Below are 268,252 nucleotides of genomic sequence, written 5' to 3'. Positions count from 1 at the left end.
AACTATAGTACCTGGTTATGGTGGTTAGTCCTTGTAAGATACTTACCTGTAAAACCTGGTCTGAGTCCCTGGTCAAAAGGGTCTTTTAATCAGTCATATGTGGTAGTGTGTGACAACTATAGTACCTGGTTATGGTGGTTAGTCCTTATAAGATACTAACCTGTAAAACCTGGTCTGTGTCTATGGTCAAAAGGGTCTTTTAATCAGTCCTATGTGGTAGTGTGTGACTACTATAGTACCTGGTTATGGTGGTTAGTCCTTATAAGATACTAACCTGTAAAACCTGGTCTGTGTCTATGGTCAAAAGGGTCTTTTAATCAGTCCTATGTGGTAGTGTGTGACAACTATAGTACCTGGTTATGGTGGTTAGTCCTTATAAGATACTAACCTGTAAAACCTGGTCTGAGTCTATGGTCCAAACGGTCTTATAATCAGTCCACTGTGGTAGTGTGTGACAACTATAGTACCTGGTTATGGTGGTTAGTCCTTATAAGATACTTACCTGTAAAACCTGGTCTGAGTCTATGGTCCAAACGGTCTTATAATCAGTCTACTGTGGTAGTGTGTGACAACTATAGTACCTGGTTACGGTGGTTTGTCCTTATAAGATACTAACCTGTAAAACCTGGTCTGAGTCCCTGGTCAAAAGGGTCTTTTAATCAGTCATATGTGGTAGTGTGTGACAACTATAGTACCTGGTTATGGTGGTTAGTCCTTATAAGATACTAACCTGTAAAACCTGGTCTGAGTCCCTGGTCAAAAGGGTCTTTTAATCAGTCCTATGTGGTAGTGTGTGACAACGATAGTACCTGATTATGGTGGTTAGTCCTTATAAGATACTAACCTGTAAAACCTGGTCTGTGTCTATGGTCAAAAGGGTCTTTTAATCAGTCATATGTGGTAGTGTGTGACAACGATAGTACCTGGTTATGGTGGTTAGTCCTTATAAGATACTAACCTGTAAAACCTGGTCTGTGTCTATGGTCAAAAGGGTCTTTTAATTAGTCCTATGTGGTAGTGTGTGACAACTATAGTACCTGGTTATGGTGGTTAGTCCTTATAAGATACTAACCTGTAAAACCTGGTCTGAGTCTATGGTCCAAACGGTCTTATAATCAGTCCACTGTGGTAGTGTGTGACAACTATAGTACCTGGTTATGGTGGTTAGTCCTTATAAGATACTAACCTGTAAAACCTGGTCTGAGTCCCTGGTCAAAAGGGTCTTTTAATCAGTCCTATGTGGTAGTGTGTGACAACGATAGTACCTGGTTATGGTGGTTAGTCCTTATAAGATACTAACCTGTAAAACCTGGTCTGAGTCTATGGTCCAAACGGTCTTATAATCAGTCCACTGTGGTAGTGTGTGACAACTATAGTACCTGGTTATGGTGGTTAGTCCTTATAAGATACTAACCTGTAAAACCTGGTCTGAGTCCATGGTCAAAAGGGTCTTTTAATCAGTCCTATGTGGTAGTGTGTGACAACTATAGTACCTGGTTATGGTGGTTAGTCCTTATAAGATACTAACCTGTAAAACCGGGTCTGTGTCTATGGTCCAATTTCCTATATTGTTTTTTTTCAATCATCTTTCTCAGAGTTTAAACGATTTTTTTTTCGTTTGATAAAGAATAAATTGTAACTGTGTGCATGGGACAGAGTTGATGCCCCTGCTTGCATATACAATGTAACTTATTAAGGGATACCTTAAGAACAGTAAATTAGCACTACCCAAATTTGTACTTTGATCAAAGTTTTGTTATAATAACCATTTTGATTGATTGATTGATTGATTGATTGTTGGTGTTTTTACGTCTCTTTAAAGCTCCATATGTTGGCTACTTTGTGGCGGTCAGAAACCAGCTGAGTGTCCGGAGAGAAAAACGACCGACCTTCAGTAGGATGATATTTGAAATAAAAATGCAGGACAAGAGTTTTGAGTAACGAAATAGGCAGGATGAGCAACTTTGCTCAAAAAGGCAAGATGACAATTTAAGTAAAACAAGTCAGGGTAAACTAATAAAAAAGGCAGTACCGAATACAATGAAAAATAAAAAGGCAGGTCAGGGATTACAACTAAAAACAAATCTTCCTCGCACCAACTCCTCCTTATTTAAAAATCAAATGTTTGCTCCTAATCAGTGATGCACACTAGTTTCATAATATGTGTTTGAGACAAACTCAAGTTAGAGAACAGAAATAAGCATTTTTTTTCCATTTGTAAAGTGTTTATAATTCTACAATAGTAAAAGTGACACTTCCCAAATTCAAACTTGATCTGTGATTTGTGGTTTAAAGCACGGAACATTTGAATTAGGAGGGGGGATTTTATATATCTGGCCTCTATTTTAACACAAAAAAATGATCTGGCTTATTCAGGTACTAAAAAAAATATTCTGGCTTCATCTTCAGTAAAAATGACAAGTTTGATGCATTTTTATTCTGTGCTCGGTTGAAAGACCACCTACATTATATAGTGTACTAGTACCTCACTTTCTATATCTATGGACAAACCGACAAGCAGGACAGAACACACTTGGTTAATCATACATCCCACCACACCACCTACTTCATTTGTGAGGGGTTTCATATATATACAACATCTAGTAACTTACCCTGTGTGATTTGTCTCGTTTTATATCAATGTATAAGTGAACTGTCGGGCAATCTATGAGAGATTTGTTATATTTCTTTGCCAGCTATTCATATTAAATTGTTCATATTGCCTCGCATTTGCCGTGTGTCTTCCCTGGTACAACTGTGACGATATTGACTAGCAAACAATTCTGCTCAAACTGGTGCTAGGGGCTGTCTTGCAACTTTCATTGAGACGAGAATAGTTTTCTCTGTGTTGAAGATCTTACTTTAATTTTCAAGATGAAGAGCATCAATAAAGACGCTGTTTCTTTGCTGCAAATTTATTAGGTATATATGTCTTGATTTTGTGTCAGGCAAACTTTTAAAAGTAAGAAAATGGAAACAGTATTTTTTCAATTATTGTTTAGGCGCATAACCCTAATATGGTATAAATGACGCCAGCAAAATTCAAATGTGATCTCAATTTTGTTGTAAAAGGGGTTGTGTATAAGTTTCATAACATTTTGTTGAGGCAAACTCAAGATAAAAGAACGGAAAACAATTTATTGACGTACGGACGTACACACGGACAAGGCCGGTAAAACTTTTAAATTCCCCTCCACTTTTAGTGAAATTTCATTGAGTAACTCGATGTTTTCTTCACTTAATAACGATAATTGCTATCCTATTCTTTCTTATTATAAAATTCCGGAAAAAATTTCCCTAACCGATATTAACCCGAGTCTTAATAAATAGAAGGAATTCCGATCTAAATATAGAAAATTATTGACCTGGCTAGCGAGGTTGTTATTTAGTCGCTTCCGTACCCAAGACAGGGCGAAGGAAGTCAACTTGGATGTATTAAAGGGTACAAGTTATTTTTTTATTTATCTATTAATAACTGCAGTGTGTATATTTACAATATAAATTTTAGAATCTATTGAAATATTTTCTAGTGAATTATTCGAAAATGTTGCATAATTAGTAAAGGTTCAATCAAGTGCATTTGGTCACTATGCAATTATTCTAAAAATAGTAAAATCACGTGAAGGCCGCGTGGAGTCTGCATGCACAAAGCGTGATAGATATTGTTCGGAACCAAATTGCGTTCTGAAATTCTCTTGACTTTTTATTACTTTAACATATTCCCAATCATTTATTTATTTAGTATATTGATATATAATATAATAAAGCCTGACGAAAGTTCATTCTGTTGTTTCGGGATTGTTCTTAAATACTCGGATACATCGGGATTTTTCAATCTCTAAATTCTGAAAATCAAGTGAAGGCTGCTTGGAGTTTGCATGCAGCAAAAAAAGTGAAACCTTTGGGGGAACAACGTAAAAGTAGCATGTTCTGACAGAATATTAGACTTAAGTGAAATGTTTTTGACATCTCTTTTGAAAAAGGTCAAAATGGCTGCCGTTGATATGGACACAGCAAAATTTGAAAAGTGAACCATTTACGGTCTTCAACAATGAGAAAATCAAATGCATTATATTTAGTTAGATTTTGTTGAAAAAATATGAAAAGTGAAGCATTTACGGACTTCAACAATGAGCGAAACCAAATGCATTATATTTAGAAGTTGCTTTAAAAAATATGTAACATGAAGCATTTTCGACCTTCACCAATGAGCTAATAGCAACAGTTGCCTAGAGAGTATTTCAATGGAAGTCGCGAATTTCTGTATTCTTCCCATAATGATGTCATTGGTCTGTATTCTTTATTTTTGTTTAATTATTTTGTTAAAATTTCTGTATACTTTACCACCCTATTAGCCTTTATTTTTTATATTGGGGTATAAAAGCGTATAGTATGCATTTACAGTTTAAGATGCCATAAATAAATTAATATAATTTCTGACACTATAAATTCTGTTAATAAGATATTTATTTAGGCGCTCCATATAAATAACATGATAAGAATCAATCAATTTAAGTTCATATGGACAGGTTACTCGGACATTTTTCTATAAATAGAGAATCAGGTGAAAGCTGCATGGGTTCTTATTATAGGACATTAATCACGACCAGGTCAAAAATGTTGCATAATTAGTAAAGGTTGAATCAAGTGCATTTGGTCACTATATATATATATGCAATTATTCTAAAAATAGTAAAATCACGTGAAGGCCGCGTGGAGTCTGCATGTACAAAGCGTGATAGATATTGTTCGGAACCAAATTGCGTTCTGAAATTCTCTTGACTTTTTATTACTTTAACATATTCCCAATCATTTATTTATTTAGTATATTGATATATAATTTATTTACAAGATTGATCGTTTATATAAATATACAGCGTTAATTTCCATTGTTTAACGCGAGCGTACATTTTAAATGAATAAATTGAATGAAAACTACGTTTTTTTATTTGTGCATTGTGATTAAAAGTTTGTATGTATAATTACTTTCATTTGTTTCTTACTCTGTCTTGAATTGGTCTCGTCGTAATATTGCAAATATTCAATTTCATGACTGCATCAAGTGTTTCTATCAGTTTACCATAGTGCTATCACATGGTAAGGTTAGAAATTAATGGTTAACCCTAGTTGTAAGTGTTTTAATGTCTTATCTTAATGTTTTAATTTATTGACATAACTGCACGATCCGATTTTCAATTAACAGTGGTACATGTTAGGTACATTTGTAATCGTTACAAAAAATCCCGCTCAAACTTTTGTCAAAGACGGTTTTAACTTTGAATTGTTGCGAGAGTTTATGTTTTATGTTGAAGGCACTTGTATATATAGACCTGAAATACAAGTACTGTTCCATTGAGTTTAGATACATGTCTCCTGTTTCTGTCCCTGACCCATGTTTTCTGTATTCGGCATGTGTAGTGCATCATGCCATGAGACATTGTTAAGTGTACCGTGATGAACTTTTGTGCAGGACTGCTTTGTGTGGTTTTTTTTTACATGGAACTCCTGACCAGACTATGACTTTTTGACTCTTGACCTATGCACTTTGGGTGTGTCATCATGATACAGTGTGTTCCTTTGTATATTACCCTGACCTAGACGTATAATTTTAAATTGACCTTGCTTCTGAATATGTAGCATGAAGATGTATTGTCAGAAGATGGTGAGTCTTGTGGCACGAGCAACTTTATATGATCTTGACCTTTGCCCTCATTGTACAACTTGCATGTTTTGTTTGAAGTATATGGAGAATCGTCTGATTGCACTCATATCCCATATTCTTATATCTATATTAAATATATAGATATATTTGTATGTTTTTAATTGTAAGCTCGGTATTATGAATTGGAGTTTGAACTAGTACACATTTTGTTAAGGGGCCATCTGAAGTCCGCCGCCGGGCGAGGGATTTTCTCACTATGTTAAAAACCCATTGGTGACCTTTTAACTCCTTTTTTGCATTTTTGTCATGTTACTGTCTCTTAAACACATTTCACATTTCCATTCTCAGTTTTTGATATGAGGAAAGTTTTGATCAAATAAAAACTAAATCTTTTAATTGCCGTGAAAAATTAGAAAGAACATTTACTACTCTAGTAACACCATGCGCTGCCAGTTGTGATAGCTAGATAATTCAAAATGTTCAATCATTTTACCTTGGATTTCATTTCATGGACATGTTGATATGGATAGTCTGTTTAAGCATCTTAAAAATCACATGAAGGTATACGCATATCAATAGACTGAACTCGAAGTGCGAAGAACATTTAAAAAGTACACTTAGACAAAGAGCTCAATCTAGTGAAAAACTTTTTTTATGCTGGTCACTGTCTGTTATCAAACTGCACCGCCATCCTTAAAAAAAATATGCAAGCTACTTCTAATAGAAGTAGAATCCAAAGGAAGTAAATAAACTGTTTACTGAAATAAATGTACAATATGTCCAAATGCCCCTGTCTGTGAAAAGAAAACAAAAGTAACCTTCCACATATAGAAACAGGATTCACGTAATTTTGACTGTTTAGTGACCATAAGCATTGTGTATAAGTTTCAAAACATTTGGTTGATGCAAACTAAAGTTAAAGAACAGAAACAACAGCATCTTTCCTATCATTGTCTACGTGTTGATATTTGTATCATTAGTACTAGTACCAACTTCATATATATAATAACTCTTGTGTTATGGGGTAATAAGCATTACGTATAAGCTTTATAAAATTTGATTGAGTACAACTTATTTAAAAGAACGAAAACGCAAATTCAGCATTTTCTATGTTTTTAAAGGAATTTGATAACTCTTTAACGGTAAAAGTGACGCTACCAAATTTCAAATTCAATTTTTTGTATGTGGAAATAACCATTGTTCCAGGTTAGGGGGATGGTGAAGACCCCATTAACATGTTCAACCCCGCTTTATTCAGTTTGCATGTACCTGTCGCAAGTCAGTGGCCTAGATACATTTGTCCATTTCTTTCCTCGTTTGAATTTTGTTTTATCGTGTTTTTTTCTATGTTGTGATGTTATAATATTGTTTCATCCGGCTGCAAATGTTTTCACCTGTCCTAAGTCAGGAATCTGATGTACAGTAGTTATCGTTTGTTTGTGGATTTTGTACGCTTTTCTCGTTTCTCGTTTTTTTTATTTAGATTATACCGTTGGTTTTCTCGTTTGAATTGTTTAACACTAGTAATTTTGGGGCCCTTTATAGCTTGTGGTTCGGTGAGAGCCAAGGCTCCGTGTTAAAGACCGTACATTGACCTTTAATGGTTTACTTTTATAAATTGTTATTTGGATAGAGATTTGTCTCATTGGCACTCATACAACATCATCTATACATATTTGCTCATTGTTGAAGGCCGTATGGTGACATGTAGTTGTTTTAAATTTCTGTGTACTTGGTATCTTCTTTGCCACACAAGGTGAAGGGTGGGGATCCTGCTAGCATGTTTAATCCGCCGCATTCTGTTTGTATGTACCTGCATGTCCCAAGTCAGGATACTCTAATTGATGAATTGTCGTTTCTTTATGTGTTACATATTTGTTTTTGTTCATTTTTGTACATAATTTGTCCGTTTCTTTTCTCGTTTTAATTGATTTACATTGTCATTTCGGTGCTTTTTATAGCTGACTATGCGGTACGGACTTTGCTCATTGTTGAAGATCGTAGGATGACTTATAGCTGTTAATTTCTGTGTCATTTAATCTTTTGTGGAGTGTTCTTATTGGCACTCATGACACATTTTTTCTATTTTGTGTATTAGTTTTGTAGTATTTGGTTGGGGCAACTAAAGTTAAAAAAAAACGGAACCCTTTGTTTTTGACGTTCGGGACAAACGGACTAGAGTAACTCCGTAGTTTATGCCCCTTATCTATGGTACCGACACAGAAGTTCCGACAGAGTGCTGGTGCTACTCATTCTACCAGCACTGTCATTAACACACACACACCAACACAATTTTATTATAAAAATATCCAATCTTAATTTTGATTTGATTCTTTTTGGCGTATAATGATTATATGCATGCCTTAATTTCACAAGTAGTATCAAATTTGACAAATTTATTGTACATATACATTTTTGTTATATTTTATAACTTATTTTTCAATTAAACTTAAATTGATCATCAATTTCTTTTTATATGTCTTTTAAGATTCCGTTTTGAACAAAACGATTTGTTACATATATACTTCACACGTATTTCTGTCAAATCTGACACTATTAAATAAATGCATTCGAACTTTACATGTGCATTTAAATATATATGCAAGTCGTTAACTGGTCAAGTGACTAGATGCATATATCGTTGGCCAATTGAACGACAGGTCTCCAAATTTTGTTGTTTTAAAACGTCTAGAAATATTAACGGAAATAAATAAAGACAGAACGACTGAATTAAATAAAAATAATGTTCGATATAATGTACCATTTCGATTTATTTTTAAAATCTAAACGATGCTTGATTTTATCTAGTTTCCTAATCATTAGAATTAGAAAATAAATACCTTACATCTTCTTTTACCGTCGATCCTGAAATGTTGACCTACTTTACCTTTTAATTCGGATACTTGTGGTTATCTTCTCCAAGTTCAACGGGAACATTAGAATAATCTAGAATAGAACCCAGATGGAACCAGGAATTCGGGTTGCTATAACCAAACAACCCGGATGTTGAACCAGTTACCATGGTTTCGAACCAAAGAACCAAGGTTCAGAACCAAACAACCCAGATGGAACCAAGGTTTAGAACCAGAGTGCCCGGATAGAACCTTATTGCATTCGGAATTCTCATGACTTTTTATACCTTCAACGTATTTTGCAAATCATTTATTTATTTAGGATATATATAATATAATTACATTAGATGTATGTTTCATTATAATACTTTATTTTGATTGGCTAACCGCACATAACGTGTTATTCCGTAAGCAATTGCATCACTCAATAAAACTTTTCATTCATGATAACACGTGGTCCCACAATAAAGTGCACAGGTGAATAAAATATGAAAATTATAAAATTCGTGTTTTCATGATCATAGCTAAAAAATGTAATGTAATGTGATTATAAATATTGAATGCTTCTTTTTGTAACTTTATAGGGTGTGTGACCGTGCGCACATTCCGCGCTTCATACAAAATGTACTTCGGTCAACGCTTTTACACCCCAATAAATTTACAAAAAGAAGCATTCAATTCTTAAATAATTTATTTATTTATTTATTTATTTATTTATTTATTTATTTATTTATTTATTTATTTATTTATTTATTTTTTATTTATTTATTTATTTATTTATTTATTTATTTATTTATTTAATTTATTTAATTTATTTACTTATTTCTTTCTTAAGCCCGGGTTTATTATACCAAAGTCCATCCGGAATCCGATACAGTTTTATTCCGTCATTTTACCTGCGCATTCTATTAAAAAAGCGAGTGTCTCCCTTCCGGGTTCGTTTTTTTTTCACCTATTCGCTTAGAAATGAAAGAAATCGTCATGTTTTATACAGCTTGAAAAAAATCTTTGTGTTTTTAATATGAGGTAGAATTAAATTATACATCAAATGCATAAACGTTAGTAGAAAAAAATCGCAACGCAAAGATCATAATATATGTAAAATAGATTTCCGGTTCGGCGAATTTCCGGCAAATTCCGGTTCGGAGTCCGGGTTACCACTTTTACTAACCACCGTTTTGAATCGTTCGAAAATTTTAAGATCTTTTAATTATCAAATTCTATTTGGTTAAGACATATAGGTCATAATTTCTCAGCTTCTGGTTTAGATATTTGTGACAGCAGCGATTGCACGAGATCGACCGAAGAATAAGTTCTGGTCTGGTAACTCGGAATGAAAATAAACGATCATGTTCGAGAAATTTATCACTCTTATCATCTGCATTCAATTCTAAATACTTCAATTTAAAAACCATTTGTCCCTATTCATTATGTTTGCCATCTTCGCTAGCCAAGAGTTACGATCCACTCCCGCTCTCTTCACCCTTGGCGGATTGAGATAAAATTTCGGAGACACAAGGTAAGGATTTTTATTGGTTGCAGTCAAAACTCGCTGCATCCAATCAAAAAGCGCCTTTAACAAGATCACGTGAAAATGTATAAAGTGTTTGTAAACAATTACCACGTGTTTATTGTCCAACAAGTCTTTACATCCCTAAACATACGACTATATTTAGTGACAATTTGAATGTTTTTAATCAACCAACAGAAGTTCCGGTGTATGTTTCATGCACAAATGCACGAATGTTGACGTATATTTTCATTTCCGGACTTACCAAGTGTGTAGAATCTAGACGCTACCGTGTTTCTACCTCCAAATTGAAGAGTTCAAGTGCTACCATTGGTCAGGAATAATGTATTCGAAATGGGCGTGATTTTTATCTTCCGATAGATGGCGCAACATTTTTATCACAAATGTTGGCTCAATCTGCCAAGGGTGAAGAGAGCGGGAGTGGATCGTAACCCTTGGCTAGCGAAGATGTATGTTTGCCCAATTGAGCTCATATGAGCTTATCATAGAGCAGGGATTTTCTATAATAAATTATGTTAACTATTAGTATAAAAACTTCAAAGTCTCTCGAATTTAGTCCCTGCATAGGGAGAATAGACGTACACTTGTATGCAAATTTGTCCGCCATTACGTAAATTCACACAGGTTCCCGTAAACTTTGACATCATAATTTAAAATATTTGACGTCACAATTTAAAAGTAAATGCATGTTGCTTGACGTCAAAAGGTGATTCGGAGTAGATCTATAAGGTCATACACCTTATCGCTATTTGTCCGCCATTACTGGACATCACACAAGTTCCCGTAAAATTTTGACGTCATAATATGCCAGCACTTATGGTAGAAGCATCGTTTTGGGACAAATAAAGGCAACAGTAAAGGCAAACACAACACCGAAACGCAACACACACAGAAACGGACCAAGCATCAGACAAAACACCACGAGACTAACCAATATAACATGAAAACCAAATACATGAATTTGGAATAGACAAGTACCGTGCCACGTCTTATCTCAATATCTCAAAAATAAGAGGAAACACAAACGACTCAACGTTAAAATGCAACACACAGAGAAACGAACAATAATATAACAATGACCATCTTCCTGACACTTGGTACAGGACACTTTTAAAGGGGAATAAAATTGGTGGGTTGAACCTGATTTTATGACATGCCAAACCTCGCACTTTAATGGCAAAGTTAAATATAACATTGAAATGACAACATAATATTACAGGACTACAATACAAATAAATAGGAGAACATATTAGACAAAGAAAAACATGATTACTAGATAACAAAAAGCATCAGGTTTAAAATTCAATACGCCAAAAACGCGCCTTGTCCACACAAGACTCACCAGTGACGCCCAGATATAAAAGATCGAAAGTGAAAAAAGTACAAAGTTGTACAGCACTGAAGATCAAAGGTTGAAAAGGTTTCGCCAAATACGGCATTGTTTTTATGCCCGGGATGAGAACATTCTTATTATATAGAACAATTCATGCTATTGCAAACAGTAAATTTTATCAAATGAATATGAAAGAGATATATACACAAAGAAACTGAAGTATTAACTAATTACAGAAAACTAAACCTGAATATACATAACGCCTAGATATAAAAGATCGAACGTGAAAAAGGTACAAAGTTGTACAGCACTGAAGATCAAAAGTTGAAAAGGTTATGACAAATACGGCATTGTTTTTATGCACGGGATAAGAACATCCTTATTATATAGAACACTTAATGCTATTGCAAACAGTAAATTTTAACAAATGAATATGAAAGAGATATACATAATGAAACTGTCGAAGTATTTACTAATTACAGAAAACTAAACCCGAGTTTATCACAAAATAGACACACATCCAAATCAGTCCAGGCGTCAACGTAATTAAAAACATGTGACGTCACATACGATAGCGAAAAGGCAGAAACGTTATGCCACATTTGAATTTATGAAATTTAGAAACAGCATGACGTCACATATGAAAAACTTTCATTCAAAAATGAGATAGAATTAGGATTGATTTAGAACTGAATACTGATAATTCATTTAAACAAAATGCATATTGCAATACTTATTAATAGCAATTAACTGTAATATATATATGTCCAGTTTGTTATGAATCCAACTTCAAACGTAAATAATCGTACAAAATTTAATATAATTAATAAAGAGGAGGTGATTAATTTTTCTATCCGTCACACCTAAATATATAATAAGAAGACGTCAACACATTTGACAAAATCTGATGAGAATTACAAATATAACATTAAACATGTAAACTAAATACATGAATTTGGGATAAACAAGTACAGAAACACGTCCTATAGTAATGCGAATTCACATTCAGCAAAACAGTCACAATCGGGAATAAGTCACGTTTGGTAATTAAAAGATTAGACGACATAATGACAAACCACAATCTACCATGTGGTAAAAATGTTCTTAGCTAGTTTGGTTAAAGAGACATCATATGGATCCACCAATTCGTGATGGTGTCCATAAAATTTACGGAGTGTCAATTTTAATCTGCCCTCCTCATAACTTTGTTGGAGCAGTTTCTGCGTAAGGAGCACACTCCTGTATATGAAGTCCGTATAGTGTGAACAATCACGTGAATAACGTATCAATTGTGATATGTAAACACCATACGAAGGGGCAGAGGGTATGTTACTGCTGAGAAATGGGAAATTGATAATTGGGAAGTTGAAATCGTCCCGTTTATCATAGATTTTTGTGTAAAGTCGTCCATCTACGTCAATATTGAGGAAAAGATCAAGGTATGAAGCAGTCCTTCTAGTATCAGTAGTATCCTTAATTTCAAGTTCACTGGGATATATGAGATGTAAGTATTGGCTGGAGTATGGGTTGTTCAATGATAAAACATCATCAAAATATCGAAAGTAAAATTAAAGAATTTCGCAAGGTGCTTTTTCTTTTTGTCTTTTAGAAGGTTCTGAATAAATTCTGCTTCATACAAAAACAAATCAGCCAGCAGGGGTGCACAATTAGTACCAATTGGAATACCGACTGTCTGTTGAAATATAAATCCTCCAAACTCAACAAATATATTGTCGATCAAAAAGTCCAGCATTTTAATAATATCATCTTCAGTATATTTTCTGGAAGATTCAGTGTGATTCTTCACAAAATATGAAATATTGTATCCCAAAACAAGAAATTTGTATCTACGATTCCCATTTTTATAGAAAAAGCTCTGTTTTATGAGTTGGTGAAGTCGATCTTTCAACTGAGCATGGGGAATAGTAGTATATAGCGTAGAAAAATCAAAAGTTTTTATGTTGCTGCAAAATTGCAAAGATTGTGATCGAAGGTTAAGCAGTAGATCTTTCGAATTTTTGAGAATCCACATCTGGTTAACACCACTGGTAGAATATATCTCCTCACAATATTTTTGAAGCCCATCTTTAACTGTAGAAAGAATAGTTGTCAATACTTTAGAAAGATGTTTAGTCGAACATTTTGAAGACCCAGCTATGTATCGTTCTTTATATGGAGTTTTGTGTAATTTAGGTATTATCCAGTATAATGAGGGCAAGTTTTCTTCGTTGTCTTTGATGTTGATACCAAAAGAAAGAAGGACAGATTTATGATTTTGTAAAATTTCATCCTTAGTAAATGATGTTAAAGAATATGTAGGATTACCAGTAGTTTGATCAATTCCAAGCTCTGTAGTGAGACATTGCAAATAATGTTTTTTACATATGAAGACAATACTATTGGAGGCTTTATCTGCCGGAACAACGACATATTTGTCATGCAAAGAGGATAAAGCATCCACAACCTCCGGATTCATGAAACGGTTAGAAACTCTTGTACTCATATTACATCTTAGTTTTTGTATACGCCTCTGAATGCAGGATGTCAAATGTACGATTAATTTTTTTTAATGGCTGCCAAAATTCTCGTTTCAACGCGATCCTGAAAAAACGGGACAGATCGGAATAATTTCGATGTTAAATACGTCATGAATTTTTATTTGTTTGCAAAAACAAGAATTCAGAAATTTTGGTAACTTGTGCAGTTTATTTGAATTTTATCGTACCACGGAAATTACCAAAGTTAGGACAACAACATCTGACGCCATGTTTCGTCTGCTACAACATTCCATTATCAGTGAGGTCAAAACAAAACTGTATACTTACTTAAAAACCAAAATAATTGAAAAAAGATAATTGAACCTGCATTGGTTACAACGTAAACATGTACTTACCAGTATAACTACATACGAAATGTACACAATAAAATTGAACATGAACAATATACGAAAATGTACAGTTTTATTTACCCATGACGTTGTTGTTATTTCGAAATGTTTGTGTGAATCAGCCACACGGTACTGGCCCCTGGACACCAAAGCACGCTGCAAGTCCTTGAATTGGGCTTCAACAATTACCTGAATGGTCACTATCAAGTCAAGTAACGGTTTTGATTGCCAGTTTATGGCTGATTTCAGACAAAACAGTCACAAGCCTGTTTAATGCAGAGTGTCCATACTGTAATATAATTTCATTATCTCTTAATGATTAATTATGTAATGGGCACGTGTCAGTAAACAACAACCGAATTAACAATCTAACAGAAGTGTGAGGTAATGATTATTTTGTTTATTGGAACTAATTAACTCATTATCACTATCAAATTATTCAATGTATGAAAATAAATAAAAGTAGCAATAAAAAAAACGTAAATACTAATTTTAGAAGAATATTAATTGAGTATTATTTTATTATTTTTAATTCTGATTTTTTAGTTACTTAAATTAAGTAAATTAAATACATTTTAAATGAAATAAGAAATAAATGAAATATAATAAACTAGGTGAAAGATTGTCTTCTTTGAAATTAAATATTTTATTTTATTTTTCTTGTACCATGTTTCACTCTTTATTAATAATATAAAAAAAAACAATTTCGCATTTGTATAGCTAATAATAAAAGGGTATGTATGAAAATTACTTACCTTTCTAACGCCTTTGCCATGTCATACTTGTTGTCTGTAAAGCAACAGTCCTTACAAAGGAACTTTAGAGACACATCTGACCAGGCCAATAACAATGCATCATCCATTGGGACACAAGCACTGTGAACCCAACGATCACAACAACTGCATTGAATGGTGCAATCAACACATTCTTCATCACATTGAACACACGGATTTTTTTTTTTTTTTTTTTTTTTTCTTTTTTATAGCACTCAGATTGTTGTTGACTTTATAGAAAAATTAACGATCACATTTAAAACAATTGTACACAATTTAACAAAACAAAATATAAAAAATAGCAGGTTATAAAAGATTTGAGTTTAAGTTTAGTTGTGAATACACATGCTAAGAAGGAAGTCAAAAGATAGAGTCAAAAATAGATTACAAAACTTAAAGGTAGTAAAATTCATATATCAAAAACACATTTCACACATCATGTCAATCACCTATATTAGGGTCGATACTGATGGTTTTGTTTGTCAACTTTCTCATCATTGTGCTTTTTTATTCAAATTTTATTTTAACAAAAAAAGAAAACTACTGTACAATATTATTCAAATGTTTGTATGAAAGTTCATCTTTGTAGTATTTTAACATTAGTCTTTCTAATAAGTGTTCTTCTATTGGCATATATCTGCAAGTCCAAATACTGTGTATATATCCATAAACATATGGAAACAAGTCTATATCAATATTAAATAGTATACATGTATTTGTATTCATAGTAAAATTTTGAATTTTTTTTTCATTTTGTATAATATTACATACTAAGGTTCTGAAATATGTCAGATTTACACATTTTGTAAAAAGGTGATCTAACGTTTCAACATGATTATCACAATAGCTACATTTGTATGTTTGCCTGTAAAATTTTCTCCTTGAGAGCCACGCCCCTGTTGGCAGTATCATATGTACAACTTTATAAATAAAATCTCTTATATACATATTGTTCACTCTTTGCAAGTTAATCCATATATGTTGGAAATTTACATTTGGGTATAATATTTCAATCTTGCTTATAACATTATTCAATTCTAGCAACTGTAAATAAACATCTTTAAAGCTTTTCTTATAAAGTATAATATTACTTTGATATTTAAGATATATACATTTTAATCTTTTATATTGCCCTATAGTGACCACAGAATGTCTATACATATTTTCTGCTAGTTTTGGAATCATGGCTCTTGTGGTGATTCCTATGAAATAGATATATAATGATGTCCAAACAGACGAATTTCCATTTAAAACTTGAGTTATTCTATATAGAAGTAATGCTTCACATTTCAGTTTAATGTCAGGTACTTGTTGGGCACCATCTTTATATTGTTTAGTAATTGTTGCCCTGTTCAACAGCTCAATGTTGTCCCAGAAAAAATCATAAATCGCTTTATTTATTTTCTTTATATAAAATTCACTAGGTGGATATATTCTTGCAGTATACAAGAATTTACTAATTATATAAGTGTTTAAAATTAAAACTTTATGTTTATATCGGAATTTTCTTTTTTTCCATTTGTCTATCTGTTGTATTAGTCCATAAAATTTCTTTTTCCAATTAATTTCAACTGCATTTTTTCCAAACCATATTCCAAGGACTTTAATTTCGTCTTTGATTAGTTTGTTTATACTGCAAAAGTGTTTTGTATTAGGATTTCCAATTTTCAAAATTTCGGTTTTGTTTTCATTAATTTTCGAGCCTAATACCAAACCAAATTGTTTAAATTCTTCTAGTAATTTTTCATAGTCTGTTAGATTCGTCGATATAATAGAACAATCATCTGCATGTTGAAAAAGTTTTACATTTGTGTTATGATTAGGAATTTGTATTCCCTGTATATTATTGTTTCTGCGAACTTTACATGCTAATGCTTCTATTATGACAGCATATATACTCATACTTATTGGGCATCCTTGTCTTATGGATCTTGTAATTTCAATTTTGTCACTAAGTGCTCCATTTATAATAACCTTACTTGATATGTTAGTGTAGATGATTTCAATCCATCTTATAAAATTCGACGGAAAATTCATCGCTTTTAATACTTGTATGATAAATTCATGTTCCACCCGATCAAAAGCCTTCTCCTGGTCAAATGAGATTAATATACCACTTATGCCATTCAAATCCATATACTCCAATATACTTTCTATAGATAAAAGATTGTCTGATATTAATTTGTCAGGTCCTGCACCTGTTTGATTTTTATCTAACAATTTGTTTAATATTTTTGACAAGTTTTTACTTAAAAATTTAGTGAGAATTTTGTAATCAACACATAGTAGACTAATCGGTCGCCATTGTTTCATATCTTTTCTATTACCCTTATTTTTATATATTAGTGAGATCAGTCCTGTCTTCATGGTTTCTGTGAGTTCTCCGTTTAAATACACATTGTTCAAAACTTCCACCAGGTCTTCCCCTATTATGTTCCAGAATTTTAAGTAAAAAGACTTTCCTAATCCATCAACTCCTGGAGATTTGTTATTTTTGAATTCCTTCAATAATTTAAGACATTCATCTTGTGTTATAAAGGTATCAAAGTTTGTTTTATCTTCTTCTGTTAATTTATTTAGATTCAAATCCTCTAAATAGTTTGTCATTGATTGTCTATCAATGTTTTGGGACTTATACAATTCGGAATAAAAATCTGTCACTATTTTAATCACCTCACTTTTAGATGTGCATGATTTTCCATTTTTGTCAAATACACTTTCTACTTCTCGTTTATCTCCTCTTTTTTCCTCTGCTTGCTTAAAGAAATCTATGTTATCTATATCTTCTTCGTAATAATCTTGTCTTGAACGTATTATTGTTCCCATTTTTTCCTTATTTTCTAATTTAATTATAGTTTCACTTAAGTTATCAATGGTGATTTGGTCAGGCTGAATTTTATTTTCTTCTTTCTCAAGTTGCATATATGCTTCTGAAAGTTCTTTTCTTTCGCGAGCTACTAATTGCTTTGAGAAACGTATTGTCAATTCTTTAATTTTTTTCTTTCCAATTTCCCACCAATCTAAAATGTTATAGTTACTCTTCATTTGCTTCCAATTTATCCAAAACTTGTTTATGTATTCTGTATAATGCTCTTTGTCCAATAAACTATCATTCATTTTCCAATAACCATTTCCCCATTTAGTTTTTTGAAGTTTCAAGGATATATATACGATCTTGTGGTCACTATATTGATAGGGTATATGCTTAAGATCTCTTATCTTATGTTTTAATGCTTCAGATATACATATTTTGTCTATTCTAGTTTTAGCACCTTTATTACCTATAAAAGTATAGCTTATTTTTTTAGGATATTTATATCTATAGCTATCTAGTGTATTTAACATGGTACACAATTCTTTATATAACAAAATTACGGTGTTATCAAGTACAACATTTGGGTTTTTTGTATCAATCTTTTGATCAATACAGTTAAAATCTCCCAACATAATATTTCTATGCGATTCTATATTTATACTTGCACAGTATTCTGTCATTTCTCTATAAAAGAAACCTTGTTGTCCTGTGGATTTTGTAGGACTATAAATGTTCATTACATTTATTACTTTGTCATTAGTTTTGAAACTAGTATGTACCAATCTACCTTTCAATATATTGCTGTTAAAGTAATGGTTTGTACATTCAATATCTTTTTTACTAAGGTTACCACACCTTTCGTATGTAACTCTCCTTGCGAAAAAAATATTTTAAAGTCTGTATTATTTTCTAATTTGCTAATAACATGTTGCTTAATATAACCACATTCCTGCAAACAAATGATTTCACAATCACCATAATCTCTAATTATACCATCTATTTTTGTTTCAAAACGTCTTCTAATATTCACACTTATAATTTTCAAAATACTTAACATAAGTAGTGTGCTATAAAGAAATGTTAGTTTAGCATGCATCATTTTAAAGTTTGAGTTGTCGGTGTTTGTACCTTTGTTTTCTTTTGTGTGTGCTCTTGCTTTTTACCATCTCCGGTTGAATTTTCGCCCTTTTATTTGCTAAAGTAGCTTTGCTATCTGTTTTCGGCTCATCTTTTTTTGTCTTATCACTGTGTGTTTCTCCTTTTTTTGTGTGTAGTTTTTGAACTTTTTTGTCTTGTCTTTATCTTCCGTCTTTTCTTCTGTTTTCTTTTTCCCTACTTTAGTTTTGTCCTTCTTTATCTTAGCTTCTGTATTCTTATTTTCAATTAGTTCGTTTTCTTTTATCTGTGTATCTATTTCTTTATTTTCAACAAAATCTTCAGATTCTGTTTCAAAATTTTGTTCATTTCTTGTAAACACGGAAATATTTTCGGTTTCGTCTGTTTCAACTGTTTTTTCTTTATGTTCACAAGATATTTCTATTATTTCTCCAATTTGTAACTCATTCTGTTGTATGATTTCTTGTTTGTTTGTAATGTTGGCCTGATTGTCTTGTTCCCACGATTCTTCGATTTCCAAATTGTTTTTGTATGTTGTGTTCTCTGTTTGGTATTGATTATTTGATTCTAAATTGTTATCAAAAATTTCACTTGTGACAAACTCCTCTGTATTTTCTATATGATCTTTTTTCGGTGGTGAAGGAAAACCCTGTCCAAAATACCTAGTTCCCGTATCAAAACTACCGAATGTGGAATGTGTGTAAGACCTGTCTATATTTTGATCATGTATTTCAGCATATTGAGAGGTATCATACGTTTTTAGGTTTCCTTGATCACTATTGTCATTGTCATATGTGTTATTAGTATTAGGTTCATCTTTGTCATTATAACATTCTGTAGAATTGTGTCCATTGCGACCACACTTAAAACAATATTCTTTTTGTTCCCATCTACGTTTTGGCTCATTTTTGCAATCTATAGCAATGTGACCATATTCATTGCATTTGTAACATTTTTTTAGATTTTGTTGGCCCTCGTATCTTATAGTAACAAGCTGCCCCTGAATGTATATTTTTCTTGGAATCGGTTTTTCCATTGATGCAATTCTAACAATTCTAACTCCCGACTGAATAGAAGGAAAGTTTTTAAATGTAGGCGATATCAGTTTGAACACACGGATATAAAGCCATTTTGAAAATGGAAGACAGCACACGTATTCAGGGCTTTTTATACAAAATAAAAGTGACTTGTAAAAACATTTATATTTGCCAATGAAAATCTTATATTTAGTTTTGAGAAAATTTTATTAGAACAAACATAAAAAACATCCATTCAGAAGCTTTGTTTTTATTAAAACAATCAATTATAATAATTTTTTGATTAGATTTGAATTGAATATGTGAAAATTCTTAATTACATTTTATTTAATGTTGAGTAAATTGTTATGAAAAGTAATTATAGTGATTGGAGTAATTGCATTGCTTTGATGTACTGGTTAAATTTCAAATCCTTTCTGAAAAACAATTATTAGACAATTCTCTGTATATACAGTAAATTATTTAATACTATATTTTCATAGCGTTTTCCTTTGAAGGCATATATGCAATCTTTCTTTTATTCATTCCTTACGATTTCCTTGCTCGCCATCTTGGAAGTACACACCGATATCCATAATTTTATAATAATCAATATTAACTTACCTGCAACTTTTTTTTATTTTTAGGTTATAAAATACACTTGTATTATAATTTTATTCAATAATATATGTTTAAAAGTCACTTAAATGTGTTAATATTGATATTTGAAGAGTTATTCGGTAATTACATGAGTTATTCGGATAATAACACTGTTGTTCGGTAATTCGAGGTACCGACATCTGACGCCATGTTTCGTCTGCTACAACATTCCATTATCAGTGAGGTCAAAACAAATTAACTAAATAATCACAGATACTGCATTTAAAAGTCACAAAATCATAGTAACGATTACATATTTAGTGTAAAAGTTCCGTCCAGTCATGGGAACACAGTAAAAAACTCTGTAAGTAGTACATTTCGGATTTTTTTATAATGCCAATGGCCATGTGGCATGCGGGGTAAACTCCGGTGCACCGGTTGTGGTTGACCATGACTACTTATGTTCACCTGCCACATAATTCCCCACATCAAGGAATACTGTTGAATGTGATCACGGTAAATCAAGAAACCCACAGACAAATTCAAAACTTAAAGTTTAAGCATGGTATAATGTCAAATTTATTGAAATATTTGAAGAAATAAAACAGAACATTTGACGTTTAATTCCAGTTTTAAGGATTTGAAATAAAATGTAATGATGTATGAAATTTGGGTACTGACCTCATTACAGAATCATGGATTGTTTGGAGGTCAGTTGAAACCCATTTTTCTATGACTCTGGATGAACTCAAAATTAAATTGGTGACGTTGGTTATACTGTTGAATGTGATCACGGTAAGTCAAGAAACCCACAGACAAATTCAAAACTTAAAGTATAAGCATGGTATAATGACAGATTTATTGAAATATTTGAAGAAATAAAACAAAACATTTGACGTTTAATTCCAGTTTTAAGGATTTGAAATAAAATGTAATGATGTATGAAATTTGGGTACTGACCTCATTACAGAATCATGGATTGTTTGGAGGTCAGTTGAAACCGATTTTTCTATGACTCTGGATGAACTCAAAATTAAATTGGTGACCGTGCACGGGGGGTCTCAACATGGGATTTTGGGTACAGGTGTGCAGCTGGGATTTTAAAAACACCCCCCATTCATATACTCTATATATACTACTTTTACTAAACTTTTTGACACTCTTGTTATGTCTGTAATTGAATATGGTGCTGCGATATGGGGAAGTAAAGAATACTCTTGTATAAATGCTGTAAAAAATAGGGCAATGCGTTTTTTCATGGGTGTTGGAAAGTACACACCTAATTTAGCCCTTTATGGTGATATGGGCTGGATGCCATGTATTGTAAAACAATGGACATGTATTTTTAGAACTTATAGTAGATTTACGAAAATGTGTGATAATAGAATAAACAAAAAAGTTTTTATATGGGCAAATAATATATGCAATAATAGACTGAAAAATTGGAATTTCAGAGTACACACAAAGTTTAAAGAACTTGACATGGAACATTTTTGTAATACTAATTTGATTATTGATAAACATGTTATAAAAAATATTGAGAATATCTGTTTCAATAGATTTAAAGAGCAATGGTATATTGATTAAATGTCAAACGAGCGTAGTAAACTACGTACTTACAGACTGTTCAAAACTGAATTTGGTGAAGAAAATTATTTATTAAAAACTATACCTGGAAAATATAGGAGTGCCTTTGCCAAATTTAGAAGTGGTACTGCTCCTCTGAAAATTGAGACTGGAAGGTATGAAGGTCTTTTAGTTGAAAATAGAATTTGTTTTTACAGTATTTGTAATGAAAATCTTTTAATTGAAGATGAGAAACATGTTTTAATGAAGTGTCCTTTGTATGAAGATTTGCGTTATTATTTGTTTTATCAAGCATCTCTTGTTAAAGTTAATTTTATGCAATTGTCTGATGACGATAAATTTATATTTTTATTCACTGATGAAAATATGTACTTTTATATTGCCAAAATCTGCAATGACATTTTATTGAAGAGAAAATGTATTTTATATAGCTAATTTTAATGTAAATACTGTATATACTTTTTAGATAGTCTCTCATAACTCTTTTTAGAGTGGCTCTTGTATGTTTTATGATTTTGTTTTATCAACTGTTTGTATGTTTTATATAATGAAGAGGTGAGACTTAAATAAAATATTGTCTTGTCTTGTCTTGTCTTGTCTATATTGAATAATTGTGAAATCCCTACCTTAACTATATTGTAAACAAGGATAGTCTAAAAAAATAAGCACAGAATAAACTTTTGTCTGGTTCATAGAAAAAGTTGGTGAAAAAAACTCACAATATAGGTGCAATTTGTGTACTCTCATGTTAGCAACTTCACAACAGAACTACACATTTATTTTCATGACCAAAACAAACAAAAAAGTACAAACCTTAAGGCAATAAAATGCTTTGCCATGCACAGCCTGATACGACCGCAGATGTATATTGAGCATATATTAAATAACACAATTTGTTTTGTCAGTTGAAATCAAACATATTTTAATTTGGGATCCTTTAAACTTCAATATGGACTAATTTGAAAACAGGTAGCAGGTAGACTCACATATTTCTATTCAGCAGAAGTCTCTAACTACATATCTCCTTAATTTCATATGATAGTAAGTCCTACAAAAATATTGAAAATGTGTACATTTAATTTTTTTCTAGCTTCTCTCATATGAAAGCAGTACCTTTTTGGTCACTTTTAATGTGTTGTTTCTAAATAAGAATTGTAACACTTTTTAGTGACTGAACAGGTTAAACAAATACTTCTCAAGAAATCAAAAAAAGAAGAAAACTTGAAACAGCACAGCCATGCCAGTATATGTATGTATAAAACTCAGATCAGAATAGCATGGACAATATGTTAGTTTTATGTCCTTGTGAATTTATTGTGAGGAAAGTTATCAATAATTCTGCAGATAATGCAATGTATTCAAGTGTTTTGTACATTGCTGTTAAAATTTTCACACAATCAGTGAAACATTCAAACAAGCTAAACTGAATTTTTATTACTGAAAGTTTCAAACATTGACAAATGTTTTATTTACCAAATAACTCATGTGTTTCTTTGAGAGCCGAAAAAAAATCATGTGCAATTTTTGGAATTAAAGGGAAAGATGATCCTTTTCTCGCTTTGGTGCATGGCAATTGTGAATATATACTTACAGTTACCAAATATATTTTCTTTATCATGATACTCACATAAACATTATCAAGAAGTACATGTACATCATAGGAAAAATGCACAGACTACAGATAAAATGTTTAAAACACCCTATTTTGAGTGCATCTCCTGCCAAATCTGTACTAGATGAGTATAATTAATGTAAATAAGGTAATTTTTGAAGAAAAACCCAAAATAAAAAAATAAAAATACCCCCAATAATGTACTATAACCCCAAAACCAATTCTTATCATCCTTTTGAGTTTTGTGTATGAACCTCCTGGTAAAATTTCATGGAAATCCATTCACTTAACTCAAGTTATTGTCTGAAACCAAATGTGTTTTTTTAACATGCTTGTATTTCCCATTTCCATTCTCAATTTTTTTTGCTGTCATATAAGAACTTGAAAAGTAAGCTACATTATGTACATGTAACAAAAAAAATATATGCAAGAAATGACATAAAACCGACTCTGAATTTAATAGTACATGATATTGATGTAGAACTCACAAACTGAAGATGATCAGAAATACAAATGTTTTTTTTATTCGAGTCAGATTTTTTTTTACCGAAGCCCTTTGAACAGCGCTATCATTTAAAATGATTTAGTCAAAATTTAACACTAGTATTAAGGTTTATCATAACAAATTTGCAAATACAGTCTTATTATCACCTGAAAAATACTGTGTACAGACTGACATGTGCGGTTTAGGAAGTTTTTATGTTTTTAGATATATAAAAGTTAAATTTATTTTGCATATCTGAAAGATAAAATTATTTTTGGCAAAGATCTTTGTCCTATGCTTTTTTATTCATCAATTTGGGAATCAGAATGTTTTTTTCAAGAAAAATAGCATTTTCCATCTGAACTTATAATTTTATTTTAGACATAAACAAAACGTTATTGTAGCCTTGGACATTCGTTCTGAACATGCATGAAATATTTGCCACTGAACGGTAAACAACCAACAACCAATCAATATCTAGGACATTATAAAGCTGGCATTTAAGGTAGCGCCTTCCTCATATTATTCATGGATCTTCATGTAATATACATATATAAAATTAAATATGATTCATGATCATTTATATGGGGACGAAGTCCCCAATTACGGTAGAAAAATCATCAAAAAGAAGAAAAAAATTGGGAAAATTTCCCGAATTTTTCATTGTACTAAGGGAGCTACCATTTGATTTTTATGGGGGGGGGGGGGGGGGGGGGTGCTAGGATGAAAAATTTTGTCCTGCCTTTTTTTAGCTGTAATCTCTGTCCTGCCTTTTTATTTTTCACTCTGTACGGTCCTGTCTCTTTTTTTTAGTTTATCCTGACTTTTTTTTACCTAAATTGTCGTCCTGACTTTTTTTTTTTGCAAGTGTCTCATCCTGCCTTTTTTTTTTTACTCAAAACTCCCGTCCTGCCTATTTTTTTCAAATTTCATCCTGCCCTGAGACTACTATAACACAGATACAGGCACATGAAAAAGTAGCATTTGACACTTGTTCTAGTCTTGACAGAGTCGAAAAGCGAGACATAGGTATGTTGTTTCTGGCATCGTCAACAATGTATTAGTTTGTTTATTAGGTCTAGTTTATGGTGAAAGCATCATGTCGGAAACGGGCAAATTAATTTTGTTGTGGTTAAAGCAGTTGTCAACCTTTTTTCATCATAGGAGCTTGATTGTTTGGGTTTCTAAAATGTACGAAGTGCACAGCGTTATAACTTATGCCTGCGACACAAGCAATTGACAATATTCAAGTTTTTAAACCACTGGACGTTAAGCCACCGACATACAAGTTTTTTTAGGATGTGTTCAGTATCAAGTTAGTCATGCAATTTGGAAGCTTTTCTCAATTAGAATATCTTACAATTCGTCATAAAACCGGGTTCCGCACTACACATTTATTGTACATAACACCATTTGATACACCAAGAAATACACTTCACTAAAAATGGAACTTGAATTGTGGTATTGTTACATTTTGGAAATTGTCAACTGAAAACAACATGTGATATTACAAATTTAATTGAGTATTGAGATACTTGGTACAGCTTCAATCAATACGAGGAGACCTTAGAATACTATCACACAGAGATATAGAATAGTGAACGTCATAAACTTTAAAAGATTCCGTAAAAATGCAATGAACCAAATAATGGAGAAACATTTGCCGCTGGCGTTCTCATGTAGCTTAGAAATTGAAAATTTGACAAAAATTAACCACCACACTTTTCATTGATCAATTGATGAAGGATTTTAATTTTTCAAATTGTTTCTTTGGTTTCGAGACAATAAATTCGTTTTAAGGTGGTATGGGTGTCTTTCGCCATCTTGGATTGTAAAAAACAGAGAATCTAAGGTCCATATTTTCTATCAAGTTAGCAAAATTTGATGCAGGAATGCAGATTTTTAATAAGAATTTTCATTTAAAAGAACCAATTTATAAGAATATAACTTATAAATATTAATATTTTTACAAGTGTAGATTATTTTTGGTTGTTTTTTTAATATTTTCAAATTTGCAATTTAAGGGGAGGTAACTCTAAAACAGTGCATTTTCTGAAGGACTCTTCATGAAATTTTCCTATTTTGTCTTTTAGCCGGAAAAAACGTACGGTGACCCTATCTTTTCTTTTGATATTCTCAAAGCATTGTATGAAAGCAATCTTTTCCTATTTTATTTTACAATTCTATCATTTTGTTTAGTTTCTATTCACAAAATGTTGTTTTTTCCTGCATAATCCATACAAAATTTGTCATTTTGTCACAACCTGTAGCTTGACAAAATGAATGGTGACCTATCATTTTTATAATATTTCTGAACATGTATCAATTGATACTACATTTTGACAAAGTATGAACAAATTCTATCATTTTTATTTTAGACTCCCATACCACCTTAAATGTTGTTATTAAACACTAAAGGATTAGGTCCGATAAGGACCAATTTTGGCCTCAAATTTCAGTTTCATCGGACGAAAAATTTTGACCACTTTTTAAAGGCTTAAGTGTCTATTTCATGTGATTCAATTAATTTATGTGGAAGATTTTAACTTATTAAGTAATTCAAAACGATCTGATTCAAGCTCAAATATGAAAAATTTACCAAATATGCGAAAAAATGTCACTTTTCAGATGGTTTTTGTCAAAAACGAAAGTGGCCGCATCCGTGTTCATCCTCAATCTTTATATATGTTATGTATTATCATCAAATACAACTTCCATTTCAATATTTTGGATGAACACGAATGCGGCCACTTTCGTTTAACCTGGAAACTGTCTAAAATTTAACAAAAATGCTGAAATTGTGAAGATTTCAGTAATTTTACCTGACTTAATAGTGCTAGTACCCAATATATATGCATTGTTTTGTCATAAACCGCCCATTTTTATGTAGAAGAACCATTCTACTGTCCAATATATAACAAAAAGTTTACATTTTAACAATTTTATAAAACTGCTATATTTTGGGGCAGAAAAGGGGTCTTACTGAACCTACTCCTTTGGAAACAACAATATACTATCTTTACCATGTTTATTTAGCTCACTATGTGGGATGGGTTTTGGCCACTTTTAAAGCCCGTATGATTTCTTAGAATTAACAACTACTAGTATGTCATTTGGATGGGGGGATGGGACCTTTATCGGGACTACGGGATTGGGTGTTTTTAAGCTTGGGATTTCGGGATTTACCCTTTCGTGATCAGGGAATTCTTTTTTTGAATTTCAGGATCTAAGGAATTCAGGTTTTTTAAGCCCGGGATTTCGGTTTTTAAGCTCGGGATTTCTGGATCAGGACCCCTCCTACCCTTCCTCATTTGGTCTCTGGGTTGAGTCTCCTCATTTGAATTTAATTTCTACCACATCTTCTTATTTTTACATTTAGCTTTTTATTTTTTTTGTCATTGTGACCTTTTGACATACACATACATGAGGGGGTATGACCTTTATCGGGACTCCGGGGTCGGGCGTTTTTAAGCTCAAGGTTTCGGGAATTACCCTTTCGAGATCCGGGAATTCTTTTAATGAAGTTCGAGATATCGTGTTTTTAAGCCCGAGATTTCGAGATAAGCACCCCCTACCCCCCGTATATTGAGAGAAGGAAATGAGAATCTGAAATAATATTTTTAGAATACATACCTGTTATCTTGCTTAGGCTGTGTTTAGTTCTTAAATGGCCACGGAAACCAGATACAGGGGAATATGTTTTGTCACACTCAGGGCACTGATATATAGATTGTCTCTCTGATTTCCAAGCACTTGCGGTAGCTGTTTCTTTTGTAGATTTTGATGTCTTTGTAGCAGGGTTATAGTCTTCGTCAGATTCAATATCTGATGCGGTGTAATCGCCAAGAAAAAGTTCAAGATTCGGATCACTATCATCCCAAGATAAAAAAATCACTGTTACTAGACATTGTGAATTGAAAGATGAAAATGACGGCGATTGTTGGGGATCATTTATATTTATTTTTTAGGGCTTATGTTTGCTTTGTGTACCTATTGAAGTTATAACCTCTTTGCTGATCTGTTACGTAATGAGATTACTCATTTACTTTAATGATATTATTTGTCTTCTGTAATTGCCGCTAATTTCACTGTAAGCAAAAACTTGATCTAAATTGATTGTTTAATTATCATGTAATTACTTGAAGAAAGACATCCTCATTAAGCTGATTCTTTAGAAAGGAATGTGATCAGGAAAAAAACTCACATTGAAATTAAAAAAAGAAAGAAAGGAATTAAGAGAGGGGAAGCTGCCGAAATTAAAAAAAAGAAAGAAAGAAACTAAGAGAGGGGAAGCTGCCGGACGTCGTTGGACCATTGTTACTTTATGGTGTTTGAGAAATAAAGAATCTTGAAACCGAACCAAAAAAAATTGGTTTGAAATTAAAATTAACGTTGGATAATTTGAATGAGGGTCGGATGGGGTTCTTTGTTTCCTATAATTTCTATGCCATTTTCTCTTCTCTGTCATTTTTACGTTTATTAATTTCTCTTCTCTAATCATTATCATCTGACGATCATTTTCTCTATATTCTATATTCTCTACTTTTTTACCTTGTAAAACCCCTTCCCCACCCTCCCGAATCAAACCACAAGGATTACTGCAAATATGTATCTTGGATACTCAGCTGTGAAAAGAAGTATACGGAATAAAAGTTTATTGCACAACGAGACTCAGTCGTGTATTCTAGGCACCCAGCTGTGAAACAAATTCATCACCCATGCTATTGAGACTACCTGTCTTTACAGGTAAAATATTTGTATATTAGATACAATTAACGGACCTGTAGCAAAACAATGTACCAAACTTTAAGATGGATAAGATTAATCACAATTTCATTTTCGCCGCATACTGATTACAATTTATTAACACACTACAGTATAAACTGATTAAAAACTATCTAGATATGAATAGTTAAACAAAGATATTAATTATTTATTTTCCTTTTCCCTCTAATTCAATTTTTTTATAATTTATTTTTAATTATATCCGATACTGAAATAGACAATTAGTAGTCTCGGTGATTAGGTGGTGACTTTAAATTTGTCGTCTGCTACTGATAAATACGAAACTACGGTTGAATACGAAACAACGTTACATTAACGTAACTGAAAAGGTGGAGACTCACACTACACGATAAATCGGTAGTGACCAATCTCTGTGTTATACCAGAGATATATATACACATATATATGTATATATGTCTCTGGTTATACTGAGTAGTCTCAGGCCTGCCTCTTAATAAAATTGCTTTTATCAGAAAACACATTCTGGTCAAAACTCGGTACAAGTTTTGAAATAATCAGGCTTTTTTAAAGCATTCATTTATAAAACAGTACTATCAGAATTTTTTTTTCAATTTCATAAATTGTGCATTAGCCAACTTGCACTAAGCAATGAAAATGATTTTTAAAAAAAATCCGCATATTCTAAGTAGTGCCGAGATTGATTTGTTTTTAGTTTTGAAATAAGCCAATCAGATTACTCGTTTCAAGAGGCGTGGGATTTTTAAACGGAAGATGCTAAAAATGTCAACAAACATATTTCCCTCAGTTTAGGTATTATTATACCCGAGTATCTTCATTGTAAAGATAAATAGTGTAAGCAATCATAGATGCGAACAATACGTAGGTTATTCAAAACGTTGTAACAGGATCGGAGTATTCTTAAAGGTTATAATTTGCAGATAGAACATAATTTGCGAGTAGTACTGCCTACTGCCAGCTAGGCAATATTTCCCGATCGGGATGTCCACATCTGGAGACAAATTGATACAAAACACACCGAAGATCATGAATATAGTCAGATGTATCTCGATTTTGAGACAATGTTAATGTCCAAATCAGGATAAGTTTTAACAAGTCAACCTTTAAATTAAACACTGTACATATAAAAGTTTTCTGGCTACTTCGTACATCATGTACATGCAGATAATGAGATATGGTCATTTTAAAAAAAACATATTAGGTTTCCAATTTATGTTCCAAAAAAAATGTAAATCTTGAAAATAAAGAAAAATTGAAATTAATTTTAAAAAGCAACCTCAATCAGGCATGCGCCAGAATGTAATCTTCAAAATGTTGATGGTATTCTGTAACTAAAGAAGATGTGTTTCCTCTAGAATGACAGTATGAAAAATTAAACCAACCTTTATGGTTGGGAAAAAATAAATGTTCTGTAGTGATAATCACAATTATATAATTACTTATACAACATTTTGTCATTTCAACCTCAGGGGGGACACTGCAGTACTGGTAAACTTTTGAAGGTCTTTATCTTCGGGTCCTTACATAAGCAAACAGCTTCTACTGACCCTTCATCTTGGATTGTCGTTATATGTGTGCTCAGCTGAACAAATTCGTTATTTATTTTAAATAGTCAAGTGATCACACACACAATGTGTAAATACAATGTATTTGCGATCTATTTCTTCAATTTCTACACTGAAGTTTTTTTTTTAATTTCTTTTAATAATATATCTTATAGATATTCTTGATGATCATTTACACTATTACATGATAAATATGGTGTTTCTCCACATTCAGTATCTTTATTAAAATCTTATCTTTCTGATAGAAAATTAAAGTAAACAGTGTTCTGAGTAGCTGGGCTGACATCCAAAAAGGGGTACCCCAAGGTTCTATATTGGGGCCCCTTTTATTTAATATCTTCATAAATGATATTTTTAATTTTGTTAAACATACTACATAATTATGCGGACGACAATATTCTGTCTTTTAGTAGTCCGGATTATGACCATCTCATATCCATATATTAGAATCTGAGTCTCAAGTGCTTATTGATTGGTTTAAAGAAAATAAGATGCAGGCAAATCCTGATAAATTTCAAGTTATTGCTGTAGGGAAAAGAACCTTTGCAAAAAATCCATCTATACAAATTCAGTAAAATATTTTATCATGTGAAGAAACAGTAAAGTTACTTGGAATTGATATTGATTACCAAATAAAATTTGATGCAAATATAAGTAAATTGTGTAGAAAGGCATCACAACAGCTGAATGTTTTCTAGAGAATTGGATCATTTTTAAACAGATTAAATAAACTTACAATTTTTCATACTTTTATTTTGAGTAATTTTTATTTTTGCCATTTTTGTACAGAGAAAAATTCTAAAAAACTTGAAAAAATACAAGAGAGAGCATTAAGAGAGCATATGATGACTACTTATCATCCTCTGAAACTCTTCTTGAGAACGCAAAGGTTCCAACCCTACAAGTAAGACGCATCAGGACAATGGCACTTGAGACTTATAAAATTTTAAATAATTTGACTCCTGTATGTTTACAAAATTTACTCCAAATTAAACACACTAAATATTCTTTTAGATACAGTAATATTTTGGGTATACATGTACCACAGGTAAAAACTACCTCATATGGAAAAAAATCTTTTAGTTTTGCAGCTGCTTCTTTATGGAATAGCTTACCTGACCACCTCAGGACTGTTAACAGCTTCTCACATTTTAAGAGTCTTGTTCAGTCGTGGAGTGGAACAGAATGTTTTTGCTCTGCCTGTAGATAACTTTGTATTACAATATTTACATGTATGCTTTTTATGCTGCATTAACAGCTTGCTTTGCAACTGAAGTTTTGTATTTTACTTTTTAAAATTTGAAAGATTTGAAATTTTTACTTTATAAATCATAAATTATTTAAAAAATAATTTTTAAACAGAAAATTTAAAAAAAAAATTAGTGCTTCATATATATATATACTGAGTGCCAATGAAAACACAACACTAAGTTTTTTAGAAATAACATTTTTATATAAAATAATATTTTGTTTACAGTAATTGTTAAAGACAGTTACAGGGTGTGTCCACGGCGTGCTGCAACGCAAGCTCTACAACGACGTGGCATTGACCTGACCAGACGTCGGATACGGTGTTGTGGAATGTTTATCCATTCTTCTCGCAATGCAATTTCGAGTTGGCGCAGCGTAACTGGTGGTGGCTGTCGTCGTCTTACGGCTTGTCCAATTTGATCCCATAAGTGTTCTATTGGACTCAAATCCGGCGAAAAGGCTGGCCATGGTAATGTCTGAACATGGTTGGTGTTGATAAACGCAGTTGTGAGTCGTGCGGAGTGTGCACGAGCATTATCTTGCTGAAAAAGATTAACATCTTGATGTCCAGCCATGAACGGTATAACGGTCGGTTGTAAAACTTCATCAATGTAGCGTTGAGCGTTTAAATTGCCATTGATAGTGATGAGAGGAGTTTTATGATTGAATGATATTCCTCCCCATACCATGACACTACCACCACCCCATCTTCGCTAGCCAAGGGTTACGATCCACTCCCGCTCTCTTCACCCTTGGCGGATTGAGATAAAATTTCGGAGACACAAGATAAGGATTTTTATTGGTTGCAGTCAAAACTCGCTGCATCCAATCAAAATGCGCCTGTAACATGATCACGTGTAAATGTAGAAAGTGTTTGTAAACAATTGCCACGTGTTTTTTGTGCAACAAGCCTTTACATCCCTAAACATACGACTATATTTAGTGAAAACTTGAATGTTTTTAATCAACAAATGGAAGTTCCTGTGTATGTTTCATGCACAAATGCATGAATGTTGACGTATGCTTTCATTTCAGGCTTTACCAAGTGTGTAGCATCTAGACGCTACCGTGTTTTTACCTCCGAGCTGAAGAGTTCAAGTGCTACCATTGGTCAAGACTAATGTATTCGGAATTGGCGTGGTTTTTATCTTCCGATAGATGGCGCAACATTGTTATCACAAATGTTGGCTCAATCCGCCAAGGGTGAAGAGAGCGGGAGTGGATCGTAACCCTTGGCTAGCGAAGATGCCACCACCCCAACGATCTGTCTCTTGGGTACATGAATCTGCATAGCGTTCTCCTCTCCGTCTCCACACACGAGTTCGTCCATCACTACGGCGAAGATGGAATCTTGATTCGTCCGTCCACAAGACAGTTGTCCATTGCCTGTGTGACCATCTATGACGCTGTTGTGTCCATCTTAAGCGATTTTGGCGTCGTACTGCTGTCAGCATGTTACCACGGAAAGGTCTCCGTGCCATCAATCCACTGCTGCGCAAACGGCGTCTTACCGTGTTTGCTCCAATTGGTCTCCTATGGACGCCGACAGTCTCCCGTGCTGTTTGGACAGCCGTACGGAACCGATCTCGCAGATGCTGAAGACGAATGTATCGGTCCTGCTGGGCAGTAGTTGCTGTCTGTCTTCCGGGACGTGGTCTATCATTCAAAGACCCAGTTTTGTTGAATCTTTGGATAAGTCTGGTAATTGTTGAGGCTGAACAATGCATTCTTCGTGCAATTTCACGACTTGAAATGCCTCCTTGCACCATGCCCCAAACTTCATGTCTCTGGTTGTCTAAAAGTCTTGGCATCTACGGCTTAGTTTATTGCAGCGGCTAACAAAAAAGGATGGAAAAGTTCAATTCTTGAGCGAGGCTTTCCAAAACACACAATGAGAAAATCACTCGTGCGTTAAATAGTGGTGCACTCAACTCATCCCCCTTTTTGGTAACCAAGCACGTAACTTTTTTTCTAAAATCATTCAAGCGTAAAGATTTCCAAAGAAGTCAGACGATTCATTTTCTATCCGATATAGGTAATTATTTAAAAAAAAATAATTTTCAATTTTAAAATATTTGAAATTTACAAGTGTTGCGTTTTCATTGGCACTCAGTATATATGTTTTTGGTATTTTGCAAGATACATGTATGTGCTATTTGCTTAGAATTAATTTTTGGTGCTGCTTTTTATTATTTATTTTGCATGGTGCATGTCTTGTTTTATTTGTTATTGCATATGTTTTTTATATTCAGTGAAGAGATCATTAAGTGAACTATTAGAGCTTATGTTTGTACTGTTTGTCAATATGCCGAATCCAAAATTGAAATAAAGTTTTACTTACATACTTACTTACGTATCAGTTATTGCCTAACACTGACTGACCTCTCAGCGGTGGTCAGCAATTTGACAATTTTAACCTACATTTATAATGAAAATAGGAAAATTAACACACTGCAGGATCAATTATTTAGGGATAGTGGCCAATTAAAACCCTGCAGGATCTACAAAAAATATTATCAAGGAGCTGTGGCATCGCAGCGTCATATCAACCGGGGGAGTTAACACGAACATATGAATTTATATGAGTTCCAATTTCACCATTTAATGCAGACTTAAAAAATTATTCAGTCTTTGCCTTCACAGTTAAATCTGACAGGTTATTCCACTGATCCACTACTCTAATTGAAAAAAGTATTTAGTCTGTGTGTCGTCTTACACTGGTTTTTTTAAAAGTTTTAATGAGTAACCTCTAGTATTATAAGTTGGTGCTAAAGTTCTGTCATGTCTGTGGCCTGTGGGTGTCTCATTAATTAGCGACAGGAAGAATATTTAGCGACAATTAAGCTAATTCAGCGGCAGGATAATAAATTAAGTGTTAAGATTTCTATAGTATATGACTCTATTCTGTGAAAACATAGCAGATAAATGAATGAATGGATAATATTTGGAGTGATCATGCTATCATGGTTGATTTGTTTTTGAAGGTTCAAACAAATTTAATAAAAGATAATGTTATCTTGGATCTCTTATAGTTGGTGTACCAGTATGGTTAATATCGCAAACTACAAGAGATCCTTAATCTTTATTAATTTCACTACAAAGTGTTTTTTTTGCTTATGTTTAATTTTTGCTTTTTCATGTTTGTTAGTGGAACCTACAAATACACGTAAATGCGGAGCACCTGGTTTACCATGCCATAATAGACATTTAAACAGTCATTGAAAGATCTCCATACATGTATACTCATAACAGTTACTGTATGTGTATTTTAGATTTATTACACATATTTATTTGTAATTGATTATCTGTCAGTCATTTACATTTGTCTTTTACTTTAAAGCTTTACCAATACAATACAGTGTTTTTTTCATGAGTATTACTATTTTTCCTTTCAGAGAAAAATAATACACAGTTAAAATTTGACCTGCATATTTTGTCATCAAATCCTGAAAAAGCACACAACAACCCCCCTCCCCCTTTTAATGCACAATATTTAGACTCTAAAACATATACTGAAAGATGACTTATAGAATAATAATGACGTCTTGAAAAGCTATTTTGATTTTTTCATTTTATGCTGTTGCAAGAAGCTTAAGGCATCTCGCCAAACACTGTATTTCAAGTTGAAATCTTGCTGCACATTATTGTCTTAAAGGATGAGGCCTGAACAATAAGATATCTTATAAAATCATATATTGAATAGGCCTTACAGACACATTATACATGTTCACATTTTACATTTACAGTTTGAAAGGTAGGAAATAAATTAATGAATATATAAGTTATAACTTTTAACCTATTTTGATAATATTCATGATATTTACAGGTCCAAATAAAAGTGAAACAGTATGACGCTGGCAATGAGACAGAGAAGACCAAGCTATGCTGCTGTTGCAACACCAAGAAAAGATCAGAGAGATGATACAGAAAACAAAAGTAATGTCAAGGTTGTGGTCCGAATCAGACCAGAAAATGATATGGAACAAAGTGGGAATCACAGAATTGTTGTCAGAGCCATGAATGAACATGTTCTTGTTTTTGACCCAAATGAGCAAAATTCCCCAGAGTATGGATACAGACACAGGCATCACAGAAGGGACATTCGTAAACGACAAAATAAAGACTTGAAGTTTGCTTTTGATTATGTATTTGATCCTGGGTCAGCAAACCATGAAGTTTATCAACAGACAACAAAGAAAATATTAGATTCCTTCATGGAAGGTTACAACTGTTCAGGTAATGATTGATTTGTAAAATTATTGATCTCAAATTGATAAAGCAATTCACCTTCCAAAATTTACTTTCAACAATGAACATGATAAATACATTGTATATTGCACAAATTACTTTTTTCTTTCTAAATTTTGACTGTCAGATTTAAGTGTTCTGCAGACTGTATTTTGGAATGTGTAAGTTTTTTTCTATTATTTTGTTGGGTTATCATGGACTTTTTGGAATCATCCACCTCTTTTTAGCTCACCGGGCCTGAAGGGCCAAGTGCATTCTCATCACTTGGCATCCGGCTTTAACTTTTACAAAAATCTTCTCCTCTGAAACTACTGGGCCAAATTTAACCAAACTTGGCCACAATCGTCATTGATGTATCTAGTTTAAAATTTGTGTTTTTTGACCCGGCCAACCAACCAAGATGGCCGCCATGGCTAAAAATAGAACATAGGGGGTAAAATGCAGCTTTGGCTTATAACTCAAAAACCAAAGCATTTAGAGCAAATCTGACATGGGGTTAGATTAAATATCAGGTCAACATCTATCTGCCCTGAAATTTTCAGATGAATCAGACAACCCATTGTTGGGTTACTGCCCCTAAATTGGTTATTTTAAGGAAATTTTACTGTTTTTGGTTTACCGTTATTATCTTGAATATCATTATAGATGGAGATAAACTGTAAACAGCAATAATGTTCAGCAAAGTAAGATTTACAAATAAGTCAACATGACCAAAATGGTCAGTTGACCCCTTTAGGAGTTATTGCCCTTTATAGTCAATTTTTAACCATTTTTCGTAAATCTCTATGATCTTTTACAAAAATCTTCTCCTCTGAAACTACTGGGCCAAATTAATTAATCCAAACTTGGCCACAATCATCATTGATGTATCTAGTTTAAAATTTGTGTTTTTTGACCCGGCCAACCAACCAAGATGGCCGCCATGGTTAAAAATAGAACATAAGGGGTAAAATGCAGTTTTTGGTTATTACTAAAAAACCATAGCATTTAGAACAAATCTGACAAGGGGTTAAATTGTTTATCTGGTTAAGATCTATCTGCCCTGAAATTTTCAGATGAATGGGACAACCTGTTGTTGGGTTGCTACCCCTGAATTGGTAATTTTATGGAAATTTTGCTGTTTTTGGATATTATCTTGAATATTATTATGGATAGAGATAAACTGTAAACAGCAATAATGTACAGCAATTTAAGACTAAAAAATAAGTCAAAATGACCAAAATGGTCAATTGACCCCCTAAGAAGTTATTGTCCTTAGATAAAACATCAATAAGTAGTCTTAGTTTTGCTGATGATCTTTTAATATTATCAGAATTACAAAACAGTTTACAATCTGCTTTGAATAAACTGGAAAAATATTGCTACAAATGGCAGCTGACTGTAAATACAAATAAAACAAAAGTTATGATTTTTAACTCTAGTTCTTTTGAGTCAAAATTTTTTATAAACAAAATCAGTTAAAGGGAAAATTCACGATTTTTTACTTATGGTTTAAATATGTTCATTATGACATAAAATATATATTCACAAAGTTTTATCGCTATATGTGCAGTAATAAAGGAGAAATTCAATAATTAATGAAAAAATATCAACTACTTTCTGTAGGTCGTGACGTTTTCTCCTGATTTTTGCATGCCGGGATTTAAAATACAATCATTAAAAGTCTTGGTTTTTAATCATATTTTAACGTAATCGTAAGCGCGCCGATGACTTATGCTTTATCTAATAACCATCCGATAATAAGAAGATAAAACGCACAGACATCAAATTGTACTCATTCATGAGATAAATTATCTATGTTAAACGTATATATTCGAATTATTTTTGTAGACAACACAAAAAGTTATAAATTTATTTTTATTTTTTTTGGACTGATAAGGTGAACAAATTAAAGTACAATAATCTGTAAAGACAATATGTTGGTGTACTCTTATTGACCTTTTACTATCTCTGCTATGACTAGGTTTATACGATGTGTGTATTCACGGTTATGTGGCAATACTCGTAGATGGCTTGTTGAAAGGTAAATTTGTATTTGCACTTCGATATTTAACCACGCCTCTAGGGCACACCTTGCCAGGTGTGACTGTCTATTCGGATCAGTGGGAGCATTTAATACACACATTAAAAATACATATTCAAGTTGGTGACAAATAAAAATTGATCGCCGTGGAATTATTTAATTATATTTGGTGTTATTATTTATGTGAATTCAAATAAGTTAATTTACTAAGAAATACACAATTTTCGGTTAAAGACGGGAAACTTAATTCATATGTCAGAATGAAATGATATACAAGTCTTGTCCTTGCTTTATGTCTCATAAAAAAGGGGGACTTAGAAATTAGAAATAGCTTTACTAAATTATTTTTATTTGTCTTTATTAGGCGAAAAAATGTACGAGAACACTTACATTTAGACTTTTGAAAGCCATGTATTAATTAATATCTGAAACTATCTGAAGATACAGTACGGGTAGGGACTTATTTTTATGGATGTCTTAATCCGTCTAGTCGGATATGAATAATCGGACATTTTTATGGTAGGTAGTATGGTAATTAATCAACAGATCCAGGTGTGATTGGCAATATACTTTTGCTTTCATCTTAATCCGTGCTACTAGAATTACGGTTCACTGATTTCAGAATCAGGTTACCTGTAATTTTAACCACTCAGTCACTTTATTGATTACATAAGTTCTACATCGTTTTTGACATAAAATATTTTTACAGGTGAAGTACTGGAGAACATTTTGTTTTAATAAAAATAGCGCATTTCTTTTATTTAACGGTTTTTATATTGCAACTGCTATATATTTTCTTTGTTTTTTTCTCAAAATTATTTTTATTTTATGTTTTGGGTTTTTTTTTTGTATCTTTTTTTTATATGTTTGCATAAAAAAATTAAATATATTTTTATTCTAGAAGGTTATTTTTGTTTGACTGATTTATTTCCCATGTCATCCCATTGATTAGCAGAATTATTTGCGTACGTTTTAGTTTGACCCGGTAAATACAAAATATTGCAAAGTTATGCAATTCCTCACATTTAAATAATTTAACGGTGCCGTATTGACTCTTAATTCATAAAATTAATTTACGCACAATCCATATATACTTGTATGTTAAATCTAAATAAATATTTGCCTTGAAAAGACAATTCCATGATGCATATATTTTTAATTTAACTTGACCTCACTCACAATATTGAATGCTAAAAATAGACATATTAATACAGATCGATTTTGTCCACTGCACAAGATATTTATATGGCGGGAAATATCGTAACAGTAAACCCAGGTGACCTTACTGAACGACCGTGGGAAAATCATTCATGATTAAATTTGATGTGGAATGATTGACAGTATTGTGCGGTTTCTGAGGCTCTTGATCGAGCTCCATTAACAATTGATTTACGAGATTAGAAATTTAATCCATTTACATTCATGTAGCTGTAGTCTTCTTTAACTATTTTATGTTTATATTTATCAGTCATTTCCCGTATTTCCATTTAAATAATATATTTGGAGATCTGCTTTGAAGTTCGGAATAAACACGGCGTACGTTATATATATTGTATTAAAAAAAAAAGATTGTTTCAAACAGATTAACGGGAAATATACATTGATACTTGTATAGTTTGACGTTTCTTTAATACTGGTAGTCAAGTTGTGAATTTTCCTTCTTTTTTTTTGTGTGTCTGCCGGGCGTAAGGTTGATGGTAAAGTATTACTGAATAGAACGCAAATAATAACTCATGAAGATTACGAATCAAGACCCAATATGACAATTTACAATGTATTTGAATATGGAATAGACGATCTGATTTTTTTTGTTTCTATGTCGTAATTTTCTGTTTTTTTGTCGTCGGTAGAAATGCAAATATTCTATTTAAATAATTGAAGAACAAGAATGAAACAAGTGAATATGAGATTTAATTCATTAATAAAACAAAATGTATGGCATGTAATGATGATGATATATTACACAGTTTAAACATTTTATGATTTAATAATGTCACACATAAACGTTTTTAACACTTCCTGGTGGCTGGTTGGACTGGTCGACGAAGATACTGGTTCAACTTCTCAACGACTAAAGCATGATAGGCTGACTCTGTGTTGACTGATGGGAAGAGTGCAGTGACATACCTCTTAATCACATTCTTTCTGTTGTCTTCTAATGGCCTTTTGCTAAGTTTACCACCGCCCCTGTACGAATAGTGGATACGTAGTTGATCTGAGGTGAATAATTCCGGGGAAAAGTGCTTTAGCAATAAAACCCCAAACGATCCAGGGTTTGTTCCACAGTTTGAATACTTGCTGAGGTCATCTTCTGTTAGACGCATGTGCTCGGGAATGTCATTGAACAAATGCATAGGCATGACTATGCGTTGCATAATTGGCTGAGGTTGAGGCGAGTCTGGTAACGATGATGTAGGTGTTAGTGGCAAATCTGGCAGAGGTTGGGGAATTCTCGGCGTTGTGGGTGTAGCTGGAGTAGTTGGTAGTCTGATTGGAGCGAGGATTGGAGTTATTGGTAAAGGCGTAAGATGGGCAGTTCTCTGCTTTGTAGCTAGCTCTTTTATGATATTGCCTTGCTCTTTAATAATATTGCCTTGCTCTTTAATTATATTGCCTTGGTTTATCATTAGTCTTTCCATCTCGGCTATTCTGGTGTTGGAGAGTTGCATCTGTTTTTCAATAGCTTGGAGAGACTGCTGTATTGAAAAAGCAGGTGGGTCCTTGTTGGTTGGTGTTGTTTGAGTAGTAGCTGCTTTACACACTGGTGGCGGAGTTGCTGGAGTAGTTGGTGAAGGTGGTGTTGGAGCCAAGAGATGAGGTGGAAGTTCCGGCGAAACTGACGGCGACCTGTACTGATACGGGTCGCTGGTCCCCTCTCCAGTGCTCAGCATGACAGCAAGTTGTTTGACTCTTTTAACCTTAGGTGCACGACGAATCACCCTTTTTCTTTTGCGTATAGTATACTCTGTATCTGGTTGCGAGTCAGGTGAAGAAGCTGATTTAGCTGGCGAATCTGGTGATGATAGTGGCGATGACGGAGCAACTGCATGCTCAGTTTCTTTCTGTTTCATAAGGATGTAATCACCCGTGTCTAATATCTCAGCTGTTTCTGGGTTGTCGGAGCTAGTGCCATAAATGACTGGGTACCGCTCGCCGATGCGGACACGGCCTTCTGTTACAATCTTTATTCTAGGACATGTGTAGATAGTGTCATCATCATACTTTACAAGAAAGTGACTGAATTCTCGTGTAGCAGCTCTGATAGCCATACTGATTATAATGATTAATGAAAAAATATAGTTATATTTATATTAAATTATTATAAATCTTATTAATGAAAACAGCTCAAGTAAAATAAACAGTCTTTGAGGAAAAAATAAACAATATTTGAAATAAAAACATTCTTTGAAGTCAGAATAATATTATGAGTTCATTTCAGGACATCAAACAATCGCACAGCTTGTGTGGATTTCCTTTGATATAATTATACTATTATTAAATACTTAATTTCCAATTAAATTTCAAAAGTTGATTATTAATTATTAATTATTTTAAGTATTTTTTATTTTAGGTCAATATTCGTAACACCTCATTTAATAACTCATATATGGAAATTGTTTCATTTTATTGTCGAAGTAGGTAAATTACTAATAATTTTCAGCCTTTAATATACGCCAGTGACAAAACTTATGTAATGTATTTATGGGGGTCTAAATGGAGGTCCTTTGGTTTAATTTTTAATTCCATTAAATTTGTATTCATTTTCTCTATTCTTTAAATTTTTTGTCCATTATTCTTTATTCTTTATATTTAAGGACCTCATTATTCTCAGAATATCTTTTTATTTATTTCTTTTTTTGTTTTTCCCCCGTTTTTATTTTAATATATATATATATTTATAAATTATACATAGAAAGTATCTTTCTTATCTTTTAAGTTAAGATGATGGGTAATGAATATCTTAATGATCTGAAATTAATATGATCAATTAAGAGTGAAAACAATATAGATTTATGAGTAAAATATCTACATCCACGCATTATAGTTTATTAATTTATTTAAAGTATATTTAATTGATATGAAATATTCTTTTACAAAAGTCGTATGGGGCTAGTGTCAGTAACACACGATTTGAAGTTCCAACTTTCTTTCTCACGATTAATTTGACATGTGTATTAATGTAACCAGATGATGGTCTACAGGTGTTCACCCAGACAAGTCGACTCCTGGTCATTTCCCGTGCAATACACATGTCATGTTAGGGGATGCATTTAAATAGCATTTGTAAATTTAACTTATCAGTATAGTTCGATATCTTCACATACCATGCCGAAGTTTAAGCTTACACATCAAGACAACCTAGAAATCATCGCTTTGTATAGACAGAGCTGGCCAGTTTATGCCATTGTAAATAAGCTAGCCGCCAGAAGCGTAGATGTTACCTGGGGTACCGTTAAACATGTCATTAAAAGATACCAAAGTGGCAAGATAGGCTACGACAATTTGAGCAAGGAAGAAGAAAAATTACCAACTTTCCAATATATCACCGATCATGATGTCAACTTTGTAAAGAATGCTTTGGCTAAAAAACCTACTCAAACGTCTACGGACATTCAGCGTCTTTTAGCAGACAAGGGTACACACACCAGCAAATCAACTGTCAAAAAAGTCATTAAAGCAGCCGGTTATACAGCTTCCTCACCTAGATATGGACAGATGGTTCGAGAACCTAACAAGTTGAAACGGGTTCTGTTTTCTAAGGCGGCCATTGCAGACAACGATAACTTTGACAATATAATCTTCACTGACGAATGTTCCGTGCAACTGCACGATAACAAGGTTATCATCTACCGAGAAAAAGACTCCGTTGCTCCAGTTCTACCTAAACCTAAGCACCCACTGAAGGTACACGTTTGGGCCGGTATAAGTCGTCGGGGGACCACAAGTATTCTGATATTTGAAAACATCATGACATCAGACTTCTATATCAACTCGATACTGGTGACAGGCCTAATACCATTCATCAACCGAGTATACCCTGACACTCATCGATTTCAGCAGGATAATGACCCTAAGCATACTGCAAATGCAACAAAAGACTTTATGAGGCAGCACAATATTAACTGGTGGGATGTTTGGCCAGCAGAGAGTCCCGATTTTAACCCAATAGAGATGGTGTGGAGCATGATGAAGTCTAGATTGTCCAAAAAAGAACCAAGAACAAAAGAAGATCTCATCAATGGCATCAAGTCTGTTTGGAGAGAAGATATGACCATAAACATCTGTAACAATTTCATCGACCATATCTTCAAAGTACTACCGATAGCAGTTCAAGTAGACGGGCGAGCTACGGGAGATCTACCCAAGAAGATATTCCCAGAGAGATCCAGTGGCAAGTCTCTCAAGTATTTTGATGACAAGCTGAAAACACCAGAGTACCAACTGAAAGTCGTGGGCATGAAGCTGAAATGAAGATGAATGCAAGATTACATCAATTCAAAACAGTCCTTTTAAGGGCTACTTATATTGTACGAAAAGAGTCTAACAATTGTTGTTTAATACATATCAAGTACCAATTTTATTTTATTAATTCTCATATCCACGATCATGTCTTTATTCGGACACCTCTTTTTAAGTTAATTAGGTTCGGAAATACCCATCAGCATGAAATTTAGTTTAAATGAATAATTCAAATACATTTTTTTTTAAATCCGCTAATCATGATTAATTTTAATTCCAACAAATAAACATCAAAATTAAAAACATTCGTGTATTGATTGGCACAATTCGTAAAAATTGATTTAAAAAAAGATTCACGTGTCAGCAAAATTGTTATTTCCATTATATGTAAATTTAGTAAAGTTTGTTTAATTTTTTTATAAATATTAATGTTCACGGCTAAAAAGATATTGTAATAAATAAAATAATTGTTTAAATAGCAAGCACGCGTGATCTGGCTGACCAAAATGTTTAACTTTCGAGTAATGATTGACAGGTATGAACTTTGATAAATAGATGTGGAGGCTCCGGCGGGGAACGTAATGTCGAATGAAAAATGATAGTTTAATTAATTTGTTTGTTTATAAACTTTAGAATACTACAATCTGCTTTTTAAACTTTTATATAAATACTAGAATCCGAAATATGTTCAGGGCTTTATAAATATAGTTATAAAAAGGTAATTGTTTTAAAGGTTGACGGAAAATAAGTTTAATAGTAAGTAAGCACGCGGCATCTGGTTTTAACATGAATTTGATACTACAATAAACTTTTAAAACTATAATACGGGATCAAGTTTATTTTTGATTGATGGCTCAACATTTTTTATGAAAACTTCCATTGAAAATCGTCCTGGTTTTTATTATGTTGAATAATATGAAATATTTACGATTAGCAATACATTGTTAAAAATCGTATTTTTTTCCATTTGTATAACAACTTCACATACATGTACATATAAAAGTTATATAAGTTTATTGAAGTTTTATTCAATATTAAACATTTATTTATCCTCTATTAATAATAAAATATATGTACAGGTAAAATTCAATTCTTATCAAGGTGGGACATATTTACGACCCTCCATCGGTATTGCACAGGTAATATCACAGCAGGTGTTTATTACACAGGGACTACTGTCCGACTAGTCTGACATCTAGACGGATTAAGGCTTCCATAAAAATAAGTCCCTACCTGTACTGTAACTCTACCGAAGCGGAATATAATATGTACGATAAAGAAAAAAAACTTTTGTACTTAAGAGGTTTAAAAAGATGACAGGAAATTAAAGGATCTTCATGGAATGGAATCCAAAAATTACGAATAGATATTCTTTTCAAATGTGAAAAACGTCAACCAAATTAATTCATAATTGGGAACGTCCTTATTAAAATCTGAGACTACAGTCATTGGACAAAAGTGAGTTCCCAGTCAAAAAAAGTCCTATCATTTCAACTAAAAATGTTATTTTTCAAAAAATTATTACGAAGTAACTGTATGAGCGATTTTCATAATATAGATACCAAAAGATGTAGAAATTTCTGAAGTTTTATTGTTTATTTGGTTATGATATATTATGCATGCTCATTTTAATTTTTTGACGAGATGAACACAAAGAAAACTATTTCTTGAAAAGTTTGCTATTATTCTAACCAAATTAAAATCGCAAAAATTTGCATTTGTGTTTAACTCATCAGATGATGGAAACGGAACTAAAAAAATTATGACTAAATAAACAATAAAACTCCAGACATTTTTACATCTTTTGGTATCTATTTTTTTTTAAATCGCTCATACAGTTACTTTGTAATATTTTTTTGAAAAATATTGATTTTAGTTGAAATGATTGGACATTTTTCGAGTGAGAACTCACTTTTGTCCCATGACTGTACTATAATAGTCGTCGTCTCCCAACGTTTATATATATATACTTAAATAACTATTTGACCAACGATGTTCAAAATTAAAAGACAACGAATTTAATGTTATCTTTCCACACTTTTGAATGTTATTATAAGTCTGTTCAACTTGCAAGAATACCCCTAAAGCGGACAAATATCCGACAAGCAGTTTATTCTTTAAATTGCTGTCATTGAATATCAAGAAAGAAAATGAATCCCGAAATTGATACTCAATAGTTTTCCTAGAAAATATTCACATCCCTTGGGGATTATTAGTGTACATCCAGTTGCATATATTTTACATGAATTAATGTCGGAACAATTGTGATGATGACGAATTTCGTCCTTTATTCGAGAACAATCTAATTGATATATAAATCTGTGAGTTTACTATGTTCTTAACTTCGATGAACCAAAGCAAGTTATAAATTGACCTGTATTTAAATCAAATTGTTTCTTTTTTTCTTCTTCTTCTTTTGGTATACAATAGTCTATCGAATTCTTTGATTACATACTGTTGGCATACGTGGACTAGTCTATTTACAAAACTTTTACCACAATTTACACAAAATGTATGTTTCTTTCTTATGTTCAATGTATACATGTATACATATTTAAAATTGCGCTATAGTTCCGAACATTTTTTTAAATCAATAATTCTGGTATGTTCCAATCTGTCCTAAACTATTGACAACGAGTATATATTACATTTTCCCAAATTAACCCTTGGAAAAATATGTAAATAGATTTGTATTTCTTCAATTAATTTTTTTTTTTGTATTTGTATTTTTATAAATAATATTCTTTACACCAGATATGTTATTTATAAACAAGCGTATGACTTCAGTAATGACTGGTATATTATATCACTTTCGAACACGCAAGACAAAAATGTATATTATACATGCACCTGATAGTTCAAAATGGAAAGTTATAAGTTACGGTCGTCAGGTCGTATACACTGATCAATACCTACAGAAGTGAAACGATGCAAGAACTTGCAAGCCCGCCGGACAGGAAATCGATTGAATACCTGGACGTGTCACCTTACACCCCTTCCAATACCTTTGGGAGTAATACCTTTAGCCATGCTGGTGATCAGATGAGGGAAGATCCGAAGTTATTTAAATAAAGTTTATTACTTTAAAGAATTAAGAACGAATTAGATTTTCGAAAACAATTTCCACGGAACACTTATTTATGATTTGAACTTTGACTTTTTAACTAATTACAATATTATCAGTTTAAAAATAACAGACTATATGGTTATTTAAAAAAATAAGACCATTTTCCGTATCAAATTAGTCAGTCAGATAAAACAACCGTACGATTGACAAGATATCGACACGCAATTACGACTACATCGTTTACTTTAGTTTTGTTCCTTTGTGGTTTATAGACATATCAGGATTTTTCATCGGAGTAGGGAACAAAATGGTGGAGCGCAGAGAACTGATACTCAAAATTTAAAATCGATGGTGATCTCTTATTTAGCGGAATAAAACTTTAATATCTATAAATTTGAGCATTTTTATACAGAATGGACATACATTGTAATATCAATTTTTGATTTTTTTGCGAAGTTTCCCTTTAACTGAAGTTAAAGAGTATAATTTTCTTAGGAACATTATTGATAATAAAGGAAAATTTAAGAGATCTACACATGAACTATCCAAAATAGCGCTTAAAGTGTTATTTTCACTAAAAAAATATATGTCTAATTTTCATCATGTCCCTGTTGATTTATCATGTAAATTATTTGATTCACTAATTAAACCCATAATTTTATATAATAGCGAGATCTGGTTTATGGAAGATTATTACTCAATTTATAGAGCCATACATAGAGCCACTTTGCATGGAACTAACTGTGATATTTTATCATTGACAGATAGATTCAGCTTTGAGAAAGTGCATCATAAATTTTGTAAAACTGTACTTGGAATTAAAAAAACCTCATGTAATATAGCTGCAAAGTCTGAGTTAGGACGATTTCCACTTGACTCTTTTATTAAAACTCAAGTTTTATTATATGTTTGTAGAATAAACTGCCATGAAATAAACCCTCTTGTTAAAGAAGCTTTTGCAATAAATAAGTCTATGTCTGATGATGGAATATATACTTGGTACCCTTTTGCCAAGCATATTTTTAAAGAATTTAATATTGATGAAGAACAATATGTTGATTTTGATAAACCTTTTCAACTTATAAAAAATTCACTCAAAAAAACTTTTAAATGTATAGTGAAGGAAAAGTATAATAACATCACTCTTCAAAAACTTTCAAATATTGATAACAGTTCAAAACTTTATCTTTATAGTAAACTTTAAAAATGAAATTAAATTTGAGGACTACCTGCACAATCTAAACAATTTTAATAGTCGTCAGCTTTTAACAAAATTATGTGTAAGTGATCATAATTTGGAAATTGAATTAGGACGTTATAAAAAAATTCAAATAGAACACAGACTGTGCTAAGTTTGTAAAATTTTAGATGATGAGGAACACTTTTTCCTTCATTGCCAAATTAACAGTAATGTAAGACATTCCCTTATAAATGCAATTAAAACCCATTATCCTAATTTTAACCAGCTTGACTCAAACTCTAAACTTAAAACTATTCTAGATCCCAATAAAGATATTTTGTCTAGTGTTGTACACTATATAAAGCAATCTATGGAATTGCGAAAATAAGGTCCACATTGGTCAATTATTATATACATCTATATATATATAGATATATGTTATTAATATCAACTTCACTTTTTAAAAACATTTATCATGTATAGTTATGTTTCTTGTCACTTGTGTATACAATGTACTATGTTTGCATTTTAACCCGTCAGGGTTTCATGTTTTTTGCAATAAAGATATATATTTATAATCAATTTTTAACAATTTTCATAAAATTTGTAAATTTTTACTAACAGTTTCCACTGAAACTACACGAACAAGTTCTTTATAGATACAGATAATTGTGAGCAGCAAGAATGTTCAGTAAAGGAAGATGTACAAACACATCACAATCACCTAAACACAATTTTGTCATGAACTGTCCGCTTCCTTTGTCAGTCAGGGATATAACTCTATAGGGTTATTACAGGAAAATAACATACATTTGTTATTGTGGACTAAAACATTAAAGAACTGTGATAACATATGTATGTTACATGTTTGAAAGGGATAATATACATCATAAGTTTAGTTAAAATGTATACAAGTTCTATTAATATTACTATTGTCTTTATGTACATGTATACTTAACTATTGAAAGATGTAGCAGTTCATAGTTAAATGAGAGTCAACATCTTCCTAGGTTTATAGCTTTAATAATAAGGATGACTGATACCTGAAATGAATACACAGTATATTAGTAAATGATTAGTTATCTCCTCCCCGGGGGACAAGTTTTTTGTATACGAAAAAAAAAACTTAAACCAAGTCAAGTCTATAGGAATGTTCTGTTAAAGTCATCCGGAAGCGAACAAGATTAAACGTATGGTGTCCTTTCACAATTTTAAACATATGGTGTCCTTTCACAATTTGAAACATATAGTGTCCTTTCACAATTTTAAGTGTATGGTGTCCTTTCACAATTTTAAACGCAAAGTCTCTAGATTCACTTATAAATGTCTTTGCATATCTCATTAATCAGTTCCTGATTCATCAATGTTATGTTCTGTTGTGTTGCGGCGGCTCGGTCTTCGTGGTGTCAATAGTTCCTTTTCTCCAGCTTTATTATGTGGCTGAAGACGGGATAGAGCACGTGGTACTCTAGACATTGAAGGTACATCTGGTTCAGGGGTCTGGTGGAATGACTGGTCCAAATCTATTTGTGAAGGCTGTTGAATTGTCTGAGTCTGTGTACCCTGTTTTTGAGTGGGGACTACAATTGGTGTCTCATTCAATGCAGCTGGTTGACTTAAGATTCTTGTTGGTGATAAAGACACTGGAATCTTGGGTACTTGTGGCTGTGTTGTCTTGGGTGTAGATGGAGAGCTCAAGATCACTTCTGGATGTTGAACTGCAGTAGGTGCCATCAAAGTACCATGTGTTTGGTTGGTTTGAAAAGGAGTGAACTTTCGAAGGTGTTGGCGGTTGCGGATAGTTACTCGGCCTGTGCCATCTACACGTATAACATACTGGTGGTATTGGCGTACTTCAACAACTGTTCCTGTACGTTCCCATCTTCTGGGATGGTTGCCTACCAAGTTCTGTATGTATACATGATCTCCAACCTGTAGTGTTGGCAGGTGATGAGTGTGTTCATTCCACCGTTCATGTTCCCTTGAATGACGTTTGGCAAGAGCCATCTCTCGATGAGACATTAACTCAGTCCATGTTTCATGTGGAGAATATCTACCCATCAGTATGGGAATGGCATCACGAATGGGTCGTCCAAACAGAATCAATGCTGGTGATGCTTTTGTCTCTGGGTCAATAGAATTTCTGTACATTAGTAAGGCTCTCTGGAATTTGTCAACATCCAGAGATCCAACAGCAGTAATGTTGTCCACCAGCATGCGTTTTACTGTTTTTACCGCTATCTCAGCCCTGCAGTTAGCGTGTGGGTTTGCAACTGATGAAAGTCTATGACGAACTCCCCAGGCCTTTAAAAACTCTTGAGTCTTCCCTGCTGTGAACTGTGGACCTCCATCAGACGTCAATTCTTCTGGGATTCCAAATGTCACGAACGTCTCACGAAGTCTCTTGACAAGTCCTTCGGCACCTGATTCAGACTTGTATACCATTGGCCAGTTTGAATACCTGTCAACAATAACTACATAGTCATTACTGTTATATGTGAAGTAGTCACTGCAAATCATCTGGAATGGATAATCTGGAGGTGTAATATCAGATGGTGGCTGCATAGGGTTTGACTTAGCCATCTGATGGCAGTGAACACATTGGTCTCTCACCTGGGCAATATCTACTGTGATCTCAGGCCAATATACAGAGTCCATGGCCCTCGCACGCATAGCGCTGACTCCTTGGTGGGCTGCATGTAAAGCATTGAGTACTGGTTTGCGAAGAGCTGGAGGTATAACAATTCGTTGGCCCATAAGAACTACACCATCCACGGTGCATAAACTGGATGCAAAGCGATGGTAAGGACGCAAGTCTGTTGGTAGCTCCTTGTGGTCTTCTGGGAACCCTGCTTCCAGCTGCCTGATTAGATTTACAAATGTAGGGTCTGATGCAGTGGCCTCACGAACCATGTTCCAAGTAACAACTGTGATAACAGCATTCAAGGCACAAGTGGCAGCAGCGACTGTGGAGGCGTCATTAGCTGTATCATTATCCTCTGTATGTAGACATAGACTGGTAAGTGTATCTGAATGATAATGAGCAGTCATGTTAACTAGGGAATCAAGTTCAGGTGCTTCACCAGGTAAGTTCAGACGATCTGGTGGTCCAACAGGATACCGTGACGCTGCATCTGGCCCAAGGTTCTTTCTGCCTGGTACATGAAGAATTGTAAATCTGTACCCTAAAGTTTTCTCTTTGAGGTTGAGAAGTCGCCTGTTGTCGATGTCTGTGAGTGATCGATCGTTCAGAATCTGTAGTAGTGGCTTGTGGTCAGTTGCAACAAGAAGGTCTTTGCAGCCAAGAACATAGTAGCGTGTTTGGTGAAGTGCATACACAACAGCCAAGGCCTCACCTTCAATAGGAGCATATCTACTTTCTGCTGGATGTGTGAATCTGCTGCCAACTAGACATAGTTTCCAACCGTCATTACAGCAGGTAGGGGTTTTACTTGAGCACTGACAGTACTTCTGCATCAAAAAGAATCCAATTCCGTCAACAGACCAGTCGGTAGCTAGGCATGTCATACGAGCAGGGTCAAAAAGACGAACACCTTCCTTCATCTCCTGGATAATGATCTCTTTTGACTTGTGAAATACTTCGTCTAATTCATTTGTCCAGCAGAATGTGGTGGTTGGTTTCAATAGAGCACGAAAAGGTTTCATTTGTCTTGCCATTGCAAATGCATATGCTCCTTGGTTTATGAGCCCAAACCAAGCTCTTGCACCAGTAATGTCAGTTGGTGTTGGGAAGTTGCTAATTGCATCTAGGAACTTAGTACTTGGTCGTATGTTTGTTGGGGTGATTGTAAGTCCTGCAAAATTGACAGTGTCTTGAGCAAATTGAAACTTCTTTGGGTTTAATGTAATGCCGTTACGAGCACACAGGTCGAACCATTCACATGCCTGAAAAAATGCTGCTTCAATGGAGTTCGCCCACATACATGTGTCATCCACACATTTTACCTTGTCGTTGAAGTTTGATATTATAGCATCAAATCGTTGATTGTAAGCGTCACCGCTGGCCATAAATCCCTGTGGAGCAACCTTGTACCTGTAGCGCCCCCATGGTGTGATGAATGTTGTGAAATGGCGATCTTCTTCACGAATAGGCACTGAGTGGTACCCATTCCAAGCGTCTGTCACTGTTTTTTTCATACCTTGAGGGACACGGTCAGCTAGATGAAAAGGACTTGGGACATGATGTGTTTGCCGAACAGAATGTCGATTTTGTGGTTGTAGGTCTACTGTCCGCCTTGGAGTGCCATCCGACTTGCTGGTTACAACCATTCTTGAGCACCAAGTTGTAGGTGTGTTTTGACTTACTTGTTCCAGTACACCAATGCGAACATCCCTCTCAAGATCAGCATAAACTTTATCCTGCCAATGGATAGGAACAAGTGCTGGTTTGTGGACAGCTACGGGTGTGGCATTAGGATCAACATGGAGTTGAAGAGGCTCACAATTCATAAGTGGTAGAGGTTGATGTTCACATACATTAAATGTTGTAGCACCATAGTAATCAAGAAGCCACTCTTTTAGTGACTCTACATGTTCCTCTGTGGCCTTCAGACCAGGTGGTAAAGATGTGGGAATAGGTGGTGGTGAAGGTCGACGTCTAGGACAAGAGCAGGTTACATCTTCAGAGCTTTCCATAGATGCAGCAATGTTTGGAGATGTGACTGTTGATACATTAGGAAAGTTGGTGTGAATAATTCCCAGAGATATGAGTGCTTCTCTGCAAATGAAAGCTCTTTCCATGGTATCAGAGACATAACACAATAAACGTGTTGACATGGCACTGCTAGTAGTGTCTTTTGTAGTAACACTTACTGCGACTGCTCCAATTACACCGAGGTCTTCCTTTATAGCTCCACGCATCACAAGTTTTACTGGAAGGAGATCCTTTTCTGTTATGCCAAGACTGTTTGCAGATTGTAAAGGTATGATTGAACTCTGGCATCCTGTATCAGCCACCATGGATATAGTGATTGTCTTAAGCTGAGAAGTGTCTTGAATGGGATGTCCAAACGATGAATGGTCCTCAGGTAGGGGTGTCATGTTCACCAGGAGCATTGGGTGGGGTTTTGAGGGTCTAGCCACCCAGTGTCCATCAAATATGTGATGTTCAAGACGTGATACTTGGTTCGTCTGTTCAGATGTAGTGCACAGCTGCTCATAGATATAACCAACTTGTTCTTGTTCTTGATCTTTAGTTGATTTCCCTTGATTGGACACGTTCCTGTGGCCCTTACCTTGAGTGCAGATTCTAGAAGATGCATCACGGTGGCCCCATACGCCACAGGTAGTGCACTTGCTGCAAGATTTGGTGTAATGACCTTTGACTGTACATTTAGAACATGTGAATGTCCAAGCTTCACAGAATCTAGACCTGGCCTTGCGATCATTCCTCTGTCCATGAGCAGGACCACCACAAGCCCAACATTTGGCTCCAGCTGCTTGCGGTCGCCTCTGAGTATTACATGTGGCACTCATAGCACTAGCTGAATCTCCTACTGCACTCCTTGTGACTTTACCCTGCTCTTTCTGAGCAATAAATGACACAGTCTCTTCTAATGTTCTATCTGTCTTGGAGTCACCTAGCAGGTTAGACATAATTTCTGGGTCTGCAATACCTCTTACTAAATTGTCTTTTATAATCTCATCACTATAGTCAAATATATGGTTGCAACCTAATTCTTTACACGTTGCTTTATACTGGCACAGTGATGCTTGGCCTCTGAGACTGGCCAAAAAAGTTCTGATATTTGAACCAGGTGATTGAGTCATCCTGTTCAATTTTATGCGTTGGACTAGTGTGCTTTCTTCTTTGACAGCCAGCCTTTTGATTGCCTTTAAAAGATCTGTCTCTAGCATACTAGCAACATCACCTTGAAGGTCACGCATAATATCTGTACGCAGATTAGTGTCACAGCAGTAGAAAAGGGCTGTAGGCAAGACATTGTCTGTGATCGCCATCCCTGTTTTATACATCTTCCACTGTCTGGTGAATGCAGACCATTGATCTGGATCACATCCTGTGGCTATAGACGGTGGGTCTAATTTTAACTTGTGCGTTGACGGTTGAGCCAGAGGTGGGTGGACGGTTCTGTCATGAATCTGTAGAGCAGTGGTTAGAGCAGCAGCAAATGCTTCATCCAGGTCCTGAGATTTCCAATTACAGCCGTCAATAGGGCACTGTAGAACTGGCATTGTAAATTCACTGTGGTTAAGCTGTTAGTTGAGTATCAGTCATAAATGAGAGTCAACATCTTCCTAGGTTTATAGCTTTAATAATAAGGATGACTGATACCTGAAATGAATACACAGTATATTAGTAAATGATTAGTTAATAGTATTCCAATTTTCAATAGTACACCTATATGTTATTACAGAAAAAATATGCCTGTAATAACTAAAGGGTGTTATCACAGCTTCTCTATATCACTTCAAAACATTTGCTCAGACATAAATCATGCTTAATTACAATGTATTTAGATTTATTGTAAGAAATAATGACCAGAGCATGTAATGAGGTTCTGCCAAGTTTCTCAGTAATTCCCAAGTGTCTTATATAATAAGTTACATTCCTTGAATAACTAAGCCTTGTTATCACAGCTAAGTTAATTCCTTATTAGCCTTGTCTCATTGATTAACCATGGATAATCAAAAATGTATTAATTCAATTTAAAAATAAATTATCAAGGCTATGCATTTAGTTTCTGCGCAAAGTCTCAATTGTTCCCTAGAGTCCACTATAGATTAACTAATTTTACAAATAACAAACATATGTTATTACAGATTTAGAAAATTTCAGGAAAAGTATCTGTAATAACACACAAGTTATTTTCTGTAATAACCCTATAGAGTTATATCTCTGACTGTTTGTTTAATTCACATATACCAAGGTGAGCGACACAGGCTCTTTAGAGCCTCTAGTTTGGAGTTAAAAATCATCAAAGCAAATATAAATGTCAACCATGATGAAAAAATCTTCCAGCTGACAGGATGTTTTAACTACATTTGTTTCTACAGCTAAATAGTTGAATAACTTGGATAATATAACCAGTTTTGTATGATTTTTTCAGTATTTGCCTATGGAGCAACAGGTGCTGGGAAAACTCATACAATGTTGGGTAACCCAACGATGCCAGGAGTTATGTACCTAACTATGATGGATTTATATAACAGGATTGGTGCTGTGGAAGGACAAAAGACTTGTGATATTGCTGTCTCTTATCTTGAGGTAAATTGGCTTCAGTGTTAACATGTACAAATATATGTAGCTTTTTGTTTAATTGCAAAATATCATTTCACGAGAACTCAGAAGGAGTGTTATCATGGTTATCTAATATAGATATAATAAGATGTTGTATGAGTGCCAATGAGACAAATCCTCATCCAAGTCATAATTTGTAAAAGTAAACCATTATAGATTATAAACCTGTTTTTAATTACTGTGACTTGACTAAGTGTTGCTATCCACCAATTGCAATTCATTCAAAATTTTGACCAAATTGCAATTTGTTTTATTAAACCAAATTGTTCAACTGGTCAGAAATTTGAACCAACTGCTGTAGAAAACCAGTCAAGTCGTGAAAGTGCAAGGTGATACCTTTAGTATGGTAATGGCTATAATATAACTATACAGATTGATAAAAAAATTAAGTAATAACATCATTAAAGTGGAGTTAAAATCTTATAGGATTGTAAGTATATTTTATTTTATCACCTTGCACTTTCACATTTTGACTGAACAATTTGTTCAATATTCTGACCAGTTGAACAATTTGATTTTATAAAACAAATTGCAATTTGGTCAAAATTTTGAATGAGTTGCAATTGGTGGATAGCAACACTAACAGTCTTAGCCGTGGTGTAGTGGTTAGAGCATCGGACTACTAACACAAAGGTTCCTGGTTCGATTCCCGTTTGGGATGAAAACTTCTAGAACTCAATTTTCGGCTCTCCCTCGACACCATTTGCGAGTATGGTCTTGAGGAAACGATAATAGTCCGTCAGAAGGGATGATAAATGGCTGACCCGTGTTAAGAGAGAGCCATATCTCTTGCACGTTAAAGACACCCTTGTAGATTTCGAAAAAGAGTAGGCTAATGCCGCTACAAGGCAGCACTCGCACCCGCAAAGTGGAAAGCGATTAATATAAGTTGCAAAACTTGTTTCCCAATCCACTATAAATAAATATGTTTAAACTAAAAACACTAACAGTCAAGTCACTGTAATGATATAACCATGATAACTGAGTATGAATGTGATTTTCAATAAAACTTTCAAGTCAGTTTTTTGTACTCATACTCCAAAATCAACCAATGAAAATGCTGGATTCAATGTTTCAAGCATGATTTTTGTGCTCGGAGCACTGAGCAAAGTTTTGTGACTTCCACCCCTGGTGTTGATCCTACAGAACTACTCATAAGTGAATCCATTTGATATCCAGCTTATAGATATAGGAAGATGTGTTATGAGTGCCTATGAGACAACTCTCCATCAATGTCACAATTAATAAAAGAATACCATTATACATGTTATTGGTCAAGCCTTAACACACACCACACAGCAAGCTATAAAAGGCCCCTAAAAAATACTAGTGTAAAATCATTCACATAATCTATATAAAAAACAAGAAATACTTATGAACCACATAAAAAAAAAATGACAACTTCTCAGATTCCTGACTTAGGACAGATGCAAACAATTGCAGCAGGATTAAACATTTAATGGTACCAAACCTTCTCCCTTATCTGAAACAATAGCTTAATATATTTGTATTTACGTGCTATAAGTTTTTTGTTGTAAAGTTACATCAACAGATAAGATCTTTGTTTTGTCAATACATAAATATTTTGTTTTATATATTACAGGTTTACAATGAACAGATCAGAGATTTACTAATGGGAGGTAAAACTTTACCTGTTCGTGAAGATGCAAAAAATGGAGTTGTTATTCCTGGTTTGTCATTGCATAAGGTAATAACTGGTGGATAGAAATAATAACACATGATAGACAATGATAGATATGAATAAAAGGCATGAAAGGGGACAATAAAAGTTTTTATGAATTTTATAGAAAATTTAAAATTAATATCAAAACTAATTGCTCAGAACATGTAAACTTCATGTGTATTTATAAAGTAAAATTAAAAGGAACAACTTATGAATTTGTATGTATTGATTACCTGCAGAGCTCTGTACTAAATCATAGGATTTATCAAATTATTGCCTCGGGGAAAAGAACCCTTACTTTACTATCTGTCATACCTCTTTTGTAAAATGGCATCAGGAATTTTTTATCAGTCACATGATTTTAACATGTCCAGGGCTCGACATTACCGTTTGTCCGATTGTCCGGGACAAGTGGAAATAGGTGTCGGGCAAGTAGATTCATCATACTACTTGTCCGATGGGACAAATGAAAAAATCGATGTCAGATGTTAATAGATCAAATTCAAGACTTATACATTCCTAAAAATATGAATGATTGTTTTATTGATCATACAAAATGAAATAAATATTCATTGATTGAACCAGAGACATATAAACTTGTATATTATGTCTCTGATTGAACGTATTTGAACATGCTGGCAGCCATTGACCAGGGGAAAATAAGTAAGGGGAAGGAAACCAAATGTAAATGTTTCTTCTTAGTATATGCCTCTTGAATTAGGAGCACCTCCATATGCATGATATGGACTGGAGTTTTACCTTAACTTTAAAATTTTAAATTAAAGTTTGTATCATTTGATTTTGCTTTTAAGCATAATATTAAATTAAAAAAGGTATTATTTAATAAGATCTATAAGTTAAAATAATAAGTTAAGATGGAAAAATTAGATAAAATCTAAAAAGGCAGATTTTTTACTAAGATGTTTTATGTACAATATGATCATATATCAATGTACATTTGTATGTAAAAATCAAGACAAATTGTAAAATCTTGTTTTCACCATCAATGAATTAAAAGGTTTATTTGCAAACAAGGTGCCAGGTATATTTAAACCATACCACCACTTCAGAATGAATATAGGTCCATGAATAGGAGAACCTAGTGGTATGGGAAGAGATATGATTTCATGAACAACACATGATAGTGACAATGTGTTACAGAGCTCAGTCTGGCAAATAAGCCTTCAGTCTGAAATAATAAAATGAATTTTGATGTAGTATTCATATAACATAACAAAATGCTCCCTTTATTGATCTTTATTAGGTACAACCAAAGGGCAAGTGTTATTATTGCATATAACATGTATAATCAATAGGAGAATTTTCAATTATAAATTCGGTCAAGTGAGTTATGAGTTTGGACAAGTTGATTTTCTTGCAACTTGTCCGAAGGGACAAGTAAGAAAAAATGATAATGTAGAGGCCTGATGTCTAGTAAATACAGCACACTTGTGTATGTTGTGGGAAATCCCTTCTTTATTAAATAAAAAGTGGTGATGTACTATGCATCTTCTACCAATAAAAAGAATTAGAACAGTGTAAAACATTTAAACATGGAATATTGTTTGGTTTTTATTCCTAATTAAGCGGACCTCAACTTTATTCTGCACAAAAGCAGGTCTGGAGTAAAACAGGCAATAATTAATTCATGAAGAATGATCAGTTTTCACATGATGTTTTAAAAAAAAAGTTGACACATTTTTCATAAATAAAATCATTGAAAACACCAACAATTGTATAATACTGTGGATTCATTTATTTTAGTGGATATCTTGCATCTTTGTAGATATTTGATTTTGTGGTTTTGCCAAAATCTGCATATTACCTTATAGAAAATTTGTAATTTGTTGAATACTTAATTTTGTGATTCACTTATACCCACAAAATCCACAAAAATTAGTATCCATTGAATAATAATGAATCCACAGTATTTTGGACTTTCAATTATTTTGGCCACAAGTATCACCTATGAAACATTAAGTGCAGAAATGTCTATCTGGTGTAATATGTACCTTTAATGTAAATCTAGTTAAATCATGTAGATGATGTTATCATTTATATATGTTAGTCAGAGGTACTACTCATTCCAAGTAACTTTTATTTACTTGAAGTTAAAAAAAATATATACACACATAAGTAAATTTGTAGGATACTTATACAAGTAAAATACAAGTAAAGTATAGGGAAAAAAAAAATTGGCTTAGTTATGACCCTTAGACATTCAGAATTTTTTACTTGTATAAGTAAAAAAGTCATCCTTTCTTCTTTTCTTGATTTCTTTGCTCTAATAGAATTTTAAATTGTGTACCCTTTCCAGATGTCTTTACTAATCATTTAAGTGTCATTTCATGGACAATGAAAATCCCTTTTGTCTGTTATCTTCATAACACTGCTCATTTACAAGCCCCAAAGGAGCAATTTTTGGAGGCCTTGCGCAAATATACAAGATCTATGCTCAATCAGTTTCTTTGTTGAATTAATGAGATGAAACATTGAACTTTAATAAAAAAAAATTGAGCACACCTGGGAAAAATCATTAAAGGCATGATTTTACATCTCAAAACATGAGGATTTTTGTGGAATTGTAAGAAAAATTCACTTATACAAGTAATTTTGAGAAAATGAAGGGGAGATTATTCAAACATTATTTATTTACTTATATGTATATATATTTTTTTACTTCTTCAAGTAAATTAAATTAACTTGTATAAGTAGTACCCCTGACTGTATGTGTTTATGTACTTCTAGCCAAAAGATGCTGATGAGTTATTACACATGTTACACTTTGGAAATAAAAACAGAACACAACATCCAACTGATGCTAACGCTGAATCATCAAGATCACATGCTGTTTTTCAGGTAATTGGTCCTAGCATATGTTTTTTTCTGAGAAGTTCAAACGGTTATCAGAGGATTTGTAGATGAGATTATGTTTTATGCCCCACCTACGATAGTAGAGGGGCATTATGTTTTCTGGTCTGTGAGTTCGTTTAATGTAGTGTATGTATAATAGTCTATAAATTAAAGATAATCATTCAGTAGCCATTTTCAAAATAATCACCAAAATTCAAAAACATTAGAATTGCTGTGATTTCAAATGATATATCCTGAATTATTTCCGTGTCCCAAAATTTATTGTTGGCCACTTTTTCAAAATAACAGTTTTATAAGCATAGTACATTAGAATTCTAAATGCTTGTTAGAAATTAAGTATTTCATTGGTCACTAAATTTCATGATTTAAACTTGAAACTCAGTTCTAAAAATATATGCTTATTAAGGGTTTGTCCCAGATTTTGTGGTTTACTTATCATTTTAAAAGTTAAGGTTTAATGGATGTTGTCACATTTATTTAAGGTAGCACTACAGTCTAACAATGATTTTTTGGTCATATTTTTTTTATCACATAATTCTGAAGTAAGTTTTATTCTGCACAGTTTGTAAAAATCCCAAAGTCATTATCATATCACAACAGGGAGTAAATTGATAATGAATTTATGTAAATAAAAGCACATGGTAATTAATCTAAATATATAGGCATTTGGGAGGGACTATCATGTCGATCATCTGTTGATACCAGTGTCCAGCTGTTAATCCCTGACCACAAGATAAATAATGTAGTCTTATCTCATGGTTTTGAAACAAAAATTATTTATATAACATGGTAGTGAACAAAGAAAAACAAAAACAAAAAACTAAAGGGAAAAAATCTACCAAAAAGGAAAAAAAGTACTATGGAAAAGAGTGGGGAAGTAGTTTTGAAAGCCTCTGACTGCCTGTATAAATTTGTTCTCTTTGGTCTTCTTCATTTATTAAATACAATTTTATGAATTTTAACTAATTTTCAGTTAATGTGTATTTTTTCAGTCCAATTAAATTAACTGTATTTTCAAGAAAAGAGTGGGTTGATCTTTTTATCAACATGTTTTTTTATGCACACTTTTCATGTATAAGCTAATTTCAGACATAGTTTTACTTTATTTCTTTTTTAAAATTCCAATGAAAATTATTCTTTATATCTAGAGAATAATGATGTTAAACATTGATTAATGCAGCTGGTCAATCATGTTTTTCTCTTATCTGAGACTGTCTGGAAAGAGGCGGAGCTTTGCCTATATTAAATTACTTCCTCACAGATGTTGGTCAGATCTGTGACGTCAAACTCCCGCCAAATGCCAAGTTAGTGTTGGACAGTTCACATATAATGCAAAATTTTCAGCATTAGAGCATCAAAGACACAAAGTGTGTGGTTCTATTGATATAGTTATGGTATCAGAACACTCATGGGGTGTTCCCAGTGGAACGTCTGTATTTATATTGACTTTATAGAGGTTCTAAGGGGGAAATTCAGTTTTTAGGTCATTTCTCAGAACAATTTTTCATGCAACTTGTAAGGAAAAAATGACAATAGAAACTTTATGGGTACCCCCTTTGGCTTGACTTTGATATATATGATTGAAGTGTGTATTTTCTACAATACTGTGTCCCAGTTTTAGGATAATTTGTTTCTAAATGAATTTATGTGTTTCCAAAGATGAAAGGTGAAATGAGGTTTGGCACCCAGCAGTTAAATCAATATATCTTCTTACTAGAGGCATATATCAAAAATCTGAGACACGGTTTTGGAGATAATCTATGGCTGATTACAGGGATGAAAACAAATTTTAACTACCATTTGACATGAATGTGCCATTTTCATTCAAGTTGGAAGACCACTTTTTTGGCCATTAATGAGCTATATTTTGAGACTAATCAAACCAAAAATAAATTTATATATAAATTAAGAAAGAGTTATATTTCAGCTTTAAAATGAGTTAAAGATTTTAAAAATCCATTGAGTAGTTTTGGAGAAATTGATCTTGAAATACTGTTGATTGGAGTCAGAAAATTCTGACTGTAGTGCTACCTTAAAATAACAATCATTATTTCAAACGATTTATCTTCAATTGTTTTTTGTTGTGGAAACTCTTTATGCTGTTGAATTGTAATTGTTGTTACTCTAGTATCAATGCAATTAGTGTTGTTCCGATGATCGGAAATCAGTTGGTTGGGCCTTGCGATGTTGATAATCGACTGGGATTTTGTTCAATGGATTGTCGTTAAAGTTTCTGGACTTTTAGCTTATCAACTTCCGGTCTGTTTACGGTTTGCATTTTATATGCGCAGTCAAACAATATTAATAAAAAATATCAGTCGATGACAGTAGCATGTCAAACATCCCATATTAAAAGATGTAACCAATTTCCCTCTTTATAAACGTGACAAAAGCATTTGCAGATTGATGGAATGTTTTCTTTCATTACCGGTTTTTAGACAAAATAATTTTGTTGCTTTTAGTAATGTTTTATCCATTTGTAGCATCAAAAACGTCATATTCCTTTCCAAATTGCTTGCCAAACATCGTTTATTTTTGTAAATTTTCCGAAAATTTTCCACAATTTATAAAAATATAAGAATTACAAATCGGATACGGGTCAACTATGTAATAATTCCGCATTCTTGCAATTATAAGTTCAGACGCACAAATGACACAATTGACAGAAATTAATGATCACAAAAGTGAAAAAAGGCGTTCTACACCAATTAACAGACATTGGCTTAATACCCTTTGTTTACTGTATATATTATAATGCAAATGCATTGTTTTATTTTTTGGTGTTAATTTTAAATTTCTAAAAGTTAAAAACTTTATATATCTTTTCCTAATTAGAAGCATTCAAATGTTCATACAGCTATGTTATTGACTTATTGAAATTGTTTTGTGAGTTACACCATTGAAATTTAGAAATGTTAGTGTCACTGTTGGTAATTAATGTTGTAATTATGAGATAAAATATGTTCAATATGAATCTTGATTCTTATCAATTCATTGTTTTTACTGCTGAATAGATCATCATCAAAGGTACCAGGATTATAATTTAGTACACAAGATTATGAAAAGGAAACAAATGATCAACTCTGCAATGATATGGAATGTACACATTAGACCTGTACAATGTTGAATGAGACTAAATGCATGATTTCCTTTAAAAAAAAAAAGGGCAAGGTATTATGATCCGATTATAATCGATAGTCAGTTGGTTGCTGTCAACTGATTGTAATAGATAATCGGTTGGTAATTTCAACAGATTATCCAACACTAAATGCAATTTTATGTACATTTATAAGTTTGCAGTTTTCAGTAAAAAGTCTATTCAAGCATCCTCAACTTTTGACACCCAAACTGTATTTGTATATCTACTTTGTAGGTTTTTGTAAGACAGAAAGACAGGACAGCAAACATTTCAGCTGAAGTCAAAGTTGCTAAACTTTGCCTAGTAGATTTAGCAGGCTCAGAAAGAGGCTCTGTTACCAAAAATAGAGGAAAGAGATTCCGGGAGGGAGCTAATATTAACAGATCTTTATTGGCCTTGGGAAATGTTATAAATGCTTTAGCTGATCCAAAGGTTTGTTTCTTAAAACAATCTATAATTATGACCATGAACATGATGAATAATAGGAGATGTTTGGTATAGGTCAATAAGATGGTCAGTAAATGTTTCTAAGAATAGAAATTGGAAGATTTAGTACAAATATCGACTAATATTGACTAATCTTAAATTCATTTTTATTCTCAATTCTGAAGAAACAAAGACTATATCTGTATTACTGTACATGTATTTCAAGAGCTCAATGCTTCATGAGGTTAAGCATCTATGGTCGGTTGTAAATTATAGATTAAAATTATAGATGTATAAATTTCAGTCAAAAACTTTGTTTTTCATTCAACTTTAGCATTTATACAAAAAAAAATTGTAGTGGCAGCTGAGGGTGAAACATTTTTTTTCTTTTTTAGGGTTGAAAAACTTTTGTTTTTTTCCTATAACTGAATAAAAAAATTAAAAAAAAAAAAAAATTCTTAAAACAATAAAGAATTCAGTTTTGTTTCATGAAACCGGAGTTTTTCTGACCTTAATAAGTCAGAAAATTCTGACTTTTTAAGGTCAGTAAGTTTTGACTTTTTTAGGTCAGAATATTGACTACTAATTTTCTTCTAAATTCCAAAGAAACAAAGACTATCTGTATTTAAAAAAAAAGATCAGTGGCAGATACTGAACTTTTTAGAAGGGGGGGGGGGGGGGGTACCTGGATCTGCCACTAGAGGTTATGCTTTATGGGGCTAAGCATCTGTGGTTATTGTCCATTATTAATTTCAATTTAGAATCATTGATGTATAAATTTCAAAGTCGAAACATTTTTTTTCTTTCAATTTAAGCATAACGTTAAATAATAAGTTTACATGTACATGGATACCGTGACAGTTGCAGGTGAAACAAACTTTTTTCTCAGGGTCAAAAACAAAACAAAATATTTTTTTCTCTCCAAAAACTGAATAAAAAAATCCTTAGACACCCCCGCTCCCCCCCCCCAGGTCAAAGGAGTACATTCTTAAGTTATTAACACAATAAGTGCATTCATATTCTAAAAATACTTTAAACAATATTAAAAGAAATCACGTTTGTTTAAAACATTCTGAGTTTTTCTGACCTTAATAAGTCAAAACATTCTGTCATTTCTGACTTTTTGAGGTCAGAATATTGACTTCTCTCAAATTTTATTCATAATTTTGAAGAAACAAAGACCATATCTGTATTACACTGTACATAGTTGAATACTTCTTGTGGCTAAGCATCTATGGTCAGTTATAAATTACAGATTATAATTATAGATGTACAAATTTCATAGTCAAAAATGTTATTCTTTCCAACTTTAGCATTTTAACCAAAAAAATATATATAATTGAAGGTGAAACATTTTTCTTTCTCAGGCTTTAAAACAAAAACTAAATATTTTTTTCTCCAAAAAATTAATAAAAAAAAAATCCCCCCCCCCAAAAAAAACATCCCCCTTACACCCCAAAATGAGAAACGATAAAAAAAAACCAAAGATTTAAGTCACTCAGAAAAGTAAAAAAAAATCAATTCATGATTTAGTTTAAAAATAGAAATACTACGTAATCAATGTGTGTCTGAAATTACGTAATGATGGTCAGAACGTTTGCTCGAAGTAGTAGTTTACTTTTCAAATAGGAAAATAAGGTAAATCCTGTTTAAGACAACAAGAGTTATCTCCCGAAAATAACAATTCATTACAATAACAACAATTTCTGACGTGAACAAGTCAGAATTGGCAAACACCAGGTCATCTCACAGACCACGCGCCCGTATTTACAGGTCACGCGCCTTCATCAAACAGTGAAAAAATCACTGGCATGAAACCCCTTAATACGCAAAAAATATAAAAATCGCCATGAAAATACGGAGGATATATGTATTACCCTTCTGAAAATGCCCACAATGACCTAGATTTTCACTAAAAAACGTAAATAATCAATAAAGTACTCACTGACTTCTCTTTCGTGACACTTCCAAAACAACAACACTCAATCACGTGAACTCTCGCAAAAAACCACGTGATCGCATTTGAAGTAGATCGGCGGCAAATTCAAAATAAGTTTTGGTTTGACGGATTCGATGAAAAAATACAAAAACAAAAACTGACGCGTACAGGTCAGAATTTCAGAACACTTTCTGACTGGAAGAAGTCAGTTTATTCTGACTTGTTTATGTCAGAGCTCTGACTGAATATAGGAAGTATTTTTTAAAGAAAGCTCAGTTATGAACATAAGTCAAAAATAACATAGATACAACAAAGAATAACATTTAAACAATCTCACTACAAATAATACCAAACAAGTATCCAATATTGTGTGTTCCAAGGGTAATAACTCTAGTATATATTGGAAGGAGTTCAAATGATGTAGAAGTTAGCAACTATAGGTCACTAAACTGCCTTCAACATTGAGCAAACCCATTAGTCTGATTGATGTACAAAACAGCAAACTAAAAGTTTTTATTTACAAAGTATCTGGATGATATCATTAAGGTAGTTCGGGGGTTTAAATTTTCGCGCCGTCTGCGCATAAAGTTGCGCATTGATATCGTAAGTGATGTACATAGTCGTAATTTTCCGTAACAGTAAAATATGATCATTTAAATAATCTTTTTTATTCAAATGCATTGAGAAAGAGTTGAATAACTTTTAAATGCAATTTTAAAACTTTTAAAATTTATTGTTACAATTGTCATTGTTGAAATAGGACTTCCGTTCTAAAAATAAATGCCATGTTTTTGACGAAGGAGAAGAATGAAAAGAGAATAACTCACATTTATCGAACACGTGAACTGCTTTTCATGAATACTGTAATGCAGATCGAAATTATAGATAACGATCTTCATTTTGGTAGCTAATGAAGCAGTTTCACTCTTGTCTTACACTAGAAAAGGTCCGACAAACCTGCGAAAGATGATGTAAACAAATCATGAAAAAGGGGAAATTTAAACTGACAAGTAAGTACTATTGAATTGAATATAAATGTTCAAGAGCGATTCACGACCACTGAAAAATAACATGCAAGCATAAATAATTTCAGAACAATATCCGTGTCGAACAACAAAACAATGACCCCCCCCCCCCCCTTTTCAGGCTAAAAATTAATTATTAATGCAACCAAAGGCATAGCTCATGGTACTTTTATCATGTAATAGATTTGAAACTTGTGGACCTGAGAAATATGTCATCTGCATAGGGTTCAGACCATTTAGGTTTCTGGGAGTAAAGGTCATGATTCATGGAAGTAAAGGTTTATATACATGTAAGACATAGTATCTCACAAACATGTTTAACCCCGCCGCATTTTTGCGCCTGTCCCAAGTCAGGAGCCTCTGGCCTTTGTTAGTCTTGTATTATTTTTATATTAGTTTCTTGTGTACAATTTGGAAATTAGTATGGCGTTCATTATCACTGAACTAGTATATATTTGTTTAGGGGCCAGCTGAAGGACGCCTCCGGGTGCGGGAATTTCTCGCTACATTGAAGACCTGTTGGTGACCTTCTGCTGTTGTTTTTTATTTGGTCGGGTTGTTGTCTCTTTGACACATTCCCCATTTCCATTCTCAATTTTATAGTGTTGGGTAATCGGTTGAAATTACCGGTTATAATCGCATCATTATACCTTGCCCTTTTTTTTAAATGAAATCATGCATTTATTCTCATTGTATATGTGTAATGTGTATATTCCATATCATTGCAGATTTTATATATTCATATTTGATCTTTTGTTTCCTTTTCATATTCTGACGTACTAATTATAATACTGGTACCTTTGATAATCATCTATTTAGCAGTTATAACAATGAATTAATAAGAATCAATATTCATATTGAACATATTTTATCTCATAATTACAACATTAATTACCAACAGTGACACTAACATTTCTAAATTTCAATGGTGTAACTCTCAAAACAATTTTAATAACATAGCTGTATGAACATTTGAATGCTTCTGATTAAGAAAAGATATATACAGTTTTTAACTTTAAGAAATTCAAAATTAACAGAAAAAAATAAAATAATGCATTTGCATTATAATATATACAGTAAACAAAAGGGAGTAGTAGTATATCGCTTAGAATGCTTTTTTTTCACTTTTGTGATCATTATTTTCTGTCAATTGTGCTATTCGTGCGTTTAAACTTATAATTGCAAGAATGCGGAATTATAACATAGCTGAACGGTACCAGATATGTGATTCTTATATTTATAAATGGCGGACAAATTTCGGAAAATTTACAAAAATAAACGATGTTTCGCAAGCAATTTGGAAAGAAATATGACGTATTTGATGCTACAAATGGATTAAACATTAGTAAAATCCAATTTGCAATACGTTCTCATGATGTAAACAAATACGTTTGTCTAAAATCAGAACGATTTGTACGCTCTCAAGTAACAAGTACCGGTATTGAAAGAAAATATTTCATACAAAGTTATTTATCTTGAATAACATTCCATCAATCTGCAAATATTTATAGTCAATGCTTTTGTCATGTTTATAAAGAAGGAAATTGGTTATATGTCTTTAATTATAAGATGTTGGACATTGTTATTGTCATCGACTATTTGTTTGACTGCCCATATAAAACGCAAACCGTAAACGGACTAAACGGACCGGAAGTTGATAAGCTAAAAGTCTGGAAACTTTAACGACAATCGATTGAATGAAATGCCAATCGATTATCGACATCGCCAGGGCCAACCAACTGATTTCCGACTTATTCCGATCATCGGAACAACACTAGAAAGACATGTAATACACCTTATCGCTATTTGTCCACCATTACTGGATATCACACAGGTTACCGTACATTTTGACATCATAAAACAAAATATCTGATGTCACAATGGAAAAGTGATTGTTGAATGCATCAAAAGGTCAAGCAACCAGGTCGGCCGTCCAAGTAGGCTAATAGCGATGAGGTGTATTACATGCATATGCAAAAAGAATTTTCTTGATGTAAACCTGGAGTAATCAAATGTGAATGGAGTTGATTTTGCCGGGATTCCAGTTATAACATTTTTGGTTAAGCATGCACACTTAAAATTCAGACATGTTAGAACAAAACCCATCTATATAAAAAAGATGTGGTATGATTGCTTGGATGAGACAACTTCAATGTATCCAAAAAGAGACCAAAATGGCACCTACACAAACAGCTATAGGTCACCGTACAGCCTTCAACAATAAGCAAAGCCCATACCACATACATGTATATATATACTAGCAATGAAAGGCCCAGATTTGACAATGTAAATTGTACATGATGTACATGTACAACAATTCAAGCAAGAAAACAACGGCCTTATTTGTATATAAAAAAATGAATGAAAAACAAATATGTAACACATAAACAAATGACAACCACTGAATTACAGGCTCCTGACTTGGGACAGACACATACATGAATAATGTGGCGAGTTTAAACAAGTTAGCAGGACCTAGACCGTATAAATTATTTTTTAAAATGAATCATTTCACAAAACTACCTTTCTTACCAATGGTCTGGATTGAGGGTCCTTCATTTCATTCCTAACTAATTCTTTATACCATTTATCTCTATTTATTTTTTCCCATTTTTCTGTGCTTCTTATAATTTAACAACCCAGTTTTTCTTCATTGTTACATGTATGTCTATTTTCTTTTATTTACAAATGTATTGTGACTCATAAAGTGGCGAAAAGTATATTGTTTTGGCGAAAGAGGTGGGGAAAAAAATAATTGACCCAGGGGAAACCCTGATTGTGAACATTACATGCATTATTCTCTATTCTTTAAAACTTTTCCTTACCCCCCTATAATATATTTGATCCCACAGAATCTTCATGAGAGAAAAACAAAACTTTTACTACCTAAACAGGAAAAGTGGTCTTGTCATAAAGTGATATTTTTCTAAATTTAAAAGCTTGTTAGGGGTCTACACAGTTATTTTGGAGTGCATTTCTTTAATATGTTAAAGACATTAAATGCAAAAACTTTAAAAAAATTACACCTGCACTAAGTGGGTGTCATTTTCTTTTCAATGATGGCTTCAGACATTTTTTAAGGTTTTTTAGGTGGTCCATTCATGACCAAAAGTTACAGTATAATTTCAACTTATATAATTTAAAAATACTTCCTCTTTAAGGTGGTACCCAACACTTTCACTAAAATTAATTTGGCTCGTTTAATTTTCATAAAATTTTGCCAAAGTATTTACTTTGACCCTTTAACAAAAATATTAAAATATAAAAAAATTTGAACCAACCGTTTTGTCAGAAAAAATACACTGGTTATATAGCAATTTGACAAACACTATTTTTGATCATTGAGAAGCTTAATATTCCTTTTTCAACACAATGTAATTAAAACGTTTAGCTGACTTTACAGAGTTATCTCCCTGTAGTGTTAGGTACCACCTTAAGGCATATTTATTAAAGGTGTATGAAAAAAATATTTCAAGATATGTAATCAAATTTACAAAAATGATTATATAATTTATTTTCATGTGGAACGCATGGTAATGTCCACACAAGAGTCTTTATTTTGTAAATAAAGATAAAATCCAAGGATGTTTCTAAAGTGTAATAGGATAGTAGGAACTAACTGATCTTAACCAACTTTGTATGACCAGAGATTACTAAATTAAAAGCCTAGGGACCAAGTTTCATGGGAATTATAAGATATATATTATAGACAAAATGTTTTTACAGACTAAATTGATGTACATGTATCTGATATATGTAGAATGTTTAATAATTATTCAAAAGTCAAAATTATACAAATGTATAAGTACAAATGTATGTGACTTTTAGCATGTTTAGTAGGTTTTTGAATGAAAAAAAAAGGGGGTGCTTGTATGAAGAGGTGATATTTTCCTGCAATTTAAAACCTCATGAATGTTTTTGTTGTATAAAAAATCCCAGTGGCGGATCCAGAATTTTTCATAAGAGGGGGCTCACTGACTGCCCTAAAGGAGACCCACTCAGGTCATGCTCCAGTGATTCCCAATATAATTAACCAAATTCTTCCTAGGGCTGCCTCTGAATCCTCCCATATGTTTAAAATGTACTTTAAATAAAGAGGAAATTACCAATTGCATAGTATATTACAATATACATGTAATAATTTAATAGTACTTTAAGTATTAAAAATCCTTAGGCCAAAACACTTGAAATAATTCAGGGTCAATTTAGGCCCCTAGCACATACATTACATTTAAAAATGCATATTACAGCTGAAGTTATTAAAATTTGCTTTTTTTTTTTGGGGGGGGGCTGATTTCTATTGCATGTAATTTAAGTCTCAAGAGGCACACATGTATATTTGAACCACTTACTATCCTACAGTAGAAAAGAAAAATAACATGTGAAATACAGCAGTTACAAAAAATATTGTAAAATGTGAATATACTGAAACCTTTAATTTTATGACAAACTTTATGTACATACAAACCTCATCACATTTTTTTGGCTCCATAAAGTTTGTAAAACAAGGGTCCTGACTATTCATACAACTCATTCTGCAAATTTATCTGTTATCTACTTTTTGCTAGATTTAAGAGTTAAAAAATGAATAATACAAATTGATAAAACCCCTATGTTGTACCAAATTACACCACTGTCCCATGGCCAGGTTAAGGGGAAGGGTTGTCACCTTCAAACATTAACCTCACAACATTATGTATGTGACAGAAGTGGCTCATTATGTATGTGCCTGTCCCAAGTCATGAACCTGTAATTCAGACAGTGGTTGTCTTTTGTTGTGTCACATATTTTTTTTAGTTCATCATTTTGTACATTTATATGCCTTCAGTTTTCTCATTTGAATTGTTTTTCAGTAGTCATTGAAGGGCCTTTTACATCTCACTATGCGATAACGGCTTTTGACCTGTAGCTGTTAACTTCTGTGTCATTTTGTCTATTGCGGAGAGTTGCCTCATAAACAATCAATTATCATACCATATCTTCCTTTTGTATTGAAACACAAATATTGACACATAAAAACCTTTTAGATAGAAAATCAGATTGAGACTTATGGATAAAAACTAAGCAGACTGTCAGCTCACAGTTTTCATATGTTGTCACAAATATGGTTTAAGCACAATAATTACCAGATGCTCCGCAAGACACAGCTTTATACAACCGCAGAGGTCAACCCCTCTTTGAACAATGAACAACTTCTGTCATTTATTTTGCTAAAAAAATCTCTGATGGCAGATGACCCGCGAATTTTATTTCAATTTTATAAAATAGAGACATCAAGCTATACAGTATGAAAAAATGAGCCACTTCTGTCATTTATTTGATCTGAAAATTCCATCAAAGAGATTTTATGTCTGTTTTTCCTATGTTAAGCCTATTTGCACTCATTTTCAGAGGTCAAAAAATCTCTTAGATGGCCGGTGACCCCCAAATTTTATTTCAATTTTATAAAATAGAGACATCAAGCTATACAGTATGAAAAAATTAGCCACTTCTGTCGTTTATTTTGCTCTGAAAATTCAATCAAAGAGATTTTATGTCTGTTTTTCCTATATTTAGCCTATTTGCACTCATTTTCAGAGGTCAAAAAATCTCTTGGATGGCCGGTGACCCCCAAATTTTATTTCAATTTTATAAAATAGAGACATCAAGCTATACAGTATGAAAAAAATAGCCACTTCTGTCATTTGTTTTGCTCTGAAATTTCAATCAAAGTGTATTTGTGTCCATTTTCCCTATAATTTCCTATAACCTATTTGCACTCATTTTCAGAGGTCAAAATATCTCTTAGATGGCCGGTGACCCCCAATTTTTTTTTCATTTTTTCATTTATAATACTTCAAAGTTAAATTTCACAAAGTATAAGAAAATTCTGTCATTTTTGGAAAATGACGCAGTCATTGTTCCATAACTGCCGACCTGATTTCTCTGCCTACCGCGCTTGGTTTCGTATTTACTAATTTCAATACAAACTGGAATGTGCTTGTGTTATCATTATGCATGAGCATTGTGTAGTAATCAGCCAGGAACCAGTTTACAAACTAACTGGTTTCTGTTTGTATTCCACTACAGTCGAACAAAGTGTTGTAGTTTGACAGGAACCAGTCCAGAATTTTGTAAACTACAAAACGTAATCGGTTATTATCATTCCGTTTTGGTGTTTCATACCGACTTATATGGTTTGAATAAGCTTAAGACCCTTCAAACATTAATGTGATAGGTATATTTAAGACTGTTTTACAAAAGGATGAAACTGTTTTGCTTTAAAAGTCGTACTATAGTGATATATGTTATGTACGGATTTCCACTCTCACCGGTTAATTTCTTCTTTTACACATGCTTTTGAAACTTCCTGTTAAAACATCGCAAGCTTTTAAATTGTTTTTTGAGTGAATTAAACTTATTTTAACAATCACGAAGCGTTCGGGAATCATTTCAAGCAGTTTCTTCTTCTCTTTGATGATGGAAAATAGGTTTTCTCAAGAAAATACCGCAAACGATCGCAGAGGAATTGAAACGTACAAGTCAAGTCGGCACCTGGTTAAATTGGCATCTAGTCAAATCGGCACCTATTTGACGTCAATTCGGCTTCCAATAATATTTATTATAATATTTTCTATTCAATTAATTAATAACTGTTACCAAATACATAGTGAATATTAGGTAAACAACGAAACCAACGTGAATATGTTGTTGTGTATAAAAGTAAACAACGAAGCTATTGTTTTAACCATTAGGGGACGACCATTTGATATCCTGGGGGGGCCAGGAGGATTTTGAAAATAAATAACTCAGCCTTGATAATCACAAAAATAAATGGTTTGTTCTGTGGTAGTTGGAAAATAAATAACCTGACTTGCAATGTATTGAAAATAAATAACTTAGCAGGTCTATAGCTTCTTGGGCCTTCAGCAGTTCCAAAACCCTTCAAAATTTTTTTTGCCTCGCTCCGCTTGGCAAAATCTGTTTCACACTACTTTTGAAAGAGGCTAGGTAAACTAAATTAACTTTAATACTATATATGTATGCAATGCATGTTTATTGCTTGGGGATATATATAAATGATTCATTTCGTGAAGAAAATTATAAAATACTTAAAAAATCTAATTATACCAATTGTCTTTTATAATATACTTATTACTATGTACTTGTGTTTCGTTTGTCCTGTATCGCTATGTATTATCTTAAAATGATGTATTTTATATTGTCCTCTTGTACACAAGTATGTGTCTGAGGTTATGAATGAAATCTTGAATCTTAAAATTTCTGCAGGGAATTATGATCTTTTCTGATTAAATGGTACATAATGACTTGACTATACATGTATTATTCATAATTAACAAATATTTAAAAAATTGTATGTTTTCGAATATCATAAATATAGTTGTGAAAATGAATAATCAGTCCCTTGCTTTAATGAAAATAAAAAATCTTGCTTCAGTAGTGCAGAAAATGAATAATCTGTCCTCTCAGTTTACAAAAATAAATAACCGATCAAAAGCAAATCCTCCTGGCCCACCCAGAATATCAAATGGTCGTCCCCTTAGACAATTATTAAAATTAAATGGAAAACTATGAGTCCCTTTCAATAAATCAAACTTTCATGCCAAATAATTAGCAAATTTAAGGTTGTTTTTTTTCAGTAATGTTTAAACAGCATTAAACAAACAATCCTGTAAAAGACTCAACTGGTTAAATAATGCATAAAAATATCCAATATCTCATGTATTAGTCCAAATAATAATGACGTCTGACAAGGCTATTTTATTTTTTTCTGGGACGCCTTCCTAAGACGTTCGTAGGAAGGCTTCCTAAGAAGGCGTCCCAGAAAAAAATTAACATAGCCTTGTGGTCATAGGAAGGTGTCCCAGAATAAAATTTAAAAAGCCTTGCCAGACGTAATAATTATTTGGACTACTCATATATATCATTAAAAATACACCAAAAAATTCATGTAGTTGAGAAAAATAAATACATACAAAATGTACATGAACATCCAAAAAAAGTGAAAGTTAGTATTAACTCTTTTTGCTTTAAAAATTTACAACTGCATTTAAGTATTGAATGCTTTTTTTTTGTAAATTCATTGAGGTGTAAAAGCGTTGACCGAAGTACTTTTTGTATGAAGCGCGTAAGCGTAAGCGTAAGCGCTTCATTCTAAAAATGTGCACACGATTAACGCTTTTGCAACCCTATGAGGTTACAAAAAGAAACATTCAATACTTATAATTACTTTTTTTAGCTAGGATCATGAAAACACGAATTTTATAACTTTTTTATTCAATTCATCTGTGCACTTTATTGTGGGACCACGTGTTATCATGAATGAAAAGTTTTATTGAGTGATGCAATTGCTTGAGGAATAACATGTGATGTGCAGTTAGCCAATCAGAATAAAGTATTATAATGAAACATATATCAAATGTAATTATAACAAAATACATTATGTTGTAAGAGTTATCTCCCCAAACACTGTTTTTCTTGTGGCCACCTCTCCTTCGTAACCGTAAAAGATTTTATTTTACCAAATTGCTCGTTACATATTTAGGATAAGAATATTCGTTTGAACCATAGCTCTATTGGGACTCCATATGAGAGTTATTCCCCCTTTTTCATTTGATTCAAGCGATATGCATTTTCAACTGGTAAACCATAACTGATAGAGACCTAAGGTCTTCATGAGGTCATTGGTACTAAAAATGAAAATGAGGTCAATGTCAAAGGTCAAGGTCATATTATAAATTTTGATTTTGGCTTATTTTCACTTCTTTTCAAATACTGTATGACATTTTGACAAATAATTTTTCATAAATTATTAGTTGCGACATGTCCTTACTTGTATATTTTGGTTGAAAGGCTGCGCATACAATAAAAGGGAGTTTTTGTCCATCTTACATTTAAAATTACGCGTCAAGTGGTAGTACTCATTAACCAAACATATTAAAGACCTAGGATATTTTGATTCAAGGTCCATGGTTTGTGACCTTGAAATTGAGGTCAAGGTCATAGGTAAATAGGACGTCATAAAGCCATAGGAACTAACATTTTAAACTGATTTTTCATATTTCAATATAAAAATAGATCTTTTCTAGTGGAAAGACTTCAATTGTTCTCTGAACAATTTGTTTTTAATTTACTTCATATTTTGTGGGAGAAGGGGGTTCAGACTATGTGGTATCAGGTCTGTTTGCGCCCAATACACTTTCGCACCTCGCACGTTCACACCCAAGGTTCATTCGCACTCTACTCATTCGCGCCCAATTTTAATTCAAATTCAAGTTGAATTAATAATTGGAAAATCATGATTGTTGTTTTAAATTGCTTTGGTGTAAATACTGAATGTATTTATAGCTTGGTATGAGTAAAACATTGAAGATTTTAAAGGAAAAACACAAAAGATAATTGTTTTTAAGCCCTTAGATCTGAAACAACGAAACAATAAAATATAGGAACCAAAATATAGCAATCCACTATTATAACCAAAACATGATAAAATTTATTCAACACACAGAAAAAAAAATAGTCAGAATCTCACTTCATTATGAAAGAGGTCAATGAAACAAAGTATAGCAATACACTAACCAAAACATGATTAAGAATTATTCAACGCTAAATAAAAAATGCTGTCTCACTTTATTTTGAGACAATGACAACAATTATACTTATAAGAAAACACTTGCTTACAGAGTTATTAAACACAAAACCAATTAAGATTAGTTGCGAACATGTAGGGTGTGAAAGTGAAAGGGGGCGAACATGAGTTGGCGCAAACGTGAATGGGCGCGAATGGACCCAGATTCAGCCTATGTACCAGTGAGAAATATAGAAGCCTTTCCACGGGATTTATTTGCACAATTCAGGTAGTCTTGACCTATTCATTTGTCTTAAAAAAAAAACAGCCAGTTGGCACCTTCACTTCACACACACACATATACGAATATCAATTATATGCTTACGAGACATGTTGCATTGTTAAACAAATTACGGTATGTGAAAATCAAGACTTGCATAAAAACTATCCCAATATTAGAGACAGTGGCGTCATTTTTCTTCAGAGCTTTCAGCTCTTTGATTTTTCTATACCCCTGAACTACCTTAAATGCACCAAATTGTAGAAGCATATTTTATAAACAGTACTTCCTGACTGACAATCAGAGTAATTCCAATGTTTCATTTTTAGCTCACCTGGCCCGAAGGGCCAAGTGAGCTTTTCTCATCACTTGGCGTCCGGCGTCCGGCGTCGTTAACTTTTACAAAAATCTTCTCCTCTGAAACTGCTGGGCCAAATTAATCCAAACTTGGCCATAATCATCATTGGGGTATCTAGTTTAAAAATTGTGTGGTGTGACCCCGCCAACCAACCAAGATGGCCGCCAAGGGTAAAAATAGAACATAGGGGTAAAATGCAGTTTTTGGCTTATAACTCAAAAACCAAAGCATTTAGAGCAAATCTGATATGATGTAAAAATGTTCATCAGGTCAAGATCTATCTGCCCTGAAATTTTCAGATGAATCAGACAACCTGTTGTTGGGTTGCTGCCCCTGAATTGGTAATTTTAGGGAAATTTTGCTGTTTTTGGTTATTATTTTGAATATTATTATAGATAGAGATAAACTGTTGACAACAATAATGTTCAGCAAAGTAAGATCTACAAATAAGTCAACATAATCAAAGTGGTCAGTTGACCCCTTTAGGAGTTATTGCCCTTTATAGTCAATTTTTAACCATTTTTCGTAAATCTTAGTTATCTTTTACAAAAATCTTCTTCTCTGAAACTACCAGGCCAAATTTAAACAAACATGGCCGCAATCATCATTGGGGTATATAGTTTAAAAAATATGTGGCGTGACCCGGCCAACCAACCAAGATGGCCGCCACGGCTAAAAATAGAACATAGGGGTAAAATGCAGATTTTGGCTTATAACTCAAAAACCAAAGCATTTAGAGCAAATCTAAAATTGTTTATCAGGTCAATTTCTATCTGCCATGAAATTTTCAGATGGATCGAACAAACCACTGTTTGTTTGATGCCCCTGAATTAGTCATTTTTAGAAAATTTCGCCATTTTTTGGTTATTATCTTGAATATTATTATAGATAGAGATAAACTGTAAAGAGCAACAATGTACAGCAAAGTAAGACTTAAAAATAAGTCAACATGACCTAAATGGTCAATTGGCCCCATAAGGAGTTATTGTCCTTTAAAGTCAATTTTTAACAATTTTCATAAAATTTGTAAATTTTAATTAACATTTTCGACTGAAACTCTTAGGCCAAGTTCAATATAAATAGAATGTTTGTAAGCAGCAAGAATGTTCAGTAAAGTAAGATGTACAAACACATCACCATCACCAAAACACAATTTTGTCATGAATTCAAATGCGTCCTTTGTTTAATATTCACATAGACCAAGGTGAGCGACACAGGCTCTTTGGAGCCTCTAGTTTTTTATGGTAAACTTTGTTCAGAAGGGGTATTTTACATAAAATTTGCATTCACAAAAATGATTACAATAACAGAAGACTAAGAGCACTAATGAATGCCATTCATAATACGCATGATACATGTTCATGCTTTTGTATTTATAGAATTAAAATTTACAGACATATTTTTTACATGTTTTTGGTTTTTAAACTTTTTCAAATTATTATAAAAACAAGGTGTGTGGTGAAATGTACTGCTAAAGCAAACCACAATTCAAATCCACAGGACATTTAGCACAAGTTATTTTTATTGTAACAGATACATTCTTACTTTTTCAGTATAAAGGTCATGTTCCCTACAGGGATAGTAAATTAACACGGCTGTTAAAAGATTCACTTGGTGGTAATTGTCAAACTGTTATGATAGCTGCAGTAAGGTACGTTCATGTTTCTATGGTTACAGTATAAACTATCTATGATAGCTGCAGTAAGGTAATTCATGTTTCTATGGTTACATTATAAACTATCTAACCACCAGAGTCCAAATGACATGGATTGAGGCAATCATGAGAAAAACTCAAACAATATAGTCAGCTATTAAAAAAAACCCACTTCATGACAAAGTGAGAAACATTTAAAAAAATATGTGATTATGTTATCAGTATTTGATGACATTTTATTTTAAGTTTAACTCGCGCATTAATAACTGTGGATTGTTTTATTTGTTAGTACTATGTCACATGGTTAATACAATTACTTTGTCACATGGTTAATACAATTACTATGTCACATGGTTAATTCAATGTTTTATTTGTTAGTATTATGTCACATTGTTAATACAATGTTTTATTTGTTAGTACTATGTCACATGGTTGTCACATTGTTAATACAATGTTTTATTTGTTAGTACTATGTCACATGGTTGTCACATTGTTATTACAATTACTGTTTTATTTGTTAGTACTATGTCACATGGTAAATACAATTACCAATTATAAGTAACCGACTGAATGTTCTCAATGCAAAAGTGAGGAAAATAAAAGTTGTGACCCCTGATAAATGTCAACAATTTTCCAGTTTTGTCAAATTGAAAAAAATTCCAGGTAGTAATTGAGTTTTCTTTACTTAAACTCTATGAAATTGCTGTTTTTTCCAGAACATTTATACATTAAATTTTTACAGATACATCAATAAATTACTGATATATTAACAAATGAATAAAGAAAAATGTCTTTGACTGAAGTAATTAACTATAGGAAGATGTGGTATGAGTGCCAATGAGACAACTCTCCATCCAAATAACAATTTATAAAAGTAACCGATTGTACGGCCTTCAACACGGAGCCTTGGCTCACACGGAACAACAAGCTTTAAGGGCCCCAAAATTACTAGTGTAATACCATAAAACAGAAAAACCAACGGTCTAGTTTATATAAAAAACAAGACGAGAAACACATATTAACTATGTTTTTATTGTGAATAAAACCAGTTTATAGATTTACCTGTTATTAATTAACAATTTATTTTTGATATTTTAGTCCATCTGGCCATACTTATGAAGATACTTACAACACACTCAAATATGCTGATCGAGCAAAGAATATTCAGTCCACAGTAAGTTGTACGAGTAATTAGAAAATTGTAAAAAAAAATGAAATGCTATTTACCCCTTGCAATTATTTTTTTGTGATCAACCTACTAAAGTAGCAATACACAGTTAGGAAAAAAACTTAAAATTGACACTCATAATTTTTAAACACCCCCTTTCCCCTCCTGTCTAACAAAGAAGGCTTTATATGTGTGTTATGCATGTATATACTTGTAGAAAGAGAATCTTCCATAGATTTGATTTCTAATGGTCATAAGGGTGAAATATAATCCCTTTTGGGTGTAACCATGGCAACAATCTGCATTTCTTAGATACAAAATATAGCAAAAAAGGGGGGTGTACATGTCACAAAAGTCTCCAAAATTTGGTCTAAAGGAAAATTTCAATGAATTACAGTGATACCTTTCCTGAATCCATAGGTTTATATCTATCAAGTGGTCCAAAAAAAATCATATGTCTTCCTGCTCGTTTTTCCATAAAATTGAATTGAAAAGATCGAGCGCAAAATCTTTGTTGATAAACACTACAATAATTTATGGACCTATGAACGGTACGGATAGGAAAATACGGACTGTCAATCATTGAAATGGCCTATAAAACATGTTAAAATCAATCTAAATGTTCATATAAACCCACTAAGAAGGCTATATTATTCTTCAATTACCTAAAAATCAATTTTATTGTACAAAAACTTTCATATTTAAAAAATTCACAGGGGCCATAATGCGAAACTAAACTTCTATCTGTGTATTGCTACCTAAGCAATCAATATTAGACCAATTTCTTTAAAAGACAGAGATGACAGTTGAGATTTTTAAAAACACTTTAAAATTGATCTGCTTCTTAAAATTGTATTATGAAAAAAATAGGCACAGTTTCGTGGAAATGTGTAAACATTGTTTGCATTGGCTTTAAAAAAGTGAGGCTCACTAAGCTTTTTGTTGAGTATGCATAAACATAGTATTGTGTATTAATCTTCTTATATAAAGAATGGTCACATTGAAATGATATGTGAATAAAATTAAATTTGTGGATATGCCGAAAAAGTAGAACCAGCAACAACAATATGTAGGGATTAAACCTACAGGGTCCTAAACAATAGAAAAATATCCATTTACAATGGTAAACTTTGAATACTGAAATTATTGCATGCATTTAATATTGCTATTTTCAAAGAATTAAAAAAAAAAGTGAGTTTAATGATTGCGGTTATACATGTTATAAGAAAGCAGGTAAATGTCTTATATCAGAATGCAAATTCTTATTATAGTGATACTTAGTGCAAGTGGTCACATTATTCCCATTAATATAAACAATTTCTGAAATTACATTACCTCAGAGTCATAAAACGCATTTATGTTTAATTGTTCATGCTTTATTTATTATATTTTTAAATAATGCATTTTACCATTTTTTTGGCAGCTGAAGAAGAATGTACTAAATGTTGATTTCCATGTAGGGAGATATGGAGAGATAGTAGAGGAGCTGAGGAAAGAGGTAGTATCAACTAAGAGTATACTATGTAAAAGATTAACACTACAAATATTTTTTACTTGATAGAGTATTTTCAATCTAATTTCGTCATTTTTTTTTATTGCAAAATATACAAGAATTAATATTTATATGATATTTCATTCCTTTATTAATCAATAATATCAAATGCATTTATCCCAAAAGCATATTTCAGCAATTCAAGCCAGACACAATTTTGAACGCTCATATGACTAAGCTATTTCTAAAGCTCATAGCCATTTTGAAGCTCATATACAGCCTCTTAAAGGCATACGATACAGTTACAGGGGAGGTAATGACGTTGCTAACGTAAAATGTTATTTTCGCGACGTCAAACTGTAACATATCGGGAAAAGATGCATTTTCGACTGATTTTTGTCGTTCAAACTGATTTGATTTGAAAATGATTTCATGGACCCCTATTTTTCAAAACGGCAACTTGTTTCATTTTGCAGGGAGATTATGTGACCCAAATTTTACAAAACTGTAAATAGAGAAATTTTTTTAATTTTGATAAACATGCAGTAAAAATTGATGTTTTTTCCTCAATTCATGAATATTTGATAAATATGAATTATTTCTGAATTATAAATTGCATATTTTTTATGATACTTATAAAATACAGAAATTACCGATTATCTAACAAAAAACAATTTGTGTTTATCTTTTATAACAAAAAAGTTATGTCTTTCTTTCGAAAAAGAAATTACGGCCACAAATCTGAATTTTGAGCAAATATACCAAATTTCGACCTCATTTTACTCAAAAAGTAGCTCACGAAGGTATATTTTTTATTACATATTTGATTTAATCAGGTAAAAAATAGCCTAAATGCAAATTTTCATGAACTTGTAAATACAGAATCAAAACTGTATCGTATGCCCTTAAAGATACATGCAAGCAATGGGGATGTGTTGTATCACTTTAATTCAAATACCGGGATGTGTTGTATCACTTTAATTCAAATACTGGGATGTGTTGTATCACTTTAATTCAAATACCGGGATGTGTTGTATCACTTTAATTCAAATACTGGGATGTGTTGTATCACTTTAATTCAAATACAGGGATGTGTTGTATCACTTTAATTCAAATACTGGGATGTGTTGTATCACTTTAATTCAAATACCGGGATGTGTTGTATCACTTTAATTCAAATACTGGGATGTGTTGTATCACTTTAATTCAAATACCGGGATGTGTTGTATCACTTTAATTCAAATACTGGGATGTGTTGTATCACTTTAATTCAAATACCGGGATGTGTTGTATCACTTTAATTCAAATACCGGGATGTGTTGTATCACTTTAATTCAAATACCGGGATGTGTTGTATCACTTTAATTCAAATACTGGGATGTGTTGTATCACTTTAATTCAAATACTGGGATGTGTTGTATCACTTTAATTCAAATACTGGGATGTGTTGTATCACTTTAATTCAAATACCGGGATGTGTTGTATCACTTTAATTCAAATACTGGGATGTGTTGTATCACTTTAATTCAAATACTGGGATGTGTTGTATCACTTTAATTCAAATACTGGGATGTGTTGTATCACTTTAATTCAAATACTGGGATGTGTTGTATCACTTTAATTCAAATACTGGGATGTGTTGTATCACTTTAATTCAAATACTGGGATGTGTTGTATCACTTTAATTCAAATACTGGGATGTGTTGTATCACTTTAATTCAAATACTGGGATGTGTTGTATCACTTTAATTCAAATACTGGGATGTGTTGTATCACTTTAATTCAAATACCGGGATGTGTTGTATCACTTTAATTCAAATACTGGGATGTGTTGTATCACTTTAATTCAAATACTGGGATGTGTTGTATCACTTTAATTCAAATACTGGGATGTGTTGTATCACTTTAATTCAAATACTGGGATGTGTTGTATCACTTTAATTCAAATACCGGGATGTGGTGTATCACTTTAATTCAAATACTGGGATGTGTTGTATCACTTTAATTCAAATACTGGGATGTGTTGTATCACTTTAATTCAAATACTGGGATGTGTTGTATCACTTTAATTCAAATACCGGGATGTGTTGTATCACTTTAATTCAAATACTGGGATGTGTTGTATCACTTTAATTCAAATACTGGGATGTGTTGTATCACTTTAATTCAAATACCGGGATGTGTTGTATCACTTTAATTCAAATACCGGGATGTGTTGTATCACTTTAATTCAAATACTGGGATGTGTTGTATCACTTTAATTCAAATACTGGGATGTGTTGTATCACTTTAATTCAAATACTGGGATGTGTTGTATCACTTTAATTCAAATACTGGGATGTGTTGTATCACTTTAATTCAAATACTGGGATGTGTTGTATCACTTTAATTCAAATACTGGGATGTGTTGTATCACTTTAATTCAAATACTGGGATGTGTTGTATCACTTTAATTCAAATACTGGGATGTGTTGTATCACTTTAATTCAAATACCGGGATGTGTTGTATCACTTTAATTCAAATACCGGGATGTGTTGTATCACTTTAATTCAAATACTGGGATGTGTTGTATCACTTTAATTCAAATACTGGGATGTGTTGTATCACTTTAATTCAAATACTGGGATGTGTTGTATCACTTTAATTCAAATACCGGGATGTGGTGTATCACTTTAATTCAAATACCGGGATGTGTTGTATCACTTTAATTCAAATACTGGGATGTGTTGTATCACTTTAATTCAAATACTGGGATGTGTTGTATCACTTTAATTCAAATACCGGGATGTGTTGTATCACTTTAATTCAAATACTGGGATGTGTTGTATCACTTTAATTCAAATACTGGGATGTGTTGTATCACTTTAATTCAAATACCGGGATGTGTTGTATCACTTTAATTCAAATACTGGGATGTGTTGTATCACTTTAATTCAAATACTGGGATGTGTTGTATCACTTTAATTCAAATACTGGGATGTGTTCCTTGAAGCAGTAGACATCTTGCTGTCAAATGTTAGAGCAGAATGAGACGGACATTGGTCACTTTTTTTTAAATCATCATCTCAATTGTAACATTATTTTTTGTAACCAACTGTACCAATTACTGAGGGTAGATGCCAGTTTACATACTCGATATGCTTCAACTTTCTGAGTACATTCGATCACCTTTCATAGATGGCAACTTTTCTTATAGACAGACTCCTGGACATTTTAATGGTACATGAACTGACATGGCAACAGAAAAGACCGTTATAAAAGCCTCAAGGGGATCAAGTGTCTTTGTAGGCATAACAGATCAAAAGTGTGTGCTTGTTAGATAAACCCTTACTAGACATTTCCTAGAATCCCTTAGTCGTGTAACGCTGAAAAGGGCTGGAATTTCTGCAAATAATGCAAATTCACAAGAGGAAAAACAACCCTAACAGTAATGAAAAGAAATGAAGAACATGTTATTACCATTGTGGTCTATCTGAATGATCCATGACTGATCCCTTTGATGTGGAATCCCATTCTCCATGTCTTATCAATATATCTTCTAGATTGCATGCTACACCAGATATTCAAGATTCTTTGCTCATAACTGTAGAGGAAAGCTTGAACATGTCTAAACATTTAATCACTAGTGATCTTTCTTTAGATCCAGTCAAGGAGTTTTTATAGTCCATTATCAGAGTCAAAGCTAAACACCTTTGAAAAAATGACCAGAAAAACAAATCTAAAATATAAATCTGGGAAAATACTTTTAGGTCACATAAATCCATAACTTGTATTTACACATGCACTGATTTTGGCAAACTGTAGAGATGATGTAACAAAGATATAAAAAAGAAGATTTGGTATGATTGCCAATGAGACAACTTTGTTTGTCGCACTCTGTAGGTCCCATTCCAATTTCCCTTTTTCCAAATGAAGGCACCCTGAGAAAATCATAAAAGTCTAATTTGGTGAAGAAATTAGAATCTGAAGTCTCTTGTGCACTTTCCACACCTTTCCTCTGTACCATAACTCACAACTAACATCAGAGATGGTATGGCATTGGTTCAATGTTTTGATGTTAAAGGTAAAACATTCGGCAGCTGACTATTGAAAATACGCATATACACATATTTTTCCAATCCAATGATATATAATATAACCATATAGTATGTTTGACGATTAAATCTAAAAAATATTGAGTCCGGTCACAGTACTAATGACAGAGTTGTCTAAATATTAATAAAATCTGGCTCACAGGATGTCCCTTTTCAAATCTTATTTCATATCTTCATCTGAACAACTTATTGTGTTGATTTTGAGGACGTTTCTTTATATAATTTTGTTATTTATCAACAGTGATGTATTTTATAGATCATGTCAGTTCTAAAGTAAAATGTAAAATAAATAAATATATTAGAAATTCATGGTTCTCAAGGTTTGTATTACCTCAAAACCTGTATATTATGGTCCACAACTAAATCGTTCCACAACTAAATCTAAATCTACAGTGCAATCCACAACTAAATATAAATCTACAGTGCAATATATTTTGTCTATTACAGATTACTGAACTTAAAGAGAAATTAAGATTTTATGAAGAAGGAAAGCTTGTGGCAGCTGTAACTATGACAAGCAGCGTAGAAATCTGCAGGTATTAAACCTTAAGCTGATGCTGTGAAACCAACTCTTGCTGGTGTTATGTTGATGACTGTAAAACATGACTGTACATACACCTGCCAACTGTCACTATTGGGGGGGATTTCTCCCATGGAGGCTCCCAAATTGGAATTTTTAAAGAGCAATGTGTCCACAATTTTAACAAAACCCATGAAAACAATTAATGTTTCAATGATTTTAGGCTTATAAAAGTATGAAGAAGCCAAAAACAACATTACACTGTTTATGAAGGCCCCCATGAATGTTTTTTTGTCGAGCCTGCAACTTTTGTTTGCAGAAAGCTCGACATAGGGATAGTGATCCGGCGGCAGATATGACAGCCACGGCGGAGGCAGTGGCGTTAGCTAACTTCTTAAAAGCTTTATATTTTAGAAGGTAGAAGACCTGGATGCTTCATACTTGGTATATAGATGCCTCATGTTACAAACTTTCCGTCAGTCACATGTCCAATGTCCGTGACCTCATTTTCATGGTTCAGTGACTACTTGAAAAAAAAGTTAAGATTTTTTGTAATGTTAAATTCTCTCTTATTATTTAGTAATTGGATATTTATATTTGGTATGTGCATACCTTTAAGGTCCTCATGCCCGTCAGACAGTTTTCACTTGACCTCGACCTCATTTCATGGATCAGTGAACAAGGTTAAGTTTTGCTGGTCAAGTCCATATCTCAGATACTATAAGCAATAGGTCTAGTATATTCGGTGTATGGAAGGACTGTAAGGTGTACATGTCCAACTGGCAGGTGTCATCTGACCTTGACCTCATTTTCATGGTTCAGTGGTTATAGTTAAGTTTTTGTGTTTTAGTCTGTTTTTCTTATACTATATACAATAGGTCTACTATATTTGGTGTATGGAATGATTGTAAGGTGTACGTGTCTAGCTGAAAGGTGTCATCTGACCTTGACCTCATTTTCATGGTTTAGTGGTCAAAGTTAAGTTTTTGAGTTTTGGTCTATTTTTCTAATACTTTATGCATTAGGTCAACTATACTCTTTTTCTTAATTTAATAGCAATAAGTCAACTATATTTGTTGTATTGAAGAATTGTTAGCTGTACATGTCTGCCTGGCATGGTTCATCTGACCTTGACCTCATTTTCATGGTTCATTGATCAATGTTTTGTTTCTTGGTTAATGTTGAGTTTATGTGACAGTTGTTCTAAAGCTTTATATTTAGGTCTATCAACAAATTATCAATGATTAGTAAAGAAGGCAAGACATTTCAGCGTGTGCACTCTTGTTTTAGTATGGCAGTCATCTTGCACGCAAAACCCCCATGGGCATTTTGAAAACTTGGCAGGTATGACTGTATATAAGGAGAGAGCTATCATATTGACTTAACATGAATGTGGGCTTCATTGAAATAAAATTGATTAATAATCAGCATCTACCTCAAAAACTCTTCTTTGACTACTGTAGATTCAGAAATTATGGCATGTTTTTTTTTATAATGCGACTGAATGAGTATCGTAATAATAAAAACTCATTCTTGTATAACTGGATGCAGATAATCATGAAATCCCTATAATCCATTTAAGTCCGTTCTACGAAAAATTGCTAGAACAGATGCATGCAAAGATTTCTGAATTTACAGTAGATTGTTTCCAAATTTAAAGCATACAAGTAACAGAAAAACCTTCAGCTTGAGAATTTTCTTCTGTATGATATCAATGTGCCAAGATCATTCATAACATTGAGAGAATTATAGAATAACTAATCGAAGAATTCAAATAAAGAAAAATATTCAATGAGTGACTGAACAACACATTAATTCACGAATGGGCGTAGGGCATAACATAATCCAATAACATGTAAGTGTAGGAATAAAAGTTTAGTATATTTATCAGTGTTGTTCGGTCACGAGTTGAATATTTTTCGATATTTGAATTCTTTTATTAGTTATTCTTTTTATTACATTGGCAAATGCCTTTTTTTAAAGAAATTTATGTAAAACATATAAGAAATTATATCTTTTTTCTACGCATTCCAATTTGTTTTGATCCGCCTTTATCGACGTCTTGACAACGCCTATTGTTGTATGACGTCAGAAAGTGAAATAACCATGTTTATTTCACATGAGAAATTATTGGTTTTTATTTAACTGGGAAATCAATGTATCTAATTGCAACCAATGTAATATTTGTTTTAAACTTTAACCTTTTTCCTGATGGGTTTATTATTTTTATAGTACATGTAACATGTGTAAGTGTTGAAATAAAAGTTTAGTATATTTTTTTTAACATAGAATTTGTATGTGGGTAGACTTTTACAGCCATTGATATGTACATCTGTCAGTCTGAGCTAAATATAGATACAGGAAGAATTTGTATGTGGGTAGACTCTTACAGCCATTGCTATGTACATCTGTCAGTCTGAGCTAAATATAGATACAGGAAGAATTTTACCTTGTTATTGTTTAGACAGCTTATAATATTAGATTAATAGTTTATTCGCTTCTTTAGTATTAAAATTCAAATTCTAAGAACGTATATAACATAGATCTCTTTTTTTTCAGACTGAAAGAAAAATTAGATGATGTATTCTGTACAAGGCTACAGTTCTGTAGAGAATTTTTAGATGCTGAGCTGAAGAGTAGAGATTTGGAGTGGAAAATCCACAGGAAAGAAAAATGTCTATCTAGAATGGCTTTAATTAGTGATAATACTTCAGGGGTAAATGTTATAATATAGATTCTCAACATGTTTACCAATTGTAAACATAACCATTATTTCTAGCATCATAAGTCTTTCTTTTCATGAAAAAAAATAATAAATGTATCCCATGTGCGTAATGCATGGTATTCTCAGATAGGTAGCCAATGTTTTAAAACATAAAGAATTATGATTGGAATGGTTTAACAATGCACAATAATACTAAGACATGTGTTATGACAGTTTCAGGCACTGCTGAATTTATACAAATCAATTGAATGTTTAAATACTGTTTCTAACTAATGGGAAACATTATCCATCACTCTTTTAGTAATGAAAGCATCACCAAAATGTCTTTATTAACTGTATCATGCAATTTCTAGTATACTATTATGTAAAAAAAAATAACATGTCTCAAATTCTAACCAACTACATGAAAATACCTAACAAAGGGGGAGATAACTGTACAATACTTACTTGGAATTTGTCTACAAATTATTACCTTGAGGATATACACTACACAAAAAAAAGTTTTAGTATCACAACTAGTAAGTGGCAGGCAATTAAGTTAAACTAATCTTGGTTTACCACCAAAGTTTTTGTTTTCTCAATCCACAATCATTTTGTGTTTTCAAAAGTACTACAGTTATGTTGGTCAAATTTGGGACAGCTACACTCTTCACAAACTTTTAGAGAAAGGTCAAAATTGCAAGTCACAAATAGGCATTTTAGTTATCCCCCTTTGAGTACATAGATAAAATTACTAAACAGTTGTGAACATATAAAGGTTAAGGGCATATGATACAGTTACAGGGGAGGTAATGATGTTGCTAACGTAAAATGTTATTTTCGCGACATCAAACTGTGACTTATTGGGAAAAGATGCATTTTTCGACTGATTTTTAACATTCAAACTGATTTAATTTGAAAATGAGTGCATGGACCCCTTTTTTTAAACCACATTTTGTTTCATTTTCCAGGGAGATTATGTGGACCAAATTTTATAAAACTGTAAATAGTGCAATTTTTTTTTATTTTGATAAATTTACAGCAAAAAATGACGTTTTTTTTCTCAGTTCATGACCATTTGATAAATATGAGTTATTTCTGAATAAGAAATGCATAAATTTTTAGAATACTTATAAAATACAGAAATTTCAAATTATTTAACAAAAAATCAATTTGTGTTTATCTTTTAAAACAAAAAAGTTATGTCTTTTTTTCAAAAGGAAAAATACGGCCACAAATCCGAATTTTGAGCAAATACAAAAAATTTTGACCTCATTTAACTCAAAAAGTAGCACATGGAGGTATATTTTTTATTACATATTTGATTTAATCAGGCAAAAAATAGCATACATGGAAATTTTCATCAAACTGTAAATACAGGATCAAAACTGTAGTGTATGCCCTTAAAAGGAAGTAAATAAAGATGACTGGTGCCACCTAGATTTTTCTTCCAAGATAATAGATAGAGGTAAATTTATTTTCCGCTGCCTGGGTAATAAGAAAACAAAATTGAAATAGAGAGAAATGTTTGTTGGCCATCGGTGTAGATTACATTTGTAAAGGAAACATTAGAATTAAATCTAAATAAATTCTTGCATCCTACAAAAAAATATTGTTTAAATTAAACAATAATCATTATATATTTCTAAGTTAATTATTTCATATCATTTTAGTAGTTAGGTTTTATGAGTATTTTTTTTGTATTGTAATATGTCCATAAAACGGAAAGTAAGATACATTTATTAAATATCTAAATTTTAAACGTTCGTAAATAAAAAGTACTTGTGTGTTTTCAATTCATAAAGCATGACTTTAATTCACTGCAGCTCACAACAATCGTATAAATAATTTACAATAATCACAACAAAATTCATGATATTGACTATTTTATGCTGTTTTAGTATGGATTAAGAAGTATATGCTTATATTTTGTATAGTAATAATTATATTCACATTGTGGAATGTTAAAATTTAAAAATAGATTCATTCGATAAATGAAATGTCCATCCGTAAATACTTGACATTCATGTTTATTGATACTATATATATTCAAAAGAATTTGAAACAAAATACTATCTAATGTTAGTTTATAATAGAATTTTAATTCAATTTTTGTTTGTTTGTTTTAATACAGTTTATCCTTATAGCATCTACATATTTGTACTATGGTATGGGTTTGAAAATTTTATTCATTGACCTCCTTGTGTTGACCAACAATCCTACATGTCTTGATTTATTCACATTATAGATCACATTTCAAAAGCCCACTATCGGTTTGCGTTCTCAATTCCGGATTAAATGTCAATGAATCAGGAGTCAAAATGAAATGCTTTCTATTCACTAATTCGTGCGCTAAAACACTACTTGCATGCAGTACTATTTAATTCACTCATGAAAGCTTATTTTCGTTCTAAATTCAGGAAACGGCAGAAAGCTTTACATGTGACTTTCAAGCACGATCATCATTACTAACGGTATTCTGACCCGGAGTTGTTTCTCTTTTGTTTCTTTTTTTTTAATCACTTTCCTATTATAAACTTTGACCTTTTTGAAAAGCTAAGGATTGTCTTCCCAAGGAATAGATTCCTTAACTTTGAACTGTATTTAGCCTTTTAATTTTTTTCAATAGATCGCCACTGATGCTTTTTTTGTAGACTTACATTTAACTCGTGTCTGGCGTACATCATTTTAATTCTGGTATATTTTTATATCTATAACCTTTTTATATAAATTTGTTATTTTGAAAGTGTGTACAGATATTCATAAACTTCTGAATTAAGAATTTCTTCGGCAAAACTAAGTTTCCCTGTAGAATGTTTGAATTGATTTAAGTAAATTCAGGAAATCCTTAATATTTGAGGTGTTTTATATGAACAAAATAAGTCTCTTCATAAGAGGTCCCAATCAATTGCATGCCTTAGGTTTCACCGCATACAACATCTGCCATAAGTAAAGACAGCTTTAAATACAAGTTCAGAAAATAAAGGCATCCATGTAGGAAACAAAATATAGAGATATGATAGATAAAATAAATGTATCCAGTATTCCAGATTATAAAGAAAAATGAGTACATTAATTTATAGTGCGAAAGTTTGTGCAATTCCCAAGTAATAAATAAAACAGTCAAGCTTTAAAATAAATAAATAGAAGCTGTAAATATATACTTTCACCTGGCTTCTTCTATTCACAGTCAATTATTACAATTCAAAAGCAAACACAAACTCCGCAACAATCTTTTGGTGCCCCGGCAGTCAGCGGTCTTAGGTTCATGTATTGCTTTTCTTTTTTTAAAGAAAGCAACTTGTTTAGTTACTTATATAGGTAATTTTTGTTTTAAAAAAATTATAAAATAACTCAATAGAGTTATTTTAAATTTCAATAGAAGCATGGACTAAATGTAGTTTTCATGAATTTTTAAAGTATTTTATATCATAAAATGAAGAATTTATTAGATTTAAGAGGAGTATAGAGATTAAGGGTTACTTTAAAAATAATGACAAGAATATTACTTAAATAAGTTATTTTATACATCTTTGAAAGAATTATAGGTTTCATAACGAGTGAGAATTAGATATCGCTTGATATCAACTCGAGTTATTTAATTTCAATATAATAATAAACGAGCCTGTGGCGAGTTTGTTATTACTATTTAAATTAAATAAAGAGAGTTGATATCAAACGATATCTAATTCTCCCGAGTTGTGAAACCTATTTCTCTTATGGTAAACATGCTTTTTGAAAGATTAGATTTCATATTTCATGGGAAAAATAACCAGATGACTGCAAAATTTGTTAAAGCTAGTAAAATCTGTATAGTTGGACACCTATAAAAATAATATTTAGAAAAGTTACTTATACAATGTATAAGTGATATTTAAAATAGCCTCGTTTTCAACATTACTTGTATAGGTAATTTTAAATGTTACTTGTTTAAGTAATGCCCCTGACTGCTACAAGCATAGCAATATAATTTTTTTACTCAGGATGTTGTTGAAATATTCACCTCACTCATTATGTTGATCCTATTAGGGATAAATAGTTCCAACTAGATGCCTTAAAGGACATTTTTTTTTAATATATACCTATTCTAATTGTATTCCACACAATATATTTACCTAAATAACATAATTCCTCTTGCTAAAATTTATCTGGTTTGTCTCCTTGATCTATACATGCTATACACATGTGTGAATTTGAAGAAACATTCATGCAGTTGAAGCTTATTTGACGAAAATCATCAAAATTATACTAAACCAAAGTGAACCAGAAAGTTGTGAATGGTATAGACTGTACCACAGGCACAACAAATACATCAAGTTATATGCATAAGAGCATGTTTCTCCTCCTTTTTTCTTTCAAGTTACCCAGTTTTAACATCTACATAAATTTCTAAATTGCACAATTAAAAAAAAAAATATATATCTTCTTTCAGAGCACCCGCCTCAACAAAACTCATTTTCAAGAATTTTTTACAATCAAAAAAATTTCGCTCGCCCACCCCATATTTTTTGTAGCTTTTGTCCAAAGAACTATAAATCAAATTGGTGTGGCCTAAGCAACATTTTCTGTGCCAAATTTAGCAAAGGGTGTTCTTCATTCATACTATTTAGAAAATTCTGGAACCATTGAGTACCCTTAAAAAATATAATTTTTCTATCATAAAAGCTGCGGCACCAGATGTGTTTTCCATTTCAAATACACCCAAAGGTGTTGATAATACAGATTTCAAATTTTTTTCAATGGATCTTTAATAGTGAAAATACTGGCCAAAAAAGCCTACCATTGTCGCCTATGTAAATAATAACTTCCTTGTAACCTAAAGATGTATCATTTGTAGATCAAAACCTGATCACCTGCTAAACACTTGCAATGATTTTTAATATGGGTCAGAATTTACTGTCATGAAATTTTTGTTACATCCAAAACTGTCTTTTTAGAAAATTTAAAACTACTCAGAAAATGAAAAGGCCACTGTAAATAAAACCTAGGGATCAAGGCCTTTCCATTTCTGTATGCAAAAAGATAACTTGTTCATTCAACATTAGTGGCATTTTTTCATTTCATTGAATGATGTAACACGTACAGACTCCAAAACTTCTTGTTCATAAAGGTTTTCAGAGATTCTATGAACAATTTTACATCTGTGAAGGGTTAAGTCTGTTCATTATCTCTTAGCAGATAAAATACTTGCAGTATTCTGTCTAATTTTAAACCAAATTCAAGAAATTTCACTTTTAAACTCATGGATGTAACAGGACACAATTTCGGTTTTCTTTTCATGTTTCTGAATATATCACAATCAATTTTTGATGAAAGGTTACAGGATATCAGAAATGCATGGTGCAAATAAAAAAAAGTTGACTAAATCCAATGAGGTCCTCATACTTTGTTTATTATAAACTATTTTTCAAATTTGTTGTCTTTGTTACATCAAAAATTGATTTTGTTTCAGTGTTACATCATATACTGCTGTATCTATATTAGCTTATCCCTTCATGGACCTTTCCTTGTATTAATATTGTGGTGCAATGTGAACTAATCTCCATGTGTAAATTGGTTTTATTCATGAATTTTTTATTAGTCTAAATTTAGACAAACAATTCAGGGGTGTAACAATGAAACCATATTCTACACAGACTTTTTGCAGCAAAATAGTTGTAGCATTCTTCATCTATCATAAGTCTGTTTACATCAAACTTAGCCGTACCAAATTTGTCAGGTTAACAATCTTGATGATATCAGATTTAGAAATAACGAAATTAATTACAGTAGTCCTTCATTACATGTATATTTATGTGGTAAATATAACTGAAATATTTCATGTACATGATGTAACTAATCTCTGGTTTGCACTTCCTTCAATTTAGCAACCTTGTTTTCTTCCATTGAAAGTTAAAAAGACTGCATTTGTTGAATATGGTTGTACATTAGCATGACATAATGTCATAAATTTTTCAAAACATCAATTGAACATTGCTATTATGTGAATTGGTTCTCTTTTATTTAATTTATTAGTGTTATATATATAAGATGTAACAAATTGACACTATTTTCATGGATGTCCAACACTTGCATATTTGAAGTTGTTCTACGAAAAACAGTCCATGCACTACATTATACCTGAATGTTGGAACAGTTTATCTCTGAGTAAATCTGCATGTTTTTGACAGGGAACATCTCAAAGCTGTTTTAAGTAACATTTTTGGATGTAACATTTAGGACACAAAATGTTACATCTTCAATTTCTGCAAATATAACCTATTTTCTTGTTTTAATATGACATATTTACCCTATTAAGCACCATACAATAGTTATCTAACACCTCTTATTGATATTAATATTCACACAGCAAAGAGTATTTGAAAGATACAATCAACTGAGACGTATTTTTAACCACATGATTTTTACGGACACAATAAATTCAACAAAATGTCCATCAAAAATCACATTGAAATTTAGTATAAGAAACACTTGCATCAGAAAAAGTGGAATTTTATTGGGATTATTTATATCATCATCATTCAAGTTTTCTTCCATAATTTCTATTCATTCTGAATCTTAATTGACTATAAATTTAAGAAATTGTCAGATGTAACACAAATTCTATGACAGTAAATTCTGACCCATATATGAAATTGGAAAATAAGTGTATCTTCTTGGTTCTTTATAGTTAGCAGATAAACTTAAAAAGATGGTTTCCTCATCAAGAAGTCGTTATGATAATTTCCATGGCAACAGGGACAAATGTATGAAAAGTTTGTTAGAAAATAGGAAAACTGTAGCAGAAATGGAAGAAAGTGTCAAATCTCAACATAACTGTTCTGGTGATAATCTAGAAACACAGGTATGATATACATGTATGTTGTTAAGGAAGAATTTATATCAAACTTATATCAAAATTTCCCTACAAATCATAAATAGTTGAAGTATAAAGATAATAATGCATCCAAATTTAACATGTTGCATCTTCAATGTTGCTAATGATAAACATAAAAAAACTCGTGGAAATATCACTAACATCTTTAAATTGGTTAAATTATTTCCCATATAATAAGAGGTACTGTGGATTCGTTCATTTTTCATGGGTAGCAATTTTCGTGGATTCGTTCATTTTTCATGGGTAGCAATTTTAGTGGATAAAGTAAAACTTACATGTTCATGGATATCTAATTTCGTTGTTTTTTGTCTAGGTTTGCATTCAAGCCTATATAAAATTTTTCATTCATTGAACGTTTAATTTCGTGTTTACCTGTACCCAAAAAAATCCATGAAAAATTGGTATCCAACAAATAATGATGAATCCACAGTAGACTTACTTTTTAGATCATCAATGAGTTTGTATATGACAGTAATTCTTTTTTTAATGAGCTGCAGGTAAAAACTGTAGATTGATGTTGCATTAAGAATATTACTTACTTAATCCTGTTGCCCCTTGGTGGAGCATAGGCCACTAACTATATTTCTCCACCTTGTTCTGTTCTTTGCTAGCCTCTCCAGATCATGCCACTTGTACCCTTCTTTCTCCATCTTGGCTCAGGGATGATTCTTCTATATAGTTGAGGGCCGCTGAGCGGCCCTCAATTCCTCCAGCGGCCCCAAAAAAATGTGTGAAAATAAATTCCAAATTCAGAAAAAAAATCAAAATAAAAAAAAATTCGATATTTCCGGAAATGTTTCCGTCACTGATTTAGGCAATTACTTTTTTCGGCATTTATCTACAGGTGGCACGGTAGTATTTGCTTTCCAGAATTTAGGTTGCTCTTTTGTGTACCCTGCGTTTCATACGAAGGTAAAGTATGGCATTATATATATCTTTCAATGCATAAAAAAGTTGATAAACGATTTATTTCCACCTTTGATTTTTTTTATGATATTTTTATTTCCTATGGCAGAATTTGAAGTTAACTTTACAGCTACATCAGAAAAGTATTGCATTAACAGAAAATCAGTATTGTGTGAAATATCTGACTAAGGTGGTCAAGTCACAGGAAAGAGAAATACAGTCCACAGAAAGGTAAATAACAATTCGGAAATCTTTAAAAAGTTTGTATACTGTTATTATTTTTAATTTCCCATGAAAATGGATACATTTCCATTGATTTCTTGAATAGGAAACATAGAGCAATTAATGGTATAATAAAAAAACAAACCAGAAAAAAACAATATAATATAACAGTGTAGGATGAAATTGATTTTTTTGTTTTCACAGGTTCAAGGTTTTATAGATTAAAGGAGTAGATTTGGTAAGGGCCACATTTGGCTCTGATTATTTTAAGTTCAATGTCTCAGGATAAAAAAATGTTTCAAGTTGATGAAAAGACATGTAAGGAAGCTAAATAGAAGTGCTGGTTATTTTTTTCTTGTCAAAACATTGATTTTTGCAAAATTTGACAAAATTGTATTGATTTCGACCAAATAATGCTTAATCAAAATAAATATTTGTGTCAGATTATGTTCAAAGATTTTTTTTGTCAACACCTGCGCTCTATGTTTCCTATCAAAGAAATCAATGGAAATTTATCCATTTTCATTGAATTTTCTTGGAAAATCAAAATGAGTGCTATTTGTGATGTCATGAACAGAGAGCGCAAGAATGTTTTGATATTGTCAGAGCTCCAGATAAGAATTCACAAATTGGGGTTTTTACCCACCATTTTCTTATGTAATTGGGTGATTAAGTTTTTTAATTGCATTATTAATTCCAATTCACCCCTCAAGTTAATATCAAGTTGGGTTTTTCACCACCAAGCTCCTTAATGTATTGGGTTTTTTCATCAACACAATATTGAATATTTAGGCAATATCAACACAAGATGTTTTTCCATCTTAAATATGTTTCTTTCTTTGTATATATGCTAGCTATTTTATTTGGTTTATTCACTGAAGAGCATTTGTAGGTTTAATTTGTGTCTAGTTTCAAACCTTCTGCTAGTTTTGTATTTTCTCACAATTTTTTCATGTAAACCTTAATATAAAAAATTCTGAGACAAGTGCCTGTGTGTGTATTCACTCATTAACCGTAAAATGAAAAAAAAAATAGTATATAAACTCTAACTATACTTGAATGTTCTTGTTTTATTCAATTAACATAAGTCTGGGTTAAGTGATCCCTTATTTGAACTTTTGGTTTCCGATGCTTTCCCACTACATATCATGATTTGGGCTTTTACTTTTTCCAACTGAGTTTGTTTTTGACGAACCCCCGTGTTTATTAGCAATGTTCTCGTTAAGTTACGCAAACACGCCTGTGCGTTAGATGGACGCTTCCTAAAATCACTGGCTGAGTCTTGTCATCATCTTAACTTTCCCTCAGCTATTCAAAAGAAGCTGAAAACATGCTTCTATTCAATATTTTTACCGGACATTCACTTTCATTTTAATTCAATGTGTGTTATGATAAATCCCGAGCAATTCGAAAAAAATATGTCAACTTGACAAACGCTAATTGGATAAACGCTGAGAAGATAGAAATGTTTTCAAAAACATGTGTACCTTCGGGCAACGGAAAATTCCAGCAGGGACCCATTTCAGCTACTTGATGCAGGGATCTATTTTTAGAACGAAAGGACATTTCCAATTATAAATATTATACAAATAGATTTACGCGACGACTGTAAACAGATAAGGGTAAATAACGCAAACGGTAGCCAATAAAAGGGTTGAGAACTCATGGTTTTGGCATATAATTGGGTTTTCCTTTAAACTAATTGGGTTATTGGACCCTGCAATGGGCAATTGCATTGGGTTTTTAACCATTTGTATTGCGTGATCACGCAAATACGCAGCTTATCTGGAGCTCTGATTGTCATTGTGCTTATTCATTTTGGTATAGGTCAATTAAACCTAATTTCAAATTTTATACAGACAATTTAGGACCTTATGTCCTTATGGACCCTACTTGAAACTACTCCTTTTAAAAGCTTTAAGTTGCTCTGCTGCATCTATGATTTTGAAATGTGATTAAAATTTATGAAGTATGCTTGTGACCTGAGATAAAAATTGTGAGAAAGTTAAGATAAATATTGTATGATCAATTTCAGTGTTTTATAGTTTAGGTGATCAATGTAAAATCTGTTATTTTCTAATAGTAATATTTGACTTTTCTTACATAGAATGATTACCAGCCTGTTACATCTAGTGAAACAGCAACATTTAATCATCAAAGGATCGGGTATGTTAACTTCTGACCTGGAAGGGGAATATCAACAGATCCAAAGCATGGCTGAAGGGAGGGAAGTGTCATTTGCTGATCAAACATTTACAGCTGGTAACCAGTCATTTTGTTTATCTGGTCTCATAGACTTCAAAAGCTTTCCTTCAGGTAGAAATAATATACTTATATATCAATCAGAGCTAATAAAAATGTGTGATAGGAAATATTGATGAAATTGCTATTTCATGTAAACCCAAGCACACAAGTTTTCTCTTTTAATTGTTAACCATTATAAATGGTCATGTTGTATGGTCCTATGTAGAATTCTCAGAAATCTGTAATTATTATGAAGAACAGGTTATGTGTCACTGATAACCAAAATGTTTGATAAAAAAGATGTTTTGACATTTGTCATTTCACTGAACTAACAGAAAACGTTTCTAGCGTATAAATATGAATATTTTCTTCTAGGACTTGTGCAATCATTTCTTTTCAGATGTTCTAACCAGTTTTTGAAAAATTGATACTTATCAATAGAATAAAAGATGATAGAAGTACAAATGTTAAGCCTCTATGACATCAGTTTAATTATATATGATTTTTCTTTAAGAAAAAATACTTACAAACTAATGTTTTAAAGCTAAAGTTTTATTTGACTGCACATATACATCAAATGTAATATTGGACATTTTTTTCGGAGTTGTGGCAATAGTTTAGTCCTGTACAGGATTAGTCAATGAATTATGAGAGTGCTAAAAAAAGTCACCAATTTTAGCATTGCAAATCTGTATGAGCTTACAGCTTTTACATTAATGCTAGCAAGACAAATCTTTGTTTGGCTTGCTTGCTTTGTTTTTATCAATTTTTGCTCAAGCATGGCAATTAAGATAGGCGGGGCTTCAGCTTGTATACATCATACTTAAATTTTAATGGGCGTTATGATTGAGGTTAAGGACACTAAATTTTGAAACATCACAGGATGACAAATATAAAGCGCAATCGTAGAAATGGAAGCCAAAAATTTTTTTTTTTTTTGAAGATATGCTTTTTCATCATTCAACGTAAAAGACTGTCGTCAAGAACTTTTAGTAAAACAAATGAATCATTACAAGAACATTTGATACATCATCTTGCTTCAGATTCTATCATTTTTATATAGCAAAGCAACACGTTGACTTTATAACATAAAAAATCACAGTACTAAAAGATGAAATATATGGGTCAAATAAATTACCTATGTAATGATTCATGAAATCGGAGTAGGGGTGTTCGAATAGCTATTTTGTTTTACTAAAAGTACTTGACGACAGTCTTTTAAGTTGGATGATGAAAAAGCATATCTTCGAGAAAAAAAAATACATCTTTTTGGCTTCCATTTCTACGATTGCGCTTTATATTTGTCATCCTGTGATGTTTCAAAATTTAGTGTCATTAACCTCAAACATAAGGCCTAATAAAATTTAAGTATGATGTATACAAGCTGAAGCCCCGTCTATCTTAATTGCCATGCTTGGGCAAACATTGAGACAAGCAAAGCAAGCAAGCCGAACAAAGATTTGTCTTGCTAGCATTAATGTAAAAGCTGTAATGACAGCAACAGAAAGCTTCTCTTAAGTTTGCCAGAGATAATTATTACTAATAGGTTAAATATATTGCTCCAAAAAAGGGGGGACATATTTACCCTAGATGCTTCACAAGATTCGAAAGAAAACGAGCAAGAAACAGTGATCAGGAAGGTTTTTTCAAAAATCAAAAATAAATTCAATGGGCCATATTAAAAAATAATGGGCCATGTTGTCAAATGAGTGGGCCATTTGAATTGACTTCTGTAAAAAAATAAAAAGTATCAGTATATTTTGGCAAAGAGATGTTGGTACTTATACCTTTATGATTTCAAATAATATCATGGATATTGCTCCTGTGATTTTGTAATTTCAATTTCAATGAATATACAATAACTTTTTTCCAAACCGAACAATATTTAAGTTAATCTTATTTACAATGTTTAAACTGGTACTGTTGCCTAATGTTCATGTTAATGGTTTTTTTTTTGTACATTAAATTTGGGTTTTCGTCGAAACCATACTTATTCCAGACGTTCCGTATCAGAGGACATTTCAGGCATTTCCTCTGCACACCTTATATTGTCATAACTTCATCACAGTGACAAGGTTAACAGTAGAGAGTACCATTAATTCATAGAACAAAACAACAATTTGCTGAAGTCATGTTTACAAAATGTCTAAACGAGCCAAAGACCAAAAAATGACAAGGACAGTTAAGCGCCTTTTATGGAAACAAAAACTATATTCATAAAAAGGCTTTGGGGTTTTTCAATCGAAATAATAGCAAACTAAACTAAATGAGATTATTATTAGAGTTAAATCTCGTCGGTACTAGCCAAATTTCACAAATTTGAAGTTGTTTATAAAAAATCATATCATGAATGATGGTTAATTAAGTTTTTAGCTCATCTGGCCTAAAAGGCCAATTGAGCTTTTCCCATCACTTTGCATCCGGCGTCTTGCGTCCATCATTGTCCTGTGTCGTTAACTTTTACAAAAATCTTCTCCTCTGAAACAACTGGGCCAAATTAAACCAAACTTGGCCACAATCATCATTGGGGAATCTAGTTTAAAAAATGTGTCTGGTGACCCGGTGTCATATGGTATTTTGAACCCCATGGTAAAATGACCCCGGGGTCAAAATACCGCTATGGTAAATTGAACCCCCCCATGGTAAATTGAACCCCCTGTATGGAAAATTGAACCCCCATGGTAAATTGAACCCCCCAGTTTTTTTCATTCTAGATGATTAATAAAACATTTAACATTATATAAAAGCTAATCAGATATTAAAAATCATTGATACAAGAGGGGGAGGTCAATTTTCAATGATTGGTCAAAAGAAAAATATTTGCTTGGTATAAGTGCTCTGAAATCTTAACCAACACAATTTCATTCAAAAAACTTCTTAAAGCATTAAAACTAGACCATGTAGCTTGGACACTTTAATTCTTTGGAATTTAAAATATTTATATAGAATGGTAGACTTAAGTTTTAATTCTCCATGGTAAAAAAGGGGGAGGGGGTCAAATTACCATGGCTAAGTTAATCTAAAAAAGTAAAATTTTCAAAATATCTTTTCAAGCTAATAAAATAAATACAAACTACTTATTGGAGTATAATAAATATGTAAAGGAGTTACAGTAGCAAGAAATTTTAACATTAAAGGTCTCTAGATGTATAGTAGGGGGTTCAATATACCATGGTAGGGGGGTCAAAATAACATGGAAATTATTTTTTTTCAAAATATCTTTTCCAGTTTTAAATACATGCATATGAACTACTTATAGGAGTATAATTACTATGTTAAGGAGTTTGAATAGCTAGAATTTTTGAAATTTAAGGTCTATGGTAGAGGGTTCAATATACCATGGAAGGGGGAGGGGGTCAAAATACAATGGAATTTGTTTTCTTCTTTAAAATATCTTTTCAAGCAAGTTAAATGCATTCAAACAACAAATTGGAGTATAACAACTATGTAACGGAGTTAGAATAGCTTGAATTTTTGAAATTGAAGGTCTATGGTAGGGGGTTCAATATACTGCAGGGGGGTCAAAATACCATGGCTTAGTAAAATTTTCAAAATATCTTTTCCAGTGTTTTAATAACATACAGACTACTTGTTCCAGTATTATAACTATGTTAAGGAGTTTGAATAGCTAGAAGTTTTGAACTTTAAGGTCTATGGTAGGGGTTCAATATACCGCAGGGGGGTCAAATTACCATGGAAATTATTTTTTTCCTAATATCTTTTCAAGCATGTTAAATACATACAAACTATTATTACTATGTTAAGGAGTTAGAATAGCAAAATTTTTTGAACTTTAAGGTCTATGGTAGGGGGTTCAATATACCGCAGGGGGGTCAAAATACCATTGAAATTTTTTTTTTCTAAATATCTTTTCCAGCATGTTGAATACATACAAATTACTTATAGGAGTATTATTACTATGTTAAGGATTGAGAATAGCTAGAATTTTTGAAATTGAAGGTCTATGGTAGGGGGTTCAATATACCGCAGGGGGTCAAAATACCATGGCAAAATAAAATTATCAAAATATCTTTTCCAGTATGTTGAATACATACACACTTCTTATAAGAGTATTATTACTATGTTAAGGAGTTAGAATAGCTTGAATTTTTGAAATTCAAGGTCTATAGTAGGGGTTCAATATACCTCAGTGGGGTCAAAATACCATGGAATTTTTTTTTTCTTCAAAATATCTTTTGCAGTTTTAAATACATGCATACAAACTACTTATTGGAGTATAATTACTATGTTCAGGATTGAGAATAGCTGGATTTTGTTAATTTGAAGGTCTATAGGAGGGGTTCAATATACCATGGAAGGGGGAGGGGGGTCAAAATACTATGGACATTTTTTTTTCTTCAAAATATCTTTTCAAGCAAGTGAAATTCATTCAAACTACAAATTGGAGTATTATAACTATGTGAAGGAGTTTGAATAGCTAGAATTTTTGAAATTGAAGGTCTATGGTAGGGGGGTCAAAATACCATGGAAATTAATTTTTCTCCTAATATCTTTTCAAGCATGTTAAATACATACAAACTACTTATTGAAGTATTATAACTATGTTAAGGAGTTAGAATAGCAAGATTTTTTGAACTTTAAGGTCTATGGTAAGGGGTTCAATATACTGCAGGGGGGTCAAAATACCGTGGCTTAGTAAAATTTTCAAAATATTTTTTCCAGTATGTTAATAACATAAATACTACTTGTTGGAGTATCATAACTATGTTAAGGAGTTTGAATAGCTAGAAGTTTTGAACTTTAAGGTCTATGGTAGGGGTTCAATATACCACAGGGGGGTCAAATTACCATGGAAATTATTTTTTTTCCTAATATCTTTTCAAACATGGTTAAATACATACTTACTACTTATTGAAGTATTATTACGATGTTAAGGAGTTCGAATAGCAAGAATTTTTGAACTATAAGGTCTATGGTAGGGGGTTCAATATACCGCAGGGGGGTCAAAATACCTTTGAATTTTTTTTTCTTTCAAAATATCTTTTCCAGCATGTTAAATACATACAAACTACTTATAGGAGTATTATCACTATGTTAAGGTGTTAGAATAGCATGAATTTTTGAAATTTAAGGTTTATGGTAGGGGGTTCAATATACCGCAGGGGGGTCAAAATACCATGGCTAAGTAAAATTTTCAAAATATCGTTTCCAGTATGTTAAATACATACACACTTTGAAAATTTTACTAAGCCACGGTATTTTGACCCCCCTGCAGTATATTGAACCCCCTACCATAAACCTTTAAGTTCAAAAGTTCTTGCTATTCTAACTCCTTAACATAGCAATAATACTTCAATAAGTAGTTTGTATGTATTTAACATGCTGGAAAAGATATTTTGAAAAAAAATAATTTCCATGGTATTTTGACCCCCTGCGGTATATTGAACCCCCTACCATAGACTGTAAAGTTCCAAAATTCTTGCTGTTCTAACTCCTTAACATAGTAATAATATTTCAATAAGTAGTTTATATGTATTTAACATACTGGAAAAGATATTTTGAAAATTTTACTAAGCCACGGTATTTTGACCCCCCTGCAGTATATTGAACCCCCTACCATAAACCTTTAAGTTCAAAAGTTCTTGCTATTCAAACTCCTTAACATAGCAATAATACTTCAATAAGTAGTTCATATGCATTTAACATGCTGGAAAAGATATTTTGCTAAATTTTACATAGCCATGGTATTTTGACCCCCCCCCCCCCCTGCGGTATATTGAACCTCAAATTAAAAAAAAATAATAGTCAATAAATTGTAAATTAGATTATCTGCAATACTATTTCTCAAAAACAGGGGGGTTCAATATACCGCAGGGGGGTTCAAAATACCATATGTGAAAAATGACCCCGGGGTCAAAATACCATGCGGTATAATGACCCCGGGGTCATTTTACCGCATGGTATTTTGACCCCGGGTTCAATTTTTAGGGGGTTCAAAATACCATATGACACCGGCCAACCAACCAAGATGGTCGTCATGGCTAAAAATAGAACATAGGGGTAAAATGCAGTTTTTGGCTTATAACTCCAAAAAACCAAAGCATGTAGAGCAAATCTGACATAGTGTAAAATTGTTTATCAGGTCAAGATCTATCTGCCCTGAAATTTTCAGATGAATCGGACAACCTGTTGTTGGGTTGCTGTCCCTGAGTTAGTAATTTTAAGGAAATTTTGCTGTTTTTGGTTATTATCTTGAATATTATTATAGATAGAGATAAACTGTAAACAGCAATAATGTTCAGCAAAGTAAGATCTACAAATAAGTCACATGACCGAAATGGTCAGTTGACCCCTATAGGAGTTATTGTCCTTTGTAGTAAATTTTTAATCATTTTTCATAAATCTTAGTTATCTTTTACAAAAATCTTCTCCTCTGAAACTCCTGTGCCAAATTAAACCAAACTTAAGCACAATCATCATTGGGGTATCAAGTTTAAAAAATGTGTCCAGTGACCCAACCAACCAAGATGGCCACCATGGCTAAAAATAAAACATAGGGGTAAAATGCAATTTTTGGCTTATAACTCAAAAACCAAAGCATTGAGAGCAACCTGACATGTGGTTGAATTGTTTATCAAATCAAGATCGATCTGCCCTGAAATTTTTAGATGAATTCGGACAACCCATTGTTTGGTTGCTGCCCCTGAATTGGTAATTTTAGGGAAATTTTGCTGTTTTTGGTTATTATCTTGAATATTATTATAGATAGAGATAAATTGTAAACAGTAATAATGATCAGCAAAGTAAGATTTACAAATAAGTCAACATTTGGAAATGGTCAATTGACCCCCTAAGTTATATTTGTCCTTTATAGTTAATTTTTAACAATGTTCATAAAATTAGTAAATTTAACTAACATTTTCCACTGAAACTACTGGGCCAAGTTCATTATAGATAGAGATACTTGTAAGCAAAAAAAATGTTCATTAAAGTAAGATGTACAAACACATCACCATCACCAAAACACAATTTTGTCATGAATCCATCTGTGTCCTTTGTTTAATATTCACATAGACCAAGGTGAGCGACACATGCTCTTTAGGGCCTTTAGTTTGGGTTATCAGTTAGACTGCATGGTTCTATTATTACCATAGGAAAACACCTTAGACTTCAAACCGCATGGTTCTATTATTGTAGGAAAACATCCGAGATGTCCCAAAAATGTATAGTTGCTCCTTTTATTGGAGGAACATTACACAGTGTAAACACACATGGTGGCACAGAACATGATCGGAAATCCATTTGACTATATCTATACGAGATGAAAAATATGGTGCACCAGGGGGCGCTTACATTTGTCACTGTATGCACCATTTCTTGTCAATATGCGCTATAGGCGCGGGGTGCACATCCTTCCCAATCACTGAGAAGTTATTGAATATTTAGCCATGGTTAAAAACACTATGAAAACAAGATGATATGGTTTGATTGCCTAAGAGACAACTGTCCACTGAGACTCAATTATAGTCCACAAGTCTAACAAATCTTTGGACAGAATTTTTTATAATAGATTATAAAATTTACAAGCTTGGTAATATCATTACTGGCATACCATGTAAGGATTGTGGACTGTGATTACAAATATTCTGTAAAGAAAAATTACTGTTATGTTTTTTAAAATGCTTTCTTTCAGAGTGTATAATGGGATCAGAAACAGGTACAGCATCTGAATCATTATTGTGCAATAAAGAGACTGGACATATTATTTCTTTAAAACATTCAACTGAAACAGAAAGTGAAGGAAACTCATACAGCTACAAGTCAACAGCCACAGCTGGTGACACTCCATTTCCAAATAAATCTCTTCCTTCAAGGGAGACAACTGTGATATGTAACCAGACAAATGAAGCAAACACTGTACCAGTCATACCAGAGAGACTGGTACCTTGTACAAAAAGTGCAGAAATAACTTGCTCTTCTACAACATGGTCTGTTTTAACAGTAGATTCTAGTGTAAATAAACAAAATTTAACATTTAACAATGATATGCTTCAAAATGCTTTTAGATTAGAAAATAAATCATGTAGTTTAGTGAAAAACAGTGATGTGTCTTACACTAGTCAGTCACTTGATTCAACTTTTACTTTAGAGGAAAATAAATCAGACGAACAAAACTCTACATTCACATTGATGGATACCAGTGACAAGGATCCAGAAATCATAGCAAGGACACCAGTTATTGCTGACAAATTTTCAAGGTCATTTAATTATGATCAAAGTAACTCTTGTGTGCCAAATGTAAATACAAAACTGTTTGTAAATAATACAAGTTCTAATGTATTAAGTAGTCTGTGTCAGAATACTGATAGTGCTATTAATATGAAGCCACATGTTGCTGCTTTGAGTGGCTGTGATTCCACTGTTTCTGTTAATAATCAATGCTGTCTGCTGTCTACATTGCAGTCTCCTTTAAGTGTAAACGCTTCACATTCAAATTCTAGTGTGACTGCAATACAATCTCAGAGTAATGGAATGATTGAATTGCAATCTCAGTATCAACTGGTGAGTGACAGTTTTGCTCTGCATTCACAGAACAATTTAACAGGAAATACATGTGTGGTGCAATCTCCTAACAATGTAAATGATAAGTTACACCTATCAAATATTGACGTCTTACAAGAGAGATGTAGTCTACAAAATAGTTCTCCTAATCATCAGTCTAGCTTAATTAATGTCGTGAGAAAAACACCAGATGAACCGGTCTTTCTATCTAGAACAAATCAGTTAAGTAATGATAATTTGACATCCCAGACCATTAACACAGATACATTAGAATCAGCAGGATATGTGACATCACAGACTGCAACCATGGAAACACCAGACTTTCAAACTGGTGGATTCTCATCTGATAGTAAAAGTCATGCTGTTAGATCGATAACATTTGGTGGTTTGCCCTGTACACCAGATTCTGTAAGGAAAGGTGAGTCATTCAAAACTTTATTTGATTTACTAGCACAGCTAACAATCTCAGTAGCCTTAATTTATTATAAATGTATTTTTGTGTTTGGCATAAAGCACCTTTTCTTTAATTTCAATGTCCTAGAGCTTTTTTTTTATTTTCTTGTATTTGATTTGTGAGAAAATGATGAAAAAGAAGGAAGTTTATGTCCAGCAGTAATCTTTAAACCATTCACAATACAGAAAACAAAAACTTTTACCATTTTTTTCATTGAAAGAATACAAAACATTTGATGTTGTAAGGCCACACCAATTTGATTCCTTGTTCGACGGACCCGCCCGCACCTATTTTTTTCAAAACAGTTTTTTTTAATTTTTATTATATTCCCGCTTTCCGCATCTGGAAATGAAATCATGTCTATTTCCCGCACCGTTTTTTTGGTAAATATTGATCTCAACATTTGTTTTTTAAAATCACAGTCCAGCCTTTATATAACGATTCTAAACCTATCAGCACCCCACAACACTTTAAATATCTGCGAGAAGATTTGTTTCAGCATGAAACCAATTAATTCCAAGCGGGAGTGCTCCGATATAAATAGAAATACCAGTACAGAACAAATCGTTGGTTTCTTTACCCTAACTTATATTCCCTATAAAAAAAATGTTCGTTGTTAAAATAAAGTACAAAGAACTTCTGAAGGATTTGCCTTCAACTGAAATTATAATGTATGTTGACGGTCATACCGGTGCAGGTTTGTGCACCTGTCCTGGTTGATTCAGAGACCTGTCGTTCAGCAGTTATCGTTTGTTGATGTGGTTCATTGGTATTTTCCCGTTTGGAAATATAATTGGTTATCATTGGTTTTCCTGTTCGAATTGTGTACAATACTAAGTTGTGGTCCCTTATAGGTTGCTGGTTGGTCTTGATCAAAGCACTGTGTAAAAGGCCGTACTTTGACCTATGTTTGTTATTATCAGGTTGGGACCAACCCTCCCTCAGACAAGGGCCTTGAAGGGGTCATTTTACCATGTTTACTGTTCAGTCTGTTGTAGAAAAGAAAATAGAAATACTAAGGATTTGTACAGTGCTACTATACAAAACCTTTGACAACTTAGAATTTTTTACTCAAAAAGAGGAGAAATACATTATATTTTAAACAACTTTTCTAAAAGAGGGATGGGTCCACTTATTTTGAATAATATTAAACTGTTAGAGTAAATGTGTTAACATGGTTTAAGTCCAGGAATATTACAAAATTCTTGGACATGTTTTGACCATTTAATACCAAATATTATAGTTCTTTGGGAAAATATAAGCCCTTTTGTACTTAAAGTGTTTTTACAAAAAAAATATATTATAACTTTAATATTTTGACCCCTCATAAAAGGGATATTCATAACATTAAGGGTTTGTTCTGAACCGGATTATGACTTGGATGGAGAATTGTCTCTTGTCAGTCACAAATACATAGACCAGATTTAATTATTCAATTATTTCTTGTTGAACAGGGAAAAAATACTTCATAAATTAAAAGAAATGTCAAGGCACAAGTGATAAATCAAGTTTTAATATAGTCAAAACCTACTATTTTATGTTTACAAAAAAAAATTATAATCGCTCGCCTTTACTTTTTAAGCTTCTCCTAAAAAATTTGCAAATTAAATATTTTTTTTATTAAAATTTTCAAATCCAAAAATCCGTAGAACAAGAAATTAAATTGGTGTGGCCTAAGCAACATTGGCAAATATGTGTTAAGCTTGTTCTGATATAACAATATCTTTTTTCCCCTTCCGACAGAGATGAAAACAAAAAGTATGGGTAAAATGAAAATCATATAACTCAGAGCTTGTCCTTGTGGTTTTAATAAGATACCAATAATACATGTAATGAATATGACCTGATGGTAAGAGGAAACTATTTCCTGCTGTTATTTTTGGTTTTGCTATATTTTCTTTTTCTTTATTATTATAGCCCGAAGCTATTCAGAAGTCGTTCAGTCACCACAAGTTGTAAGGACTCCACTGAAAGAAATGAATAACAACACACCTCTAAGTGAACAGAATTTGAGGTCTGTACTTACACTGTAATAAAACACATGTGCATATTTTGAAAAGTAAAGCTATAACATTAAATATTCTATATACAATTATGCATAAAACATAGTAAAGCTTTATAAGAAGAAAATGACGAAAATAATTTACAAGGGCTTCATATAAGAAAATTTGAACCAGACCAACATTTGCAAACCATTTATGTCATGTATGTCTTGTTTGCAACAAAAGTGGTAGAATATATGATTTTTTTTTGTGAATTAAAGAAAAATTGTATTTTCTGGGATATTTGTTTTCATGGTTTTACAAATATCTACATCAAGCCTAGGTATAGATTGTTGAACAGTAAGATGTGTTGTCATCAAGCCTAGGTATAGATTGTTGAACAGTAAGATGTGTTGTCATCAAGCCTAGGTATAGATTGTTGAACAGTAAGATGTGTTGTCATCAAGCCGAGGTATAGATTGTTGAACAGTAAGATGTGTTGTCATCAAGCCTAGGTATAGATTGTTGAACAGTAAGATGTGTTGTCATCAAGCCTAGGTATAGATTGTTGAACAGTAAGATGTGTTGTCATCAAGCCTAGGTATAGATTGTTGAACAGTAAGATGTGTTGTCATCAAGCCTAGGTATAGGTTGTTGAACAGTAAGATGTGTTGTCATCAAGCCTAGGTATAGATTGTTGAACAGTAAGATGTGTTGTCATCAAGCCTAGGTATAGATTGTTGAACAGTAAGATGTGTTGTCATCAAGCCTAGGTATAGATTGTTGAACAGTAAGATGTGTTGTCATCAAGCCTAGGTATAGATTGTTGAACAGTTAGATGTGTTGTCATCAAGCCGAGGTATAGATTGTTGAACAGTAAGATGTGTTGTCATCAAGCCGAGGTATAGATTGTTGAACAGTTATATTTCATTGTTGTTAACTTGTACCCACACAATCTACAAAAGTTTGTGATCAATCAGCAGTAGAAATATATAAGAATGATATTTTTTTCATGGAAAACTAAAGGTTTAATTTTGACCAGAATATAAAAAAAACCTTCAGTTAACATACTTCACTGGCGTCAACGTGATGATCCTTACTGCAATTATGATCATCCCAATATGGTGGACACAAATATAGGGATATTTTAGAAGGCTGATTTCTCCACTTTAACAGCTTATTTTCAGATTTTGTTTTATATAAAAAAGATCTTTATAAGCATAGCAATTGAATGTGTTTTTCATGAATCATAGAAATAGTGCGGTGACAGAAGAGTAAAAAGTCATCTAGATCGTGAGTTTAATCTCCCCAAATAACACATGGCTAAAAATGGTCTTAACTTATAGACGAATATGTCTTCTTTAGTTTTTGCCCTGTCATCAGAATTTCGTACTGTGACATTTTTCTAAAAAGCCCTTTTAATGATTAGTAGTATAATGGAGAGTTTCAACCCCCCTTTTTCAAAATGAAAAATTGTGTATGTTTGCTTACATTTAATTGAAATAGTTTTTCCTGAAGCTATTTTTATATAATTTAATTTTGGATGTAATGTGTCTTCTGATTGGCTGGCGTTATTTTGCTATGAGCCCATAGACATAATTTAGTCATGTGACCGTGACGTCATCAACGTTTTTTCATGGTTTTCTACTGTTTAAAATGGAATTTAGAATTAAATTATAAGAAATGACTGTAATATTTTTTCTGTCTATTCGAAATAACCTAAAAATGTAGTGCACACTGTTAAATAACCCGCTACGTGCGTTATTCAGTGTGCACCAAATTTTTTATGTTATTTCTTCATAGACAGAAAATATATTACAGTCATGCCTTAAATGTCAAAATATTCTATTCAGTATTTTATTTTCTACTAATCTATAAAATTTGCAAAGTTTGGACTGTTCAAAATTGAGGTAATTTTAATTGCAAATTGAGACACAAACTTTAGTTTCTTCTTCATAGTAGTGATACAAATTATCCCATAATATTTTAAGCATAAAGTATTTCATCAAACTAATAAGTGATAAAAATTTCGGAACCAAAATATGAAAAAAACCTGAAGAAATCAATGGAAAAAGAATGGAGTAAAAAACTTCAATTTCAACACGGAACTTAATCACTTGCCTTCCGTCACATTTTGTGTATTAGTCAATAATTTGCTCTCAACTGATATATGAAATTATTTCCTTTTTCGCTAGTTTATACACATATTTTCAATTAAAGTGCACTGATATATGCCACATACTTTGTTTGTATATGTTTATTTGTTATAAAACATCAAATATACTTTGTCAGAAAAATCATATTGTAAAATCAAAATAATGGACGGATAGTTTCAGTATATGTCAAGTCTGTTGCAACTTGCTTCATTAAGTCCAAAGAAAAGACAAAAGTCGTTAAATTTATGCAGTGCTTAAGGTGAGAGGTACGTAAATGAACGCCTCTAGCAGAAACGGGAAAATCGACGTCTGTTGTTATGGAAGTTATCTCCCGTACACCAGAAAAAATGTTTTCAATATGTTGGAATATGTTCCGCTTTTTCGGAATAATGATCAAGTATTGAATGCACCTCATCAAAATATATAAAAAATTGAAGTATGTAAATTTAATATCTTGTCACAGTTAAATAGTGCTTCCCTCCCATGAAAATAAAGTAGAGTCTCTAACTTGGCTTTACGTGATAGCCGGAGAGTGAGCTTACCAACTTTAAGCTTGTAAGAACTGCTATTCACCATAATGTTTCTACAAAACTCAGTTACTGTTGAAAAGAACAAAGAATCAGTCTCGGAAGTATTTTGTTGATGCATTGGGGTAACTGAACATACATTAACTTTCTACACGCTGGTAATCGGCACAGATCAGACAGACTGAGACTAAACTTGAAAATCAGGAATGTTGATATGTGACATGAAAACAAAATGTAGTATTGATAAGAATATTATAAACACGTACCATGATGAATTACACACATACACTCACACAATAACAAATTAAAGCATACTCTATATAGTGTCATTTTATTATTTGGAAATTCTATAGCTAAAGTAGTCACAGAGTTACATTCAGTCATGCACTTGCATTCAAAGAAATAAATTTATTTCTCAAAGCAATTGTGAAAACGTCTAGGACGTATTCAATCTTTGACAAAAAATAGGTTAATTCTGATACTCTTGTTTTGATATTCCTGTTGTATAACTATTTTCGCATTTAAATATAAACATATGGATGTTCATACAAACAAAAATCCTTTCTTTACAGTGCTTTCTTTCACCTCTGCAATATGGTCTATAAAAAGAATTTGAAAATGAAAGTACTAGTAAAAATGTTACACATTGCTTTTCACTCTAGTTGAATTGAATGGAACATTGTGAATTTCAAGCTTCTAGCATGAAACGTAGTAATTAGGGGAAAAAAAAGCTCCGCTGCATGAAAATGTTCCTTCATCCAAGCATATCTTGGATGTGCAGGATGAAGGTCATTCTTTGAATATGAGCCTGAGGCTCGAAAGTAATGAATTAGCTTAACTTCTCTATGAGGGGTGAAGCTTACATATAATATCTCTGTTTAAAGAAACAAACTATACCCACCAGACCATAGCTGGCCAGTGACCTTGACCCTAGTATATAAGCACCTATTCCATAATATCTTGTCATAATTTAAAGCAAGTTTGTGTCGACCAAATATAAAACCCAGTGGAAAAGGGTGGGTCTGACTGATAATCCCTAGGGTGGGAATTAATTACTTTCGAGCCTCAGGCTCATATTCTAAGAATGACGGAAACCCAGACTAAAAAAAATATCAAAAGATAAATAAGTTGGAATGTACATACATTTGATTTTAAGTAATCATATAGCTATGCATTGCTGTCACAATATAATAAATAATGGAACAAAACTGACAATAGGGAAAAATGTAAGGATAATGTGTATTAAACTTGAAAAACTATTTTTGTTCGGCTTTTGCCTAAAACTTAATTTTATCCCACATCTCCTTTCGTGTCATAAACACATAAATTAAAGTACTAGTTAGTCTATTGTGATTGAAGTATGTGTTCCAATCTAGTGCAATTAAGGTGGTACCCAACACTTTAGCTAAAATTAATTTGGCTCGTTTAATTTTCATAAAATTTTGTCAAAGTATTTACTTTGATCCTTTGACAAAAATATGAAAATTTCAAAAATTTTGAACCAACCGTTTATCAGAAAAATTACACTGGTTATATAGCAGTTTGAAAAAGACTTATTTTGATCATTGAGAAGCTTAATATTCCCTTTACAACACAACCTAATTAAAACGTTTAGCTGATTTTAAAGAGTTATCTCCCTGTAGTGTTAGGTACCACCTTAAAACATAATTTTATATATTTTATATTCATGATTTTCTGCAAGTATCGGGTGAATCAAATTTTACTTTTGTGTTTTATTATGCACCCGCCGTACGCAGAGGGGCATTAAGTTTTACACTTGTCTGTCAGTTTATCCGCCCACAAATTGGTTTCTGTTTTTAGCTCATGGGGCCCAAAGGGCCAAGTGAGCTTTTCTCATCAATTGGCGTCCGTCGTCTGGCGTTAACTTTACAAAAATCTTCTCCTCTGAAACTAATGGGCCAAATTTAACCAAACTTGGCCACAATCATCATTGATGTATCAAGTTTAAAATTTGTGTTTTTTGACCCGGCCAACCAACCAAGATGGCCGTCATGGCTAAAAATAGAACATAGGGGTAAAATGCAGTTTTTGGTTATTACTCAAAAACCAAAGCATTTAGAGCAAATCTGACTATCTGCCCTGAAATTTTCAGATGAATCAGACAACCCATTGTTGGGTTGCTGCCCTAAATTGGTAATTTTAAGGAAATTTTGCTGTTTTGGGTATTTATTATCCTGAATATTATTATAGATAGAGATAAACTGTAAACAGCAATAATGTACAGCAATTTAAGACTCAAAAATAAGTCAAAATGACCAAAATGGTCAATTGACCCCTTAAGAAGTTATTGTCCTTTATAATCAATTTTTAACAATTTTCATAAAACTTGTAAATTTTTTCTAACATTTTCCACTGAAAGTTCAAACTACGTAGACAAGTTCATTATAGATAGAGATAATTGTAAGCAGCAAGAATGTTCAGTAAAGGAAGATGTACAAACACATCACAATCACATAAACACAATTTCATCATGAACTGTCTGCTTCCTTTGTTTAATTCACATATATACCAAGGTGAGCGACACAGGCTCTTTAGAGCCTCTAGTTTTACTTTATTTTGCCTCAACCAAATGTTAGGAAACTTATACACAATGCTAAACACAGATTTAGTTTAAATTAATAAAATAGTTTAAACTAGATATAAATACATAGGATTTTATAATCACTGAACAAAATAATAATAGGTTATTCTTCCTTCTTTTCAGACACGATACTATTCTCTATAGCGCATTAGTTGTGCTGAAAAAAAATAATGAAGCGGACGTTGTCTTGACAATTCTCCTGATATAGCCTCAACGTTGCGTAATCCTTTTGGCGACGTCATGATTTTCCCCTCTTTTCCCGTCAGCAACACCCTTTCAATGGCTGATAGATGAAAAAGGAGTTCGGTTACCCCTTGAAAATTATATATAAAAAAAAAGAAAAAAGTACCTTAAAAACATTTAATTTTTATAGAAAAATCGTAGGATTGGTTTTAAATGCAGAATAAAAGCTTGAAATTTCTTATTTTTGGTTCAAATTTGACGTTATGTCTATGTACTTTATGTTTTTTCTTACCATTTTCAAATGTCTGGAACTCGGAAACTATATCTGTTACCATATACTAAATTTTTCGATTTTTCATTATCTTTTTAAGAGTTCTACGTGCATACAATTTTGTTAAAAATCGCAGAACAAGCCATTTACGTACCTGTTACCTTAATATGTACAAAAAACTCGACTGAAATTTTGAGTCAGTTTACCAGTATAGGGAAGTCGATATTGTATCTGCATTGAATGAAAGATTGGATGAGGTGAACATCAAGATGTTTCATGTGATAGCCATGATAGCCAGGGTTGGCAAAAACCCAGGTTTTATGAGTATTGCCCAGCCCAGTGGGAAATACTGTGAAAACCCGGGTTTTACTGGGTTTAAGTGGGTAATACTGGGCAATGCTGGGTAATATAAAATACTGATCTGAATTTTATGGAGTATACAGTGATCAAACACAAATGTTATAAAAGATATAACCTTTTTTGCTTGTCTGGATTGGTAAAACTGTAAATATAAAGCAAAATTATTTTTTTAATAAATATAACTCCTATTTAGAAATAACAATTACATGTCAGAAAATTACATTTGAATAATGTCTTTGTACTGTCACTAATTAGTAAGTAATTATTCAGATTAGAATACAGATATTTGATTATGTAACAATAATCAGCCCTTTCAATTCTATAAGTGTTAATGGCAACCCCCCTTAGGGTGTTTATTTAGCAATATGAATGTATAACATTTGAAATTAACAATTCACTTAGACATTGCAAAAAAAATAATTTCAAGTATAAATTAATATTGAAACAATACTTGGTAATAACAAGGTATTCTTAAAGGTGCAAATTGATTTGTTTTTCATTACTTTAGAAATGACTGTCAATGGTTATCTGTATATAAAGTATATATTTAGCTGTAATACTATGAAACTACACCAAAACTTTACTATTTTGTGTTAAAATAAGCTTAAAAATTCATATTGCCCAGTAATGCCCAGTGTTCCCCATTTCTGGGAGTATTGCCCAGCCTGGGAAAACCCGGGTTTTCCCACCCGGGAATTCCCGGGCGGGTAATACTTTGCCAACCCTGATGATAGCTGTTAATTTGAAGAACTCCGTGCAGGCAGTTTATCATCATTCATGCTACAGAAGTAACACAAGTAAACATATTTGTTCCCCCATTTAGAGCGAGGAAGCTTTTAATTTGATATTTAATGGAGACATACAATTATTGGACTGTTGTCCCTCAGTTTTGGGTATTTGTACGCGTTCTAGAATGCATTTGTTCCACTGGAGCGCTTGTATATTTTGTTGCAACAAAATGTTTTAGAAATATCAAAACTACACAAGTTTGAATCAGATGAGCGTATTGTTTTATCCGTGTCAGATAAAGTTAAAGTTGAAATAGTTTCCCGTCCATCTTTTAAACTTCAAGCACTCTGTCATTTTGGTTGCATTACTAATTATTTGCTGAAAACGAAAAAAAATCAAAAAAAAATCAAATCAGTGAAAGCAGATATTTCAGATCACAATACTGCTTTTATTGATTTTATTTTGGCTATTGACAACGATTTAATGGTCATTCCTCATGACACCGTTACTTGATAAATATAGATCTTTTCTACCATCTGATTCTAATTTAAAATATTCTACTTGTAAAATGGAGTCTAAACTCATTGATTTCTATAGAAATTCAGTTGTCAAACAACTTTGAACAACAAGTTCAAGGCAAATATGACATAAAATCTAGCAGCAAAATAACTATTTGAGATGTCATATCAGCTGCTAGTCGATTTAAAACTGACCTCAAAATCTCAATGTCAACTGTAATTGACACAAATAATGGACAGATGTTTCATTCCGTTGCAAGTATACTTAGAAAAGACTCTACAGAAGAATACCCAACTTCGGATGAATTGTCTCTTCCTTCTTAAAATTCAGTCAATGTCTTCGTATTTATTGCAATTCATTTTAGGCACTGGCTACGGTTACATGGAAACTAATTGCCGGAATGCATGGTTGGGTAAGGACCTGATTAATTAGGAATGTAACAATAACTATTGAGGCTACGGTTACATTGCGTTATTATTACATGAAAAACAGCAATGTACGATTGGACTAGTAATATGTACTAAATGATAAAAGTTTAAGACATTTATTTTATATTTACAATACATACAATTATAAATACAATTTCTTTAATTTTTATTTACAAAGACAGTTTTTACATATGTATACAGTAAGTGCTTTTTAAAGCATGTTTAAGTCCTACACATTTTTGATGAACGAACTTACGTCCTCCATGGATACATGTATACAGAAGATCCCAGTATTTAAGTTCACAATTAGCAATCTTTGCTTTTAATATATATTTTTTATTAGTTTTTTAGTGCATTTAAATACTTAAAAAGCGAAACCATCGAACTATATCTTTCGCCTTTGGGGCACTCCTAATCTGGAGTAGTATCTTTAAGAACATCAAAACCCTTAAAATACGTAAAACTATTTACACACCATTTATTGAATAATAATATTTACTATTTATCATTATTACCGGTATTATTTAGTACAAATGAAATAATTAAGCAATAAAACTATAGAAGAAGTACGTACATTGCTGTTTTTCGTGTAACAATAACTCAATGTATTAAACTGTAGCCTCAAAAATTACTTTTACATTTGTAATTAATCGGTTCCTTACTCAACTTTGCATGCCGTCAATTAGACTCCAATGTTACAATAATATTTTTTTTATTGTTACATTTCCATGTAACTGTAGCCAGTGCCTTCATTTTATGGTTACTCGATGAAACTGCATACAGTCAAGACTATTCTCAGGAAATAACACCAGAGAAATTGCTAAGCAATTGTTGAGTCAATTTTTTTTTAAATCCTTTTCATTTTAGGATTAATTGGCTTTACAAATGGTTCAAAACACCTTGTTGAAACATTGAGTGCCAATGCTACTTAAAGTAAAGTGCAACGCTATCTAATGTGCTGCCAACTATGAAATTGAGCGAATTAAAGATAGTGTGTACGTCTGGTTTAATGTTTCCCCAGCATCTTTGCAGACAAGCATATGGATGTCAGCACACCTTCCTAAACCCTCTTTTAGATCTCTGTTAAATCTTGGATGAATTGAAAGGGATGGTTTGAAGCTGGTATTTATTTTAGGAACAAATGTCTTCGGACTTCCTACAATACCTTGTCTGTACTTGTAAAGAAAAGCTCAAAATAACATATTTGCTTTGAGCAGAACCTTTCATGTGCAGACCTGTGGCCATGAATGAAATGTGTAGAAATATTTAAGCATGTGTTGTGACGATTGATGAAAATGAAGATGATGGAGATAACGGTTGAATTGGTATAAAGCTTGTTGCACTAGTACACGGCCCCAGCCCCCAGGATAGGGTATTGTTGGCGCGCCCTTAAAAAAGTTAAACCCTGCCACGTTCTGTATGTGTCTGTTTCAAGTCATGAGACTGTGATGCAGTGTTTGTCGTTTGTTTCAATATACTATATTTGTTTGTTTGTTTCTTATTTATTTTGTACATTAATCAGGCCATTAGATTTTTCGCTTGTTTTACATTATTCATTTTGGGAATTGAAGACTATGCAGTATGAATTTTACTCATTGTTGAAGCCCATACGGGACCTTTAATTGTTAATTTGTGTCTCATTTAGTCTCATTTGGAGAGTTGTCTCATTTGCAATCATATCACATTTTCTTTTTTAGCTCACCTGGCCTAAAAGGCCAAGTGAGCTTTTCTCATCACTTGGCGTCCGTCGTCGTCCGTCGTCTGTCGTCGTCCGTCGTCTGTTGTCGTTAACTTTTACAAAAATCTTCTCCTCTGAAACTACCGGGCCAAATTAATCCAAACTTGGCCACAATCATCATTGATGTATCTAGTTTAAAGTTTGTGTTTTTTTACCCGGCCAACCATCCAAGATGGCCGCAATGGCCAAAAATAGAACATAGGGGTAAAATGCAGTTTTTGGCTTATAACTCAAAAACCAAAGCATTTAGAGCAAATCTGACAATCTGGGTACAATTGTTAATCTGGTTAAAATCTATCTATCCTGAAATTTTCAGATGAATCAGACAACCCATTGTTGGGTTGCTGCCCCTAAATTGGGAATTTTAAGAAAATTTTACTGTTTTTGGTTATTATCTTGAATATTATTATAGATGGAGATAAACTGTATACAGCAATAATGTTCAGCAAAGTAAGATTTACAAATGGCTCAATATCTTTAATTGTTTTTCCATAGGCGATAATGGTAATGTTTTTTCCTGTAGCTCAGTCCATATCGTAAACTTGGATATGTATGATAGCTCGTTTCGAAGCTGGGACATTTTCACATATGTGGTTAAATTTTCGGGGTACGAAGTGAGATTACTTTTTCCGTAAATTAGCAAACCCCGAACATCCGTTTGTGATGTGTCTCCTTGTGGTAAAATATCCCCTTTTTAACACAATAAGTTCTTGGAAAATTTAGTACTTTGAACACATTCAATAGCTCCATAGTTTTTACACATTTATTCTATGTTCCTCTACTTTCCTAATCACCACAAATAATTAAGTTCAGTCATTTGTTAAAAATAGAAACATGTCCAATATCACTACACAGAGATTTTTTCTTTACACGTGACTTTTGAGTTCCTCATTTCAAGGCGCATTAGGGATGTTGTCCAAAATAAGTCAACATGACCAAAATGGTCAGTTGACCCCTTGAAGAGTTATTGCCCTTTATAGTCAATTTTTAACCATTTTTCGTAAATATCCATGATCTTTTACAAAAATCTTCTCCTCTGAAACTACCAGGCCAAATTAATCCAAACTTGGCCACAATCATCATTGATGTATCTAGTTTAAAAATTGTGTTTTTTGACTCGGCCAACCAACCAAGATGGCCGCCACGGCTAAAAATAGAACTTAGGGGTAAAATGCAGTTTTTGGCCTATAAGTCAAAAACCAAAGCATTTAGAGCAAATCTGACAAGGGGTAAAATTGTTTATCTGGTCTAGATCTATCTGCCCTGAAATTTTAAGATGAATGGGACAACTCGTTGTTAGGGTGCTGCCCCTAAAATTGGTAATTTTAAGAAAATTTTGCTGTTTTGGGTTATTATCTTGAATATTATTATAGATAGAGATAAACGGTAAACAGCAATAATGTACACCAATTTAAGACTCAAAAATAAGTTTAATGACCAAAATGGTCAATTGACCCCCTAAGAAGTTATTGTCCTTTATAATCAATTTTTAACAATTTTCATAAAACATTTTCCACTGAGTCTTAAACTACACAGACAAGTTCATTATAGATAGAGATAATTGTAAGCAGCAAGAATTTCAGTAAAGTAAGATGTACAAACACATCACAATCACTTAACACAATTTCGTCATGAACTGTCTGCTTCCTTTGTTTAATTCACATATACCAAGGTGAGCGACACAGGCTCTTTAGAGTCTCTAGTTTTATATGGAATACTTTTAAGTTTGTGGTACGTTGCAAGGAAAAAAAAGGGGATATAGGTACAAAACCTATAATGTTATAGACATTAACCAGAGTAAAATACACAACAACAGATAATACTATGGAAGCAGTTACAATTGTGAAAAAAACCCAATAGCAACGAATGGTCTATAAGAGAACCTGAAGTATCTGCAAATTCAATTTGAGGTCATATTTGATTGTAGTGTTCTATTGCTTTGGTTTGATAAATCACCCAATATGATAGTTTTAAAAATAAAGTATTGTCCTGCATGACACTTGATTTTTAACTGAAATTGAAATTTTTCATAAGGTTAAGGTGCTCTAAACATTTTATGGGTTGAAAATTTTATTTTTGAAGTTTTGTTTATAAAACGCCGTTTTAGGATTTTTATATTAAAAAAATCTCAATGATTAAGGTTTATGTATAATAACAAACATTACTAAAGGTAAAACAGTATCATTTGTATTTAGGTAGAGTGTAGAAATAGAAAAAAAATTGAAACCCTCCCAAATTTTCACAGATTTTTACATATGACCTTTGACCTCAATTTAAAAAAATGTGACCATATCAAGTTCTGATGACAGGCATATTATTATAGGACACAATTTCCTCTTTCCAATGATATATTATTTAGGTGTGTGTTCGGTGGGGAGATTAAATTCCAAAAAATCTGCCTTCAGTCACTGCACTAAAAAACAACCAGAAGAAGGAAAATCGAGATTCAAAGAATTATGATGATGATCGTAACTTTGTCTAAACAGCCTAGCCACAATCAGATGTGCATTTTGTGTTTCACATGAAGTCAAAAATGAGTATCACCTCATGGAAAAACTCTCTTGATATTTTGGTTCAAAAATGGTTTAAATTATGAAAAATTGCCAACGTTAGGCTAACACTGGAAGCATTTATATAATTACATGCAGTTTTGGGAAGAAATATTCAATATTTTTATTAAATAAATGGTGTTTAAAAACTGTGTAATTTTCTTTAATGGTTGCCTTCAATACATGGTCACCAGTGTCAGATTTTTGGTCAATGACAAAGACAACAAAATATGTTTAGAATTATTGAATATCAACTATTTTAATTGAAAAAAATTTGACAAGAACATGTTTAACTCACAGTTATTTCAAACAACAGTAGCTTTCTTTGATTATTAATCTTATCTGATAAAACTGTATCTAAACTTATCTATAAATAACAAAACTTCCAAAAAAAAACCCTTTCTTTTGGTGTATAGAACATTAAAATAACTTGATGCATATTCTTACAATAAACAATCAAACTTAGCAATACAATTTATATGTTTTGTCTACGGACAAGACATTGTATTCATATTTAATGAAATGTATTATTAAAACCTAATTTTGATATATCTGAAAGTGTTATCTTGAAAAAAAAACCATACATTTTATCAGGTTTATCTATCAAATGATGCTCAACTTTGAAGAAAATGAAATCAAATACATTTTGATATTGTCTACAGACAAGACATTTTATTGATATTCAATTAAATGCTTTCAAAGATGATTGTTGAAGTTAAGATTAAAAGTTACCAATTAAATTTTAAGCTGTGTTTTTTTAATTTTGGAAAATATAAAAATGTACCCATAATTCTTTACATATCTCAATAATTTATTGATTAAGCCAAAATGAAGACATATTTTTAACTAAAATCCATTCATCTGACTGTTTAAAACAATCAAACTATTATTAAAACTCAATTTTGACATAGTTGAATGTGTTCTCTTGAAAAAATAACATACATTTTACCTATCAAATGAGGCTGAACTCAAGGAAATTGGATACAAATATATTGCGGTAATGTCTACGGACAAGACATTTTCAGTTAAAAAAATAATTTGTTAGAATTAATTGTGACTATACTTATGTTGAAAATACTGAGTTTTAATTTGAATAGATAACTTTCATCACCTATAAATAAGGTTTAAGATCCCTAGCAGACAAATAATTGAATTTAATACTTGTTATGTATAAGTGTCTTGTCCGTAGACACTTCCTCATATGCTGTTAATACTAAAAATCAAAAGATAAAGTTAGAGAGAGAGAAATACTTTTTCTTCAATTGATTTAGTTAATCTTTTAAGGTATGCAACAACAGGAATAAACAATATTGAAGTAAAATAAGGTTTGTTTTTTATGACTGATAATCTGCCACTTTTTAAAATCCACTCCTGTAAAGTAATTTTACAAAAATTGAGAACACTTAAATTACCATTTATTTATTAAAAATAAGATATTTCCAAGTTTAAACAACACATAGGCCTAATTTAGACCCATAAAGCCAAGCAATATTGATAAAAAGACATGTCTACGGACAAGACATGTGTCTACGGACAAGACATTCTGACATATTTTTGAAATTTTTCCTCTATTAATAGATGGAAGAAAAAAATGTTAGTAGTGTTTTCATATCTACAAAAGAACAGGAACTTAGTAATGCAACATTAATGTTATTATGCTTCCAGTTTACTAGGGAATGCATGTCTACGGACAAGACATTTTTTCACTTTATTTGTATATCCAACTTTGATGGCATATATCTCCAGCTAGGGTACTGCAATTTTGATAAATGAGGTAGTTTTTGATAATGTATATACTAGAAGGGAAAACAAAACACATAATAGCATAGATTTGATTCATTTATCTGTTTTATCACTACACTGAGCAAGCTAAAAACAAAAGTACAAAATTTCATAACGAACGCATAGTATTCAACTTTTTATCATAACTTTGTAACCACTGAAGATTTTTTTGTTGCAACAACCAGTAAAAGAAAGATGAATAAATTGTCTATAACAGTGAACCAATAATGTAGTTCAAATTAAGTTCACTGATTAACTATCAATTGATAAAAACAGCGAAATTTTAACTGAAACAACATAACATGCAATTTTGCCCATTTTCAGTGTGTATTTTAGTGTTTTTTTTTCAAAACGGTAACAGCTATACATGATATCTGATATTCATTGTGAAACCCTACAATCTGTTCTTCAGTTCAAAGATGTATTACTTATGTAAAGTATATCTTCTTGTCTTTAGAAGTCTATAGCATAGACCCAATATTAAATGCACATCTGATCTTGGCTAGGCTGTAAAGATGAAGTTACTTTTACTTGTTTTTAGAAAAAGATGATTGTAACTCAAAATTTATGAATGTTTTTTTTTCATTAAAGGAACATCCTATTTGTCAGTCACGATAAAAAAATATTATGGTTTTATAACTAAACTAAAAATAAATGAAAACCGCTATTCTAAAAAGAAATGACATAAGGGGAATTAGCAGACTTATATGCAAATGTCCTAAAAATTATTTTCTTATGAGTAATTTAGTTAACATTCAAAATGGATTGACGTAGATATGAAGTTGATATAAATATCATTCTCATGATACAGTTTAAGAATACAGGTCAAAAATTTCACTGAATAAAGTAAAGGAAGGCATAAAGTTACATTATTTTGATGACTTTCTATCGGATTTAAATTGTAACCCCAGGTTACTATTTTTCTTAATCAAACTATGACTATTAAACATTGCATGGCGGACTTAGAGGGAGGGTCAAGGTGCACACATCACCTTTTTGTGGGGGAAATTTGGTTGATTGTATTGGGAATCATGACTGTAGCGGGCCTACTCTTAGGCAACCAGACCCCCATCCCTTTATGTAAAACTGTGGATACGCCACTGGACTACTGTTTCCTATCTTTACCATGGGTTGACTATTTATGTAAAGAAGGAAAAGTTGTAATAGATGGTAAAAACGTTCATATAAGATTTTTGCAAGCTACAAATTATTACATTTATACGGTAGATGACATGTATTATTAAAGTTAATTAAAGAAGTTGTTTAAAGCCAAACATATCAATAAGGGATCTACCATTTGATTTTTATAAGGGGGGGGTGAAATTTGGAAAAAGGCAGGACAGGAGATTTGAGTAAAAAAGGCCGGAAGAACATCTTGGCCAAACAAAAAGACAGGATGACAATTTATGTAAAAAAATCAGAGATTTCAACATAAAAAATGGGAGGACAAAATTATTCATCCTAGCCCCTCCCCCAAATAAAAATTAATTAGTAGCTCCCTTTATTGATTGTTGCATTGGTTTTTTTTCATTCAACAGATATGATTACACTTCTTAATGCTTTATTTTTTCAACCTCTCCTTTAAAAAAATCGTAAATCTGTTATTAAAAGAAACTATAAAGTCTACTGAATTCCCCCAAAATACCAGATCCTCGAAAGGTACTATTGTCCCTATAAAGTGTACGAAAAAAAATGAAAAAATCTCCAATTTTAACAAACTGTTCATTAATATGAACTGTCCAATACCTTATTTATGAAAAAAAAAACATATGAAATCAATATAAAATTGTTAACCCTAAATGCATTTTAATATTGAACTAGATAAAAAAATAAATACGAAATCTCGCAAAGTCATAACTATTTGGGCACTAACCAATAGGACGTTACTCTCCCCTCGGTGATCCTTCCTCATTATTATCACAATTATCAGCTGATAACGTACATTTTTTTCGCATACTAGACAGCTTTATTTGTCCTTATTCATCAGAAAATGCTTCGTTGGAACAGACAGTTACAATCATCTTAAGTAAAAGTTACGATCATTGTTGATAAAAATAAATACAAGTTACGATCATCATCGTGATTTTTTTCTATCTCGATTTTCATTCTTCTTGTTGCTTTTCCATCCTGTACAAAAAAATATTTCAATGACAATGCTTATAAAGATGTTTCTTGACATAATACAAATCTGAAAATAAGCTGTTAAAGTGGAGAAATCAGCATAATAAAGTTTTCCTATATTTGTGTCCGCCATACTGCAGTTACAATCATCACGTTGACACCGGTGATACTTAAAGACATAAACAGAGCAGACTTAAACATCATAGGGCAAATTTTCTGGAGGGAGTTCAAAGTTTTGTTTTTTTGCACATTTTAATGTTCCTTAGTGTTTTGATATTTTTTATTTTGACTATACATGTGCTGATTAGTGTTTTGATATTTTTTATTTTGACTATACATTTGCTGATTAGTGTTTTGATATTTTTATGTCCCACCTACGATAGTAGAGGGGCATTATGTTTTCTGGTCTGTGAGTCCGTCCGTTCGTCCGTCTGTCTGTCTGTTCGTTCGTCCGTCCTACCGTTCGACTGTCTGTCCCACTTCAGGTTAAAGTTTTTGGTCAAGGTAGTTTTTGATGAATTTGAAGTCTAATCAACTTGAAACTTAGTACACATGTTCCTTATGATATTATCTTTCTAATTTTAATGCCTTATTATATTTTTTATCCAATTTCATGGTCCATTGAACATGATAAATGATAGTGCGAGTGGGACATTCGTGTACTTGGGACACATTCTTGTTTATTTTGACTATACATGTGCTGATTAGTGTTTTGATATTTTTTATTTTGACTACATGTGCTGATTAGTGTTTTGATATTTTTCATTTTGACTATACATGTGCTGATTAGTGTTTTGATATTTTTTATTTTGACTTTACATGTGCTGATTAGTGTTTTGATATTTTTTATTTTGACTTTACATATGCTGATTAGTGTTTTGATATTTTTTATTTTGACTATACATGTGCTGATTAGTGTTTTGATATTTTTTATTTTGACTATACATGTGCTGAATTTTAAGATACAAGCAACCTCAAAAAGGAAAAGTTCTGTGCCATTTTGTTAACAATGTGATTTGTTATTTTTACTTTCATTTACGTTTATAGACAAAGTGTAGGCAGTAAGATGATGACGAAGAAAGAGAATTTGTTTGGAGATAACAGTGAAGAGATCAAGAAAACGTGTAAGAAGCTGAACGAGTTTGGATTACCTTCTCTAATGGAAAGATGGCATACTGATCCAAGTAAGTATAACATTTGTGGGGTATTTAATCAGAGGCTTCCTCTGCCAGCCACTCTCATAAGCCTCTCTCACCCAGTTCCCCCTCCCATTCACTCTCATAAGCCTCTCTCACCCAGTTCCCCCTCCCATTCACTCCCATAAGCCTCTCTCACCCAGTTCCCCCTCCCATTCACAGGAAATTCAAATCACATCATAGCAAAGGGACAGAATAATGGGCAGTTAGGAGTATTATTATGAATTTGAATCAGTATCTCCTGCCTAATACCACTTATTGAGTTTTTCAAGCAAGTTTCAGAAAATCCTCTACCATATATGGCATAATGCACCTACAATAAAGTGTGCTTTTATCTATTTGTTATTCTTAATAGTATTCCAGGGTATTATAGTTTTCCTTAAAAGGGCACTAGCTGTCAAATTAACAAATTAAACAAAACTTACCTAAGTTGAAGTTTGATGTTAATTTGGTAAGGTCCAATCTCCCAGAATAACAAGAGTGAACAATCGATCACGTGACACAAATCATACTTCAGAGGAAAAGTCAGGAAACTGAAATTCACATCCACTGGGAGGGCATAAACACATCATGGGCGGGCATGTTATTCTGGGAGATTGGACCTTACCTCTCGGTTGATCTGGGCCCATTTGGCTAAAAAAGAACTTTTAAAACCACTGCTATAACCACTGTTAAAACCATTGCTCTTATTATTGTCTTTGTTTGAATTCTCAGGCTCTCTTGTTGCTTTATTTCCAAAACCTTTAACAGATCCAATCTTTTTCCCCAGTTTAACACTGTCGTCAATTTCTTTCATCCTCTTTTCGAGATCCTCCTTTTCCCAAACAGATACTTAGATGAAATCTTTTCCCCTTCATTGGAAAGAACATAGTACTTTTTGTCAAGTGCTGGATTCAGTAATCTTTTACGCTGACTAGACATGTCTCTGTGTGCATACAGTAACAACATATTCAAAGAATCAAGTGCCAATTCGAAATTTTCTTCAGATTCCTCTGTTGAGCTTTTCAAACTTTTGTCCATTAACAAAACCAGAGGAATCATCCCATTCACTAAATAACCTTGAGTTCTCTGAAAATTCCGATTAGAGTCTTTTAAACGTTTGTCAGTCTCTTTCGAAGTCCATAAAACTTTATTGACCTTAGGCACTTCCAAATAATCAAAATTCTCGGGTCTAACGTATTTTTCTAATAGCTCTTGTTCCTCTTTGCTCCTATGGTCTACCGTAGACTCGGATCCTTGGTTTACGATTTTCGCTATTTCCTCATGTACGAAAGGCCCCAATTTTGGCTTTTTGGAAAGAACACTTTCTACTCTTTTAATCTTCTCAAACTTTTTGGTGCAATTTCCACTTTTCTATGTTTACTCTTTGGTTCTCCTTCCTCATCTTCATTCGATGATTCAAAATCTCCTTCAGATTCTTCTTCCGATATGCTGTCATCAGCTGTGTTTACACTTGGTGACCTGCTGACCTTGCTATGCGCATGCGTACTGGAAGCTGTAACAGGTGCGCGTTTGTTTTGAATACACGCATTTTTTATCTCTGAAACAGATTTAGTCAGAGCATTAATTGCTCTCTGTTGTTCTAGAATAAGCTTTTGATTGTTAATCATCTGCTCCTGGTACATTCCAAGTAAATCAGGCCTATTTGTTTGGTCAGATGTAGCGGTACTCGTAGCCCCTCCTTTTTTAAGTTTCCCAGAAAACATAGAAGTAGCACTATTTTTCTGATGGAGCTCCAATGATTTGAATAGAACCATCATCATTCACAATAACTGTTTGATTTTCAAATATATTGCAATCTTCCACTTGGATAGGTTCTATCGTAAATTCCTCCGCCATTCTGGGAAACATGTGCCCTCGGTTTTGGAAATCGAAAACTGAGATATTATCTTTACTTTATAATTTTCAAACATATTTTACGATAGTTGTTTTACTATATTCACATAAATCCAATTTAAAACACAATTTCCTGACAAATCATAGAATAAAATCCATAATTCGAATAATTTTTCCTCACAAAATATGTTCCAATTTGCTTATGAAAGGATCAACCTCGTTCTGATTTGTGTCACGTGATCGATTGTTCACTCATGTGATTCTGGGTAGATTGGACTTATTAAATTCATGTTCACTAATTTTAATCAAATTCTCATATTTGATTTATAACAATGCCAAATTAGGCAATAAACAGGGCACAGGCATACAAAGCTTTGTTTCGTGTGTATTTGAGTCTAGACGCCATCTAAATAATTATCGAGGTTGACCTCTATAGTCATCTGATGACCATATAAGTGATGTAAACATAAATATAGATATAAATAGATTAATCAAAATTGTGCTGTTGAATTATTCTAGGTCTATTGAATATCATATTATAGATGACAAATAAATGTTTATCATCGTTTTTACCTGTATAAGAATATTTTTGTGTGTATCGAATCAGTCAATCAAATAATTTACCTTTGTTTCACTTTCAATGTTGACATTCTTTTCCTTTAAATAACTTTACACATACAATTGACGTGTTATACATCTCAAGCTAAGGGGTTAAATTGAAGTTCACATGAAAACAGATTCAATGAGGTCAAATTATTCACTTGCAAGTGAATTCATAATCAATGTTTATTTGCTTATTTTGACAAAATAGAACCATATTGGCTGCCAAAAGGGAATTATTATTTCACTCTTTGCATTTCATTGATGATTGAGCAAGAATAAATAATATATTAGATTTTTCATATATCTCGTAGCTAGTGCCCCTTTAAATAGTTTCCTTGAGTATTATAGTTTTCCTTAGGAAGGGTATGAGGGTTAATAAATTTACATATACTTATGATGAATACATTTGTTTTAAAAGAGGTTTGTAACATGTACCAATCAGCTACTGTGTAATGCCATATAAACAAACTTGATTTTCAATGAATTTGTGCCAGAGTAACACACAGTGTCAAAAGTGTATCAGAACATGTTGTGTGCAATTTGTTTGTCTGTAATTTTTGTCTCCTATGACAAGACTTTAGGAGGCTAATCAAGCAGTGACGAGGTCATTAATATAGTGTTTTGTATAAGGCTTCCTGCTCCAGAAGGTAGAAGATCTTTATCTGGTATAAAATCACTGTATGGCATTATCGCATCGCGGGTAAAATATCACATTGTGATTGGTTTAACGCCGTCACATAGTGACCCCCTTTGAGACTGTATGGGGTTAGTAAATTTCATAGGGGGTTCATGACTCGTCAGTGGTGACGTCATCTATTCATGTTGTTGTGTTTCATTATTTATTTTTCAACATAACGCAGCATAAAAAGTCCAGCGTGCGATAAATTCGTTATAGGGTTAACGGTGTTTATATATCTCAACTTGTACGATTCGCTCGTGTTTGTAACAATGTTTTAGATTTTAACGAGAGAAATTTATGTATTACTGAAAAATTATTACACCAGGGTTTTCGATATCACAAACTAGTCAAAACTTTTACTAAATTTTATCATCGGTATAAAGACATCATTCGTAAATATAGCTCAACATGCAGACTTTTTATACGTTCAGGTATTTCACATCCAATTTTTTATGGAAATATTCTTTATAAAGCACAAAGGTGTCAGTATTCACCTCAGAAACTTACAAAACCTTTAAATAGACTGATTAAGAAGGGATATAATTACGATACTGTTGTCAAGTCATTAAAGATTGCATATTTTGGCGTTAATATTGAGTCACTGATAAGGTCTTTGCGTCGGAACTAAAGACATTTATTCTAAAAACAGTTGTTGGCATGGCACGGGTTATGTTCTTCTCATATATGTTATGATGGTATAATACTAAACCCCTAACGGGAAGAATTGTGCCTGAGGTTCATATGATGAAATCATAATCTTTCAGTCAGTTTAATTGAAGTCTGGAGCTGGCATGTCAGTTAACTGCTAGTAGTCTGTTGTTATTTATGTATTATTGTCTTTTTGTTTATTTTCTTTGGTTACATCTTCTGACATCAGACTCGGACTTCTCTTGAACTGAATTTTAATGTGCGTATTGTTATGCGTTTATTTTTCTACATTGGTTAGAGGTATAGGGGAGGGTTGAGATCTCACAAACATGTTTAACCCCGCCGCATTTTTGCGCCTGTCCCAAGTCAGGAGCCTCTGGCCTTTGTTAGTCTTGTATTATTTTTATATTAGTTTCTTGTGTACAATTTGGAAATTAGTATGGCGTTCATTATCACTGAACTAGTATATATTTGTTTAGGGGCCAGCTGAAGGACGCCTCCGGGTGCGGGAATTTCTCGCTACATTGAAGACCTGTTGGTGACCTTCTGCTGTTGTTTTTAGCTCACCTGGCCCGAAGGGCCAAGTGAGCTTTTCTCATCACTTGGCGTCCGGCGTCCGTCGTCGTCGTCGTCGTCCGTCGTCCGTCGTCGTCCGTCGTCGTCCGTCGTCGTTAACTTTTACAAAAATCTTCTCCTCTGAAACTACTGGGCCAAATCAAACCAAACTTGGCCACAATCATCATTGGGGTATCTAGTTTAAAAAATGTGTGGCGTGACCCGGTCAACCAACCAAGATGGCCGCCACGGCTAAAAATAGAACATAGGGGTAAAATGCAGTTTTTGGCTTATAACTCAAAAACCAAAGCATAAAGAGCAAATCTGACAAGGGATAAAAATGTTTATCAGGTCAAGATCTATCTGCCCTGAAATTTTCAGATGAATCGGTCAATCGGTTGTTGGGTTGCTGCCCCTGAATTGGTAATTTTGAAGAAATTTTGCTGTTTTTGGTTATTATCTTGAATATTATTATAGATAGAGATAAACTGTAAACAGCAATAATGTTCAGCAAAGTAAGATCTACAAATAAGTCAGCATGACCAAAATGGTCAGTTGACCCGTTTAGGAGTTATTGCCCTTTATAGTCAATTTTTAACCATTTTTCGAAAATTAAAGTAATCTTTTACAAAAATCTTCTCCTCTGAAACTACTTGGCCAAATTAATCCAAACTTGGCCACAATCATCTTTGGGGTATCTAGTTTAAAAAATGTGTGGCGTGACCTGGTCAACCAACCAAGATGGCCGCCACCGCTAAAAATAGAACATAGGGGTAAAATGCAGTTTTTGGCTTATAACTCAAAAACCAAAGCATTTTGAGGAAATCTGACATGGGATAAAAATGTTTATCAGGTCAAGAACTATCTGCCCTGAAATTTTCAGATGAATCGGTCAATCGGTTGTTGGGTTGCTGCCCCTGAATTGGTAATTTTGAGGAAATTTTGCTGTTTTTGGTTATTATCTTGAATATTATTATAGATAGAGATAAATTGTAAACAGCAATAATGTTCAGCAAAGTAAGATCTACAAATAAGTCAGCATGACCAAAATCGTCAGTTGACCCCTTTAGGAGTTATTGCCCTTTATAGTCAATTTTTAACAATTTTCATTAATTTGGTAAATTTATGTAAATTTTTACCAAATATAGTTCTCTGTTACTAATGGGCAAAGTTCATGATAGATATAATTGTAAGAAGCAAAATCGTTCAGTAAAGTAAGAACTTCAAACACATCACCATCACCAAAATACAATTTTGTCATGAATCCATTTGTGTCCTTTGTTTAATATGCACATAGACCAAGGTGAGCGACACAGGCTCTTTAGAGCCTCTAGTTTTATTTTGGTCGGGTTGTTGTCTCTTTGACACATTCCCCATTTCCATTCTCAATTTTATTAACTACTGGATCTGTATTGGGTCAGTAGTGAACCATATAACTTATATTTAACATCAAGCAAAACCTCATAGGCTCATATTCAGCAATAAAAGGCCCAAAAAATTACAAAAATTAAAGAAATAAAATGAGAAAACTTCCTGTTTAATAACTGCCTAAAAAATGTGTTTATATTTTACCAAAAATCTTCTCCTCTGAAACTACTGGGCCAAATAAAACAAACTTGACCACAATCATCATTAGGGTATTTAGTTTAAAAATTGTGTCCGGTGACCCGGCCAACCAACCAAGATGGCCGCCATGGCTAAAAATAGAACATAGGGGTAAAATGCAGTTTTGGGCTTATAAATCAAAAACCGAAGCATTTAGAGCAAATCTGACATGGATAAAATTGTTTAACAGGTTAAGATCTACCTGCCCTGAAATTTTCAGATGAATTTGACAACTGGTTGGTGGGTTGCTGCCCCTGAATTGGTAGTTTTAAGGAAATTTTGCTGTTTTTGGTTATTATCTTGAATATTATTATAGAAAGAGATAAACTGTGACTGCAAAAATGTTCAGCAAAGTAAGATTTACAAATAAGTCAACAGGACCAAAATGGTCAGTTGACCCCTTTAGAAGTTATTGCCCTTTATAGTAAATTTTTAATCATTTTTCGTAAATCTATGTAATCTTGTACAAAAATCTTCCCCTGAAACTACTGGGCCAAATAAAATTAAACTTGGCCATAATCATCATTGGGTTATCTAATTTTAAAAATTGTGTCTGGTGACCAGACCAATCAACCAAGATGGCCCCCATGGCTAAAAATAGAACATAGTGGTAAAATGCATTTTTGGCTTATAACTCAAAAACCAAAGCATTTAGAGAAAATCTGACACAGATTAAATTGTTTATCAGGTCAAGATCTACCTGCCCTGAAATTTTCAGATGAATTGGACAACTGTTTGTTGGGTTGCTGCCCTGAATTGGTAATTTTAAGGAAATTTGGCTGTTTTTGGTTATTATCTTGAATATTATTATAGATAGAGATATAATGTAAAATGCAAAAATGTTCAGCAAAGTAAGATTTACAAATTAGTCAACTGGACCAAAATGGTCAGTTGACCCCTTTAGAAGTTATTGCCCTTTATAGTAAATTTTTAACCATTTTTCGTAAATCTATGTTATCTTGTACAAAAATCTTCTCCTCTGAAACTACTTGGCCAAATAAAATCAAACTTGGCCACAATCATCATTGGGGTATCTAGTTTAAAAATTGTGTCTGGTGACCCAACCAATCAACCAAGATTGCCGCCATGGCTAAAAATAGAACATAGGGGTAAAATGCAGTTTTGGCTTATAACTGAAAAACCAAAGCATTTAGAGCAAATCTGATAGGGATTTGCTGTTTTTTGTTATTATCTTGAATATTATTATAGATAGAGATAAACTGTAAACAGCAATAATTTACAGCAAAGTAAGACCTAAAAATAAGTCAACATGACCAAAATGGTCAATTGACCCCCTAAGGAGTTATTGCCCTATATGGTAAATTGAAACAATTTTCATAAAATTTGTAAATTTTTACTAACATTTTCCACTGAAACTACTGGGTCAATCCTTAAAGATAGGGATAATTGTACACAGCAAGAATGTTCAGTAAAGTAAGATCTACAAACACATCACCATCACCAAAACACAATTTTGTCATGAATTCATCTGTGTCCTCTGTTGAATATTCACATAGACCAAGGTGAGCGACACAGGCTCTTTAGAGCCTCTAGTTTTTGTTACTATAAGTAATAGGACAATCTTTTTTGGTATAAATAGAATCATTAAAGAGTATATAAACATGCACGTTTACAGGAACAACCTAACCTTTATCTTTAAATATCGCTTAGATGATTAATTACTGTGGTGACAATTTTGAAACATTTCTATTGCAGGAAAGCCAAGAAATCAACAAACACAGCAGCCAAGCTACATGCAACCAACAAAAGCTGCCAGATATAGAACTAAAATAAGGTAATTTTCATTCATAGCTTAATACTGAGTAATTATAAAAAAGAAGATGTGGTATGATTGCCAATGAGACAACTCTCCACAAGAGACCAAAATGACACAGAAATTAACAACTATAGGTCACTGTCTGGCCTTCAACAATGAGCAAAGCCCATACTGCATAGTAAGCTATAAAAGTCTCTGTAATGCTGACAATGGTATTATCCTGAAGTAGTCAAGGCAATTAAATAAGCTTTATTGAATGAAGTTGGCCATTTTTGAGATTAAATTAGGCATGATGGAGTTAAGAATAGCAATGTGACCACCTTGCAGCCTCTAGATTTCTGGCAGAGGGGATAAGAATCAATAATGACATGTATGTACTTTAACAGAGGCTTTGTAAAAAATAGTTCAATTCATTTAACAGATTTTAGAGAATCTGAATGCCTTTTCTTTAGAGTTTTCAGAAACAACTTAGGAAGTGTAACAGATTTCTGACACAAATATTTCAATGAAGTCCAAAAAGGTTTGAAAACTTGCATCACTGTTATCCAAAACTCCTTTACCAAAAAAAAAAAGAAAATAATAGCAATAAAATAGCTGTTCTTGTTTTTTTTTCAGTTGTGGTGCATATTGATTTGTTGTCCTAATACAACCTGTTGTTTCTCTTACATAAATGTTAAGAGTTCTTTTTTTTACCATTCACTCTGGGTTTTTTACACATAGATCAAGGCAAATATTGATAATGATCAGAATTTACATAACATATGGAAAATTATCAAATGTCAAAGCAATATAGTGTTTGGTTTTGTAACATGTGTAAATACATCAATTAACTATCCACGGACATAGCCGACATAAGAAAAAGTAGTTTTTCTCAGTACTTAAAGGAATGTGCACTGTTCATTAGAAATACATAACTAATTATGTATTGGGGTTTAGGTAAAATTTCATTATTATGCTAAGACATGGTTTTAAAAATACTTTCATGACTGGATGCTTCAACTGCTTCAAAGATGATTTATATCATTTTACATTTCAAATTCTGTGAAATCAATAGATTTTTCTTTTGATGTTTTCAATAATATGCCAATTGAATTCCATTCATCAAGTAGCATATATATAACAACTATTTAATATTGCAAAAGAGAATTGGTGAGCTTATAGAGTTATGTCATTTGACATTTACATGTTCTGTGGATCAAGTGTGATGGTTGAAATTGTGGGATGTATTTCAAATGCTGCCAATTTTTATAAGTCAAAATTTGAGTAAACAGTCCAACAACAATGTTGAATAGAGATATTATAAAAAAAAAAAAAAAAGCAATTGTTCTTTGAACAATTGAAGGTCTTTCCACTCAAATGAACTTAACATAATTTTGATAAAAAAAAAAAACAATATGTATGGGCTTAAATAATAGCTCAACAAAAACTGATTTTGAAAATTCAATGTTTGAGAAACTTTTTTTATCGAAAAAGGGAGATAATAAGTCGTTTCCAGTTAAATGAAAGTTACTTCTGGTGGCAAAAAATAGCTTACTTTACTCTGATTCTCCAAATTTAGAGTTTCCATATACTTGTGCTTAAAATAAGGGAGATAAATTGCTACTTCTAGATTAAAAAGTTCACTACGGGTTGACATTTTCAAGGTTACATGTATATGTCTACTATAGTGCCTAACAAGATTTTGTGAGGTAGACGAAATTTACCTGAAAACGATCGTATTGACTTTTTGGCTCCAAAAATAGGTAGATCGGACATATTTTGACTTTCTTTAATGACTTCCTTAGTTTGGGATTAATTATAATTATCATGTTCCAATGAAACTGAAAACTGTTGTTTTTTTTGTAAGATGAATAATAATTTTACCTGCGTAGCTGTGTGTAAAGTGTATTTTGGTATTCTCTCTGAAAAATGACTTGTTTGGAATAAAACGTCTTATTTGTAAACTTTTTCTGTTTTTGACTATTGACTATTAAAATATAATCTATTAACTGTGTATTTTGTAAATTTTGTGAAAATAGAAGAATTGGCCTTTATACCTATACTTTCATTTATAAAACATAACATCGACTCATCCAGTGTCCAGTTTGAAGGTCATTTTAGTTAAATTACTATAACATTCATGCACGTTCTGATTTAATCAATAGTCATGTATGAAAAGTATAAACAGTTTGAAGGTAACTAAATAATAACTTAACCCAATCACATTGCGTAATATTCAATAACAATGACCGGTCCACATTATAATAAGATTGATTGATTGTTGGTTTCTTAATGTCCAGTGGCAAATATTTCATGCATATTCAGGACAAGAACAAGTTCACAATAAATACAATAGGTAGGTTGATATTATAGAGGCCATCTGGGATGATGGTCGGGGAAATTTGGACTGCCACTGGAAAATGAGGGTATATTGGATAGGGACAGAAATTTTGCCTTGCAACAGGCCACCTACCAACCCCTCAAAGAGTTTTTGCAAGGGTTCTTAATGTGCAAAGAGCATGGCACTCTTTTTACACGAGGCATTGGATTAAAGTCCCCCTTCTGACCGGACGTGACTGCGAACTTGATACATCTGGCACATCCTTACCGACGTCCCACTTCGGCAAGCGTTTTACTGCTGGGCGGGAGAAGACCAAGTGACCATATTTCTATTCCCCAGTCACCCTTGGGGTCATTATAATAAGTTATAGGGGTAAACTGGGTAGGGAGAAAATGAATGATATTCAAAAATATTTTTTTTTGCAATAACGAATAAAAATTTGTCAACCAAAAGTTTTGCTTTAATTTCATAAGCATGTCGTTCTGTATTGGTATAGTTTTTTTTTTATCTTTCATTCAAGTATTTAAGGCCATACAAAGTTTGGGCTTCAAAAGTCCACATAATTATTTACTTGATACAGAAAATTTGTCCTTTTAAAACATAAAATGTGTCCAAAACAATACGTTTCTACAAAGTAAAATCATTTCTCAAAACACTGCAAATATTTTCATTTTGATTGGTACAGAAGTATTGTCATAAAATGCATTGAAATAAACAGTGGTATAGCAAACATCGAATTCCCTCACAAAATCTTGTTAGGCACTATAACCTAATCTGAAAGATCCTTAGGCTTTTACATGTATAAAAATGAATCTATAATAAAGGTCAAAATCTAGAATGCAATTTTACCTTTGACCTTGAACTAAATTTTAGGTTCATAGAGCAAGAATCTGAAATCAAATGACCCTTAGTCACTATTATGTAACCGAAATGAGTTCCTAACACAGCTTATTTTGAGTATAAGAAGGGAAAAACTCCCATTAAATGTCAACACCATTTAATCCATAATAAGCATGTAACATTAATATGTCGCAAATATCAGTTTTGTAAAAATATTTAGTTGAAATCTTATGCCTGAAAAGAAGCAATTATAGCCAAGATACAAATTCAGAATCTGATCTTGACCCAATTTTCTTTAAGGGGACCAAAGACCTCAATTCAAAAGACTATCACTTATGGTTTACCAGTTACAATTACATTTTTCTTATTTAGAATACAAAAGGGGAAATAAATATCATGTGGAGTCTCAGGACTGCTTCGGTTAAATTTATTCATTGGATCCTGAGTATATAACGAGCAAACGGGTGAAATATTTTGTTGTAATCTTTAACGGTTGGGAAGATGATGCGCACACAAGAAAAACAAGCGACATCTTGCCACAACCATAAAGCACTGTAAAAAATGTGGTGGAAGATAAAAAAAATGATGATCAGAAGAAAACCAATGAAGAAATTGTCCAGTTTAAAGATACAAACTCTGGCATTAATGAAACTCCATTTGACAGTATTCCAATTATTATTGTTTCTAATTTAGAATTTTTTATGAGTGCTGTCATATACATTAAAATATTTTTTTCTAGACATTTGAATAACGAAAATCTTGAGCCTTCAAGAGTACCAATTGCAGGCAACCAGTGCATTAAAAACAGGTATGAATATTTATGTTTTTGTAAAAAAAATCTAAATTGGATTCATTATTAAAGGCCATCAGTCTTTTTTTAGCTCACCTGGTCCAAATGGCATTGTGATTTTTTCTCATCACTTGGTTTCTGTTCCGTCATCTTCAGCCGTCATCCTTTGTCGATAACTTTTACACAAATCTTCTCCTCTGAAAAAAGTAAAATCGCAAAAATACTGAACTCAGAGGAAAATCAATTTGGAAAGTCCATAATCACATGGCAAAATCAAAAAACAAAATGCATCAAAAACGAATGGACAAGAACTGTCATATTCCTGACTTGGTACAGGCATTTTCAAATGTAGAAAATGGTGGATTAAACCTGGTTCTATAGCGCTAACCCTCTCACTTTAATAACAGTCTCATCAAATTCCGTTACATTTACATGATGCGTTAAATAAACAGTCACAATCAATAAAATAGTCAAAATATGGGAACATCAGTCATCATCGTATAACAATTTAACAGGACACAACAACATCTACTATCTACGAACACATGGATTGATTTGAGTGTCTGACGTCAGAAAAATTATATACGTCACATAAATTTGTCGTTCAATGTGCATACAATAGTTATCAAAAGTACCTGGATTATAAACAATTTTAAATTTTACATAGGCAATGAGCGCAGACAGGGTTAAAAAATCAAAAGTATGTAAGAATAAATTACAGAAATCGAACTAGTCCAAAAGTTATACATAGAATTTATGAGAATCCAAAACTTTTAAAAGGAACAATTTAACAGGACACAAAAACCTATCCACGAACACATGGATCTACTTGAGTGTCCGACGTCAGAAAAATTATATACGTCACATAAATTTGTCGTTCAATGTGCATACAAACAATTTTAAAATTTACATAGGCAATGTACGCATACAGGGTTAAAAAATCAAAAGTATGTAAGAATAAATTACAGAAATAGACCGAGATTCAAACTAGTCCAAAAATTATACATAGAATATATGAGAATAAAAAACCAAATGTAACCAAACTTGACCACAATCATCATTGGGGTATCTAGTTTAAAAAATGTGTCTGGTAACCCGGCACACCAACAAAGATGTCTTAAAATAGAATTTGGCTCATATCTCTGAAACCAAAGATTTTGAGCAAATCTGACATGGTATAAATTATTTATCAGGTCAATTTCTATCTGTCCTAAAAATTCCAGATGAATCAGACAACCCATTGTGGGGTTGCTGCCCCTGAATTGGTAATTTTAATAAAATTTTGCTGTCTTTGGTTATTATCTTGAATATATTATAGATAGAGATAAACTGTAAACAGCAATAATGTTCAGCAAAGTTAAATCTACTAATTAGTCACAATGACCAAACTGGTCCACAATCATCATTAGGGTATCTAGTTTAAAAATTGTGTCTGACGACCCCTCCCGCAAACCAAGATTGCTGACATGGCTAAAAATAGTGAATAGGGGGAAATGCAGTTTTTGGCTCAGCATTCAGAGTAAATCTGACAAAGAGAAAATGGTCATTAGGTCAAGATCTTTCTGCCCTGAAATTATTATACCAATCAGGCAACCTGTTGTTGGGTAGGTGCACCTGAATTGGTAATTTTAAGAAATTTTGCAGCTTTTGGTTATGTTCAATGTTATTATAGATTGAGATAAAGTGTAAACAGCAATAATGTACAGCAAAAAAAGACCTACAAATAAGTCAACATGACCAAAATGGTCAACTGATCCCTTAAGGAGTTATTGCCCTTCATAGTCATTTTTTTACAATTTTCATAAATTTTGTAAATTTTTTCAAAATATTTTCCACTGTAACTACTGGCATGACTGGGCCAATATCAGTATAGATAGAGATAATTGTAAGCAGCAAGAATGTTCAGGAAAGTAAGATCTACAAACACATCACCATCACCAAAACACAATTTTGTCATGAATCCATCTGTGTCCTTTGTTTAATATGCACTTGGACCAAGGTGAGCGACACAGGCTCTTCAGAGCCTCTAGTTTTTAACATTGTTTTACTTTTAATATGTTATTTTTTATCTACTTAATACTCCAAGTTCGAGAAAAATTATAATAGAGGCATTATTTAGAGAAACAAGTTCAAGACAAATTCGTTTGTTTAGATGTGATAGGTAATATTGTAGAGTTGATTGACTGATGAAAGTGCATTTAACCACCTACCAATCAATTACCAGTCTATTGTTTCAACTTTTGATTTTGACCTCTGACTGTCTATTGGTTCTTTATGTTTTTGTATTGTTGTCTCATTGACACTTTTACCCCACCAGGGGCGGATCCAGCCATTTTAAAAAGGGGGGGTTCCAACTATATGTCTCCATTCATATACATTGATCGGCCAAAAAAAGCCCCCCCCCCCCCCCCCCCCTGGATCTGCCAATGCAGACATCTACGTTTATTCATATTAAGAGCCTGTCCATGAGAAAACCATGCAAAATAGTCCGGAATCAATATTTGCCAATCTTTATGAATTATTGTTTGTAGGTAAACCTTACCATAACTACTGTAAATGAATATAATGTTTTGATCTGATTTATATATCTTGGCCGTAGGGGGCGCCACCTGTAATTTGGAAATTTTCGTATGAAAACAAATAGAAAATACACAAAATGAGCATATTTTGAAACAATATTTAATATATTTATAAACAAATCATCAACAAAAGTGGCATCAATTGTAAAACACAATACAAAGACCTTTTCATAGCCATATCTGCCATTAAAAAAAAATAAAGTTACCCAAGGGCAGATAAGTCTGTAAATTTAGCAATTTTCCAAATTTCCTATTTTCTAAAAAATGCCAAAGTTCATAGGGTTGTATATACTAAGATAACACTTTTATTTCTTTCTTTTTGCTTTTTTTACAATAATTTAAGTCTTACTTGCTACCATATAACAGGTTTTGCTTTGCATTTGAATATCAAAAAAAATATTTCAAATCTACTATCCCCCCTTTTTTTTTAAACCTGAAAAATTGATAAAATTCCAGATTCAATAAAGCAAACCGTGACTTATTAAAAATGGACACTGGAAGTGGGGCTTTACTCAGATTATACAAGAGATTAAATTAAATAAAATAATTCTTTTAAAATATCTTGGTGAGTATGAACAATTAAAAATCATTGTGTTATTGGTTGGCAACAAATTTGAGCAAAGGCAAAATAAATAAATGACACACTTTTTGCAAAATAATAATTCTACCAGATATTAAAATTGGGTCTACATGAAAATTAATAAAAAGCAGACTACATAGAAATAATAAACACACAGTTTTTAGAAAATGAAGTTTGGTTGCTTAAAGATGGTAGGGGAGGGGGTGGCTAAACACCATTTTTTGCCTGTAAAAAACAAATTATTTTCTGTGAAAGTACTTTATCAAATATTGCTGAATTTTAAATAGACCATAAAAAAGGTTGATATGATAAGATTCTAATACAAACCTATTGTGATAATGTATTTACAGATTTTAGAACAGTTCTATCAAAAAGGGAGATAACTTATCATATGGAGGTAAATTAGAACAAATGAACAAGTTTCAGAAATAAAGTAACCCCTTTGTTTCAACATATTTTGAAAAAAAATCATGAATAGTTAGTTTTTCCTTGCTTAGATTTATAGCTAACTTGTTTTTACTAAAGCAGAAAAAGCTGTTTTCTATAAAAAAAATAAAAAAAATAACATTAATTAACAACTACATGTCTATCTGATATCACTCGCCCCTCTTCTACAGAAAGTATGATTTTTTTAATATGAAAAACATAAGTGACCCCAAAATTTTATTAAGAGTTTTTGTTTTTCCCTTAATGTAGCATTAGCCCATTAACAGGTTAAATATTATACTCCTTAGTGCCTTTATGTAAAACTGTTTTCAGTTTACAATGCTAAGGTCTTGGATCCATAATCAACAGCCTGATGGTAAGTGGGGCAAGAAATAAATTCAATGAAATGCATTACTCTTGGCATGCTCAATCTGGAACGATAGACCTTTGGTGGATTTATTAATTGTCCTGGAAATGTTAGTGTTGCATGTCTTCGGGCAGCATCAATTTTAAAAACACTCTGTCCTGGTACCAGTTCCATTAATCTTTCCTTTGTATGCGTATTTGCAAGTAGGGATAAAACTTGCACATCTGACTTAATATGTTGTTCTGCTGTTGATATGATGCAATCAATGCTTCAGTCATTGTGTCAGGTTTGTCTTCCTTTAATGATATCCACTTCTTGCACACATCCTTCAAAAGAATATTTTCTTGACCTGGTGCAACATACTGTGCAATCAGCTGGATAGCTTCTGTAATAATTTTGGTATACTATGAGGATGAACTTTTTGAGAGGCTAGTCCATGGCAACTGTAGCTGTGAATTTGGTGCTGGAAAATTTCTGGAAAGCATTTTTATTCAGTGCAGCATTGAAAATATCTCTTGGGGCCATGTTTTCTTCTTCCCAATCAGAGGTTGTGGTCTGGGTAAATGTCTGAGTGGAAAGTCACATTCTGATTCTGAAAAAAAAATTATAATGTTTTTTTTAGAATTTTGGTTCACTTTGAAATCTTTGGACCCTTTGAACCATTATGTAGACCAACTTTTTTGAAAACGAGACCCAAAATTAAAAATCTAAATACACAGTAAGATTCGGCATATCAAAGAACCCCCATAATTTAATTTTTGATGAATTCAAACAAAATTTAATGTTAGACCCTTTTGACTCAATGTGGACCAATTTGATAAAGGGCCAAAAATCTAAATACATGGTTCGATTCAGTATATCAAAGCATTCAAGAATAAAACCCCATTGAAATTAGCCAAGAAATAAGCAATTTATATAAAGCATTATAAAAGTATTGTTTTTCATCTTTTTGGCCCCTTTTTAGCCACTATTTCCTAAACAGTTCGGACCATAATACCCAGAAAATCAATCCCAACCTTCCTTTTTTGCTATTGAACTTTGTGGTATAATTTCTTAAAATCCATTCACTTACACAAAAGTTGTTGTCTGGATAACTAGAAAATCATTGTTTGGACCCCTTTTTATCCCCTTAATTCCTAAAACTGTTAGAACTATATATGTAACCCCCAAAATCAATACCAACCATCCTTTTTTTGGTTTCAAACTTTTTGTTTAGATGTTATAGAGATCCATTCACTAAAACTAAGGTTATTGTCCAGAAACTAAGTGTCTGCAAGCGTGATACCATTATACAAATTAAAATTTTGTTAACTGTCTATGTGCATTCAGGTATTGTAGATCAAATTTATTTGTTCATAGTGTGTTAATTTACCTTTTTTGATTGAGGTAAGCCTTCCAATTGATATTTAATCGTGGGGTTTTCATTGTTGTGATGTTATGCTACTGTTTCAGAAAAAGGGAGAAGGTTTGGTATCATTAAAAAGTTTAATCTCGCTGCAAATGTTTGCACCTGTCCTACTGTCCTAAGCCAGGAATCTGTCGTACAGTAGTTGTCGTTGTTTATGTAATTTATAAGTGTTTCTCGTTTCTCGGTTTTTTTATATAGATTAGACCATTAGTTTTCCCGTTTGAATGGTTTTACACTAGTAATAAGTTTTGGGACCCATTATTATATAATTTATAGCTTTTTGTTCGGTGTGAAGGATTCTTGCCTTGAAATGAGAGAATCAATGTTACCCCCATTGCACATTGTCCCAGGTCAATAACTAAAAAAATATTGTTTTTCTTTTAATATTTTATAAATTGATATCTTGGCAAAATGAATATTGTTTTTCTTTAAATATTTTATCAATTGATATCTTAGCAAAATGGAGGCTAAGGAGCAAAACCAATGCTTATTTCCAAAATAGCTAAATAACACAGTAGCAATGTCCCCTGCTTGCACTTTAAAAAATCCACTTGTCTGAGATATTGCTGATATTAATCAGTACCTAAATCACTCCAAGAAAACTTAAGTTAGCATGGTTATTGTTCATTATTTGTGGAAATTTTACTAATAATCTGTTTATATCTTCGGTTTATTTTTGGACATGATTAGTTCATGTCTGTCATATTTGTTGTTCGTTAATTGATATGTCGTAAATATGGGCCATTTGCTTTCATTCTTTTTTACTGTTTAAAATTTTACAGCCGACTATTCTCTATTAGTTTTTTTTTTTATTGATAAAGCCACTTCACTTAATAAATGTAATGGTAGTGGATAATTGTCTCTTTGGCAATCAAACCACATATCCTCATTCTTTTTATATATATATATATATACATATATCATATATCATATATGTACGTCTGAGTCAGTGACAACCCTACAACAGATGTATCCATCGGATCACCATCAACGGTGGTCATACATGGCTGTGTACATAATGTATATACAACTCGTCTAAACGTCAACCCAACAATGTTAGATCTGTAAATTTGCTTTCGCAGGTGGTTGTGTGGTCTAGCGGGACGGCTGCAGTGCAGTCGATTTGGTGTCACGATATCACAGTAGCATGGGTTCGAATACTGGCGAGGGAAGAACCGAAAATTTGTGAAAGCAAATTTACAGATCTAACATTGTTGGGTTGATGTTTAGACGAGTTGCATATATCATATATGTATATATGAAATAAATACATAAATAAATAAGGCAATTAGTTTTCTCGTTAGCCAACTATGCAGTATGGGCTTTGCTCATTGTTGAACAAAAACAGTGCAATAATTTCTGAATTGACAGTAATTTACTATTTATATGATAAAGAATGGTACTGTAAGCACTTACTGGTGAAAACTAAATTATCAGATTCTCTTGCATTTGAAATTCCTGTTTATTTCTGTTAAAATTCGATATATCTTAAAGTGCCCTGTGGAAGTCAAATCATGCTAAATGTGCGTAACATTTTATAAACTTCTTTGTGCTTGTTGACTTAATTATGACAGGAAAATTTGATTCAGTTGGCCAATTTTTTTATCAATATTATTTGATGGCTTAATTCATCAATTCACAGTTGTTGTGAGTCAGTTTTTAAATTATTCTGCTCTAACCAGTGCTCGGGCTATCTTACACCTGCAGTGAGGTGATATTGAAGCTTAACTGTTAACATGTACATTTGTACCACTCTGTGTTGACATGTGCATAGAAAATATAGCAATCCCCCCCCCCCCCCCCCAAAAAAAAAAGAAATAAAATAAAATAATACCACCACCACCCCAAAATAAATTGTCTCAGAATATCTTCCAAATATTTTTTGTATGAATGACATTTAATTTTTTGTAAGAATTTAATTAAATTGAGTATTTCACATGAAGTGCATTTACATTTTTGTACATGTACATTGTATAACCCCACCTTCCCCCTTTTCCATACAAAGTTTTATCTAAAGAAGTTTTATCACACTTTTAAATCATACTAGAAATTTGTACCTGAACCAACTGGCAAAGATATTCTCTTTGTCATCCATAGCTCTTTGCATACTGATGCATGTATGCCTCTGCTTGGTTTTGCAACACTCTGGTCTGGATGTGTAGGTGACTGGCACCTTCTTGTTTGACGCCTCCAATATATTCAAAAATCATCCCTGTGTTTCGGGCATATGTTAATGTCACATGACGAATAGTCTATTGAAAATATCCCACTTCTGTACAGTATCAAAAGCCCTTTTGGTAGTTCATAGTCCGTGGAGTTACACCCAAGACTACGTAAATGGGTACTTGTGGGTTTGTCACATTTGGTTATAGGGATACACAGGACATTTGAAGCATAATTAATGCAATGATTGTCCACATTCAGCTTCATAAGCAAATGTACATTGCATTTCATTCTTTTTCTCATACTGCATTGTTATGCATTAATAACATAATTACAGATTGTCCATGAAATAATACAGCAGAAGATGTGGTTCCATTTTGTCTCCAATGTAAACATTAAAGAGTACAATCAGGGGAGGTAAATCAATCTTTGACTAGGGCACCATGATTTTTTTTTCTTAATTTTTCTGTACAGCCAGAAATTTAAGGTTAAGTTTGAAATTATTAAATCAAATATATATGTACCAAATAAATATTTAAAATTAGAACTGTTATGTCCTGATGAAAACTATAGCATATGAATATTGGATTAAGATAGGACAAATATTTTGATAATTAAATTCATCTAAAACCCTTGAATTTCTCAATTTTGATGTTAAAAAATTAATATTGTGTTCTTAAATTTTTCTCTTTAATTATTTTCTATATACTAGTAACTTTGAGTTAAAATTGAGGAGCTTGTTTAAAATTAAATAGTATATTCTGCTTGAAATTCTTCTTTTTTTTCGTTAAATTTTTTAGATTTTTTGACATGCTCAAAATGTCATTAAAAATTATTTGCAAAGCAAAAGTTTACAGATTCTGAAGATATCAACCTTATGAAACATAAAAAGCACAACAGACACAAAATTCAGGTGTTATCTTGCAAATTGATAACTTTTAAAAACAGTAAGCAGCACCAACCTCTCTGTACCAATCATTTTTCAAAAGTTGGCATGGTGCCAATTCATAAAATTTGACGGTAAAAACCGTTTTCTGCAGTTTAAAACATGTTTAACTTGCATTCTGTCAAAGAAAATTACTACATTTGCTATAAAAATGACAAAAAAAACAATAACTAAAATGGCCATTTTTTCATAAGAAAATGCTTGTGCCATTGCTTGGATGTGTTCTAAAAATAGAATTGCTTATTTCTAAAAATAGAATCAAATATTTGCACTTTTGATGGTTTACACAGAGTCCCTACATGGTATCCTTCCATATACATGTCACATAACATTATATTTCGAAACTAGCTTCCGGACGATTTTTGGCATATTGCATGGTTTTCTCATGGACAAGCTCTTAAGTGGTTATTATAAGAGTTAGTTTCAGTAAGACTCAATAAGGTAATTTCTAGATGTGTTTTTTTTTTAAAGTTGATCTTTCAAAGATTAGACTGCTGCAGCAGGTTTATCTGCACATACTGTCGAAATTGTATTCAATTTGTTGTGGTTTTTCTATTTTACTCAATAATATAATTATGTTTTTCTCTTTGATTTTTTTTCAGGAATTTTAAAAGAAGTCAGTCAGTATCCAATGTAAAACCTGGTTGGCAGATATGATAGTGAATCCAAATGTTTTTGCATTTTATTTTAAATTAACTAGATGCCAGATTTTACAATGGACATTATTTATTTTTTGAAATCATTGCATTTCATTTCAGTTGACCAATTTTTAGTATATTAAGGATCTTTCAATTGGGAAAATTTCATGAACTTGTTACATTAATAGAAATATTTTATGGATAGCTGCTCAGTTGAGGTGAACAACTGTTTCCAAATATCTTTCAGTATTCCACTTACGTTTTCACCAACCACCAATGTAAATTATTTACTAGAAAGAATTCTTTACATGGCTTTAGAGAAAAGAAATGATTATGTACACAAAATTGTAGTCTTACGTTTAACACAGTGTTTTTTGTTTTTAGCTCACCTGGCCCAAAGGGCCAAGTGAGCTTTTCTCATCACTTGGCGTCCGTCGTCGTCTGTCGTCATTAACTTTTACACAAAACTTCTCCTCTGAAACTAATGGGCCAAATAAAATCAAACTTGGCCACAATCATCATTAAGGTATCTAGTTTAAAAATTGTGTCCGCTGACTTGGCTAACCAAACAAGATGGCCACCATGGCTAAAAATAGAACATAGGGGTAAAATGTAGTTTTTGGCTTAGAACTCAAAAACCAAAGCATTTAGAGCAAATCTGACATGGGTAAAATTGTTAATCAGGTCAAGATCTATCTGCCCTGAAATTTTCAGATGAATCGGACAACAGGTTGTTGGGTTGCTGCCCCTGAATTGGTAATTTTAAGGAAATTTTGCTGTTTTTGGTTATTGTCTTGAATATTACTATAGATAGAGATAAACTGTAAACAGCAATAATGTTCAGCAAAGTAAGATTTACACATAAATCAACTGGACCAAAATGGTCAGTTGACCCCTTTAGGAGTTATTGCCCTTTATAGTCCATTTTTAACCATTTTTCGTAAATCTGAGTTATCTTTTACAAAAATCTTTTTTTCTGAAACAACTGGGCCAAATAAAATCAAACTTGGCCACAACCATCATTGGGGTATCTAGTTTTAAAATTGTATCTGGTGACCAGGCCAACCAAACAAGATGGCCACCATGGCTAAAAATAGAACAAAAGGGTAAAATGCAGTTTTTAGGCAGTAAAGCTGCCTTATGCGAGCACCCTGGATTTGGGTTCCCCCCTGGGAATTTTTGAAAAGTGCCATTGCTCTGATCTGGCAGATTCTTTATAACTAATTAGACATTTTTTTCACACTTTTTGTTATAAAAAACAATAAATATAAGGAAGATTACCTTAAATGATCGTCGGTTTTCCTAAAAACAATTGATGTTCCCCATTTGAAAAAGTGCTAATTAAAAAGTTAAGCTTAGCTTTTTATCGTCTGTGCTGTTGATGAAGATGTAAGTGAACTATTGTAAGAATAATTTCATCCCCGAAAATGTTTGCAATGAAGGCATTAAAATTTGCCAAATGGCATGAATGGCGCATGGATATTATTTTGCGGCTATTACGCCGTTGAATTTGGTGGATTCCATCCTACTAAAGGTAAATATTTAAAAGCATTGTCTTACCTACTCTTTGTATTAGTCTTGAATTTGTAAGAATACTTGATTATTTTATTTCTACATTGTATGAAGATATGTATTTTTTTTAATTATTTAATGCAAGCTGATGTTATTATTTGTCATCCTTGCTATGTATCGTGTAAACCCCCAAACATTATACTCGATCAGGGCCATTGCAATGTCAATTGGGACCTCATTTGAATACGTATTTATAGATTTTGTCGATGTCAACTAGGTCATTTCAAGATGGTTTCCTTTCTCGTGTTTTAGTTAAAAGTAAAATCACAAAAGTACTGAACTTAAACGAAAATCTTAAGTTGACATGGTTAATTAACTGCTTTACACACAAACCTGTAAACTCATTCACGTAAGAGGATACACCTGTACAATGTGACCTTTCACCTGGAAATATAGTTTCGTACACACTTGAATAACATTAAACGAAATCGATCTTTTGAAGATTTCACTAGGTTTAATCTTGACTATAATGGTTTTACCATTGAAGGGTTCATCTTTTATTGATATTCAGGATTCATGTACACAGTTAAGATGCTATGACACAAATTTTACCAAATCCGAAACAAAGCGGACATTCGATCAAAGGCTGAATTTTATGCAAATTACTAAGTCAACACTGTTAGATTGCTTATTTTATATAAAAATTAATAACAAAGAGTAGTCAAGAATACTTTTATTTTTAAATAATACAAAGAGTTGTCAAGAATACATTATAACATTGACAACACATGATGTTTCTGTTTACTTGACCAAACCTCGTTCAACATCGTATCCCAACTCTGGAAAAAAAATGTCATGAAATCCTATAGTACTGCATAGTCCGCACCCTTCCATAAATTTCATTCCCAGGGTTAAAAACCGCAGATTATACACCCCTTTCAACTGAATGTAAAAACGGCTGCTACTGAATTGCAGGCTCCTGACTGGGGACAGGAACATACATGAGAGGGGGCAAGGGGTTTTACTGTTATTCTGTTATGGGGCATTTTAATTCTTTCTAATCTGTTATTCTGAAAATATATTTACTGTTAGCTGTTATTGCCTTATTCTTTGTTAGCTGTTATAGGACTATTTTCTATTTTGTTATCTGTTATTGTGAGAATCTATTTGCTGTTAACTGTTATTGAAAATTGGAATGTTAGCATTTTGACAGCCAGTCTTCTGTATAAATTAAAGATAGTTAATTAAAAATTGTGATTTGAATGGATAATAGTCTCTTTGGCACGCTTACCACATCTTCTTACAATGTATATTTATTGGGGTTGTTCTACTGGTAATATCCGGTGGCCCTGTATTTGCAGAAGAATTTCAGTAACATACACATATAAAATCAATTGGACCCAGGACCATTCCAGTATATATTATTATTATCCATTGTCTATGAACATGTAGCATTTTGTAGAAATTATGATATAATTCATTTATTACTTGTACAATAACTTATAGTATGGATTTTGTTATAAAAAAAACATCGATACTCATTATAGATATTTTTATTCAATGACCACATAATAATCTTTATATTGTACAAATACACCACTGTCCCTGATTAAGGGAGGATTGGACACCAACTAGCGTGCTTAATTTGACACAGTCACATTCTGTATGTGCCTTTTTCCAAATAAAGGCAACAGTAGTATACCGCTGTTCAAAACTCATAAATCCATTGACAAAAAACAAAATCGGGGTAACAAACTAAAACCGAGGGAAAATATAAGAGGAGAACAATGACACAACACCGAAACGCAAGACTTAGTCAGGAGCCTTGATTCAGTGGTTGTAGTTTGTTACTTTTTTTGTATTCTATAAGTAAGTTTTATCATGAGGTCATTGAAAAAATTATTGTGTATCAATGTTTTTGTTATATTACTTGTAAAGTATATATATTGCTTTTCAGAAATAAAATCTAAAAATCAAATTGATGATAAAGTGTCACTGGCTGTACTTTTTTTTTTAAACTAAATAAAAAAAACCTAAATCATTAAAATTTCACCCCTCAAATGCCCGAGATTAAAAATATCCCTATATCAAAAACAGAAACTAGTAATTTCGTTCAGAAAAATTCAACATCCATACTATAACTTATTGTACAAGTAACGGGAAAAAATCAACCAAGGCAGAACTGCCTCAACGGCCTCAAGACTAGGCAAAGTCTTGTTTACACAAATAAAATTTTCTAGGTTCATACCACAAGTTATCTACTGGATTGGTCCTGAACAGATTTATTTTTATATTTCATTTGCTGTTTTCTGTTATTATACCTTTTCAATTCCTTGTTATCTGTTTTTCACCAAATAAATTCACTGTTTTGCTGTTATGGGGACCCCCTTGCCCCCCTCATACATAAATAATGTAGGTATATCTCATTACCAGAATATTTAGCCCACCCCTTTGTCATGGTATATTGACTAATATGTATTAGTTTTTGATTAGGTCAGTTATTGAGGAACCACTAGTGAATGGTCAATGATATTAAGTGTGCAGTTGGATAAACTTTGTCACTTTTAATTTCTTGGCTCACACTGAACAACAAGCTATAAAGGGCCCAGAAATTACTAGTGTAAACCCATTCAAACTAGAAAACCAAAGGTTTGTTCAAAAAGGACAACGTATGAAAAGTCCATGGTATTTGGTAAGCAGTTGTATATTCTTCCATGCAGCTTGTAAATTTTACTACATGTATACTGAATAGTAAGCTTTAAAAGACCAGGAATTACAAATGTAAAACAATAAAAATGTTAAAATAAATAATTGGACAACTTTTGAAAGTGGCGGGATTGGATAGTGAAAATTTTAGGGTACAAACATTATGTAATACTTGAGAAATAGCCGAGATAATATTTTCACCAATTTTTCAACAATATTCGTCTTAACTTCTGCCAAGTTTGCCTCTGCTTTTTGGAAAGATTAGAACTCGTTCTAAATCTTTACTTAGGCACCACCCTCCCTAACAACAGGACAGGTTAGCTACTGTTACTAAATGTATTCACACTAAAATATAGTTCCCTATGGTTCTCATGTATGTGCACATAATACACAAATAACTGAAAAAAACTGGGTATATTATTGGAGCAGTTCATTCAAGAATGTATGTAATTAAGGTGTGTTGATGTACAGGTTTTTTTAAAAACATTTTGAATAGGTAAGTGGGAATTGATTCCACTAGTATGATTGACAACTGTCATTATCACTAAACAATCAGAGACAAGGTGGACCTTTAATTACAATGCCCCACCTCCTAAACTGCCAATGAAATTGACCACATTACCTATCAACCTCTGTCTAACATAATTATACAGACCACTTTAATATGCATCTTATTCTTAATACACAAGTATTTGACCTCATAAGTGAATACACAAATGTGTATATTCGATAGATTTATTTATTGACAATTTATTTTGATCTACATAACAAAGTGATTCTGTAAATTATATCTGAAAGATAAATGATTAATGGATTAACAAGATCTTAAAAAAATGAAATATGAATATAAATATGAATATGTAAAAGGTGTATTCAAGTATGGCCTATGATTTAATTGATAAATTTCCAATAATCATCTGTTATTAATCAACAATTTAGATTAGTTGACTTTTTTATCAGGAATTGGCTTGAAACAGTTTTAAAATTTATAAAATTTTAATTATAACAAACCATTGTTTATTAGTTTATTTCCCATCAATCAATATGTCTTTTTTAGCCATTTGAATTTTTATTAGAAGAAAAAAAATGAAAATGCCCTGTGTTGAAAAATGCTTTAAAATCTGATTAAAAGGTACTCTTAAACTTTTAATTTTCAATGCCATGATAACCTCTGTTTCAACATACAAAATGCCCCAAACATCATTTTTAGATTATTTTTGTTGGCACTTTAAAGCTTTTAGCTGTTGGTCTAAATATATGTCTTACAAGGATATGTAGTTGATAACATTTACTAGAAGAATTTTTGCATTTTTTTTTTTAAACATTCTGAACCGGCAACATAATTTCGATTAGATATAAACTGCAGTTTAAATAAAATTGTGCAAATTTAGAGACTCATATTATTTAATTTGAACTCATTTTATCCTCATACTGGAAAAGCAAGTTTCGTTCTAAAGACCTGCTGTAAATGCAATTTTCAGCAATAGTGCTTTATAAATGTTCATTTTCCCCACCATACCTTAATATGAAATAATGCAAACTACTCTTCTAATCTTTCCATGAGTGATATCCATCACTTTGATTTAATGCGTTTCCCTCGGTTTTAGTTTGTTACCCCGATTTTGTTTTTTGTCCATGGATTTATGAGTTTTGAACAGCGGTATACTACTGTTGCCTTTATTTGATTGTACTTAACTGCCTACAGCGCATTTGGTGCTTTGATTGGCTTATACTGTAACTCAAGAACCACAGCATTCAGAGCAAATCTGATTGGGGTTGATATTGTTCATCAGGTCAAGATCAATCTGCTCTGAAATTTGCAGATGAATTGGACAACTGATTGTTAGAGTGCTGCCCCTGAATTGGTAATTTTAAGGAAATTTTGCCGTTTTTTGTCATTATCTTGAATATTATTATAGATAGAGATAAACTGGAAACAGCAATAATTTACAGCAAAGTAAGACCTAAAAATAAGTCAACATGACAAAAATGGTCAATTGACCCCCTAAGGAGTTATTGCCCTTTATAGTCAATTTTAAAAAAAATTCATAAAATTTGTACTAACATTTTCCACTGAAACTACTGGGCCAATCATTATAGATAGAGATAATTGTACGTAGCAAGAATGTTCAGTAAAGGAAGATCTACAAACACATCGCCATCACTAAAACACAATTTTGTCATGAATCCATCTGTGTCCTTTGTTGAATATTCACATAGACCAAGGTGAGCGACACAGGCTCTTTAGAGCCTTTAGTTTTTTGCTCTATTTATTTTTTCTAAATGATATTTGTACAGAGATTTTAATTACTAAATTTAAAAATATCCACCATGACATGTCAGTTTCATTTAATGATTGAAAATTGATATTATTTATATTACGTTCTGTAACTGTTTATTTGAGCTTTGTCAACCTTTGTGTGCAGTTTATTGATTCATTCTTTTAGAAAAGAATTTTGATTTTGTGAAGGATATAAAAAATATTTATGTACATAAATTAAATGTAATTTGCTTTATACATAATGTATTGTAGTTTTTTCATTTCATACTATTTTTTTTATAAAATAATGAAAATGCTCATTTCAACCTCAACAATGTTTATGTAGCCCATGCTTTTATTAGAATTTTAAATGCCTTCTTTGAGTAATTTTCCACAAAAAAATGTTTCGGTGTTTAAAAAAAATTTCCCTAAGGTAACTAGTTTTAGATACGTTGATACGGTTATTTAGATATATTATAATTGCTCATTACAAATAGTAAATGTGTAATCTTTGTTTTGTTGTTTTTAAACCTTAGATTTAAACAAAAATCATAAAAATTTTGATGCTGTCAAGATAATGCTATTGTATGAAGGGTCAAGTTCTGCATAGATTTGACTTTCATGTTTATTTTTTGGATGACGTACCTTTTTATTTACAATGTATAAAGAAATGGAAGTTGGTCTTATTTTTTTTTTTAAAGCTGTGGGATTTTTTTTTATGTTTGACAATGTATTTCAGATCCTCAAAATTTACATGTTTGAAATGAGTATTTTAGCAAAAATATGGAAGCATCAACATTTATTTTATTTATATACATAACATAGACTTATTAGATAGTTGGATGTTCAATTCAGAAGAACCTTAGTTTTGATCACATGCATGTATATTCATTATTTTTGTATTAAATTATAAGATAATACAAGGTTTTATGATCAAAAACAATATTAATCTATCAGAAATGAAGCATGACATACATAAGTATATTTATCGGTAATTCGTATATTTTTCCTTTGATCTTACTGCCTAATATTTTCGAGTATCAACGTACTGGCTGTATCACTGAAAATATTAGGCGATACATTGCGTGACGTCATAACATTGCTTGACATCATAATTACCGATAAACAGAATAATAGGTAGTTGCAGTTGGAAAGCTAGTCCTTCGATACGGCCGTTGTCGTCAAGCTCTATCAGCAACAATAGCAGGGGGAATTAATTAGGTGGCGCTACTGTCGTCCGTAACGTCAAAAAGTCAGCCAAATCAATCGGCTAAAAGATTGACGTTTAAAGTATTTTCATTAACTTGTCATGCTTTTATTATAATTAAATAATAAAATTTGTAGGTTGTGTGACCAATATTATTTCTTTGCGACATAAAAAAATTACAAAAAATAGCTTTTTATTGCTATTCCTTTATCCTGTCCGTTCTAAAAAAAAATAGCCATCTTTTTTGTTCGCCAAAAAAATCGATTTTTCCTAATTTGACGTTTACGTATCCAAATACAGAAAAGAATGGTTATAATCTTAAATGAAACCGGGAAACCTATTTCAAATTTCTACATAATTTTGAAGCCATCATTTTTTACTTTTATACATCAATTTTAGCCATGTCAATTTGTATCTGGTTTTTGCTACGTTTCTACTTCAAAACTGAATTTTAGCTTGTTTTCATTGTACCTGTTTCAAAGTGCTCTAAAATACTGATCATTAAAGACATGAATGAAATTTGGATTAAAAGTTGTGTTTTTTCACAATTCCATACATTACTTGTATTTTAAAGTAACTAAAACCCCTATTGATCCCCTACACAATTTGACGGTGACATTGTTTTCTTTTTTCAACATACGTCATGTAACGTTTATAACAAAATAGCACAAAATATGTGTCAGGGTCATGTGCATAGTAAAATTTTACACATTGGAAAAGTGAAACAACAAACAAAGATCTTCTTTATTGCGTTTAAAGCTAAACGTCTTAGAAAATTCTGACAAATTATTGATAGCCTACTGTATCCGGGATGGACAAAAGCACAAAAATAACAATAGAAAATGCATTGCAAAGAAAATTCTGTAGGAAAAAAACATATGAAAAAAGGAAATGAAGGTCAGTTAATAAAATCTTGCTTTGATTATTATCTCTTTCCTTAGTAAGCTATAGTAATAAGAGCAAAACTAACTTGTCAAGCCAAGTCAGCCAAACAAGAAGTTAATTCATAGAGATATGTTCTTACAAAATTGAATTTATTCAAATGGCAAATTCTTGTCAAATTTATTAAGCATCATTGATCATTATTGAAGTAAAATGCACACAATTTAATTGTCCACCAGTTTCATTTCATTTCCTATTACTAGTATTCAGGTAAAGAATATATACAATACTTTGTTTATAAATATATAATTAAAGCAGCTGATATAGCAACCTGTTCAAGAGATTAGAAGCCCCATTTTTTTTTCAAAAAAGTTTACTTTCATAATCTATAAAATAAAAAAAAACCGAGAAATGAGACAAAGGGCTACTGTACAAGCTAATCTAGCAGTTTAATTTTACAATTATAATGATTCTGAAATTCAAAATTATGTCACTTTCACTTAATTTAAAGCATATTTTTTTACAGAATTTCTGTCAATATTTTTGGTATAAAACTTATAAATCCCTTTTCTGTATTTTACTGTTCAACTAAGAAACATAGGCTTGAGTTTAAAGGCTCTCTTAATTTGAAGAAATTTGTTGACTTTTGGTCACACTTTAAATTATAAAATATATATGATCAGTACTATTTATTTAATAATTATATCAATTTTCAGAAAGATTATTCAAATTGTATAACTTGACTATGTTTTATTGCATTAAATATTACCAGAAGTGTTTAAACAAAATCTGCTAGGAAGGATCCCACATATAAAAATTACATGTAGTATATTTCATCCGCCAGAACTTATTTCTTTCAATATAGCTAGGTTTTTAGTTTTACATGTAGGTGTCATTTATCCACATTTCTGAATTGTTTTATTTTTTTACTTTAAATATATTGTCTTTTAATTTTTTACATTTAGTCCTTCTCTGAAAAATAGGGAAGTATCTCTTTTTTATATTATCGTAACATAGTTATAAATCGAGTTTCGTTTATTTTCTTACTAATTTTTGTAAAGTAAACTCCTTTCTTAATTTTTATGCATTTTGCTGTTTTTTTATTTTTTATTTTTGATTGGTGATATTAAGGGGAGATAACCACTTGCACAAATCGGCATAAAAACCACCGCTTCGTTTTGAAATCAATTTGACGTTTTCGTATCCAACATTCTTTTGCCGAGATATTCATATCGAGTGTTTGTCTTAATGAGATGCTTTGTCAAATTTAAATTCAGCCCATCATTTTTAGTTTCCTCGTAAATATTTAGATTTTTCGATCAGGAGACTTGACAACTTTCACCCAAACTCCAAGTTTGCAGATAAAATAAAGAATAAAGGACTTTGATTTGATGTGTAAGCTTTGACGAGAATAAACTATGTATACTCAAGATTATTTAGGTCAATAAGTTTTTATTACGACAATAGCATTTAGTGAGTAAAAATGAGGTTTGTCTCGTCCGTTTCTTTACTGAATTTTCACGGTCACGTGACTTTATTGTTGCTGATAAACTTGGGGTAAAACTGTGACCTGCTTTCCAACTGGTTGAGTTTTTGATACTGACTATATCATGTTCAATATATTAACTCCCCTAACGGGCTCGTCTAGATATTCCACATGATATAGTCAGTATCAAAAACTCAACTACCTATTAGTCTATATTTATTAATCACAATCACTGCCACAAACTTTAGATTTGTGTAATATTAAATGTTCACTTTTTTTAAAGTATGATCATAATAAATGCTAAATTGTTTCATTTGAATCAAAATTAAAATTAGAAGAATTTATTGAGTTTGTGTTATATTTCGATACATTTATGAGTTATGATGTTCCATTGGAATAGTTCACCTCTCTTATATCAATATATAACTGTAAAATATAAATATACAGTCATAGACAACACAAATCAAAATATTTGAAAACAATGGAAATAATCCAAGTTATTCACATTACCAAAAAGCTCACACAAATTTGTTTATCTCAGCTGAAAAAAAAATAACTTGTTTCAATTATTTTATTTACAAAATAATGACTTAAACAGGTAATTTTTATCCAAAAGGAGGATAACTCTAGTTTAAAAAAAAAATATTCAGATAAGTAATTTTTTAAAACCACTGAATAAAGAGAGATAACTCCAGCAGATTCAAAATATTACTCAATTAAGTTATAAAAATTGTTACTTGTTTAAGTAATGCCCCTGAATGAAATAGTGGCAATCATTGCATTTCAAAGCAACACTTTATGGTGTCTTAATTGTATTGAAAAAATCACCATACCTTTAATGGCAGAAACTGGTTCCCAGAAGTTCGGATGTACCAAAACAGGTACTTCAGATCTGACAAACAGATAACATGTACCCTCTTTTTAAAAGGTTAAAAGTCCAAAATTCTTCTACAATGATCACCACCAGTCCCTCAGCTTTCATTTGATACCAAAAATACCTAAATATTCTACATATTTTTGAAAGTTACATTAATGCGTAGGAACTATTTTGTGTTAAATATGTACGACTTTCTGGTTTTTCAAAGTGATCTGAATATCAACCAGCTTGAATAACATTAAATGAGAAACTAACAGCTTAATCATGTGTACTTACTAGTTCAGTTCATTGAAATATATGAACATTTCTAAACTTCAATACAAGCAACAGAAGAATAAGGCTACAGGGTAGCTGGCACTTGGGCATACCTGTCAACCTGTAATGATGAAAATGCAGGTCATGACCCGCATTGAAGAATTAAATCTCAGGTCATAACGCGTACGAACTTTTTCGAGCAGAATTTCAGTATTAATGGTACATTTTCTTAAAATATATATCAAAGATACCAAAACATCAATGCATTTTCACTTGGTTAAGTCATTTTAAATTCTATTAGTTATAAATTTATTGCACTTTTATTAGATTTTTTTTTATAAATTTGAGTAACACAGTCTTATGTTCTTTGCTTTATAAATGTAATTTTTAAAGGTTTGACACTACTGGCTATGTAGCTTTTAAACATACTATCTGTTACGACCTTGACTGGCTATACAGCCCTTGCACGGTCGTTTTTTTCTAGCTGTTTGGTTATAAGGAAATTAGACTGGAAAAATATAGTAATACAATTTAAGGAAGAATAAATGTAAAATATAATTTTCAACTATTTTTTAAAATTGTATAAAGGTATGAAAATAATGATAAGTTATTTTTCAATATGTATTTGAATTTTATATTTCAATCATTAAATCTTTTTCACCCATAAAACGTACATTGTAAATATCAGGAATAATTTTGAATGGTGACAAATAAGGGGAAGTAAATCTTGTCATTTGGTCTTTTTTGTCAGCTCTCATTTGCAATCACATCACATCACATCATTCTTATTCTTATATCAATATCGCAAATAACGCTTCACTGGTCAATAACATAGTATTTTAATAACGTAACATAAAAAAAAGATCAAGTTACTTGCTTATTTGATTGTCATCACAAAGTCTATCAAAATAATTAAACAATCACATGTACAAAGGTGTCAAAGACTACACTACATGTGTATTAATCATAATCAAGCATGTATAAAAGTTAGATTTAAAGGGGCATTTGCTACGAGATATAATGAAATAATGAATAAAAATGTTCAATATAGTGAAATAATTTTATTTGAGCATCCATTGTCAAAATAAACTAAGATACCTCGCTTATGAATTATTCACTCGTCATCTCCGCCTTTGGTAAGAAATACAGAAATGATCTTGTGTTAAATATAATGAATGGCATATTGCAAAGGCCGTATACGTTCACCGGGATAAAAGATGGTACTCTGGATAAAATCTTCTATAGCTCCTGATTGGATGATACAAAGTTGGAATTGCTCCAATTAAATTTAAGCAACGATCGATCATCCATGTAATACACAATATTGAACAGGTGAGTCCAGACTGTGACCTGACATGACCCCGGACTAGTTTGAAGTTTACTATACCTGCGTGTATGGCATTACGACGACTAACTGTATGTAAACTGTTTATTGTCTTAAAGTATACTAGAACACACCCGCGAAATCGCGGGCATTTAGAGCGTGGTTGAAAGTATGTAAAGTGTTGTAGGAAGAATTTTGTAAAAGATTTACTGACTTGTGAATTTCAGGAAAAGTAACAGAAGTAATAGGTACTTGGGGACAGGAAAATGGTTTTTTTTTTAACCCTTCTTCTTTATTTCCAAAATTCCTATTTTTTGTTTTCTATTCATTTCATTATGAACATACATGTAGTATATTATGAACATTCAAGTCAGGGGGGTGAGGACCCCTCCCGGTGATCGCACCGGAAGGGGTCCTCATTTAGTGGTTGTCGTTTGTTTATGTGTTTCATATTTGTTTTTCGTTCATTTTTTGTAAATAAATAAATAAATAAAGCTGTTAGTATTCTAATTTGAATTGATTTACATTGTCATTTCGGGGCCTTTTATATCAGACTATGCAGTATCGGCTTTGCACATTGTTGAGGGCCGTAAGGTGACCTTTAAATGTTAATTTCGGTGTCATTTTGGTCTCTTGCGGAATGCTGTCTTATTGCATGGCATTCATACCTTATCTTTATTTTTTTGTAAAAAACTTAATGACTGGAGATTTTCAAAAAGGTATCAAAAGTCATAGGTAATTTTGGACAGGAAAATTGTTTTTCTAGCCCGGCTCCTCCTTTTTCCACAAAAGAAATCCTTTTTTTTTGTTAGTTCTTAATTTTAATGACGCATGGATAATTTTAGCGCTTATCTATATATTATGAACATTCATAAAAGGGGGGATCGCACCGGGAGCGGTCCTCATCCCGATATCCCGGTCTTAAGAACATGAAATCCCGAGGTTCCAAATTTAAAATTTATTAAATATTTCGACATCCTGAAATACGAAAAAAGAAATCCCGGATCCCAAAATGGTCAATCCTGAAATTTTGATCTTAAAAACACCCGTTTCCGACGTCCCGAAAAGGTCCTGCTTTATTTATTACTATAGATATAGTGTATTTTCTTTTAAATTCAATTCTCAGTTTTATAATCGATCCACGGCGGTCATTGATATATTATACAAACACTCTATTTAATAAACTCTGTGACCGCCGTTGATAGTAAACTTAAAAATGGTATCAGACAGAAAATAAACTTTATTCCTAGTATATGTATTTGTCTCAAAGTATATAATAAACGCAAGCCGGAGTTCTAATCTGAATTAAAATTTCGTTCAATGACGGATATTAGACAGAAATACACTTTATTCGTAGTATATGTATGATAAAAGTATACAGAAAACGCAAACCGGAAGTCTAATCTGACTTAAAATTTCGTCCAATGACGGAAACATATCCGGACGCCTTTTTTTCTCGTTTTTCTCCCAAAATAACTCAAATTGGATAATTATATGAATGGATGACAAACGCGATTATGCACTGTACATATAGGACACAGAGGCATGAAGATTATTTTATTGTGGAAAGAAGAGAAGCGACACCCAAAATGAGGTCTTCTCGTTTAATAGTATAGATGACGGGACCTTTGATCAAGCATGTAATACATAAAAAAATTAGTAAGATATTTATCCGACATACAACGAAAAAATTACATGTAATAGACGAGTCCGGACGTTGACCTGAAGTAACCCCGGACTAGGTGTATTCGCAAACTATAGACATCGGTAGAGATATAAAACTTCACAAATTATTTGATGAGACGAACTTTAACATTTTTATTCATTCAACTTTTTGCTTATTGGATTGTCGTCTGAAACATTAATAAAAGACGTTTACCCGAGAATCGGCAACAAAAGAATACTAGGCGAGTCCGGACCGTGACCTGAAAAAAACCCGGACTGGGAGTATACGGATTGTATATAAAAATATACTAAATTATTTGTTCAATTGAAAGATATTTTTTCTCCCTTTTTGCTTTTTACTTTTCCTTTATTCATTTCTCTATTTCTTAAATTATTTGATAGTCATCGGAAAAATCAATAAACGATATTTAAGCAGCGATCAACCATGTAATACACAATCTTGAACAAGTGAGTCCGGACTGTGACCTGACATGACCCCGGACTAGTTTGAAGTTAACTGTACCTGCGTGTATTGCATTACGACGACTTACTGTATGTAAACTGTTTATTGTCTTAAAGCATATTGACGGGAACTTTGATCAAGCATGTAATACATAAAAAAAATTATAAGATATTTATCCGACATACAACGAAAAACTTACATGTAATAGACCAGGATGGTGACCTGAAGTAATCCCGGACTAGGTGTATTCGCAAACTATAGACATCGGTAGAGATATAAAACTTCACAAATTATTTGATGAGACGAACTTTAACATTTTTATTCATTCAACTTTTTGCTTATTGGATTGTCGTCTGCAACATTAATAAAAGACGTTTACCCGAGAATCGGCAACAAAAGAATACTAGGCGAGTCCGGACCGTGACCTGAAATAACCCCGGTCTGGGAGTATACAGATTGTATGTAAATATACTAAATTATTTGTTCAAACATCGGACTTTTAAACACTTATTACACAATTACGTAATGCAGGTTCATCCATCGCGTCACTAATGCCCATATAAACTACTGTCACGTTATGTTTCAGGTCCGGTTATACAGGTCTGATTCATTTTCATAATTATTATAGATGTAATGCATCTTGTATATTTCTGCCAAAATTAACTTCCTTCTGGATAGTTTCAGAAACATAAAAATTGTATTATATGTCTCTGATAGATGAACAACAAAAGGAAACCAGATGCTCCGCAGGGCGTAGCTTTATACGACCGCAGAGGTTGAACCCTGAACGGTTGGGGCAAGTATGGACACAACATTCAAGCTGGATTCAGCTCTAAATTTGGATTGTAATTAAATAATTGACACAGCATAGGTTTCTGACACAGAATGAATGTGTTCTAATGAACTTAAAATGTTTGTTTTCTCTTAGAGCAATTCACTATGCTGTTGAATATTAATCCTCTCAAAAAAATGTTTGAAAAAATTTTCTTTTTATTTATGAAATTTCAAATGAGAAAATTGAACCCATTTTTTTTAATCACATCCCCCTTTCCCTTATTCCAAAACTAATCTCAATTAAAATTGCTAATGGAGTTTGCAACAATAACTACTCATTTAAATACATCATAAAATATAAGATGTAAAAAAACTGCTTGTTATCACTGAATGGTAAAGATTATTTTAATTTATCAGTTGGTAGTAAAAGTGAATATACATTGTATATTGTATATATAACAAAGATTTAAGTTGATTCTGGACAAAAAAAAGATTCCAAATAAAAAAAAATCTTACAATTAGATATTTCTTGCTTACTATTCTGGACAAAGAAAGATAACTCTAATTAAAAACAAAATTGCTATTTCACAATATTTTGCAATAAGATATTTCTTGCCATTGCGCAATACTGTGCAATTGAAAAGACTTGCTATTGCACAAAACTTAATATAATAATTTTAGATCCTGATTTGGACCAACTTGAAAACTGGGCCCATAATCAAAAATCTAAGTACATGTTTGGATTCAGCATATCAAAGAACCCCAAGATTTCAATTTTTGTTAAAATCAAACTAAGTTTAATTTTGGACCCTTTGGACTTTAATGTAGACCAATTTGAAAACAAGACCAAAAATGGGGAATCTACATACACAGTTAGATTTGGCATATCAAAGAACCCCATTTATTCAATTTTTGATGAAATCAAACAAAGTTTAATTTTGGACCCCGATTTGGACCAACTTGAAAACTGGGCCGATAATCAAGAATCTAAGTACATTTTTAGATTCAGCATATCAAAGAACCCAAACGATTAATTTTTTGTCAAAATCAAACGAAGTTTAATTTTGGACCCTTTGGACCTTAATGTAGACCAATTTGAAAAAGGGACAAAAGTTAAAAATCTACATACACAGTTAGATTCGGCATATCAAAGAACCCCAATTATTCAATTTTGATGAAATCAAACAAAGTTTAATTTTGGACCCTTTGGGCCCCTTATTCCTAAACTGTTGGGACCAAAACTCCCAAAATCATTACCAACCTTCCTTTTATGGTCATAAACCTTGTGTTTAAATTTCATAGATTTCTATTCACTTATACTAAAGTTATGGTGCGAAAACCAAGAAAAATGCTTATTTGGGTCCCTTTTTGGCCCCTAATTCCTAAACTGTTGTGACCTAAACTCCCAAAATCAATGACAACATTCCTTTTGTGGTCATAAACATTGTGTTTAAATTTCATTATTTTCTATTTACTTAAACTAAAGTTATTGTGCGAAAACCAAAAATAATGCTTATTTGGGCCCTTTTGTGGCCCCTAATTCCTACACTGTTGAAACCAAAACTCCCAAAATCAATCCCAACCTTTCTTTTGTGGTCATAAACCTTGTGTCAAAATTTCATAGATTTCTATTAACTTTAACTAAAGTTATAGTGCGTAAACCAAGAAAATGCTTATTTGGGCCCTTTTTGGCCCCTAATTCCTAAAATGTTGGGACCAAAACTCCCAAAATCAATACCAACCTTCCTTTTGTGGTCATAAACCTTGTGATTAAATTTTATAGATTTATATTCACTTTTACTAAAGTTAGAGTGCGAAAACTAAAAGTATTCGGACGACGACGACGACGACAACGACGACGACGACGACGACGCAGACGACGACGACAACGTGATAGCAATATACGACGAAATTTTTTTCAAAATTTGCGGTCGTATAAAAATCATTTTAAGAAAATCCACTTTCTCCCTATAATTTATAAAAAAAAAGTTATTTGTTATAAACATTCATACATGTATAGTTTTTTTTAAAAGTAATTGCACAACTGTAAATTGAAGATTCAGAATCATTGCAAGTCTTACTTGCATGCTAGACTATACAAGAGTAAGAGCAAAATTTGATGATCTCATAATTATTATAATGTGTTACAGTTCTCCAAAAAAATTATTTTCCTTCTCCTTAATAAAAAAAAGAACAGGTATTTATAAGAAAATTCATAATTTTTACCCAGTCCGGGTCCGGCATTCAGTCCGGGTCCGGGTTTCATACCAAAGTCCGGGTCCGGAGTCCGGTCCGGGTTTCAGTGCGTACCACTTCTGTTAGGTGGATCAAATATACGTTGACATTTTCCCGCCAAAAAGCACATGGCTTTCAACAATTGTAAACAAACCATTCAATTTGTGATCATCTTCTGGATTATAACTACTTTAAAGTCATAAGAAACCTCAAGTCAAAAAAAATTAATGCATATGTTTTTTATAACTCAATGGATAGTTTTCATTATAAAACTTATGTACATATACTTTTTTCTGAAGAAAATTCTTTAATTTATTCATATTTAGAAGAAGTTTACTTTATTTGAATTGCTTCCTTCCAGCAAGCTATTCCCCCGACATATTTTCCGTATGCAAGGTGACCTCAGTGTAACCCATCTCGTAAAAATCCGGTGACCACAGTACGCATGGATGTGCTTAAAATAAACTATTATCTGTATTTACATGTTAAACACGTGCTCAATTTCCATGCTTTTTTGTTTATTTTTCGTCAATTGTTGACAAACAGGTGACAATCGTTAAACTTCGGCTTCAAAACACGAACTTTAATTACCTGCCATATTTTCACAACAACACTGACCGATTGATAAAAAAAATGACGATGATACGAAATTTACACGAAAAAAATGATAAATTCGAGTACAGAACACTAAGTTTATGATGTTTGTATGCGTTGGTTCAAGAATTGGAAGAACATTATTTTTCACCGGTCACTCGTTTCTTATGACTTTAAAGGATCAGCTTAAAAAATAAAGCTTTTAAAAAAAAACACGTATTTTTGTCTAGAAAATCCAGTATAAAATTCAAGTAATTCAACATTAGTTTTATTAAGTTTACAAAAAATATTGGTAATATTTTATATATATTTTTGATGGTACGAGTTTGCAGTGGTACGACTTTCCAGTGTTACGAGTTAACTTTTTTGGTACGAGTTAACATGGTACGAGTTTCCATTGGTACGAGTTAACATGGTACGAGTTTCCATTGGTACGAGTTAACTTGCTTCCATTGAGGTGTCCTACTCGGACAAAAAATAGTGCATTTGATGTCATTGTTTAATTAAACTAACCAACAAATTGGCAGAAATGAAACTTTTGGTGAAAGAGAAATATGTTAAGACCATTTTGAGCTAAAATTTACTTGTTTATGAGTTTGCATTCAAAATTGAGGATTAATGCACTCCATAGTATACTAATTTTTAAAGTTCATATATGGTAACTGACCAATCAAGCCAGAGTTCAATTTTCTCAAGTCAGAATACAATTTCCTCAAGTCAGAACACAGCAAGTACAATAGAAGACTATAATAGAGAACACTATGTCGATCTTTTGAATAATTATTTGAACTCCAGAAAGGTATCAGCAATTAGTTTGCCAATTCAGAGATGGAAGGACAGCAGTAAGAGGACAAAGAGAAGATATCAGGGTTTGTTTAAGGAATGCTTCTACACCATAATTGACACATTTTTCCCAGGGGAATATGATGATATATTTAACAATATATGTGAAGATGATGAACACCAGGATAAGGATGATAATGGTAATAGTAAATTGATAACCGCTCTTGTTGAATCCTATGAAAATTCTTCTGCCTGGCAAGTAAGGAGACAAGTTTTATCTGTTCTGGCAATAAAACTCAGCTTTAGACAGCTTATCAATTACTTACCAGGATTGACTGAATATAGATACTATGTTGCACAGAAACATAGCATATTATACGGTTGTGCAATACCACCAAGTGAAACATGTAAATAAAGGCAACAGTAGTATACCGCTGTTCAAAACTCATAAATCCATGGACAAAAAACAAAATCGGGGCAACAAACCAAAACCGAGGGAAATGCATTAAATATAAGAGGCGAACAACGACACAACACCGAAACGCAACAGCACACAGAAACGGAAAACTAGAAATAAAATGGATCAGGAAAAGCTTTCCAATTTCTTGGATTTTATTACTTCAAGTCACATCATCAAGGATCTGCCATTTGGAGAAAGACATCTGAAGTTATCATCAGGGGAAGTTATGGATGCACCTAATATAATAAGATGCATGGGACCTGCAGCCATTATTCAACAGTACCAGGCATATTGTGAGGAGAATGAGATCGGTGTACTAGGTAATTATTTAACCTTATCAAGTAAGTAGTTCATATTTAAAGCTAAAGTTTTCCTAATTGAAAAACTGCTTTTTATTTAAATATTACTTGAAGATAATTAATACTTAGCAAATTGTACTGTAATCATCATATAAAATTAATTAAATAAACGAAGGAAGATGTGGTGTTAAATGCCATTAAGACCAAAGGAAATGAAGAAATATATTACAGTTGAACTTACACCTTTCAAGAATAAGCAGCTATCATACTTGAAGCTTTAAATGAACTTTTTTAGTAAAGAGCTATTTGAAGATGGGTGGATGTGAAAACTTATTAAATTATATAACGAGATTTTACAGAGCTCTAATTTCTAGCTTTAAAAAAAAATTGTAAAAAATTTCATAAATGTACTTCGATAAATGACTTTTTTTTAATGTTTCAGGTAGCAGCACAATGTTTAGGATACTTTCAGAATGTTCAGCTACTGGCAGAAAGTCACTGGAGGGACTAGACTACTTTGTTGCTGAAGGAAGCAGGGGATTTCAGGTATTTTATAATATTATTTTGGTACACTGTATCAAACTTGTCTATCAGTCAGGGGACTTACTGAAATAAGTGATTTTTAAATCACTTATTTAAGTAGCAAATTTGAGCTTTTGTAATAAAATTCTACTGTTCGCGATAAAAATTCCACTGTTCGGGGATGTTGAAATTAGTGGGGGTTATTAAAAGAATGATACTTAAAGAAGTGATTTTTGGGAAGGAAATTGAGGTCTGATACTTAAACAAGTGATTTTTATGTCATTATCCTAGATTCAATACAAGGTCATCACCTGAAATGACCTGGTCATCATAGACAACACAGATGTTGGTTCTGATAAGTTTAGAAACACAATTAGTCCCTGGATCATTAGTATTCTATATTTAAAGCTAAAATAAAATTTGATCACTTCTTCTAGTGATTAATTTTTACTACTTAAATAGGTGATTATTAAAGAAAGACAACTCTAACTTCCAACCTTTATGGAAATAGTGTTACTTGAATCAGTGATTTAGAAAATCACTTGTTTAAGTAAGTCCCCTGACTGTCTATACATATGTACAAGTATTAACATATTATCCTGATAAACCAAGAATACATGTGTTGTCAATGTAAACATCAACAAGGTCATAGGCAAAATAGCAATAAGCAGATTATCAATGGGAAACACTCTAATTTGAAAACATCAGTGATAATTTAAATAAATTTTGCCATAAGGTTGAAATAACTGGAAAATTAGGTCACTAGAACTAACATTTTAAAATTTAGAAACCTTGGTATGTAGAACATATGAGTTTAAGTGTCCTACTATTTGATTTGTTCTCACGGTGTGCTAATTTATGTAAATATGTGTATATATTAACATATATATTGAAAACAAAAACTCATTGATTTTTTTTTTTGCTTCTACATTCAGTATCTTCAAGATATTGTTGTGTCAGAAGGATACCCAGAAACATCAAATGGGACTGAATTGAACAGACTGTTGTTAGAAGCAAAACGATATATGAAAACCGATTACAAGGTACATTATTCAATTATGTAATAACACAAGATATCTCATAAATTGGACCAAAATTATGGTCAAAAATCCTTTTTGAGGTGTGCAGTTGCAATAATTATATTGTCCACCAACATATTAAATGTAGGAGTAATATAAAAAAGAATGTAAATATTTGAATGTCTCTCTTGCTTTACTGCATGGCCATTGACATTTTATGTTAAAAGTCTTAAAGATAAAGATTTTACTAAAATATCACATAAACTTAACATTTTTCAAAGATTCACGACAATGAGGTCAAGGTCAGATAAATCATGTCAAACAGACATTTACCCCTTACAATTATTACATACACCAATATAGTTGACATTTTGATTATGGTAATTGAAAACAGACCAAACACAAAAACTTACCATTTAAAAAAGAAAATGAGGTCAAGGTTAAATTATGCCTGCCAGGCAGACATTTACGCCTAACAATCATTCCTTATACTAGATATTGTTGACTTTCTTTTTTTAAACAGACCACATCAACTTTTATTTTTTGTCTATCTGATGAGTTAAGCCTCTTTCAACTAATTATTATAGTTCCTTCTTATGTTTGACTGTTATAACCACTGTCCCAGGTTAGGGGGAGGGTTGGGATCCCGCTAACATGTTTATCCCCGCCACATTATTAATGTATGTGCCTGTCCCAAGTCAGGAGCCTGTAATTCAGTGGTTGTTGTTTGTTTATGTGTTACATATTTGTTTTTTGTTCATTTTTTTACTTAAATAAGGCCGTTAGTTTTCTCGTTTGATTTTTTTTACATTGTCTTATCAGGGCCTTTTATAGCTGACTATGTGGTGTGGGCTTTGCTCATTGTTGAAGGCCATACGGTGACCTATAGTTGTCAATGTCTGTGTCATTTTGGTCTTTTGTGGATAGTTGTCTCATTGGCAATCATACCACATCTTCTTTTTATAGACATAATAAAAATGGCAATAAAAACTCCTGATTTATATGTGAGCAGTTAATTACCATCACATTTTTGTGAAATGAGAACTATATCTTGGTGCTGCAAAAGAATTCTTCTAATATAACTAATCTTACAACACCTTACTTTTAAGTTCAATTTGCGTTTTCTTTATAGGTTCATGTGTCAGAGGAGAATGAGGTAGCTGACCATTGTAGAAAATTTGCTTTATCAAGTACAAAAGAGGAACACTTCAAGGATAAATGCAACCATGATCACAATAAGGTTTGTGAATCTTGTGAGCAGCTGAAGGAATTATTACATGGAATTTTGAAAGAGGTAGAAATAGCTAATTTTACAGATCAACAGACAAAGGATGATATTGTATATAGAGCTCAGCAAGCAGTAGAGAGCATTTTCCTTTGGAAGAGTCATATCTTAAGAGCAAGAAACCAAGAAGCTGCAAAATCATTTCTTTTCAATTCAATGAAAGAAGATGAAGTTTTTGTTGTATTTGATTGGGCCATGAAGTATCTACCTCGCAAATACAGAGAAGATCAACTTGATTGGTTTGGAAAACGAGGTATATCATGGCATATATCTGTTTGCTTCCGAAGAAATGCAGAAGAGTTACAATCTTTGACCTTTGTTCACATATTCGATTCACAGATTTCACAGGACTCAAAAACAACATCAGCAACAATTTGTGATGTTCTTAACAATGTTTTAAAAAACAATCCAGAGGTCAAATCTGTACACCTATGGTCAGATAACGCTGCGTGTTATAAATGTGCTGATACTATAATCAACATCAACAACAACCAGCCTTCAAAGGGACATATTGTATCATATAACTTCTGTGAAGCCCAAGATGGGAAAGGGGCCTGTGATAGAGCAGCTGCTACATTCAAGAGTGGAATTAAGAGATATGTTAACCAAGGGAATGATGTTGTGAATGCTAAGCAGATAAAAACAGTAAGTATTCAGGAATGAATTTGTTTAATTTCTAGAATATCATGTTGTTATTTCTACAATTTTTAAACCGTACATGGCAGATGGCAGAATTTATTTTTTTGTGATGAAATTGGAATATGTTGTATGATTGCATATGATACAAATATCGACCAGAGATCTTTTTAAATGTACTGACTTTATAAAAACATTGATGTTTAATATAACAGATGATACCTCATTATATAATAATAACTTTACAAATAGCTCTTAATTTATGTAGAGGCTTTGTATCCCATTTTACAACATTATAAGTCCAGTCATACTTCAAATCTGATATTTGTATCTATGAAAGAGTGGTGTTAAAGTTCATGTAATTTATGGTTATAGAAACCAATACTTAATGATTTATCAGTAATACAATAGATAATTTAATCTGAGACATCACTCTAGACAAAAGAAAGAATTTTAGTCTCTTAAAGAAAAGTTGTGTCAAAATTATAAAGAACTAAATCTACAAAATTTGTATCTGTTTTATATGCCCTTAATTGGTTGCAGACAGCTTAGACAAGACTGATGTATTTAAATTTGTAAGATTTTGTTCAAACTGAGCTGCTGCTTGTTGATCCTGATCTGAACTGCTTTTTAAGTTCCTGAATGTCCTAGAAAAGTAGCTATTTATTTGTTGAGAAGAAAGGAATTCACTAATATCAAACATTCTGTCTCCATTTGATAGTTTTTTATGTCTCATTTCATTAGCGACTTCAGTAGGATCAGCTTTGTTTCCTGTTATGGTTCCCTGTTTAAACTTCTCATCAAGAAATTTCTTTTGCGTATTGTTGAAGCGAGTGGTTTTACCTTGTTTCCGCAAAGCCCATCCTTCATCTAAGTCTGTTTCACCAGAGCTCTGAACTGTGTCAGAAAATTTAACAACAGGTCGGGTCGGACTGGTTTTTAATTTTTCAACATAGAGTGTTTTGGTTAAATCTATCCTGCATTGTTTTTCTGGAATCAAAGTGCAGTTATTCACGTGAAGATGCAATTCCAGATCTTTGTATCTTGAAAAACTTTTCATACATCCATCTGTAGGACATGTGAATAAACTCTCCTCATTGTTTTCCTCATTTTTTATTTTTTTTTACACATCCAAAGGATAATAAATCTTCAAGGCAACTTTCCTCCTCAATCAACAATGGACATAGAGCATACTGACTGGTCTTTACTATTGTAGTCCACGGAATAAGCAGACCTAAAATCATATGGTTTAAATTTTTATCAAAACATATCACAATCACATATTTTTTTGCATAATAGTTTAAAAATACATGTATTCTACCTGTAATTGCAAATTTACTAGTTATTCCTTCTTTGAGTCTTCTGTTTTGGTCTTGAAAACTAGTTATGCATAGTATAAATGATGTGCTACAGTTACTTGATTCAGTCATCAGGGAAGTAAAGTTCAAATGGAAACGGCTGTATCAAAAATATACTAGTGGTGCTCCCATACAAAATAATACACTTTCTGTCATTAGATCTATAGTAAATTAAGAAAAACAAAATTCTGATAAAAGCTTGAAACAGCAAAAGGTTAAGACACACAAAATATGTGCACCGCCAACTAACATGCCAAATAAATCTACAACATGTTATTATGCATTTGTAGTACATATAGTAACACACCTTCTCAATGTAAAAAGTCAATCTTAAAATTGGTTTGTTGAGTGGAATCATCAAAAAATTCTTATACCAAATGTGAGGCAGAAAGAAAAAAATGCCTTCGCCTTTGTGGTATGGAAATTTGTGGTATAATTTCAAAGAGATACATAAACCATTCCATGAGTTATTGTCTGTAAACTAGAAGAATGCGTATTTGTGCCTTTTTTACCCCCAATTCCTAAACTGTTTGGACCATAACCCACAATATTAATCCCAACATTTTTTTGTGTCATAAATCCTGTGTTTAAATTTCATAGATTTCTATTTACGTATACTAAAGTTATTGTGCTAAAACCAACGAATACAGCATCTACGTGGTACCAATATACAACAGCATTTGTTTTTGCAGTCATATAAAAAGGACAGACATAGGTAGAAAAAAAAACAATTATATTTTAATTAACTTTTCTCATAATTTGCATACCTGGCCCTATACCATATGCTTTCCAAACTCTAAGTCCTCCATTTTCAAACACAAAGTTGTAGTATGATGTTATGCCAGGTATAGAAGCTTGGTTCTTCGTAGCAGTGTCTCTGGTTTGGATCTTCACAACTTTAATAAGACATTTAACATTTTTCTTAGTTCTTTCAATGGCCTGAAATAAACAAGACAAATTATCTTACATTTGTATTTATCAATAATATAAATCTGTTTCAATCAATAGAAAAGTCAGTGCTTTCTACAAGGGCAATCTTTCTAATGATATGGTTTGGCGAATGTTAATAAGATATCAAACAGGAAAGCTATGATAGACTTTTTACTTAAGTGTTTATACAGATAGAAGGGATATTTAAGTGCAATTAAGATTAGCAAATATACTGACAAAGTGAGGATATCTCTTTTCATGTTTCAATAATATTCAATACATTAAAAAGAAATCAATTGAAATAAACCAGAACAAATCAATAGCCACCCCCAACCCCTTTTCCAGAAAAAAAAAATTGTAAAAAAAAATAATTGATGTAGCCTTGTGGATTTCATTCTGTGTACATAAAGGTTTCATAAAAATATATCAAAATGTCAAACGGCAAGCAGACACATGACAGATGAAATTCATGTCAAATGACTTAAATTTGACAACATTTCATTTAAAACCATACGTTTTGATTGTTCCATTAAGTATTTGCAATAAAGAGGGGGAAATTTTAGTTATCAAATACTAATTAAGGCAATGGAATAAACAAGCAAATTTTAATAGAAAGAAAAAGTATTTAGATCCAAGATTGTTTTTTTTCTAAAAAAAATCGTGGTTTTTGAGGTAAAGCATACACAAAAGTTTGTATTGCGTACGTTGTTGGTTAAACTAGTTCTCCTCAGGAAAGCAGATATACATGTGTTTGTCTTGTTTTTCTATGTATTACTGTTATTTTTCAAATAATGCTAATTAAATATTACATATTTTCACAAAAATAAGACACATTTTAGATTATGACTTTTATATCCTACAATATAAAAAAAAATCAATGCATGAAGTTTTATACTAAATGACATTGAGTTAAAGACAATGACCTTGAAATATTGTTTTTTTTATAAATTGCTTTCATTCATTCTAATTGCATAATGTTTTACACTGCATATGTTTCACAAGTTATAATAGTATGCATGTCGATGCTTACAGTAAATAAAGACAATCTATGGGGTATGAGTGATTAAATTGACTGAATTTTCTCACATTTCATGAAAAATTCATTTTTTTCAAATTTTTGTAAAAAAAAATCAGTAAATTTACTCATTCAAAATTTTTAACATATAATTGTTGAATATCTTAATTTTTACTGGGTTATTAACAATTCGGCTGGAAAAATCGCGAAAATGTTTTTTTTTTAATTTGAAAATGTATTATTTTTGGAATTTGGAGGTTCTTTATACTATTGGAAAACATGCAAACTTCACTGAATAATCTCCCATGTTTAGCTTTCCATATTTCTTGTTGTTTTTGCATGTAAGGGTAGACCTTATCATATTCTTTTCGTGTGCAAACAGTATATTAATATTTCAGATCAATAAAATATGATAATTTCATCACAAAAATACCAGTTTTTCACTTTTTAGCTCACCTGGCCCGAAGGGCCAAGTGAGCTTTTCTCATCACTTGGCGTCCGTCGTCCGTCGTCGTCCGTCGTCGTCCGTCGTCGTCGTCGTCGTCCGTCGTCGTTAACTTTTACAAAAATCTTCTCCTCTGAAACTACTGGGCCAAATCAAACCAAACTTGGCCACAATCATCATTGGGGTATCTAGTTTAATAAATGTGTGGCGTGACCTGGTCAACCAACCAAGATGGCCGCCACCGCTAAAAATAGAACATAGAGGTAAAATGCAGTTTTTGGCTTATAACTCAAAAACCAAAGCATTTTGAGGAAATCTGACATGGGATAAAAATGTTTATCAGGTCAAGATCTATCTGCCCTGAAATTTTCAGATGAATCGGTCAATCGGTTGTTGGGTTGCTGCCCCTAAATTGGTAATTTTGAAGAAATTTTGCTGTTTTTGGTTATTATCTTGAATATTATTATAGTTAGAGATAAACTGTAAACAGCAATAATGTTCAGCAAAGTAAGATCTACAAATAAGTCAACATGACCAAAATGGTCAGATGACCCGTTTAGGAGTTATTGTCCTTTATAGTCAATTTTTAACCATTTTTCGTAAATTAAAGTAATCTTTTACAAAAATCTTCTCCTCTGAAACTACTTGGCCAAATTAATCCAAACTTGGCCACAATCATCTTTGGGGTATCTAGTTTAAAAAATGTGTGGCGTGACCTGGTCAACCAACCAAGATGGCCGCCACCGCTAAAAATAGAACATAGAGGTAAAATGCAGTTTTTGGCTTATAACTCAAAAACCAAAGCATTTTGAGGAAATCTGACATGGGATAAAAATGTTTATCAGGTCAAGAACTATCTGCCCTGAAATTTTCAGATGAATCGGTCAATCGGTTGTTGGGTTGCTGCCCCTGAATTGGTAATTTTGAGGAAATTTTGCTGTTTTTGGTTATTATCTTGGATATTATTATAGATAAAGATAAATTGTAAACAGCAATAATGTTCAGCAAAGTAAGATCTACAAATAAGTCAACATGACCAAAATGGTCAGTTGACCCCTTTAGGAGTTATTGCCCTTTATAGTCAATCTTTAACCATTTTTCATAAATCTAAGTAATCTTTTACAAAATCTCCACTGAAACTACTAGGCCACAATCATCTTTGGGGTATCTAGTTTGAAAAATGTGTCCGATGACCTGGCCATTCAACCAAGATGGCCGCCACGGCTAAAAATAGAACATAGGGGTAAAATGCAGTTTTTTGCTTATAACTATGAAACCAAAGCATCTAGAGCAAATCTGACAAGAAGTTAAATTGTTAATCAAGTCAATATCTATCTGCCCTGAATTTTTCAGATGAATTGGACAACTGGTTGTTGGGTTGCTGCCCTCCAATTGGTAATTTTAAAAGAAATTTTGCCGTTTTTGGTTATCTTGAATACTATTATAGATAGCAATAAACTGTAAACAGCAATAATGTTCAGCAAAGTAAGATCTACAAATAAGTCAACATGACCTAAATGGTCAATTGACCCCTTAAGGAGTTATTGCCCTTTATAGTCAATTTTTAACAATTTTCATTAATTTGGTAAATTTATGTAAATTTTTACCAAATATAGTTCTCTGTTACTAATGGGCAAAGTTCATGATAGATATAATTGTAAGAAGCAAAATCGTTCAGTAAAGTAAGAACTTCAAACACATCACCATCACCAAAATACAATTTTGTCATGAATCCATTTGTGTCCTTTGTTTAATATGCACATAGACCAAGGTGAGCGACACAGGCTCTTTAGAGCCTCTAGTTTACCATTTCTAAGCAAGTTAAAAAGGCAAAATTTATGACCATGCGTAACCATGGCAACCACATAGAATTTGTTCAAATTTAATTTATATTTTTTATATTTAGGTTAAGACCAACATATAAAACAAAAATTACATAAATCTGAAAATATGAGTGGCCATCAATATTCCTTATCCTTTGATGCTTACAGAGAATGTCTCTTAAGATTTCCAGAAAACCAGGGGTTACACTAAAGACCTGAAAGTGGACCTGAAAAGACCTGAAAAGACCTGAAAATATACGACTGAAATTATTGGAATTTTATTAATCGCAAATATTAATATTTCATTAAAATTTAAATATTTTAAATCAAAAACAAGTTTTTGAAGCAAAAAATTGGACCTGAACGGAGAAATGAAAAGACCTGAAGGGACCTGAAAATCTATGTCGGACTAATTCTAACTTCAATAGATATAGGAAGATGTGGTGTGAGTGCCAATGAGACAACTCTCCATCCAAACAACAATTTAAAAAGTAAACCATTATAGGTTAAAGTACGGCCTTCAACACGGAGCCTTAAGGGGCTCACACCGAACAACAAGCTATAAAGGGCCACAAAATTACTAGTGTAAAACCATTCAAACGGGAAAACCAACGGTATAATCTATATAAACAAAACGAGAAACGAGAAACACGTATATATTACATAAACAAACGACAACTACTGTACATCAGATTCCTGACTTAGGACAGGTGCAAACATTTGCAGCGGGATTAAACGTTTTAATGGATACAAACCTTCTCCCTTTTTCTGAAACAATAGCATACCATCACAACATAGAAAAACATACGATAAAATATCAATTGGCAGACTTAACTCAATCAAAAAACGTATGATTACACAATGAACGAATAAATTTGATCTGCGATATTTGAATACAAATACACAGTTAATTAAATATTAGAGACAAACATTCATGACCAAAAAGCTAACAAACAAATTCAAACACACTTAGAAATATTTAACCAATCAATGTTCACTTTAGAAAAAAACGTTTTTTTATAATCTTGAAGTTTATACAAATGTTGTAAGAATAAGAGAAAAATTGAAGATATTACAAATAATCAAAGCTGGTGTACAGACAAGATCCATATAAATAAAAAATAACAAAATAGCATTATAAACAGTATCAACAGGTCGAATTAACAAGAAAATACGATTTGAGAGTACTCGCAGTTACTGACAGCTTGTTAAAAGCCAAAACCAATTAATAGTAAAAAATCATGCATCAGAAACTAAAATCGACTAATTTAACACATCACAGGGATTTAGTATTTTAACGTCATTAATAGTCAAAGAAGACATAACTTGTGCAATGCCAAAAATAAATGTATCGACAGGTAGTAGTATAGTGAAGAGCGACTTCTATAGAAATAAAAGTTAACGTGTCTGTGTCTCTATACATCTCGCCTCAAAAGATAATGAAATTTAGTTATGTTTTAATTTGCTAATGACAAAATCAATATTAGTGCCAATGTGAACTATATTCAGAGATCTAATTACAATATTGGTACGATAACCCTTACTTATAAGTTTGTTTAAAGGTTCGATGAGTTTACAAGGATCACATAGTGATTTTCTCGCTTTAAGTACAATATTACCATAAAATTTAGGATGTGAAATACCATTTTTAATAAGCTTTCTACAGGTATAGCCAAATTTACTAATCAAATCTTTGTATCTATGAAAGAATTAAGTAAAAGTTTTAAGTAATTTATGGTATCGAAATCCCTGACACAACAATTTACCAGTGATGCATTGATTACGTTCGTTAAAATCTATGACATCAGAACACACACGGGCAAACCGAACGAGTTGCGATATATAAACACCGTATGATGGAGCCAAAAGGCACATCGCCGTCTAAAAAAGGGAAATTAACAATCGTCTCTTTTGTCGTAAATTTTAGTGTGAAGTTTCCCGTTTGAAATTGAAATGTCTAAATCTAGAAAAGGACAACTGCTGCTGTTTATGTTAGATTTAGTTAAAGTAAGTTCGTTTGGGTAAATTTCTGAAGTATACTTAGAGAACTCTGGATTATTCAACGAAAAAATATCATCCAGATAACGGTAGGAATTTTTGAATGTATCAACCAAATGTAACAATGATGGGTCTTTACTGAGTTTGGTCATAAACTGAGATTCATAGCAATATAGAAATAAATCTGCTATTAAAGAGGCACAGTTGGTGCCCATAGGAATACCTACTACCTGACGATACACTTTATCGCCGAAACGTACATAAATGTTATCAAGCAAAACGTTTAAAGCTTCAATCATATCCTCACATTTCCGGTAAGTGTATCTAGCATACTTTCCTTTTTCGTTACAGAAAAAGGCCTTAAACGAGTTACAGCAAATAAAATTACAATGAGATTTTTCGAAAGACCATTTCATCAAATACAAAAACTTTTTTCTTTATAAGATTGTGTGGAAGTGTAGTGTACAGAGTAGAAAAATCATAACTGTCAACAGAATTGTAAGGACCATTGAAAGCATGTATTTTATCTAAAACCTCTAAAGAATTTTTAACACTCCAAAAATAATTAATACCATTATTTTCATAAGCTTTATTACAAAAGTTAATAACCAGTTCTTTGATAGTAGTAAGGGAGGTGGTTAGAAGCACTGATAGATTAGTAGTAGAACACTTACTCGAAGCGGAGATGAAATGGAATTTAAATGCTTTTTTGTGTAATATCGGTAACCAGTACATGGTAGAGACTTTCAAGTGTTCGGAAGATGCTTTAAGCTGGGCAGTGGGTGCAATCAACAGTTTTTTTCTATGACGTCATATTTTGAGGGACCATCTATAATTGACCCTAAGTGGTGCTAATGTTAATGAAGATACTTGTATAAAACTAGATATCATTAGAACCAGAATTTTCTCTAGTTTATAATGAAATAAAAATAAATTGTACTTTTAATAGTACCAAAAAGTTTTATCCAGAGAAAATGGGAAAAACATTGCCTAATCTATGCATAAAAAACATGAAATCAGGCCATGTGCACACACATGCAGACATGATACATGCACATTTTTTATATTCAAAACTGTATGAATTTCATAGGTTTTTACCTGGTCTTTCTAAAAATTTATGCTTCAGGCTACGTTCGCCTGCTCCGAAAAGAGCTACAGTGGGTGCAAATAAGTTTTGCACTTTTCACTGCCAAAAAAACAGGATGTTTACAGTTTGTCTCCCCTTAAAACATGTGTATTTAATCTAATTTTAAAAATTATTTTAATCATTCAACCTGTTTTAATTGAAGCTAATTAACTTATTTTTACAATCAAATATAAAAAAACATGATACTTTTTTACCAATTGTGTTGATAAAAAGGGACTTCCCTTCAAGTCTATTTTTAGTCGGGGAATAACCCCTAGTTTTTTTATACGAAACTGTTTATAGCAGTGGCAGTGGTATGCTTGTTAACGATTTGACTCTCTGTGGTGCGCACTGACCTGAATGTAGAGGAATTGATAATTTCGTTTTGAAGAACTTTCGTGTAGTATATGCGCCACACCACCACTACATTATTTGCTGCCTTGTCTGCCGGTACGAACACAAACCGCTCTGCCAGTACCTTGAGTTTGTTTTTTATTCTAGAAATGGGTATATCATGGTTCCTATTATTAATTTCAGAATTGTTTTCTAAATGAGATATTCGAATATCAACAGTATTCATAATTTTATTCAAATAACTGTCCAAAGATTTTTTATCGGATTTTTCACGTTTGCACCAATTTTTACAATAGGCAGACAGAGCGTCTTTAATTTGTATTGCAAAACTCTTTAGCTCTGCATTAAATAATAGACTAACATTACATTATGAAAACATTTTTGCAAATCAACAGTTTGGATTTAGAGTCAATCATAGAACCACAGATAGTTTGTTTATATTAAAATCTTTAATTTCAAAATATGTAAATAAAAAGAAAGAAAAGATATTTGCCTGCTTTGTTGATTTACGCAGAGCATTTGACACTTTGTGGCATAATGGGTTACGATACAAACTCATAAAAAATGGGCAAAGGAAAAAATTTTATGAGGTAATTAGTGATATGTATAACTTAACAGAATCTTCTATTAAAATTGATAATAAAATTTCTAAATCCTTCATATTGGAAAGAGGTGTTAAGCAAGGGGATAGTTTAAGCCCTACTATTTTTTAATTGTTTTTTTAATGATATACATCAGATTTTTGACAATACTTGTAAACCTTTAGTCCTTCAAAAATCTGAATTGTCCAGCTTAAGTTTTGCAGACGATTTGGTAATAATGTCAAGTTCACATATAGGACTGCAGAGTGCAATAAATAAACTAGAGAATTACTGCTATGACTGGCAATTAACAGTTAATACTAAAAAACTAAAGTTATGACGTTTCAGAATAAATTTTCTCCCACCCCTGTGGTATGCTATAAAAACATCCAATTAAATGAGACTAAAGAATACAATTTTTTAGGAAACATTATTAACTATAAGGGTAATTTTAAAAATGCTATCCAAGAACTATCAAAAAAGGGATTGAAGGTCCTATTTGCTTTAAAAAGTACATTTTCTAACTTTCAATCTATCCCTGTTAATTTATCATGCAAACTTTTTGATGTCTTAATAAGACCTGTTTTATTATATAATTCAAATTCAAATTCAAATTCAAAGTTTTATTGCCATATAAACTTTACAGTTTGTGACATAATATAACAACAACAAAAACAAATAAAGACAATAACTAAGTTACTCAATATATATACACAAATTCAGGTAAATATTAAAGGGTCCCCTTTCCTCAGTTCCATTGACTTTTTTATAAAGGATCCTAGTTTATTCATTTGTGTTGGTGTTGATGGGTTAAGTATATATATAACTTTGTCATTGTCAGTGAGATTAGCAAATGTATTACTTTCTCTATTAATGCAATCAAAATATGTTAATCTAATATTTGAATTATGAGAACAATTTGTTAAGAAATGTTTCTCATCATCTAGTACTTTGCATTTTTTGCAAAGTCTCTCTTCGCGAGGAATTTTAAAATGCCTCCCTTTTTCAATTAATAATGAATGGTCACTGATTCTAAGTTTTGTAATTAATTTTCTAAATTCAAAGTTTGGGTTAGAGAGGTAAGGTTTGATCAATAGATTTGGCTCAAGTGCTTTATAAAAATTTAATTTACTTTTATCATCAATAGATGTTAACTTATTTATCAACAGGTTGTTGTAGTATGAGTTTATTTGGGGTTTAATATAGCTTTTAATATTTTTTAATTGTTTTAAATTATCACAGGTTTTTAGTCTATCTATATCAATGTTAGATTCAGAAAGAATATCTTTTGCAAAAGTGAACCATGAATAGGTGCCACTAGAATCCAAAGTTTTAGTTAATTGAAAAGATTCATGTAATAAGGGATTCAAATTTGAGGTGAAAAGCCTTGCTAAATACATAATAGTTTGGGTTTTTATATGACATTCAATAGGCAGTCTTCCCAATTCGTTCCTTGTACCAAAATTTGAGGCACTTTTGTTAGTGCCAAGGGTAAACTTGCAATAACCAAGATGCAAGTTTTCTATTGGAGACTTGTCAATAAAATTAAATGGGTCCACAATTTTTCCAGAAACCAAAGCTCTTTTTTTAGCTTTGAAATATGTTATATATGAGTCCAAATATGTTATTTCAGAATTATAAGTCAATATAGGTCTCACTAAGGTGTCAAATAAGTTATTTGACACTCCTGATAGGAAGGCTGCCAAGAGAATTAGTATATGTTTTAATAGAGAACAAAACCTTTTTTGCCTTTTTTGTTAATTCAGCTGTACTATGACTGAGATTACCATTTGATTTAATCAGCAGACCTAAGTAAGGATATTCTGAAACATTCTCTATTTTTTTGTTTTTATATAGAAGTATAGATGCTTCAGGCTTTTGCTTTGTGGTTGAAAAGACCATACTTTTTGTTTTATTTATGTTTAGAGAAAGCTGCCAGTTTTCACAAAACATGGAAACTTTATTTAGACTATTTTGGAGACCCTCCTTAGATTCTGATAGTAAAAGCAGATCATCAGCAAACAGGACGGAGCCTAGTTTACTATTTATAAGCTCCAAAGGACTTGAGTTTTCATCTTCCAAACCTTTAGTGATATCATTTATAAAAATGTTGAACAAAGTAGGACTTAATGAATCCCCTTGTTTCACACCTCTAGTAATGTCAAAATAGTCAGAAATGTAATCTTTATGTTTTAAAGAGGATTTGGTATTTAAATATTGTTGTTTTATTACTCTGTAAAAAGACTTTCCTACTCCCATTTTGCATAATTTATACAGAAGGGCTGTCCTCCATACAGAGTCAAATGCCTTTCTTAAGTCAATGAAGCATGCATATATTTTTTTGTTATTTTTGTGTATATATTTATTAATTAAAGGTTTTAATATAAAAATATTGTCAGCAGTTCTATGGTTTTCTCTGAAGCCAAATTGACAGTTATTCAGCTGTTTATCCACAACTGTGATTAGTCTATTATTAAGTACAGCATTGAATATTTTAGGAAGATTACTGATTAAAGATATACCTCTGTAATTATTTGGATCAGATTTGTCTCCCTTCTTATGAAGTGCGATTATATATGAGTCCTTCCATGATTTTGGGTATATACCCGTTTTTAGAATTAAATTAAATATTTTAACAATTGACTTAATTATTACTTGATTTGAGGTTTTAATTATTTCATTTATAATTCTATCTGGTCCAGCAGACTTTTGAAGTTTTAGTCCTTTGATTACCTTATTTACTTCTGAACAAGATATTGGAGCATCTGTTTCAGCTTTGAAGTCTATATTATTTTCTAATAGCTTTAATTGTGATTCAATGTCTATCATAAAAGCATTATTTATAGATGAAGGTTTACCTTGATCTTGAAAATGTTTTATTAAAAATTCTTCATCTTTTAATACCTCTGGTATTTCATCTTTTTCTGTTTTATTCTTAAGAGATTTTAAAATTTTCCAATATTCCTTTGGATTTTGATTGATATATTCACTTAAACAATTATAAAGTTTTTGTTTATATTCATACTTTTTGTGTTTAACCATTTTCTTCAAGTTTTTTTTTAACTCAAAAAACTTTTGCTTTAAACTATTATTATTTGGATTATTTCTTATTTTGTTTCCTATTTTATTTATTTGACGCTTGGTTTCATATATAACATTGTCTGACCAAACTTGTTTAAATTTCCTTTTCTTCTTCCTCCTCTTTTTTGGAGTTGCTTTACAAGAAAGGCTTGAAATATTATCTAAAATTTTTGTCAATTTTTCTGTAGCCTCATCAACACCAACCTGATTTTCCTCGTAATTAACCATTTCAAATTCTATTATCTCATTATTTACATTTTCAGTCAATAAATCATCAATAAGCTTAAGTTTAGAATTTTCTGTCCATTTATATGATTTAATCCAGTGCCACCCTTTTCCCTCAAGGCCAATTTCTTTATCTATATTTATAGAGCACTTCATATATAAAGTAATTTGAACATGATCTGATAGGTAAGTAAAATCGTTTGTTTTTAAAATATTTGACTGAGGACAGGAGACTCTCGCTAACAACAGCATAATCAACAGTACTAAATCCACTGCTTGACATATATGTATAATATCCCAATGAGTCGCCTAAAAATCGACCATTGAATAAACGCAGCCTTGAAGACAAACACAAGTCTAATAACTTTGTACCAACTGTATTTACAGAAGTATCTTGATTGTTTCTATTAATTTCTGAATCAGTAATATAATTTTCAGGGAGTAAATCAAAACCATCAAAATTATTGATGTGATCAGAATCATTTACAATAAAGTCAGCTCTTTGGCCAGTTCGAGCATTTAGATCTCCAATCAATACAATCTGTCCATTCATGGAGAAAGTAGATATCTCATTTTCTAAAAAATCTAAGTCATTATCATAGTGAGATGATGAAAAGGGGGGTATATAAAGAGCGCACAGATAAATATCATGTACAAATCCAAAAAAGTTCTTATTCAACTTAAGCCATAGTCTATTTGGCGAGGTTGTTGCCTCTTTTAAATATGTAATGCCTTTAAAGTATGGCTTTTTTAAAGTAACAATAATGCCCCCACTATACCTTCTTGCCTTTTTTCTTTTTTTACGGGACTTAGAAATAATACAATGGCCTTCCAATTTAAATTCTTTAGATTCTCCCTTCCAGGTTTCTAAATGTATGTTTATGTCACCTTTTAAATTCTCAATAAACAATTCATCTTTAAGTTTGTCTCCAAGGCCGTGAACATTCCATGAGGATATAGATAAATTTTTATAACAATTTGACATTTGAGCATATAAATCTTTCTTATTTTGTTGTAAACCTGAAAACCTCAATATTCACAATATAAAGTTCAAATGATATATTACCTTGTGTATGGTAAATGGGAGGTAGTGAGGTATGGTTTATGGAAGATTATTTATCCATGTTTAAATCTTTGAAACGTTCAGAACAACATGGTTCTGTTTGTGATACTTTGTCGTTAGAAGATAAATTTTGCTATGAAATGATTCATAATAAATACTGTAAATCTGTCCTAGGACTTAGGAAAACTGCATGTAATATTTCAGCCAAAACAGAACTGGGCAGATTTTCTATGGCTTCATTTATTAAACCACAAGTTATGCTATATTTCTGTAGATTTCATACCCATGATATTAATCCTCTGTTAAAAGAAGCCTATGAATTAAATAAGTCCCTGCATAATGATGGTTTTCATAGTTGGTATACATTTGCTCTAAATATTTTTAAAGAGACTGGATTAAATGCTAAAGATTTTGAAACTTGTGATAAACCATACAATAAAATTAAATATTCCTTAAAGATGAAGTTTAAACAGGTATCACATGAATGTTATACAAAAAAGTCTTGAATAAACTTTCTTCTATAACAGACAGTTCGAAATTATTTCTATATGGTCACTTAAAAACTGAGATAAAAATTGAAAATTATTTATTAAAAGAATCAAATTTTAAAACCAGACAATTAATTTCTAAATTAAGGGTTAGTGACCATAACCTAGAAGTTGAAATGGGAAGATATAAAAATGTACCCAGATATCAAAGGTTATGTAAACTTTGTAATAAAATTGATGATGAATACCATTTTTTACTATACTGCAAACTAAACTCAACTTTAAGAGATTGCTTATTTTTAAAGATTAATAATTTAAATCCTGATTTTACAAATTATCAACCACTTTTAAAGCTAAAACAACTTTTAAATCCTAAATCTGAGCTTTTGACAGAAATTGGTGACTTTATAAAGCAATCATTAGAATTGCGAAAATGAGGTCCATGTCCATCAAAGGCTACATTAATTACCATTCATAACTATGTTTGTTTTATGTTTATATTTGTAATTCTTCACTGTCTGTATTAAATGTTGTATTTGTGTTTGCTTGACCCATATGGGTGTATTTTTGCAAATAAAATTATTATATATATTTAATGACCTGACGACATTGTTTCCAATCTATTGTAGATGGAGGACGGTATTTCGGTCCTTTCTTTAGAAAAGTTATGACTTCACGGTCATCGACTATGTTGAGGTCTCCTGTGATAACATGACCATAGGGAACATATTTAAAACTAGATGTTTCGCAATCTCAAGTGGAAGGAACATTATTTTCTATATTGACGTCTGTTGTAATTAACGTATAATTGAAAATCAAATTTCTGCTCGGTTTTTTATAAGAATACGAAATAATGGGTTGTTCTATATTATCAAAATATGGAGGTATTAAGCTATAGACAGAAGAGTCATTGAATATGCTAGACAAATTAATAAAATTAATACCTCTATTTATATATTTTAATTTGAGAAAATGACGTTGATGATTTTCAGGTTTATCAATATGGAAAAAGCCTGTGATGACAAAAGGCTGTAATAATACGGGTGTATTCATAAAATGGGGTAAAAAAAGAAATTTTATCACACTCCAGAAAAATAGCATATAATTTACTTATAGGTATCTGACCCAGTTTGCATAATACTTGATGTCTGCCATTATTCTTTATTATAGATAACAGATCAGCAAGTGTATAATTTATACGATGTTTAATACGTTGATTGCGGTTCTTGCGTTTACCATGAGACCTATTTTTTCTAAGTCGTTTATCAACAATATTAATGACATCGATATGAGTTTTAGATATGTTCCCCTGCCCTCATATTTTATCATTTAGACCGAGAGGATAATCTGTTTGAAGTCTTTTTATCCAAAACAATTCGCGAACTTCGCGTGATTTTTCAAATTGCTTGTCCTGGTTGTTTTTGAACGGTTTCGAGCGGTTGGAATTTTATATATTTCAGATTATGATTATGCTTATCTAGATGCTGATATACTAAACTTTTGAATTTTTTGGGTCTACGAAAGCGGTACAGATGTTCTTGATTTCTTCTGAAATACTCTTGTCCCGTCTGTCCCACATATTGAATACCACACTTAGGTTGGGTTCAAGTTACCACATATATTAGGTTTTGAGTTTTTCAGGTAATATCACAGGAAAAGGAGAGCGAAAAGGTTCTCCCGTTCACTGTTGACCTTATAGAATTTTGAGAAGTTAATCTAAAACAGGTTAGTCAATAACTTTTTTTTATATACAATGGATATCTTTCAAATTTTGATTTTGTGAAACTAAAAGTTAGTTATAATGATGAAATAAGAATAAAATATATAAAAAATACCATTTGGATGTGAAAACTCGGAACTGAACGGAAAATAAAGTAACATAAATTTGCTTGAAAAGACTGCGGTCAGATTTATTCAATATCTTTAACTGTTTTCAATTATTCTCCTTGAAATATTTATTTTGTTATAGGAAAGGTATCATTGAAATTATAAAGAATTTTATTGAAAATATAATGGTTGAGTTACAAAATTGGGACCTTGTCGGTGAAATAAAAGACACGAATGGATCATAGGGGTAGATGTATTTAAACTCAAAATATATATGTTTCAAAATTAATAGACATATTTTAACTGTTTTGATGAAAATTTGACGTATTTCATTCTTGTGAAACTATGTTGACCTGTGTCATTTTCAATCAAATTGATGATATATTTGTTTTTGTATTTGCAGAAACAAGATACAGTGTCAGCAGCACATTTACATGGTTCAAATTATGATGCTGTATTTCCAGGATTACCAACACCAAAAACCAAAACTTCAGGCTTTACTTAGACCTCAACAAGTTACAGGTGGAGGAGTTGTGCTTTACAAAACAAGGTTGTCTTATTGAATTTCCCAAGATATCAGTTAGGCCTTCCTTCTGACATTCATGTTAAAATACACCAGAGAAAGATTGAATGTGTTTGCTTATGTGGGAAGCCCGATCTATACGAAAATATGATAGGGTGCGAAGCTAAAAGAGGAAGAGTTACATGTAGCAAGTGGAGTCACCAAACTTGTGCAGGGATGATCAGTGATTGGTTTTGTGATGTACATAGACAGTTTATTTAACTTCATGAATATTTAGAGTAAGATGCAAGTTATATGTGATTAAAATAGACTGTGAATAATATTGCATTTTAATGTTTTATAGTTTTGTATACTTTTACAGTATGTAAACACATTTTTCTGACGGCAAATTTTTTTATTCAATATTTTAATTAAGTATTTTTTAATACGCAATTATCTTGAAATATTAACACTTTTACAGTATGTCACTAAGTTTTCTTTTTACTGAACAAAATATATTTTTTTAAGTATTTTTACGAGGAATATTAATCTTGTTGAAATTAAAGGATTAAACTTTTTTTAGATTTGTATGATCATTTTGTTTTTATAAGCGTAATTGCATAACAATTGATAAACTTGTTCTATAATATTTGTTTCAATTAGTGTTTTCATTGTTATTTATAATGTGATTTAATTGTGTATAATCATTTAATTATGTATAACTGATTATGCAATTACGCTTATAAAAACAAAATGATCATACAAATCTAAAAAAAGTTTAATCCTTTAATTTCAACAAGATTAATATTCCTCGTAAAAATACTTAAAAAAATATATTTTGTTCAGTAAAAAGAAAACTTAGTGACATACTGTAAAAGTGTTAATATTTTAAGATAATTGCGTATTAAAAAATACTTAATTAAAATATTGAATAAAAAAATCTGCCTTCAGAAAAATGTGTTTACATACTGTAAAAGTATACAAAACTATAAAACATTAAAATGCAATATTATTCACAGTCTATTTTAATCACATATAACTTGAATCTTACTCTAATATTCATGAAGTTAAATACACTGTCTATGTACATCACAAAACCAATCACTGCTCATCCCTGCACAAGTTTGGTGACTCCACTTGCTACATGTAACTCTTCCTCTTTTAGCTTCGCACCCTATCATATTTTCGTATAGATCGGGCTTCCCACATAGGCAAACACATTCAATCTTTCTCTGGTGTATTTTAACATGAATGTCAGAAGGAAGGCCTAACTGACATCTTGGGAAATTCAATAAGACAACCTTGTTTTGTAAAGCACAACTCCTCCACCTGTAACTTGTTGAGGTCTAAGTAAAGCCTGAAGTTTTGGTTTTTGGTGTTGGTAATCCTGGAAATACAGCATCATAATTTGAACCATGTAAATGTGCTGCTGACACTGTATCTTGTTTCTGCAAATACAAAAACAAACATATCATCAATTTGATTGAAAATGACACAGGTCAACATAGTTTCACAAGAATGAAATACGTCAAATTTTCATCAAAACAGTAAAAATATGTCTATTAATTTTGAAACATATATATTTTGAGTTTAAATACATCTACCCCTATGATCCATTCGTGTCTTTTATTTCACCGACAAGGTCCCAATTTTGTAACTCAACCATTATATTTTCAATAAAATTCTTTATAATTTCAATGATACCTTTCCTATAACAAAATAAATATTTCAAGGAGAATAATTGAAAACAGTTAAAGATATTGAATAAATCTGACCGCAGTCTTTTCAAGCAAATTTATGTTACTTTATTTTCCGTTCAGTTCCGAGTTTTCACATCCAAATGGTATTTTTTATATATTTTATTCTTATTTCATCATTATAACTAACTTTTAGTTTCACAAAATCAAAAGTTGAAAGATATCCATTGTATATAAAAATAGTTATTGACTAACCTGTTTTAGATTAACTTCTCAAAATACTATAAGGTCAACAGTGAACGGGAGAACCTTTTCGCTCTCCTTTTCCTGTGATATTACCTGAAAAACTCAAAACCTAATATTTGTGGTAACTTGAACCCAACCTAAGTGTGGTATTCAATATGTGGGACAGATGGGACAAGAGTATTTCAGAAGAAATCAAAAACATCTGTACCGCTTTCATAGACCCAAAAAATTCAAAAGTTTAGTATATCAGCATCTAGATAAGCATAATCATAATCTGAAATATATAAAATTCCAACCGCTCGAAACCGTTCAAAAACCTATCTAGCTACTGAGAAGTGATACAATGTTTATATATAAGCACCACATAGACAGTAACAAGAAAGCCTGCTAACCTGTGAACTTTTAGACGGCAGCAATTTCAATATTTAGACTTATTATGTTTTGACTTTTGAGCCTCCTCACTCTCAGTTCGTACAAGTTATAGCAGATACTAGTATGTGATACGTATAGTAGGGGACGTTTAATCTATACCTATAAAATGCATCGGAGGTATAGTAACTGTGAATCCTAAACACAATGCCAAGCTTAACTTCACCATACGTATCATGAATAGTATCCAACTTCTTCCTGTAATTGACTTTTAGGTCAATTTAAGTTTGTCCCGTTCAATAGTTTTTCCCGTGCATAATTATGTCATATTGCATGCAACTTTAAAATACTAGAATACAGCTTAATTGTATACTTACTGTTTAGACTTGACGTGTATTTTCTGTCTTAACTACTTTCTTCTTAGACACCAAAAATGTGGTTCAAACTAGAATTTCAATGCCTTTGATTGATACCTTTTCTGAAACTGTTGACAGTAATCTGCTAAATGATATAATAAAAAATGAGTTTCTTTCGCAAATAGGAAGGACACGACTAATTCATGGTCCCATTGCTTTCTATGTTAAATTCCTCCGTTTCAAGCAGGCACACCTCTTTTGTTTTAAGTTCAAATAAAGTGGCAATCATTGCATTTCAAAGCAACACTTTATGGTGTCCTAACTGTATTGAAAAAAAATCAACATATAATTACTATACTATATATAAAAATATTAATTTTCGCGAACCATTTAGGTCACGGAAATTCCAAAATATGGCATCAGTAAGGAGAGTTGTGCAAATAATGTGAATACACAGAACACCCATCCAAATTATCTTTAGCTAAAAGTATTCATCATTTTCTATTTTATATGTACTAACAACATTCCATTTTTCTATAATTTCGATTGAAATATTCCAAAATCTGAGTTAAAATCGATCGAATGCCCCAAATAAACATTGTCTGATTGGTTGAAGTACTGTGGCGTCGATGATTAGCATAATAAGCCTCGATGTAAAGAATAAGCCTCGATGTAAAGCACACGCTTCACATGAATAAGGAGAGTTTTACAAATAATGTGAGTTCACAGATCCTCCATCCTATTTATATTTTGCTGGAAATGTTGCAGTATTCATCATTTCTGTTTTGATTCTGCTCACAACGTTCCATTTTTTCTATAATTCCGATTGAAATATGTGGAACCCGCAATAAAAATAGATGGCCTCAATGATCTTATAGCAACGCAAAAAATTCCGTTACCCTGAGTTTTACGATGTTACATTAGCCTGGGATCCGGTCCAATCTAGCTGCGCGTCGTAAGGTCAAGATTAGCCAGGATCCCAGTCTAAATATTAAATGTTACATAAACCAACCAAACCACATACAGAACTTTGCGCTCAAATGTAATCCTTGGTAACTATACGGGTAACTTCGTTTCAGAAAACTTATACACACTTTATCATTAACATATTACCTGGCTTTTGCATATTCACGTTTTTTTTATGCTGAGCTGTAGTCGAATTCAATTTTATAATTTTTTTTTACATGAAGCAATAGGAGTAAGAATATTTATTTCGCGCCAACCTAACCAGCATCATATCAATCAGCAAAATTATTTACCGGTATTTTTGTGAAATTTAAGTTCTATAGGTTATCAATTAGAGAAATTTTGGTAAGTATTACTTATTTATGTTAAGGTTCTGCTGATGTGCTTCTCTAGACCTTTTTGGCGGTTCGTTTTATCCCATTTATCTCAATACTATCTCCGATGACAGGAATGTCAACTCGACCTATTCGTGTCGAAAGTGAAAATCCAATCTATTTGATGAAATAATTTCTTCTTCAACGGTTCATGCATTATTTTCGTATTATTTGATAACCAATCACATTCACGTTGCATGTTTGCATGAAAATGGTTATGTACATGTATTAGTGAATTGTAATGGCGATGCAGCATGCGAGGTCAGTGCGCGATCACGTGACATTATTATTTGTAAACAAACATGCTCCCCGTGTAACACGTGTCTGAATTATCCTTTCAAAGTGTTATGAATCTTTCAATCACTATTTTAAGATATTTTCCTTTTTGTTTTTAGGTTTGCATATCAGTAGTGCAAGTGAATTAGAAATTTGAGTTGTGTGTGTGGTTTTTTTTAATAGTCTATAGAATTAGAAGGTAAGTCTACATAAGTTATATTTACATGTAACTAAAGTCTAAAAAGATGACTCCACTTTCCCTCTAGATTTCAAACCCGCTTACCAATTTAAACAGCATTTGCTCCCCTTGAACGCTAATTTGCCCCTTCCCCGTCATTTCCCTTTAAATTTGCTCAACAGTCATACTTATGGTCCATTTACATTAACGGCTGATTTGTGATTTTACCATCTTAACTCAAATTTTCATATTGTACACATTTGACCATTCAGTGTATGAGTTCCAATGTTTTTTGTCTTATATGAAGGAGGCTTTAGGTCATGTTTTCTTAAACATCTTATTGCTATTTGTCTGTCTGGATCGTTAAAACCACAAAATCAGATAGTGATGAATATGCAAGTTTTCAACAATCCCGGAAATTACACCTTATTTTATTATCGCTATTTAGTCCAATCTGGGAAAAACAGTCATATATTGTATGTACAACTTCCTGTTTGGGTCATGCGGCCGAAAATAAAGGTTTTTTAGTAGAGAGCTGAGGGAGGAAAAACTTAAGAAAGCGATCATCAAGAAACTTTAATAGAGTATGATCCACTTTTTTTCGAAATTAAAATTGAAGTAAAAAAATATTTTGTTTAAAGTATTTACAATAAGTTAAAACGGGTCTCATTAAAAAGTATTGTCATGGTGAATTGTTTCAACGGCCCCCAGATAGCTTCAACTGGATGAAAAAGTTGTGTAATTTTAGAATTTATCCGGTATGGAATAAATAGCGATTAGGTGTATTGACATCCATGAAAAAATATAGGAAGTAAGATAAATATAACTCCCCTTTAGGTTTTGATAAATATTGGATATGACATAAAGAAGTTATAACACTTTATTCTTTGAATATGTTTCTAGCGTAACATGCACGCTTAGTACTGCTTTTTATACGTCCGTCAAAGACGGGACGTATAAAGGTATACAAATGTCAGGTGTCCGTCTGTCTGTCCAGCGTAAACATGTGGCACCATAACTTGAGAACGACTTATCCAAATTTCATGAAACTTAATATAGTTGTTTCTTATGATGGTCACATGATCTGTACTTTTTGGTGATGATTCAAAATTTACTATTTGAGTTATTGAGTATTTATCATGTTTTTTCCAAGTCCGGATCTTTAATTAGTTTCAAAAACCGGAAGTGTGCCATTTGGCCACAGACCACAGTTAATTTCTCTATCATTTCTTTTGAACATTTTGTATCATTAAAAAATTGCACCATGCACTTTTGTCAAATTTTTTGTGTGTCTTATGTATAGCACTAGTCCAAAAATATATCCAAAATTCAGAAAGATTGAAGCAATCACTTTTACAAATTTAGCCAATATACATCCATACCCCTATGGACAAGTCAAGAGATGTTCCGAAAACTGTAAATATGACCTTTTTGCACTTGGCCTAATCACTCATTCCATATCAAAATCAGTTTAAATACAACATCCAAAAAATTATTTCACCTCTGATCTTTCATTTCCACCCAATAAAATCTAAGAAATGAGTGGTGAAGGGAAAGAAAAAAAAATCAGGAAAAATACACTGTAATGACTAATTAAAAGGAACTACATTCATGAACAACGAACAGTGGGGTCATTAATTGTGGTCTTGGGCCATTTGCAATGTTTTTGAAGCACCTGCTGTGCAAATTTCTTGAATTTTAACCTGTTTGGAATACCTTTGAACATTAATAAAATGTTTTACTGGCTTTCTATACAAGAGGAAGCAAGAGAGAAAAAATATGATATCATTTATCAGAAGCCTGTGTCAAAAACAGGGTCGGTTGATTTTTTTTTTTTTTTTTTTTTTGAAAGATCCAATATAAAAGTTAAGGTCGGGGCTAAAAAACAGGGTCGGTCGGGTTACCTGAAACACGGATCTTTTTTTTTCTCGGCCCAAGGAGAGTTGTTCAAATAATGTGAATACACACAACCCCCATCCAATTACGGTTATTGTTGGAAAACAAATAGTGTGATTTGTCAAATTCAGCTGATTTTTTAATCTTCTGGAAAAAAGTGTACATTTTATGAGGGGGATAATCCCGAGCTTAAAAACACCCGATCCTGGAGTCCCGATAAAGGGCCTATCCCCCCTCTTTTATGGTCATGTCTAAGAATTACTGTTTAATCTTCATTTGGCAAGAATACTTCAATAAGATACCCCCATTTCTACTGTCATACATTGGACAGATCATATGTTATCCTATGTCATTTGAAATTGTGACGCCAAAATGCATCCCCCCCTCTTTCTTCATAACGACCATCTTGACCATCTTTTCTTGACCATCTTAAATGAAAAAGTTGAGATGTAAAACTATGCTTGAAACACGCGTGTCACTCAAACGACTTTAAAGTAGACTCCCTGATCAATTACTTACACCAAAGTCATAGGATAATTCAAGTTTTAAATCAGAGATTTTTCTTGCCCTTTAACATTTATTGTCACAACAACAGCTTTCTTTTCTAAACTATCTTTACATGGAGAGGAGACGTCAAAAGAGTTCTTCAAACACGTGAGTCGAAAAGTGGTAAATAACTCCTGTATGTGACATTTAGTGGAAGCCATTCAACATATCATTTTGTCAAACAATTCAATCAACACCTTTATTAATTAGTCCTTTGTTGTCGATAGCTGTAAATTGCAATCAGCTGATAATTGATTTTCTGTCAAAATCTTAATGAGGTCATTCAAGGTGAATTCCGAGTATTGTCTGATAAGTTAAATAAATCTTTCTATATATTTCTTTCGCCAAATTCTTTAGCAAATGACGAATTTTTATCGCCACAAGTATTATTTTTTCGCTAATTGGGAAAATGGCGACCGCCAGCGAAAACCTTGTGTGGGGACACCCTATCAAGCTTGCGCTCGTGTTGTGTTAAAACATTTTTAGTATGCTGAAAAATACCAACAATAGAAAAATAAACAAATAATCGATATTGTAAAATATCATTGGTTGAAGAGCCAATGATTTACATACATGTATATACATAAATATATCAACCATAAAATACAACTAATTTAATTTACAACACAACTGTTGGAAAAAACCTTTATGTCTATCATGTATATAACTTATCTCATTCTAGTCCATTCAACTGACAGAATCAGTGTAAATTTCATGAATTCTTTAATGTCATGTACATGTATAATCATGGACTATTCTTTTATATAGCAATATCTGTTAGCCATTTAGAGGTCTTTTGCATTTAAAGTTCAGTTTAAGTGGGCTTATTTTGTGAAAACGAAGTCAATTTCCAGATCATAGTTTACATTTTCTTTATATTTTGCTGTGTCAAAATAACCTCAATATCAAGGACAATATATAAACCCAAAAAATTTGATCTCCTCCACTAATTGAAGTAGAATATTTAATGAAGGTGTGTCCACAACTTAGAATATGTTTATATATGTATAGAAATGATGTTGAGCCTGTTTTATAAATTGAAAAGGTTACATTTTAACTTATTTCAAAATCTAAGCTTGAACCTCTGTGGTCTTACAAAGTTGCTCCCTGCTGGGAATCTGGTTGTAACATGTACAACAATCAAAGATCAACCCACACTAAACTGAATGTAATTGAAAGACATCTAGAGGTTGATATCAGAGGCGAATTTAGGGGGGGGGGCTGCTTTTTGGGAAAAAAATTGGTTGCTTTTATAGGGAATCACTGAATCATGACTTGAGCAAGCCCCCTCTTAGGTCAGTCAGTGGGCCCCCACTTAAGAAAATTTCTGGATCCGCCACTGGATATACAGTATCTAACAGAAGATGAAATAGGGAACAATATGGTGAATTTTAGAGATTTATATTATTTCATGTACAAGTGTACATGCATTTGAAATATATCAGATATATTGTTCGATATTTTTTAGTTCTAAGTTCCAAGGTGTCCTAGCTTCCATTTTAGAAATCGGATTTAAATGCTAGTCTATCAGAGGGATTTTTCCTTTTAATTGGTTGTAGATATGGAATCTTATTTCACCATGAAGTCAGATTTGAAAATGACTTTGGGAATGAAGATTTTGTAAAGACTGAAAGTCAGTTTTAGTCTTATATACAAACATGTATGTACTTTATAATTTTAGTCTTGCATGTATATAATTATGTGTACAATACATATATCACTGATTCAGTGGCAATGGTAAAAAGACACTGACAAGTCTTAGATCTATAATATTTTATAGTTATGAATGTTTTGTCCATTGACTAAAACTAGGTGGAGGTTTGTGTGTTCTTATTTCCAACAGAGGTACACTCAACATATATGATTATCAATATGTGCATTAAGCAAATTGATAGTTTCTAGCTATATATATATAGATACGGAATGATTATACAACAAGAAAGTTTTAACCTGTGTATATGTCGTGTACAAGTTGCGATTTTGTACAGGTTATAACATGTACAAAAATATTGTACATGTTATAACTTGCATGAAGCAAAAATACAAAATAACATGTACAAAAGTACCTTATACATGTTATAACCTGTACACAATTTAAAATAAATCTTAAAGAAGTAAAATATACATTTAAATTCACCAGTGCAGAAAGAACAACAATAAATAGGTCAGAACGTGTCTTTTACTGTAAAGGACAATGATCACAAAGTTTCAGAAATATATGTTTCATGAATAATGTTGGCAAAATGTGTTTTCATGTAAATGTATGTCTTAAGCAGTCCATCATGGTTTAAAATTAGTGTGAAACTATTTACTAAAAGCTTGCATTCCTCAATGACAATTACATTAGATACTAGTTCCTAAATTCTTCCAAAACATTTAAGAACGATTCTTAATAATTTTGGGAAATACTCCTCCCTCTCGTTTTAATAGCATGCAAAGAAAATATATATCAAGACTCTGATTACCTATTTGTTCCATGCTGTTAAAGAATATGAAATAATACGATCTCGTTTGTGATCCAATGAAAACTATTTCAGCTCTCTCTTGCTTTAACAGAGTAAGCATATAAGACATTGTTTTAATCTTTGCATGCTATAAAAACGAGAGGGAGGAGTATTTCCTACATTGGTGAATTTAAATGTATATTTTACATCTTCAAGATTTATTTAAAATTTTGTACAAGTTAAAACCATTTTTAAGCAATATTTTGTACAGGTTATAACATGTATGAGGTACTTTTGTACATGTTATAACTTGTATTTTTGCATCATACAAGTTATAACATGTACAATATTTTTGTACATGTTATAACCTGTACAAAATCGCAACTTGTACACGACATATATATACTTAAAATATGTTAAAAAAAATCATGTCTTTTTCAGGACTTCCAAATCCAACCATGTAGTATGGAATGTTGTTGAGATATGGTTTTGGTCAATGGATGTTAATGAAGGACCTGTAGTACAAAGTATATCACTGGATTTAGCTCTTTGTCTAAGTGTATTATTAAAGTACTTTGCTTTGAGCTCAGTTCATTGTTATGCAATTCATTCTTTGTGAAATAAAGATTTGACAGAAAACTCTCATGTACAAGGATTTGTCAAAGTAGTACCACCTCTATTTACAATGTAAGTATAAGGGAGATAAAAGCATTCAATTTTGATTTGAACCAAACATATTATATAAAAAAAAAGAACAAATTTACCCAAGAATGCTACTCCCACTACTAGCAATATGATGCTAGGTTGTTTTAATACATCTGTGGACTGTACTGTCTACTTATGACTCGGTCCTGAGTGTAAATGGTCCTTCAACTATGTGGGGAAAAATTATAAGGCCTATCTAGGCTTATCAATTTCTAAAACTATATTTCATTGTACATATTTGAAATTTTTATAGAACCACAGAAATTTTTGCAGTTGAAATACATGTAGGTATCCTGTTGTCGTCTTCCCAAGACGGATGGTTTCCAGATAATAACTTCAGTATAAGTAAAAAGGAAGCCATTAAATTATAACATAATATTTATAATCATAAAAGGAAGCTTGGGATTGTTTTGGGGCGGTTATATATATATATAGTCCCTAAGGTTTATGAATAAGGGTTCCAAAGGTGCCCAAAATACACATAAATCTTGTGTCAGTACAAAAAGTTGTGTATAAGTATTTCAATGTTCTGAAACTGTACCATAATATTTAATACCATAAGTAGAAGTTTGGGGTCTATTTTGTGGGTTATGGGGCAAACAGTAGAAGAATTGAGGGCCCAAAATAAACATTTTTGTAGATTCAAGACAATACATTGGAGTTATCTTTCTTTGTCCAGAATGGTTGTTGAATTAATATTACCTAAAACCATTGCTTTATGAAATCTTCTTTGAAAATTGGAGTTATCTTTCTCTGTCCAGAATAGAAGTTGAATCGACTTAAAATAATGCTATATATACAATATACAATGCAAAATTCACTTTACTACCAACTGATAAATTTAAGCAGTCTTTAATAGCCATTCAGTGATTACAAGCACTTTGATTATCATTCTAGGGTTATCCCCTTTCACAAATGGAAAAATTTCTCAAGTTTGTCTCAAATAAATTTAGTGAAATGTGTATACAATGCTTATTACCGGTACCTCTAAACTCGGTTTAAGTTCAATTTTTAGCAGCTTCACTTTTACAGTTCTTCATTTATGTACCTTTATAACGTTATATGCTAGCGGAGGCATCATCACCATGACTATGACTACCTTTAAAATTTGCAGAGCAATTTCAAAGTTTATTTTTAGTTTTAAAATGAAAAATGTTTGGCGTAAATGTACACGGACGTTGGATGAAGACGATGATGCCAACGTGATACCAATGTACAACCAAAAAGTTTTCAATTTTTGCGGTTGTATAAAAATGATCTCAAATCAAATTTTTAATGGAGTTTGCAACAGTAATTATTCAACTACTCATTTTAATACATCATAAAATATTGAAGTGTAAATGTCATTTACACTTCAATACTTTATGATGTATTAAAATGACAGTACAGTCAAAAGTTTAAATATATTTAAACATTTTGATTTGCTTGCTTGAGAAAACAAAACATATTTCAATCTCATTCTTAAAAGCAAATATTGAAAATACGGACCTTTACCATTTTTCAATTTAGTTTACAATATTGAAAAATGGAAAATGCTCTAACGTGGAGCATTTTTCAATTTGACTTCGAATATTGAAAAATGAAAAATGCTCCAACGTAGAGCAATTTTCAATTTGACGTTTGATATTGAAAAATGAAAAATGCTCCAAATTTCCATTTTTCATTTTACTGTGCAATAATCAAATTTGAAAAATGTTCATTATTTAAATGTGTAATAATGAGAACGAAAATGTAATTTGTTTCAAAATAGTTGTTTTAAATGTTTAAATTGTTGACACCTTTTATTTAATGTTTTACTATTTCCGTTTTCTTTTTTCTAGTTTTAATCGCAATATATCTTGAAGATCTTTTTTAGGTGTGTGTGTATGTGTGTGAACTATGTGTGATATCAACAAATACCGAACAAGGATGGTACACTGACAAGTACGATAATGACCAAAAAAAAATCATTCTTTCTTTTTATCTATATATCGAGCTGTCTTTGTAGCTACATGTTTATATCTATATTTTGATTTATCAATCTGTCATTTATTGTATATATCAATCTGTCTATCTATCTGTCTTTTGTTTTTCTTTGTCGTTTCTTTTGTCGGGGTTGAAATTTTTAATTTAGTTCTCTCGAAGTGAAGAGGTCACTTGTTTATATACATGTACATGTAAGAGTGGAATAACTTTCCGACCATTGATGTTTGATTCAACAAATGATACTTGACGGAAGAACACACCAAGACATTTGTCAACACTTAACTTCTTTAGGAAAAATTAATGTTATCTAGTTAAAAATGACTTCCAAAATAAGCCGTATTTAGAAGAAATATGGCATATTCATCAACTTTATACATGGAGATAGGGAAAAAACAGCTTTCCTAGGTGTTGTTTTATCTGAACATTTTTTCTAGGTTGTCACCGAGGATATTACCAAACGCGTAGCCAGTGCATAAAAGTACGAAATTTTGTTTTATTAAAAGTCCATCTTACATTTTTGGTTTACTCTACATAACTCTCTCGACTGTCGTTGGGTGCTTAGATCACTTTGTTATTGTTACCAGCTTTGCATAATCCTTTAAAAAACCTCTAATTAGTTTGTAAATCAGGCATAGTTATACCTTGATCATAACACTGATAAATGGCTAAGATCTTATATTAAATGATCTTAACTTTTAAAACAATACTAAATTTGAGAGTAAAATTAAATATCTTTACCAATGAATTCAACACACCAATATCTTTTTGATTTAACATAGACATAGAAAATATTTAGATAACCTGAATGTTAATAACGACATAGGAAGGGAAATAAAGATTGCATGATATTCCTGTGCCACATCAAAAAAATGGTGCGTTGCTATTCTCCTGTTTTTCGGAGTTTGGTTATAAATGTGTAGTTACGGGTTCACACACACACACATGTGTATTATATTTATAGCATAAAAACAAAATTTCGAAAGTGTGAACAATGAATGAAAATATAATTTGATTATCTATTTTCCAATATCTTTTATATCAATTTCTTAACGATTACAAAAGTTGAATAATGCTACACACAAATATATTTTCATATTTGAGAAAAAAAATTAAAAATGAAAATTCAACCAATTTTCATTTTTCAATATTTCAAGGCAAATTGAAAAATGCTCCACGTTGGAGCATTTTTCATTTTTCAATTTTGAAAGACAAATTGAAAAATGCTCCGTGTTGGAGCATTTTTCAATTTTCAATTTTGAAAGACAAATTGAAAAATGCTCCAATTTTTAGCATTTTTCATTTTTAAATTTTTTAAGGCAAATTGAAAAATGATTAAGGTAAGCAATTTCAATATTTTGTTCTTAAGAAGGAGATTGAAATTTGTTTTTGTTGTAAAATAATCAAATTCAAATGTTTTAATTTATTCAAAATGTTGATGGATAAAGTGTTTTTAACACAAACTTATCATTTCTTTTTATATTATATCTCTTGGAATCAAATAAAGTAATCACATGAACATTACAAATTGCAAATCTCATAACGAATGTGAATTTTAAGAAGTGACTTCAACAATTTTTTGTTACATTTATCAAGCAAATTAACTTTAAAATTTGTAGAGTATTTTGAAAAATCTATATTTCAGTTTAAAATGAAAAATGTTTGGCGTAAATAAACACAGTCTATCCAAAGACATTCGGTTTTCGCACTCTAACTTCAGTAAAAGTAAAATAGAAATATATGAAATTTAGACACAAGATTTATGACCATGAAAGGAAGGGTGGGATTGATTTGGGGTATTTTGGTCTCAACAGTTTAGGAATAAGGGACCAAATTTGCATTGTTCTTGGTTTTTGCTCTATAACTTAAGTATTGGTAAACAGAAGGTCTCTGGCCACATAAGGAGGGTTGGGATAGATTTTGGTAATTTTAATTCCAACAGTGTAGGATTTAGGGGCCAAAAACAGGCCCCAAATAAGCATTTTTCTTGGTTTTTGAACAATAACTTTAGTACAAGTTAATAGAAATCTATAAAGGTTTATGACCACAAAAGGAAGGTTTGGATTAATTTTGGAGTTTTGGTCCCAAGGAATAAGGGGCCAAAATTAAACTTTGTTTGATTTCATCAAAAAAATGAATTACGGTATTGTGCTTCTTTGAAATGCCAAATCTAACCATGTCCAAATTCTTAATTTTAGGTCCTGTTTTCTAATTGGTCTACATTAAAGTCCAAAGGGTCCAAAATTAAAATAAGCTTGATTTTAATAAAAATTGAATTCTTGGGGTTCTTTGATATGGTGAGTCTTAACATGTACTTAGATTTTTGATTATGGGCCCAGTTTTCAAGTTGGTCCAAATCGGGGTCAAAAATTATTATACTAAGTATTGTGCAATAGCAAGACATTTTCAATTGCGCAGTATTCTGCAATAGCAAGAAATCTTCAATTGCACAGTATTGTTCAATAGCAAGAAATGTTCAATCGCACAGTATTGCACACTAGCAAGAAATCACCAATTGCACAGTATTGTGCAATATCAAGAAATTTTTAATTGCACAGTATTGCACAATAGCAAGAAATATCTAATTGCACAATATTGCGCAATAGCAAGAAATTTTCAATTGCACAGTATTGCCAATAGCCAGAAATATTCAATTGCACAGGATTGTCCCGTTTTCAAATTGGTCTACATTAAGATACAAAGGGCCAAAAATTGAACTTTGTTTCATTTCAACAAAAATTGAATTCTTAGGATTCAAACGCATTGATCTCAGCAATTTCTTCACTGTCGTTCCCTCAATAACTGCATTAAACAGCTTCTAATCATTATTCATTCAAAACCATTTTATTATACCAATGCCTCACACACAGCATATTATAGTATACTGTTGTCTATCAGTCCATCATCCACACTTCAGACAATAACTAATGACATTAGCTCCACATCGATTTTATAAATTTTAGAATTTTCATTTCCATGTTATGAAGAGAGATTTTATCCTTAAAAAAGAGAGAATTTTCCAATTTTGAACAAATCACACAAAAATGCATCCATCACCTTTAATTAAACTTTGGGGAATTGTTTACACTATTGACCTAAGGTCCCTTTTGATTGTAATAAATTTCAGATTATACATTTCTGTGTTATGAATTTTTATATATGCTAAAAAAAAATAAGGGATTTTATAGTTTTTGGACACCTATAAGTGCAGGAGTTTCTGGCTACATTGAAAACCCATTGGAGGCATTCAGCTGTTGTCTACTCTATGGTTGGGTTGTTGTCACTTTGACACTTTCCTTATTTCCCATCTTAATTATTCACATAAACACTTCCACATCATTTTATGAAACTTGGGTGAATTGTCTATGTCTGTTGACTTCAGCTACATTCCAAAATTTAAAACAAGATTAACAACTACAGGTCCCCAAATAGCCTTCAACAATGACAAAAGCTCACACAGCACAGTCAGCTATAAAAGACCTTAAAATGACAAATATAAAACAAATGAAATGAGAAAACAAATAGACTAATAATTGTACAAAACAAAATAGTTCAACCTTTAAGCAAGCTTTAAAGGAATCAAGACATATCATGCGCTTAGAGTGCAGCTATTTATTAACAAACTCCATATTCAAACACTCAAACAACTAATTCATGGAGAGGGGTGGAAGTTGAAGCCCCCTTTTTTATCAGTCAATGCATTTGAATGAAGACATGTACACATCAACTCAATTTGTTAATACACATTTCCAGTCTAGCTTTGAACCACATTTTTGGTGTCTAAGAAGAAAGTAGTTAAGACAGAAAATACACGTCAAGTCTAAACAGTAAGTATACAATTAAGCTGTATTCTAGTATTTTAAAGTTGCATGCAATATGACATAATTATGCACGGGACAAACTATTGAACGGGACAAACTTAAATTGACCTAAAAGTCAATTACAGGAAGTAGTTGGATACTATTCATGATACGTGTGGTGAAGTTAAGCTTGGCATTGTGTTTAGGGTTCACAGTTACTATACCTCCGATGCATTTTATAGGTATAGATTAAACGTCCCCTACCATACGTATCACATACTAGTATCTGCTATAACTCAAAAGTCAAAACATAATAAGTCTAAATATTGAAATTGCTGCCGTCTAAAAGTTCACAGGTTAGCAGCCTTTCTTGTTACTGTCTATGTGGTGCTTATATATAAACATTGTATCACTTCTCAGTGGCTAGATAGAGTTGTAGCTTTTCATCAAATTAAGCAGCAGCTTCTCTACAGTTTTTTTTAGAATGATGCCATCTTCTGTTGCTTGTATTGAAGTTTAGAAATGTTCATATCTTTCAATGAACTGAACTAGTAAATACACATGATTAAGTTGTTAGTTTCTCATTTAATGTTATTCAAGCTGGTTTATATAATCAGATCACTGTGGGAAAAAAAAGAAACTAGTACATATTTAACACAAAATAGTTTCTACGCATGGACATAACTTTCAAAATATTTATTGTTATTTCGATTATATGTTGATTTTTTTTCAATACAATTAAGACACCATAAAGTGTTGCTTTGAAATGCAATGATTGCCACTTTATTTGAACTTAAAACAAAAGAGGTGTGCCTGCTTGAAACGGAGGAATTTAACATAGAAAGCAATGGGACCATAAATTAGTCGTGTCCTTCCTATTTGCGAAAGAAACTCATTTTTTATTTTATCATTTAGCAGATTACTGTCAACAGTTTCAGAAAAGGTATCAATCAAAGGCATTGAAATTCTAGTTTGAACCACATTTTTGGTGTCTAAGAAGAAAGTAGTTAAGACAGAAAATACACGTCAAGTCTAAACAGTAAGTATACAATTAAGCTGTATTCTAGTATTTTAAAGTTGCATGCAATATGACATAATTATGCACGGGACAAACTATTGAACGGGACAAACTTAAATTGACCTAAAAGTCAATTACAGGAAGTAGTTGGATACTATTCATGATACGTATGGTAAAGTTAAGCTTGGCATTGTGTTTAGGGTTCACAGTTACTATACCTCCGATGCATTTTATAGGTGTAGATTAAACGTCTCCTACCATACGTATCACATACTAGTATCTGCTATAACTTGTACGAACTGAGAGTGAGGAGGCTCAAAGGTCAAAACATAATAAGTCTAAATATTGAAATTGCTGCCGTCTAAAAGTTCACAGGTAAGCAGCCTTTCTTGTTACTGTCTATGTGGTGCTTATATATAAACATTGTATCACTTCTCAGTAGCTAGATAGAGTTGTAGCTTTTCATCAAATTAAGCAGCAGCTTCTCTACAGTTTTTTTTAGAATGATGCCATCTTCTGTTGCTTGTATTGAAGTTTAGAAATGTTCATATCTTTCAATGAACTGAACTAGTAAATACATGTACACATGATTAAGTTGTTAGTTTCTCATTTAATGTTATTCAAGCTGGTTTATATAATCAGATCACTGTGGGGAAAAAAGGAAACTAGTACATTTTTAACACAAAATAGTTTCTACGCATGGACATAACTTTCAAAATATTTATTGTTATTTCGATTATATGTTGATTTTTTTTCAATACAATTAAGACACCATAAAGTGTTGCTTTGAAATGCAATGATTGCCACTTTATTTGAACTTAAAACAAAAGAGGTGTGCCTGCTTGAAACGGAGGAATTTAACATAGAAAGCAATGGGACCATGAATTAGTCGTGTCCTTCCTATTTGCGAAAGAAACTCATTTTTTATTTTATCATTTAGCAGATTACTGTCAACAGTTTCAGAAAAGGTATCAATCAAAGGCATTGAAATTCTAGTTTGAACCACATTTTTGGTGTCTAAGAAGAAAGTAGTTAAGACAGAAAATACACGTCAAGTCTAAACAGTAAGTATACAATTTTATTTCGTTGTAACACTTCCGGGACCAAATGAGATTGTGCTGCGCATGTGTGAACTACAGTGTGCTGATAGCTCTTGGGCAGTTCGGACGTAGTTTGATTAAATATTAAACCAACGTAGTTGGTATTCATTTTATAATTAATAAAATTTGATATAAGATATAAATAAAAGTTAGTAATCACCGGATGTAATTCGGTAAAAATTTACGACTTTCACCTGTTTTCGGCACTTTGCCGTAAACCGGTTATAAAGAAAACACATGGCGGAGAAAATGATCGAAAAGGGGTCCGCCTCTAAAAGAAAGTCTTCACTTGAAGACATCAGTAATACGGACGAAGATGAGCTTCTGTCCGAGAAGATAAATTCCGTTTCCAGCGCGGCTGGTAAAAGGAAACATGAGTTGACAAAGTCGAAAGCTTCCGCGAGTGGCGGAGCAAACACTTCAAGTGTGAAGGGTAAGAAACCAGCGAAGGTTAATAGTAATGAAACTCAAAACCCTGGCCCTTCTACCTCTGCAAAAGTAGACAATCATGATGCAATCATGTCAATGTTAGTCTCAATCCAAGAAGGTCAGAAAAGACAATCTGACGATATAAGGTCTTTAAAAGACCGGGTACAAGACATTGAAGAATATGACGAGGGTAATAATTATGATGATAATTATGATGAAGGTGAAGAAAACCCCCATGATGATGGGGAAAATGTAGACAATGAAAGTGAACCACCTGCTAAGAAGAAGAACAAAGATGATAATAGGTTTTCATCTATGTCTAAGAGATGTAAGGTTCAAGAACTTTGTGATGTCAAAATTGATGAGGTCTTGGCAAATAATGTCAATGAGTTGTTCAGGAATGGTATGAATGAGGAACAGTACTCTGAGTTAACTAAAGATGAAAACAATGCAAGACCTGAAAATTGTGAAGGTTTATCTATTGTAAGAATAAACCAACTCATGTGGAATGTAATTTCACCAGGAGCACAATCTGCTGATAAAAAATTACAATTTCTTGAAAGAACTATTGTAAAAGCAGCAACAATTCTAACAAAAACTGTCAACAAAATGGCTATTGACGAAAACAACAATGCCAATGGTAACTCTGGTAGTGGAGAATACATTGACAAATGTAATGATGTATTGGCTTTGTTGGGCCATGCAAACCGCCAATTTAATATGACTAGAAGGGATTTTTTAGAGCCCGAAATGATGGCAGAATATGTGCCTCTCTGCTCACACTCTGTTCCTTACACAAACAACCTTTTTGGAGATGATGTCTCTAAAGTTGCAAAGGACATTGAAGATTGTTCCAAAGTTGGAAACAAGTTGAAGTTTGGTAGTGGCAGAGGTAGAGGCGGAGGCTTCTTCAGAGGTGGTAGAGGAGGCCACAGAGGTACTTTTAGCAGAGGTGGCTACCGTGGAGGAAGAGGTGGCTTCCGAGGAGGAAGAGGTCGAGGTTCCGGCCCTATTCCAAAAAACTCCCAGAGAGGAGGAAATCCACAGAAGTATTAGATACATCAAATGAAGTAAGTCATTGTTTTAAAGCTGGTGTATTGAAAAAGTTTTCCGATGAATGGGAAAAAATAACCTCTGACAAATTTATTTTAGATATAGTAAGCCATTGTCATATAGAGTTCATAGATAATGTTGAACCTAAGCAAGACATTTTTAATGTAAAATCTGTCTTTAACTCAAAAGAAAGTGATATTGTTTCAAATGAAATTCAAAAGTTACTGGCAATTGATGTTATCAAAGAAGTTCAGTCAATGAAAGACCAGTTTTTATCGCCTATATTTTTAAGGCCAAAAAAGAATGGAGAATATAGAATGATTTTGAATCTTAAGAAGTTGAATGAATACATTGCGTATCATCATTTTAAAATGGACACTTTTGAAAGTGCCATTAAACTTGTAACTAGCAAATCATTTATGGCTTCTATTGATTTGAGACATGCTTATTATAGTGTTCCAATTGCAGAGGAACATCAAAAGTTTTTACGGTTTTATTGGAACGGAAAACTTTTTCAATACACATGCTTACCTAATGGGATTTCCGCCGCACCTAGAATATTTACTAAATTATTAAAACCTGTTTACTCTAGTCTTAGAGTTTTAGGTCATGTGAATGTTGGTTACATAGACGATAGTTTTTTATTAGGAGAGACTAAAGAAGAATGTAATAAAAATGTAAATGACACAATTGAATAAATGTCAAAATTAGGATTTGTCATACATGAAGACAAATCTGTTTTTCAACCATCAAAACAAATTATATTCTTGGGTAATATTATTGATTCAGAAAATATGATTATAACCCTTACGGCAGACAAAAAACAAAACCTAGTAAAAGAATGTAAATGGTTACTGCAGAGAAACTTAGCTAAGATTAGAGATGTAGCAAAAGTCATTGGACTTATAGTCTCCTCTTTTTCTGCCGTTGAATTCGGTAAATTGTTTTATCGTAACCTTGAAAAGGAAAAAATTATAGCTTTAAAAAACTCAAAAGGAGATTTTGAACAAAGCATGCTTATTTCTAATCAGATGAAAGGAGATTTAGAATGGTGGGTTGCTAATGTGTCTACTGAATTAAGACATATAAGCCATGGTAGTCCACAAATTGTGATTCAGACAGATGCCTCATTATTAGGATGGGGTGGCATATTATGTGATAATGAAATTGGAGGTAGATGGACAGATGAAGAATCAAAAAATCACATAAATTATTTAGAAATATTAGCTATATATTATACATTAAAATCCTTTCTGCATCTGATCATAAATGAGCATGTGAAGGTTCTTACAGACAATACTACGGCAGTGGCCTACATATCAAATATGGGCGGAACAAAGTCCATAGATTGCAATACAATTTCAAGACAGATTTGGTTGTTTTGTAAAGATAATGACATCTGGTTGACATGCACTCTTATAGCAGGCAAAGAAAATCTAGCAGACAAAAAATCTAGAGAATTTGATGACAAATTAGAATGGAAATTGAAAAGGTCTGTTTTTGACCAATTATGTACTTTGTGGCAAAGGCCAGATATTGATTTGTTTGCATCTAGATTAAACTTCCAAATTGAAAATAACTGCTCTTGGAAACCAGATCCATTATCTGCATTTATTGATGCATTTAGTATAAATTGGTCATATTTTCAGTTTGTCTATTTGTTTCCTCCTTTCAGTTTATTGAGCCGGTGCATTTTCAAAATCAGAGAGGACGGTGCAAGAGGAGTAGTAATAGCTCCATTTTGGCAGACACAAACTTGGTTTCCGAGACTAATGCAGTTGTTAACAGACAATCCAATCGTTCTTCCAAAGAACAAGAAGATGTTGAATCTTTCTCACGATCCACAATCTGTTCATCCTTTACACAAGAAAATGAAACTAATTGCATGTCTAGTGTCAGGAGTAGCTTCAGAGAACGAGGATTTTCTAAAGAAACAACCCACATACTCATGTCGTCTTGGAAATCAAGTACAAAGAAACAGTACCAAGTGTATATCAGGAAATGGTTCAAATATTGTAACAAAAAACAAATTAATTGCTTTCAAATTTCTGTAGGAACAGTGCTTGAATTTTTTACAACTTTATTTAAGGAATGTAATTTAGGCTATAGTAGTTTTAAATCTAGCTCGAGGAGCTCTTTCGTCTTTAGGACTTACTATTGACAGTATTCCAGTTGGACGTCATGCAATGGTGATAAGATACATGAAAGGAATTTTTAATCTTCGTCCACCCAGACCTAGATATGAATCTACATGGGACGTTAGTAAAGTACTACAATTTTTGCGTAGCCTATCACCAGTGAAATATTTAAAATTGAAAGATTTAACATTAAAACTTACAATGTTAATAGCTTTGACAAATGCAGCTCGAGCTCAATCAATTCATTTCATGAATGTTAATCATGTACATAAAGTGAAGGGAGAATTTATTTTTGTTTTGAATGAACTTGTTAAACAAAGCCGTCCTGGTTATAAGGAGCCAACTGTAAATATAAAAGCTTACCCTCCAGATAGGAGACTTTGTGTATATACTGTGTATAAAGAATATGTATTTCGTACCTAATTGTTTAGAGGGAAACATGAACCGTTACTTTTAAGTTATGTGAAACCACATCAGCCTGTTTAAAGAGATACAATTTCTAAAGCAAGGATGAATGCAGTGCCTATTTCTCGTATCTTACAAAAAGCAGGATGGTCAGATGCAAAAACATTTGCAAAATTTTATAATAAAAAGATTGAAAAAGATGAAAATTCTTTCAGCTTTAATGTGTTGAAGAATTAATCATAAGGTAAGACATTAAATATTCTTATCTTGGTATTCAGTTTTATCATTATGGCTTTAAAGTCTCATTTGGTCCCGGAAGTGTTACAACGAAATAAAATTTAACAATTAAACGAGTCTTGCCTTGGTAAAAGGCGAAGTTTAATTGTAATTTTATGAGTTGTGTAAACACTGAAGGGATTAAATGCCACACCTTCCCTCCCTAGTTAAGGGAGACCTATATGTAGTTATTGTGGGTCATATGTATATATGTATTTCGTTGTTTGTCATATTGATAAAACTTTACTTTGAAGACGGAAGTTCACCCATGCGCAGCACAATCTCATTTAATCCCTTCAGTGTTTACACAACTCATAAAATTACAATTAAACTTCGCCTTTTACCAAGGCAAGACTCGTTTAATTGTTAAATTAAGCTGTATTCTAGTATTTTAAAGTTGCATGCAATATGACATAATTATGCACGGGACAAACTATTGAACGGGACAAACTTAAATTGACCTAAAAGTCAATTACAGGAAGTAGTTGGATACTATTCATGATACGTATGGTGAAGTTAAGCTTGGCATTGTGTTTAGGGTTCACAGTTACTATACCTCCGATGCATTTTATAGGTATAGATTAAACGTCCCCTACCATACGTATCACATACTAGTATCTGCTTTAACTTGTACGAACTGAGAGTGAGGAGGCTCAAAAGTCAAAACATAATAAGTCTAAATATTGAAATTGCTGCCGTCTAAAAGTTCACAGGTTAGCAGCCTTTCTTGTTACTGTCTATGTGGTGCTTATATATAAACATTGTATCACTTCTCAGTAGCTAGATAGAGTTGTAGCTTTTCATCAAATTAAGCAGCAGCTTCTCTACAGTTTTTTTTAGAATGATGCCATCTTCTGTTGCTTGTATTGAAGTTTAGAAATGTTCATATCTTTCAATGAACTGAACTAGTAAATACACATGATTAAGTTGTTAGTTTCTCATTTAATGTTATTCAACCTGGTTTATATAATCAGATCACTGTGGGAAAAAAAAGAAACTAGTACATATTTAACACAAAATAGTTTCTACGCATGGACATAACTTTCAAAATATTTATTGTTATTTCGATTATATGTTGATTTTTTTTCAATACAATTAAGACACCATAAAGTGTTGCTTTGAAATGCAATGATTGCCACTTTATTTGAACTTAAAACAAAAGAGGTGTGCCTGCTTGAAACGGAGGAATTTAACATAGAAAGCAATGGGACCATGAATTAGTCGTGTCCTTCCTATTTTCGAAAGAAACTCATTTTTTATTTTATCATTTAGCAGATTACTGTCAACAGTTTCAGAAAAGGTATCAATCAAAGGCATTGAAATTCTAGTTTGAACCACATTTTTGGTGTCTAAGAAGAAAGTAGTTAAGACAGAAAATACACGTCAAGTCTAAACAGTAAGTATACAATTAAGCTGTATTCTAGTATTTTAAAGTTGCATGCAATATGACATAATTATGCACGGGACAAACTATTGAACGGGACAAACTTAAATTGACCTAAAAGTCAATTACAGGAAGTAGTTGGATACTATTCATGATACGTATGGTGAAGTTAAGCTTGGCATTGTGTTTAGGGTTCACAGTTACTATACCTCCGATGCATTTTATAGGTATAGATTAAACGTCCCCTACCATACGTATCACATACTAGTATCTGCTATAACTTGTACGAACTGAGAGTGAGGAGGCTCAAAAGTCAAAACATAATAAGTCTAAATATTGAAATTGCTGCCGTCTAAAAGTTCACAGGTTAGCAGCCTTTCTTGTTACTGTCTATGTGGTGCTTATATATAAATATTGTATCACTTCTCAGTAGCTAGATAGAGTTGTAGCTTTTCATCAAATTAAGCAGCAGCTTCTCTACAGTTTTTTTTTTAGAATGATGCCATCTTCTGTTGCTTGTATTGAAGTTTAGAAATGTTCATATCTTTCAATGAACTGAACTAGTAAATACACATGATTAAGTTGTTAGTTTCTCATTTAATGTTATTCAAGCTGGTTTATATAATCAGATCACTGTGGGAAAAAAAAGAAACTAGTACATATTTAACACAAAATAGTTTCTACGCATGGACATAACTTTCAAAATATTTATTGTTATTTCGATTATATGTTGATTTTTTTTCAATACAATTAAGACACCATAAAGTGTTGCTTTGAAATGCAATGATTGCCACTTTATTTGAACTTAAAACAAAAGAGGTGTGCCTGCTGGTAGGGTTTGAACGGAGGAATTTAACATAGAAAGCAATGGGACCATGAATTAGTCGTGTCCTTCCTATTTGCGAAAGAAACTCATTTTTTATTTTATCATTTAGCAGATTACTGTCAACAGTTTCAGAAAAGGTATCAATCAAAGGCATTGAAATTCTAGTTTGAACCACATTTTTGGTGTCTAAGAAGAAAGTAGTTAAGACAGAAAATACACGTCAAGTCTAAACAGTAAGTAAGTATACAATTAAGCTGTATTCTAGTATTTTAAAGTTGCATGCAATATGACATAATTATGCACGGGACAAACTATTGAACGGGACAAACTTAAATTGACCTAAAAGTCAATTACAGGAAGTAGTTGGATACTATTCATGATACGTATGGTGAAGTTAAGCTTGGCATTGTGTTTAGGGTTCACAGTTACTATACCTCCGATGCATTTTATAGGTATAGATTAAACGTCCCCTACCATACGTATCACATACTAGTATCTGCTATAACTTGTACGAACTGAGAGTGAGGAGGCTCAAAAGTCAAAACATAATAAGTCTAAATATTGAAATTGCTGCCGTCTAAAAGTTCACAGGTTAGCAGCCTTTCTTGTTACTGTCTATGTGGTGCTTATATATAAACATTGTATCACTTCTCAGTAGCTAGATAGAGTTGTAGCTTTTCATCAAATTAAGCAGCAGCTTCTCTACAGTTTTATTTAGAATGATGCCATCTTCTGTTGCTTGTATTGAAGTTTAGAAATGTTCATATCTTTCAATGAACTGAACTAGTAAATACATGTACACATGATTAAGTTGTTAGTTTCTGATTTAATGTTATTCAAGCTGGTTTATATAATCAGATCACTGTGGGAAAAAAAAGAAACTAGTACATATTTAACACAAAATAGTTTCTACGCATGGACATAACTTTCAAAATATTTATTGTTATTTCGATTATATGTTGATTTTTTTTTCAATACAATTAAGACACCATAAAGTGTTGCTTTGAAATGCAATGATTGCCACTTTATTTGAACTTAAAACAAAAGAGGTGTGCCTGCTTGAAACGGAGGAATTTAACATAGAAAGCAATGGGACAATCATTAGTCGTGTCCTTCCTATTTGCGAAAGAAACTCATTTTTTATTTTATCATTTAGCAGATTACTGTCAACAGTTTCAGAAAAGGTATCAATCAAAGGCATTGAAATTCTAGTTTGAACCACATTTTTGGTGTCTAAGAAGAAAGTAGTTAAGACAAAAAATACACGTCAAGTCTAAACAGTAAGTATACAATTAAGCTGTATTCTAGTATTTTAAAGTTGCATGCAATATGACATAATTATGCACGGGACAAACTATTGAACGGGACAAACTTAAATTGACCTAAAAGTCAATTACAGGAAGTAGTTGGATACTATTCATGATACGTATGGTGAAGTTAAGCTTGGCATTGTGTTTAGGGTTCACAGTTACTATACCTCCGATGTATTTTATAGGTATAGATTAAACGTCCCCTACCATACGTATCACATACTAGTATCTGCTATAACTTGTACGAACTGAGAGTGAGGAGGCTCAAAAGTCAAAACATAATAAGTCTAAATATTGAAATTGCTGCCGTCTAAAAGTTCACAGGTTAGCAGCCTTTCTTGTTACTGTCTATGTGGTGCTTATATATAAACATTGTATCACTTCTCAGTAGCTAGATAGAGTTGTAGCTTTTCATCAAATTAAGCAGCAGCTTCTCTACAGTTTTTTTTTAGAATGATGCCATCTTCTGTTGCTTGTATTGAAGTTTAGAAATGTTCATATCTTTCAATGAACTGAACTAGTAAATACACATGATTAAGTTGTTAGTTTCTCATTTAATGTTATTCAAGCTGGTTTATATAATCAGATCACTGTGGGAAAAAAAGAAACTAGTACATATTTAACACAAAATAGTTTCTACGCATGGACATAACTTTCAAAATATTTATTGTTATTTCAATTATATGTTGATTTTTTTTCAATACAATTAAGACACCATAAAGTGTTGCTTTCAAATGCAATGATTGCCACTTTATTTGAACTTAAAACAAAAGAGGTGTGCCTGCTTGAAACGGAGGAATTTAACATAGAAAGCAATGGGACCATGAATTAGTCGTGTCCTTCCTATTTGCGAAAGAAACTCATTTTTTATTTTATCATTTAGCAGATTACTGTCAACAGTTTCAGAAAAGGTATCAATCAAAGGCATTGAAATTCTAGTTTGAACCACATGTTTGGTGTCTAAGAAGAAAGTAGTTAAGACAGAAAATACACGTCAAGTCTAAACAGTAATTTTATTTCGTTGTAACACTTCCGGGACCAAATGAGATTGTGCTGCGCATGTGTGAACTTCAGTGTGCTGATAGCTCTTGGGCAGTTCGGACGTAGTTTGAATTGTCCTAACTTCAGATAAAATATTAAACCAACGTAGTTGGTATTCATTTTATAATTAATAAAATTTGATATAAGACATAAATAAAAGTTAGTAATCACCGGATGTAATTCGGTAAAAATTAACGACTTTCACCTGTTTTCGGCACTTTGCCGTAAACCGGTTATAAAGAAAACACATGGCGGAGAAAATGATCGAAAAGGGGTCCGCCTCTAAAAGAAAGTCTTCACTTGAAGACATCAGTAATACGGACGAAGATGAGCTTCTGTCCGAGAAGATAAATTCCGTTTCCAGCGCGGCTGGTAAAAGGAAACATGAGTCGACAAAGTCGAAAGCTTCCGCGAGTGGCGGAGCAAACACTTCAAGTGTAAAGGGTAAGAAACCAGCGAAGGTTAATAGTAATGAAACTCAAAACCTTGGCCCTTCTACCTCTGCAAACGTAGACAATCATGATGCAATCATGTCAATGTTAGTCTCAATCCAAGAAGGTCAGAAAAGACAATCTGACGATATAAGGTCTTTAAAAGACCGGGTACAAGACATTGAAGAATATAACGAGGGTAATAATTATGATGATAATTATGATGAAGGTGAAGAAAACCCCCATGATGATGGGGAAAATGTAGACAATGAAAGTGAACCACCTGCTAAGAAGCAGAACAAAGATGATAATAGATTTTCATCTATGTCTAAGAGATGTAAGGTTCAAGAACTTTGTGATGTCAAAATTGATGAGGTCTTGGCAAATAATGTCAATGAGTTGTTCAGGAATGGTATGAATGAGGAACAATACTCTGAGTTAACTAAAGATGAAAACAATGCAAGACCTGAAAATTGTGAAGGTTTATCTATTGTAAGAATAAACCAACTCATGTGGAATGTAATTTCACCAGGAGCACAATCTGCTGATAAAAAATTACAATTTCTTGAAAGAACTATTGTAAAAGCAGCAACAATTCTAACGAAAACTGTCAACAAAATGGCTATTGACGAAAACAACAATGCCAATGGTAACTCTGGTAGTGGAGAATACATTGACAAATGTAATGATGTATTGGCTTTGTTGGGCCATGCAAACCGCCAATTTAATATGACTAGAAGGGATTTTTTAAAGCCCGAAATGATGGCAGAATATGTGCCTCTCTGCTCACACTCTGTTCCTTACACAAACAACCTTTTTGGAGATGATGTCTCTAAAGTTGCAAAGGACATTGAAGATTGTTCCAAAGTTGGAAACAAGTTGAAGTTTGGTAGTGGCAGAGGTAGAGGCGGAGGCTTCTTCAGAGGTGGTAGAGGAGGCCACAGAGGTACTTTTAGCAGAGGTGGCTACCGTGGAGGAAGAGGTGGCTTCCGAGGAGGAAGAGGTCGAGGTTCCGGCCCTATTCCAAAAAACTCCCAGAGAGGAGGAAATCCACAGAAGTATTAGATACATCAAATGAAGTAAGTCATTGTTTTAAAGCTGGTGTATTGAAAAAGTTTTCCGATGAATGGGAAAAAATAACCTCTGACAAATTTATTTGAGATATAGTAAGCCATTGTCATATAGAGTTCATAGATAATGTTGAACCTAAGCAAGACATTTTTAATGTAAAATCTGTCTTTAACTCAAAAGAAAGTGATATTGTTTCAAAAGAAATTCAAAAGTTACTGGCAATTGATGTTATCAAAGAAGTTCAGTTCACAGGTTAGCAGCCTTTCTTGTTACTGTCTATGTGGTGCTTATATATAAACATTGTATCACTTCTCAGTAGCTAGATAGAGTTGTAGCTTTTCATCAAATTAAGCAGCAGCTTAAAGTGTTGCTTTGAAATGCAATGATTGCCACTTTATTTGAACTTAAAACAAAAGAGGTGTGCCTGCTGGTAGGGTTTGAACGGAGGAATTTAACATAGAAAGCAATGGGACCATGAATTAGTCGTGTCCTTCCTATAAATTTGCGAAAGAAACTCATTTTGTATTTTATCATTTAGCAGATTACTGTCAACAGTTTCAGAAAAGGTATCAATCAAAGGCATTGAAATTCTAGTTTGAACCACATTTTTGGTGTCTTAAGAAGAAAGTAGTTATAAAAGACAGAAAATACACGTCAAGTCTAAACAGTAAGTATACAATTAAGCTGTATTCTAGTATTTTAAAGTTGCATGCAATATGACATAATTATGCACGGGACAAACTATTGAACGGGACAAACTTAAATTGACCTAAAAGTCAATTACAGGAAGTAGTTGGATACTATTCATGATATATACGTATGGTGAAGTTAAGCTTGGCACTGTGTTTAGGGTTCACAGTTACTATACCTCCGATCCGATGCATTTTATAGGTATAGATTAAACGTCCCCTACCATACGTATCACATACTAGTATCTGCTATAACTTGTACGAACTGAGAGTGAGGAGGCTCAAAAGTCAAAACATAATAAGTCTAAATATTGAAATTGCTGCCGTCTAAAAGTTCACAGGTTAGCAGCCTTTCTTGTTACTGTCTATGTGGTGCTTATATATAAACATTGTATCACTTCTCAGTAGCTAGATAGAGTTTTAGCTTTTCATCAAATTAAGCAGCAGCTTAAAGTGTTGCTTTGAAATGCAATGATTGCCACTTTATTTGAACTTACAACAAAAGAGGTGTGCCTGCTGGTAGGGTTTGAACGGAGGAATTCAACATAGAAAGCAATGGGACCATGAATTAGTCGTGTCCTTCCTATAAATTTGCGAAAGAAACTCATTTTGTATTTTATCATTTAGCAGATTACTGTCAACAGTTTCAGAAAAGGTATCAATCAAAGGCATTGAAATTCTAGTTTGAACCACATTTTTGGTGTCTTAAGAAGAAAGTAGTTATAAAAGACAGAAAATACACGTCAAGTCTAAACAGTAAGTATACAATTAAGCTGTATTCTAGTATTTTAAAGTTGCATGCAATATGACATAATTATGCACGGGACAAACTATTGAACGGGACAAACTTAAATTGACCTAAAAGTCAATTACAGGAAGTAGTTGGATACTATTCATGATATATACGTATGGTGAAGTTAAGCTTGGCACTGTGTTTAGGGTTCACAGTTACTATACCTCCGATCCGATGCATTTTATAGGTATAGATTAAACGTCCCCCACCATACGTATCACATACTAGTATCTGCTATAACATGTACGAACTGAGAGTTAGGAGGCTCAAAAGTCAAAACATAATAAGTCTAAATATTGAAATTGCTGCCGTCTAAAAGTTCACAGGTTAGCAGCCTTTCTTGGTACTGTCTATGTGGTGCTTATATATAAACATTGTATCACTTCTCAGTAGCTAGATAGAGTTGTAGCTTTTCATCAAATTAAGCAGCAGCTTAAAGTGTTGCTTTGAAATGCAATGATTGCCACTTTATTTGAACTTAAAACAAAAGAGGTGTGCCTGCTGGTAGGGTTTGAACGGAGGAATTTAACATAGAAAGCAATGGGACCATGAATTAGTCGTGTCCTTCCTATAAATTTGCGAAAGAAACTCATTTTGTATTTTATCATTTAGCAGATTACTGTCAACAGTTTCAGAAAAGGTATCAATCAAAGGCATTGAAATTCTAGTTTGAACCACATTTTTGGTGTCTTAAGAAGAAAGTAGTTATAAAAGACAGAAAATACACGTCAAGTCTAAACAGTAAGTATACAATTAAGCTGTATTCTAGTATTTTAAAGTTGCATGCAATATGACATAATTATGCACGGGACAAACTATTGAACGGGACAAACTTAAATTGACCTAAAAGTCAATTACAGGAAGTAGTTGGATACTATTCATGATATATACGTATGGTGAAGTTAAGCTTGGCACTGTGTTTAGGGTTCACAGTTACTATACCTCCGATCCGATGCATTTTATAGGTATAGATTAAACGTCCCCTACCATACGTATCACATACTAGTATCTGCTATAACTTGTACGAACTGAGAGTGAGGAGGCTCAGAAGTCAAAACATAATAAGTCTAAATATTGAAATTGCTGCCGTCTAAAAGTTCACAGGTTAGCAGCCTTTCTTGTTACTGTCTATGTGTTGCTTATATATAAACATTGTATCACTTCTCAGTAGCTAGATAGAGTTGTAGCTTTTCATCAAATTAAGCAGCAGCTTAAAGTGTTGCTTTGAAATGCAATGATTGCCACTTTATTTGAACTTAAAACAAAAGAGGTGTGCCTTCAGGGGTAGGGTTTGAACGGAGGAATTTAACATAGAAAGCAATGGGACCATGAATTAGTCGTGTCCTTCCTATAAATTTGCAAAAGAAACTCATTTTGTATTTTATCATTTAGCAGATTACTGTCAACAGTTTCAGAAAAGGTATCAATCAAAGGCATTGAAATTCTAGTTTGAACCACATTTTTGGTGTCTTAAGAAGAAAGTAGTTATAAAAGACAGAAAATACACGTCAAGTCTAAACAGTAAGTATACAATTAAGCTGTATTCTAGTATTTTAAAGTTGCATGCAATATGACATAATTATGCACGGGACAAACTATTGAACGGGACAAACTTAAATTGACCTAAAAGTCAATTACAGGAAGTAGTTGGATACTATTCATGATATATACGTATGGTGAAGTTAAGCTTGGCACTGTGTTTAGGGTTCACAGTTACTATACCTCCGATCCTATGCATTTTATAGGTATAGATTAAACGTCCCCTACCATACGTATCACATACTAGTATCTGCTATAACTTGTACGAACTGAGAGTGAGGAGGCTCAGAAGTCAAAACATAATAAGTCTAAATATTGAAATTGCTGCCGTCTAAAAGTTCACAGGTTAGCAGCCTTTCTTGGTACTGTCTATGTGGTGCTTATATATAAACATTGTATCACTTCTCAGTAGCTAGATAGAGTTGTAGCTTTTCATCAAATTAAGCAGCAGCTTAAAGTGTTGCTTTGAAATGCAATGATTGCCACTTTATTTGAACTTAAAACAAAAGAGGTGTGCCTGCTGGTAGGGTTTGAACGGAGGAATTTAACATAGAAAGCAATGGGACCATGAATTAGTCGTGTCCTTCCTATAAATTTGCGAAAGAAACTCATTTTGTATTTTATCATTTAGCAGATTACTGTCAACAGTTTCAGAAAAGGTATCAATCAAAGGCATTGAAATTCTAGTTTGAACCACATTTTTGGTGTCTTAAGAAGAAAGTAGTTATAAAAGACAGAAAATACACGTCAAGTCTAAACAGTAAGTATACAATTAAGCTGTATTCTAGTATTTTAAAGTTGCATGCAATATGACATAATTATGCACGGGACAAACTATTGAACGGGACAAACTTAAATTGACCTAAAAGTCAATTACAGGAAGTAGTTGGATACTATTCATGATATATACGTATGGTGAAGTTAAGCTTGGCACTGTGTTTAGGGTTCACAGTTACTATACCTCCGATCCGATGCATTTTATAGGTATAGATTAAACGTCCCCTACCATACGTATCACATACTAGTATCTGCTATAACTTGTACGAACTGAGAGTGAGGAGGCTCAGAAGTCAAAACATAATAAGTCTAAATATTGAAATTGCTGCCGTCTAAAAGTTCACAGGTTAGCAGCCTTTCTTGTTACTGTCTATGTGTTGCTTATATATAAACATTGTATCACTTCTCAGTAGCTAGATAGAGTTGTAGCTTTTCATCAAATTAAGCAGCAGCTTAAAGTGTTGCTTTGAAATGCAATGATTGCCACTTTATTTGAACTTAAAACAAAAGAGGTGTGCCTTCAGGGGTAGGGTTTGAACGGAGGAATTTAACATAGAAAGCAATGGGACCATGAATTAGTCGTGTCCTTCCTATAAATTTGCAAAAGAAACTCATTTTGTATTTTATCATTTAGCAGATTACTGTCAACAGTTTCAGAAAAGGTATCAATCAAAGGCATTGAAATTCTAGTTTGAACCACATTTTTGGTGTCTTAAGAAGAAAGTAGTTATAAAAGACAGAAAATACACGTCAAGTCTAAACAGTAAGTATACAATTAAGCTGTATTCTAGTATTTTAAAGTTGCATGCAATATGACATAATTATGCACGGGACAAACTATTGAACGGGACAAACTTAAATTGACCTAAAAGTCAATTACAGGAAGTAGTTGGATACTATTCATGATATATACGTATGGTGAAGTTAAGCTTGGCACTGTGTTTAGGGTTCACAGTTACTATACCTCCGATCCGATGCATTTTATAGGTATAGATTAAACGTCCCCTACCATACGTATCACATACTAGTATCTGCTATAACTTGTACGAACTGAGAGTGAGGAGGCTCAGAAGTCAAAACATAATAAGTCTAAATATTGAAATTGCTGCCGTCTAAAAGTTCACAGGTTAGCAGCCTTTCTTGTTACTGTCTATGTGTTGCTTATATATAAACATTGTATCACTTCTCAGTAGCTAGATAGAGTTGTAGCTTTTCATCAAATTAAGCAGCAGCTTAAAGTGTTGCTTTGAAATGCAATGATTGCCACTTTATTTGAACTTAAAACAAAAGAGGTGTGCCTTCAGGGGTAGGGTTTGAACGGAGGAATTTAACATAGAAAGCAATGGGACCATGAATTAGTCGTGTCCTTCCTATAAATTTGCAAAAGAAACTCATTTTGTATTTTATCATTTAGCAGATTACTGTCAACAGTTTCAGAAAAGGTATCAATCAAAGGCATTGAAATTCTAGTTTGAACCACATTTTTGGTGTCTTAAGAAGAAAGTAGTTATAAAAGACAGAAAATACACGTCAAGTCTAAACAGTAAGTATACAATTAAGCTGTATTCTAGTATTTTAAAGTTGCATGCAATATGACATAATTATGCACGGGACAAACTATTGAACGGGACAAACTTAAATTGACCTAAAAGTCAATTACAGGAAGTAGTTGGATACTATTCATGATATATACGTATGGTGAAGTTAAGCTTGGCACTGTGTTTAGGGTTCACAGTTACTATACCTCCGATCCGATGCATTTTATAGGTATAGATTAAACGTCCCCTACCATACGTATCACATACTAGTATCTGCTATAACTTGTACGAACTGAGAGTGAGGAGGCTCAGAAGTCAAAACATAATAAGTCTAAATATTGAAATTGCTGCCGTCTAAAAGTTCACAGGTTAGCAGCCTTTCTTGTTACTGTCTATGTGGTGCTTATATATAAACATTGTATCATTTCTCAGTAGCTAGATAGAGTTGTAGCTTTTCATCAAATTAAGCAGCAGCTTAAAGTGTTGCTTTGAAATGCAATGATTGCCACTTTATTTGAACTTAAAACAAAAGAGGTGTGCCTTCAAGGGTAGGGTTTGAACGGAGGAATTTAACATAGAAAGCAATGGGACCATGAATTAGTCGTGTCCTTCCTATAAATTTGCGAAAGAAACTCATTTTGTATTTTATCATTTAGCAGATTACTGTCAACAGTTTCAGAAAAGGTATCAATCAAAGGCATTGAAATTCTAGTTTGAACCACATTTTTGGTGTCTTAAGAAGAAAGTAGTTATAAAAGACAGAAAATACACGTCAAGTCTAAACAGTAAGTATACAATTAAGCTGTATTCTAGTATTTTAAAGTTGCATGCAATATGACATAATTATGCACGGGACAAACTATTGAACGGGACAAACTTAAATTGACCTAAAAGTCAATTACAGGAAGTAGTTGGATACTATTCATGATATATACGTATGGTGAAGTTAAGCTTGGCACTGTGTTTAGGGTTCACAGTTACTATACCTCCGATCCGATGCATTTTATAGGTATAGATTAAACGTCCCCTACCATACGTATCACATACTAGTATCTGCTATAACTTGTACGAACTGAGAGTGAGGAGGCTCAGAAGTCAAAACATAATAAGTCTAAATATTGAAATTGCTGCCGTCTAAAAGTTCACAGGTTAGCAGCCTTTCTTGTTACTGTCTATGTGGTGCTTATATATAAACATTGTATCAATCTCAGTAGCTAGATAGAGTTGTAGCTTTTCATCAAATTAAGCAGCAGCTTAAAGTGTTGCTTTGAAATGCAATGATTGCCACTTTATTTGAACTTAAAACAAAAGAGGTGTGCCTTCAGGGGTAGGGTTTGAACGGAGGAATTTAACATAGAAAGCAATGGGACCATGAATTAGTCGTGTCCTTCCTATAAATTTGCGAAAGAAACTCATTTTGTATTTTATCATTTAGCAGATTACTGTCAACAGTTTCAGAAAAGGTATCAATCAAAGGCATTGAAATTCTAGTTTGAACCACATTTTTGGTGTCTTAAGAAGAAAGTAGTTATAAAAGACAGAAAATACACGTCAAGTCTAAACAGTAAGTATACAATTAAGCTGTATTCTAGTATTTTAAAGTTGCATGCAATATGACATAATTATGCACGGGACAAACTATTGAACGGGACAAACTTAAATTGACCTAAAAGTCAATTACAGGAAGTAGTTGGATACTATTCATGATATATACGTATGGTGAAGTTAAGCTTGGCACTGTGTTTAGGGTTCACAGTTACTATACCTCCGATCCGATGCATTTTATAGGTATAGATTAAACGTCCCCTACCATACGTATCACATACTAGTATCTGCTATAACTTGTACGAACTGAGAGTGAGGAGGCTCAGAAGTCAAAACATAATAAGTCTAAATATTGAAATTGCTGCCGTCTAAAAGTTCACAGGTTAGCAGCCTTTCTTGTTACTGTCTATGTGGTGCTTATATATAAACATTGTATCACTTCTCAGTAGCTAGATAGAGTTGTAGCTTTTCATCAAATTAAGCAGCAGCTTAAAGTGTTGCTTTGAAATGCAATGATTGCCACTCTATTTGAACTTAAAACAAAAGAGGTGTGCCTTCAGGGGTAGGGTTTGAACGGAGGAATTTAACATAGAAAGCAATGGGACCATGAATTAGTCGTGTCCTTCCTATAAATTTGCGAAAGAAACTCATTTTGTATTTTATCATTTAGCAGATTACTGTCAACAGTTTCAGAAAAGGTATCAATCAAAGGCATTGAAATTCTAGTTTGAACCACATTTTTGGTGTCTTAAGAAGAAAGTAGTTATAAAAGACAGAAAATACACGTCAAGTCTAAACAGTAAGTATACAATTAAGCTATATTCTAGTATTTTAAAGTTGCATGCAATATGACATAATTATGCACGGGACAAACTATTGAACGGGAGAAACTTAAATTGACCTAAAAGTCAATTACAGGAAGTAGTTGGATACTATTCATGATATATACGTATGGTGAAGTTAAGCTTGGCACTGTGTTTAGGGTTCACAGTTACTATACCTCCGATCCGATGCATTTTATAGGTATAGATTAAACGTCCCCTACCATACGTATCACATACTAGTATCTGCTATAACTTGTACGAACTGAGAGTGAGGAGGCTCAGAAGTCAAAACATAATAGGTCTAAATATTGAAATTGCTGCCGTCTAAAAGTTCACAGGTTAGCAGCCTTTCTTGTTACTGTCTATGTGGTGCTTATATATAAACATTGTATCACTTCTCAGTAGCTAGATAGAGTTGTAGCTTTTCATCAAATTAAGCAGCAGCTTAAAGTGTTGCTTTGAAATGCAATGATTGCCACTTTATTTGAACTTAAAACAAAAGAGGTGTGCCTTCAGGGGTAGGGTTTGAACGGAGGAATTTAACATAGAAAGCAATGGGACCATGAATTAGTCGTGTCCTTCCTATAAATTTGCGAAAGAAACTCATTTTGTATTTTATCATTTAGCAGATTACTGTCAACAGTTTCAGAAAAGGTATCAATCAAAGGCATTGAAATTCTAGTTTGAACCACGTTTTTGGTGTCTTAAGAAGAAAGTAGTTATAAAAGACAGAAAATACACGTCAAGTCTAAACAGTAAGTATACAATTAAGCTGTATTCTAGTATTTTAAAGTTGCATGCAATATGACATAATTATGCACGGGACAAACTATTGAACGGGACAAACTTAAATTGACCTAAAAGTCAATTACAGGAAGTAGTTGGATACTATTCATGATATATACGTATGGTGAAGTTAAGCTTGGCACTGTGTTTAGGGTTCACAGTTACTATACCTCCATAGGTATAGATTAAACGTCCCCTACCATACGTATCACATACTAGTATCTGCTATAACTTGTACGAACTGAGAGTGAGGAGGCTCAGAAGTCAAAACATAATAAGTCTAAATATTGAAATTGCTGCCGTCTAAAAGTTCACAGGTTAGCAGCCTTTCTTGTTACTGTCTATGTGGTGCTTATATATAAACATTGTATCACTTCTCAGTAGCTAGATAGAGTTGTAGCTTTTCATCAAATTAAGCAGCAGCTTATAGTGTTGCTTTGAAATGCAATGATTGCCACTTTATTTGAACTTAAAACAAAAGAGGTGTGCCTTCAGGGGTAGGGTTTGAACGGAGGAATTTAACATAGAAAGCAATGGGACCATGAATTAGTCGTGTCCTTCCTATAAATTTGCGAAAGAAACTCATTTTGTATTTTATCATTTAGCAGATTACTGTCAACAGTTTCAGAAAAGGTATCAATCAAAGGCATTGAAATTCTAGTTTGAACCACATTTTTGGTGTCTTAAGAAGAAAGTAGTTATAAAAGACAGAAAATACACGTCAAGTCTAAACAGTAAGTATACAATTAAGCTGTATTCTAGTATTTTAAAGTTGCATGCAATATGACATAATTATGCACGGGACAAACTATTGAACGGGACAAACTTAAATTGACCTAAAAGTCAATTACAGGAAGTAGTTGGATACTATTCATGATATATACGTATGGTGAAGTTAAGCTTGGCACTGTGTTTAGGGTTCACAGTTACTATACCTCCGATCCGATGCATTTTATAGGTATAGATTAAACGTCCCCTACCATACGTATCACATACTAGTATCTGCTATAACTTGTACGAACTGAGAGTGAGGAGGCTCAGAAGTCAAAACATAATAAGTCTAAATATTGAAATTGCTGCCGTCTAAAAGTTCACAGGTTAGCAGCCTTTCTTGTTACTGTCTATGTGGTGCTTATATATAAACATTGTATCACTTCTCAGTAGCTAGATAGAGTTGTAGCTTTTCATCAAATTAAGCAGCAGCTTAAAGTGTTGCTTTGAAATGCAATGATTGCCACTTTATTTGAACTTAAAACAAAAGAGGTGTGCCTTCAGGGGTAGGGTTTGAACGGAGGAATTTAACATAGAAAGCAATGGGACCATGAATTAGTCGTGTCCTTCCTATAAATTTGCGAAAGAAACTCATTTTGTATTTTATCATTTAGCAGATTACTGTCAACAGTTTCAGAAAAGGTATCAATCAAAGGCATTGAAATTCTAGTTTGAACCACATTTTTGGTGTCTTAAGAAGAAAGTAGTTATAAAAGACAGAAAATACACGTCAAGTCTAAACAGTAAGTATACAATTAAGCTGTATTCTAGTATTTTAAAGTTGCATGCAATATGACATAATTATGCACGGGACAAACTATTGAACGGGACAAACTTAAATTGACCTAAAAGTCAATTACAGGAAGTAGTTGGATACTATTCATGATATATACGTATGGTGAAGTTAAGCTTGGCACTGTGTTTAGGGTTCACAGTTACTATACCTCCGATCCGATGCATTTTATAGGTATAGATTAAACGTCCCCTACCATACGTATCACATACTAGTATCTGCTATAACTTGTACGAACTGAGAGTGAGGAGGCTCAGAAGTCAAAACATAATAAGTCTAAATATTGAAATTGCTGCCGTCTAAAAGTTCACAGGTTAGCAGCCTTTCTTGTTACTGTCTATGTGGTGCTTATATATAAACATTGTATCACTTCTCAGTAGCTAGATAGAGTTGTAGCTTTTCATCAAATTAAGCAGCAGCTTAAAGTGTTGCTTTGAAATGCAATGATTGCCACTTTATTTGAACTTAAAACAAAAGAGGTGTGCCTTCAGGGGTAGGGTTTGAACGGAGGAATTTAACATAGAAAGCAATGGGACCATGAATTAGTCGTGTCCTTCCTATAAATTTGCGAAAGAAACTCATTTTGTATTTTATCATTTAGCAGATTACTGTCAACAGTTTCAGAAAAGGTATCAATCAAAGGCATTGAAATTCTAGTTTGAACCACATTTTTGGTGTCTTAAGAAGAAAGTAGTTATAAAAGACAGAAAATACACGTCAAGTCTAAACAGTAAGTATACAATTAAGCTGTATTCTAGTATTTTAAAGTTGCATGCAATATGACATAATTATGCACGGGACAAACTATTGAACGGGACAAACTTAAATTGACCTAAAAGTCAATTACAGGAAGTAGTTGGATACTATTCATGATATATACGTATGGTGAAGTTAAGCTTGGCACTGTGTTTAGGGTTCACAGTTACTATACCTCCGATCCGATGCATTTTATAGGTATAGATTAAACGTCCCCTACCATACGTATCACATACTAGTATCTGCTATAACTTGTACGAACTGAGAGTGAGGAGGCTCAGAAGTCAAAACATAATAAGTCTAAATATTGAAATTGCTGCCGTCTAAAAGTTCACAGGTTAGCAGCCTTTCTTGTTACTGTCTATGTGGTGCTTATATATAAACATTGTATCACTTCTCAGTAGCTAGATAGAGTTGTAGCTTTTCATCAAATTAAACAGCAGCTTAAAGTGTTGCTTTGAAATGCAATGATTGCCACTTTATTTGAACTTAAAACAAAAGAGGTGTGCCTTCAGGGGTAGGGTTTGAACGGAGGAATTTAACATAGACAGCAATGGGACCATGAATTAGTCGTGTCCTTCCTATAAATTTGCGAAAGAAACTCATTTTGTATTTTATCATTTAGCAGATTACTGTCAACAGTTTCAGAAAAGGTATCAATCAAAGGCATTGAAATTCTAGTTTGAACCACATTTTTGGTGTCTTAAGAAGAAAGTAGTTATAAAAGACAGAAAATACACGTCAAGTCTAAACAGTAAGTATACAATTAAGCTGTATTCTAGTATTTTAAAGTTGCATGCAATATGACATAATTATGCACGGGACAAACTATTGAACGGGACAAACTTAAATTGACCTAAAAGTCAATTACAGGAAGTAGTTGGATACTATTCATGATATATACGTATGGTGAAGTTAAGCTTGGCACTGTGTTTAGGGTTCACAGTTACTATACCTCCGATCCGATGCATTTTATAGGTATAGATTAAACGTCCCCTACCATACGTATCACATACTAGTATCTGCTATAACTTGTACGAACTGAGAGTGAGGAGGCTCAGAAGTCAAAACATAATAAGTCTAAATATTGAAATTGCTGCCGTCTAAAAGTTCACAGGTTAGCAGCCTTTCTTGTTACTGTCTATGTGGTGCTTATATATAAACATTGTATCACTTCTCAGTAGCTAGACAGAGTTGTAGCTTTTCATCAAATTAAGCAGCAGCTTAAAGTGTTGCTTTGAAATGCAATGATTGCCACTTTATTTGAACTTAAAACAAAAGAGGTGTGCCTTCAGGGGTAGGGTTTGAACGGAGGAATTTAACATAGAAAGCAATGGGACCATGAATTAGTCGTGTCCTTCCTATAAATTTGCGAAAGAAACTCATTTTGTATTTTATCATTTAGCAGATTACTGTCAACAGTTTCAGAAAAGGTATCAATCAAAGGCATTGAAATTCTAGTTTGAACCACATTTTTGGTGTCTTAAGAAGAAAGTAGTTATAAAAGACAGAAAATACACGTCAAGTCTAAACAGTAAGTATACAATTAAGCTGTATTCTAGTATTTTAAAGTTGCATGCAATATGACATAATTATGCACGGGACAAACTATTGAACGGGACAAACTTAAATTGACCTAAAAGTCAATTACAGGAAGTAGTTGGATACTATTCATGATATATACGTATGGTGAAGTTAAGCTTGGCACTGTGTTTAGGGTTCACAGTTACTATACCTCCGATCCGATGCATTTTATAGGTATAGATTAAACGTCCCCTACCATACGTATCACATACTAGTATCTGCTATAACTTGTACGAACTGAGAGTGAGGAGGCTCAGAAGTCAAAACATAATAAGTCTAAATATTGAAATTGCTGCCGTCTAAAAGTTCACAGGTTAGCAGCCTTTCTTGTTACTGTCTATGTGGTGCTTATATATAAACATTGTATCACTTCTCAGTAGCTAGATAGAGTTGTAGCTTTTCATCAAATTAAGCAGCAGCTTAAAGTGTTGCTTTGAAATGCAATGATTGCCACTTTATTTGAACTTAAAACAAAAGAGGTGTGCCTTCAGGGGTAGGGTTTGAACGGAGGAATTTAACATAGAAAGCAATGGGACCATGAATTAGTCGTGTCCTTCCTATAAATTTGCGAAAGAAACTCATTTTGTATTTTATCATTTAGCAGATTACTGTCAACAGTTTCAGAAAAGGTATCAATCAAAGGCATTGAAATTCTAGTTTGAACCACATTTTTGGTGTCTTAAGAAGAAAGTAGTTATAAAAGACAGAAAATACACGTCAAGTCTAAACAGTAAGTATACAATTAAGCTGTATTCTAGTATTTTAAAGTTGCATGCAATATGACATAATTATGCACGGGACAAACTATTGAACGGGACAAACTTAAATTGACCTAAAAGTCAATTACAGGAAGTAGTTGGATACTATTCATGATATATACGTATGGTGAAGTTAAGCTTGACACTGTGTTTAGGGTTCACAGTTACTATACCTCCGATCCGATGCATTTTATAGGTATAGATTAAACGTCCCCTACCATACGTATCACATACTAGTATCTGCTATAACTTGTACGAACTGAGAGTGAGGAGGCTCAGAAGTCAAAACATAATAAGTCTAAATATTGAAATTGCTGCCGTCTAAAAGTTCACAGGTTAGCAGCCTTTCTTGTTACTGTCTATGTGGTGCTTATATATAAACATTGTATCACTTCTCAGTAGCTAGATAGAGTTGTAGCTTTTCATCAAATTAAGCAGCAGCTTAAAGTGTTGCTTTGAAATGCAATGATTGCCACTTTATTTGAACTTAAAACAAAAGAGGTGTGCCTTCAGGGGTAGGGTTTGAACGGAGGAATTTAACATAGAAAGCAATGGGACCATGAATTAGTCGTGTCCTTCCTATAAATTTGCGAAAGAAACTCATTTTGTATTTTATCATTTAGCAGATTACTGTCAACAGTTTCAGAAAAGGTATCAATCAAAGGCATTGAAATTCTAGTTTGAACCACATTTTTGGTGTCTTAAGAAAAAAGTAGTTATAAAAGACAGAAAATACACGTCAAGTCTAAACAGTAAGTATACAATTAAGCTGTATTCTAGTATTTTAAAGTTGCATGCAATATGACATAATTATGCACGGGACAAACTATTGAACGGGACAAACTTAAATTGACCTAAAAGTCAATTACAGGAAGTAGTTGGATACTATTCATGATATATACGTATGGTGAAGTTAAGCTTGGCACTGTGTTTAGGGTTCACAGTTACTATACCTCCGATCCGATGCATTTTATAGGTATAGATTAAACGTCCCCTACCATACGTATCACATACTAGTATCTGCTATAACTTGTACGAACTGAGAGTGAGGAGGCTCAGAAGTCAAAACATAATAAGTCTAAATATTGAAATTGCTGCCGTCTAAAAGTTCACAGGTTAGCAGCCTTTCTTGTTACTGTCTATGTGGTGCTTATATATAAACATTGTATCACTTCTCAGTAGCTAGATAGAGTTGTAGCTTTTCATCAAATTAAGCAGCAGCTTAAAGTGTTGCTTTGAAATGCAATGATTGCCACTTTATTTGAACTTAAAACAAAAGAGGTGTGCCTTCAGGGGTAGGGTTTGAACGGAGGAATTTAACATAGAAAGCAATGGGACCATGAATTAGTCGTGTCCTTCCTATAAATTTGCGAAAGAAACTCATTTTGTATTTTATCATTTAGCAGATTACTGTCAACAGTTTCAGAAAAGGTATCAATCAAAGGCATTGAAATTCTAGTTTGAACCACATTTTTGGTGTCTTAAGAAGAAAGTAGTTATAAAAGACAGAAAATACACGTCAAGTCTAAACAGTAAGTATACAATTAAGCTGTATTCTAGTATTTTAAAGTTGCATGCAATATGACATAATTATGCACGGGACAAACTATTGAACGGGACAAACTTAAATTGACCTAAAAGTCAATTACAGGAAGTAGTTGGATACTATTCATGATATATACGTATGGTGAAGTTAAGCTTGGCACTGTGTTTAGGGTTCACAGTTACTATACCTCCGATCCGATGCATTTTATAGGTATAGATTAAACGTCCCCTACCATACGTATCACATACTAGTATCTGCTATAACTTGTACGAACTGAGAGTGAGGAGGCTCAGAAGTCAAAACATAATAAGTCTAAATATTGAAATTGCTGCCGTCTAAAAGTTCACAGGTTAGCAGCCTTTCTTGTTACTGTCTATGTGGTGCTTATATATAAACATTGTATCACTTCTCAGTAGCTAGATAGAGTTGTAGCTTTTCATCAAATTAAGCAGCAGCTTAAAGTGTTGCTTTGAAATGCAATGATTGCCACTTTATTTGAACTTAAAACAAAAGAGGTGTGCCTTCAGGGGTAGGGTTTGAACGGAGGAATTTAACATAGAAAGCAATGGGACCATGAATTAGTCGTGTCCTTCCTATAAATTTGCGAAAGAAACTCATTTTGTATTTTATCATTTAGCAGATTACTGTCAACAGTTTCAGAAAAGGTATCAATCAAAGGCATTGAAATTCTAGTTTGAACCACATTTTTGGTGTCTTAAGAAGAAAGTAGTTATAAAAGACAGAAAATACACGTCAAGTCTAAACAGTAAGTATACAATTAAGCTGTATTCTAGTATTTTAAAGTTGCATGCAATATGACATAATTATGCACGGGACAAACTATTGAACGGGACAAACTTAAATTGACCTAAAAGTCAATTACAGGAAGTAGTTGGATACTATTCATGATATATACGTATGGTGAAGTTAAGCTTGGCACTGTGTTTAGGGTTCACAGTTACTATACCTCCGATCCGATGCATTTTATAGGTATAGATTAAACGTCCCCTACCATACGTATCACATACTAGTATCTGCTATAACTTGTACGAACTGAGAGTGAGGAGGCTCAGAAGTCAAAACATAATAAGTCTAAATATTGAAATTGCTGCCGTCTAAAAGTTCACAGGTTAGCAGCCTTTCTTGTTACTGTCTATGTGGTGCTTATATATAAACATTGTATCACTTCTCAGTAGCTAGATAGAGTTGTAGCTTTTCATCAAATTAAGCAGCAGCTTAAAGTGTTGCTTTGAAATGCAATGATTGCCACTTTATTTGAACTTAAAACAAAAGAGGTGTGCCTTCAGGGGTAGGGTTTGAACGGAGGAATTTAACATAGAAAGCAATGGGACCATGAATTAGTCGTGCCCTTCCTATAAATTTGCGAAAGAAACTCATTTTGTATTTTATCATTTAGCAGATTACTGTCAACAGTTTCAGAAAAGGTATCAATCAAAGGCATTGAAATTCTAGTTTGAACCACATTTTTGGTGTCTTAAGAAGAAAGTAGTTATAAAAGACAGAAAATACACGTCAAGTCTAAACAGTAAGTATACAATTAAGCTGTATTCTAGTATTTTAAAGTTGCATGCAATATGACATAATTATGCACGGGACAAACTATTGAACGGGACAAACTTAAATTGACCTAAAAGTCAATTACAGGAAGTAGTTGGATACTATTCATGATATATACGTATGGTGAAGTTAAGCTTGGCACTGTGTTTAGGGTTCACAGTTACTATACCTCCGATCCGATGCATTTTATAGGTATAGATTAAACGTCCCCTACCATACGTATCACATACTAGTATCTGCTATAACGTGTACGAACTGAGAGTGAGGAGGCTCAGAAGTCAAAACATAATAAGTCTAAATATTGAAATTGCTGCCGTCTAAAAGTTCACAGGTTAGCAGCCTTTCTTGTTACTGTCTATGTGGTGCTTATATATAAACATTGTATCACTTCTCAGTAGCTAGATAGAGTTGTAGCTTTTCATCAAATTAAGCAGCAGCTTAAAGTGTTGCTTTGAAATGCAATGATTGCCACTTTATTTGAACTTAAAACAAAAGAGGTGTGCCTTCAGGGGTAGGGTTTGAACGGAGGAATTTAACATAGAAAGCAATGGGACCATGAATTAGTCGTGTCCTTCCTATAAATTTGCGAAAGAAACTCATTTTGTATTTTATCATTTAGCAGATTACTGTCAACAGTTTCAGAAAAGGTATCAATCAAAGGCATTGAAATTCTAGTTTGAACCACATTTTTGGTGTCTTAAGAAGAAAGTAGTTATAAAAGACAGAAAATACACGTCAAGTCTAAACAGTAAGTATACAATTAAGCTGTATTCTAGTATTTTAAAGTTGCATGCAATATGACATAATTATGCACGGGACAAACTATTGAACGGGACAAACTTAAATTGACCTAAAAGTCAATTACAGGAAGTAGTTGGATACTATTCATGATATATACGTATGGTGAAGTTAAGCTTGGCACTGTGTTTAGGGTTCACAGTTACTATACCTCCGATCCGATGCATTTTATAGGTATAGATTAAACGTCCCCTACCATACGTATCACATACTAGTATCTGCTATAACTTGTACGAACTGAGAGTGAGGAGGCTCAGAAGTCAAAACATAATAAGTCTAAATATTGAAATTGCTGCCGTCTAAAAGTTCACAGGTTAGCAGCCTTTCTTGTTACTGTCTATGTGGTGCTTATATATAAACATTGTATCACTTCTCAGTAGCTAGATAGAGTTGTAGCTTTTCATCAAATTAAGCAGCAGCTTAAAGTGTTGCTTTGAAATGCAATGATTGCCACTTTATTTGAACTTAAAACAAAAGAGGTGTGCCTTCAGGGGTAGGGTTTGAACGGAGGAATTTAACATAGAAAGCAATGGGACCATGAATTAGTCGTGTCCTTCCTATAAATTTGCGAAAGAAACTCATTTTGTATTTTATCATTTAGCAGATTACTGTCAACAGTTTCAGAAAAGGTATCAATCAAAGGCATTGAAATTCTAGTTTGAACCACATTTTTGGTGTCTTAAGAAGAAAGTAGTTATAAAAGACAGAAAATACACGTCAAGTCTAAACAGTAAGTATACAATTAAGCTGTATTCTAGTATTTTAAAGTTGCATGCAATATGACATAATTATGCACGGGACAAACTATTGAACGGGACAAACTTAAATTGACCTAAAAGTCAATTACAGGAAGTAGTTGAATACTATTCATGATATATACGTATGGTGAAGTTAAGCTTGGCACTGTGTTTAGGGTTCACAGTTACTATACCTCCGATCCGATGCATTTTATAGGTATAGATTAAACGTCCCCTACCATACGTATCACATACTAGTATCTGCTATAACTTGTACGAACTGAGAGTGAGGAGGCTCAGAAGTCAAAACATAATAAGTCTAAATATTGAAATTGCTGCCGTCTAAAAGTTCACAGGTTAGCAGCCTTTCTTGTTACTGTCTATGTGGTGCTTATATATAAACATTGTATCACTTCTCAGTAGCTAGATAGAGTTGTAGCTTTTCATCAAATTAAGCAGCAGCTTAAAGTGTTGCTTTGAAATGCAATGATTGCCACTTTATTTGAACTTAAAACAAAAGAGGTGTGCCTTCAGGGGTAGGGTTTGAACGGAGGAATTTAACATAGAAAGCAATGGGACCATGAATTAGTCGTGTCCTTCCTATAAATTTGCGAAAGAAACTCATTTTGTATTTTATCATTTAGCAGATTACTGTCAACAGTTTCAGAAAAGGTATCAATCAAAGGCATTGAAATTCTAGTTTGAACCACATTTTTGGTGTCTTAAGAAGAAAGTAGTTATAAAAGACAGAAAATACACGTCAAGTCTAAACAGTAAGTATACAATTAAGCTGTATTCTAGTATTTTAAAGTTGCATGCAATATGACATAATTATGCACGGGACAAACTATTGAACGGGACAAACTTAAATTGACCTAAAAGTCAATTACAGGAAGTAGTTGGATACTATTCATGATATATACGTATGGTGAAGTTAAGCTTGGCACTGTGTTTAGGGTTCACAGTTACTATACCTCCGATCCGATGCATTTTATAGGTATAGATTAAACGTCCCCTACCATACGTATCACATACTAGTATCTGCTATAACTTGTACGAACTGAGAGTGAGGAGGCTCAGAAGTCAAAACATAATAAGTCTAAATATTGAAATTGCTGCCGTCTAAAAGTTCACAGGTTAGCAGCCTTTCTTGTTACTGTCTATGTGGTGCTTATATATAAACATTGTATCACTTCTCAGTAGCTAGATAGAGTTGTAGCTTTTCATCAAATTAAGCAGCAGCTTAAAGTGTTGCTTTGAAATGCAATGATTGCCACTTTATTTGAACTTAAAACAAAAGAGGTGTGCCTTCAGGGGTAGGGTTTGAACGGAGGAATTTAACATAGAAAGCAATGGGACCATGAATTAGTCGTGTCCTTCCTATAAATTTGCGAAAGAAACTCATTTTGTATTTTATCATTTAGCAGATTACTGTCAACAGTTTCAGAAAAGGTATCAATCAAAGGCATTGAAATTCTAGTTTGAACCACATTTTTGGTGTCTTAAGAAGAAAGTAGTTATAAAAGACAGAAAATACACGTCAAGTCTAAACAGTAAGTATACAATTAAGCTGTATTCTAGTATTTTAAAGTTGCATGCAATATGACATAATTATGCACGGGACAAACTATTGAACGGGACAAACTTAAATTGACCTAAAAGTCAATTACAGGAAGTAGTTGGATACTATTCATGATATATACGTATGGTGAAGTTAAGCTTGGCACTGTGTTTAGGGTTCACAGTTACTATACCTCCGATCCGATGCATTTTATAGGTATAGATTAAACGTCCCCTACCATACGTATCACATACTAGTATCTGCTATAACTTGTACGAACTGAGAGTGAGGAGGCTCAGAAGTCAAAACATAATAAGTCTAAATATTGAAATTGCTGCCGTCTAAAAGTTCACAGGTTAGCAGCCTTTCTTGTTACTGTCTATGTGGTGCTTATATATAAACATTGTATCACTTCTCAGTAGCTAGATAGAGTTGTAGCTTTTCATCAAATTAAGCAGCAGCTTAAAGTGTTGCTTTGAAATGCAATGATTGCCACTTTATTTGAACTTAAAACAAAAGAGGTGTGCCTTCAGGGGTAGGGTTTGAACGGAGGAATTTAACATAGAAAGCAATGGGACCATGAATTAGTCGTGTCCTTCCTATAAATTTGCGAAAGAAACTCATTTTGTATTTTATCATTTAGCAGATTACTGTCAACAGTTTCAGAAAAGGTATCAATCAAAGGCATTGAAATTCTAGTTTGAACCACATTTTTGGTGTCTTAAGAAGAAAGTAGTTATAAAAGACAGAAAATACACGTCAAGTCTAAACAGTAAGTATACAATTAAGCTGTATTCTAGTATTTTAAAGTTGCATGCAATATGACATAATTATGCACGGGACAAACTATTGAACGGGACAAACTTAAATTGACCTAAAAGTCAATTACAGGAAGTAGTTGGATACTATTCATGATATATACGTATGGTGAAGTTAAGCTTGGCACTGTGTTTAGGGTTCACAGTTACTATACCTCCGATCCGATGCATTTTATAGGTATAGATTAAACGTCCCCTACCATACGTATCACATACTAGTATCTGCTATAACTTGTACGAACTGAGAGTGAGGAGGCTCAGAAGTCAAAACATAATAAGTCTAAATATTGAAATTGCTGCCGTCTAAAAGTTCACAGGTTAGCAGCCTTTCTTGTTACTGTCTATGTGGTGCTTATATATTAACATTGTATCACTTCTCAGTAGCTAGATAGAGTTGTAGCTTTTCATCAAATTAAGCAGCAGCTTAAAGTGTTGCTTTAAAATGCAATGATTGCCACTTTATTTGAACTTAAAACAAAAGAGGTGTGCCTTCAGGGGTAGGGTTTGAACGGAGGAATTTAACATAGAAAGCAATGGGACCATGAATTAGTCGTGTCCTTCCTATAAATTTGCGAAAGAAACTCATTTTGTATTTTATCATTTAGCAGATTACTGTCAACAGTTTCAGAAAAGGTATCAATCAAAGGCATTGAAATTCTAGTTTGAACCACATTTTTGGTGTCTTAAGAAGAAAGTAGTTATAAAAGACAGAAAATACACGTCAAGTCTAAACAGTAAGTATACAATTAAGCTGTATTCTAGTATTTTAAAGTTGCATGCAATATGACATAATTATGCACGGGACAAACTATTGAACGGGACAAACTTAAATTGACCTAAAAGTCAATTACAGGAAGTAGTTGGATACTATTCATGATATATACGTATGGTGAAGTTAAGCTTGGCACTGTGTTTAGGGTTCACAGTTACTATACCTCCGATCCGATGCATTTTATAGGTATAGATTAAACGTCCCCTACCATACGTATCACATACTAGTATCTGCTATAACTTGTACGAACTGAGAGTGAGGAGGCTCAGAAGTCAAAACATAATAAGTCTAAATATTGAAATTGCTGCCGTCTAAAAGTTCACAGGTTAGCAGCCTTTCTTGTTACTGTCTATGTGGTGCTTATATATAAACATTGTATCACTTCTCAGTAGCTAGATAGAGTTGTAGCTTTTCATCAAATTAAGCAGCAGCTTAAAGTGTTGCTTTGAAATGCAATGATTGCCACTTTATTTGAACTTAAAACAAAAGAGGTGTGCCTTCAGGGGTAGGGTTTGAACGGAGGAATTTAACATAGAAAGCAATGGGACCATGAATTAGTCGTGTCCTTCCTATAAATTTGCGAAAGAAACTCATTTTGTATTTTATCATTTAGCAGATTACTGTCAACAGTTTCAGAAAAGGTATCAATCAAAGGCATTGAAATTCTAGTTTGAACCACATTTTTGGTGTCTTAAGAAGAAAGTAGTTATAAAAGACAGAAAATACACGTCAAGTCTAAACAGTAAGTATACAATTAAGCTGTATTCTAGTATTTTAAAGTTGCATGCAATATGACATAATTATGCACGGGACAAACTATTGAACGGGACAAACTTAAATTGACCTAAAAGTCAATTACAGGAAGTAGTTGGATACTATTCATGATATATACGTATGGTGAAGTTAAGCTTGGCACTGTGTTTAGGGTTCACAGTTACTATACCTCCGATCCGATGCATTTTATAGGTATAGATTAAACGTCCCCTACCATACGTATCACATACTAGTATCTGCTATAACTTGTACGAACTGAGAGTGAGGAGGCTCAGAAGTCAAAACATAATAAGTCTAAATATTGAAATTGCTGCCGTCTAAAAGTTCACAGGTTAGCAGCCTTTCTTGTTACTGTCTATGTGGTGCTTATATATAAACATTGTATCACTTCTCAGTAGCTAGATAGAGTTGTAGCTTTTCATCAAATTAAGCAGCAGCTTAAAGTGTTGCTTTGAAATGCAATGATTGCCACTTTATTTGAACTTAAAACAAAAGAGGTGTGCCTTCAGGGGTAGGGTTTGAACGGAGGAATTTAACATAGAAAGCAATGGGACCATGAATTAGTCGTGTCCTTCCTATAAATTTGCGAAAGAAACTCATTTTGTATTTTATCATTTAGCAGATTACTGTCAACAGTTTCAGAAAAGGTATCAATCAAAGGCATTGAAATTCTAGTTTGAACCACATTTTTGGTGTCTTAAGAAGAAAGTAGTTATAAAAGACAGAAAATACACGTCAAGTCTAAACAGTAAGTATACAATTAAGCTGTATTCTAGTATTTTAAAGTTGCATGCAATATGACATAATTATGCACGGGACAAACTATTGAACGGGACAAACTTAAATTGACCTAAAAGTCAATTACAGGAAGTAGTTGGATACTATTCATGATATATACGTATGGTGAAGTTAAGCTTGGCACTGTGTTTAGGGTTCACAGTTACTATACCTCCGATCCGATGCATTTTATAGGTATAGATTAAACGTCCCCTACCATACGTATCACATACTAGTATCTGCTATAACTTGTACGAACTGAGAGTGAGGAGGCTCAGAAGTCAAAACATAATAAGTCTAAATATTGAAATTGCTGCCGTCTAAAAGTTCACAGGTTAGCAGCCTTTCTTGTTACTGTCTATGTGGTGCTTATATATAAACATTGTGTCACTTCTCAGTAGCTAGATAGAGTTGTAGCTTTTCATCAAATTAAGCAGCAGCTTAAAGTGTTGCTTTGAAATGCAATGATTGCCACTTTATTTGAACTTAAAACAAAAGAGGTGTGCCTTCAGGGGTAGGGTTTGAACGGAGGAATTTAACATAGAAAGCAATGGGACCATGAATTAGTCGTGTCCTTCCTATAAATTTGCGAAAGAAACTCATTTTGTATTTTATCATTTAGCAGATTACTGTCAACAGTTTCAGAAAAGGTATCAATCAAAGGCATTGAAATTCTAGTTTGAACCACATTTTTGGTGTCTTAAGAAGAAAGTAGTTATAAAAGACAGAAAATACACGTCAAGTCTAAACAGTAAGTATACAATTAAGCTGTATTCTAGTATTTTAAAGTTGCATGCAATATGACATAATTATGCACGGGACAAACTATTGAACGGGACAAACTTAAATTGACCTAAAAGTCAATTACAGGAAGTAGTTGGATACTATTCATGATATATACGTATGGTGAAGTTAAGCTTGGCACTGTGTTTAGGGTTCACAGTTACTATACCTCCGATCCGATGCATTTTATAGGTATAGATTAAACGTCCCCTACCATACGTATCACATACTAGTATCTGCTATAACTTGTACGAACTGAGAGTGAGGAGGCTCAGAAGTCAAAACATAATAAGTCTAAATATTGAAATTGCTGCCGTCTAAAAGTTCACAGGTTAGCAGCCTTTCTTGTTACTGTCTATGTGGTGCTTATATATAAACATTGTATCACTTCTCAGTAGCTAGATAGAGTTGTAGCTTTTCATCAAATTAAGCAGCAGCTTAAAGTGTTGCTTTGAAATGCAATGATTGCCACTTTATTTGAACTTAAAACAAAAGAGGTGTGCCTTCAGGGGTAGGGTTTGAACGGAGGAATTTAACATAGAAAGCAATGGGACCATGAATTAGTCGTGTCCTTCCTATAAATTTGCGAAAGAAACTCATTTTGTATTTTATCATTTAGCAGATTACTGTCAACAGTTTCAGAAAAGGTATCAATCAAAGGCATTGAAATTCTAGTTTGAACCACATTTTTGGTGTCTTAAGAAGAAAGTAGTTATAAAAGACAGAAAATACACGTCAAGTCTAAACAGTCTATACAATTAAGCTGTATTCTAGTATTTTAAAGTTGCATGCAATATGACATAATTATGCACGGGACAAACTATTGAACGGGACAAACTTAAATTGACCTAAAAGTCAATTACAGGAAGTAGTTGGATACTATTCATGATATATACCTATGGTGAAGTTAAGCTTGGCACTGTGTTTAGGGTTCACAGTTACTATACCTCCGATCCGATGCATTTTATAGGTATAGATTAAACGTCCCCTACCATACGTATCACATACTAGTATCTGCTATAACTTGTACGAACTGAGAGTGAGGAGGCTCAGAAGTCAAAACATAATAAGTCTAAATATTGAAATTGCTGCCGTCTAAAAGTTCACAGGTTAGCAGCCTTTCTTGTTACTGTCTATGTGGTGCTTATATATAAACATTGTATCACTTCTCAGTAGCTAGATAGAGTTGTAGCTTTTCATCAAATTAAGCAGCAGCTTAAAGTGATGCTTTGAAATGCAATGATTGCCACTTTATTTGAACTTAAAACAAAAGAGGTGTGCCTTCAGGGGTAGGGTTTGAACGGAGGAATTTAACATAGAAAGCAATGGGACCATGAATTAGTCGTGTCCTTCCTATAAATTTGCGAAAGAAACTCATTTTGTATTTTATCATTTAGCAGATTACTGTCAACAGTTTCAGAAAAGGTATCAATCAAAGGCATTGAAATTCTAGTTTGAACCACATTTTTGGTGTCTTAAGAAGAAAGTAGTTATAAAAGACAGAAAATACACGTCAAGTCTAAACAGTAAGTATACAATTAAGCTGTATTCTAGTATTTTAAAGTTGCATGCAATATGACATAATTATGCACGGGACAAACTATTGAACGGGACAAACTTAAATTGACCTAAAAGTCAATTACAGGAAGTAGTAAGATACTATTCATGATATATACGTATGGTGAAGTTAAGCTTGGCACTGTGTTTAGGGTTCACAGTTACTATACCTCCGATCCGATGCATTTTATAGGTATAGATTAAACGTCCCCTACCATACGTATCACATACTAGTATCTGCTATAACTTGTACGAACTGAGAGTGAGGAGGCTCAGAAGTCAAAACATAATAAGTCTAAATATTGAAATTGCTGCCGTCTAAAAGTTCACAGGTTAGCAGCCTTTCTTGTTACTGTCTATGTGGTGCTTATATATAAACATTGTATCACTTCTCAGTAGCTAGATAGAGTTGTAGCTTTTCATCAAATTAAGCAGCAGCTTAAAGTGTTGCTTTGAAATGCAATGATTGCCACTTTATTTGAACTTAAAACAAAAGAGGTGTGCCTTCAGGGGTAGGGTTTGAACGGAGGAATTTAACATAGAAAGCAATGGAACCATGAAATAGTCGTGTCCTTCCTATAAATTTGCGAAAGAAACTCATTTTGTATTTTATCATTTAGCAGATTACTGTCAACAGTTTCAGAAAAGGTATCAATCAAAGGCATTGAAATTCTAGTTTGAACCACATTTTTGGTGTCTTAAGAAGAAAGTAGTTATAAAAGACAGAAAATACACGTCAAGTCTAAACAGTAAGTATACAATTAAGCTGTATTCTAGTATTTTAAAGTTGCATGCAATATGACATAATTATGCACGGGACAAACTATTGAACGGGACAAACTTAAATTGACCTAAAAGTCAATTACAGGAAGTAGTTGGATACTATTCATGATATATACGTATGGTGAAGTTAAGCTTGGCACTGTGTTTAGGGTTCACAGTTACTATACCTCCGATCCGATGCATTTTATAGGTATAGATTAAACGTCCCCTACCATACGTATCACATACTAGTATCTGCTATAACTTGTACGAACTGAGAGTGAGGAGGCTCAGAAGTCAAAACATAATAAGTCTAAATATTGAAATTGCTGCCGTCTAAAAGTTCACAGGTTAGTAGCCTTTCTTGTTACTGTCTATGTGGTGATTATATATAAACATTGTATCACTTCTCAGTAGCTAGATAGAGTTGTAGCTTTTCATCAAATTAAGCAGCAGCTTAAAGTGTTGCTTTGAAATGCAATGATTGCCACTTTATTTGAACTTAAAACAAAAGAGGTGTGCCTTCAGGGGTAGGGTTTGAACGGAGGAATTTAACATAGAAAGCAATGGGACCATGAATTAGTCGTGTCCTTCCTATAAATTTGCGAAAGAAACTCATTTTGTATTTTATCATTTAGCAGATTACTGTCAACAGTTTCAGAAAAGGTATCAATCAAAGGCATTGAAATTCTAGTTTGAACCACATTTTTGGTGTCTTAAGAAGAAAGTAGTTATAAAAGACAGAAAATACACGTCAAGTCTAAACAGTAAGTATACAATTAAGCTGTATTCTAGTATTTTAAAGTTGCATGCAATATGACATAATTATGCACGGGACAAACTATTGAACGGGACAAACTTAAATTGACCTAAAAGTCAATTACAAGAAGTAGTTGGATACTATTCATGATATATACGTATGGTGAAGTTAAGCTTGGCACTGTGTTTAGGGTTCACAGTTACTATACCTCCGATCCGATGCATTTTATAGGTATAGATTAAACGTCCCCTACCATACGTATCACATACTAGTATCTGCTATAACTTGTACGAACTGAGAGTGAGGAGCCTCAGAAGTCAAAACATAATAAGTCTAAATATTGAAATTGCTGCCGTCTAAAAGTTCACAGGTTAGCAGCCTTTCTTGTTACTGTCTATGTGGTGCTTATATATAAACATTGTATCACTTCTCAGTAGCTAGATAGAGTTGTGGCTTTTCATCAAATTAAGCAGCAGCTTAAAGTGTTGCTTTGAAATGCAATGATTGCCACTTTATTTGAACTTAAAACAAAAGAGGTGTGCCTTCAGGGGTAGGGTTTGAACGGAGGAATTTAACATAGAAAGCAATGGGACCATGAATTAGTCGTGTCCTTCCTATAAATTTGCGAAAGAAACTCATTTTGTATTTTATCATTTAGCAGATTACTGTCAACAGTTTCAGAAAAGGTATCAATCAAAGGCATTGAAATTCTAGTTTGAACCACATTTTTGGTGTCTTAAGAAGAAAGTAGTTATAAAAGACAGAAAATACACGTCAAGTCTAAACAGTAAGTATACAATTAAGCTGTATTCTAGTATTTTAAAGTTTCATGCAATATGACACAATTATGCACGGGACAAACTATTGAACGGGACAAACTTAAATTGACCTAAAAGTCAATTACAGGAAGTAGTTGGATACTATTCATGATATATACGTATGGTGAAGTTAAGCTTGGCACTGTGTTTAGGGTTTACAGTTACTATACCTCCGATCCGATGCATTTTATAGGTATAGATTAAACGTCCCCTACCATACGTATCACATACTAGTATCTGCTATAACTTGTACGAACTGAGAGTGAGGAGGCTCAGAAGTCAAAACATAATAAGTCTAAATATTGAAATTGCTGCCGTCTAAAAGTTCACAGGTTAGCAGCCTTTCTTGTTACTGTCTATGTGGTGCTTATATATAAACATTGTATCACTTCTCAGTAGCTAGATAGAGTTGTAGCTTTTCATCAAATTAAGCAGCAGCTTAAAGTGTTGCTTTGAAATGCAATGATTGCCACTTTATTTGAACTTAAAACAAAAGAGGTGTGCCTTCAGGGGTAGGGTTTGAACGGAGGAATTTAACATAGAAAGCAATGGGACCATGAATTAGTCGTGTCCTTCCTATAAATTTGCGAAAGAAACTCATTTTGTATTTTATCATTTAGCAGATTACTGTCAACAGTTTCAGAAAAGGTATCAATCAAAGGCATTGAAATTCTAGTTTGAACCACATTTTTGGTGTCTTAAGAAGAAAGTACAGATGGGTGCGATCCTAACCTTGACAAAAGTTAACTTAGAGTTAACTTGTTGACTGCTTTCTAAGTTAACTTGAGAATTTTTAAGCAGTCAAGCAAGTTAACTTCGTCGTTGGTGGACCAGACCTATGGTCTGCTTTTTTAGGACTGCTGCAGACCTATCGACAAGTCTGCTCCAGACCAGACATGTGGACAAGTCTGCTTTTGACCAGTCCTGAGGACAGGTCTGCCCCAGACCAGACCTGTGGACAAGTCTGCTTTTGGAAGCAAGTTAACTCGTACCAACGAAAACTCGTACCATGTTAACTCGTACCAAAAAAGTTAACTCGTACCACTGGGAAGTCGTACCATAGCAAACTCGTACCACCAAAAATATATTAAAAATACGAATATTTTATGGTATTTTTTTGTAAACTTAATAAAACTAATGGTGAATAACTTGAATTTTATACTGAATTTTAATAGACAAAAATACGATTGTTTTTTCTAAAAGCTTTATTTTTTAAGCTGATCTTTCAAAGTAGTTATAATCAAAAAGAAAGTAAAAACATTGCTTTAACTGTACCTTAAGTTGAATATCTATATCCAAATTATCCAAATTAAATTAATTAATGCTGTAATCCATGATCACAAATTGAATGCTATGTTTACAATTATTTAAAGCCATGTGCTTTTTGGCGGGAAAATTCGGACAGGTCTGCTCCTGACCAGACCTGAGGACAGGTCTGCTTTTGACCACCCCTGTGGACAAGTCTGCTATTGACCAGACCTGAGGAGAGGTCTGCTTATGACAGATTATCGTTATAAGAGTTTTCATATCAGACTTGAGCTTTCATTCAAATATGTAAACAACATTCGCATTGTTTTTCCACAGATATCATTTATTATTTACTCGCTAGACTCTCTTTTATTTGATATACATGTATTCTTAAATAAATAAAAAATGGCTATACGATCACACAGAGTTTTTTTTTATTAGAAGGCGGATAGAAAGGTTATCCAACGCATCGGAATAATATTCTTATATCACGGGATATCGGCAACATTGGCTACGTTACTTCGTTCCCCGTTGTTTACCTGTCCCTTCCTAAATTTTACTTTATGCATCAATTTATACTTGCATGGATATTTCATTGATATTCAACTTGTTTGCATTGGATTTACTATTCTATTTCCCGCAGAATATTCTATCAGAAATTGTACAGTGTCCGTAAGCATACGGTGGGGTAAAACTATCAACAATCTCGTCAGATTTATCAAGAGATTTGTCATTGCCGATATTTATATGGGACGTCCTAAAATTATACTCAATGCGCACTTTAATGAAATAGTTGCCACTTGACGTTTAACTATAAACAAAATCAATCAACCGACATAATAGATTCCAAGAAGAGAACCTCGTATATTTTTTTTATTGAATCATTGTAAATAGTACAAATGAATTCAGACATGTCAGTGTTGCAGTGGCGGATGCAGGAATTTTCGAAAGGGGGGGTGCTAGCCCAGGGCAAAGGGGGGATGCAGGGGGGGTGCAAAATTATCCCGATTCAAATGCATTGATCGGCCAAAATAAAGGGGGGGTGCGGACCCCCGGAACCCCCCCTCTGGATCCGCCACTGGTGTTGGTACTTTGATGATGTGGCATAATAGTTTTGTTTTACATGTACAGCATCATGAACTCCTATATATGATTTGACTGTTATTATGAAGAAAGAGATGAAATTCTGACATTCTCAATTTATTCAGAATATTTTTTGCATTTATAGTTTTCCAATATTATTGATTACGTGTACATTTACGGTCCTACTAAAATGTGAACAGAGGCGCTCGGTACAATGGTATGCGGGTATATAGATTTGCAAATAAACGTGCACATATGATCAGTTTTGATCAAATAGTTTTGTTTTCCAAGTCAGCATGAGGTATCAAAACTACTGAAATTTTGTTACGTATCAATATTTTGAATAAAAGGAGGACACGCGGGTATCCTAAATTTATGCGAACCAAAATTTTTTGTTATTATATTGCAATTTTGCTGTCCATTGTCATGATTGTATTATACATTAATTCTGACATAAAAAATATGGCTGATTAATACTATGCAGGTACGTCATGGTGTATATAGATTTACAAATTAAAGTGCACATATGGTCAGTTAAGGTAATGCGGTCAAATAATTTTGTTGTACAAATCAGCTGGAGGTATCAAAACTACTGAAATTTTGTTACGTATCAATATTTTGAATAAAATGAGGACATGCTGGTATCCTAAATTTATGCGAACAAAAATTTGTTGTTATTATATTGCAATATTGCTGTCCATTGTCATGATTGTATTATACATTGAATCCTGGCATACAAAATAAGGCTGATTTACTATGTGGGTATATAGATTTACAATTTAAAGTTCACATATGGTCAGTTTTTGTAATGCGGTCAAATAATTTTGTTGTACAAATCAGCTGGAGGTATCAAAACTACTGAAATTTTGTTACGTATCAATATTTTGAATAAAATGAGGACATGCTGGTATCCTATATTTATGCGAACCAAAATGTTTTGTTATTATATTGCAATATTGCTGTCCATTGTCATGATTGTATTATACATTGATTCCTGACCTAGAAAATATGGCTGATTAATACTATGCAGGTAAGTCATGGTGTATATAGATTTACAAATTAAAGTGCACATATGGTCAGTTTTGGTAATGCGGTCAAATAATTTTGTTGTACAAGTCAGCTGGAGGTATCAAAACTAATGAAATTTTGTTACGTATCAATATTTTAAATAAAATGAGGACATGCTGGAATTCTAAATTTATGAGAACAAAAATTTGTTGTTATTATATTGCAATATTGCTGTCCATTGTCATGATTGTATTATACATTGAATCCTGCAATTAAAAATAAGGCTGATTTACTATGCTGGTATATAGATTTACAATTTAAAGTTCACTTATGGTCAGTTTTGGTAATGCGGTCAAAAAAATTTGTTGTACAAGTCAGCTGGAGGTATCAAAACTACTGAAATTTTGTTCATGTTGTTACGTATCAATATTTGAATAAAATGAGGACATGCTGGTATCCTTAATTTATGCGAACCAAAATTTTTTGTTATTATATTGCAATTTTGCTGTCCATTGTCATGATTGTATTATACATTAATTTCTGACATAAAAAATATGGCTGATTAATACTATGCAGGTACGTCATGGTGTATATAGATTTACAAATTAAAGTGCACATATGGTCAGTTTTGGTAATGCGGTCAAATAATTTTGTTGTACAAGTCAGCTGGAGGTATCAAAACTACTGAAATTTTGTTACGTATCAATATTTTGAATAAAATGAGGACATGCTGGTATCCTAAATTTATGCGAACAAAAATTTGTTGTTATTATATTGCAATATTGCTGTCCATTGTCATGATTGTATTATACATTGAATCCTGACATACAAAATAAGGCTGATTTACTATGTGGGTATATAGATTTACAATTTAAAGTTCACATATGGTCAGTTTTTGTAATGCGGTCAAATAATTTTGTTGTACAAATCAGCTGGAGGTATCAAAACTACTGAAATTTTGTTACGTATCAATATTTTGAATAAAATGAGGACATGCTGGTATCCTATATTTATGCGAACCAAAATTTTTTGTTATTATATTGCAATATTGCTGTCCATTGTCATGATTGTATTATACATTGATTCCTGACCTAAAAAATATGGCTGATTAATACTATGCAGGTAAGTCATGGTGTATATAGATTTACAAATTAAAGTGCACATATGGTCAGTTTTGGTGGATGCGGTCAAATAATTTTGTTGTACAAGTCAGTTGGAGGTATCAAAACTACTGAAATTTTGTTACGTATCAATATTTTGAATAAAATGAGGACATGCTGGTATCCTAAATTTATGCAAACCAAATTTTTTTGTTATTATATTGCAATATTGCTGTCCATTGTCATGATTGTATTATACATTGAATCCTGACATAAAAAATATGGCTGATTTACTATGCGGGTAAAAAGATTTACAAATTAAAGTGCATATATGGTCAGTTTTGGTGGATGCAGTCAAACAATTTTGTTGTACAAGTCAACTGGAGGCATCAAAACTACTGAAATTTTGTTACAAATCAGTATTTTAAGTAAAAAGAGGACTAATGCTGGCACCCTTAATTTAGGCGAACAAAAATTTGTTGTTATTATATTGCAATATTGCTGTCCATTGTCATGATTGTATTATACATTGAATCCTGACATTAAAAATAAGGCTGATTTACTATGCTGGTATATAGATTTACAATTTAAAGTTCACATATGGTCAGTTTTGGTAATGTGGTCAAATAATTTTGTTGTACAAGTCAGCTGGAGGTATCAAAACTATTGAAATTTGGTTATGATCAATATTTTGAATAAAATGAGGACATGCTTGTATCCTAAATTTATGCGAATCAATTTTTTTTGTTATGATATTGCAATTTTGCTGTTCATTGTCATGATTGTATTATCGTTGAATCCTGACATAAAAGATATGGCTGATTTACTATGCGGGTATATAGATTTACAAATTAAAGTGCACATATGGTCAGTTTTGGTGGATGCGGTCAAACAATTTTGTTGTACAAGTCAGCTGGAGGTATCAAAACTACTGAAATTTTGTTACGTATCAATATTTTGAATAAAATGAGGACATGCTGGTATCCTAAATTTATGTGAACAAAAATTTTTTGTTATTATATTGCAATATTGCTGTCCATTGTCATGATTGTATTATACATTGATTCTGGCATAACAAATATGGCTGATTAACTATGCGGGTATATAGATTTACAAATTAAAGTGCACATATGGTTAGTTTTGGTGGATGTGGTCAAAAAATTTTGTTGTACAAGTCAACTGGAGGTATCAAAACTACTGAAATTTTGTTACTATCAATATTTTGAATAAAATGAGGACATGCTGGTATCCTAAATTTATGCAAACCAAAATTTTTTGTTATTATATTGCAAAATTGCTGTCCATTGTCATGATTGTATTATACATTGAATCCTGACATAAAAAATATGGCTGATTTACTATGAGGGTATATAGATTTACAAATTAAAGTGCATATATGGTCAGTTTTGGTGGATGCGGTCAAATAATGTTGTTGTACAAGTCAACTGGAGGCATCAAAACTACTGAAATTTTGTTACGTATCAGTATTTTAAGTAAAAAGAGGACATGCTGGCACCCTTGATTTAGGCGAACACAAATTTGTTGTTATTATATTGCAATATTGCTGTCCATTGTCATGATTGTATTATACATTGAATCCTGACATAAAAAATATGGCTGATTTACTATGCGGGTATATAGATTTACAAATTAAAGTGCATATATGGTCAGTTTTGGTAATGTGGTCAAATAATTTTGTTGTACAAGTCAGCTGGAGGTATCAAAACTATTGAAATTTGGTTATGATCAATATTTTGAATAAAATGAGGACATGCTTGTATCCTAAATTTATGCGAATCAATTTTTTTTGTTATGATATTGCAATTTTGCTGTTCATTGTCATGATTGTATTATACATTGAATCCTGACATTAAAAATAAGGCTGATTTACTATGCTGGTATATAGATTTACAATTTAAAGTTCACATATGGTCAGTTTTGGTAATGCAGTCAAATAATTTTAATTTGTTGTACAAGTCAGCTGGAGGTATCAAAACTACTAAAATTTTGTTACGTATCAATATTTGGAATAAAATGAGGACATGCTGGTATCCTAAATTTATGCGAACCAAATTTTTTTGTTATTATATTGCAATTTTGCTGTCCATTGTCATGATTGTATCATACATTGAATCCTGACATAAAAAATATGGCTGATTTACTATGCGGGTATATAGATTTACAAATTAAAGTGCATATATGGTCAGTTTTGGTGGATGCGGTCAAATAATTTTGTAGTACAAGTCAAATGGAGGCATCAAAACTACTGAAATTTTGTTACGTATCAATATTTTGAGTAAAAAGAGGACATGCTGTCACCCTTAATTTAGGCGAACAAAAATTTGTAGTCATTATTTAAATGAATTTAACTATTGCTGAGTGTGGCTGCATAGTTCAAGTATGTATAACTAACAAGGACGTATACACCTAACATCAAATATACTTCTTTTCAAAAATGAACATTATATGATTGAATATGATCTCGGAATATATATATATTCAGTGCCTGTTATCATTGTAACCGAGATCGTTTTTATTATAGATAGATTTTCAGATCACAGATAAATTTGTGTTACGTTCTGTGCGCACTTATTTTCAAATATTTGTATTTAATCTGTTCATAAAACGGAAGTATTAATTTTCAAATTACTTTATTTTCGATGCTTATACTACGAAACAAAGATATTTTTTTTTTTTTAAATCATCGAAGAGCGGTCCTGGTTACAAGTTAACTTAGTGTTGAGCAGACCAGTCAAAAGTTAACTTGGGAACAGGTCTGGTTTTGATCGGATTTGTCCAAGCAGAAGTTAACTTTGTGGCAGGACCGGTTTCCAAGTTAACTTATGTTAACTTTATGACAGGACTGGTTCCGAAGTTAACTTATGTTAACTTATGACAGGACTGGTTCGAAGTTAACTTATATCAATAGCGGACCTGTTTCCAAGTTAACTTTTTGGCAGACATAAAAACAGTCCTAGGACCAAGTCCGCTTTTCAAGTTAACTAGATTTTGTCCTAGGACTGGTCAGAGCAGTCCTATATTCGGTCACAGGTTAACTTTGACCAGTCCAATTGACTGGTTATCAAGTTAACTTGCTGTACAGGTTAGGAGTGCACCCATCTGTAGTTATAAAAGACAGAAAATACACGTCAAGTCTAAACAGTAAGTATACAATTAAGCTGTATTCTAGTATTTTAAAGTTGCATGCAATATGACATAATTATGCACGGGACAAACTATTGAACGGGACAAACTTAAATTGACCTAAAAGTCAATTACAGGAAGTAGTTGGATACTATTCATGATATATACGTATGGTGAAGTTAAGCTTGGCACTGTGTTTAGGGTTCACAGTTACTATACCTCCGATCCGATGCATTTTATAGGTATAGATTAAACGTCCCCTACCATACGTATCACATACTAGTATCTGCTATAACTTGTACGAACTGAGAGTGAGGAGGCTCAGAAGTCAAAACATAATAAGTCTAAATATTGAAATTGCTGCCGTCTAAAAGTTCACAGGTTAGCAGCCTTTCTTGTTACTGTCTATGTGGTGCTTATATATAAACATTGTATCACTTCTCAGTAGCTAGATAGAGTTGTAGCTTTTCATCAAATTAAGCAGCAGCTTAAAGTGTTGCTTTGAAATGCAATGATTGCCACTTTATTTGAACTTAAAACAAAAGAGGTGTGCCTTCAGGGGTAGGGTTTGAACGGAGGAATTTAACATAGAAAGCAATGGGACCATGAATTAGTCGTGTCCTTCCTATAAATTTGCGAAAGAAACTCATTTTGTATTTTATCATTTAGCAGATTACTGTCAACAGTTTCAGAAAAGGTATCAATCAAAGGCATTGAAATTCTAGTTTGAACCACATTTTTGGTGTCTTAAGAAGAAAGTAGTTATAAAAGACAGAAAATACACGTCAAGTCTAAACAGTAAGTATACAATTAAGCTGTATTCTAGTATTTTAAAGTTGCATGCAATATGACATAATTATGCACGGGACAAACTATTGAACGGGACAAACTTAAATTGACCTAAAAGTCAATTACAGGAAGTAGTTGGATACTATTCATGATATATACGTATGGTGAAGTTAAGCTTGGCACTGTGTTTAGGGTTCACAGTTACTATACCTCCGATCCGATGCATTTTATAGGTATAGATTAAACGTCCCCTACCATACGTATCACATACTAGTATCTGCTATAACTTGTACGAACTGAGAGTGAGGAGGCTCAGAAGTCAAAACATAATAAGTCTAAATATTGAAATTGCTGCCGTCTAAAAGTTCACAGGTTAGCAGCCTTTCTTGTTACTGTCTATGTGGTGCTTATATATAAACATTGTATCACATCTCAGTAGCTAGATAGAGTTGTAGCTTTTCATCAAATTAAGCAGCAGCTTAAAGTGTTGCTTTGAAATGCAATGATTGCCACTTTATTTGAACTTAAAACAAAAGAGGTGTGCCTTCAGGGGTAGGGTTTGAACGGAGGAATTTAACATAGAAAGCAATGGGACCATGAATTAGTCGTGTCCTTCCTATAAATTTGCGAAAGAAACTCATTTTGTATTTTATCATTTAGCAGATTACTGTCTACAGTTTCAGAAAAGGTATCAATCAAAGGCATTGAAATTCTAGTTTGAACCACATTTTTGGTGTCTTAAGAAGAAAGTAGTTATAAAAGGCAGAAAATACACGTCAAGTCTAAACAGTAAGTATACAATTAAGCTGTATTCTAGTATTTTAAAGTTGCATGCAATATGACATAATTATGCACGGGACAAACTATTGAACGGGACAAACTTAAATTGACCTAAAAGTCAATTACAGGAAGTAGTTGGATACTATTCATGATATATACGTATGGTGAAGTTAAGCTTGGCACTGTGTTTAGGGTTCACAGTTACTATACCTCCGATCCGATGCATTTTATAGGTATAGATTAAACGTCCCCTACCATACGTATCACATACTAGTATCTGCTATAACTTGTACGAACTGAGAGTGAGGAGGCTCAGAAGTCAAAACATAATAAGTCTAAATATTGAAATTGCTGCCGTCTAAAAGTTCACAAGGTTAGCAGCCTTTCTTGTTACTGTCTACGTGGTGCTTATATATAAACATTGTATCACTTCTCAGTAGCTAGATAGAGTTGTAGCTTTTCATCAAATTAAGCAGCAGCTTAAAGTGTTGCTTTGAAATGCAATGATTGCCACTTTATTTGAACTTAAAACAAAAGAGGTGTGCCTTCAGGGGTAGGGTTTGAACGGAGGAATTTAACATAGAAAGCAATGGGACCATGAATTAGTCGTGTCCTTCCTATAAATTTGCGAAAGAAACTCATTTTGTATTTTATCATTTAGCAGATTACTGTCAACAGTTTCAGAAAAGGTATCAATCAAAGGCATTGAAATTCTAGTTTGAACCACATTTTTGGTGTCTTAAGAAGAAAGTAGTTATAAAAGACAGAAAATACACGTCAAGTCTAAACAGTAAGTATACAATTAAGCTGTATTCTAGTATTTTAAAGTTGCATGCAATATGACATAATTATGCACGGGACAAACTATTGAACGGGACAAACTTAAATTGACCTAAAAGTCAATTACAGGAAGTAGTTGGATACTATTCATGATATATACGTATGGTGAAGTTAAGCTTGGCACTGTGTTTAGGGTTCACAGTTACTATACCTCCGATCCGATGCATTTTATAGGTATAGATTAAACGTCCCCTACCATACGTATCACATACTAGTATCTGCTATAACTTGTACGAACTGAGAGTGAGGAGGCTCAGAAGTCAAAACATAATAAGTCTAAATATTGAAATTGCTGCCGTCTAAAAGTTCACAGGTTAGCAGCCTTTCTTGTTACTGTCTATGTGGTGCTTATATATAAACATTGTATCACTTCTCAGTAGCTAGATAGAGTTGTAGCTTTTCATCAAATTAAGCAGCAGCTTAAAGTGTTGCTTTGAAATGCAATGATTGCCACTTTATTTGAACTTAAAACAAAAGAGGTGTGCCTTCAGGGGTAGGGTTTGAACGGAGGAATTTAACATAGAAAGCAATGGGACCATGAATTAGTCGTGTCCTTCCTATAAATTTGCGAAAGAAACTCATTTTGTATTTTATCATTTAGCAGATTACTGTCAACAGTTTCAGAAAAGGTATCAATCAAAGGCATTGAAATTCTAGTTTGAACCACATTTTTGGTGTCTTAAGAAGAAAGTAGTTATAAAAGACAGAAAATACACGTCAAGTCTAAACACTAAGTATACAATTAATCTGTATTCTAGTATTTTAAAGTTGCATGCAATATGACATAATTATGCACGGGACAAACTATTGAACGGGACAAACTTAAATTGACCTAAAAGTCAATTACAGGAAGTAGTTGGATACTATTCATGATATATACGTATGGTGAAGTTAAGCTTGGCACTGTGTTTAGGGTTCACAGTTACTATACCTCCGATCCGATGCATTTTATAGGTATAGATTAAACGTCCCCTACCATACGTATCACATACTAGTATCTACTATAACTTGTACGAACTGAGAGTGAGGAGGCTCAGAAGTCAAAACATAATAAGTCTAAATATTGAAATTGCTGCCGTCTAAAAGTTCACAGGCTAGCAGCCTTTCTTGTTACTGTCTATGTGGTGCTTATATATAAACATTGTATCACTTCTCAGTAGCTAGATAGAGTTGTAGCTTTTCATCAAATTAAGCAGCAGCTTAAAGTGTTGCTTTGAAATGCAATGATTGCCACTTTATTTGAACTTAAAACAAAAGAGGTGTGCCTTCAGGGGTAGGGTTTGAACGGAGGAATTTAACATAGAAAGCAATGGGACCATGAATTAGTCGTGTCCTTCCTATAAATTTGCGAAAGAAACTCATTTTGTATTTTATCATTTAGCAGATTACTGTCAACAGTTTCAGAAAAGGTATCAATCAAAGGCATTGAAATTCTAGTTTGAACCACATTTTTGGTGTCTTAAGAAGAAAGTAGTTATAAAAGACAGAAAATACACGTCAAGTCTAAACAGTAAGTATACAATTAAGCTGTATTCTAGTATTTTAAAGTTGCATGCAATATGACATAATTATGCACGGGACAAACTATTGAACGGGACAAACTTAAATTGACCTAAAAGTCAATTACAGGAAGTAGTTGGATACTATTCATGATATATACGTATGGTGAAGTTAAGCTTGGCACTGTGTTTAGGGTTCACAGTTACTATACCTCCGATCCGATGCATTTTATAGGTATAGATTAAACGTCCCCTACCATACGTATCACATACTAGTATCTGCTATAACTTGTACGAACTGAGAGTGAGGAGGCTCAGAAGTCAAAACATAATAAGTCTAAATATTGAAATTGCTGCCGTCTAAAAGTTCACAGGTTAGCAGCCTTTCTTGTTACTGTCTATGTGGTGCTTATATATAAACATTGTATCACTTCTCAGTAGCTAGATAGAGTTGTAGCTTTTCATCAAATTAAGCAGCAGCTTAAAGTGTTGCTTTGAAATGCAATGATTGCCACTTTATTTGAACTTAAAACAAAAGAGGTGTGCCTTCAGGGGTAGGGTTTGAACGGAGGAATTTAACATAGAAAGCAATGGGACCATGAATTAGTCGTGTCCTTCCTATAAATTTGCGAAAGAAACTCATTTTGTATTTTATCATTTAGCAGATTACTGTCAACAGTTTCAGAAAAGGTATCAATCAAAGGCATTGAAATTCTAGTTTGAACCACATTTTTGGTGTCTTAAGAAGAAAGTAGTTATAAAAGACAGAAAATACACGTCAAGTCTAAACAGTAAGTATACAATTAAGCTGTATTCTAGTATTTTAAAGTTGCATGCAATATGACATAATTATGCACGGGACAAACTATTGAACGGGACAAACTTAAATTGACCTAAAAGTCAATTACAGGAAGTAGTTGGATACTATTCATGATATATACGTATGGTGAAGTTAAGCTTGGCACTGTGTTTAGGGTTCACAGTTACTATACCTCCGATCCGATGCATTTTATAGGTATAGATTAAACGTCCCCTACCATACGTATCACATACTAGTATCTGCTATAACTTGTACGAACTGAGAGTGAGGAGGCTCAGAAGTCAAAACATAATAAGTCTAAATATTGAAATTGCTGCCGTCTAAAAGTTCACAGGTTAGCAGCCTTTCTTGTTACTGTCTATGTGGTGCTTATATATAAACATTGTATCACTTCTCAGTAGCTAGATAGAGTTGTAGCTTTTCATCAAATTAAGCAGCAGCTTAAAGTGTTGCTTTGAAATGCAATGATTGCCACTTTATTTGAACTTAAAACAAAAGAGGTGTGCCTTCAGGGGTAGGGTTTGAACGGAGGAATTTAACATAGAAAGCAATGGGACCATGAATTAGTCGTGTCCTTCCTATAAATTTGCGAAAGAAACTCATTTTGTATTTTATCATTTAGCAGATTACTGTCAACAGTTTCAGAAAAGGTATCAATCAAAGGCATTGAAATTCTAGTTTGAACCACATTTTTGGTGTCTTAAGAAGAAAGTAGTTATAAAAGACAGAAAATACACGTCAAGTCTAAACAGTAAGTATACAATTAAGCTGTATTCTAGTATTTTAAAGTTGCATGCAATATGACATAATTATGCACGGGACAAACTATTGAACGGGACAAACTTAAATTGACCTAAAAGTCAATTACAGGAAGTAGTTGGATACTATTCATGATATATACGTATGGTGAAGTTAAGCTTGGCACTGTGTTTAGGGTTCACAGTTACTATACCTCCGATCCGATGCATTTTATAGGTATAGATTAAACGTCCCCTATCATACGTATCACATACTAGTATCTGCTATAACTTGTACGAACTGAGAGTGAGGAGGCTCAGACGTCAAAACATAATAAGTCTAAATATTGAAATTGCTGCCGTCTAAAAGTTCACAGGTTAGCAGCCTTTCTTGTTACTGTCTATGTGGTGCTTATATATAAACATTGTATCACTTCTCAGTAGCTAGATAGAGTTGTAGCTTTTCATCAAATTAAGCAGCAGCTTAAAGTGTTGCTTTGAAATGCAATGATTGCCACTTTATTTGAACTTAAAACAAAAGAGGTGTGCCTTCAGGGGTAGGGTTTGAACGGAGGAATTTAACATAGAAAGCAATGGGACCATGAATTAGTCGTGTCCTTCCTATAAATTTGCGAAAGAAACTCATTTTGTATTTTATCATTTAGCAGATTACTGTCAACAGTTTCAGAAAAGGTATCAATCAAAGGCATTGAAATTCTAGTTTGAACCACATTTTTGGTGTCTTAAGAAGAAAGTAGTTATAAAAGACAGAAAATACACGTCAAGTCTAAACAGTAAGTATACAATTAAGCTGTATTCTAGTATTTTAAAGTTGCATGCAATATGACATAATTATGCACGGGACAAACTATTGAACGGGACAAACTTAAATTGACCTAAAAGTCAATTACAGGAAGTAGTTGGATACTATTCATGATATATACGTATGGTGAAGTTAAGCTTGGCACTGTGTTTAGGGTTCACAGTTACTATACCTCCGATCCGATGCATTTTATAGGTATAGATTAAACGTCCCCTACCATACGTATCACATACTAGTATCTGCTATAACTTGTACGAACTGAGAGTGAGGAGGCTCAGAAGTCAAAACATAATAAGTCTAAATATTGAAATTGCTGCCGTCTAAAAGTTCACAGGTTAGCAGCCTTTCTTGTTACTGTCTATGTGGTGCTTATATATAAACATTGTATCACTTCTCAGTAGCTAGATAGAGTTGTAGCTTTTCATCAAATTAAGCAGCAGCTTAAAGTGTTGCTTTGAAATGCAATGATTGCCACTTTATTTGAACTTAAAACAAAAGAGGTGTGCCTTCAGGGGTAGGGTTTGAACGGAGGAATTTAACATAGAAAGCAATGGGACCATGAATTAGTCGTGTCCTTCCTATAAATTTGCGAAAGAAACTCATTTTGTATTTTATCATTTAGCAGATTACTGTCAACAGTTTCAGAAAAGGTATCAATCAAAGGCATTGAAATTCTAGTTTGAACCACATTTTTGGTGTCTTAAGAAGAAAGTAGTTATAAAAGACAGAAAATACACGTCAAGTCTAAACAGTAAGTATACAATTAAGCTGTATTCTAGTATTTTAAAGTTGCATGCAATATGACATAATTATGCACGGGACAAACTATTGAACGGGACAAACTTAAATTGACCTAAAAGTCAATTACAGGAAGTAGTTGGATACTATTCATGATATATACGTATGGTGAAGTTAAGCTTGGCACTGTGTTTAGGGTTCACAGTTACTATACCTCCGATCCGATGCATTTTATAGGTATAGATTAAACGTCCCCTACCATACGTATCACATACTAGTATCTGCTATAACTTGTACGAACTGAGAGTGAGGAGGCTCAGAAGTCAAAACATAATAAGTCTAAATATTGAAATTGCTGCCGTCTAAAAGTTCACAGGTTAGCAGCCTTTCTTGTTACTGTCTATGTGGTGCTTATATATAAACATTGTATCACTTCTCAGTAGCTAGATAGAGTTGTAGCTTTTCATCAAATTAAGCAGCAGCTTAAAGTGTTGCTTTGAAATGCAATGATTGCCACTTTATTTGAACTTAAAACAAAAGAGGTGTGCCTTCAGGGGTAGGGTTTGAACGGAGGAATTTAACATAGAAAGCAATGGGACCATGAATTAGTCGTGTCCTTCCTATAAATTTGCGAAAGAAACTCATTTTGTATTTTATCATTTAGCAGATTACTGTCAACAGTTTCAGAAAAGGTATCAATCAAAGGCATTGAAATTCTAGTTTGAACCACATTTTTGGTGTCTTAAGAAGAAAGTAGTTATAAAAGACAGAAAATACACGTCAAGTCTAAACAGTAAGTATACAATTAAGCTGTATTCTAGTATTTTAAAGTTGCATGCAATATGACATAATTATGCACGGGACAAACTATTGAACGGGACAAACTTAAATTGACCTAAAAGTCAATTACAGGAAGTAGTTGGATACTATTCATGATATATACGTATGGTGAAGTTAAGCTTGGCACTGTGTTTAGGGTTCACAGTTACTATACCTCCGATCCGATGCATTTTATAGGTATAGATTAAACGTCCCCTACCATACGTATCACATACTAGTATCTGCTATAACTTGTACGAACTGAGAGTGAGGAGGCTCAGAAGTCAAAACATAATAAGTCTAAATATTGAAATTGCTGCCGTCTAAAAGTTCACAGGTTAGCAGCCTTTCTTGTTACTGTCTATGTGGTGCTTATATATAAACATTGTATCACTTCTCAGTAGCTAGATAGAGTTGTAGCTTTTCATCAAATTAAGCAGCAGCTTAAAGTGTTGCTTTGAAATGCAATGATTGCCACTTTATTTGAACTTAAAACAAAAGAGGTGTGCCTTCAGGGGTAGGGTTTGAACGGAGGAATTTAACATAGAAAGCAATGGGACCATGAATTAGTCGTGTCCTTCCTATCAATTTGCGAAAGAAACTCATTTTGTATTTTATCATTTAGCAGATTACTGTCAACAGTTTCAGAAAAGGTATCAATCAAAGGCATTGAAATTCTAGTTTGAACCACATTTTTGGTGTCTTAAGAAGAAAGTAGTTATAAAAGACAGAAAATACACGTCAAGTCTAAACAGTAAGTATACAATTAAGCTGTATTCTAGTATTTTAAAGTTGCATGCAATATGACATAATTATGCACGGGACAAACTATTGAACGGGACAAACTTAAATTGACCTAAAAGTCAATTACAGGAAGTAGTTGGATACTATTCATGATATATACGTATGGTGAAGTTAAGCTTGGCACTGTGTTTAGGGTTCACAGTTACTATACCTCCGATCCGATGCATTTTATAGGTATAGATTAAACGTCCCCTACCATACGTATCACATACTAGTATCTGCTATAACTTGTACGAACTGAGAGTGAGGAGGCTCAGAAGTCAAAACATAATAAGTCTAAATATTGAAATTGCTGCCGTCTAAAAGTTCACAGGTTAGCAGCCTTTCTTGTTACTGTCTATGTGGTGCTTATATATAAACATTGTATCACTTCTCAGTAGCTAGATAGAGTTGTAGCTTTTCATCAAATTAAGCAGCAGCTTAAAGTGTTGCTTTGAAATGCAATGATTGCCACTTTATTTGAACTTAAAACAAAAGAGGTGTGCCTTCAGGGGTAGGGTTTGAACGGAGGAATTTAACATAGAAAGCAATGGGACCATGAATTAGTCGTGTCCTTCCTATAAATTTGCGAAAGAAACTCATTTTGTATTTTATCATTTAGCAGATTACTGTCAACAGTTTCAGAAAAGGTATCAATCAAAGGCATTGAAATTCTAGTTTGAACCACATTTTTGGTGTCTTAAGAAGAAAGTAGTTATAAAAGACAGAAAATACACGTCAAGTCTAAACAGTAAGTATACAATTAAGCTGTATTCTAGTATTTTAAAGTTGCATGCAATATGACATAATTATGCACGGGACAAACTATTGAACGGGACAAACTTAAATTGACCTAAAAGTCAATTACAGGAAGTAGTTGGATACTATTCATGATATATACGTATGGTGAAGTTAAGCTTGGCACTGTGTTTAGGGTTCACAGTTACTATACCTCCGATCCGATGCATTTTATAGGTATAGATTAAACGTCCCCTACCATACGTATCACATACTAGTATCTGCTATAACTTGTACGAACTGAGAGTGAGGAGGCTCAGAAGTCAAAACATAATAAGTCTAAATATTGAAATTGCTGCCGTCTAAAAGTTCACAGGTTAGCAGCCTTTCTTGTTACTGTCTATGTGGTGCTTATATATAAACATTGTATCACTTCTCAGTAGCTAGATAGAGTTGTAGCTTTTCATCAAATTAAGCAGCAGCTTAAAGTGTTGCTTTGAAATGCAATGATTGCCACTTTATTTGAACTTAAAACAAAAGAGGTGTGCCTTCAGGGGTAGGGTTTGAACGGAGGAATTTAACATAGAAAGCAATGGGACCATGAATTAGTCGTGTCCTTCCTATAAATTTGCGAAAGAAACTCATTTTGTATTTTATCATTTAGCAGATTACTGTCAACAGTTTCAGAAAAGGTATCAATCAAAGGCATTGAAATTCTAGTTTGAACCACATTTTTGGTGTCTTAAGAAGAAAGTAGTTATAAAAGACAGAAAATACACGTCAAGTCTAAACAGTAAGTATACAATTAAGCTGTATTCTAGTATTTTAAAGTTGCATGCAATATGACATAATTATGCACGGGACAAACTATTGAACGGGACAAAATTAAATTGACCTAAAAGTCAATTACAGGAAGTAGTTGGATACTATTCATGATATATACGTATGATGAAGTTAAGCTTGGCACTGTGTTTAGGGTTCACAGTTACTATACCTCCGATCCGATGCATTTTATAGGTATAGATTAAACGTCCCCTACCATACGTATCACATACTAGTATCTGCTATAACTTGTACGAACTGAGAGTGAGGAGGCTCAGAAGTCAAAACATAATAAGTCTAAATATTGAAATTGCTGCCGTCTAAAAGTTCACAGGTTAGCAGCCTTTCTTGTTACTGTCTATGTGGTGCTTATATATAAACATTGTATCACTTCTCAGTAGCTAGATAGAGTTGTAGCTTTTCATCAAATTAAGCAGCAGCTTAAAGTGTTGCTTTGAAATGCAATGATTGCCACTTTATTTGAACTTAAAACAAAAGAGGTGTGCCTTCAGGGGTAGGGTTTGAACGGAGGAATTTAACATAGAAAGCAATGGGACCATGAATTAGTCGTGTCCTTCCTATAAATTTGCGAAAGAAACTCATTTTGTATTTTATCATTTAGCAGATTACTGTCAACAGTTTCAGAAAAGGTATCAATCAAAGGCATTGAAATTCTAGTTTGAACCACATTTTTGGTGTCTTAAGAAGAAAGTAGTTATAAAAGACAGAAAATACACGTCAAGTCTAAACAGTAAGTATACAATTAAGCTGTATTCTAGTATTTTAAAGTTGCATGCAATATGACATAATTATGCACGGGACAAACTATTGAACGGGACAAACTTAAATTGACCTAAAAGTCAATTACAGGAAGTAGTTGGATACTATTCATGATATATACGTATGGTGAAGTTAAGCTTGGCACTGTGTTTAGGGTTCACAGTTACTATACCTCCGATCCGATGCATTTTATAGGTATAGATTAAACGTCCCCTACCATACGTATCACATACTAGTATCTGCTATAACTTGTACGAACTGAGAGTGAGGAGGCTCAGAAGTCAAAACATAATAAGTCTAAATATTGAAATTGCTGCCGTCTAAAAGTTCACAGGTTAGCAGCCTTTCTTGTTACTGTCTATGTGGTGCTTATATATAAACATTGTATCACTTCTCAGTAGCTAGATAGAGTTGTAGCTTTTCATCAAATTAAGCAGCAGCTTAAAGTGTTGCTTTGAAATGCAATGATTGCCACTTTATTTGAACTTAAAACAAAAGAGGTGTGCCTTCAGGGGTAGGGTTTGAACGGAGGAATTTAACATAGAAAGCAATGGGACCATGAATTAGTCGTGTCCTTCCTATAAATTTGCGAAAGAAACTCATTTTGTATTTTATCATTTAGCAGATTACTGTCAACAGTTTCAGAAAAGGTATCAATCAAAGGCATTGAAATTCTAGTTTGAACCACATTTTTGGTGTCTTAAGAAGAAAGTAGTTATAAAAGACAGAAAATACACGTCAAGTCTAAACAGTAAGTATACAATTAAGCTGTATTCTAGTATTTTAAAGTTGCATGCAATATGACATAATTATGCACGGGACAAACTATTGAACGGGACAAACTTAAATTGACCTAAAAGTCAATTACAGGAAGTAGTTGGATACTATTCATGATATATACGTATGGTGAAGTTAAGCTTGGCACTGTGTTTAGGGTTCACAGTTACTATACCTCCGATCCGATGCATTTTATAGGTATAGATTAAACGTCCCCTACCATACGTATCACATACTAGTATCTGCTATAACTTGTACGAACTGAGAGTGAGGAGGCTCAGAAGTCAAAACATAATAAGTCTAAATATTGAAATTGCTGCCGTCTAAAAGTTCACAGGTTAGCAGCCTTTCTTGTTACTGTCTATGTGGTGCTTATATATAAACATTGTATCACTTCTCAGTAGCTAGATAGAGTTGTAGCTTTTCATCAAATTAAGCAGCAGCTTAAAGTGTTGCTTTGAAATGCAATGATTGCCACTTTATTTGAACTTAAAACAAAAGAGGTGTGCCTTCAGGGGTAGGGTTTGAACGGAGGAATTTAACATAGAAAGCAATGGGACCATGAATTAGTCGTGTCCTTCCTATAAATTTGCGAAAGAAACTCATTTTGTATTTTATCATTTAGCAGATTACTGTCAACAGTTTCAGAAAAGGTATCAATCAAAGGCATTGAAATTCTAGTTTGAACCACATTTTTGGTGTCTTAAGAAGAAAGTAGTTATAAAAGACAGAAAATACACGTCAAGTCTAAACAGTAAGTATACAATTAAGCTGTATTCTAGTATTTTAAAGTTGCATGCAATATGACATAATTATGCACGGGACAAACTATTGAACGGGACAAACTTAAATTGACCTAAAAGTCAATTACAGGAAGTAGTTGGATACTATTCATGATATATACGTATGGTGAAGTTAAGCTTGGCACTGTGTTTAGGGTTCACAGTTACTATACCTCCGATCCGATGCATTTTATAGGTATAGATTAAACGTCCCCTACCATACGTATCACATACTAGTATCTGCTATAACTTGTACGAACTGAGAGTGAGGAGGCTCAGAAGTCAAAACATAATAAGTCTAAATATTGAAATTGCTGCCGTCTAAAAGTTCACAGGTTAGCAGCCTTTCTTGTTACTGTCTATGTGGTGCTTATATATAAACATTGTATCACTTCTCAGTAGCTAGATAGAGTTGTAGCTTTTCATCAAATTAAGCAGCAGCTTAAAGTGTTGCTTTGAAATGCAATGATTGCCACTTTATTTGAACTTAAAACAAAAGAGGTGTGCCTTCAGGGGTAGGGTTTGAACGGAGGAATTTAACATAGAAAGCAATGGGACCATGAATTAGTCGTGTCCTTCCTATCAATTTGCGAAAGAAACTCATTTTGTATTTTATCATTTAGCAGATTACTGTCAACAGTTTCAGAAAAGGTATCAATCAAAGGCATTGAAATTCTAGTTTGAACCACATTTTTGGTGTCTTAAGAAGAAAGTAGTTATAAAAGACAGAAAATACACGTCAAGTCTTAACAGTAAGTATACAATTAAGCTGTATTCTAGTATTTTAAAGTTGCATGCAATATGACATAATTATGCACGGGACAAACTATTGAACGGGACAAACTTAAATTGACCTAAAAGTCAATTACAGGAAGTAGTTGGATACTATTCATGATATATACGTATGGTGAAGTTAAGCTTGGCACTGTGTTTAGGGTTCACAGTTACTATACCTCCGATCCGATGCATTTTATAGGTATAGATTAAACGTCCCCTACCATACGTATCACATACTAGTATCTGCTATAACTTGTACGAACTGAGAGTGAGGAGGCTCAGAAGTCAAAACATATAAGTCTAAATATTGAAATTGCTGCCGTCTAAAAGTTCACAGGTTAGCAGCCTTTCTTGTTACTGTCTATGTGGTGCTTATTTATAAACATTGTATCACTTCTCAGTAGCTAGATAGAGTTGTAGCTTTTCATCAAATTAAGCAGCAGCTTAAAGTGTTGCTTTGAAATGCAATGATTGCCACTTTATTTGAACTTAAAACAAAAGAGGTGTGCCTTCAGGGGTAGGGTTTGAACGGAGGAATTTAACATAGAAAGCAATGGGACCATGAATTAGTCGTGTCCTTCCTATAAATTTGCGAAAGAAACTCATTTTGTATTTTATCATTTAGCAGATTACTGTCAACAGTTTCAGAAAAGGTATCAATCAAAGGCATTGAAATTCTAGTTTGAACCACATTTTTGGTGTCTTAAGAAGAAAGTAGTTATAAAAGACAGAAAATACACGTCAAGTCTAAACAGTAAGTATACAATTAAGCTGTATTCTAGTATTTTAAAGTTGCATGCAATATGACATAATTATGCACGGGACAAACTATTGAACGGGACAAACTTAAATTGACCTAAAAGTCAATTACAGGAAGTAGTTGGATACTATTCATGATATATACGTATGGTGAAGTTAAGCTTGGCACTGTGTTTAGGGTTCACAGTTACTATACCTCCGATCCGATGCATTTTATAGGTATAGATTAAACGTCCCCTACCATACGTATCACATACTAGTATCTGCTATAACTTGTACGAACTGAGAGTGAGGAGGCTCAGAAGTCAAAACATAATAAGTCTAAATATTGAAATTGCTGCCGTCTAAAAGTTCACAGGTTAGCAGCCTTTCTTGTTACTGTCTATGTGGTGCTTATATATAAACATTGTATCACTTCTCAGTAGCTAGATAGAGTTGTAGCTTTTCATCAAATTAAGCAGCAGCTTAAAGTGTTGCTTTGAAATGCAATGATTGCCACTTTATTTGAACTTAAAACAAAAGAGGTGTGCCTTCAGGGGTAGGGTTTGAACGGAGGAATTTAACATAGAAAGCAATGGGACCATGAATTAGTCGTGTCCTTCCTATAAATTTGCGAAAGAAACTCATTTTGTATTTTATCATTTAGCAGATTACTGTCAACAGTTTCAGAAAAGGTATCAATCAAAGGCATTGAAATTCTAGTTTGAACCACATTTTTGGTGTCTTGTGAAGAAAGTAGTTATAAAAGACAGAAAATACACGTCAAGTCTAAACAGTAAGTATACAATTAAGCTGTATTCTAGTATTTTAAAGTTGCATGCAATATGACATAATTATGCACGGGACAAACTATTGAACGGGACAAACTTAAATTGACCTAAAAGTCAATTACAGGAAGTAGTTGGATACTATTCATGATATATACGTATGGTGAAGTTAAGCTTGGCACTGTGTTTAGGGTTCACAGTTACTATACCTCCGATCCGATGCATTTTATAGGTATAGATTAAACGTCCCCTACCATACGTATCACATACTAGTATCTGCTATAACTTGTACGAACTGAGAGTGAGGAGGCTCAGAAGTCAAAACATAATAAGTCTAAATATTGAAATTGCTGCCGTCTAAAAGTTCACAGGTTAGCAGCCTTTCTTGTTACTGTCTATGTGGTGCTTATATATAAACATTGTATCACTTCTCAGTAGCTAGATAGAGTTGTAGCTTTTCATCAAATTAAGCAGCAGCTTAAAGTGTTGCTTTGAAATGCAATGATTGCCACTTTATTTGAACTTAAACAAAAGAGGTGTGCCTTCAGGGGTAGGGTTTGAACGGAGGAATTTAACATAGAAAGCAATGGGACCATGAATTAGTCGTGTCCTTCCTATAAATTTGCGAAAGAAACTCATTTTGTATTTTATCATTTAGCAGATTACTGTCAACAGTTTCAGAAAAGGTATCAATCAAAGGCATTGAAATTCTAGTTTGAACCACATTTTTGGTGTCTTAAGAAGAAAGTAGTTATAAAAGACAGAAAATACACGTCAAGTCTAAACAGTAAGTATACAATTAAGCTGTATTCTAGTATTTTAAAGTTGCATGCAATATGACATAATTATGCACGGGACAAACTATTGAACGGGACAAACTTAAATTGACCTAAAAGTCAATTACAGGAAGTAGTTGGATACTATTCATGATATATACGTATGGTGAAGTTAAGCTTGGCACTGTGTTTAGGGTTCACAGTTACTATACCTCCGATCCGATGCATTTTATAGGTATAGATTAAACGTCCCCTACCATACGTATCACATACTAGTATCTGCTATAACTTGTACGAACTGAGAGTGAGGAGGCTCAGAAGTCAAAACATAATAAGTCTAAATATTGAAATTGCTGCCGTCTAAAAGTTCACAGGTTAGCAGCCTTTCTTGTTACTGTCTATGTGGTGCTTATATATAAACATTGTATCACTTCTCAGTAGCTAGATAGAGTTGTAGCTTTTCATCAAATTAAGCAGCAGCTTAAAGTGTTGCTTTGAAATGCAATGATTGCCACTTTATTTGAACTTAAAACAAAAGAGGTGTGCCTTCAGGGGTAGGGTTTGAACGGAGGAATTTAACATAGAAAGCAATGGGACCATGAATTAGTCGTGTCCTTCCTATAAATTTGCGAAAGAAACTCATTTTGTATTTTATCATTTAGCAGATTACTGTCAACAGTTTCAGAAAAGGTATCAATCAAAGGCATTGAAATTCTAGTTTGAACCACATTTTTGGTGTCTTAAGAAGAAAGTAGTTATAAAAGACAGAAAATACACGTCAAGTCTAAACAGTAAGTATACAATTAAGCTGTATTCTAGTATTTTAAAGTTGCATGCAATATGACATAATTATGCACGGGACAAACTATTGAACGGGACAAACTTAAATTGACCTAAAAGTCAATTACAGGAAGTAGTTGGATACTATTCATGATATATACGTATGGTGAAGTTAAGCTTGGCACTGTGTTTAGGGTTCACAGTTACTATACCTCCGATCCGATGCATTTTATAGGTATAGATTAAACGTCCCCTACCATACGTATCACATACTAGTATCTGCTATAACTTGTACGAACTGAGAGTGAGGAGGCTCAGAAGTCAAAACATAATAAGTCTAAATATTGAAATTGCTGCCGTCTAAAAGTTCACAGGTTAGCAGCCTTTCTTGTTACTGTCTATGTGGTGCTTATATATAAACATTGTATCACTTCTCAGTAGCTAGATAGAGTTGTAGCTTTTCATCAAATTAAGCAGCAGCTTAAAGTGTTGCTTTGAAATGCAATGATTGCCACTTTATTTGAACTTAAAACAAAAGAGGTGTGCCTTCAGGGGTAGGGTTTGAACGGAGGAATTTAACATAGAAAGCAATGGGACCATGAATTAGTCGTGTCCTTCCTATAAATTTGCGAAAGAAACTCATTTTGTATTTTATCATTTAGCAGATTACTGTCAACAGTTTCAGAAAAGGTATCAATCAAAGGCATTGAAATTCTAGTTTGAACCACATTTTTGGTGTCTTAAGAAGAAAGTAGTTATAAAAGACAGAAAATACACGTCAAGTCTAAACAGTAAGTATACAATTAAGCTGTATTCTAGTATTTTAAAGTTGCATGCAATATGACATAATTATGCACGGGACAAACTATTGAACGGGACAAACTTAAATTGACCTAAAAGTCAATTACAGGAAGTAGTTGGATACTATTCATGATATATACGTATGGTGAAGTTAAGCTTGGCACTGTGTTTAGGGTTCACAGTTACTATACCTCCGATCCGATGCATTTTATAGGTATAGATTAAACGTCCCCTACCATACGTATCACATACTAGTATCTGCTATAACTTGTACGAACTGAGAGTGAGGAGGCTCAGAAGTCAAAACATAATAAGTCTAAATATTGAAATTGCTGCCGTCTAAAAGTTCACAGGTTAGCAGCCTTTCTTGTTACTGTCTATGTGGTGCTTATATATAAACATTGTATCACTTCTCAGTAGCTAGATAGAGTTGTAGCTTTTCATCAAATTAAGCAGCAGCTTAAAGTGTTGCTTTGAAATGCAATGATTGCCACTTTATTTGAACTTAAAACAAAAGAGGTGTGCCTTCAGGGGTAGGGTTTGAACGGAGGAATTTAACATAGAAAGCAATGGGACCATGAATTAGTCGTGTCCTTCCTATAAATTTGCGAAAGAAACTCATTTTGTATTTTATCATTTAGCAGATTACTGTCAACAGTTTCAGAAAAGGTATCAATCAAAGGCATTGAAATTCTAGTTTGAACCACATTTTTGTTGTCTTAAGAAGAAAGTAGTTATAAAAGACAGAAAATACACGTCAAGTCTAAACAG

General features: G+C 32.6%; 5 protein-coding genes across 6 annotated transcripts; all 5 read left to right on the top strand.

The window, feature by feature from the left end:
* The first annotated feature begins 29,750 nt into the window (after positions 1-29,750).
* Positions 29,751-157,555, top strand: LOC134683331 (kinesin-like protein KIF18A). Of its 2 annotated transcripts, none has more exons than XM_063542561.1 (20): positions 29,751-29,866; positions 35,675-36,084; positions 54,915-55,072; positions 56,709-56,813; positions 59,538-59,648; positions 63,037-63,234; positions 77,952-78,049; positions 79,151-79,226; positions 80,644-80,718; positions 85,255-85,343; positions 87,887-88,043; positions 94,702-94,875; positions 95,924-96,045; positions 98,144-98,352; positions 105,935-107,221; positions 109,175-109,271; positions 126,252-126,388; positions 134,043-134,121; positions 138,003-138,071; positions 147,125-157,555. In XM_063542561.1, the coding sequence occupies exons 2-20, from the start codon at positions 35,697-35,699 to the stop codon at positions 147,177-147,179; spliced, it is 3,684 nt and encodes a 1,227-aa protein (XP_063398631.1). In that variant the 5' UTR covers positions 29,751-29,866; positions 35,675-35,696; the 3' UTR covers positions 147,180-157,555. The 2 variants fall into 2 exon arrangements, with proteins under 2 accessions (XP_063398631.1, XP_063398632.1); XM_063542562.1 differs by having other exon boundaries at positions 29,754-29,824.
* A 9,206-nt stretch (positions 157,556-166,761) lies between these two features.
* On the top strand, positions 166,762-170,431 carry LOC134684913 (uncharacterized). Its single transcript, XM_063544229.1, has 4 exons — positions 166,762-166,963; positions 167,385-167,488; positions 168,400-168,507; positions 169,616-170,431. Exons 1-4 carry the CDS (start codon positions 166,762-166,764, stop codon positions 170,429-170,431), a joined length of 1,230 nt encoding a protein of 409 aa, XP_063400299.1.
* Positions 170,432-205,597: 35,166 nt separating this feature from the next.
* Positions 205,598-209,144, top strand: LOC134684183 (uncharacterized). Its single transcript, XM_063543461.1, has 2 exons — positions 205,598-206,652; positions 208,311-209,144. The coding sequence occupies exon 1, from the start codon at positions 205,673-205,675 to the stop codon at positions 206,636-206,638; it is 966 nt and encodes a 321-aa protein (XP_063399531.1). The 5' UTR covers positions 205,598-205,672; the 3' UTR covers positions 206,639-206,652; positions 208,311-209,144.
* Positions 207,334-208,689, top strand: LOC134684911 (uncharacterized). Its single transcript, XM_063544228.1, has one exon. The coding sequence runs from the start codon at positions 207,334-207,336 to the stop codon at positions 208,687-208,689; it is 1,356 nt and encodes a 451-aa protein (XP_063400298.1).
* Positions 209,145-214,263: 5,119 nt separating the features above from the next.
* LOC134684910 (uncharacterized) lies at positions 214,264-215,511 on the top strand. Its single transcript, XM_063544227.1, has one exon. It carries the CDS (start codon positions 214,264-214,266, stop codon positions 215,509-215,511), a length of 1,248 nt encoding a protein of 415 aa, XP_063400297.1.
* Positions 215,512-268,252: the final 52,741 nt, after the last annotated feature.

This window comes from Mytilus trossulus, chromosome 9 (assembly GCF_036588685.1).
Source record: "Mytilus trossulus isolate FHL-02 chromosome 9, PNRI_Mtr1.1.1.hap1, whole genome shotgun sequence".
Lineage (NCBI taxonomy): Eukaryota > Metazoa > Mollusca > Bivalvia > Mytilida > Mytilidae > Mytilus > Mytilus trossulus.
This window is presented reverse-complemented; position numbering and strand designations above follow the sequence as displayed.

Excerpts from the sequence above, each read along its gene's own strand:
- LOC134683331 (XM_063542561.1), top strand. The coding sequence starts at position 35,697 with ATGACGCTGGCAATGAGACAGAGAAGACCAAGCTATGCTGCTGTTGCA. Across the intron at positions 59,649-63,036 it reads GATCACATGCTGTTTTTCAG|GTTTTTGTAAGACAGAAAGA; the intron begins GTAATTGGTCCT and ends TCTACTTTGTAG. Across the intron at positions 63,235-77,951 it reads ATGCTTTAGCTGATCCAAAG|TATAAAGGTCATGTTCCCTA; the intron begins GTTTGTTTCTTA and ends TTACTTTTTCAG.
- LOC134684913 (XM_063544229.1), top strand. The coding sequence starts at position 166,762 with ATGGATCAGGAAAAGCTTTCCAATTTCTTGGATTTTATTACTTCAAGT. Across the intron at positions 166,964-167,384 it reads GAATGAGATCGGTGTACTAG|GTAGCAGCACAATGTTTAGG; the intron begins GTAATTATTTAA and ends TTAATGTTTCAG. Across the intron at positions 168,508-169,615 it reads ATATGAAAACCGATTACAAG|GTTCATGTGTCAGAGGAGAA; the intron begins GTACATTATTCA and ends TTTTCTTTATAG.
- LOC134684183 (XM_063543461.1), top strand. The coding sequence starts at position 205,673 with ATGTCAATGTTAGTCTCAATCCAAGAAGGTCAGAAAAGACAATCTGAC.
- LOC134684911 (XM_063544228.1), top strand. The coding sequence starts at position 207,334 with ATGTCAAAATTAGGATTTGTCATACATGAAGACAAATCTGTTTTTCAA.
- LOC134684910 (XM_063544227.1), top strand. The coding sequence starts at position 214,264 with ATGGCGGAGAAAATGATCGAAAAGGGGTCCGCCTCTAAAAGAAAGTCT.